The 220,273-nt window shown below is 42.6% G+C and overlaps 2 long non-coding RNA genes across 2 annotated transcripts; one reads left to right on the plus strand and one right to left on the minus strand.

Annotated features, from left to right (window-relative positions):
* Positions 1-4,865: 4,865 nt before the first annotated feature.
* Positions 4,866-6,486, plus strand: LOC308589795. The gene is made up of 2 exons (XR_014009483.1): positions 4,866-5,931; positions 5,966-6,486. It is a non-coding gene; the product is annotated as an uncharacterized lncRNA (long non-coding RNA).
* A 31,638-nt stretch (positions 6,487-38,124) lies between these two features.
* Positions 38,125-213,853, minus strand: LOC308589507. The gene is made up of 3 exons (XR_014009334.1): positions 213,720-213,853; positions 210,619-210,705; positions 38,125-38,352 (listed from the first exon to the last, which is right to left on the minus strand). It is a non-coding gene; the product is annotated as an uncharacterized lncRNA (long non-coding RNA).
* Between the last annotated feature and the right edge of the window lie 6,420 nt (positions 213,854-220,273).

Consider the following 220,273-nt stretch of genomic DNA (forward strand, 5'->3'; position numbering starts at 1 on the left):
CACATTTAGTTGGTTGTACTTTGAAACAATGCATAGGAGCTCAGTGGCAGAGAATCTTCTTGGAATGCAGAAGGTCTCAGATTTAATCCCTGTCATCTCCAGCCCTTGTCCCAGAGAGCTACTGAACTAGGTGGCACAATGGGCTGATTCAGTAGAAGGTAACTTCCTACGTTGCTGTGATTCACTTACGGCTTTTAAGCATGAAAGCCAAAGCTGTACTAATTCCCAGCTGTGAATAATGCAGATTAGATACTCATTAAATTAACATTGATAGCCTATCTGATGGAAACATCATTGCTGGATTAGTGTTGTTGCACTAAATCCGAAGGGCAGGGTTGGGAGCAGAGTTATTTTTTTAAAAAGTACAATGATTTACACAGCAAAGATTTCTGGGAGCATCTCACCAATGATCCACTAACTTGTGATCTAGTGAGTACAGTCGCCATATCATGATTCAGATACCCTGAATCAAATAATTTAAATCCCAACAAAAACCCTGTGTAAACGTTCCGTCATTCAGGAAAAGAGTGCAGTACAGCCATCCCTCTGCACAGGTAGACTTAAGAGACCATGGATGCTTAACGTATTAAGAGTGCAGAATACAAGCAATGCCAGCAACAAGATATATGCATCAGTATATGCATTTTCTCCATTCTTAATTAAGACGGGCGCAAGTGGTGCATAATAAGGTTGCAAAATAAACCTTGAAAGTGAGAACCTTGACAGCTGTCAGTTATTGGCTTTGTAATACACTACGCTGTTCATGGAATCTAATTAGTTGAACTTGGCTCAGTGGAACTGAATCAGAAGGCCCATGTGCAATGTTGCTGCTTATCAAAATAATAAATTATCATCCTAAATTGCATCACACTAACTGTGTAGCCATATTATATTTCAGGATTATTTCTGCTACTGTTCCCCTTACTTATGCTTGATTTATGAAAGAGTATTAATCATATCTCAACACACAGTGGGATTGTGATGACATGAGCACTTGATTTGGGCAGTGATTTTTTAAAGTGTGAAAATAAAACATGGAGTCAGAACTTCAGTTGGTTTTATATTGTTGAAGCTCCATTGCAGATCATTATTTTATATAACTGTCTTGAGAGTGACTATAGAATCATAGAACTGTAGCATTGGAAGCCAACGTGAGGGTCATCTAATTCAATGCCCTGCAATTCAGGAATCTCAACTAAAGCATCCATGACAGATGACCATCTAACCTCTGCTTAAAAACCATCTTCCAAGGGAGTTCATTCCACTGCTGAACAGCTCTTACCACCAGAAAATTCTTGCTGATGTTTAGCTGGAATCTCCTTCCCTGTAATTTGATGCCATTGGTTCAGGTCCTACCCTCCAAAGCAGGACAAAACAAACTCGTTCTACCTTCCATGTGACAACCCTTTAGATATCTGAAGATGGCTATCATATCTCTTCTCAGTCTCCTTTTCTCTAGGCTAAACAGACCCAAACGTTGCCTACAAGGCTTGGTTTCCAGACCCTTAATCATCTTGGTTACCCGCCCCTGCATATGTTTCTGCTTATTCATATTTTTTTAAAAAATTGTGGCACCTGGAACTGGACATGGTTCTCCAGGTATGATCTGACCAAGACAGAATACAACAGGACTATTACTTCGCTTGATCAGGGCATTATACTTCTGTTAATGCAGCCTAGAATAACTTTGACTCCTGTTAAGCTTGTGGTCTACTAAGACCCCTAGATCCTTTTTGCATGTCCCAGTGGCAAGGCCAGTGTTCTCATCTTATATTGGTGCAGCCATCCTGCCTAAGTGCAGGTCCTTAGATATGTCCCTACTGAAATTCATTTTGTTAGTTTCCCCAGTTGTCCACTCTGCTAAGGTCATTTTGAATCCCGATTCTGTCTTCTGCAGCATTAGTTACCCCTCCCAGTTTGGCGTTTTCTGCACATTGGATGAGCATCCCATCAATTCCTTGGCAGAATTTTTAAATTTTTTAAATGGCAGGGTTTATTGATCAAAATAGCTATCTGCATATTCTAGGAACCTTGTGGGTCTTCAGGGGCTGTTCTAGATTTCCTTACTAAGACTAGAAATGGGGGTGGGGGAAGTTTCCCATAAATGTCTGTCTTCAGCCTTTTAACACTGAGTTGATTTGCAGAAGGTCTCATGGTCAATTCCAGACATCTTTTTAATATTTATTTTTATAATCCAAATTATTACAAATCAAACCAAATTACTTTAATTTGATACAATTTCTTAAAATCAGGTTTCCCGCTCCTGTTGCAAACGTATGTTGATCATTTCCTCCTGCAGCTGTATCATTTCTTATTTAGTGGCCAGTTGTCACCCTTCACTTGCCGATACATCTTTAATTAGATGGATGAAGTAGTAGATGATATGTCTGAGGCTCTGGAAGGCTGCTGTCAGTCAGATGGGCAAATAATTTGACTGGGTATAACATAGCTTCCTGTAGGGTGCGGCTTTCTCCCGATTGAAGTACAGAGTGTTTGAGAACCAGAACATTCACAGGGAAGCCAAAATGCTTGTTTACAAAGTTATTGTACTCCCAACCTTACTGTATGCTTGTGAAACATGGACCACTTATAAACCCCATCTCTATCTCCTCAAAAAATTCCATCAATGGTGTCTCCAAAAAAAATTACACATCACTTAGGAAGACAGGCTAACTAATACTAGTGTACTGGAAGAAGCAAAGATCACCAGTACTGAAGCAATGATCTTCAACATCAGCTTCATTGGACTGGTCATGTTGTGCGGATGCCTGATTATCGTCTTCCAAAGCAACTACTCTATTCCGAACTTAAAAATGGAAAGCGTAATGCCGGTGGTCAACAAAAGAGGTTTAAAGACTGTCTCAAGGCAAATTTTTAAAAATGTAGTATAAACACCAACAATTGGGAAACACTTGCTTGTGAGTGCTCCAGTTGGAGAACAGCCTTTACCAAAGGTGTCATGGGCTTTGAAGACACTGAAACTCAGGATGCAAGGGAGAAACGTGCTAAGAGGAAGGCACACTTGGCAAATCCACACTGTGATCAATTCCCACCTGGAAACCAATGTCTCCACTGTGGAAGGACGTGTGGATCCAGAACTGGTCTCCAAAGTCACTTACGGACTCATTGTTAAAACCGTGTTTATGGAAGACAATCTTACTCAGCTATGAGTGATAGCCAAAGACGAAGAAGACTTTTAATTTTAAAACATTTGGGGCTGCCTTTCCTCCTTTTTTCCTTGTTGCCTTGCTGCCAAATTAAAAACATCAAACCTTTGATATATGTTGAAAAATTGTGACTAGATCACTAAAACCGACATTGTGTCCATTGGTTGATACTGATACAACCTACTGCTGTAGGTTGTTATCAACCAGACTTTGAACTGTTTCATTCTCTTTCCCCTCAGAAAAGGAATCCTAAACAGACACACAGACATCATGGTGATGGTGTTTCTGATCCACCAGGGCATTACTGACTGAAAACTAACGCCTTCTAATAAACCACAGAATTCTCTGCCATGTAGAATAAGGAATCACACCGTGGTTCCTTATCACACAAACCTATGTAGAATTGGTTCTTCAAAGACAGAAAGTGTGATCTATCACAATGAACGTTCTATGGATACTTAATACATAAAAAGAATAGTTTCTCATGCCAAGTATCTGCTCTTTATCCTAGTAAACATATTGGGGTTGGGAAAGAAATACATACATCTATATTCTCAAAGGAAATACTAATCTGATTACTGTTGTTGAATTTAACTCTCCGTTAAAAGAAAGACAAAGTGGTATTATTCTTTCTAAGATATAGCAACCAAATAAAGGCTCCTTCTTTTTCAATGCAATTTTCTAAATAATGAGGTAAACATTAATCTCTGCTAAGATCTTCACTGCTCTGGGATGATCAGGGATGATCAGGAACCCCCCCCCCATCTCTATTAGCAACAGTTATCTGTGCTTTTTGGTGGTATAATGCAATCAGAATATTGCCCATCACAGCAATTTGTAGACAGGTTAAGTAAATTAAATCACTCAATGTCTCTTTTTGTAACAGCTCTAAAGTTAAAAGTAATCTGCAAAGAAAATACACAGTTTCAATTGGTTTGTAATATGTGTTAATGATCTTTGGTAAAAAATTTCTGATAACACACTACAATTCCCTCAGGGACAGGCTTGTGAATAAGTGGATTTTTTTTTTTTTAAAAAAAAGTCTGAAATATCATTAGCTAGTGATTTCTTTGAAATAAAAAAAAAGCTGTTAAAGAATAAATTGCTTAGGTATACAAATGAAAAGGACGATCTTTTTTAAGGATAATATATGTTGCCACTATGCATTCTGTTGTACAAGGAAATAATTGAAAATCTGACTTGATACAAGGAACACAGTATCAACCCATGGATACAATATTGGTTTTACTGACCTGTTTAACATGTTTTAAGCAGAAATCCTGGGAGTAAGTGTCACTGAACTCAATGGGGCTTTCCTCTGAGCAAATATGCATAGGATTGCAGTTAGCCATGTAGCCATTATAGCTTTTTTTAAAGGTTAGCCTGGGGAATAGTTTTTATTCTTTAGCTCTAATGCAGCAGAGACAAGTGTAATGCTGAATTTCAGCTGCCTGGCAAAGACTTTCTTATTTCAGCAGGTTTGTATGATGAATTTTAATTGTTCTTATTCTCTTCTAGGAATAATTGTTCTTATAAACATTTTTGTTTATACCACTTAGATAATCTAAATATTAACCGGTATATATGATATATTGAATCATTATATTAATATATTATTATTATTATTATTATTATTATTATTATTATTATTATTATTATTATTATTATTTTTATTTTTATTATTATTACAATAAATATATGAAAGAGGAGTCCTAGCCAGATGTCAAATTCATCTAAATGCAGAAGATCCCTGGCTCAATCTCTGGCATCTCCAGGTACGACCGGGGAAGTTTTTGAAAACCTGGAGACCAGTTACCAATCAGTGTAGGTAATGCTGAAATCGACCAGTGGTCTGATTCAATATAAGGCAGCTCCCTATTTTCATAGCAGTAGAAGAAACAAACTTTATTCTGTTTGTTAACCAGTACTACAGCCCAGGCTAAACGCATTCCTTAGCTATTTCATGCAGAAAGTTGTTCTGACTAGAGCCATCAGGCTTAAAGGTCAACACATGCCACTCTTTTTAGGAAACAAGAGGCCCCGGCATGTAGACTATCCAAGGATCTTTTAACTGCTCTGTTCAGAGTCTGAAACTTAGGCATTGGACACATTTAATAGGAAAAATCAGGCATAGGCAAACTTCGGCCCTCCAGATGTTTTGGGACTACAACTCCCATCATCCCTGACCACTGGCCCTGTTAGCTAGGGATGATGGGAGTTGTAGTCCCAAAACATCTGGAGGGCCGAGTTTGCCTAGGCCTGGGAAAGATGCTGCACTGCTCTTAAATCTGTTTCCAAATAGTCTCCTTTAATCAATCAGTTATGGAGACTGTGATGCATACACATGGATCTCCCTTGCCCATAAGAGATTTCTCATTCTATTAAATGCAAGAGGAGTGCCCCACACAAAGGGATGAGTAGATGGGAGTCCACTGCTTCGCGGAAGTGAATGGAGAAGCATGCACAGGGGAGAATACCACAGGTGCATCTAGTGCTCTTCTTCTTCTTCTTCTTCTTCTTCTTCTTCTTCTTCTTCTTCTTCTTCTTCTTCTTCTTCTTCTTCTTCTTCTTCTTCAAATAATGTTTAGGGGTACTGTCATATTGACTCAAGAAAACCACCATTTTATAGTTTAAATCAGGAAAAATAAATACAATAAAAGGACAAAAGTACAAAGATTCACAAAATGTTTAGGGGTATGCATACCCCTGCGTCCCCCCAAGAAAAAAGCACTAGGTGCACCAGAGCAAACGTGTGTGTGTGTGTGTGTGTGTGTGTGTGTGTGTGTGTGTGTGTGTAGGATTTAGAATAAGCATCGTGTATTTACAGCAAATTCAGATGCTGAGTTATGATGGCTATGTCTCCAAAACAGAGTCACTGGGAACAAACAGGTAAGTTTCAGAATGATTGGGGGGAACATCTAGATTTGCAGAAGAACAAGAAATATTTAGAGGACATAAATAAGGGAGCAGCCTCCTCTACTTAAAGCAGCCCAATGAAGATTGAGCATGCTCAGTGGCTACAGAATGCACTATCTATAAGGCGGATGGAAGGGGAGTAAAAAACCATCAGGTAGGGGAGAGGGGAACAGACCTGGGCATAGGTCAGTTGGTAGAGCACAAGATTCTTAATTTCAGGGGTTCGAGCCCCGCATTGGGCAAAATATTCCTGCATCGCAGGGCGGCTGGACTTGATGACCCTCGTATTCCCTTCCAACTCTACACTTCCATGATTCTACAATCCTGAAAGATGGTATGGCTGGCTGGAACACTGAACAGGAGCACCCCAGCAGGAGCAGCCTTCTGTTACTGGTGCCTTTTGCGTAAGTGATTTGGAATGCTCAGCGTATGAACTTGCCTTATGCTGAAACAGCTCACTGAGTCCAGTTTTATCCACTTTGATTGTTATCCTGCTGCTCAAAGTGAAAGTGCTGGAGGTGGAGTCCTGGAGCTACTTCAAGCAAAGCGTGTCCTGCTACTGATTCAGAACCTATGACTTTATGTGGACAACGCCCCCTACAAAGTATAAGCTACTTTTATTTTTTATTATTATTACTGATTTAGAAAATAAAATAAAAAGTGCCATTCTTGTATGCCCCGGCTATTCCTTTTGGACCACTTTTGCTGCTTAAACAGCTTATTGTTTAGACTGCTGCTAAATTCCCATCCTATCAACTTCTGTTGATTTTCTGGGGTTTTTTTGCACAATGGTGAGACGTAAGCATAAGATGATATTCACATTCATTTTATGAAAATCCTCGGCTTTTGATGCTTTATGGCACAATCTGAAAAAACCCACACTGAACATATTGTCTTGTCTGTTAAATAAATATAAACAGTGCTGCCATGGTGTGCTGCAAAAAGTAATTATATTGCTAGTCAGCAGCCTAACAGTTCACTTCAGGCAATAAATCCTGATCAACAAACAATACTTCTTCAGTGCTAAATTGGATCTTGGTGGTAATTGAATGTCCTTAACTTAGTATTCTCTTGGATTGGAGGAATATCGTTTTCATGTACTCTCTTTAAATTTTCATTAAGGAAAGCTACAGCTACCTGCTGCCTCATCTGGTCATGTTTAATGATATTCTCTAACTCTTCTTTGTACCAGCAGGACCTTCTTTAAATTGGTCAACTGGGTGGAACATTGTTTTCATGAGTTTAATATACTTGGAATTAGTCTTGGAAAAATAATGACATAAAATGAGGTAATATTTCACACACACACACATACATACAGCCACACTTTATTTACTTCCTTTTGGCAAGTTATTCCAATAAGGTTTGCCCCAAATAACTACATCTAGCTATATCTGCATTCACCAAAGTGACAGTCTGTGGACTACCACCGTTTGCACTGAAATAGAGCCAGTTCCCTGCATTATATATCTTTGTCACACTCAGAGCACATCAGACAGAATGCAGGGAGCCAGGTTTCTTTCTGTTGGTGGTAGGAAGTCTCCACTGGGGAGTACGCAGAGATGTGTTTGGCCACAGGGGTCTCTGCAATATACAGCCCACTCTCTTCATCACAGTGGCAGACACTGTACTAGTGTACAATTCAGATATCCATTTTTGGTTCATTATATTGAAGTTGTGCCTGAGAGGCTTTATGTGGATTGTTATGCCTGTCTGTACAAATGGCAGTCAATATCTTATGCAAATAAAGAACACAAAAATAGTTTTGCAATAAAATAATGCTTTTAGTGGGTGGGCATTTTTGCTCCACGTGTTTAAAGACCTTATAGTGTGAAGAAGAAGGAAAGTAGATTGTATTGTTAACAATAAAGCCTTTAACGTGTGGAAAAAACCCCAAAGTCCTGTGTGTATTTGTGTGGTGTTTTTTTAAAATGATATTTGTTATTAAAGTTAGTCAGATGTTCCTTAAAATGTTCCCTATACCAGGATATTGTGTTTTAAACGTATGTGCATTTTTATATGAACAGAAATTATTCAAATACTGTCAACTGTAAACAAACTAGGGCTATTGAATAGGTTTAATTTCAGAGCGATTTAATTTGTGGCAGCTGCTTTCAGTCCAAATTTTACATTTGAAAGCAGACTGATGTTCCCTTGGTAAATTAGTGCTTAACTTTATTTATTACATTTGAAATTCCCTCTTCCTCCAAGGATCTCAGAGTGACATTACCTTCACAACAAGCTTGAGAGGTAGGTGAAGCTGAGAGCTGTTGCTTGACTCAATGAGGTCCATGGCTGTGGGTTATTTGAACCTGGGTTGCTCAAATCAAAGTCCCAATTCACCAGCACCACAGTTCTAAATCTCTCTCTCTCTGCACAACTTAGAAACAGGGATTACAGTCAGACAGAGAGAAATGCCGCATCCATTCTTTGGTGATGCAATGTAACCAGGAGACAATATGTAAGGGTTCTTCTTAAACATGAGCATCACATTGAGTCATCACTTGATCATTCTCTGTCTAAAAAATATCCTGCTTGAGTTGGCATCATGCAATATGGAAGTCCAGTCTGTGACGACTAATTGGCATCCACACATGCAACAATCACTTGATGCTGCTTTCAATGAGTGGTTGACATGCACATGTGAACTGGGGCTAATGCTGCAATATGCATCCCTAGGGAAGAAGCAAACTGAAAGGCAAACAGCTGAAGCAGCACCGGAATGGAAAATCACTTGGATACAACTGAAGAATAAAAACTCGGCAGAATCAAAACAGCAGAATCATGTAATGCAATCTCTCTTAAAAGACTGGACCACTTCAGACTATCAGGAGTGGCAGGAAAGGAGGATGGCATGCTTGGATTTCACCCAGATAAAAGCATTCTCCCAACAGAAGAGGTGTCAGAGAAAAGGACCCACCCAGCTAAGTCCTTTTCCTGACAAGATAGCTCTATGTGTGTGAGAAGGCAGTTCTCTGTCTGTCTATCTATCGATCTGGTGCAGCTGTGGCAAGATTTGGCTTGTATCCATATCTGTAGTGCTTGGAAGCAGCCCAATCTGTTTTGGATCTGTTCTGTGTTGTTCCAATTTGACCCAACCCAGTAATGTTAAAGATTATACTGAATCATCTTGATTCACCTCATTATTTTGGATATATGCAGAGCTGATGCTATATATCTATATGAAAATTTCAAATGTGCAATCCCTGACCTATAGTTTGAACTGGTACAAACTTCTCTCAATAAGGTACGACTATGTACATTAAAAAGAGAGAGAAAATGTTCCCTTTTGTGGAAACGGTGTTCATCTTATATAATGCACATACTATACTTGATAATCTTGTCATTATATATCAACACTAAATAAATAAATAAAAATAAAAAAAATTCAAACAAAATCCCACTCTTTGAATCCGCAGTGTCATTCAGGCAGGCTTTGAGGGACAAAGGCCTATAATAAGAATGAGCAGTTGGGCCGCTCAATGGCAGCAGAGATGATTTTTTTACCAGGGGTCAGCAACCCTTTTCAGCCGTGGGCCAGTCCACCATCCCTCAGACCATGTCAGGGGCCAGACTATATTTTGATTTTTTTTTTTAAATGAACGAATTCCTATGCCCCACAAATAACCCAGAGATGCATTTTAAATAAAAGGACACATTCTACTCATGTAAAAACACGCTGATTCCTGGACCGTCCGTGGGCCGGATTGAGAAGGTGATTGGGCCACATCCGACCCCTGGGCCTTAGGTTGCCTACCCTTGATTTTTACCAGTGAAGTAATGCCCATTACAGTCTAAAGACATGGGCCTTGGTATGACCATTAAATCCAACATTTAAAATCCCCTAACTGCACCAGTGCTTTTGATCACACTTACTATACACGTGTGTCAAACATCAGCTTGCTGCAATTTATTTTTGATGCATTTTTAAAATATCCCAACCTTACTCCCACAAGAACCCAGGTCAGGATATAAAAATTGTACAGGTGATAAGCACAGTAGCACTTGGGCATAATCTCCTTTCCTCTTCCAAACAGATTATCAAGAGCCTGAAAGAAGGAAAAGGATGCTTAGGGTATATTACACTTTATTGAACAAGTGGAGACAGAAATGCATTTGTGTGTTTGTTTGTGTATGTGTGAGAGAGACAAAATGGCGGGGTGAGAGGCAGAGAGCACCACGAAAAGCAGCAACAGGTACACAGCCTGCCTTTCCACACATAGATCCCTGGGCTGGATTTTCTTCCATTTAGGTATTGTATGTACCCCCAAAGCAACCAGCCTCATGGGTGGTACAGACAGCATTCCACTCTGTGCATGGGAAAAAAAGTACTACTGTGTGTGGATGGTTGCTGAATTGATCGGCACCCCTGAGAGAGCCAGTGTGGTGTAGTGGTTAAGAGCGGTAGTCTCGTAATCTGGGGAACCGGGTTCGCGTCTCCGCTCCTCCACATGCAGCTGCTGGGTGACCTTGGGCCAGTCACACTTCTTTGAAGTCTCTCAGCCCCACTCACCTCACAGAGTGTTTGTTGTGGGGGAGGAAGGGAAAGGAGAATGTTAGCCGCTTTGAGACTCCTTCGGGTAGTGATAAAGCGGGATATCAAATCCAAACTCTTCTTCTTCTTCTTCTTCCCTGTCCTATATGCAGTTGATGGTGCAATTTGCCCAATTAGGATTCCATTTGCCCCAGAGAGTATCCCAAAGCTTTGGAGTGGGTCAAAAGGGGAGGATGTTGATATAACTTAGAGGTTAAGTGAAAATCTTACCTCATCTTCACCACTGAGAATGGCTGAGGAATTCCTGTGCCAAGGGCACTTGGCACAGGAAACGGGAGCATGGCCTTTATACAGAACGAAGTCTCTGAGGAGGAAGTTATACAGTAACTTGAGAAACTCAAGTGCCATAAATCACCACATGGTGAGTTCTGAAGGAACGAAAGTGTGGAAAAAGCAGAGCTACTGACAAGGGCATGAAGCATTTCCTTAAGAGTAGCAGCTGCTTCAGCTGAGGGAAAGGAAAGACCTGCTTCAACCTCCCTGTACAAGAAAAAGAAAGGGGATGAAAAACACCCCAGGAAGCGTAAAAAGATGGCTACCGGCAAACAACAACTCAAGCAATAATAGCACAAACCGTACGTGGCTGCTTTAGAACTCTCAGAGTTGTTTTCTAAACTCTTATATTTCTCATGGGGAGGGGGAGATAAAACAGTAGAGTGAGTTGCTATTTGAGAATTGTAGTTCAGCTTGTTGACTCAAAGCCATTGCTTATCACAAACCCAGGAGATATCATCTACAAGAGAAAGCATTATTTTTTTAAAAAAATGGTTGCACAAGTCCCTTTGTCGCTAACAGCGAAACAGTGGTAGGAAAAAAACCACACCAGCTGCTTGCCATAAGAAAGGCTGCACTGATTGAGGACCAGCAGGACCAGCTAATTAAACAAATGCAGAAAAAGCAACTATTTTTCTTTTCACTTCCCCACTTCTCAGGAAGCAGTGAAGAGGAAAGGAAAAAGACAGTTTAAAAGTAAGGTAATGGTTTTGTTAGGACTGACTGAAACATCACAATGTTATACAGTGGTACCTCAGGTTACAGACGCTTCAGGTTACAGATGCTTCAGGTTACAGACTCCGCTAACCCAGAAATAGTGCTTCAGGTTAAGAACTTTGCTTCAGGATGAGAACAGAAATTGTGCTCCAGTGGTGTGGCAGCAGTGGGAGGCCCCATTAGCTAAAGTAGTGCTTCAGGTTAAGAACAGTTTCAGGTTAAGAACAGACCTCCAGAACAAATTAAGTTCTTAACCCGAGGTACCACTTTACACAACTTTTGAGGTGTTCAGGAAACTTTTTCAAGCTGGATGTTAGAACAAAATGCGGTCAGGGTGGGGAAAGCAAGCAAGTCCCAGAGTCTTCATTTTATTAAGATGGTGTGCAAGAGGAGTTGTGCAAACTTATATTCTCTAGCAGATTTTAGGCGGCATTACAGGCTACTGTGCCAAAGAAGCGTCCTTGCTACTTCCCTAAACAACCCATTATTCCTTTGTTGTTTCTTGGCAACCCTGGGTGCAACCTGAAACATACTTGGTGCCTAGCAGAGACTAACCTGATTAAATCTTCACAATGGCTACAAACTGCAGACTTTGAAACATTAACAAAATACACTCTCCCTTCCCTATCCCAACCTGTTTCCTTTCCTTTCCTTTTTAAAACATTTTAAAAACATTTTTTTTAAACAAAAGCTCAGGAGAACTGGAAAGCTTGCTCACAGTTCTGTGACCTGTTGTTTGGCCCTTAGAAAGGTATTAATCTGCTGTAGCTTTAGGGTGAACATGGCTATCTACATAATTTTTGTGTGCTAGGTTTGAAGGTTGCACCTGTGGACCTGGTTTCACTCTCAGGAGACTGCTGGTTTTCTGTAAGTCTCAGTACAACAAGATAACAATAACATTCAGTGGCAACCAGTGGCAGCTCACTCACTACTGAGGTAATTTTGTCGAAACCCTATATGGCCAATTATGGTTGCAGAAATCGGCCTACACCACAATGTATTTGGAAGGATATGTGTTTGCAATGGACAGATGCTCTACCACTGAACTATGGTTTCCCCCTCAAACCCTTTAAAACAAAAGTTGCCCAACCTAAGGGCAACTTTCTGAGGACTGTATATAGGTGGCAGATTGGACCAGAAGCAAAATAATGGGCAGAGCAATAAATGGGTTGTACCCAATTTAGGACTCAGCAACATTAGTTTCAAAAAAGCATTTTAAATGCGTTATAACACTGTGACACCAAATGGTGCTGTAGAGTTTGATCCTTCGGCAACGTGATTTTCCATTATGAGCTTTACAACGCGCTTTCCTGAAACTTTTTTTTAAAAATTGTGTCTAGATCCAGCCTCAGTCACTGCATGGGCAGAATGATTTCTGCAAGTGCAATGGAACTTTACTCTCCCTCCTTCCTCCAGCCCCACATCAGATCTGATCTTGGGGATTCCCCCAACCCTCCAGGGCAGATTTGGGGGGAGGCACAAAGTTTGTGTGCGTATGGGGAAGAAGAGAGAGAGGGAGTTCCATTGCAGTTGTGGAAGTTGTTCCATTCATGGAATGATACCACCTGATGTGACTTGTACCTTTGAATAGCAAGCTAAAATCCCAGACACATAAAACTCAGAGGTTTATACATACACACATCCATGTACACCCTCAATCCAGGCAAGCAAAAAGCATTGTTACAGTTCAGGGATATATTCCACTTAGGCACAAACACTTGAGGAGGGCATGGAGCAGAACTACTGAGGGGTGACACCTGAGGAGGATGTACGGCTTAGAACAGGCATAGGCAAACTTGGCCCTCCAGATGTTTTGAGACTACAATTCCCATCATCCCTGACCACTGGTCCTGTTAGCTAGGGATGATGGGAGTTGTAGTCCCAAAACATCTGGAGGGCGGAGTTTGCCTATGCCTGGCTTAGAAAGAGCCCTGAGGAAGGAACAGAAAGAGTTGGAGGGCCACATTTGGCCCTGGGACTTACATTCCCCACTCTCCTGCCTTAAAGATACTACAGAAATAATTGCCTGAGGGACAGTCATCTGTTGAAAGAAAGAAAGAAAGAAAGAAGACATTATTCTCTTCAGACATTGTTGGGTTGTAAGAGCTGACAGTAGAGGTAGAAAACAGCCATTGTGGCTACTAGCCATTTATAGCCTTAGTCTCTGGGAATTTTTCTAACCCTTGTTTAATCATCCAAGTTGGTGACAACTCTGAGTTACCAAGATGTCTGCAAACATGACATGAAGGCTGGCAACATCAACCCCGCCATGTGGGAATTCCTTGCAGACAACCACAGTGCCTGGAGACAGACAGGTCATGAATCCATAGCAGTGACCAGAGGAGGATGACTGCTGGAAGGAGTGCAGAGAGGAGAAATGTCATGGTGCATCTACAGCGGCACAACTGGACGCCTTCGTCTGCCCCAGCTGCAACCAAACATATCTCTCCTGTATTGGTCTCTAGAGCAAGTGCTTCAACTTTCCAATAGTTTGACTTCATCCCCAAAGGTGCACTCCTCCATGGTTTCTGACAGATGGATGTCAACAAAAAGTGATGCTGCTGACCACTGCCTCCCGTGAGAGCAAGTTTCATGGTCAAATTATGCACTAATCTGTTTTATATGTTTTTTAATGTTGTCTTTTTAAACTGCTGTAACCCACCCTGGGACCTTATGGAGAAGGGAAGACCAGAAACTGAAACAGTAAAACAACCACCTAAAAGACTAATAAATTCATTATGGCATAAGCCAAAATAGAGGGCTAACTCTTCCCCTTTTGAAAAATGGTTCCTTTCCAAAGAAACATCCAAAACAAATTAAGCCAAAGCTTTTCATCCTAGTTTAATAACAGCTCTTACACCAAATCCCAACTCCAAAAGCCACAAAACTACCTTGAACAGCACTCTGGAGTGTGTTTGGGATACGAAATCATTGGCACTGAGTTCAATTTCAGGAGTTCCAGAGTTTTAGCTTTACATGATGGGCTCTGGGAATATCCTTAGATGTTAGTATATAGAATGATTCCACCGATAAGATGAAAAATGTCTGGCAGGTGGAAAAGACATAGTAGCTTTGCCATTTATCTCTGCCCCTTCATGCCCAGTAATAAATCAGGTCATGAATGCTGCTAAACGTATTGCTGACCAATCTTTGATTAAATCCAAAACTACCAAGGAATGAATCTCAATGCACCAACGTTCAGGGTGGTTGTAATAACCCAGCACATGATGCCAGCGAATCATTCTCAGATACATTTTACAAGCTAGCAGCCCTCAGACTTTTCCATCTTTGGTTTGTTCTGACTGCTGAGGGATAGCTGTGGGAAGATATTTGGTCAGTGAAACTCCTTGGAGAGTTCCTGGGTGATTCCTTAAGTGAAGCAAGAAAGTCACTGGAGGAGTTCTGGTTTTCCTGTGAGGGAAAAGATTTCAGGAGTAAGAAAGAATTACCTAAGTGACATTTAGCTCGTAGAGTGATAACATTTTTCTCTAGAAGGCGGAATGTTTGCAACCAGAAGAAAAAGAAGAATCTGGAAGGATTTCATTTGCTAAGATAAGGAAATTGTGATTTAGGAAATGTTGCTGAGAGAAGTTGGCTGAAGGTACCATTACTCTCTTTCCTAGAGTTCCCTTTAAATTTTGTTAATTCTTCCCACTAAAGAATTGATTAGGTTTTCCATTGTACACATGTTTACACGGGTAGAGAAATTGACACAGGATTAGCAGAGGGTACCCAGAAGGGAAGTTATGATTCAGAATTCATAGCAAATCTTTGTTTACTGGAACAATGCAAATACATTTTAAGCTAGTAGCTCTAATTGATTATTGTGAACGGGTTTATCACATTGGTTTTGAATAACCCAGCCCCTGGCAGTAGGCAAAAGAGCTTAATGGTGTGTAATGACTGTATATCTTAGCTGAGACTTTGCTGCCATTTTGAATTTGAGCAAGATGGAGGGCTGGGCATTTATTTTAGAATATTTTATTTATCATCTTAAATGGTATTACATAAAAAACCAAAGATGGGAGACAGAAAAAACCCAAACCAATGACACAAAACTATACAGGGAAGCTATAAATCAACAGAACTGATATCGTGAATAAAATATGTTAATATTTGTGATTTTAATTGAGATTTTATTATGATGTCATTATTGTTTTTGAGTTGTGGATTGTAAACCTCCTTGAATTTCTTTGAGAATTTGTTAGGCTATAATTTTAGTCTAAATTAAAAACCCCCAGATAGAAATAAATAACAATCAAATGCATGTTTCCAAGATAAAACACAACTAACAAAATGTAAATATTAAACAAGATAATAAATGGAATTGGAAGCAAAAAGTATAAATGACAAATGAGACTTTGCCAGTACTGGAACTGAAAACTCTTTATCCATATAGAAATATTCAAAGACCCATAGAATCAGAGTTGTAAGGGACCACAAGAATCATTTAGTCCAGTGTTTTCCAAACTTGGGCCTCCAGCTGTTTTTGGACTACGATTTGCATCATCCCTGATCACTGGTTCTGCTAGTTAGGGATGATGGGAAATGTAGTCCAATAACAGCTGGAGACCTAAGTTTGAGAAATCCTGATCTAGTCCAATCCCCCTGCAGTCTTTTGCTCAACATGAGTTGAGTAGGATCAATATGTAAAACATGGTTTGAAGGACATAGGGCTCTAATTTGCTTTGAAAACTAATCTTCCAAGCATTTATAAATAGAGCTAATTTTTCAATGAACCTGTGTACCTAGTTCCTTGAGTAACTTCTTGAGAAATAAGTCCATTTCACTAATGGATAAGATATACCTGATTCTTTCTATCCTGTCTCAGTGTGCTGGAATCAGTACATATTTCTAGTATGGAGCTATGAATACAGAGAGGTAGGTGTTTCGCTGGAGGTGGCTGAACTGAAAGCACTGGCTATGTGAGTGCGCAATCTTTTGCAGGATTAGTAGGCATGGCGCGGCTGCTCGCTTCAGGAGCCTGCCCACATCCAATATGATCTGTTTGTATATTTGCCACTGGTACAAAGATGACTTAGGTCTCCAATGCTTTCTCACCGCAAGCGGTAACACACTGTAAAGTGGCCTATCCCTGGGTCTTTGTTTGTAACAATGTGAATAGTTGTTAACTTAAAAGCTCTAATTTATGACTCTGTAATGATAGGATGAAGGTGCACTAGAAGCTTGTAAAACTAGTAAAACATAGGTAGATATAAAACTACTCAAGCTTTTCTCGCACTTTCAAGAAAATGCACATCTGATTCAATGTAAAGGAGTTTCTGCACAGCAAGCATGTCGTGTTCATGGTCTTCCATGAGTGCCCTGACCTGATGGCTTTACACCCTGCTTGCACAAATAGACCCCTAACTAAATTCAGAGAGATCACATAGGGACAGTTGCTTAAAAGTCCACCCAGTTCCTGTGGTGCCACTGTATTGTCACCTCAGAAAATCGACCTTTCGTGAATCAAGTGCAAATACCGATACTGCACAGGAGAGCATTAGTCAGTGCTTTTTTTCCTAGTCCCAAAGGTGCTGGAACACACTTCCCTCAGAAGACCCACCCCAGAGCCCAGAGAGGATATCTTCGGACTGTGTGTGTATGTCTTTGTGAGCCAGAGGCAGCCTCTGTCAGCCTCCGTTCGGGGGGCTGCCTCTGCCACCTTCACACGGGTGGGCTTCCGCTTTCTCCCGGGAGTCCATGCATAGGTTGTGGAGGCGGAGGCAACCCTGCAACAGCATAGCATGGGCAGTGGCGTAGCTAGCCATTTGGGTGCCTGGTGCAGTGCGCTCATCCTGCAGCCGGGGGCGGGGTGAGCTGCCCATGGGGGTGGGGTGAGCCAAGGTAGGGTGCACTGCATGGAGCCTCTCCACAGCCTTCCCCTCAGCTGTAGGGCGGATGAGGCGGTGGGCGGACACAAGCTCCGCGTTGCTCAAAAAAGCAGCATGTGGCTTGCAGTCAGTCCGGCCGTCGCCTCCCCCTCAGGAGAGACGCATGGCTCAGGCACGCTGCAGGCCCTGCGGTGTGGGGCCCAGTGCCCCCCCCTCATCTAGCTACCAGTGGCGTAGGAAGAGGGGTGCGGTGGGTGCGGGAGTTATTTTTCAAAAAATAGTGACGTGAGCCCAATTTTTTATTTTCTTTTAAAAAGACATTTTTGCCATTTTGTCACCTCCCTCAGTGGCAGCCTGCACCCACTGCACCCCCTTCCTATGTCAGTGAGCATGGGAGGGGGCCCACAGGGGCAGTTGCCCTTGGGGGCAAAATTGTTAGGATGCGTAAAATCTCAACACTCGGTGTTGCCTCCAAACAGCTGCATGCTTCCGTTGCTGGACTCCGTTGAAATTGGCTTCTCCATACAACCCAGGAAGTGACCTCTCCAGATGATCGAATGACTCTTCTTTTCTTATCTCTGCTGCTGCAATCTCCTTGGTGATTCAGATGCTGTAAAGCAGTTGAACGCACATGCATACCCTGTCTGTTTCCCTGCCTCCTCACTCCTCCGTGTGGCCCCGCGTTCTGGCAAACCACGCTACGCCACTGGACCCATCTGCCGGGAAGTTCATGTAGCAGCTCTGCCCCACACAGTGGCTCACTTCTGTGCCTAAAATAAAAAGCCCACCATTATTCAGTAGCTATATATATATATATATATATATATATATATATATATATATATATGCTTTTTGGTGGGTGCCAAACATTCACTGCTAATCATAATCCCACATTTTGCGTTTCCCCTGCTGTCTGCTCAAATTTTCATTCCGAGAATGGCACAGTGCACACCAAAGCTGGCACCGAGAAGGACAAACAGCTTAAGGAACACTTTACAGTCTTTCCTTCCTTTGAGCAAAAGTGGTATAAGAAGGCTTCCCTGGCCACTTCTGCTTCCTTCCTGGCCTGCCTTTACCCTGAGACTTGAGAGGGGTTGTGCTATTTATTATGTGCTGGGAAAGCGAAGAATGTTGCCATAGATGTGTGTGTGTGTGTGTGTGTGTGTGTGTGAGCAGACACACACGAACACACATTAGAAACCAAAAATAAAAAAGGAAAAGTAGGAGAGATTGAAAAGCAATTTCCTTTTAAGGTGTAAATTCCTCATTTTCCACATAAAAGTACAGGAATTAAGTGCTAAATCCTACTTTACCAGTTGGACCCCTGAAAAGAAGTGCAGAAAATAGAGTTACTGTTTGGCTTCAATTCACGTCTCCTGAAAGCCCTCGTATGCAAAATTACACTGAAATGGCCCGGATTTTTTCAAAGCCATCCTGCTGTTTGGGCTGACTTTTAAAAATGAAGCCTTGTCCAGCTTTATTTGTGTGGGTGGTTCATATTTTGTTCTGCCTGCTCTATATCATTTTCCTTCTCCTGCCATTAATCTTCGGTGACTATTCCATAGGGCTGTTTTGCCCCCTTTTCTGCATGTATTGCCCAGAGTGAAATTCGCGGGCTGAAAGATGAACATTCTCCCTGTATCGGTGCTTGCTTCAAAACCGGGCGGCTTTTGTGACCCAGCACACTGGGGTGTTTTGTTTTTGTTTCTGCTTAAGAAAAAGCTCGGCTGCAATGTGAGGAGGTCAAGACACAATTTGACAATTGTATGCTGCATAACCTGGGCAAAAATGGGTGGCTTATTTCTCTGAGAAAGATAGTGCAATTAGTGTGTGTGTATGTGTGTGCACGCGTTGGGGGAGGGAAATGAAATGAATGTGAGGATTTTAAAAAAAACAAAAAAAACCCATTAAAGGCAAAAATGATAGGCTATGCACGGTGGTTTGTGTATAGCACAGGGCATGTGGGAACACCTCAGATTTCGGTTTAATGCCCTCTAGAGGCCTACACAGAAGCCTATTCTGTTTCATAACAGTGAAGCTTTTGATCAATTAAAGAGCACGTGGAAAATAAATAATCCTTCAATGGGTTCCTAGGAATGCTTCTGGGAAGGATAGTGCCCTCCCTGTAAGGCCTTGAAGTGGTAGATGATCTAATTAAATGCACTGAAGTATCTAACTATAGTAGAATAAACATACTATATTTAAATAGGAACGTAATATGTTACAAAAATATAATTCTAAATCCCCCCCCCTCTCTCTCTCTCTCTGTGTGTGTGTGTGTGTGTGTATGAGACGCAGAGAAATTTGGTCCAGTTTGGATTTTAATTCTAATTTATATTTTCCAAGGCAGTATGCAAACAGATATGCGCCTATCCTTTGAAATTCACATGTTTCTGAATTTTGTGAAGCAGTTCAACCAAATTTTGTCAAAATATTAGGCACATTAGATGATAATAATAATAATAATAATAATAATAATAATAATAATAATAATAATAGTACTCCACCCACCTGACTCTCTCTCCCCTCTCATCTATCTATATCTATCTATCTATCTATGACAGACAGGCACTCACACCCTCACAATTTTAAAAATACATTTTAAGAAAGGTAGTGCTTTTGGGATTTTACTGAAACATAATCCTTCATCCTGCTACAGGATGATACATAAAGCCACATGTTGGAATTGTGCTTGTCCAAATTGCCATAATTTCAATCAATCAATCAATCAATCAATCAATCACTTTATTATTATTATTATTCCCCCTCCCGCCGCAAATGTACATTTAGTTCCTTACACTCCACACAAAAGCTCCCTCAGTTGCATGTAGAGACCCTCATACCAGTGTAGAAAGCTACCTGAACACTTTGCACAGGTGTGATACCTCTGTTGCAGCCCAGGCTCTAGAATGTGACAGGCATTGCTGCAATCATTAAGGCCCTTTTAGGACAGGATAGGGACAGAGGATGGGTTGGGGATAAAGAAGCATCCAAATGGCCGTTCATCAGCGCTGGAGCCAAGAACTGTGGCGCAAGATGAACTACTGTTTGTGCTACAACAGCTAAAGCCAATTTATAAGATCAGGCTGCCAGACTGTTTGGCTGCCAACATACTAATCTCCTGCTGTTTGCTTCTTGGGATGCTTTGTAATGTGGGCCGCTGGGAGTAGGAGTCTCAGGCAATGGCTGCAAATGGGAAACCCTCAATTTCTTGCCTGTTTAAACCCGGCCTGCACAATTTGTGGCCCACGAAGCTAAATTTAGGCCACCACTCATGCACTGGGGCCTGTCACAAGCCCGGCAATCCGTCTGTTTCTGCTGGGAAGAACAAACAGGAGGCTGATTGAGCCAATGGAGGGCCACTCTGCATGGCTGACAGGCTGCGTTCAGCCTGGGGGAATCACACATTTCAAAAGTATTGGGTAACATTTCAGAGAAACATAATTAGAAGGGTGTTTTCTATTTTTTTAAAAATGAAATGCAGTGGGACTCAAGACTGCCTGACACCCTTCCTCACAACTCAAAACATATGCGAACTGTTTGTGGTTATTCAGATGTACAGAGAGGCAAAAAAAGAAGAAATGCAATGAAGAAATGGAGGACAAATAGATTCTCAGAAGTACTAAATACCAGTAAACTACAAATGTCCCTGTTTTCCAGGGACAGTCCTGGATTTACAGAAAAAGGCCTGATTTCTTCGTTGATCCCAGAATGTCATGCTTTTCCTTAGGACGTCCCTATTTTCATCGGAGAAATGTTGGAATTATGCAACCCCCTAGCCAAGGAGATAAGTAACTATACAACCTTTAGAAAACATCTGAAGGCAGCCCTATATAGGGATGTTTTTAATGTTTAATGTTTTATTATGTTTTTATAGATGTTGGAAGCTGCCCAGAGTGGCTGGGGCAACCCAATCAGATGGGCAAGGTATAAATAATAAAATTGTTGTTATTATTATGGAATAGGAAGTCCCTATTTTCATTGGAGAAATGTTGGAGGGTATGAAACTACTCAGGCACTTTTGAGAATCCATTCACCTCTCATGCCTCTAGAAGGATATCTGCACATGCACAGTGATCATTTCCTATCATCCCTCATGCTTCAGAGCTGAGTCTTTGCAAATTAGCAGGTGCCAAAGCGAGCCTTGTGATTCCTCACTATTTTATTATGCCTGCATCCTTCGCTTTCCTCCAAGGAATGTCAGGGCGGTGTATACAGAGTTATCGTAAGATGACCCCAGCAGTGGGGAACTTTGGGGTCTCAAATTTCAGCGGTGCCTTGTGCAATGCCAAAATTCTGCACTCCTGCCTCTTGCTTTCCAATCTAAATCATGGTTGTGGCACCCCCTGCAGTGACCCTGAGGCTCTGTGCCCATTTGGCTGAACAGGTTGTGCTCCCCTAAATCCGCTTCTGACCCCAGCTAGATCAGACCAGAGGCCTATTGTGTCTGGCAATCTCATTCCACAATGGCCAGCCAGGCGCTTGTGGGAAGCCTTGAAGCAGGACACAAGGGGCAATAGCCCTCTCCTGTTTTTCTTCAGTGAATAGTATTCAACTAGAGTAACACTCTAGAGTAACACAATCAAAAAAATTAAGATCATGGCCACTGGTCCCATCACCTCCTGGCAAATAGAAGGGGAAGAAATGGAGGCAGTGAGAGATTTTACTTTCTTGGGCTCCATGATCACTGCAGATGGTGACAGCAGTCACGAAATTAAAAGACGCCTGCTTCTTGGGAGAAAAGCAATGACAAACCTAGACAGCATCTTAAAAAGCAGAGACATCACCTTGCCAACAAAGGTCCAAATAGTTAAAGCTATGGTTTTCCCAGTATTGATGTATGGAAGTGAGAGCTGGACCATAAAGAAGGCTGATCGGCGAAGAATTGATGCTTTTGAATTATGGTGCTGGAGGAGACTCTTGAGAGTCCCATGGACTGCAAGAGGATCAACCTATCCATTCTGAAGGAAATCAGCCCTGAGTGCTTACTGGAAGGACAGATCCTGAAGCTGAGGCTCCAATACTTTGGCCACCTCATGAGAAGAGAAGACTCCCTGGAAAAGACTTTGATGTTGGGAAAGATGGAGGGCACAAGGAGAAGGGGACGACAGAGGACGAGATGGTTGGATAGTGTTCTCGAAGCTACCAGCATGAGTTGGACCAAACTGTGGGAGGCAGTGGAAGACAGGAGTGCCTAGCGTGCTCTGGTCCATGGGGTCAGGAAGAGTCGGACACAACTAAACGACTAAACAACAAAGAGTAACACTAGAGCAATATATAGCCATCAGGAGCCTTTGACAGCATTTTCATTCATAAACTTTTTAGCCCCGCTTTTCAACTTCTCTAAATTGTTGGTTCAGCTTGTCATAGTGAATTCCATGGCTTCATAATGCCCTGTGTGGAGGACTTTCTTCCTTTCCAAATTCATCACCACAGATTCTTCCAAAGCTATATACGAGTAGGATTAGAACCCAGTTCTTCCACATGGAGATCGTGAATGCCTATTATACCATTGCTTAATACGTAGTCATTTTGCCTTCAAGAATGATGCCGGGTTTGTGCTAAACACATATCTGAGCATGCTGTGTCTTCCATGAATATTTCTAGTTTGGGCAAATCTGTGTGTCTTTGTGTGTATATGTATGCAAAAATGTTCCTAATTATTACAAATGTTGCTCTGAGCTGGATCTGACACCGATCACTGTGGAATTGTTTTAAGATTAGCCTTGTCAAATTTGTTTAAATGGGCTAGGCAAATACATACAAATAATTCAGTTATAGGCAAAATTAACTAATGCTCTTTTTCATGGTGAGCTGCTGTAATGATTTTATATAGCAGTCAAACTATTTAAATACTAATGTTGCCTTCATGCTGTAATCACCACTCCAGTCAGATGCCATTTTTAGCAGCCTATAGGGAATTCCGTCCCTTAATTATTCTTCAATACACAAACCAAGCATTCTTTAATTGGTGTAAATTGAACAGCGTCCCAATGCAAACAAGGAGAGGACAAACTAATCAATGATTCCGTGCATGTCTATTGGAAAGCTATTGCCATTAGATCAAGTAACAAATCCTTAACTCCATCAGCTTCAATTGCGCTACAGTCAAACAAACACTAAGCTAATGCTTTGGTAACATGGTATATGGCCACAATGTGGCAAGACCTAAACCCAAAAAGTTAACATGCTGGGGAGTGGGGTGGTGGTGACCAGTCCATATTTAACGCATTCTAAAAATGCAGAAAATTATGAAGTGAAATAGAAATCGATGGAGCCAATTGCAACAAGACGGGAAAGCTCAGATAGAGCTGAAGACAGATGCTAAGCCCCATATAAGCACATCTCTTCCCTCCCCACAATTCTTGTGGTAGGCTTGAGGTTTCCCAGAGCTGATTCTTGTTTGTGGTATGGCGAAGTATTGCAGAGGAGCCTATTATATAACCCACAGCCAGGTTTTCCCCCCCAGCCTGGAACTCACAGGAACTCATCTCCAGTACCTCTCAGGTGGGTGCCATTGCCATTATAAGAGAACGAGGGAGGCTATATAGCAAAAATCAACTTTATAAAAATGACACTACAATGTTTCAGTTACAGATAGGTAGCCGTGTTGGTCTGCCATAGTCAAAATAAAAAAATTCCTTCCAGTAGCACCTTAAAGACCAACTAAGTTAGTTCTTGGTATGAGCTTTCGTGTGCATGCACACTTCTTCAGATACACATCTGAAGTGTGTATCTGAAGTGTGTGTATCTGTGTGTATCTGAAGAAGTGTGCATGCACACGAAAGCTCATACCAAGAACTAACTTAGTTGGTCTTTAAGGTGCTACTGGAAGGAATTTTTTTATTTTGACTACAATGTTTGGTTCCTTTATTCCATTAAATTCTAGTCTACGTGATCCTGAACAAACATTTGTTGTCAATATTTGATTTTTAAAAAGTCCAACTCAATCAAGTAAATAAAGCATTAGAAAACATAATTTCCTTTCTTTATTAAACTAAATCCATTAAGACTTTAACATAAGTATGAATGGAAAACAAAGGGTACATACTTCTTGAAACATGGAAGCCTGTAGCACATTTGCATTTTAAAATTAATTGCTGACCTAATTATTTGTCAGTAGAGGCATAAATTAAGCAAATATGACTTACAGTAAAGCTTGAAGACACCCACAGGGTTTCTCCCTCCCCCAAGAGTAAATGGCTGTATTGGTCCAGTATGACAATCCATCCTTCCTGTCATCTCAAGACCGTAGGAAGAATTTCTGGGAAACTGTACCATATGGAGACATGAGAGAGAATGATGTACTTAGATCTTCTGTACAAAGGAATGATAAGCCAGAAGTCACCAGAGAGAATCAGGAGACACAGACTTTGATTTAAGAAAAGGAGGATGACGCTGCCTATCTCTACTTAGATAACAGTTTCTGTTGCTTGTAGCATGGATGAACACAGATCTATGTAGCTGTCCAAAAGGAAAGCAAACCCTCTGACCTCTTCAGCTTGCAAATTATTTGGAATCGAAGCGTGCTCCTTAAAACCGAAGAAATATGTGGAGAGTTGCAAACCACTGAGAGGTCCCAAGGAATGGTCCGGAGGCCCATGAGACCACCAACTTGCTGAAGCTACACAGGTCTTGGCTTGGTCACTGCCTGGGTGAGTGGCTGCCTGGAAGCCACAGGTATGCCACCTTGGGTTAGGATAGAAAGAATGAATGAAGGAAGTTACCGTATTTTTTGCCCTATAGGACGCACTTTCCCCCCTCCAAAAATGAAGGGGAAATGTGTGTGCATCCTATGGGGCGAATGCAGGCTTTCGCTGAAGCCTGGAGAGCGAGAGGGGTCGGTGTGCACTGACCCCTCTCGCTCTCCAGGCTTCAGGAAGCTTTCCCCCCAGCCCGGCAAGCTCCGGGAGCGATGGTGAGGTTTTTTTCCCTTTATTTCCCCCCTCCCCAAAAATAAGTGTGTCCTATGGGCTGGTGCGCCCTACAGGGCGAAAAATACGGTAAATAAACAGCGCTTGTTCAAAAGAGAAGAAAGGTTACTGCTGTCTGTCCGTTTCTTTTCATCTCCATCCTCAGTGGTGCTCCTAGCATTTGTGACCTTAATTTCATAATGCAATAACAAAGCCAGATATTCAAGGAGCTGCTCTGGCTTTTCATCAGACTGCTGGGGGTAAAGCTGTGCACAGTTACACCCAGTTCTCAGACTGTAGGCATGCCGGGAGCGGCTCAACCAACCAGGTTGAAGCCACAGCAATAGCTTCCTGGTGGGGGGTGTCACTGCTGCTTACTAGGAAGGTGAGAAGGAAGACAGTTGTGAGTTTGGGGCTGTGTGGTTGCCCTGGCAAGAGCACTGTACTGCCTCTGCTGGTCCACCTGCACAGCCCCTACTTTGCTACTACATTGCATTTCCCTCTCCTGGCAAGTTGCAGAGGTGCCACTGCTGGGGGGCTATTGCTGCCGTTTTGTCCCAGCTGGCCAGCTGCTCTTAGGTTAAGATGGGGAATAGCCACTTGCTCCGTCTCACAGGGTTTCTTTGAGGATATAAAGGGTGGTGATGATGGAAGAGCACCATAGAATGATAGAGTTGGAAGGGATCCTGAGGGTCGTCGAGTCCAAACCCCTGCAATGCAGGAATCTCAGCTAAAGCATCCAGGACAGATGGCCACCCAACCACTGCTTCCAAGTCCACCTCTCATGAGAGTCTGTTACACTGTCAACCATGTCAGAACATTATTCCTGATGTTGAGTCAGAATCTCTTTTCTTGTAACTTGAATCCATTGGTTCAGGTCCTTCCCTCCGGAGCAAGAGAAAATGAGCTTGCTCCATCCTCCATGTGAAGCCCTCTAGATATTTGAAGATGGCCATTATATCTCCTCTTACCATGCTAAACATACCCAGCTCCTTCACTGTTCCCCATAAGGCTTGGTTTCCAGACCCTTGATCATCTTGGTCGACCTTCTCTGCACACGTTCCAGCTTGTCAATATACTTCTTAAACTGTGGTGCCCAGAATCATGTATGTCACATTGCTATGGCATTATAAATCAAGCAATGAAATCAAGCATCCTTAGCATTGCACAGAATTGCTACCCTGACGCCTGCATTTCTTCCCTTTCTTTCTTCCCTTTTTTTATCTTAGGGGCTGTCGGAAGTCATCTGTAATAGTTGTCCACTCTTAAGACATGTTGCTAAGTGTTTAGGGTTGAACAGCAAGCATTCAGACAAGGCAAAGGAACAGAATCTGTACACACACCGACCCATGTGATACTTTCAAAGGGCCCACTCATAAGAGGAGGATCACACTCCGTTCTCATCCTATAGCTACATGAGCGACTCAGCTTTTTTCATTTCATGGCTGCTTCTATCTTGTCATCAGCTGGCACTGGCAACCCAGCGTATAGGATGTTTTTCTGATCTTTTTGCACTCATTAAATACAGCTGTCACAATAGCGAGTACGAGAATGCGTGCCAAACTTTTCTTATGCCACGTCAAAATAAAGCACAAACATTTTTTTTTTCAAAGAAAGAAAGAAAGATCTGAAACCTTTGAGCTTCTTGAGAAATCCGGAAATCCTTTTTATGTTGTTGTTTTTGACAATCTAAATTGTTCCATGGCAACATGCATTAAAATCTCACGGCAGAACAAAACGTCAACCTTCAGAATTATTTTTTGGGGTGAAAGATGCAATAAACAAACAAATAAATGAAACTGCAGAGCTAAACTTGACTTTTCAGTAGTATAAAGAGCTTGGCTCTGAAAGTTCTCATAACTGGGGCTTGGGCAATACTGCTGCAGAAGAAACAAGACACTTTGACAACATTGTAATGAATGCCGCTGCCCACTTTTTGACTTCTGCAGCTTTGGAAAAGATTCGGGGCTTTCAGCAAAAGCACAACAGTCTGCTATCTGCCCATCACCACCACCAGCAACACGAGAACATAAGAAGCATTCTGCTGGAACAGGCCAGTGGCTAATCTGGTCCAGCATCCAGTTCTCGCATTGGCCAAAGATGTGCATGGGAAGACCACAAGCAGGATTTGAATGCAAGAACAGCCTCATCTCCTATGGTTTCCAGAAACTGATATTCAAAAGCATACTGTCTGCCTCTCCCTAACATCTGGGGAGAGACATTTGCCGCTGCCACCACTACCACCATCCTGCTGTGCCCCAAACCTTTATCAGGCCTCCTCACCATCAGGAAGGTACCAGGAACTATAGACTGTCCTATGCGAGGAGATGCCCTGTCTTCCCAGTGACTAAAACACCTGTAACTGGCTTTGGGTTGGCACAGATGTGGTGCTATCCTGCCCCATGGAAATCAGGAGTTGAAATGGAAGTACAGTGGTACCTTGGGTTACATACGCTTCAGGTTACATACGCGTCAGGTTACAGACTCCGCTAATCCAGAAATAGTACCTCAGGTTAAGAACTTTGCTTCAGGATGAGAACAGAAATCATGCTCCAGCGGTGCGGCAGCAGCAGGAGGCCCCATTAGCTAAAGTGGTGCTTTAGGTTAAGAACAGTTTCAGGTTAAGGACGGACCTCCGGAACGAATTAAGTACTTAACCCGAGGTACCACTGTACACCATAACCAGTAACATCCAGACCTGTGGCCAGCATTTTTTTGTGGGGAGGGGCTCCCACATACACTGTTCAAAGTGGGACCATGTGGAAGTACTGGACTGGAAATGCAGTCTGCACTTCGCAACATTTAGAAATCAGGAGCACAGACTTGCTAACGTTTTCCAAACATTATTTTTATTGAGTCGCATTAAAGATGCAGTTCATGAAGTGCAATTAATACAAACAAATTTGGAACAAATGAACAAATAAAGCAAAAGCAAACCACAGACAAATTTTTAAGGTGACTTTACTGAACGTTATTTGCATGATTATTGCAACCATCATTGCATTTTTCTAATTGTAAATTGCTTGGAGATTTTTTAATTATATTTTTATAAATGCAGTTTTAAATAAATGACGAAGACAGGTTATAAGCATGTGACTGCTGTACAAGTGAGGTAGATGTCAGCAGAGAAGTTCAAGGTGGTGTACAAAAAAATAAGAATCCAATATAACCATAAAAAGCACATCATGTAACTGACTTTCATCAATGGCCTCATTTTTAGGAGATGCCAAAACGTCATCATCGATGGTGCCTGCCTCAATTCAGGGGGAAGAGGATTCCAAACCAGGAGACCACGATGGTGAAGGCTATCTCTGGTTTCTCTGTTGGTGGTGACACTACCACCATCAAGAAAGCATCACCATCTCAATAGAGCAATAGGGATGAGAGTGTGACCAGAGGTCCCAAGTTGTTCAAGATTTGTAGCTGTGGACCAAAACTGTGAACCTCACTCAATAGGTTATTGGCAGCCAGGGGAATTCTTTTGAGATTGGTGTGATAAGTGTGCAGCAAGGCATCCCAGTGAGTAGCCTGTGTTTGGTGATCAATAAAGCATTAATCTCTCTCAGTCAATAGCCACTGCCTCCCCAAAGCTACACAAGCTTGTACTATCAATAAAAACATGCATTTATCAGAGAGCCACAAGTGGCCACAGCTCTGCACTGAATGTGTGCATATCTAAACTGGCCTTACCTTCATATAACATGCAAAAACTCCTTTCCTGAGCTTTGTGAACAGGTTCAAGTATATGGACACAGCCACAGCCTTCTCCTCAACTTCCTGAATAACATTTGGAAGCTGATCAGTGTTGCTGGCAAACTCTGAATTCCAATACATTGGTCAAATCCATTATTTCAACAAATTTCAATGCTTCGTTTCAATGTGCAAGCTGATTTATAGTTCATGTTCGGAGCCATCACTATCAGTCCCATTCTTTGGGGGACTGCAGTAAAGCCCGAGTCTCTTTGCCAAGGTTACCCCCAAAATTCATGGTTGATCAGGGAATGGAGACAGCAATCCTAGGTGCACTGATCAGAGAGAAGGTGGACTCAATGGGTTCATGACCTCTGAGAAGACATTCACGGGTTCGTACTGTGAAATCTGGACGTCAGGTCGAAGCCCAGCGCTGTAACCACTGGAGCACCCTGATGCTCTCTCTGTTATGCTCAGTTTAGGTTAAATTATGTCAATTCTAAAAGGATCTCCAGGTATGCTGCAAAAACAGCTTCATTTTAAGTTTTCTCTACTGTGTTGCTGTCTGAATTTTGTTCCCATTGAAATACATGGGCGGAACCTGAACATCAAATACATGAAAGGTTTTGACTTTTTATTCCTATCGTGTATTTTGGTGAGGGGAATTAAATGTCAAAACACAAAAGTGATTATACTTATAATGGTAAAAAATATATATAATCCCATAATCAGCTCGGTTTTTTATTATTACTTCCAAATTGTAGGGGTTGCAGGGAAAGGGCAATGGGGTCTTTCTTTGACATTATATGAAATGGAAAGTTGCATGCATGTATGCCTTTGTACCTTTTAAAGAATTTATGTATCACCAGCTAGTCCCATTCATTTTGGAACAGATCACGCTTTGGATTTAGAGAGGATTTTGTCAGAGTATTGATGCACACACCCAAATAAAATGTGACATATGACATCAACATTGGGTGAAAGTAATTATTCCTAGTGGCTGATCATTCCCAGGCCTCAGCAATGCCTTCCAACTGCAGATTTCACCCTTGTTTGTAGAAGAGCTAGGAATGCACGGGGTTGGTTGCCCTGGGTGCAAAATTGTTAGGGTGCAAAATTTCAACACCCAGTGTTGCCTCAATACAGCTCTGTGCTTCTGTTGCTGGGCTCCATTGAAAATGGCTTCTCCATGTGAACCAGGAAGCAACATCTCCAGACAATGGGACGACTCATCTTTTCTTAGCTCTGTGGCTGCAATCTCCTGGGTGAAGCGGACACCATTAGGCAGTTGAATGCCCATGCGTATTCCATTTGTTTCCCCTCCTTCCCTCCCACCCCCTCCACATTGCCCCGGGTGCTGGCAACCCCTGCTTTGCCACTGGTCCAAGGGGGCTTCCAGTGAAAATCAGACATATCCCAGTCACATTGAAATAAGTGGAATTAAACACTGGCTAGCCTAAACTGATGCATCATTGGAAGTCCAGCATGGAATGCCACTGTCCCACCCACAATGTGGATTATTCCCTCTGCCTCCTCCGGTATGACGGGCCAGAGATTCTGGCTGGAGAACACAGCCTCCCAGAACAGATCCACACTGCATATTTAAATCCCGTGACTTCCCCCAAAGAATCCTGGGAACTAAGTGCTAATGCATAAATTGTTCAGACTGTGGCAGGAATCCACTCAGCACTCATGAGAAAATGTGGTGTGATCTTTTAGAGCAGTGGTGGCCAAACCTGGCCCTCCAGCTGTTTTTGGACTATAGTTCCCACCATCCCTGGCCACTGGTCTTGTTAGCTAGGGATGATGGGAGTTTTAGTCCAAAAACAGCTGGAGGGCCAAGTTTGGCCGCCACTGTCTTAGAGTAATCAAATGAAACTTTAACACATGGCATGATAAAAGGCTGTAATTTTATCAGGACAAGTTACTTGCTGTTTACTGTTGTAACAATTGTTTTCTCAAAATTTATCTTCTGTACCATGAAAATAAATAAAAACAGTATTGGAAAGAGAAAAAGAATGCTGAGAATTGTAGCTCTACGAGGGGAAAAGGACAGTTCCCAGGATTCTTAGCGGGGCGGTGGTGGAGTCATGTGCTTGAAATGTGTGTTGAGTGTGGTGTAGTGGTTAAGAGTGGTAGACTTGTAATCTGGTGAACGGGGTTCGCGTCTCCGCTCCTCCACATGCAGGAGCTGGGTGACCTTGGGCTAGTCACACTTCTTTGAAGTCTCTCAGCCCCACTCAGCTCACAGAGTGTTTGTTGTGGAGGAGGAAGGGAAAGGAGAATGTTAGCCGCTTTGAGACTCCTTCGGGTAGTGATAAAGTGGGATATCAAATCCAAGCTCTTCTTCTTTTAAATGTATGATGTCAGTCGTGATTCAAATAGCCATGGCCCCATCAGTTGCATTGATTTCAACGGAGCTTTCTTCCACACAGGTATATTTTGGAAGATCTGAATGTGAAGGCTCACATCTCCGCAGCACAGAACCCCGATCAACGCCTAGTTAGATGAGCTCTCTTTCTAGCCCAACGAATGAAAAGAGGATTGCCAATAGCTGAGCTTGATAAGTAAAAGATGTTTTCTTTCTTTCTCCGTCACCTCCTCACATGCTGGAATGTCACCATCCCCCCTTGGTTCCTTTGCAAGTCGCTGTTGTCACTTCCCGAGTCGCAGAACCATTTGCAAGAGCGGCTCTAGAGGATTTGGACAGGAGGAAAAAGAAATAATGTAAGATGCTTCATTTTTAAGAGAGATAGCGATAGAAAGACCAAAGAAGAGAGGGAGGGGAAAAGAAGGAGGACATAAAGAAACAGAGGGGAGTCTCAAGTATGTAGCCTGCAGCCTTGTCAGGTAGCGTTTCTTCAGATGATGTTCTCTTTCTTTCTCCACCCCAAGATCTCCCTTCATCATTTCTCTCCCTCAAAAAAAAGCATCTCTTCTGGGGCAGAGACATGAAAGCAAGCCGTGGGTCAAAGACAGGTACTAGGGGTTGCCTGGGATGTGATGTGATGGCTTCGTTTTATCTCTGTGTCCAGGCTTTTGCCAGTCAGCAGGTAGAGCAGGCAGCCCACCATCATTCCATTCTGGTCACATCATTTTCCTGCCTGGTGACAAGCATCACACCTTCATCCATCACATTTACATTTCAAACTGCCACACGGCTGCTATTGATTAATTATTTAGCAGCCGTTGCCCACTTGTGAGCATTTCTGATCTTGCATTTCTTGTCAAAGAGGCTGCCTTCCCCTCCCCTCCCTTTCTTTGGTGGTTCAGCTTCAATAATTTTATCTGCATGAGTGGATGGGCGTAGCTCACTCTTAAAGCAAAATGGACACATCCATGGATGCCCACGTGGGTACAGACAGATGTATATTTCAAGCACAGGCACAGGAACATGCAGTCAAATAGCCTCCCCCAACCACACTTGCAGCAGAAAGACAGCTTGCCAAGTCCTGCAGTCTTCAACCCCTGGGTGGGGGACACCTGTGTTGTGGAACTACAAACCCCATCATCCTTGGCCATTGGCTGTGCTTGCTGGGGCTGATGAGAGGTGTAGTCTGATGACATCTGCAGGGCCACACATTTCCCATACCTGTTCAAAACCAAGCTCAAGGGTGAGGGCTTTGAGACAGGAAGGTTTTGTTCAGCTTAGGTTTGGTTTCCATTGCAGTGGAACAGTTAAGTCAGCCTTTGCTTGTCTAGTTGCTCTAGATCAGTGGTTCCCAACCTTTTTTTGGCCATGCCCCACCTAAGCACCTCTAAAATCCTGATGCCCCCCCAACATATAATTCTTATTATTCAAAAAGTGAACTCCTGTTCATGTGGAGGAAGCCAAAAAGGCCATTCACTGCCCCCCTTAAAAATCAAATTGCCCCGTGGGGTGTGTGCCCCATGTTGGGAACCACGGCTCTAGATGTTGTGGACATCTTTTAGCCCCCCGCCAACACGGACGGGAGTTGGACGGCAAAGCATGTGGACGCCACTAAGTTGGCAAAGGCTGAGTTCAGCAATCTGAAGGTCTTGATGTAGCGGTTGTGGTGGGGCTCTTTAAGTGCGTTCCTTTCCTAATTTCAAAATGTGGCAAGCCAACCCATTGCTTGTTCTGTTTAATGGGCACCCTGGAATCCTACCCCAAAGTCCTGCACTGTAAACATCCCTGTTCAACTAGGACGGCAGTTCCTCTTGCCCGGTTTTGGTTCAAGCAGACGGGAGATCAGATACATGGTTGGAATGGGAGAATTTCAACCCACTCACATTTTGCAAAATTGCACAGTGAGGCAGGCTAGGTGGATAGGTCAAATTTGCTGATACTGAGAGTGACATCTCCAAGAACTGGAGAATCTGTATGTGCTGCACTTTGCATGGATGTTTATGGAGCTCTGACTGCTATGGAGAACCTCCTTCACCTGTGGGGACCTGGACAATAAAAAGCATCTTACATTCATCACATATTTCTGCTTAATGCATTCCTCTTCTTATTCATGAGTAACCAGCTTGTTCTGTATAGGGGGGAAAATCTAACTAAAGTAATTAGTTCATCATAGGTGTGCCTAATGTGTATTGTCACAAATAAAAAAAAAAGCAAAAATGCCACTTAATCTTTTTTATCTGTGCTTAATGGGATCAGGAAGCTATTTTCATAATTGAGTAGTGTTGTCTTTTGGGGGGGAAATTCACCCAAAATTAGTGACACCAACATAATATAGGTACTTCACATGAACGTGACAGTAAAATAAACACAAATCATACAAGAAACAATTAGATTGTGAATGAACCCATTAATTTATTAACAAATATAAATACACACAATAATTTGAGGTAATTTATAAGGTCACACTCATTTAATACACAGGTTGGTAGGCAATGTGTAAGGTACCAGCTAGCAGCAACAGAAAGCGAAATCCAGCAGGGAGTTCCTTCCTCAGCATATGAAACCCACAGTTCTTGAAAGGTTTGGGAGGGCAACCTTTTTCTACTGCTGAGCCACAATAGCTCAGGGTTTGCCAACACATTATAAGCATCAGGGATAGTGCTTCACCTGCACTCCCTCCTTCCTGATCAGTCTTGCTCTTGTCTTCCTTCCACCGACTTGCCCTCATTGTTCCAAGCTGGCCTCTTTCTGCTGCCAACCTGCTGTTTACTCACATTCTGCACTATCCATTGGCCAAATTTCATGATGGGTTTTTACCGCAATATTTTGGCCACGTGGCCATGCTTCTTGATGGATCTTTGGTTGTTCGATCCCACTTCTCAGAGGTTATACACATCTGCTGTCATCCAACCCTTACAATCCACATGGGGCCCCTGCTCAAACCATTGCCATTTCGCTACTAGGCTAAGCTCAAGGTGATGTTTTGGGTGTAGAAAGCCCTATACAGCTACCTGAAGGATCATCTTACCCCTCATTGCACTCCACAGGTGAGGGTCTCTTACAAATGCCATCTTATCACACAATGTAGGAATTGTTCCTTTGGTGTTGTGGCAGCAACCCTTTTGAATCTCTTCCCCTTGAATATTAGACAGGCACCGTCTTTATTGTCTTTTTGGCGCCTACTGAAGATACACACACACACACACACACACACACACACACACACACACACACACACGATGTTTACCACCCAGGCCTCCTTTGGGAGGAAGGGCAAGATATAAATTTAATAACAAGCAAACAAACCAACAAATCGGTCTTCTGTGTTGATGAGAATTATTCTAAGGCGAGAACCTGTGGATTCCCCCACACCACACCATTCCTGCTTCAGGTAATGTTCTATGTAGTTTCTTGAGCTTGTCATGCAGAGATAAAGGAAGCTACCTTTCCCACAATTACTTCTTCTGCGTATCTATTAAAGCCATGGACACCTCCTCTTCCTTGGCAACGGAAAAACACAAGGAAATGGACATATCTCACCTGTGTACCAAAATATGGACATTACTCCTGAAGAGTGGGTGATATAAAGTCAAAACAAATGGCCACTTTGGCCACCTACCATTTTGAATGGTACATGGTTTTCTACTACACGGTTTCAAACATTATGTGATTTTTTGGGGGAGGCCACATATTCTCATGTGAGGTAAAGCAGATCTTCCCCATATTCTCCATGTGGCTTGTTGAAGCTATCTGCGTTAATTAACAGTGGCTGGTGATGTTGAACAGAGAAGGTATTCCTTCAGATTTCCTGCTAGAGACTCCTTCCATCAGAAATCTAAGAATCCCAAAAAGGGTGATGAATGAGACTATGAATAGGAAATCAAAGTTAGAATCATAGAATCATAGAGTTGGAAGAGACAACAAGGGCCATCGAGTCCAACCCCCTGCCAAGCAGGAAACACCATCAAAGCACTCCTGACATTCCCTTCTTGTCTTTTCTTCCACCTCTTCCCACCCACCCCCACTGCTTTCTAGATTTCACAATATCAACTGTCACTTTTCTTTTTTTTTTTGCAAGTAAATTTTTATTCAGAATTTGTAAAAGAAAAAAGAAAAAAGGAAAAACAAATGCAAAAATAAACATTTTAACATAAATTATTCATCCTAATTTCATGCTATACAAAAAGTAAGTGTACAATCATACAAAAAGATAATATAAACATTAGGCTCTACTTAGCCTTTGACTTCCCTTCACCCTTTTGGTAAGTATCAAATAAATCCCGGGTTGCGTAATTAGTTTATTAAAGTTTATAATTATTAGCTGATAAAGTTTTTCTAATACCACCAGTTCCTCCTATATATCCGTTCCAATATATTTCCAAAATTTACTCCAATTTTTTTGAAATTTCTGGTCGTCTTGGTCTCGTATTCTGCCTGTTAATCTATCTAGCTCGGCATAGTTAATCATTTTGACCTGCCAGTCACTTACGTTAGGTATAGTTTCTGTTTTCCAGTTTTGTGCCAGCATAATTCTTGCGGCTGTGGTGGCATAGAGAAATATTTTTTTATCTTCATTTTTTATTTCCTTACCCATAATTCCCAACTGTCACTTTTCAACTGTGAAATATTTACCTGCTGTTTTGGTGAGAACCTATGTAAAAAAACCACCATCATACTATGACCAAACTTTTCAGAACAGAATAAACCAGAGGCAGTGATCAAACCTATCCATTCTTAAGGAAATCAGCCCTGAGTGCTCACTGGAAGGACAGATCCTGAAGCTGAGACTCCAATACTTTGGCCACCTCATGAGAAGAGAAGACTCCCTGGAAAATACCCTGATGTTGGGAAAGATGGAGGGCACAAGGAGAGGGGACGACAGAGGACGAGATGGTTGGACAGTGTTCTCGAAGCTACCAGCATGAGTTTGACCAAACTGCGGGAGGCAGTGGAAGACAGAAGTGCCTGGCATGCTCTGGTCCCCGGGGTCATGAAGAGTTGGACACGACTAAACAACTAAACAACAACAACAACAAGTGATGGTCAGAAAATACAGCAGTGGCTTAAAATGTCAAGGCTTTGAGAATGAAAGGATTACAGCGATATAAGAATAGATTGAAGGAAAGATTAGTAAGACATATCCTTGACAGAATCATTAGAAGTTGCTGAAAAATTTTGGACATTGGGATGCAGAAAGGGGAGGTATGGGGGAGTCCGAGAAACAAGGTCTAAGAAAATAAGGTTATGAAATTATACGTGTTTGTATGTCTTTTTATATGTTTGTATGGTGTTAAAAAATTTCTGTAAAATTAATAAAAATCTATTTAAAAAAAAAGAAAAGAAAATACAGCAGTGGAACATGGATGGATCAAGAGAACTAATCTATCACTAACTGGTAACTGGGGATGAAGGAACATCAACTACAGAGTACTGTATAAGACCAACCTTGATCTCCATCAACACATATTTAAGCAACTTGCATCTTCCTGGCATTTCTCACTTGGTAAGTTGGTTGTTCACATTCACCTATAAAAACACAACATATTTTGGTGCTTGTTCTTATTTCAGATACCAACTCTTCCTTGAGATGCTCTCTGGAAGTTTCTTGTGCTCCCACTGTAATAATAATAATAATAATAATAAATTTTATTTATATCCCGCCCTCCCCAGCCGAAGCCGGGCTCAGGGCGGCTAACAACAATCAAATAATCAGTCAAATAATCACACAATCTAAAAATATTTCATTATAAAAATTAATTAAATCAAATTGATGGCAACCAATTAAGCAAAATTCTGTGCAGGTTGCCAGAGGAGGGGGTCAGGCTGCGCCCTGACCAAAAGCCTGGCGGAACAACTCTGTCTTGCAGGCCCTGCGGAAAGATGTCAGGTCCCGCAGGGCCCTAGTCTCTTGTGACAGAGCATTCCACCAGTTTGGAGCCGCAGCCGAGAAGGCCCTGGCTCTAGTTGAGGCCAGCCTAACCTCTCTGAGGCCTGGGACCTTGAGGATGTTATTATTTGCAGACCGTAGGTTTCTCTGTGGGGCATACCAGGAGAGGTGGTCCCGTAGGTACGAGGGTCCTAGGCCGTATAGGGCTTTAAAGGTTAAAACCAGCACCTTAAACCTGATCCTGTACTCCACCGGGAGCCAGTGCAGCTGGTATAATACCGGATGAATGTGCTCTCGCAGCGAAGACCCCATAAGGAGTCTCGCCGCGGCATTCTGCACCCGCTGGAGTTTCTGGGTCAGTCTCAAGGGCAGCCCCACGTAGAGCGAGTTACAATAATCCAGTCTGGAGGTGACCGTCGCATGGATCACAGTGGCTAGGTCAGGACGAGAGAGATAAGGGGCCAACTGCTTAGCTTGGCGGAGATGAAAAAATGCCGCCTTTGTTATAGCTGTAATCTGCGCCTCCATAGAGAGGGAGGTATCGAAGATTACACCCAAACTCTTAACGGCCGGTGTTGGCACTAATTGCACCCCCGCAAGAGATGGGAGTTGCCCCCTCGATCCCATATCGTCCCGCCCCAGCCAGAGGACCTCTGTCTTCGAAGGATTTAACTTCAACCGGCTCCCACGTAACCATCCAGCCACAGCTTCCAGACATCTGGTCAGTGTGTCTGGGGCCGAGTCAGGATGGCCATCCATCAACAGATAGAGTTGGGTGTCATCAGCATACTGAAATGTAGCGCTGAAATGCCAGAGCAGAGAACGGATCGGTGCCTGTGCCTGTCCCCTGCCCATTTAAACAACAAGGTAGACAAATGGGGGCTCAATGGGTTTCTGAATTCAGCCAAAATAAATTTTGAATCTGTTCGTTCAGATCAGATCATGTTGCCTCTGGAGGCCCAAGATCTGCCCCTCAAGAGCTTTGTCCTCATCATTAATTGTCAAGCATCAAGCAGACGAAATCCAAGTCTGTGGAGAAAAAAGCAATTAGATATTTTAGGCAGTGATAAAAACACCACAAATAATCAATTTCTATGGCATTAGCAGCTACCAGGTCCAGGAAAAGTCTATAAAAGCTAGAATTTATTGCAGAACACCAGCCAGCTTACAAAGCATTGATCCTTAGTAGTATGCATAGATTGCTGGATTTTAAGAGGAATTCCTAATGATTCTTACCTTTCGTAAAAGTGGGGGAGGGGTGTGGGGGACACTGAAGGAAAGAGAAAACACAGCAAGGGAAAAAACTAAGCTAAAAATGCCTGTTAAACTGTATTTGTTTACTTTCTATAAGAAACCCACTAGTAAATTGTTTGGAGGCAATTAGATGTAATCTGATGCATAGAACCTCATAAAAGGGGAACAGTTAATTGCAGTAATAACACATTACTTTAAAAAAACACATTTATTGTTCTTATTTTAAAGATTGTTTGCCACACCTGGAAAAGAAAAGGAGGAACAGAAATACATTTCTGAATGTAACGGAAACCTAGAGCTGCTCTTTTTTTTGGGGGGGGGGGAACACATACATCCCTTCTTTGTGAAAGTTAATGCCAGACGGTACTTAAATTCGTATTAACCTTTCCAATACTATTTATTTATGTTAAATAATCCCACATTAGACTCTTGCTCACACTACACAAAATGAAAATGGAATGAATAACACTCATTAGAAAGACTAATTTACCTACTTAACTTTAAAGACATTGCTGGGTAGCTTTGAAAATTGAATATAGAGAGAGCAGCCATTGGCAACCTGGTGCCCCCCAGATGTTTAAGACTATAGGCATGCCCTCAAACATTTCTCAGATGAAAATATGGACATCAGGAAGCTTCTCCAGCATTTGATCTCACCGCACACATAGACGTCATCTACATCAGTCCCCTTGAGCCAATTGCAACCTCTCTGCCGAATCTACCTCATAAGATTGTCATAAAGAAAAAATGTGCGAGGGACGGGGTTGTGTACAACACCTTCAGCAGATAAATAGAAGGAATTATGATTTTGGCTGTAAGCTGCCTTGAGTCCCTGTCAGGGGAAAAGATGGGATATAATAATAATAATAATAATAATAATAATAATAATAATAATAATAGAAACTGTGAAAATGATCAGGAGTAAATCCTGTTGAACTCAGTGGGACTTGGTTCTGAGTGAAAACGTTTAGGATTGCAATATAAGGCTGTCCAGTCTTTACCCAGTTAGCTGGGAGTCAGCTCCATTGAATACGGTGGGACTTACTTCTGAGTAGGTGTCGTACGGCTCCATTTACCATAAAGGAATAAACACTCCAAGTGTTTCCTAAAAAACGGCTGGCTGTGGAAGCATTGCAATTAAAGAATTTAAAGTGGATTGGTGACATTTTCCTTCACAAGTATAGGAAGGGCTTTGTATGCCAGCTTCAACGTTTCCTTTATTTGGTGCAATTATTTTATTATCAGTATAAACAGGTCTTTGTTTTTGCACGCACCACTTTTAATTGTTCTCTGAGACGTGGTGGGGAGGAAAAAGCAAAACTGGGATAATCTAGGATCAAATAAAAAACCAAGATGGCTTCTGTAATTCTGGGACTGTCCCTGGAAAATCAGGACACTTGGAGGGTATGTGACAAGTCCCATCAGCCCCAGTCAGCAAGGCCTTCAGCCCCAACAAGAGACATTGAGGAAAACACAGGAATGGAGCCGGCAGCAGCATTATACTGAAACTGAAAGAGCTGTATTGGATACACCTCAAATACCTCTAAAATTCCAGCATGAGGAGTGGTCTCAAACATTTTAAATCAATTCCCAGTTACACAAACTGAGAGTGACATTGCAGTAATGTACATGTGTACGTAGAAGTAAGCTCTATTGTGTTCAGTGGTACTTACTCTGAGGTAAATGCTTATAAGATCGCAGTGAACTTGCTTAGCTGGCTTTGGGAAGGCGGCACAAGGGCTGTGGGGGAGTATCAAATTTTGGGCTTGCTGGCCCCCCCCCGGACAACAAGGCAGTGTGCAGCCCACCCATGTGGAAGTGCTCTTCTGGCCCCCTTGATATGAAAAGTTGGGCCGCCATGCATCTATACAGGCATAGGCAAACTCGGCTCTCCAGATGTTTTGAGACTACAGTTCCCATCATCCCTGACCACTGATCCTGTTAGTTGGTGGTGATGGGAGTTGTATTCCTAAAACATCTGGAGGGCCGAGTTTGCCTATGCCTGATCTATACAATTTGACTGCACTCAGGTGCCACATGGAAGCCCTCACGACTATATTTTGAGGAGCAAGGAACCATTGTACACAACTTTGCCTGGCCTGAACAAATTGTGACCCACCAAACGTATATTATGGTCATATGTTACAGTCCAGCCACCCCTTCCTAGGGTTTTGCCACCACCCTGACAATTTGTCCAGGATGGCAGGGGTAGGCAATGTGCCGGTCAGATCTTTTCAAGAGAATGCATTGAAATGTCAGAAGGTATGAAAACGCGAGCTCTGCTTTAGAGGTGGTGATGGTGTCCAGGAGTGTGTGTGTGTGTGAGAGAGAGAGAAAATAGAAATTAATCCAAAACGTATCAAGTTCACCCATTAAATCCTCGCAGTAGTGAACTGCTCAGTAGTGGTGCTAATAAAAACAACAACAGCCTGGCTTACGGAATGCAAATGAGGCAGAGAAAAAGCAAAACGAGAACCCACCGCCAACCAGCCACCCTGTTTGGGTTATGGTATTTACTCAATCTGTACGTTAGCTGCAGCCCCACACTTGCAAGCCCTCAGATATGCTCACACAGCAGTGGAGGGGAACCTGACAGCGACACTTGGCATGCGATCATAACATTCCCTGGCACACTCTCCAAATGCCATGTGGAGCTATTTGTACAGTTAGGCAGAGACCCCTGCAGCACAGGAAATGCCATCGGAAGTACCGCTGACCCTGCTTGGCCTCTAGTGCAGCTCTGCTTCCCGACTTATCACTGGCCCGAATTCAAACGCGATCTCTGGAGAAAGCAAATCAATTGAACACATGTTTGGTCTGAAAAATGCCATTTTTTTTGGAAGAGGCGGAGATATTCCCTTACACCAGAGCGTTTTCCTTGCCCTGAAGATTTGTCAAGTGCAATTGAAGGCACGCACATCACGGCGCGTTGCCGGTGCCAGGAGAAAATAATTTCAATGTGTCCTTTAGTGCTCCGATAAAATACAGGCAGGCAGTGTTGAAACAAGATGCCCTGCGAAAGTCCCAAACACTCTGGCATTCTGCGTTTCTTATACATTTGGGATGGGGCCAGAGAGGCAGGTTTTGTGTAAGAACCAAGAGAGCGACTCCACAAACTTCTCCTCTCGTCTCCTAGACAGTTGTTTTTAAGCGGAATAATCGATGTATCTCTAACTCTCACAAAGTCATCTTGGAAAAGCCATCTTTACAGCAAACTGGTAATCTGGGTAGCTGAAGAATAAATGATGAACAAATATACATCACAAATGAATTTATGCATTCATTTTCTTTGCTGCAAGTCACAGAGTCATATCATCTAGTCCAACCCCCATGGTGTGTTTCTGCTAAAACATTTCACAAATACACCAAGAAGTCATTGTTGGCACAACCATTATATTTATCGTTTAGGTCTTGGAGGTGATTTTCCACTGTACCAATTTTTCAATGTGGTCTCCAGATTATTAAATACACTTCCCAGATGAGTTCATTGGCCCCCTCTCTGCCTACTTTTAAGTGGGTATGAAAAACTATATCGTTTTGGTGGGCATTTCAAAGTTAATTTTCTTCTCTCTGTTTCTTTTAGTCCTGTTTCTGCTTGTTTCTTTTAAAATTGGCTTCTTGTTTGATTGTACTTGCTTTTGTTACATCAATTTACCTTAAGAGATTGCATGCCGTCTTGAATTGATACTTTGCCAAGGATGTTGCTTGGCATTTAAACAATATAAGTAAGCAAATAACATACATAAAATAAATGATCACTTCCCATTCTTTCTGAATTTCACCTGCACTTTATTAGCTAGCTATTACAGTAGAAATCCCTACTGCGGACAACTTGGCTTGGAATCTTTTTCTTTTTTAAAAAAACAACAACATTTCAATAAACCTGCTCCTCTCAGTGTAACACTAGGTCAGCCCTGTGCAAGACTGTTTTGAATGGATGAGGTTTCCTACGGTTTTGACCACCATTGCTGAAGGTAAACTCAAACTGTGAAGGTCAAACTCCCAGCCTCCCATTGAAAGTATTATAATACAGAGAATGTCCTGGAGTCAGATACTGTACTACTACTGATGCAATAGGGGCCTGACATATCCGAACCGAGAACAGCCGGCAACATTTTAATCGTAACACCCTGAACGTTTTCTGCAGGATATAGAGGAAATAATGTGATCCACAGTGAGGAAATTAGTGGCAAGGGAACAGGAGAGGAGGAATCCCAAAAGAATCCAAAAGGAACACATTTTCCTGACGCCTTTCCCCTCACATCACCAAATGATACCCATATGAGAAGCTTCACACAACTTCTCACAACTGCAAGCGGCGGAAAGGCAACATTTGCATGGAAAGGTCAAAGGACTCTTATGGATAAACAGCTTGATACGCAACCCCGTCACTTAAAATTAAAGGGAATTACAATGCTATTTGTAAGGGGGAGGGGAATACTAAAAAGGGGAAACTGGTTGTGCTCAGCTAGAGGAAACCAATATATTTTCTTTCTTTCTTTCTTTCGGGGTGGGGTGGGGGTTTAGGGGGTTGCTTTTAGTACTTTCCGTGGTGCGAATTATTTATTTATTTATTCGCCAAGAACAAGGATTTCTGTTCTTTGATAGTTTGTTGTGTTTAAAAGACAGTGTAAAACTCTCCTCACAAACAGTTGTTTACAGGGTGCTTTTCAGCACAAAGCTGTTTTAAAGCTCAATTGTGCATTTTGCAGATAAAGTGGGAAAACTAACTGAAGGCTGTATTGTAAGCAGCGGTTGCCGTGGAAACCCCAGTTTCAAGAGCTGGTTCTCCATTACCACTTAATTTAGGCTTCCTAATTGCATTCCGCTAAATCGGTAGCGACAATATCTGCAGAGCAAAACTGCATGCCCAGTCTAGCGCAAACCTCTTTGAAACAAGCTTTTTGAAAGCCAGGAGCTATAAAAACTCAGCGTGACGCGGAGCATATGAGAAACCTGTAGTTCAAATGTACTGCTGCCTGCTTTCTCATCCTTAGTAACTTCAGTGTGCTCCACACCAATCTATTAGTTCAGTCTACCTTAAAGATCATAAAGCTCTGCCAAGTGGAAACTCATCTGTCCACCAACACGTTGGTGCAAAATAGATTTAATTGTACTCCTGACCCAGTATCATGTCCATCTTATTTTACTACACGCCAGCAGGTAGCCTGAGCGGAGGCTCACTTTCCCTTGAACTGCCCTTGCTCCTGCGGCACAAGGAGAACAATGCTTCCTCAGTTTAAATTATTTGCCACTGTTCAGCTGTGTAGCAAGCCAGACCGCCCATCTGTGGCCTGAAGAGAGCCTTGTCAGAACCACTAGACATAAAAGCATTCCAATTATCGACCACACGGCTTTAATAGAGGAGGCAACTAATATGATAGTGTAAGTGATTCTGCCAGTGAGACGCTCTCCGTCACTGTCAGATTAACACTTCAGTTAAACTCCTGTAAATCAGTCACATTATGCAGTTGCTCGAGGAATAAACACAGGCCCATTATGCTCAAAATTCCAGAGGGCTGCCCCCCTTCAATGGGGAGTTACATGGGATGTTCTATTAATCGACATTCCTTGTCAAGTTTATCATGGTGTAAGCACTAATGTGGGCATTGTCAAAAAGATTTAACTCACCAATGATGAGGTTCTGAAATGGACATCCAAGTGTACTAGCATCTCCTGAGGCCTTCTGCATCTGAGAATGTCCCATTTAACTCAGGCTGGGCTTACTCCTGAGTGAACATGCCCACCATTGAACTTTATAGGTGGAAGGGGTTCTCGGAACTGATATGTAATGTGATCCAGTCATGGCCAGGTTTCCTTCTTAAAACTTTTAAAAACTGAAAGTTCTTGGAGCACAAGCTCCACTTCTGGAGTCCTACTTTATCCAGTGGCTTCAGCAAATAATCACATCAAGTTTCAGGTGCATGTTGTATTTGCAAATCACTGCTTCTTCCGTGTTTTACTTTCATTCACTCTGACCAGTGTTTACAAAACAGTCTCAAGTCTTAACACCTTTGATTAGTGGTCTACATGTAACACACACACAGAGACACCACCACCATTTAATGTTCCAGCCTGTCTTCTCTTTCTAAAATGGCTTTGTGACACCAGCACCCGAAACATGTCATTTATGGATTTTCAAAGTTGCTCAGCCCATTATTCTTACATGGAGGAGCTCAGGAGCACATTGTTTGTGAACAGAGAAGATCACACTGAGAACCGCCACAGGTTCTCAGCCACAGTAACTCTGTGGATAATTGAGTGCAGCACATAGCTTCAAGGAAGGCCCAAGCCTTTTAATACAACTGGGACCTGTGAAATAGCAAAAGCAGAGTGTGTGTCTCTGAGCACACGCAAAGCACCTTTATTTCACTGTTAAAACAAAGCTGTTGGCTCTCATCCATCTGGAATTAAGAGAGAAGTCATCTTTCAATGTGAGAGAATGTGTCTTCCAAGCAAGCCTACTGCTTTTAGGGTTTATCATTGTCATTTCCTTGGAACGAGGTGACCAGCCCTGTACTTGTACTGCTGTAATTGAACTTATTCCTTGGAAATCAATATCAATTCTTTAATAAGATACAGTACACATGTTGTGTTATGACATCTCCTGCTTACCTTCTGGCCTGCTCTCCGTTTGGGATGCAGTTAGTTTGCATTGTGTTGGTTGCGCATTGGAGAGAGAGAGCTTAATATTGAACGGTTCAGAAATCCAGGTTTGCAAAGTAGATATTTCAGACATACTATCTACTGTATATGGCACATAGGACCAGATAGACAGGTGGTGCCTTAGGGTCTCAATGCATGAATGAGCTAATGGTTTCAGAAGGCACCATTTAGATTTGCCAGGTTCTGGGAACATTTTGGGTCAAGGGGCTAGGGGTGGGAATCTGTACAAAGGAGATGGGCTCCACTCGAACTGTAATGGAACCAGACTGCTGGTGCTTAAAATCAAAAAGGTTGCACAGCAGCTTTTAAATTAACTTCTGGCAGGAAGCTGACAGGTGCTGGTTTGGGAGGCATCTGCCTCAGGAGAAATCATCCCTCGGGAATGACATTCTAAATGTTCTGTGAACTCCAAATGGAGGACAGGGGAGAATGTGACAATGAACGCATGGAAACTAATGGGAGCGAATAAAAAAAGGAAGACTAAAAGGTCACAGGAGAGACCATTCACAAAAAACGAGTTTGTAAAGAGGGGCCAGAGTGTACAGTTTATGTGCAAATTCTAGAAGCCTGAAAGCAAAGGTGCATGAATTACCCTGCTTGGCAATAAAAAAAGAAAGCAGAGATATAGGGAGCAGAGATATCTTCTCGTGCTCAGGTTCTGGGAATCTTCACTCTCAGTGTATCTCCTGATGCCCATGTTGTTGTTGTTGTTTAGGCAGCAGGTGGAGACCCTTTTGTTCCCCCAGGTCTGATAGCATTCATTTGTTTTTTGTTGCTCTGCTACTTTTATATGATGATGAATGGAAAGATACAGCTACGTGACAACAGCATACTAATGTCCACATCCCCAGATGGAAGCTCCTGATGTTTGGTTTGCCAGCTATGGCAGTGGGCCAGGATAGCTTGGCATCATATGTCTGTGCTCTGGTGACCTCCGGCTTTAACTATTGTAATATACTGGATGCAGTGCTGTGCTTGAAGATGGTCCAGAGACTGCAGCTAGGGCAGAATGAAGCTGCTAGGTTGGTAACTGGGACAGTGTGATGGGACAATGTGTCACCAGTCCTGAAAGCTCTTCACCGGCTGCTGGTGACTTAAAGGTAAAGGTAAAGGGACCTCTGACAGTTAAGTCCAGTTGCGAACGACTCTGGGGTTGCGGCGCTCATCTCGCTTTACAGGCCGAGGGAGCTGGCGTTTGTCCACAGACAGTTTTTCCAGGTCATGTGGCCAGCATGACTAAGCCGCTTCTGGCGCAATGGAACTCTGACACCAGAGCAGTGCACGAAAACACCATTAACCTTCCCACCAGAGTGGTACCTATTAATCTACTTGCACTTTTTTTTGGCGTGCTTTCGAACAGCTAGGTTGGCAGGAGCAGGGACCGAGCAACGGGAGCTCACCCCATCGTGGGCATTCGAACCACTGACCTTTTGATCGGCAAGCCCAAGGCTCCATGGTTTAGACCACAGCACCACTCGTGTCCCAAGCCTAATTTAAGGTGTTAGTACTTGGGTAGAAACCCTAAGAGACTTGGGACCTACAGTAAGTACCTAAAAGAGTGACTCCCCCAATATCAACCATCTTGGACCCTGTTCGTGGTGCCGTCTTTGGCTGTCATCCTTTGGTCTTCACCTGTGGCAAGGCCTTCTCAGCAGTGGTCTCTCATTTCTAGAATGCCCTCCCTGGTGAGGTGCAACTGCCTCCCTCATTGTTAACTTTCAGGAGGAATTTAAAGACATTCATGTTTACCCAGGCACATGATGGTTGAGAGATACTGGCCATGGCAACATTGGAACTGGTAAATATGAGGGTATGTAATTGTCTTACAAAGGTTTTACATGGTCTAAATGTATTAGGTGGTTTTTAATTGTTTTTAAAAGCTTTAAAGTTTTTGTTGTTTTTATTTTAAATTATAGTGTTTTAACATTTTGATGTTTTCTGGACTGGGCTCCTTTGGGAAGTAGAGTGGGACACAAATGCAAGCAAGCAACCAACAAATAAATCCAGTGGTCATCATCCAACACATCAAATAGGCTACAACTTTGATGCCATTTTTGACACATGTGATGTGAGGGATGGACCAAATAAAGGGTATGTGTGCAGTGCACCTCTTCCCCAGTCATGGTTAGGCCACCATCTGAGTAAAGCTTGGATTGGTGGTGGCAATTGGTCCCTGCAAGAGTGGTTAGAGAAAAAAACTTTGGGGTTAGCTAAAAAGAGAAGATGGGAGCAGGAGCAAAAGAAAAGAACTGCAGATTTATTTATTTATTTTAAAAAAAGGAATAAACCAGGTAGAACACTGCACTGGGCTCTTTTGTATGCATTAAACCTCATAAGCCTAGCTTATAACTAGCGCCACGGAAGGGCGAGTGCCAAGACCCATAGGCCTGTTGAGAACAGGATACAAAGCAACTGGCCCTGGTTTCAAACTCTGGTGCAGGAGCATCTCCCTTCAGCTGCTTATATAGAGAGCCAGTGTGGTGTAGCGGTTAAGAGCGGTGGATTCGTAATCTGGTGAACCAGGTTCGATTCCCCACTCCTCCACATGCAGCTGCTGGGTGACCTTGGGCTAGTCACACTTCTCTGAAGTCTCTCGGCCTCACTCACCTCACAGAGTGTTTGTTGCGGGGCAGGAAGGGAAAGGAGATTGTTAGCCACTTTGAGACTCCTTAGGGTAGTGATAAAGCGGGATATCATATCCAAACTCTTCTTATATGAGTATGCTGCCAAATGGTTTGGTGGGCACCCATTTCTCCTACTGCATCAATCTCCTGCTGTTCCTCCTACTGTCAGATTTGTGTCAAGCTGAAGGGATTTGCAAGATCAGAGGCCAGCACAGATAATTTCTGGGACTCTGTGGCATGCATAAAACAATGTCTCTGGGATGAGCCGTGTAAATCAGCTCTTCTCTTCATTTATACACATACATATGTGGTCTCCTTCCATCAAAGAAATAATGGCAGTGTGAAGAGACCAGTGGGAGGTGTGCAGAGGTGTTGATAACAAAGGTCCCCATGCTCCCATCCATTGCAGAGCAGGAGGACAGAGGAACTGGGAGGGCTAGGGAAAAGGGAATGATGAAAAGAAACATGTCACCCCCCCTTACAAAGAGCAGAGCCAAAATGGCACGTTTCCTTTTCTTCTGAGTTCTTGGGTGACCTTCTGCAGTGCTTGGCTTGCCATAGGCTTTGAGGGAAAGGTGTCAGGGCAGAAATGGAGCCAGAAACAATTGTTCTATATGGTACACGCTTCCCAGTGGTTGGCACACTTCCCAGGAGATGCCTCAATGTGAATTAACAAACATCAACACTTCCAAGAAGCTACGAGGAGCTGTGTTATCCAGATGATATGGCTCGTTTTCCCCCTAGAGATAGAATGCAAGAAATAGGACCTTAATGCCAAGGAGGTGGCAATTTTATTAGCAATCTCAAACAGGAAGGTTTCATTGGACCGACCCACTGAGATTTTATTTTTACAGCAATGCTCTAAAATATTTAAGGGAAGGTGGACATTTGTGTTATGTCGCTCCCAGACAACCATGTCTATTGAGTATTCAACCTGATTTGTTTGCACAGAGCTTAGGGGAGGTAATATGACACCCACAATTGAGCATTCACTCTTATTGGGTGGCAGGGAGATCATGCAATGGGATATCAACCAATGAATATCACCTGCAATGCAAAGGTGCTCCAGAGGCAGCCCCTGTCACAGTCACACCGTGCTATCCCAAAGCGCATAAACACTCACCAGAAAGGTGTATCACTGCAGGGAAATTGCAATTTAATTTTACTTTTACAATCTTTTCACATTTTCATATATAAATGATATATATAACCTCCCTAATCCAGTTATGGACGTACACCACAGGAACAGTTTGACACAAGAAAAAATAGGCTTGCAAACAATTCTGTGTATACAGTTATTCTGCATCCTGCTATGTGCCCTTAGCCCAGTTCTGAAGATCAGTGATCATGTCAAGTCCTGGACTGGATTCAGTGCTTCTGCTTCCACCTTCCTGCTAATCTTGTGCATGAGCCTACACAGGTACTGTTCTAGGTACTGGGACTTTTCAAAACAATGAGAGCAAAATATTACAGTGGTACCTCGGGTTACATACGCTCCAGGTTACATATGCTTCCGGTTACAGACTCCGCTAACCCAGAAATAGTATCTCAGTTTAAGAACTTTGCTTCAGGATGAGAACAGAAATCTTGCTCCAGCGGCACGGTGGCAGCAGGAGGCCCCATGAACTAAAGTGGTGCTTCAGGTTAAGAACAGTTTCAGGTTAAGAACGGACCTCCGGAACGAATTAAGTACTTAATCTGAGGTAACACTGTACTAGCAAGAAGAAAGAGTTCACTAGTGACGCAAGCAATTTCAGAGGGTGCCGAGCCATAATTAGGGATCTACTGGATTAGATAATCTTAACATGTAAAAGGTGACATCCATTTAGCTCAGATAGAGCTAGTACAAAATTATTGCACTTAAGCCTTAATTTCAGTGGGTCTAACCTGAGTAGGGCTAGCACTGGGTATTTGCTCTTAGGAACATACATATTAAATCTGAGCAGCCCTGGAGTTTTGTTACAAATAATTTTTTGGACGCCATCCAAATTTCAATCTTTCCATGGATTCTTCTTTTCAAAGCAGCAGCTAGATCAAGGCTTAATGAGTATGTGATATAATTACTTCTCCTAGCGTTGGAATTATGCCACATATTCAGTTATTGAAGTCAAGCTCTGTGGTGGAATCCCTTCCCTGCGGCAATGACGTGACTACTGTTGCCCTGATTGTGGTATCGTTGCCGAAAATCAGCTTGAAAGTCAGCGTGGTGTCTGTTTGTTATCCGTAGGCTTAAAAGATCTACTTTTTGGCCAATGGGACGAAATGAGAGATCTCCGCAAATGTTCACAGTGGCAGTAAATCTTTTATTGTACAGCTTCCATCTGCAAATATCACCTTTCATAGTCTCAAACTAGCTATTTAAATATTCTCACTAGCTTAAATTTCCTCCATCTCATCGGCTGAATTTTCCTGTGGTCTGGCCAAGCCCATTTTGTAAGGGATAGATTCTGTAGTTGCCGTGTCGGATTGTGGCAAACACACACATACACAGCAAGATGGGAAAATGCCTAGCTATTGTGTATGAGTAGGTCTCCCAGTAAAATGTTGCCATACACTGAAGCTTATTGCCTCATTACTCTTCAAGTCTTTATGAGCAGGGGTGGGAAAGCCTTTTAATTGTATTACTTAACTGTTTAATTAAGGGCCATTACTATAACAATTTCATTCTATGCAAAATATATGTCAAGACGACATTAGCCTGCACAATGAAACACGCAGCTAGAAGGCTATGCAGAAATACAGGTTAAGCACATGACTCCCCCGCCTGGCATTTTGCATATGGGCCTTTGGACATTGACTAATTGTACTGCTCATCACTGTCTCCCAACTGTATACTTCTTGCATGCGCTCCAAAAATGAAGTATTGCATTTACAAAGTTTACATTCCTCGCAGACTCCAAAGCTACTGAATCTGGTGGCGTCAAGTCAATCATGGTTTGTAGTGCTCTTCAAGGTCTAAACATCAAGGAATGTTTGAAGAAAATCACTTTGGAGACTTTCATGTGATGAAGGTTTAAAATCTAGCCTCTTCTGTGAGAAGGTTCACAGGTCAGAAACAGGGAGAAGAATGTTTTAGCATGTCACGATTACTGGCATATTTTCAAAAGATTACAGCTGGATTACTTGATAACCAGGAGCTTTTAGGTGATATAAAATACACACATATCCACATCCCTGTACAGATTTTAGTCATTTTAACACCATATTCTGGACAAGTATTGGAAGAAATCATTCTTTGACTTATTTTAATAACAGTAAAAATTATGTTCCCACTCTTTTTTACAATCTGCAACTGACAAATGCATACGGCAACTAAAAGTGACAGATTATATAAGCATACCATCAAATAATGGTTTATATCATACAACCTTTTGAAATCAGCATCCCACAGAGAAAATTTCCTGTCCAGCTTCAGAACTATTTAAAGCATTCCAGGACAGTGGAATCTCTTTTAAGACTTCATTGAAGTTCATAACTTCCAAAGGGAAGACTATGATAGTGTTTGGTTTTCGTCCTTCAATTTTCCCCCTTAAATGTTTTACCTAAAGGCAAACACACTCCCCCTTGTTTCAAATTAAACTTTCAAATCAGTGTTTGTGTCTTCTGGAAGATACTTACTCTGGATCAAGAAGACCATTTTGGTTATTAATCATTATTGGTCACTTACTAATATTTGTGCAATTAGTGGGTATTCATCTGCATTTTAGTGTGAATTCCTCCTAATAAATGGATTTTATATATACAATTTTCCTTAATATAATGCATTTTTTTTGTTATTTTCACTAACAGATGCACTTTTATGCATCCCTTTACACTGCTATATTCATTTTTGTAAGCATCACTGGGCTGAAGAATTGCACTATAAAGTACCGTACTGAGAAGCGCAAATTTTGAAGGACAACTCTGTTTTGGTTTGTGCATTGTTTCGGGAAGTGCAAATTAAGTAGGTTCACCTTTAAATGTTAACTGAACCAAATTTCCCCTCTTAAATCCCGTGAAATATATGGATGCAAGTCCCACTGAGTTCAGCAGCAATTTCTCTGACCATCAGACAGAGAACGGCTACATGACATGTGTTGCACTAGTTGCCAGCAAAATACTTCTAATTTTAAAAAGGGACTTGGGAACCTTATAACTTTAAAAATATACAACAGATCTTCACCATACCACTGAAGATATTTCCATATGCCCTGGAAATACCCTTGAATTTTGACATAATCTAAACCAGCAGAAGGAGAAACTGAAGGTATGTTTTGATCTTGAATGTGTAGACAGTCCCAGGCAGTGGGATGCCTATAGTTCAAAGCAAGAGAGCTGAAGTGATAGAATTCAGCCATCTTACATCAAATTTATATGAAATCCGGTTTATACCTCTTATCAGATTGATTCTCTATGCCAAATTTCTTAGATATTGGACAAATCATCTTTATGTTCCCACATCCTGATGGACAAAGTTCATTTGGACTTCTTTCTGCCTTTGACTGTTATGTGGTCATATGGTCACTCCCATAGGTGACCATTTAAAAACAAATAAAGAAAAAAACCCAGGATCTGGATTCAGCGGAAGACCAGCTGCCTGACTCAGTTTTGAGGCATTGGGCTAAGAAGAACTTCTATCCTACAGAACTTTTAAAAAAGAGCTTCCCTTGATCTGCAGATCTACTGTCAAGGCAGCATGCCCGTGAATTGCTGGGACGTGGGTGGTGCTGTGGGTTAAACCACTGTGCTGCTTGGGCTTGCCGACTGAAAGGTCGGCGGTTTGAATCCCCACGACGCGGTGAGCTCCCGTTGTTCAGTCCCAGCTCCTGCCAACCTAGCAGTTTGAAAGCACGCAGCGCAAGTACATAAATAGGTACCACTCCAGTGGGAAGGTAAATAGCATTTCTGTGCACTGCTCTGGTTTTGCCAGAAGCGGCTTAGCCATGCCGGCCACATGACCCAGAAAAACTGTCTGCAGAAGTGGACAAACGCCGGCTCCCTTGGCCTGTAAAATGAGATGAGCACTGCAACCCCAGAGTCATTCGTGACTGGACTTGTCAGGGGTCCCTTTACCTTTACCTTACCTTTCTACCGAGCACAATCCAGAGAAAGTTAAGGTCCATTGAAATCGATCTGCAGAGGTAAGGATTTCACTCCCATTCATTTCAGTGGGGTTCAGGCATGTTTAACTTTCTCTGTACTGCACATGATATGTTTCCAAACTATGCTATGTAATAATCTGTCTCCATACTTAAATGTTTGACTTGAACATCAATCTTGCCACAAAATGCCTGGCATGCAGTCAGCGCCGAAGAAGCTGATAAGAAACGAGTAAAGGGTAGACACTGTAAGGTCGCTGGAATCTTCGTGAAGTGTGCCTTTTAAATTTTACCAGCTTCAAATTTTCACTTAACTCGTAAATGTGATAATACACAAAATGGAGCAAAACCCAAGATACCCAAATTGACTTAATTTGTGACAGGATGATAACAGGATGGGAATTAATAGCACGGTAATCAAACTAATACATCTTTTCTAAAGAAAAAAATATGAATAAAAGGCTTTTAGCTTTTGAGAAATGGAATCCTATTGTAATTAGATCATGAACTAGGGCCTTTCAGTGCTGAAAATTCAAACTGTGCACAATATAAGTGGCACCTTTTAATTCTTCCACAGCATATACTAATAGAAAACTCTGCTCTGTTTTTCTTTGTGTGAACCCAATCACATCACATCAAATTATACAACTAATTAACACACACTCCTTAAAAAATTGCATATTATTTTGGCAAGCCAAATTAACGCCAGTCCCCTGAAACCATGTTTAGTAATTCCCATTGACTGTAGTAACGCCTACTATTGAGAGATGGTCTAATCAGCTACAGGCTCTCCTGCTGATGAGCTGAACCAGGGAACCAGATGTTTCTGCCTTCTAGGCTAATGAAAATGTCATAGATGTTTCCCCCTCCATCTCAATGAAGAAATAATTCCATCATGGTCATGATCTAGGTAGTCCTTGCCTGTTTCTTGCTGATCTCTTTGGCACAAGTGGAAGGAGCGAAAACATCTACTACATACATACAGTACAAACCCTCGTGATTAGATATACATACAATTATATATATATATATTTCTTAAAAAAAATAATTGCTCAGATATTTTACAGATGCACAGCTGTTCCATGTCTGCGAAGACTTTCTTACCAGAAAGTCTGAAAGACATGGAGAAAGATAAACCTCATTGAGGAAATTATATTTCCATCTCACATTATATTGTATATACAAGCTAGCGAAATATGTTTTCTGTTTATGGGCAAGAGATCTCGCTAGCATTAAATTACTTAATGAGATGTCTCATGCAATTAAAATAGGCATACCATTTGCATTAACGTTTTAAAGCTTGGTTATTCTGGGAGGGTTGGTTTACTTGAGTTTAAATAGGTGATAATGAGCGTGATGAATCAGTCTGCTTAAAACTGCGTACTGTGTAACTGTCTAGTAAAATCTTAATATTAAACTGCATAACACACAGCACATTATAAATGCCTTTGGTATGGTGTTATTCTACCTTGTTTATCAGATGATGGATCTGAAATTAACTACGAAGATACATGGAAGAGTTCATTTAAGATTCTAAAACTAATGTAACTGAGAATCTCCCTCCCTCATAACACACAAATATAGCCCACACAACTGATTGTGCTTTATGTGTGTTTAGCTCTGTACTCGATTGTAGCTTTGAAGTATATCTCGAAAACTGCTGCTGTTATTATTATGCCTGGTTTTTAAATTTATTTAAGTTTATTCATTTGCTCTCACATGCTGCCACAGACAGGGATCCTGCCCTCCTTCACTTCTCAGTTTTGTGGTCGCTGACAATGAACACTGAGACAGTAACTGGCCTCACAATTCAGTCTAAACACACTTCTCATTGGGGCCCAGTTTGTGTGTTTAGCCTGAACGGAGACCCATAATCTTTTGCTGGCAAATAGAAGGAGAGTTCCTGAGGGAGGCCCTGGACAAATCACCTCCCTCCAGCTCTTCCTGCTCACAAAGGGCTGTGGAATCCCTGAGGGCTTACAGGGTTGCAGAGACCTGGAAAGTCCCCTTGGCCATCCCTGGACCACAGTGACCCTACTTCCTGTCAGGTTCTCTTCTTCCTCCTCCTGCTGGCACCAGCTGTCACCTTCAGGATGACAATATGTAGACAACTGAGACTCTGGGGAGTGCAAGGAAAATGCCAAAGGTCCCGTCAAAACCCCAGCCAGTCCATTAGGCTGCTGAACACCAGTTTGCCCAGCACTTCCAGCACCCAGCACCCAGTCAGCAGGGTGTAGTGTTTTACAAAGTACAATTTGACATGCCCCTATCTTGGGGATCTGATGGCACAAGACAACAGAGAGGGGTGGAGGGAGAAGGGAAATGGCTGCTGGGTTCAACACAGGAATCATATACAGTGGTACCTCAGGTTACTGATGCTTCAGGATACAGGCGCTTCAGGTTACAGACTCTGCTAACCCAGAAACAGTACCTCGGGTTAAGAACTTTGCTTCAGGACGAGAATAGAAATCGTGCGGTGGCGGCACGGCGGCAGCGGGAGACCCCATTAGCTAAAGTGGTACCTCAGATTAAAGAACAGTTTCAGGTTAAGAACAGATCTCCAGAATGAATTAAGTTCTTAACCCGAGGTACCATTGTATAGGACTAGTTATAATGGGATATGGGAAATAGGGAGTAGGGTCAAAAGCTTCAATGGAAAATGTGGTTTTTGAGGGTAGATTGGCAGGAAGGGAGGGAAGGATGTAGTATCATGCAAGCATTCTGGGAGGCAGTTCCAGGCATAAAAGGGCAACAATGGAGAAAGGGCAGAGTTGTTTGAGGGAGTGGGAGGCCTCTGGATGGCTGAGGGTAATGGACCTGGAGGGTCATAGGCTAGGACGTATTGGGTTAGGAGAGTAGCAGAAGCAGCTCACCCAGGGGGATGCAATTGCAGGGCTAGCTTCCCAGGAGCAGTGTTGCAGGCAGTTACCAATAGAATAGAAGAAAAGCCTGCTGTATGAAGTTAATAGCCTATCCAGCCCAGCATTATGTTCTCACAGTGTCTGTGGGAAGCATATAAGCAGGACAGCAATGCAGCAGCACTCTGCCCAACTGGTATTTAGAGGAATATACATGGAAGATGGGAGATGGCCATTGTGACTAGGAGGGAAGGTGTTGAGGAGGGTCACCTTTTTGGGGGGGGGGTACAAAATTGATGCATGCCCCTCCAAAATACCATAGCAGTTATATATTAATTCATTGAAATTATCTAGGAGCAATTAAAATCAGCCATTGTCTTGCAGTTTAAAACAATAAAGCAAGCAAAAATACCATTCAGAGAAACAAGTAGGGAGGACTGGTTAAATTCTGTCCATACAGTGCCACTTATTAAAATTTGCCTCTCGCAAATACTGGTCAAGTCCAACTTTTGTTGATTAGTCTAGCAAATTAAATTTCATAGCCCGAATGACAATCCATTAATGAACAGTTATTACACTCAGCAATTGATTTGTAAAGGTAAAGGTAAAAGGACCCCTGACTGTTAGGTCCAGTTGCGGACGACTCTGGGGTTGCGGCGCTCATCTCACTTTATTGCCTGACGGAACTGGCATACAGCTTCAGGGTCATGTGGCTAGCATGACTAAGCCACTTCTGGCAAACCAGAGCAGCACATAGAAATGCCGTTTACCTTCCTGCCAGAGCGGTACCTATTTATCTACTTGCACTGGTGTGCTTTCAAACTGCTAGGTTGGCAGGAGCAGGACCTGAGCAACGGGAGCTCACCCCACCGTGGGGATTTGAACCACCAGCCTTCTGATCGGCAAGCCCTAGGCTCTGTGGTTTAGGCCACAGCGCCACCCACGTCCCTTAATGATTTGTAAAGTAAAGGTAAAGGGACCCCTGACCATTAGGTCCAGGCGTGACCGACTCTGGGGTTGTGGCGCTCATCTCGATCTATGGGCCGAGGGAGCCAGCGTTTGTCCGAGGCAGCTTCCGGGTCATGTGGCCAGCATGACTAAGCCGCTTCTGGTGAACCAGAGCAGCGCACGGAAATGCCGTTTGCCTTCCCGCCAGAGCGGTTCCTATTTATCTACTTGCATTTTGATGTGCTTTCGAACTGCTAGGTTGGCAGGAGCTGGGACCAAGCAACGGGAGCTCACCCCGTCACAGGGATTCGAACCGCCGACCTTCTGATCGGCAAGTCCTAGGCTCTGTGGTTTAACCCACAGCGCCACCTGTGTCCCTTAATGATTTGTATCCTCATGTAAAAAAACCCCCTCCAAAAACTTACTCATTTTCTGAGATTGCAGAACAGTCCTGTACACCATTACCATGGAGTAAGTCCCACTGAACCCTGTAAGGTTTGCTTCTGAGAAGACACATCTAGGATTGCAATGTAAGTTTTATTGAAGCCAATGGAACATGCTAGTTCTCAAATTCAGTTGCTTTTGTGCTTGGTTGGCTTGGAGTCTACATGTTCTTTTATCATCTTTCACAATGTGAGGGACTCATCTTGGATAGTTGAAAAGTGTACATTAGGTATTTGCATAAAGTAATATAATCACAGAATAATCAACATGGAAAAGACCTTCTATTTGGTCAAACCTGGATAGCAACAACATTTTAAAGTTCTAAGCCACATCCTCAGAATTTGAACGCCAACAAAATAATAGCTAAAATCCGTGGAATTAAGTCTTCTTAGTTTAGTGCTAGATCATGTTCCAGATGCATTGAAACAAATTAGCTTGGTTTGATACAGAAGATAGGCTATACAGTACTCTTATCTACACTGCCTTGGTCAGACCACATCTGGAATACTGTGTCCAGTTCTGGGGACTACAATTTAAGAAGGATGTTGACAAGCTGGAACATGTGCAGAGGACAGCAACCAAGATGATGGTTAGGCTGGAAAAGAGGAGATATGATAGCTACAGTGGTACATCGGGTTAAGAACTTAATTCATTTTGGAGGTCTGTTCTTAACATGAAACTGTTCTTAACTTTAGCTGATGGGGCCTCCAGCTGCCACTGCACCGCCGCTGCACAATTCCTGTTCTCATCCTGAAGCAAAGTTCTTAACCCAAGGTAATATTTCTGGGTTAGTGGAGTCTGTAACCTGAAGCGTATGTAACCCGAGGTACCACTGTATCTTCAAATATTTGAAGGGTGGCCACAAGATGGAGTAGGCTTGTTCTCTCCTGTTCTGGAGGGTAGGACACGAACCAATGGCTTCAAGTTACAAGAAAGAAGATTCAGACTCAACATCAGGAAGAACTTTCTGACAGTAAGAGCTGTTTGACAGTGGAATGGGCTCCCTTGGGAGGTTGGCTGAAAACCTTCATTGGAGGTTTTGAAGCAGAGCTTGGATGGCTATTGTCATGGATGCTTTAGCTGAGATTCCTGCATTGCAGGGGGTTGGATTAGATGACCCTTGGGGGAGCCTATCCAGCTCCATGATTCCACAATTCCATGATACAATGAACAGCCAGATTCAAATCCCTGTTGAATCTAATGGTTTAGAATTTAATCTGATTGAGCCAGTTGGTTGAAAGTGGACCTAGACCAAAGTATTTGAGCTTCACTTGATGGTGGCATGGGCCATCCACGTGAAGCAAGCATGCAAAGAGTATAAATGGGGATGCAAGACATATATGCTGAACTGTTTTTTTAGAAAGGAGGGGCTTTCGGTTGGCAAATCCACATGCTATTAAACTTCTCGGGTTTTTTTTATCCAGGTTCAAACTGTCAGAGCAAAATAAAGTGGCTGGACCAAGTTAGCCTATCAGAGCAATGAAAGACAATACTAGCACCCTCAGCAAGAATCAGGTTGCTATGCTTCACTCAGAACCCCCATTAATCCAAGCTTCAAGGAGAAGCGGCTCCATAGTCAACAAAAGAAGAACTCTGGCAGGAATTTCTGGTAGCCAGCTCCTGGGTCATAATCACAATCCTATATTTGAACCAATGGCTGCCAGTGAAGTTGAATTTCTAAGAACTCTTCTGCATACCAAACCAAACCAAACCAAACTGTGGGCACAAAATACAGAGCACTCTCCATACATATAACATTGGCTGCAGTCCTAAATCCACTTATCTGGGCGTTAAGCCCCATTGAATTCAATTGGACTATTGTCTGAGTGGACATGGTTAGGATTGTGCTGTTAGTCGGCCTTAAGGGGGAAATTTTTTGGGGGGGCAAAATTATTAGAAAGGAGGGGCATTTCACAGTGGAACACAGCTGTCAGGGGTTCAGAGACAGAGGCACAGGTGAGGGAGGAGACGGAGAGCGACGAGGAAGAATCCCAGGACAGTGAGGAAGAGGATGACAATGACTTGAGATCTTCCATGAGTCTCTCAAGTGAATCGGAGGATTCTCAGGAGGGGGCGCCCCTAGTCAGGACAAGGGGGGTCACAGGGGGGACCTGCCAGGAGCAGGGAAGCAGCAGGGAGACCCCGAGCGGGAGTGGGAGATCGGGGCCGGCTTCCCAGCAGGAACGAAGGGAAGAGAGGGGGGTTCCCAGTGTTACACACGGAGCGGAGCAGGAAAGAGACAGGGGAAGGAGATCTGGGGAGAACGTCCTGCCGGAAGAGGGGGAGAGTAGTACAGGGAGTAGTGTCAGTGTCAAAAGGAAGGTCAGGGGTAGCGAGCGCGCGCCAAGTTCAAATGTGGAGGCGCGCGGAAATGGAGAAAGCCCGGAGGAGGAGCCCAGCCCCAAAGCACGAAGGAGGGGGGAACAGGCATCTCAGGAATCCGCTTCGGGAGAGAGCAGGAGGGAAGGAACCCAGGGGGGCAGAAAGACCCTGCGGAAAAGGAAAGACAGGAAGCGGTGGTCTAGCACAAGCCTCATAAGTTGGTGCAGGGGCGGGACCGAGTCAGAGGGGACTTCAAATGTCTGACGTTAGACACTCGGGGCTGCACGCCTCGGTTGTGGAACCAATAATGAACTGCAATAAACATCCTTGTATATAAGAAGAGCTTGGCGTTGGTCTTTTGTGAGCTGAGACCAGAGGCAGCCCGTGACAACAGCCTATTCTTCTTCACATGCAGTTATGTTCTAGACAAGCATCTGCACCCATTCTTCACAGCTGGGAAAATCACACGGAAAAGTAGACTGAGATAAGAATGGTGACATGTTTTACTACAAGAAGTGTTACAAAGTTATTATAACTGCTATTATAACTAGAATTATTGTTACCATTATTGTTGTAAGCTGTACTCCACAGTAAGCTCTACTCCAAGCGTGTCCTCGAGGCTTCTTCTTAAACCCACTTACCCGGGAGTAACTCAGTAGGGCTTACATCTGATAGAATTGCACTGTGATGCTCCCACTGGGACTCACTGCTTAGCTCTGCCTGGACTCCCAGCCCTTGCTCCTCCTTTATAGAGCAAGAGCAGCAGTTTTAAGCCAGGTATTTGGCAAGTGTCTTATTTATGCGCTTCCAAGAACTCCTTGAAATTAATGGTATCTATCAGATTAATAATTGAAAAAGTCCCTACAGACATTGATTTCTCTTCATGTGCTTGCATAAGAAAGCTCAGTCCACCCCCCCTTTCCGATTTTAATGCTTTCTTTTCCTTTTCATCCCGTTGAGATTGGCTAGATGATTCCTCAAAGTGCAGGTGCAATGAAAATAAACATGTAGGGAAATGCATCTCAACAAATAGCTTCGTTGTTGTTGTTTTTTATTAAAATACATTCCTATTCATGTGCCCATTTTGGATCGGTGCTAAACAACATCAAACATTTCCCCCAAACCAGAAAAATGAACAAGCAAGGGCAGCGCAGCAGAAAGACCTTCCTTTTGCAAAAAGAGAGAGAGAGATGTTATAGTCCTGTATACCAGGTGCCCCAGAAAGGGGCTTTCTTATGGTCTAATTGGTAGCTGGCAGGCTCCTCCCTTCAAATCCTTTGCTCTGGGGTCCTTTCTTTTGTCCGGGCCATCCTAGTTTCTGTGTTCTAGCTCATTCACTCATGGTTGACCTGAAGGTCCTAGGTTAAGCATTCCCACTGGTATTTAGCCTCAGACCTTGTTATTGTTCCACCCATCTGACCCCTGCTACATTAAATTCTAACAAGGTACTCTGGAAGGAAAGGGGAGAGAGAGAGAGAAATCCCTCATTTCTCTGTATGGTTTCATGGCTTGCCTCTTACAGCTTGGCTGATGTTCTTTTCTCCACAGCAGACCACCAAGCGCTCTGCTTTAGTTTGTCAATTTATAGTGCTGTCATGGTTTCGAATGCTGAAACCATTGTGTCGAATATACCCGGCTGACCTCTGAAGCGACTTTCTGTATTTCAATTGTTAACTCATTAGGGTTGGGAAAGGGCTGGCTGAAAGGAAAATGGCCTTTTCCCACAATCGCAATCCAACGAGTGGCTCAAGAGCCGTAACAATGCTGCGTGAGGGGAGACGGAGAGCACGTTGCCCCAAATTAGCTCCAGATATTTTTGCATTCGTAATCAAAGGGGGGAAAACAGCAACACCCCCTGCCATGCATTGATTGTATTCCTCAGCTCTTTCCACATTATATAATTCATGGCAGGCGTGCCAAATAAAGAAGAACCTACTATGTGACTTAAAGAGCTTGGGTTCTTATGGGGTTTCTTTTAGCAGTGCCAAAGCAGAAAGCAAATTGCCATATCATATAGCAGGCAACTTGTGGCCCTCTCAATGTTGTTGGACCACATCTCCCACCATTCCTTGCCATTGGCCATGCTGGCAGCAACTGTTGTGAGTTTGGAGTCCAGTAACATCTGCGGGACAAATGGCTCCCCATGCCTGTCACACAGGGTCACAACAAGGACTGCATAGCAAAAATTGGTCGCAGGACTCCACATAAGTCTCCACCAATTCTATGAATAATCCTTTGTTGCTCAAAAAGGGCCTTTTATCAAGGGCAGGGCCTTAGCTCAATGGTAGAGCATTTGGCTGAGCAACGTTAGAGCGATTTGGAAGGGCGGTATGGAAATTGAATAAATAATGAAATAATAAATAATTTGCTTTGCATCAGTTAGCATCTCCAGGTGGGGCAGGGGATGTCCTCTGCCAGAAATCCCTGAAAATCCCTGCCAGTGTCACTGAATACTCAGCATTGTGCAATAAAAGAAAACTGCTTTTCACAGCAGGGAAATGTTTAGGCCTATAAGCCTTTGTTGTTTTCCCCTTTGATTTAAAGCAGGAAATACAGCCACCTCATTTTAAAAAACCATGCACCAGGGCAGGGGCTGGGGACTCCAACTCCCATGACCCCTCGCCACTGACTAGGCTTTCTGGGGCTGATGAGAGTTGGAGTCCAGCAACATCTGGAGAGATACAAGATCCTTACCCTTAGTGCAATAGCTCTGTCCAATGGAATATGGAACGAAATAAGTTTTAGTGACCAGCATCAGATCTAGTGTTATTTCACAATGTCATCATCACTGCATACAGCTGCTTCCAGCACTTAGGAAAGTGCTATAGAAACATCTATCATTAGAATGTGATATAATAAAATGAGCGGCAGAAGCTCTCCAAGTGGCACGTAGTGTTTACAAATTTTCAGAAGGGTTGTTTTAAGTTCACTGTGTGTTAGGAGTGGCTTGTGCTAAGATCAGGCTTGTGGTCCTGATCCGTTCCCCACTGCTTCTTGGGGCTAGCCTCTGGAAATAAGCAGCCACTCCAAGATTTTGGGGGCCCTCAGACATGCCCCCTTAAGCTGGAAGAAGCAGAACATGAAAACTAAGCATTCCTTTAGGCTGCATCTGATCAGTAGCAGATGGCTGGCGATTCTCACCTGACCTCCTGACAGCGGAGATGGAATGAGAGAGAAAAGGCTGAGGCAGTGAAGAGGCTGTCATGGTGGAAGCACACCAGCAGGAGCACTGGAATGACTCCACTGTTGTGTTTGCACCGCACTGCCCTTCCCTCACCAAACCAGCAAAATTCCAAATTATCGGATGGCCAGCATTCGAAACAAAAGCAACATTCCAAACAACTTTAGTCTTTAAACCATCTCTGCTATGTCTTCCAAAGCCAGAACACTTTATAAAAGCATCAAACAACTGCTCTGTACTCATAACCCCACTCCCAAATTTAATCCCACCCTGATCTACCTAGGAGCAACATGTGAGCATTGTCCAGGTTTCTGTGTACACTTATCCCTACCTAGATGAAGGATCACCCACAGGCCCGTGCAGAGCTTTTCTGAGACCCGGAGCGGGGAATCTTGTTAGAATAAAGTTATAAACTCAAAAAGCAGCCAGTCTCTGGCTTGGCCCTCCAGGCGGCTTAACCCTCTGATGCCCTGGTTGCCTTCCCACTCTGTGTGGGCCTGATCAGCCACACAATCATATCCTGAGTGAATACCTCCCAGACCAATCCAGTATTCAGATCAGCTGCTGGGGAAGAGAAGCAGGTTGGATTCGGTCTCCTTGCCCACCCTTCCTTCCTCGCAGCTGACTGGTGGGATTTTAGCTTTCCCAAAAGCACGACACACGAGCAAGCCTAACACCCAGAGTCCCTATCTTTCTGGGAAATAGGTGTGGGAGTTTTCCAGTAATTGTTTTCATTAAAACGAATTGCATGGGTGAATGGTATCCAAAAACTATTGGTTTGCAGAAAATGTTCTAGTTGGTTGGCTTTTTCTTTTTTTCTGCTATGTTTCTTATGCATCACTGTTTTTTAACAGAGGGCTTCTTATTATGAGTGCATATACCTCCCATAAAGGCTCTCTAAGCTGGATTTCCCCATACCACTTGGCATTTCAAAAATATATACACTTTTTCATTGTGAACATTTATGGGAGTTATTTCCCAAATGTCCCGAGTTGGTGAAACACTGAGACCGTAGTAGCTTGAGGATAGCGAGCATGATAGTTGATGTGGGCCCCAATCATATTTTGATTTTAAATAGAAAGCCTTCCTCTTTATGAGGATGTTCAGTTCGCAGCTTGAGCAGTGTAATTTTTACACAGGCCCCAGCAATCAATAAAAAAAGCCATGGGAGGAATGATTTATCTTGTTGGTTACAGAGACTGTCACCGAGAGAAATTGTAAAAGATCAATTTACACAACCTGGTGTGAGAATGTTATTGATATAACACGGCTGATCAGTTTCTGGTTGTCTGTGGGCAGTCACTGAAAAAGAGAGCTCTGCCCTCTGATAGGGCCACTGACCATGATCTTAATAGACTCGCTGGTCCATAAAATGGACAAGAAGCCAATGGAGGACGAGACTGCCAAAGGCTCTGGGTATGCTAACCTGCCGGGAGCAGAATGGATTGGCTGGACGCCGACTGCTTAGTTAAGCAATGTCAGGCAGCCTCTCCCTCCCCCTACATCCCCCCCATCCTTTTTTTCCTCCCACTGTGAGAACAGTTCACATGGAGACTTGCTGCCTTAATTACAAAGAGCCCTTTTAAATACAGGTCACAGGAGTTGGCTCACTTGAAAGGAAATAAGGAAACAAGCTACCTTCCTGGAAAAAAAAAAATCAAACTTCCACGTCTCAAATTAGTTAAATGAAGCTTATCAGCAGTTGTTAGTTGATCCTTTGACAGTCTGTTAATTGCGGCTCTTACGTTAACTATGCTGTGCGGACCCTGGTATATGATTTCTCTCTCTCTCTCTCTTCCTTTTTAAGCCAATGGACAAATCACATGAGAAGCATATTGGCACAGAAAACAGAAGCTGGGCTGTTATGCCCATTTGCTGTAAATATCTGGGCATAAGGCAAATGTTTGTGAAAGGGACGTTTTAATACAGTTGATTAACCTACATGCATTTACTTTTGAAATTAGAATTTGCTTCATTTTGCTTGGCCAAAAGATCATTCTTGCTTCTTCGGACACTGATCTTAAATGGTGAAGAGAGTATTAGATCAGGACGGGGGAGTTTAAATCCTCATGACGACTGCCAATCTGGGGTTAGCTCAGGTTCTCATTTTTCCACACTTAAATTGAGTTCCCCACATTTCCACATTTTTTTTTTTTTAAAAAAACACAAGTTGTCATGAAAATTTATCAGCATTTTGGTGCAAAGTGCCTCCTAATATATACATTTTTGTATGTGATCCTGCCTAACAGACACATTTTGGCAAAACAATTTCCCCTAATGCCATGCATTTTTGCCAAGTTATTATTATTTTTTAATTACTTTACTAGCACACTTTATGCTACTATATGCATTTTAGGGCACATGAGTTGGCTGGAGAACTGCTTTGTACAATTCAGAGCAATTCAAACTTTGAAGGCTGGCTGTGTGTCGGTTTGCATATTTCCCAACCAGAAAGTGTGGATTTGGTAAGTGTGCATTTAAATGCAAACTGAACTGAATTCCTCCTCCATCCCTATTCAGCCATCAAGCCCACTGGGTCATTCACTCTGGGCCAGTCACTTCCGCTCAGCCTAGCTTACAGGGTTGTTGTAAGGATAAAAGAGGCAGTGATGGGGAAAACCTTCGGATTTGTTAGCTGCCTGACATCACTCACGCTGAAGGCTAGGATTCTTTTTTAAAAAAGGCTAAAATAACTATCTTTCCCAGTAGTGATGTACGGAAGTGAGAGCTGGACCATAAAGAAGGCTGATCGCTGAAGAATTGATGCTTTTGAATTATGGTGTTGGAGGAGACTCTTGAGAGTCCCATGGACTTCAAGAAGATCAAACCTCTCCATTCTTAAGGAAATCAGCCCTGAGTGCTCACTGGAAGGACAGATCGTGAAGCTGAGGCTCCAATACTTTGTCCACCTCATGAGAAGAGAAGACTCCCTGGAAAAGACTGTGATGTTGGGAAAGATGGAGGGCACAAGGAGAAGGGGACGACAGAGGACGAGGTGGTTGGACAGTGTTCTCAAAGCTACCAGCATGAGTTTGACCAAACTGCGGGAGGCAGAGGAAGACAGGAGTGCCTGGCATGCTCTGGTCCATGGGGTCACAAAGAGTTGGACACGACTAAATGACTAAACAACAACAAAATAACTATCAAAGGCTTGTAGAGACATAGGAACTCTTCCCATCCCTCAACAAATTATTTAAGCCCACATGCTCAGGGTGAGACTACATGGCATGAAAAGAGGGTACACAGTCACCTCCCCAGATTGTTACCTTGGTCTGTTATGTAAAAGGCTGGTTTGAATATTGTTGGTTTGTGCATTTGTTTGGTGCTTGTGACGAGTGAAGCTTTAAAATTAATAGTTTGCAAATACAGAAGCTCAGCTAGATTGCTTTATTTACCAACTTTCATTTCTTCGGCATTATTGCAGAAAAGAGAAACTCAGTCACAATTAAAAATCCCACAGAGGTAATTTCTGCCTTGGTTGAAGTTATTATTCTGCGTTAAAGCTAACAATATAAAGGATCTGGAGGAACATTAAGGGGGGGAAAGGAATGTTGTCATGTGTTTAACCTGTTAATTATAGTAATCTACACCACACTGTAAGTATCTTAACCTGGAATGAGTAACAGGGGGTTGAGAAAATGAACAGACTAGAGTCACTGCAGCAAAATGAAAAGGGGGAGAAAGGAGAAAGATTAAAATCACATTGCCAACTGAAGTGTAAACTGAGCTGTGTGTTTCCAAGTTGTTTGTTTTCACATTTCCACACACACGGGTATACACTAGACAGAACACTTTGGGCCTGGAGACAAGGTTTTCGTTCCCCTTTCTTCTACATTTTTAACATGCCTGTAGAAGCTGGGCAAGTTTATCTGACCCCCCTCAATGTAACTTCTAAAGAGGCAAAGCTGAACAATGTTCATGTCCCATATTGAGAGCAGAGGGTTGGGCCCAAGCTGATGTTTCTTCTCTTGTTATGACAGGGGGAAGAGGAGACGGAGAAATCAAGAAATTATTAAGCCATAGCTTTGAATATGAGACAATTTCATAATTTGGTGAACACCCTGACCCAGAAAGGGGGAGGAATGGTAATTTCTGTACCCACATACAGCCTCCTTCCCAGTTTTCCTATTTGGGGATCTGCCTGTCTTGACCCAAGGGGCTGTGCCAAAGCCCCACTTCTATTCATTTGTGGGAATGCTGGAATAGTTCTGGGGATGGACAGCTATGACTTTCATTGAGAGACTTAGGGTACTTCTGGGCTGTCAACTGCTTTTGGGTCGGGTTCAAACGCATGTCTGCAAATCCAGAATGCCCCATGAAAGCTGATTTAGAGTTACTGCACAACAAACCTGTTTCTCCTGAAGATCAGACATTTTGAAGTAAGCGAAGTGATGGGGAAATGGAATGTGAGATGCTACTTGCTTGAACCCAACATTGTTCAATCTCCTCACAAAACAAACAAGAAAGAATGCCAATTAAATAGCCAGCATCTTCTAGTCCTCCCACAAACAAATTAGGATGAATTCTCAATAAACAGAATAATAATCTTGATTCCTCCCCATGGCTGCCATTTTCAAAACTAAAGACAGAGAGGTTAATGGGGGTAGGGAACCAGATGTTATTGGACTCCAACTCCCATCAGCCCCAACTGCTGGCCATACTGCCTGAGGCTGATGGAAGCCTTACACAACTCAGGACCTCAATCCCTTACGGATTGCTTCTCCCTTTATGAATCAACCTGGACCCTGTGCTTGTTATATGAGGCCCTTCTCTAGCTCATGTATCCCAGAGAAGTTTGGAGGGTGTCAACAAGAGAACAGGCCTTTTCTGTGGCAGCTCCCTGATTGTCGAATGCTCTCCCTAGAGGGCCTCGCCTGGCACCATCACTACATGTCTTTAAATGTCTTTAAACACTCTATGGCTTGTGAAAGTGTGGGGGAGAGGACTGTTATTATGATGAGTATGCTTTTTATTATGTTTTTATCTTTGGTGTTCTGTAACGTGTTTTTAATGTTGTACACCACCTTGGCATCTTTTGACAATGGGTGGTATATAAATTGAAATAATAATAGTAATAATAATAATGTCATCTGGAGGGCTAGAGGTTCCACATCCCTGGATCAATGAAGCATCTTACGTTCAATATAGACTGTGAAACCATGAACCAAACCTCCTAGTATTCTCCTTTAGTGGGTTTTTCAAGGGAGGTCTTGACTGCCAGCTCCCAGGATGTCTCAACACAACTAACCTGCTTTTGCATGGAGGGCTGGAGCTGAGCAAGGCTATACAGCAAGAGACTGGAAACCAGTTGACAGGACTTAAGTTCCCTGCCTATGATTTTGGAACTCATATACGTCTTTGTCTCATGGCCAACAAGTTCAGCAGGATTGTAAAACAGCACAACCTCACTCTCCCTGTAAAAACTGCTTGTCCCCAAGTGGGATAAGTGTCAACGATTGATGCAGCTCTTCTTTCTCCAACCCCACTTCAGCTATTAGCCCCAGTTAATCTATTGGCTTCCTTAATATTGTGCTTAGGTTGGCCTTCGTCACCACACATCCACAAAATGGGAGCTCAGAGCTGCTCCAAGCCTCTGATAACTCAATTCAAAAACCTTCCCTCAGAAGTTCTTGCAGGAATATTTGGTCATGGTGGCAGTAATGGGTGAGAAGCTGGTGCTGAGAACACTTTCTTTTATTTGACAATTTCCTGACAATCACAGTTGTGCATATAATCATTTACCAAGAGTGACTTTGCCAGCTTGACTAGCTTGTATCGTTAAGATCCGTCATTTCCTCCATTAGAGTGGTCTTATCCAAGCAGAACGAACCAGAGCAGCTGGCCGTACCTCACCTGCAAGGAGAGCCTCCTCCCAGAACTGCAACTCTCTCTTCTCCACCCCACAACACTGTGAATCCAAACCTTCACTACAATACAGTTGCTCATATAACTTTTAAATCTATAATAATTAAATGACATGTGGAGAAACTCACAGGTTAGCTGAAACAGACTTTGTGAGCTTTTCCATGCAAAACCCAGCCAGGCACAGTACACAAATTGGGACAGGAAGTTGTGTTAAGAGAAGCCCATTCCCATATTTTCATTCTCTGGAATATTATCTATATACAACAAAACCAATTGTGCAAAAACTGAGTACTGTGGAAGTAGCTTTAGTCTTGTGTGTGCTCCAGATTGTGCCCCTGCAGTAGCTTTTCCCTTCCCCATGAAGAAAAGAGGCCCGTTTTAGCACGTTTTGAAAATGTTGTGTTTTTTTAAAAAATGTTGTGCTGTATTATAAATTGTGAAGTAGGCCTTCTTCATGGAGTCTCATAATATGCAAGGAGATAGTGCCAAGTGGGTTGTTTTCTCTCAAGAATTGCAAGGGATGGGATGGGAGGAAGAGATGATTGCACAAATCAGGCTTATGCATATATTGGACCCTCATTTAGAGCACCCAAATCACAAACATTAGATTAGGTAGGGCTGCCATACATCTGGAATTTCCCAGACATAGCCAAACTTTGGTCAACTCCCCCCCCGCAAAAAAACAACAACAAACACCTTGGGTGTCTGGATTTTCACTTTTTGAAATATGCAATCAAAGTTGACTGTGCATAATGATGCTCTTTCATGGAAACTGGGTTTGTACCTGCTAAGGATCTGAACTGGACCTGAGGATTTAGAAAAGGTTCAGATGGCATTCCCTTTTACACATCACATTCCAACCTGCCACATTTCACCCTTTCATTTTTGGGGGTAAGTCCAGTGGCGTAGCGTGGGTTGTCAGCACCCGGGGCAAGGCAAGTAATTTGCGCCCCCTAACCCATGGATTTGCGCCCCCTAACCCATGGATTTGCGCCCCCTAACCCTAACCCCCAGATGTTGCGCCCGGTGCGGCCGGCCCCCCCTGCACCCCCCACGCTACGCCACTGGGTAAGTCTTCCCACAAGGAAATATCCAGCAGGACACCAGAATTTAAACACTTCAGTTCATCAGCTGGATTATTCTCCACACTATCAAACTCCATGCACAGTTGTCTCTGCCAGAGTTAGCCAACATGGTGTCTTCCTGGTGTTATTGGGCTCCCAATCCATCAGCCCCAGCCATCATGGCAATGGTCTGGATTTATGGGAGCTGTCACATCAACATGGAGAGCTAGAGGCTCTCCATCTCAAGTGGCAGCTGGTGTCCATTATGTCAGGCTGCTGATGAGTGTGCATGGGAGGAACGGTGGCTAGAATCTGACTCAGGAGAGTTGAGCAGTGGCTTGTGCAGACCTGTACCAGCCAGGAGGCAAGAATCAGAAGCAGGGGAGGTTTCAGAGCTGGAGAGTGGAACACAGGATGGGTTGGAGGAAGAAGAGGAGGAAGAGGCAGGCCAAGCAATGGGAGTGTCAGGGACTTTTCCACCCTCTCCTGCACCACTGTCTCCCAGAATCAGGAGGGAATTGAAAAGGGAAGAGCAGAGGAAGTTTCCATGCAGCTGCAGTGCCTGGCTGCCTGCCTGCAGTCAGTCAGTCGGAGGAAGGTTCTTAAGCTGATGGAGGGGGAATGGTCCCCTGTTGCTTCAACTGCTCCATAGAGTGTGGACTTGGGAATAGCTGCCTAGCTGTTAGATTGGTGTGCATAGTCTTTGACAATAAATTCTTTACTATCTGCTGTGTGTATTCCTTGGCTGGGAAGTGCCTTTGACTGGCTGGTAGGCCAGAAGTCAGGGAGCCCCAATGGGCACCAGCCACCACTGGAGATGAGAACTTGTGGCCCTCCACAGTAGGTGGAGCCAGAGCCAATGACAGCCAGAGCTGACTAACTCTACTTTTGTCCCCAACCTCCTTCCTGCTGAGGGGCATCATTGAGATTGAGGAGGAGGAGGAGTGTGACAGCTAGCACCACCCTCTGGACTGGCTGTAATTAAGTAAGGAGCCTGGCAGGTGGGGGCTGTCTGAAGACAGACTGATCTCAGAGGGGTAGTGTCCCACTTGCTCTAATGGACCATCCTCCACTGCCCATCTCTGCCCAACATCTGGAGACCATCTTGCTAGTCTATGCTACAGCACAGGCAGAGAGAAGACAGACTGAACTAGAGTTGCCACCAAAAGCTATACAAAAGGTGAAGTTGGGTTTCCTTCCCAACCAAAACATCAAAAGGCTTTCTATAGGACTAGCAATGTTTTAGAGGGATGTTTCTTATTGGGGGGAAAACATTGTCTCTCTCTTTTGGCTGCCCATTAAATCACTCACAGACAGACACTCAGGGGTCAATGCTGAGCTTGAACATCCATACTTTGAGAATAATTCAACAATATGTTCGGTATGACAACCTTATGACCCAGCCATATGAATCGGGAAGCACAGCAAATATCACATGGACTCCAGAATCCAACTTTTTTTTTTATAAAAAAATACAAATTAAAAACCCCTCTCCCATTACCTTTTAACCCCAATACAGAAAAGGAAGAAAAGAAGAAACAAGCCAGGTTCTTGCGAGATCCTGCCAGTCAAAACTCGATCTCGGTTGCTACGCATTGCAAATTAAAAGTGAATACTTAGCAAAACACAGATGTGACCCCTCAATTCAGAGGACGGTGCTTGATAGTGAGAGGAAGACAGCAGGAGAGTGGAGACCAGATGGGGAGAAAGGCAATCAGGAAACACAAAAAGATCTCTATTCAGGTGTCGCCTAAATGGTTCAGGCAAGCAGGGTTGCAAAGAAGGAAAGGGAGCAGAGGTGGAGTTGCAGGCACTATGGGGTCCTTTATGATCACCAGTCGACTGGTTGTCTTTTTGTTTTGAGTCATGCACATGGCTTGATTTCTTAGACATAATCTTTGGCCCATACGTAACCTATTCTCAAAGGTTCCTATCTTCTTTCCATCCATTGCCATGCTATTACAGTGCTAAACTATTTACTCGCTTACTTATTACGCTTGTATCTTGCTTTTCTTCCAAAGAGCTTAAGGCAGCTTTATTCCATTTTAGTCTCACGACAACCCTGCAAGGTAGCTCAGATGAAGAGACTGGTCCAAAACCAGCCAGTGAGTTTATGGCTGTGTGGAGATTCGAAACAGGGTCTCCCTAGTCTTGGTCTGACATGCGAACACACTGCACCAGGAGCCTCTTTCTGCAGTGATGCTGGGAGTGGACCTGCTTTTCTGTGCCAATACCAGAACCACAGGGACAGGGCTACTGCCTTCATTGCTTGCCAGGTGATGACCACATGGGGAAAACATGAATAAATTGACCGATATCCATAAATGCATATTATGCCTAGGGGGGAAAGCCCCTACAGGAAACCAGTTCCTGCATTGCTGTAGATGTATATTGAGTGTGCCTAGAAATGGGGAGAAAGCCAGTACAGAAAGGGTAGTGCTGCCTCCATGCTCAATACTGAAAAACAAAACAAAACAAAACCACCAGTCAAAGCCATTTCCACTTGAATGCCCCCTTGTAGTTCTGAAACAGTGTGACGACCAACTCCTAGCAGAACGTACATTATCTAAGCTTCCTTGTCTACAACTGACCTACTTCCCCATTAGCAGGTGTGACGGACAGCAGAGCCAGACCAGAGTCTGGTGATGCAGTCCCCCCTCCAGAGTGCTGGAGCTTCTCGCTGATTGGCTACAAAGTCAGCCAGTCACAGAAGGGAGAGGAACAGCACTCTGGGAGGGAGAATAAAAGGGCAGTTAGGGAGAGCATTAGATAGGGTTTGATTTGAGATAAATGGGTTTCGTTTTGAGATAAGGCTAAAGTTCAGGTTGAGAGATAGGGCTTGATTTCAATCAATCAATCAATTTCTTTATTCGACCGATAGTCAGAATTAAAACATTACACAATAATTATAAACTATAACATCATAGGAGATACATAGGTAAGGTAGGGCCACAGAAATAGACCTCTCACAGATAACCCACATCAAAGCATTCAGTTATACGTTTCCGACGCTTGAGTGCCAGGAAAAGAAATTTAGCCACTGACAAGGTTGTTTTCCCAGAAGACTTATTTAGCAGATATGCTGTCTGGATTCCTCTTTGTCGGGAACTGAGCTGGGGTAAGTATGGAGTTATAAGATACTGTCTTAAATCGTTGTAGAAGGGACAGCTCAATAAAATGTGCTCTGTGGATTCTACCTCACCCAATGCACAGTGGCATAATCTCTGGTCATATGGAACTCCTCCATATCTTCCCTTCAGGACCGCCGAGTCAAGAACATTCAGCCTAGCCGCAGTAAATAGTCTGCGGTATTCCACGTAGTGGATATCCGCCAGGTAGCGAGCTGGGGCAGCCCGATACAACTGCTCCCCCAGAAACAACCCAGGTTTCACACGGGCTATGTCCTCCTGTCTGGCAATATCCCTTAATCTTTGCGCGATCACCGCCTTTGCGTGGCTATACGTCATGGACTCTATATAAAGGGAGGACAACCCACACTTCTGCACTTCCTCCACTATCTCCCCTTCCCATGGAGATTTAAAGTTATCCCTCAGAATCAAGGGGGCTTGATTTAAGATAAGAGAGATAGGGTTTGACTGAGGGAGAACTGGTTCTGAGTTAAGTTAAACATTCACACTGAGGACACTATCCTAGGCAAGAGGACAGAGCCTCGCAGCTTGGATAGGGAGACTGTGTTGAGGTTCTGGGAAAGGTATACAGCAGTGGCGTAGCGTGGGGGGTGCAGGGGGGGCCGGCCGCACCGGGCGCAACATCTGGGGGTTAGGGTTAGGGGGCGCAAATCCACGGGTTAGGGGGCGCAAATTACTTGCCTTGCCCCGGGTGCTGACAACCCACGCTACGCCACTGGTATACAGACAGGAGGATTTGGGGAGGGTTGTGACTGAACTGGGAGAGGCAGAACCTGTGGGAATTCAGGCTACCTCGGTCTCATTCTAGCCAGGAGGGGAGAGTTCTTCTAGGTACCAGTGGCATAGCGTGGGGGGTGCAGGGGGGGCTGGCCGCACCGGGCGCAACATCTGGGGGTTAGGGGGTGCAAATCCATGGGTTAGGGGGCACAAATCTACGGGTTAGGGGGCGCAAATTACTTGCCTTGCCCCGGGTGCTGACAACCCACACTACGCCACTGCTAGGTACAGAAGACTCCCAACCCAGTAACAAGGGTGAGGTGATCCTCTGGGTCTGCCCTATTGAAATACCTCAGGTGTGGGATTGCTTAGAGAATGGGTAACTGAGGAAAAGTTTCCCTCGCTCATGAACCAAGGTATTAATCAGTGAAGGAAGCTGTATGGTGTTAAAACTATTTTAAACCATGATAACTAAGTACAGTAGTACCTCGGGTTACAAACTTAATTCATTCTGGAGATCCTTTCTTAACCCGAAACCGTTCTTAACCCAAGGTGTGTTATTGCTAATGGAGCCTCCCGCTGCAGCCGCGCGATTTCCGTTCTCATCCTGGGGCAAAGTTCTCAACCTGAGACACTACTTCCGGTTTAGCAGAGTTTGTAACCCGAAGTGTTTGTAACCCGAACCATTTGTAACCTGAGGTACCACTGTGACAGAAACTGAAATATAACAACTGATTTTGAGTCAAGAGACGTTTAGAGAAGGTGCGACTGTAACACAGTGTTTAAGCCTGAGACAACTTATAGTTAGTTAAAGTAAATAAGTTAACTTCTACCCGAAAGACTGCATTTCCTAACCCACGTTGTTTCATAACCTTCTTTTTGTTCAGTAATTTTTTTCTTGTTTCTTTAATCAATTCCTGACTGAGACTCTAATCACTAAGTTTTCCCTCACACAAGTCCCCTGCACAATAGCCTGTGGTAAATTGTATAAATTTGTGTAATTGGTGCACAGTCAGGTGGGTGCACTATATTGAATAGGGGGCAGTTAGTGGGAGTGGATCCACCAAATTATTAATTGGTGGGATCTGCTATAGCAGGACTCTAGGCCCTGGGATTTTGCCTTCTGAAACAGGGAGATGTTAAGTATCCTTTTCATTCTTGTGGTGGTATAATAATAGTAATAATAATTTATTATTTGTACCCCGCCCATCTGGCTGGATTTCCCCAGCCACTCTGTGCGGCTTCCATAGAAACCAAAATACAGTAAAATATCACAGATTAAAAACTTCCCTGAACAGGGCTGCCTTAAGATGTCTTCTAAATGTCAGGTAGTTATTTATCGCTTTGACATCTGATGGGAGGGCGTTCCACAGGGCGGGTGCCACTACCGAGAAGGCCCTCTGCCTGGTTCCCTGTAGCTTTGCTTCTCGCAATGAGGGAACTGCCAGAAGGCCCTCGGCGCTGGACCTCAGCGTCCAGGCAGAACGATGGGGGTGGAGATGCTCCTTCAGGTATACTGGTAAGATCCACACTCTCCTAGCATCCCCTGATTGAGTCAATCTGCAATGCATTTCAAGCTCTCTAAAAGTAGCTGGATTTCTCTTTTAAGTGCTCTCATGTTTGTTTTATGGATTGTGGTTTGAAACAAAATGTTGTTCTCTGCTTTGAGGTATTAGGATGAGAGGTGGGTTATTAATATCTTAAATTATAAACAAACAGTGGTGCAGTCATACCTTGGAAGTCAAACAGCCTAGTACTCAAACATTTTGGCTCCCGAATGATCAAAACCCGGAAGTGACTGTTCCGGTTTTTGAATGTTCTTTTGGACGCCGAATGTCCGACAGGGGCGGGGCTTCCACAGCTTCCGATTGGCTGCAGGAGTTTCCTGCAACCAATCAGAAGCCACACTTTGGTTTTTGAACATTTTGAAAGTCGAACGGACTTCCGGAACGGATTCCATTTGACTTCCAAGGTACAACTGTACAGTGCGTGAAATTCATCCATACTCAATGTACAAGTGCTGAACCAAAAGAAGTCCATCTGTTTACAAGGAGCTATCACCAGGGTGGGTAGGCATTACCTTGCAGGCATGGGTATGGTACATATGTTTACCTTAAGGACCCCTAGGTATGGTGGGTAAGTGTGAAGCTGGGGAGGTACCATCATATCTACCAGTGTAGTGTGCGTGGCAGCTGGAGGGATGGATGGATGAACAATGAGTCAATTGCCCATGCCTAACTATTTTTGCTAATCAAACCTTGTGCATCATTCCATTCAACAGAAAAAATTCTGACTGTCTGTTCACCTCTTGTAACTTCACCATAACCAAGAATTAACAAAGAGAATTTCTGAATTAAGCCATACATTGTAGGAAAATTAGCTGTTATTAACTTCTGTGACATCTGAACAAAGTGCAAAGTGCAATTTACATGTCATTAATTTATTGCATTAAGGTGTTGTGGAACACTTCATTGTTTAAGTCTTCTTTAGCAAGAGATACCCTTGCTAATTCTGACAGATCTATGTTAATCTTGGACGATCAATATACCGGGGCAAATCTTTTGCGTGTTATTCCTTGCAGGAACTATACATTTTATTCTTGCACATTTTATTCCTGTTGTCATTTGGCATTGTGAATGCTACCCACAACAGCTGCATCAAGAGTGCATTACAGAATGAGCTTCATGCTGAGTGCTATATATTCTTTTGCACTAGCTTCTGGTCCATTTCAGCCCCAAAGTGCTAGCATTAACCTTTAAAGTCCTTAATGGCTTTGGGCTAGTTTACCAGAAGGAACATCTCTTCCCATATACAGCATATCTGTTTGGAAGTTCTTCATCAGAGGTCTTATTCCAGGTCCCCCAACCAACTGAGGTAAGGCAGGTAGTCACCAGGGAAAGGAACTTCTCAGTGGTGATTCATCGTTTGTGGAATGCTTTATCCAGAGACTTCTTTTACAGTGTCAGCTGAGGACCTCATTTATTTTCCCTGTTGTTGTTTTTTAAATAATCTGTTTTAGTGCCTATGTTCATACTGATTTTATACTTTTGCTGTGCTGGTTTTATACTAATATTATGCTGGGTTTTGATAGTTGCATTCGTGCTGGCTGCATTGATACTCTTTTAATATGAGTTTTGATATTCATTTTTGGTGTATTTTATGCGATTGTAATTTTGTAAACCACCCAGAGAGCTTTTTATTGATGGATGGTCTAGAAATAATAGAATTAATGTTGAGTCCTGCTTCTTAATCTGAAAAACAAATGAGAATGTTTTTAAATACACACACACACACACAGAGAGAGAGAGAGAGAGAGAGAGAGAGAGAGAGAGAGGGAGAATCCTAAAATAGGTGACCTGGGGGGAATGACAGACAATGTCTTCTCCACAAAATTATTTGACTGGCTTTTAAAAACAAAATTGTTGATGTGAAGTCCCTGATGTGAATCAGGACCCTGGGTCCCAGGGGGTGCACCTACAATTTATTATAAAAGTATCAGTTACATGATAGGCATCACATATAGTTTGACCCTAAAACTGTATGTTTCAACTTTTGACTGTAAACGATTAACCTCTTTCATTACGGGTTGTGCCCCTTCCAAAATACAAAGGGTAGTAGCTAAAAATGATGTTTAATGCATATATAAGGAATATTTATCATTGCTGTTTATAGTTGTGTGTCTATTCACTTACAGCCCAATTAACAAATGGTCCAAGAACAAACAACTGTTACTGCTATTGATTTGAATGGAGCCCTGCCCCAAATTCATTGAAATTATGAATGGAATAGTTTTCAAGAACGTTAAGCCCTTGGGACATCTCACAAACAACAACTGGATTGTTTTTTCCTGCATTTCCTACGACTGTAAAGTGAATAATCAGACATGTATGTAAAAGTAATTTTGATTTTTTTAAAAAAGATGTCTTGTTTCTGCACTCTAGTCACCAGCGTCACACTTACCCATCTAGAAAGCATCTTAGCACCTATGAGAAATGTTGGTCAGAAGTTAAGAAAGATTTGGAAACATGGTCGAGACTGAAGCTTTCCTTGCTGGGCCGAATTGCTGCTGTTAAGATGAATGTTTTGCCAAAAATGTTGTTTCTATTTCAAACCTTGCAGGTCGTGGACAAAGTGGAATGTTTTGGAAAGTGGCAGAGGGATATCTCAAAGTTTGTCTGGCAGGGCAAAAAGCCCCGAATAAAGTTTAAAATACTAACTGACGCAAAAGAAAGAGGGGGGTTTGCCCTGCCAGACTTAAGGTTATACTACGAGGCGGCAGCCTTCTGCTGGTTGAAAGATTGGATTTTATTAGAGAATACAGATGTCCTAGACCTGGAAGGTTTTAACAATTCGTTAGGATGGCATGCGTATCTGTGGTACGGCAAGGCAAAAGCACATGGAATGTTCAAAAACCATATTGTCAGGAAAGCAATCTTTATGGTCTGGCTGAAATACAAAGACTTACTTGAAAGTAAGACTCCGAGGTGGTTATCACCAGTGGAGGCTAAGGCGTGGAAAAAACCCAATATGGAGGCCGGCTGGCCGAAATATTGGGAACTAATAGAAAAAATTGGTGACAATTGGAGGTTGCGGAGCTTTGAAAACTTAAAAGATAAGGTGCAAGATTGGTTTTATTATGCTCAAATTAACGAGGTTGTTAAGTTGGATAAAAAAACAGGATTCCAGGTGGAAAAATCGAAACTTGAGACAGAGTTGTTAGAACCAAAGACCAAGGTTTTATCGAGAATGTATAACTTGCTGCTTAAGTGGAATACACAGGATGAGACAGTTAAATCAGCCATGATAAAGTGGGCTCAAGACATTGGTTACAATATCATGTCTGAAGACTGGGAAAGATTATGGACCACCGGTATGAAATTTACGGCATGTAATGCCTTGAAAGAAAACATTATGAAAATGGTATACAGGTGGTACATGACCCCAGTCAAGCTTGCTAAGATATACCATTTGTCTGATAACAAATGTTGGAAGTGCAAGGAGGCTGAAGGAACATTCTTTCACCTTTGGTGGACTTGCCCAAGAGTGAAGGCCTTCTGGGAAATGATCTACAACGAGTTAAAAAAGGTGTTTAAGTACACCTTCCCTAAAAAACCGGAGGCCTTCCTCTTGGGTATTGTCGGCCAAAAGGTTTTAAAGAAGGACAGAACGTTTTTTATGTATGCTACCACTGCAGCAAGAATTCTGATCGCCAAATATTGGAAGACTCAAGATTTACCCACGCTGGAAGAGTGGCAAACGCAACTGATTGACTACATGGAGTTGGCCGAAATGACTGCCAGAATCCGAGACCTGGGAGAAGAAGCAATGGAGGAGGACTGGAAAAAATTTAAGAATTATTTGCAAAAACTTTATAAGTTATATGAACTATAAAATGACGCATAATTTGAAACGCTAGCCCCAGCAATGAGAGTGTAATATTTATGAAATTGGATAACAATATTGAAGGGATCAAAGTTTAAATGTTAAAAAGGATAATACATTTTGTTCTTAGAGTAAATAGACAATAAGGGATTTAAACTTAAATTGCAATTGAAAGTACCAAAGAAACACATGAAACAAGGTTACAATTTGCTGATAAATTTATTATTAAGAATGCATTGTGCGGGAGATGTGGGGAAGTTCGATGGAAAGTTGGAATAAGCTGTTGAAGGGTTATGATCTTTTGTATCTTCTTTTACATTTTTCTTTCTTTTTTCCTTTTTCTGTTTTCTGTCTGTGTCTGAAAAAATGCAATAAAAACTATTTAAAAAAAATAAAAATAGAAAGCATCTTAGCACCACTTCTGAAAATCCCATCAATACCCCTCCATCCTCAAAAGCTAGCTTTTCTTAATTAAAAAAGAGGGGGAGGAATAGGAAACTACTTTGGTTCCTTGGGTCTGCACTATTGTGAATTAATAAGAAAGAAAGGGAAAGCAGATGAAAATGATACTTCTGTCGCAAACATGCCAAATCTTAATCAGGTTGGTTTCCATTTAAGACCGGCTTGCTTGAACTTGCTGAGTGCCCTTTCAGGAAAATACATCTGTTTGCATGGATATTTCAGTTTTCAGCTAGAGTAAAATACTGAGGGTGACATCCCAGTGATGTCTGCCCGCTTGTGGAACTGGAATTCTGGTTCCTCCCCTCCCTCCGTCCTCAGCGCCCCCCAAAAATCTACCTTGGAGTATCCCAAAACCCTCACCTGCAGAGTAGATTTGGGGGGCACATTGTGGGAATGGGGTGGAGAAGTCCTGTGGTGTGATCAGGTTTGAAAAACACTGTTTGGTGATAAAGTCACCGTTAGTACAGTTTCTGCTCTAAAAATAAAATAAAATGTTTATAAGGCCTCAAGTACCACAAGTTAAAAAAGGCCAAACCATCAGAACCCTGCATTTCAGGAAACAGCACAGAAATAAGAGAATGCAAAGTTATTTTATAGGGGGAAGGGGAAGGAGATGAAAAGGGGGCGAGGGAAGAGAACTAGAGAAAAAAGTCTGTCTTTCAGTTTCAATCTGTCTTGATGTTTAAAATCTCTGAAGTTTTCTTATGTGTTAAAAATGAAAAGCTACAAATTTATCTTTTGCCATTTTCCCAAGGGAAGTTGACCCAAATCCTCCAGCAGCAGTTGAAAAGGTTTTTTCCCCCCAGCTTTATCAAATGGCCCCAACAGAGCCCGGCTTAAAATTAAAAGCTTCCCCTACCAGAGGGAATATATGTGACTTTAATAACTGAAATGTGTTTTTACTTTCTATTACAAGGGTCAAAAGGTTTCTAAACAAACCCAATTTATCAATTATTTAGAGCTGATTTCTTCTGAAGTGGTATTTCTAAGATATTATTTGGTGGAGAAATTCAATGTTCTAAGACCAGCCGCAGCATTTTATTCATAACAAATTTCTCTGAAACTGAATTTGCTGGGGCAACTTAATTTCCCCGCTATCGTGTTTGCACTGCAGAAATATCAACTGAAGTGTTATAGGGACTAACGAGTGGGCTTTTTCGGAGAGAAATCCCATATAAGCAATGCTTATTCAGCACCACCCCTGCTTGCTGTTTATTGCTTAAGAAATGAAGTAGTCGATTGTGTTTGGAGGAAAATTTCTTTAGGTGCGCCAATATTCTCGTGGGTGGGTGAGGGGGGGGGGAAACACCACACACAGAGAACGAAGACGCAGAGACACCTTTAACAGTCATGGAACAATATCTAAAACCGCACTGTTTGTCACCCATGCAGCAAGCAAAAACCAGATAGCCATCAGAGGTTGTGTTAAAATACACTTTGAAATGAATGCACACAACTTTCTCAACGCGGGGACTTTCCCACCCCACAAACTACGTACAACATTTCATTTAGTGGAAGGAACAAAATGAATGTAAACGCAGAAAGTGGCCATTTTCCCCCCTAACGGAGTCTACAGACCATGTAAATACTGTGTTTATTATATAGCTAAACACACATTGGGTTTCTGCCTAAAGACTGCCATTCGATGCTGGCAGAAGATTTTACGGAACAGTTCATAAATTCATGGGAAGCCCTGTTAAATGAAACCAACCATCCAGGGGCTGACGTTCTGCCATCTTTCAAAACCTGTCTTCCCAGCAGTAAAAAACGGCATGTTTATTTGTGCAGGAAAGTATGAAGCAGAAATGAAATCTAGGTGTTATATAAGGCAATTAATTATTTTTAAGGAAAATAATTTGTCCATTGAACACGCCAAAAAGGGGAAATAGATACTGGCCTGTATCTGTAAATGAAAAAAGATATGGTAGAGTACCCTTTTGCATTCAGAGTGTATACACCAGGTTCAACTTATGGGAGTTCTGGGTAGGTCTGTTAACACATCTGGATTCTTGAATGAATGCTGTGGGTGCCACCACTTCAAATCTCTCCTCTCCCCCTTTCCTCAGGTCAGCCCCCTGGGACACAAAAATGGAGAAATTGCATGTGTGAAAAGGATATGGAGTTGAAAGAGGAAGTGGGCAAGATCACTACTCTTCCAACTTCCTCCTCCAGGTCTCTGTACTTTCCAAGGGTCCTCCAGATGTTGCTTGCTTCAACCTCTATCAGCCACAGCTAGCCCAGACAATGTTCACAGAGACAAATGTGGGCTGAAGTCCAATGACATCTGGAGGGCCACAGGTTCAGACCTGTTCACACATATGTCAGCTTGGCAGAAACCTAAAAAATAACCCTGTAAGTAGGCCAGTGTCATAATCATCATTTTGCAGATGGGAAAATGGGAATGACAGAGGTGGCTGCTTGCTTAAGGCCACCTGCTAAATTTATGACAAAGGTAAGGTTCCTGTTAAGGAGGTTTGATTTAGAATTCTTCATTGTTTTGTAGTTAAGAGAGTTATACAGTGAACATGCTGAATGGCCTTGCTAGATCAAGCCATATGATGTCATTTTTAGGTGGCTTAATGGCTTTATTCCTCTTAATATTATTGTATTGTTGCTTATGTTTTCTAATGTAACAGTAATCTGAAACTTATTTGTATACCACCCTGAGATCCATTTTTGTTTTTATATTATATGTCATGGGAGGGCATGATGCAATAACCATGCCTTGTTGATCTCCAGCATCCATCAATTAGAGGTCTATTGCCTCTAATGATGGATGCTGTTTGAATAATCCAAGGTTTCCCAAACTGTGGTCTGCAGATCACTAGTGGCCTGAATCTTCACTCAGGTGGCTGACAGCACGTAACCATTCCCACAATGGGCAGAAAAACCATTAAGTGGTCTGCCAAGATCCTCAACAATTTTAAAGTGGCTTGTGGGAAAATGGTTGGTGAACATGGAACTAATTTCAGTTTATTATTTGGCTAATAGCCACCTACTTTTCCATACATTTGTCTAATCCCATTCCCCACCCCCACCCGAAAATTTAAGCTTGTGGTCATTATCGTTATCTTGCACTGATGAATTCAGTAAGTTTTATACATTTTAAAACCTGGCAGGATGCAATCATGTCTCTCTTTTTGGGATGTTTAACTTTGGGTCTGTTCTTTGAGCAGCTTTCTCCAGGTTTGTCCCTGATTGTGGACGTTTAGGCTATTGCAAGTGGCTCATATAATATTCATTTGGTGTAGGGTTTAGGTTTTTTTTGTTAATCATGACATAATTCATCTTAGCATACCAAGTAAAATCACTGAGTCTAGTTATAGTTCCTATAAAAAACAATCATAATATTAATATGTTGCTGTTACATGTTTTATTTTGCCTCAAGTGCAAAGCACTGTTAACAGATCAGCTGCTTTAGGCCAGTGACTTGTGCAACTGTAGAATATTTCCTCTCAAATTGGGCACTTGGAGAAGTCAGCTGTTTTTCCTGGCAGAAGGTTTCCTACTACTAAATACACTTATGAATAGCTCTGAAAATCAGTGTCAAATTGGCTTCATGAACTGTAGGAACTGTGTTTCAGGAGGAGTATGATATTCCCTTGGATAGCTTCAGAGATGCTATTGATTTGTTCCAGAGAAAGCCTTTTCTGTCCTTATGATGTCTGTGACTTAGTAGAACAATGCAAAGGCTTCGTTAGCGCAGAAGGCAAAGGTGAAAAGGGAGTGTTGCAAGGAGTTCTAGGAAATTATTGGAAGATGTTCTCCACAGAAAAAATCTCTAATTAATTCATTTAATTGTTTTTAAAACCTTTAGATGCCATCCCACCGTTCTGAATTGCCACCCCCAATACTGCTAGATTCCCCAGAGGAACAAGCAGAGCTTGTACTGGATCAGGGATGAATTCTGCCACTTGGTCTAATGGAGAATTGCCTTCACAGGCAGCTCATTTTTGCCTTACTGTTAGAATGAGCAGCTCTGCCCTGGAACATGTGGAGTTGTTTTATGCATTGGGGTAAAAGAGCCAGTTCATATGCAATGTATATGGTCATGACCCAAAGACAAGAGGAGATTTTATTTTTGCTTACACTCTGCCTTATAGATTCCAGCATTGTTCAAAGTGAAGAGTTCTTTAAATGAAATAAGCAAAGGATCCTCTTACTGGATGATAAATGGGATAAGAGCAAAACAGAGAGGTCAGCCTTGATATAATTAATCCCACACTTACATCAGATATGCACAGCTTCTTACTTACACTTTAGGAATTAAAAAGAGAGACAGAGAGAGAGCGAGCAACAGAAAAAAATGGAAGAAATTACGAAGGATGGAGGTGAACTTTTGTGTGGCACAATGATATTACAATTGTGTCACAAGGTATTGCATATGTGCGGGTGGATGTATAATCTGCTTTCTTTTTACTGTTTCGTAGGCCCCTTCTACCTAAGAGAAACTAGTTGTGATGGGAATAAACTGATTCAACATATGACTCTCCGTCTGTCTATCTATTGCTCAATCGATCAAACAGAATATCTACGAAATTAGTTGAATGTACATTCACATCACATGTGAATGCTGATAACCTCAAAAGGAATATCCCCAAACAGATAGATACAGGGCTTTTTTTCAGCTGGAACTCACCATAACTCAGTTTCAGCACCTCTCAGGTTGGCATTATAAGAGAACAAGGGAGGTGTTCATGGTGAGTTCTGGCACCTCTTTTTCTAGAAAAATAGCACTGCATAGATAGAAAGCTAGAAAGATAGATAGATGAAATATTTCATCTAAGGGGTTATTTTATTTTATTTTATTTGTATGCCGCCTATCTGACTGGGTTGCCCCAGCCACTCTGGGAGGCTCCCAACAGCATATTAAATACACGATAAACAGCTAGACAGCTAGACAGACAGCTAGACAGACAGCTAGACAGACAGACAGATAGCTGATGAAAGATTTCATTCTGATGTAAGTTAGAGAGTTTTCAGACATGGAAATTCTGGGCATTAAGCTCTTCTGCTGACTGCACTGAAGGTGCCAGGCACAATTGGCTCTTAAGGGTGGGTCAGCGTGTAGGGCCAAAACTAGGCTTTATTTCACCCGGGTCAAATACCCAGTTTTGCACCCACTCACAGGCATTTGCACACACACACTGGCTGGGAGCCTCAATGGTGCCTAGAGGCTTCACCCGGGGCAAAAAAACCCAGCTAGCCCTGCTCCCCATAGCTATGGTACTGCCAGTGTGGAAGTGTCTGCCAGTGAGGCTCCGCCCACTCAGATGCCCACAATTGGGCAGTTTAAAATTGGGCCTTTGGCAGGCAATGCCAGCCGGCAATGCAGTCAACCAGATGGTTTTCAATAGCCAGCCATGCATGTAAGTTCTGGCGCCGAGAATAGTGGTTGGCCCACAAGGGGCTGCAACTGCTGCCTGCACGGAGCAGGGGAAATGGCCATTTCAAGCTGGGACCTCCTGCACAGCTATGGCCCTTACTCAATCAATATCTCTACGTACAGTGATACCTTGGTTCTCAAACTTAATCCTTTCCAGAAGTCCGTTCCAAAACCAAAGCGCTCCAAAACCAAGGTGTGCTTTCCCATAGAAAGTAATGCAAAATGGATTAATCCGTTCCAGACATTTAAAAACAACCCCTAAAACAGCAATTTAACATGAATTTTACTATCTAACGAGACCACTGATCCATAAAATGAAAGCAATAAACAATGTACTGCAGTCACACAATCAATCAATCAGTAGCTGAACTGGGTTCCACACAGTCACAAAAGCAAAAACAAAAAAAGAGCCCCCAAAACAAAAATGCAAAATAAATACCAAAAAACAGACAGACCTCAGCATAACACTCAAATCGGAAGTGTAACACTCAAAACGGAGTACGTTCGCCTTCCAGAAACAGTTCACAAACCGGAACACTTACTTCCGGGTTTGCAATATTTGGGTTCCAAGTTGTTGGAGTACCAAGGCGTTTGAGAACCAAGGTACAACTGTACACTGATACTGAGAATGCTCAGTTAGCTGGGGTTTGATTCAAGCTTTTTCTTTTGGAAGATGCTAAGATCAGCCCCAGCCAAAATTACCTTTGCAGACCTCAGCAGAAGCCATGAGCCTTTGTGAAAAGGAATAATCCTCCCTCTAGGCATTATAAAGTTCTTTTTTTCTGTGCAGGACAAAAGAGATGAGGGATCTGTTTGCCACTCATTTGCTTCTCATTGGTCTACAAATGGCATAACACAAAGGAGCAATGAAGAAATGCAACCGATTGCAATTATGCTGGGATCTTTTCCTTCTTCACAATTAAATATAATTCAGAGGAAAACCCCATCACCGTCAGCCCCAGTATAAACCACATTTTTCCTCCCTTTGATCAGGTTTCATGATGAGAAGTGGCTACAGCCCAGGCAATACCTGAAATCACTCCTCTGGGCTGGGAGCTTGAATAAATGGAAGGCTGGGTGGTGATGGTGGGGGTTGGGGGGGGGAGAAATAGCCGCCTTTCCCAACGAAGCATACCCTTGCAATCTGGCGCATTTCCTTACGTGGCCTTGCACAGGCTTATAAACCATTGGAATCAATTTCTTTTAAAAACACGTTTTTCAGAAACTTATTACGCACTTTAGAGATATATTATATACCTTCAGCGGCAAAAGAAGAAAAATTACAGGTGCAAAAGCAACCCATTTTTCTCACTGCTGAAAATGATGCTGTGTACTAGTCACAGGGGAACAGTAAAAATTACACTCTAACAGCAACAGGGCAGAAACCCACAAAGCCACCGCAGAGCGAGTGGCACAGCCAGGCAGCGCTCTAATAAATCAAGATAATTCTCTGCCTGCCTTGAACTTAGACCCGACTACAATTCACTGGTACAGCGGGGAGAGGGAGGGGAGAGGAAGGGAGGGAGGGAAGGAAAAAAAGTCTGTTAGAGGAATTCAGCTTTACTGGGGGGACGTGATTAGTCACTGGCCAGATTGAGCCTCGATTGCATCTAAATGGTCCACTTTATGAACCATTTATCTTCTGCTCAGACCATTTTCATTACACCAAAAAGTGATGCTGAGCTACCAGCTGTAAGATACAGCCTGGTGAAAATTAATAACCTTTTCTCCCCCCCCCCCTTCCTCCTGCAGAACTCCTGCATATGTGAGCAGGAGCATTTATCCCTATTTTGTTGCTATTTGCATCCTGGCGTTCCCTGGCAGTCTTTCAATTTTCTCAAGTCTCTTAGCCTTTGCCCCCTGTTTCGCTTTTGCAACACAAACAATTCATCTGTGCATTTAAAATTCTCTTAGCGCCCTGACATCAGGATATAGCCTTAGAGCAGGGAGCAGTTTACGGAGGGGGGAAAAAAAAACGGCTCTTATTAATTCCTCTGTCCTGCCTTCCTGCTAAAATATAGGGATCTTGAGATTACTGCTGGGTCCCTTAAAGACCATTTAGAGCAGTGCAATTTTAAAAGGAGACCTTTATTAATACCTGCTTAGGCTACTGACTGTGGGGAGGGCAGAGGAGGTCTGGCTGTGATGGAAGATAGTCTCTTAGTGAGGGCATCACGTGACTGATAATTCACCAGCAGACCTACAGAGCCTTCTGTAGCTGCAAAGATATATGCTGATATGATTACAATAACACACAATGAAATTATGGAGTATTAATGGTGCTTAACCACTGTCAGGAATTAAGCAGAATTAACACGAGTCCTTCTTTGAGCAGACATAGTTTTGATAGTGCTGATTAAGGATTTGGCTATCTGAGGAAGCTCATTATAGTATTAATTAGGATACAATGAGCACCAAACTGTGTTGTTTTGGCAGATTCCTGCATGGAACTACACAACTGGGAAGAGCTTAAAACACACACACACACACACACACACACACACACACACACACACACACACGACCTGATTTTTTTTTTTTTAAAGGGGAATTAAATAAATAATTTGTTCAATCCACCACTCAAGTCATCTGGATTTTTCCAGCTTTTAAAAATAGTATTTCCTTTGCCTGTCATAACAGAAGTCACAAAATCACTTCCGCTCCAGCTGTAAATATGGTTGGCCAAATCTATGAAATATATTGCGGGGACGGGATCGCTAAATCACACCATAGAGATTTTGCTGAAAGAATAAAGGAATTCAAAGGAAACTTGCCAATCTGGATAGTTTGGCAGAGCGCTTTACAACATAATGCACAATCACCCCCTCCCATAATTGTGTGCTTTACATAATAGAAATCTAACAATATCTTAGATTGACTGGGGGGTGGGGAAGCTAATAAAAAAAATGGAAAATTTTATTTTGCACTGATCCTGTTATTCTGCTAATAATGCAATAACTTCCTTTGCAAACAAAGATTAAGATTTTCAAATTAAGAACATAATTAAAAGCTATTAGATAAAGCAGCTCCACTCATATATTTTACTGTTTGGGGTTTGCAAGTATAGGTAAATTGCATTCAGAAAGTATTTGCAGCTAATTTCAGGTGTACAAGCTGAGCTCATGTTCTCACTCTGGCAATATTGCATCATTACAACCGTACTGTGATGTGATCAGCTGCGTCTCAGCCTGGTCTGAGCTAGGAGATGCTAAGCTGTAAATCCAGCTGCCTTTGAGAAGGAATTCTTCCTTCTAATAATTAACAAGCAAATGAGAAAGACATTTTGGCTTGATTCCTCCAGAGGCCAAAGGCAGGTACAAATTGCACCCAATGGATCTCCTGGAGGAATTCGCATCCTGGGGGGGGTGGGGGGTGGGGTGACTTCACCTTTGGGAATGCAGATGGTTGAATCATTACTGCCCTCTCCTGGGTATTTGTTAGGAACAATAGATTTACTTCCAGTCATAAGACTGAAGCTATTCAAAGGACAGAGGCAACACTATTTCAAGAGGAAGAAAACCCCAAACTTCCTGTCAACTTGTATGCATTTTAATGGGATATGAAATGCAGTGGAGATGTCTCTCTCTGTGTGTTTTGAATTGGGAGTACTGCATTAAAAAGGCCTCAGGGTGCACTGGTCACCCTGCACCACAAACAAACAAACAAACAAACAGACAGACAGACAAGGTTGTAGCCACAGTCCCAGGAAAGGGACTTTTAGTTTTTTTAGCCATGAGGCTGAGGGAAAAATTCTCCACAGATATTTCTGGCAATGGAAGAAAGCATCCTGTGGCACTGCAAAAGGCTACTACAGACTGACTGAGGTCTTTGATGAAGTGGGATTTTGCCCACAAATGCCTATGCCCCAATACATCTGTTAGTCTTGGTGCAAAGCTTGCTGTTAACAGGCTAGCATGGCTACCACTCCAGATATTTCTGGAAGGATGGAGAAAAGTAGCCCAGTTGAGGTTCTGGAAGCAGTGTCAAACCTCTGTTTCAGGATTCCCAAATTCAGGTAGGTAGCCGTGTCGGTCTGACGCAGTTGAAACAAACAAACAAACAAACAAACAAACACAAACAAACAAACAAACAGTCTAGTAGCACCTTAGAGACCAACTAAGTTTGTTTTGGGTACAGTATACGCTTTCGTGTGCATGCACACTTCTTCAGATACTTAGGATTCCCAAAGTTTGTTTTTGCCTGGCCTATTGGAGCAATTTGTGTGTGTGTGTGTGTGTGTGTGTGTGTGTGTGTGTGTGTTTATTAGACCAGATTTACCAGAATTTCATGAACACTGGTTGAGGTCAAAGGGTGGAGCTGGATCAGATCTTCAGCTTGACCTACTTTCTTCCTGTTAAAACTCCTCTGAGAGTAATATTTTATTAAACGTCTGACTGCATTTTCATTGAATTTCATTTCCTTCCATTGGTGTGATGTGCTGGAATTCTCAAACATCCTTGCAATATTTTTATGCTGGTGTTATTGGGGTTTATGTTTGTAAACAACTTAGAAGCCTATTTTGGCATTAAGCAGAATATAAATATTATTTCTTTTATTTTTCTTAAGGGGGCTTAAGAAGAACAGGCAGGGAATTGCTGCTGCTGGGCCCTAGAATCTGCGGTCTGAAGCAGTTGCTCACTTTACCCAGTAGGAGGGCTGGCCCTGCATTTAAGGCCTAAATCCTGCTTTCCACTAGTTAGTTATTTTACAGGCATCAAAGTTGGATTATTTATTTATTTTATAAGATTCTGTTAACAGCAATTATCTAAGCACTAGACTTTTTTTTCTAAATTACTTGGCTTTGTTCCTTAGATCTTCTTCATTGATGGTGGAAAAAAAAATTGTTTTATTTGACAGAAATGAGATCACAACTCCACCATATTCTCTTTGAGTAGCTCCTTGCAATCCTAACCATGTCTACTCAGAAGTAAGTCCTACTGAATTCAACCCTAGGTTAAGTGTGGCTGGTATTGTAGCCTAAAGCTGCAGACCCATACCTATTTATCAGACGTATGTCCCATTGAACTCAATGAGCAGACATGCGCAGGATTGCACCATAAGTCTCACTTCATATCTGTAAAATGGGAATAACTGCTATTTACCTCAGTGGATTGTTGTGAAGGCAATAATAGGTCTCTGCCCAGACACTGGTCTAAGTGACATTTTGTTATTATAGCTTAAATATAGATCTGATTACTAGCCCCAGCTTTATTGATGCAACAAGCTGTACAAGTTTTGCCAAAAAATGTTCTTAAGGCAGAAGTATATTCTAGGCTAATGCTAAGGGACAGTACAAAAGTAGGTTACATTACATGGAATAACCTGTATAATACAATTTATCACGAATAATAAGGCCTAGGATCCTCGTACTTCTCCTGGTATGTCCCACAGAGGAACTTACGGTCTTCAAACAAAAACATCTTGAAGGTCCCTGGCCACAGGGAGGTTAGGCTGGTCTCAATCAGAGCCAGGGCTTTTTCGGCTGTGGCTTCGATCTGGTGGAATGCTCTGTCACAAGAGACTAGGGCCCTGCGGGACTTGACATCTTTCCGCAGGGCCTGCAAGACAGAGCTGTTCCACCAAGCCTTTAGTCAGGGCACAGCCTGACTTCCTCCTTTGGCAATCTTCGCAGAACTCTAGCCCAATGGTTGCCATCAATTTGATTTGAATTAATTTTATAATGAAATGGTTTTAGAATGTTGTATTATTTTATTGTTGTTAGCCGCCCTGAGCCCAGCTTCGGCTGGGGAGGGTGGGATATAAATAAAAAATTATTTATTATAATTGTGATACATATTTTATCTTTGAACTGCAACATACTCAATGGGAAAAACACTGGAAACAACAGGAGCCTTGAAATCAGCGAGACTCTGGGTGCATGTGGGGCCTCTCATAATGAAATGTTCCACTGTACAAGTATAATCCACACACAGAGGAACCCAGCATTTCACAGAGAAGATTCCCTGACATGCTACTTTTCTGTTTGCAGGGATTCCTTTTTTATTTGAAGAGCATTCAGCTGCAGCTTCCAGTGGTACACTCAGTCTCCAGCCTTAGTGAGTGCTAAGCCAGAGCCTTTTGAAGAGGCAGGAGTCTCTAGACCATGGACAGCTCCAAAAACAGCTCTGAGAAGCTACACATCTCAGCTGATGTTTTGTATCTTGATGTAGCCCCCATTAACTTTTACAAGTCCTTCCCATCAGAAGAAGGTGAGCAAAGCTAAAGGGAGCCATCCTTGAGGTCTTCAGTACTCTGGAGCTTCTACACAAGGATGCCTTTCTATGCCTGAGACACATTTACTGCAATGGTGAATAAATGGAATTCAAAACTGTGATCCATACATATATTTTTTGAGGGTGTGTGTCTCCTAAACTGAAGCAATATTTATTATGTCCTAATTCAGTCTTGAAACACCAAACCCTAGCAATATATCCTGTGAATGTTCCTTTTTTTTGGGGGGGGGGTTAGTTATCCTTGTAACAAAATCCCAGTGTATCAATGATTAAAAATAGATTGAAGATCTATAGATTTTGCAGCTTTATCGACTGTTTCTAACTACACTGTACACTACAGTGTACAGCCTCCATATCTATTTTATCCTGGGCTTTGAGTCTATAATTTCCATTTAGCTGTTGCCAATATGTACTGGCACAAATCTCTCTTTCTCACTTCAACTTTTTTTTTGCTGTTTCTGTTTCTATACAGCATCAATTACATCTTACTCACTCTTGTATAGTGCATTCTCGATTAAAAAAACAACCCTCAATGCTCTAATTAACTAAACAATTAACATCAAACCTAGAATGCATTTGTGTGACCACCTTAGTTCTGTTCTCTAAGGCGAATAGCAGGACCCATGTAGTAGTAATTATTACTTCTTGGCAACTTCCACTCGCTCCGGCATAGATATAGCAGAACTGTATTTGATAGATCCAGCCATTAAGAAAAATAAATAAAAAGGAACACTGTGTTCTATACATATTTACTCAAAAATAAGTCCTGATGAGCTCATTGGGCCTTACTCCCACTCCCAGGTGTATATCCTGTGTTAATTCATACACTTACCTGGGACTTACAGGATTATACGGTAAGTGTATTTACACTGGAAAGCAGAATTCTGTTTCAGTCCTGAGCTATGCAGCAAAGCCAGTTGTAATTTTATGACATGTGTTTTATTTGAAAGCTACTATTTTAATTTTTTTTATGAAGAAATTTGAATTGCAGGCAGTGTTACATAGAGAAAAAAATGTACACGCAATAAACAGAATATTTGTTGGGGTGTGTATACGCAAGGGATACAACAGGGATGGCTAATACTCAATATGTAATATCCTCTCAGCGACATAATCTATAAGTATCAGATAGTTGTAAAGACAAGGGGCAGGGAACTTTTTTCACCACGGAGGGCAAGGATGGAAAGTGATCATGTGTCAAAGGGGCCAGAGCTAATTGCATACTTCAGTTTCATTTAATTAGCATAATTTGTCTATCAGGTCACAGTTTGAAACCAAACAACAGCTTGAAGCTAAACTATACGTGGTGGACATGTTGCATTTATTCTGTGATATTTTTATTTTGGAATTTTTAAACCCCTAGGGTGTAAATACCTTAGGTAAGCTCTTTTTCATTGAAATGCAAACAATCAGCTAGCAATAGAGGCTTGAAATATATATCACTAGATATATTAGTGATCTCAGTATTCTGTTTACCCACCTTCTGATTTTGGATTTTTCAAAAAAGAGATTGCTATTAAACTATCCTTGCCACCTCTACTTCCTGCTCCAAGTAAAACACCTTGGTTTTTTTTTAATTATGTGTGGAATTTAAGGGTCAAACCACTGTAGCTCTCCCCACCACATCTCTTTCTGCTTTGCAAAGAAAACTTTTTTTTTTTATTAAAAAAATTGCCAACTGTTTACAGACTTTTACATAATGGTGAATCTTATGCGGCTCATTCACACATTCCAGTTCTTCTCTTTGTTAGTTGACCATGTCTGAGTAAAGGTAAAGGGACCCCTGACCATTAGGTCCAGTCGTGGCCGACTCTGGGGTTGCGGCGCTCATCTCGCTTTATTGTCTGAGTACGACCCATTAAAATAAATGAATTTGAGTTATTTAAGCAAACCACTCCCCTTTGCTTTTAAGCCCAAACCTTACACTCCTTTCTGACTGGCAAAAGCTACCTTAAAACATTAGGAGCCATCCCTACAAGAGATCAAGGGATGTCCAAGGATCTCAGAGGAGCAGACAGAAGATATATATTTCTCACCACTGAATTCTCTAATATTAAATAGCTGGGAAGAATCAGAAGGTTGATCAAATGCCCACAATTATTATAAAACACAAACTTCCTGGTACAGTGTGCAGGAGGACACACACACACACACACACACACACACACACACACACACACACTGATAATGGTCAATTCCCTGTTTGGCCTTGAAGGGTTATCTCCATTCTTTAACCTTACCTTACTGCACAGAAGAGTGTTGTGGGGATAAATGAGATATTCACTGCAAAATATATCACACCTTGGAAAGTGCTATTAAAATGATCAATAATGATACAATAAAATTGTAAGGTCATGGTGATCCTGATTTATACATTTGTAGGAGTTAAAGCCAGAGTGGTGGCTCTTTCCTTATGGGAAGAAGAGAGAAACCATGCCTTAATGAAAGGACCCCTTGATGGACAGGCCTAAGGTCTAGTCATATAAACATAAGACTTCCAGTCAAGATTCCAAAGCAAATTGATTTGTTATAAATACCCAGGGAGAATTTCATGCCCCTCCTAATTTGCCCACCACTAAGTCTGCGACCTTGTGTTCCCTGGGATCAGGGTTTCCCAAACTTGGGTCTCCAGCTGTTTTTTTTGACTACAACTCCCATCATCCCTAGCTAGCAGGACCAGCAGTCAGGGATGATGGGACTTGTAGTCCAACAACAGTTGGGGACCCAAGTTTAGGAAACTCTGCCTGGGAGGGTGCCTCAGGGGTCACAGGGTATATCAGATCATCCCCTCTGATGCTGAATCCCACTCCTTGCTGCCATGGAAACCACTAACGCCCTGGCCTATTTGATGGTGAAGCTCAAACATCAGAAGGCCCAAAATAGGGAGCAGTTCAGGGATGGGTTAAGGGAGGATTGGAAAACAGCTCAGCTCTGAAGGACCCCAAGCTGTCTCAGCCACTCAACCACCTGCCACCTGCAAAGTGTTTCTCTGGCCTCATTTTTACCCTCTCAGTGTCAATCGAGAAAGGCTTTTCAATTTAAGCAAAAGTAGGTATATCAGGCCCTCCAAGTGTCCCTATTTTCCAGGGACATCCCTGATTTGGAGAGGCTGTCCAGGTTTCTGAATTGATCCCAGAATGTCCCACTTTTCCTTAGGATGTTCCTATTTTCATTGGAGGGTATGGAGTTATCCGACCTCCATGCCGTCTGAAGGCAATCCCGTATAGGGAGGTTTTTGAAAATGTTTAATGTTTTATTATGTTTTTATATGGTGCTGGAGGAGACTCTTGAGAGTCCCATGGACTGCAAGAAGATCAAACCTATCCATTCTGAAGGAAATCAGCCCTGAGTGCTTACTGGAAGGACAGATCCTGAAGCTGAGGCTCCAATATTTTGGCCACCTCATGAGAAGAGAAGACTGCCTGGAAAAGACCCTGATGTTGGGAATGATGGAGGGCACAAGGAAAAGGGGACAACAGAGGATGAGATGGTTAGACAGTGTTCTCGAAGCTACCAGCATGAGTTTGACCAAACTGCGGGAGGCAGTGGAAGACAGGAGTGCCTGGCGTGCTCTGGTCCATAGGGTCATGAAGAGGCGGACATAACTAAATGACTAAACAACAATGTTTTTATATGTGTTGGAAGCTGCCCAGAGTGGCTGGAGCAACCCAGTAAGATGTGTGAGGTATAAATTGTAAAATTATCATTATAGAATGGGATGTCCCTATTTTCATCGGATAAATGTTGGAGGGTATGGATATATTATATATTTTATTTATATACAGTACTGCCTTTTCACTTGCCAAAGTAGTGCTCAAGGTGGCTATTGGCATTCAGGCAGTATAAAACAGTCAACAATTGAACATTAAAGAGAAGCGGCAGCAAAGCAGAAAATTAAAAGAGGGTCAGTTTAGTACACCTAAATTAGCAGAAAAGCCACCCGAACAAAATGGTCTTACTCTACTAATATACTAAAAGAATTTAAAATGAGCACAAACAGAACCCTGGAACTAAAAGTTAAACATACACCAACCTCAACAACGTTCCAAATCCCAATTTAAAAGGTACACGTCTTAAAAGACAATTCTCTCAAAATGTGTGTTTAAATGTGGATTTAAATACATGTTTTGATATGTCCAAACTGCTGGAGATTGTAGTGGGATACTGTGGCCTAGGTTGCTCATGCTATTGTGTCCTCCTGTCTAAACTACTACAATCTACTCTACACGTGGCTGCCCTTGAATATGGTCCAAATCTTGTTAGTTTGGGGTGAGTGGGGCAGTCTGATGGGACCAAGTTTCACTGGGCCTGAAAGTGCTGCACTGATTGCCAGGGAACTACTGCTACTGCCACTATTAAATACTATGGGTAGCTAAATTTCAACCTGCATATTAGTCCATATGTACCATGTGATTGGGTCATTTCAGGTGAGATTCACCTCACATGCCCCATGAGTGGAAGCCCTGCCCAATGACCTCTGATTGCACCCTGGGGCTTTACCCCTCTCCCTTCTCACTGCACCCCCAAAATTGGCTCTGGGGAGGTCAGGAGAAAGAAGGTGGAGGGTTGTTCCATCGACCAAGCTGTAACCTTTGTAATAGTGTGTCATTGAATTCCACCCATAATACAGGAAATCACGAACGTCAAATTCCTTAAGCATCCTTAGCCGACACGTCCTGTATCTATCTATTGTTGTAAATGCACAAAGAATCATAGAATCATAGAATAGAATCATAGAATCATAGAATCATAGAATCATAGAATCATAGAGTTGGAAGAGACCACAAGGGCCATCGAGTCCAACCCCCTGCCAAGCAGGAAACACCATCAGAGCACTCCTGACATATGGTTGTCAAGCCTCTGCTTAAAGACCTCCAAAGAAGGAGACTCCACCACACTCCTTGGCAGCAAATTCCACTGTCGAACAGCTCTTACTGTCAGGAAGTTCTTCCTAATGTTTAGGTGGAATCTTCTTTCTTGTAGTTTGGCATGCTGTTGCTTTCCTCTTCAAAGTGCACATACTCATCTTTTTCTCCTTCGCCATGTAGCGTGTGCAGAGTTGTGGATCACAAAACCATCCCCCCCCCCAGTTCAGAAGAATACAAGGATTGTTTACAACCATGCCATGAACACAGAATAGAGAGGACTTTCCCGGTTGTTATCTTATTAAATATTAACATTGTCATGCATCAATTGTTTAATCAACCAATTAATGATTAATGCCTTCAGCTGCAAATACTAATAGCTTGATGTTAAGTATATAGTTGCAGCCATAATTTTTTTTGTTTTTAAGAAAGCTGATTACAGAAATCCATCCTTTCGTCTTAGGATAACATTAACACTTATGAATAATTCCCATAGTGTGATTACACAATAAAGTTTTTTTTTTTAAAAAAAAAGCTCCACAAGGAGAATGTTATATATTTCATTTATTATACATCACTCTTATGTTTACAACTGAAACAACGCATTTCCTTGGGGACTGTGCCATCATTTATTTCAAATCAATGTTTAAAATTAAATGGTAATCCTCCAGAGAGGAAAAACGCTCTCCAGTTACCAGCCTTTCCAATTGGAAATCTTTCTTTCATGTTTCTATTTAATACTCAGTCCAGGGTTTGAAATTAATTAAAAGATATCCTTTCTCTAATCTTTTGATTATTAGCTTCAAAAGATTCTTTTTTTATTTTTATTATTATTCAAAGTGTTAGAGTAAAATCATCTTTTAGGAGCAAATCCAGGCTGTTATTAAATGTACAAAATGTATTATCTTAACTGACCGATAAACAGAGGAATCACCAAACCTGATTGGAGAGGGGGGGAGGGAAGGAGCGTCATGGCAAACATGGCTTCTCCTTCTGAGCAAGTCCCCTAATATGCAATTAATTCCTCTTCATGTGTGGTTAAATTGTGGTGGATTAATATTAATGACATATTTAAAGTGAATATTATAATACTGTAATGCTTAAACCTAGAACACCAGCTGATACAATGCCTCCCTCTTTCCAAATTGCTTAAAATGTTCTTGCTACGCCTAATATGTATTAGCAGCAAAATATTCCTTATGATGGCAAGAAGTTAGGAAGACTTGTGTAAAACCAGAATCCTTAGAGTGCAACTCAAGTCCCCAATCAATAGAAGTAGAAAGGTGGTTTCAGGGGCCCTATCAGGTCAGGAGTTGGGGGCATATTTTCAGGACCACATTCATGAGGTTGAGCAGGGGGCATCCCATATGCAGCAGGGCTGGCTTATTAAGTTTTGATATAAGTGAAGTGATAGAAGAAGAAGAAGAGTTTGGATTTGATATCCTGTTTTATCACTACCCGAAGGAGTCTCAAAGCGGCTAACAATCTCCTTTTCCCTTCCTCCCCCACAACAAACACTCTGTGAGGTGAGTGAGGCTGAGAGACTTCAGAGAAGTGTGACTAGCCCAAGGTCACCCAGCAGCTGCATGTGGAGGAGTGGGGAAGCGAACCCGGTTCACCAGATTACGAGTCTACCGCTCTTAACCACTACACGTTCTAAGAAGCTCCCTGCCCCCTGGTAGGACCATTAAGCCCAGTGTCTAACACAGTGGAGGCCGGCTCATTAGGGCAAATGCCCCATCAAACTCAGTCTGCTCTCTGCCAGCCCCCACCTGGAACAGGAAGTGCCTGTTAGCTTCCTCTTCCTTGGTCTCAGTTTTGCCCTTGTAGAGTTCAGCAGAGAGAACCTAGAATTAGTTGGCTCTGCTCTGCCTGCCATTGACCACAGCTCAGCTGGTCATCAGCTCTGGTTTCCTTTCATCTAGCCTTGCTTCCTATGTCATTTATGCACCATTGAGCCTCAACCATGCTGGCATCCTCTTCTCCCTCCCTCCTCCTCCCTCCTTCTCCTAGGTGACAATGTTCATGGCAACACATCACATTATATGAGAAGACTCCCTGGAAAAGACCCTGATGTTGGGAAAGATGGAAGGCACAAGGAGAAAGGGACGACAGAGGACGAGATGGTTGGACATTGTTCTCGAAGCTACTAACATGAGTTTGACCAAACTGCGGGAGGCAGTGGAAGACAGGAGTGCCTGGCGTGCTCTGGTCCATGGGGTCAGGAAGAGTCGGACACGACTAAACGACTAAACAACAACAACAAGATGATGCTTTTGGAAGACAGTACAGTTGATCTTCCTCAAGAAAAGGTGAACATAATAATAATAATAATACAGTGGTAACTCAGGTTACAGCTTCAGGCTACAGACTCCGCTAACCCAGAAATAGTACCTCAGGTTAAGAACTTTGCTTCAGGATGAGAACAGAAATCGCACAGCGGCGGCACGGTGGCAGCTAGAGGCCCCATTAGCTAAAGTGGTACCTCAGGTTAAGAACAGTTTCAGGTTAAAAACAGACCTCCAGAATGAATTAAGTTCTTAACCAGAGGTACCACTGTAATAATACAGAAGATCCTGAGGTTTCCTCAGCCTGAGGACCGCTTCTGTGCATGCGCGTTTGACGAAATCCAGTAAAATACTTCCGGGTTTGCTGTGAGCGCACCTAGAAGTTTATGTAACCAGGGGGTTACCTAAACGGAGGTACGACTGTAATAATAATAATACTCTGCTCATCTGACTGGGTTGTCCCAGCCACTCTGGGCAGCTTCCAGTATATACAAAAACATAATAAAACTTTAAACATTAAAAACTTCCCTATACAGGGCTGCCTTCAGAAGCCTTCTAAAAGTTTCACAGGGTGGGCACCGCTAACAAGAAGGCCCTTTGTTTGGTTCCCTGTAACCTCACTTCTTGCAGTGAGGGAACCACCAGAAGGCCCTTAGTGATGGACCTCTGGGCTGAATGATGGGGGTGGAGAGGCTCCTTCAGGTATACAGAGGCAAGGCCGTTTAGGGCTTTAAAGGTTGGTGCCAACACTTTGAATTGTGCTCGGAAATGTGCTGGGAGCCAATGTAGGTCTTCCAGTCACCAGTCTAGCTGCTACGTTCTGGATTATCTGAGTCACCTTCAAAGGTAGCCCCATTATGAATGCCTTCAGTCCATGTTCCCATCACATGAACCATGCTCAGACAGCAGCATAAAGGAGATCCATACTTGGGCATTCAAGGTACACCTTGGTGAGGGGGATTAAGCAGATGTACGGAGGGTGTTCAGGGCTGCAATTGTCCCACATGTGCTTGTCCAGTTGACACAACTCCTTGGAACCCTGCACCCTCATGTTTGGGAGCATTGCACCATCAGGGCTCCTCATCGTGGAGAGGATTCTAAGACAGGCAACTGAACTTGCAAATATCCTACTTCCGTACCTTCTGTCCAAGGCTGTAGGGAGTGGGAATAGGGATGCTGGAACTTAGGCTAACATTTGTTGCTCCACTCCACTTTCCCACTCTTTCCTCAACACATATGGACGGAACAGTGAAACTGTGGCCCTCCAGATGTTGCTGGACTATTCCCATTATTCTTGAATTTTGGCCAAGCTGGCTGGGAGCCAATGGGAATTGGAATCTAGCAAAAACATGGAGGTCCATAGGTTCAGCCTCTCCGACACAGAGCTATAGATGATTTCACACACAATAACACAAGAGCATCCATCCTGGTTTTTGTAAATCCACACACGAAGTCATTGTTCATGAAGTACCAGCATAAAGAAAGAGTTTTGATACTCCACAAAAGTAAATAAGAGAAATGCTTTTATCGCAGATGAGTCTGAAGTGGATGTCATAATAAGCTGCAATATCAGGAAGAGAAAGTAGAACAGTAAAAGTAACACTGGATGATCAGCCTCGAAGCAATTTGAAGATGTTTGTTCTTTCATGTCACATTAGTGATTCCTGTATACCTTTATGCAATTTTCATACCGTCTATTAGCAACATTTGCATCATTGGAGCAACTTTCATATCTTGTGTCTCGGAGACTTCAGTAATGTTTTGGCAGCTTTCATATTTTATTTAGGATTTTAACTTACTGTCAAGCGTTGTGTTCCACTAATATGAAACAAAAGGAATAGATGTTATACTTTTCGTAAGTTCTTAATGGAAGCAATGAAGAAAACGAATCAGGGCCTCCCTATGCAATCCTAAGTACATCTACTCAGGAGTAACAGCCACCAGCTTCAGTATTTCCCAACAGCAGTGTTTAAGATTACAGTCTTAAAGTATGTAGCCCTGGAGATAAAAGGGAGAATGTCCCCAAGTCCAGTGTTCTAGCCAAAGAATGCAAAGGCACTGCAGTGACCATCAGCCTTCTTTTCCACACTAGAGGACTGTCCACATTTGAGCTGGATCTTGCTTAGAATCCACATTTTCTTCCTTTCAATTTGACCTCATTAGTCCACATACATGTACATTTGCAGTTGTAGTTGGAGACCTAATTCACTCCTGTGCATCCATTTGGCAGCCATTTTGCTTTGTGCTGTGCTTGCTTGTTGCTGCCTCCTCATCCGTTTGGGCCTCTCCTATAGTTTGTGCTCTGAGTGAGCATGTGTGCAGGTATATGCTTGCCTGTTGTTTCTAAAGAAGAAGAAGAAGAGGAGGAGGAGGAGGAGGAGGAGGAGGAGGAGGAGTTTGGACTTGATAGCCCAACTTTCAACTCCCTTAAAAAGTCTCAAAGTGGCTAACAATCTCCTTTCCCTTCCTCCCCCACAACAAACACTCTGTGAGGTGAGTGAGGCTGAGAGACTTCAGAGAAGTGTGACGGGCCCAAGGTCACCCAGCAGCTGCATGTGGAGGAGTGGGGAAGCAAACCCGGTTCACCAGATTACGAGTCCACCGCTCTTAACCACTACACCATGCATGTTCGCAAATTAGATCAGTTTAAAAAAATAATACTAATAATTTACCCTGCTGGCCCCTAAGTCTGCTGTTCGGAAGAGTGGTCACTATTGTTTGTGTTCAATTATTTGATGATTCTTATTATGAATTGGGTTTCATTGGGTGTGTTTTGATTATGGATTCTGGGATTGCTTTTAGGAACAAAGAGTAGGCTGGAAATTTGAATAAACAAATGTGCTTACTTTAAAGTGCAATCCTATGCACTTTAAAGGTGACTGGTGACTGGGAGCGGCTGCTGATACCATATAACACTGATCTTGAAAGACCTACATTGGCTCCCAGTACATTTCTGAGCACAATTCAAAGTGTTGGTGCTGACCTTTAAAGCCCTAAATGGCCTCGGTCCAGTATACCAGAAGGAGCGTCTCCACCCCCATCATTCTACCTGGACACTGAGGTCCAGCATCGAGGGCCTTCTGGTGGTTCCCTCACTGCGAGAAGCCAAGTTGCAGGGAACCAGGCAGAGGGCCTTCTTGGTGGTGGCGCCCGCCCTGTGGAACACCCTCCCATCGGATGTCAAGGAAATAAACAACTACCTGACTTTTAGAAGACATCTGAAGGCAGCACTGTTTAGGGAAGCTTTTAATGTTTGATGTATTACAGCATTTTAATATTTTTTTGGAAGCCGCCCAGAGTGGCTGGGGAAGCCCAGCCAGATGGGCAGGGTATAAATTAATAATAATAATAATAATAATAATAATAATAATAATAATAATAATAATAATAATAATAATGCATGTGTGTTCTGAAACAAGTCCTAATTAAGTTAAATGAAACTTACCGTATTTTTCGCTCTATAACACGCAGATTTTTTCTCCTAAAAAGGAAGGGGAAATGTCTGTGCGTGTTATGGAGCGAATGTGTGGAAAAATAAGGCAAAAATCAAACCGCGCTTCAGGGAGAAGGGAGCTCCGTGATACAGGAAGTGGCAGCTTTCCTGCATTCTGCCTCAGGGTCTTACTGCCCGCCCTCTCTGTTTCCTTGCTGTGTTTGCTCAAACGGAACAAAGAGCAGGGAAAGCCCCTCCCCTCCAGGCAAGTAGAGAGGGAAAGCAGAGCGTCCGAACAAAGAGCAGGGAAAGCCCCTCCCCTCCAGGCAAGTAGAGAGGGAAAGCAGAGCGTCCGAACAAAGAGCAGGGAAAGCCCCTCCCCTCCAGGCAAGTAGAGAGGGAAAGCAGAGCGTCCGAACAAAGAGCAGGGAAAGCCCCTCCCCTCCAGGCAAGTAGAGAGGGAAAGCAGAGCGTCCGAACAAAGAGCAGGGAAAGCCCCTCCCCTCCAGGCAAGTAGAGAGGGAAAGCAGAGCGTCCGAACAAAGAGCAGGGAAAGCCCCTCCCCTCCAGGCAAGTAGAGAGGGAAAGCAGAGCGTCCGTCCTTCTATCCTGTCCCTGCTCCGGAGGAACAATGTTTGTGAAGGGAAGAGAGATTACAGGTTCGGCTTAAAATTCTGATTTGACTTCCTGCTTTTTGTTTTTGGAGACACACAGCATTCAAATATGCTTTCTTCCATTTAAAGAGGGAGAGAGAGAGAGAGAGAGCACACGCTGGCTGGCTTGTGTGGGTGGATGGGGGGAAACTTTTGCCTTCCTTTCCTCACGTTATAGCCCTCTCCTGCATTCTTAGCCTTCTGTGTTTTTCCTTCCCTCCCCACTTAAAATGTGGTTACAAAGCATGGATCCACATGGATCCTCAGGATCTTTGCATTGGGTCACCCCAAATTCACCATCAGAGCACACAGCATGTCCATGGCTACAGCCTGCCCCCCCCAAAAAAAATCACGCACCCACTGTTGCCTGGGGCTGCAATGGTGCAAAAACGTGGTTACAAAGCATGGATCCACATGGATCCTCAGGATCTTTGCATTGGGTCACCCCAAATTCACCATCAGAGCACACAGCATGCCCATGGCTACAGCCTGCCCCCCCCCCAAAATCACGCACCCACTGTTGCCTGGGGCTGCAATGGTGCAAAAACGTGGTTACAAAGCATGGATCCACATGGATCCTCAGGATCTTTGCATTGGGTCAGCCAAAATTCACCATCAGATCACATGTCTGTGGCCACAGCATGAAGCACAAAAATGATACGTCCACTGTTTCATTCAGAATATTTTTTCCCTTGTTTTCCTCCTCTAAAAACGATGTGCGTGTTATGGTCAGGTGCGTGTTATAGAGCGAAAAATACGGTACTCCTAGGTGTCTATATGCACTTATATGGCTAAACTTGTACAGGTTTGCATTGCCAATCAGTTAGCAACATTCCCCCAGCCTTCCCTTTTTTGTTCTTTGGTTTTCCCTCTCATTTTCTCTGGCCTTTTTGGCACCACCTGAATTGTGAAACAGGGGCTGCAGTTACTAAGGGTAGCATTGTCTTCTGCAACCTTTTTTTTTTTTTAAACAATAAAAGCCGATTAGTATCCTGTTTATATCACATTGCTTACTATTAATGTTTAATTACTGACTTCCTAATAGTGTGACCGGAGGTAGTAATGGAGGGAAGGAATCCAGAAGAAGAAAGGAAGGCTGGGGAATATTTTATGTGTATAATATTAAAGCCTTTCCTATGAACAAGGGAAAAATAATTCAAATTTTGGATAACAATATTCAAATATTTTAATAACACAATGTTAAGCATTGCTTATATTTAGGTGGGGTTTTTTTTGGTGCAGATATATTTTGTCATCTCACCCTCGTTCACAAACCTTTCATGCCCCCCCCCATCCCGAAATGTCCATTCATGAGTGAATGGTTGTGGACACATTTCTGGCTTAAAACACAGCTAGATAGTTCTTTTTTCTCAATTTGGATCGAAACAGAATATAACCAAACACCATTTAAGCTTTGTGGATGAATGCTCAATAAACAAGTTATCTGGAAGAGCCCCAGAACTAACTGAACCATATGCTTCCACATATCTATCACGGCACACTCCCCTATATGTAAAACACCCTCCTGACCACTGAAGACCAAACAATTATCTACCCAAAATACCAACAAAGAGGGTCTGAACTGAATCTGTTGACCCAGAACTAGCAATGAATGCCAAAACTGAAAACAAAACAGAAGGTGGTTCATCAGGATAGTGAGTGCTCACTTGGAGTAGTGTCAGAAACCAATGGATTCAGAAACTTGCGGAGATGCAGATGTTAAACTTCATTTTATGATTAACTAAACTTCCTGCTATGCTGCCTTGTGAGCTGACAGAGAAGGTGAACTAAAAAGAAATCAACTGCTTGGCTATTGTGGTTCCCCCCTCTTATGCCCAAAGCATGCTATTCATCCCAGCATAAGATTCTGGCATGAGTGACTGATGGAATATTTGACTGATGTAATTTATGGTGCTTGATATGACAGCCCATTTCAGGGAGCTCGAGGTTTACAGTCTTTGGTACTAGTACTTGCTGCTGAAACAAGAGATTACTCTCCTTGGACAGACTGTAATTTAATAGTACAACTGTGCTGCTAGCCACCTCCTACTGTATTTCACCACCCACTCCAGTCAGATTTTGATAGATAGATCTCAGGACTTAGAAAGTGAAGCACTAATGTATCCTGCTCCCAGTCTTGAAAGATACATGAAGGACAAAAGCAAAGCAAAACAAACGCTACCCTCTCAAAGCCCACAAACCAACTGCAAGTAAACAGGCAAAAAAAGAAATGCAAGAACGAAAATATAAGATGCTTTGAAAAAGGCAAACACAAAAGTACAAAAGTGAGATGCTTTTAAAGGTGACAAGATATCTGAGCCTTATCCACTGAAAGATCGAGACTGGTTGGCTACAGTGGAGGATGGGGATGCTGAACTTTCCATGGGGAGAAGACCAGGAATGCCCCATGTGGTGCCAATGGTGGCTAGCAAGTTAGAGAACAAGTGAGAGCCAACCCATTCTCCCTTGGTTCTTCAGTGGTTTGGATGAGTGTGGGATTCCCAGAGCTATTTTTCTAGAAAAAGAGGTGCCAGAACTCGCCATGAATGCCTCCCTTGTTCTCTTATAATGGTGCAATGGCGCCCACCTGAGAGATGCCGGAACTGAGTTCCAGCTGAAAAAAAGCTTTGGATTTCCTTATTATTTAGAGCATTAGTAGTAATCCACTCTTCAGCCAAAAAGTCTCCCAGAGTGGTTTACAATATATTTTTTTAAAAATACAACACACAAAGGAAAGGGGGCAGGAAAGGAAGAGGATAAAGTAAATAAACAACAATAAAGCTCAGGCACCAATTCTGAAACCATCGAATGTTCTTAGAATGACCAGCTTGGCACAGTTTAGGGGTACGAGGTGGAGTGGAGTTGGGCTTTTGGCAAAGAGGATGGAATGATCAGTCTGGTGGAATTGCTGTCCTCAGGCGAGAGCTGACGGAGGCCTGATGGAGCTGGTCTGTCACAACAGATACTGATGGCGTGAGTTGCGCTTCCCAGTTCTCTTATTGGTGGACTGCTAGTCGTCGCATTAGAGTTAGTACGGGCAGTACAAAAGCAGGGACCTTCCTGCTTCCCTGAGTAAGTCCAGTCACTGAGCAAGCCAGAGACTAGCAGCAAAGCCTGGAAAATATCATACATTGTATGGGTATCAAAACATTGTAATTTCAGCTGCCTGACTCCGCTTTGTGGTTTACTTCATTATCAAAAGTGCTCGTCAGACAGTGTCATTGGGCCATAGCTAGATTTATTTACATATACAACACCAAAGTTATTTTCTCTGCTGCATATTTTGTTTATATGCATATTTCATGCATATGCTTTAATTTTTTTCAAATTATTATCCACATCTAAGCTATGTTATATCTAGGGTTTTGTGCATGTGGAAAATTGTATGTAGTAATAATAATTAACAAATTAGATAATGTTGCCACCAAACTTCTAGAATGAAGACACAAGACAGTGAATTGGCTGAACCGTGAGACACAACTTTACTGAAGTAAATATCTGATTTGCGACATTCCTGATTAGTGAAAACCAACTACTGCTGCCAGTCAGGAATCAAGGTTTTTGTTCGGTTCCATGCAAAACATGGATTTACACCAGGGGTCAACAAACTTTTTCAGCAGGTCCTTCAGACCTTGTGGGGGGCCAGACTATATATTTTTTTTTGGGGGGGGGGAATGAACGAATTCCTATGCGCCACACATAACCCAGAGATGCATTTGAAAAAAGGACACATTCTATTCATGTAAAAAGACGCTGATTCCCGGACCATCTGCGGGCCGGATTTAGAAGGCGATTGGGCCAGATCTGGCCCCCGGGCCTTAGTTTGCCTACCCATGATCTACACCATCTGAACTTGGCCATAGACAAGACTGTCACTCATTAGACAACATCTCTATAACCCTTTCCCTCTGACAGTTGGATTGGTTACAGAGCAGGATGCCACCAAGTGTTGTTCAGCAGCTGTAGGTTGACTTCTGAGGTATTCTCATTGCTCCCCATTGCTCAGCTTAATGTATTACCTATTAGAGATTACTTCTAACTAAAAGATGAAATTCTAAGCTTCTTCACTGCCTTAACTAAACCGTGCAATTCTTATGGGCCATAGCTTGGTGATGGAACATGCAGAAGGCAAGAGTTTCAATCCCTGTATACAGAAGACCCCAGGTGCAACTTCTGGCACCTCCACATCTGCTTGGAAAAGGCTCCTGTCTCAAAACCTATAAAGTTTCTGCCAGTCTGTGTACAGACCTACTGTGTACTGAGCTACAAGGGCCAATGGTATAAAACTATTTCCTTTGTACTATCCTCAGTTGCTTTCTGTCAGAACTCTTCCTTTCATGAAAATTTCTCCATCAGTACTTAGCCTTCTCTCTTGCTCCTCAAATGTCTTCTTTCTCCACAGGCTCTTTGGCTCATCGTCTCAATCCCCATTCCCAATGAACAGTTTCAAGGGCATGTATGTGGCGGCTTTTGCCCTTCCTGCCCTTATCTCGCCATTCCCCTCTCTCCTCCAGTTGCCTGCTGATTTATTCATTTATAGGCCATCAGTAATGGCAAAAGCCTTCCAAAGGCAGCTTACGAGATAAAAACGTACACCAGAACACAGAACCAGCTAATACATAAAGCCAGCAGTTAATAAGAAAACTACGTTCAGCACAGAAAGATTAAAATTCTATAACAAAATATAGCTAAAACCAACAGTGGACCAACAAGAATATCTCAAGAGATGGCAGAGCAAAACAGTTTGTTTTTCAGAGTGTTCTGAAGGGCTGTAATAGTGAGATCTGCTGGACTCCAGGATCATTATCATCATCCTGTCCTCCTGGAGGGTCAGGAGCCACTGGAAAACTGTACCTCCTAAAACCAATCTCCAGGATACTGGGGTTGGTGGGATAGAAAGCCATTGAAAAGTCCAGGTCAACAGGAATGTACTCCCTCTGTCCATTTTCTGGAGTTAGTCAACCACATAGACTTAAGAAAGATGTTTCCATCCCAGAACCAAGCCTGAGACTGCATTGAAATAGATCTCTTGTAACCTTCTTAGTGACAGGGGCCAGTATGTTGTTGTTTAGTCGTTTAATCGTGTCCGACTCTTCGTGACCCCATGGACCAGAGCAGGCCGGGCACTTCTGTCTTCCACTGCCTCATGCAGTTTGGTCAAACTCATGCTGGTAGCTTCGAGAACACTGTCCAACCATCTCGTCCTCTGTCGTCCCCTTCTCCTTGTGCCCTCCATCTTTCCCAGCATCAGGGTCTTTTCCAGGGAGTCTTCTCTTCTCATGAGGTGGCCAAAGTATTGGAGCCTCAGCTTCACGATCTGTCCTTCTAGTGAGCACTCAGGGCTGATTTCCTTAAGAATGGAGAGGTTTGACCTTCTTGCAGTCCACAGGACTCTCAAGAGTCTCCTCCAGCACCATAATTCAAAAGCATCAATTCTTCGGCAGTCAGCCTTCTTTATAGTCCAGGGCCAGTATATTGGACTCCATAAGATGCCATGTGTTGTACTACTACTACTACTACTACTACTACTGTACTACTATAAACATCACTAGTGAATTCAGTGGGGCTTACTTCTGAGGATGCTTGTTTAGCCCAATGTTCTTGTGCCTTACCTCCCACAGAACAGGATCTGCGCAGCCAGTTTTCTTCTGATATTTAAAAATAAAAATATGGAGATTGGAATGGTTAGCAATGAGGGGGGATGGAAGACTAGATTTAAGGGAAAGGATAATATGATGTCGTAGACAGGCAAAGAATGAAAGAGAAACAGTAGACTTCTGAGGAGTTTGGAGTAGGGCAAACAGGCTGGGAATCAGGATAATGAGTAGTGACAAGGAGAGGAAGTGAACCTGTCAATGCTGATCTGAGTCTCACAGGAGGCAGGGAAACGGTACATTTGTCCCCACAAAACAGTGCAGGTTGAACCAGGCTCTTCACGAACCCTTGAGAAACAGGAGCCCGAGAAGCTTTCCAAGGCAAACGAAAGCTTTCTTGTGGTGCATTTCCATTGCTTTTCTCATCTTGTTTACACAACACATTTATTATGCAATGTGGTTCTTCAGATCGTACAGAAGCTGGGTGGCGTTTTGATCCCTCTCTCGCTCCCGCCCCCCCCAGATGCCCCCCCCTAAGTTGGATCCCTAGGTACCTGTAAGTTTGAATCTCCTAATGATATCATGGGCAAAACAACAAGGGGAAAAATATAATTGTCTAGTATTCTTCTATGTCCTGAGGAAACAAATAACTAATATAATTAGAAGAGTGACAGAAAAGAAATGTAGTACATCTCATCCTTGCTTAGTTCTTCTGTTTTGCCTCTTTTCAGAACTATCATAGGGGGGGAAAAAGAGAACAGTGTGAAAATAATGGTGTTTGAATTGCTTTTATAGGGATTGTTCTCTGAGGTTTTATTTATAGGAGTGTCCTGTAAGGAGCTGCAGGGAACAAACATATATACATTACCAAAGCATTCTTTCTGTCTTTTTTAAAAACCATACCCTTTTAAGGGCGGTAGTTGTGTTTTTTCTTTTGTCTGAGCTCCATCTTATGAAACAGAATTTTAAAAGCATTCTGGGCAATGACAAGTGAATGAAAACACTACTGTATTTCGCTCCTAGAAAACACAAATGGGAAGATTCGACATGTAGCCTTCCTAAATCTATGTTTCATCAACAAATTAGCTTGGAGACACTTGGATCATTTCACCTTTCCAACGTAGGCAGAGATCAGTCATTCTTGAAGATGGTGGTGGAGCTCAGTAAGGAGACCTGGTCACGGGTCCAGTGCCCTGCCTTCTCCTAGTGTTCTTTTGGTGGACCTCATAAGTCTTTTCATTAGTCTTCAGTATTGTTGATCATGAGGTGTTGTTAACCCAGTGGCAGGGCCTGGTGGGCATTTGTGGGAGTGCTCTCGAATGGTTCCCTCAATTTTTCAAAGGAAGTTCACAGTAATAGATTTTCTCACCTGCTCACTGGGGAACTCTATGGAATCTTGCATGCTTTCACCTTACATTTTCCTATTTTCAATATGTGCATGAAGCATCTAGGCAAGATTGTGTAGAGACTGAAGCTGGGTGCCACCAATATTCCAGCGACACCCAGTTGTACTCCTTTCTCTGCCTACCCCAACCAATTTGATCTAGGTCATACAGAGTGTTTTTGATGTCCCCCCCCCCCCCAGTGATTGACAATGGCAGGGTTGGCATTTGTTTTTATCCTTTTATTCTGGGTTTTGAGTCAGCGATTAACTGATGGGTTTGGTGGTCTGCTTTGACCTTGCTTGTTCTGTGCTGCATCACTTGCCATCTAGAAAAAATGTTTTATGAGGTGCTTTGGAATAAAAACAGACATGATGATAGCAGGCCCATCTCTTTAAATGTGGACCTGTCCCAGTCATGGATAACATGGGTTCTAGGGGACTTCTACACCGCCAGGCAGCAGCTCTTGAGGGTTTCAGACAGGGGTCTCCCAATCCTACCTCAAGATGCCCTAGAGATAGACCTCACACGGAAAAGGCACTGCAGTGATAATAACTTTGCACAATCTCACGCACAGTGTTAAACTCTACACTGCCACTGTGGCTCTACATTAGGTTGTTGGTGGCAAAAGCGGTTCTTCTCTCTTGTCTTGAGTGAGACCATCAACTGATGAATTTACACAGCATGCAACCCTTTTCCACCAAGCCTACCTGACACTAAGGCACTCTTTGGCTTAGAAGTCCAGTTTCCTCTTCAGAGGTTGCTCCTCTTGGTTGTAAACCAGCAAGCAACAAAACGAGGGCTATACCTGTGTTTGTGCCATGCCTGTTCAAGAGATAGATGGTCAACCTCTCTAACTCTGAATTAGAAACAATTGTGGTGGAAGATTAACTCTTACGACGTGAGCCTTAAATAGCAGATTGTAAATGGTTTAATCTTTATTTAGTTTTTAATGTTTGATGTTTTACTATGTTTTTATATATGCTGTAAGCTGCCCAGAGTGGCTGGGGAAACCCAGTCAGATGGGTGGGGTATAAATAAATTATTATTATTATTATTATTATTATTATTATTATTATTATTATTATTATATCTAGGACCTTTGGCAGGCAAAGCCTGATCTTGCTTACCCTATATGTGGCCCTGATTCTGTGCCTTGACAATAGCACCTGGATACTTGGTTTTGCTTGCCTACTACTTTTTTTAAAAAAATTAATTTTTATTGGAAATTTTATTTAAAACATAACACAAACGCCCCACCCCCACCCCCCAACAAAGAAATCCACCCCCATCGGACATGAACATAACAAACAAAAAGCATAATATACAACAATACAAACAACCAAATAAAGGACTTCCTTTATCCTGTTTCTGGCATCCTTATTTACTTCTTATAAGCTGTTTCCTTTATGAATAATTATTAAGATTTTTCTAATTATAACTTAAATATCCACAAAGTCTCCTGCAGACATTAATCGAAACAAGTCCAGGTATGAATTTTAGGGCACTGTTTGGTGAAGTATTCTCTGCATTTCCCCCATGCTTTTTGAAATTCTTATCTAGTGTGATCTCTAATTGCCTCTGTTAATCTAGCCAGTTCAATATACTCTAACAGTTGGTCTTGCCATTCCATTTTTGCTGGCACAATTTCTTTTTTCCAGTTTTTAGCAATTAAACTTGCCTACTACTTGCCCTAGTGGAAGGTGGTTCAGTTCTGACAGCTCCAGGTAGGCCTGGGAGAAACACCTGCCTGAAATCTTGAGCTACTGCAGGTCAGGGCAGATAATATTGAGCTCGGTGTAGCAATGGTCTGCCTCCGTATAAGGCAGTTTCATATGTTCGTGTGCCATTGGTTATCTTCTAGCTTGGCCTTCCACGGTTGTGCCAGAATGACCCTTAGGCCTCATTAGAACAGTCTCGCCTGCACAATTTAAAATAAACATGGCTCCCCCCATAGAATTCTGGGAACTGTCATGTGTTAAGGGTTCTTGGAATTGCAGCTCTGTGATGGGTAAACTACATTTTCCAGAATTCTTTGGGGGAAGCCATGTGTTTTAAATGTGCTTCAAGTGTATGGTCTAGATGTAACTTGGAACGGCATACGTTACAACTTCTGAGGAATGTACTGAATAAAATGCTGCTCAAGAAAAAGAGATTCAGTAATTGTATAGCTGCTTTTGTCTTAGGAACTTCATCCCCATGGTTCAGTGTATTTTGTGGATGGGAATTTTTTAAAATAAATAAATGAAATTTAGACAAAAAAGGAGAGTGTGGTGTGCCCCCCACCTTTCCTTTAATATGCAACAGGGACCACAAATGATTTGTTTCACTCCCCACAATCCCACTGTGGGGGATATATTTATTTCCATATCCTTTAGATATATTTATTTCCATAAAAAGCAGAGTTTATGCTGATGGAAGCTAAGCCGGTGTTTTAAAAATAAAGATGAAAACTTTATTAAAATTCAAAAGGGGAGATATTTGGGGAGTTTTATTTACTTATTGGGCAAATCCTGCTAAAAACATTTAGGCCCTCGATGTATTTAAAAAGTAATAAATAGCTATTGTGCTTACTTCATAAACTTGTCAGAGTGTCTTCATTTTATTTTCCTGAACAAACTGAATTTCTGTACTGCTCATCCCCAGCCAGTTAATAAATACATCACCCTAAAAAGTGCTGTGGTATTAAATTTACAGCAGATAAAATATGGATGAAGTTGCTCAGCTTCAGGTACGTCAAGTGTGATTTAATATCTCTCACTACCCTTATGAGGAGTAAAATATTACTCAGGCTGCTCCAACAGCAAGACAGTGACCTTTGCTCCCAAGTAACAGCCACTCAGCAAACAGTACCAAATGAAGAAGTAGAATAACATATAGATTTGCCATAAGAAAAAATTGATCTCAATCCATATATCAAATCTGCTGATCAAAGCTCTGCAAAAAAACAGGGAAAAGGTAAAAGAGAGAGAGAGAGAAGACCTCATAATCTTTAGTACACGATTGGAAAAACTTGAGATGGAAAGACACTGTTTATGCCTGACACTTGAGAATAAGACATCGAGGAATATATTTCTTGGTCAAGAAGGTCATGTGAGTGTGCACTGCTTAGATTTAGCTTCAAATAAGAGAGCATTCATCCTAGTCTGTTCCATTATTGGGCAGTGCCATAAAGATCAGTAGTCTCCCCCCCCCCCGTTTTTTTCCTCAGCAGCTGGGGAAAAAAATTATAAGATTTATAGAAATTTCCATGGCAGTGCTTTATACTTGACGGTGATTTTCCTCTGGGAAATTTCTGAATAGTCTGATTTAATTTTTATCTTTTAAAGGAGGAGAGGGGGGTAAATACCAAAATCTATAGTAATATCTAAAGGTGATAAAAATTCCCAAGAGGAAGTGTTTGTTAGCAAAGAAAATACATTCCCGTGATTTACATTTTGCTTTCAAAAATGGTGGTTGAGTGAAAGGGTGCTGCTCTGCATTTCAAAGGGAAAGGGAATGAAGAATTCTCAACAACAAAGACAAAAAAATGAAACAGACAAATCATACAGCTGAGCACTTTTAACCTAGAGTTGCACTGCCTAACGAAGCAGTTACTGTATATATAATAAGTACTGAGGAGGTATTCTTTCAGAGGCTGGAATGGAAAATAAACTTTTTTGTAATTAGAGTGTATTAGTCGTAACAGTGCCAGAAACTGGGACTCAGTTCAGCTGTCAGTTTAACTGGTATAAATCAGGAGTTGCCCATCTGAAATTGATGGGAATTGTGCATGCATATCAAACTAACCTAGATTCGAGGGAGGGGAGGGGAGGGGAAGCAGGATTCTCCTTTTCCTTAACTGTCTTTTAATAAAAATGCTTTTATCGTCTGAATTACCATACTTTTCATCTTATATGTGCACACATAGCTCAGTGTGACAGAGTCAGGCATAACAGTCAAGGCTCAGTTCTTGGCATCCCAGGAAGCTGGTCCAGAAAAAAGCATCTAACTGAAGCCTTGGTGTCATGGACTGGTTGGACACAGATGAATGGTAGGAGGAACCAATTGGGGAACCCCCCGTAAGAGAAGAAAGCGCAGAAACTGGGGATTGGTGGTGGGCCAACAATGAGTGGTCAGAGGGAGAAGAGGGAGAAGACTGGGGGGAGGAGGTATCAGAAGCTGAAGAGGTAACAGGGTTTAGTGAGTGGGGAGAGTCTGTGCCAGAGAGAAGTCCAGAATTAGAAACAGAAGCAAAAGCAAAAGCAGGAGAGGAGGGAGGCCAAGAGGCAGAGATGAGTCAGGCTGGTGAAGAAGCTCAGGTGTCTCCAACTCTTGCTCCTCTGGCCCCTGGTCTCCCAGAACCAGAAGAGGTTTGCAGAGGAAGGAGTAGAAGCAGCTATACCGGCATAGTCTCAGATTGCTGGGGAAGGGCCCAGGAGAGGAGGAGACAGGCAGCTATGGGAAGGCATGGACCTTCACTTTCCACAACTGCCTCATAGGGGTAAGGCCTACTGAAGAAGATTTGCTGTGTTCATTAGGCCTGGCACTCCTGAGCAGACTTTGCTTCTTCTAATAAAGACTTAACATCACTTACCCTGTGTGATTTACTGCTGGCTCGCCCCTGACACTTGGAGATCCACTATCAGCCTCAGTCTGGTGTGCAGGAGTCACCCACCTTTGTGGGCGCAGGGGCAGATTTGCAAACCAGAAAAACTGTGGTGGGCTGCACCCTATTATATTGGCTTCAATGGAATGCTTCATTCAAGCCTAACTTCACAGGTGAGGGGGAGAGAATCCTGTAGGCACCAGCCTTTTGTGGGAACATGTTGGCCTTGGGATCTAGCAGTTAGGAGCCTTCGTTCATACATTCACGAAGAGATGGTGCCACATAGCTTGATGAAGAAGTGGCACGAGATCTCACATTGACAAACTGATAACTAAGGCTGTGCAAAGCTCTGCTGATTCACTTTAGGGCCCAGTTAGTCAATCTTGATTGGGTCTGATCTGGCCCATATCCATGATAAATTTGATCCAAGCCTGATTCGGGCACCAAACTGAATTGGGAGCCCTGCACAGTCCTAATAATTACTTATGATTCTAAACATGTTGTCAGTGGCAGGGAGACAGAGAACAGGAAGGAGACATGCAGGCAGAAATTCTCACCTGCAACATCTCATTCTACCCTCTCTCCTCATCACCTGACTTCTCCCCCTTTTTGACATCCCTGGACATCACTCAAGGTGAGTCCAACCCGACCTGGGATGACCCAGGGCTGCCTCAACCTGCTCCAGACCAATCTTGGCCCAGTTTGATCTAGGATTTGTCTGACTAGATAACCTGATAACCTACAGAGTGAACTGTGGCCTCTTTCTGAATGGTTTGTTGTACAGGCCCAGTTCAGATGATTTATCCACAACCCACTTTTAAAGGGGGAATAAATAGTGCAACAGAGACTCCCACAACTGGGAATTCATGTGGAGATAGTGGCCCACAGAGGACATAATGGCACGGTGGGAGAGAGGACTTCCTGTCTCCCATCCATTGCTTCAGCACTGGCCTCCAAGGAATATGTGACCTGAGACTCAGGTTTGGGAATACTAGGAATTTTTAAGGTCCCCTGTACAGGACAGTCAAAGTGACATGGAACTGGGATTCATCTAACTGGGTTGCATCGAGCCCAGGAAAGGAATGAGGGTACTTTCACAATGGTAGTGGTCCACTTCTTTCATCCCCACTGCAGCCCTCAGAAGGCCTTTCTCAGTCTGGGATGTGGGATGTGAAACTGAAGTGAAAATAGGGCAACCGTAGCCTGTGCTTGCAGTGGGAATAGGAGGGGACAGAATTCCCCTTCCACGTGCGCTGAATTGGATGCAACCCATTGACTCCTGTCTTAAGAAACAGACTTAAGAAGTAACAACTAAATTAGCCCTATGCCTCATTACAATGCTAATTGACTTTATGTTCAAGCAACTGCTCCACAAACCACATTTTATCTCAGATGGTTAAAAGGTGGCTAGGACATTGTTCTTCGATGATGACAGTCAAGGAGTCACAAAGCACTAATAAAGCCAGGTTGGTAATTAAGTTGTCTCACGGCTTCTGCCAAGCGTTTCAAGGTCCAGCAAAAGGGAAGTTCCCAAAATGAGCATAACACAGAAATAACGGTAGAATGGAGCTCAGTCAACTTTATTCAACATTCAAAGAACTGGATAGATCTTGTTGAATGTCAAGAACATTTGGGACCATTGGCAGCTTTTTAGCTGGATGTGAGCATACCTTCAGATTCAATATTATGTCAAAAATGCAAATACTTTATGCCTAAAATGCAAATGCATGATAAGTTGGTGCGATAATTAGAAAATATTTATTAATAAGCTTAAGAAGTCTATGGTCACTAGTTGTGAGCTCAAGAATGCTTGTGCAACAGAAATTCCCTGAAGCCCTCAAGTGTCCCTCAGGAGAGGATTTTTTTTAGGGATACAGGGTCTGTACTCTTAAAGAGGGAGCAAGGAAACAAATTGTGGCATTGTGGCAATATAATAATAATAATAATAATAATAATAATAATAATAATAATAATAATAATAATAATTTATTCTTTGTACCCCGCCCATCTGGCTGCGTTTCCCCAGCCACTCTGGGCGGCTTCCATAGAAACCAAAAATACACTAAAATATCACACTTTAAAAACTTCCCTGAACAGAGCTGCCTTAAGATGTCTTCTGAATGTCAGGTAGTTGTTTATTGCTTTGACATCTGATGGGAGGGCGTTCCACAGGGCGGGTGCCACTACTGAGAAGGCCCTCTGCCTGGTTCCCTGTAGCTTTGCTTCTCGCAATGAGGGAACCGGCGGAAGGCCCTCGGTGCTGGACCTCAGCGTCCAGGCAGAACGATGGGGGTGGAGATGCTCCTTCAGGTATACTGGGCCGAGGCCGTTTAGGGCTTTAAAGGTCAACACCAGCACTTTGAATTGTGCTCGGAAACGTACTGGGAGCCAATGTAGGTCTTTCAAGACCAGTGTTATGTGGTCTCGGCGGCCGCCCCCAGTCACTAGTCTAGCTGCCGCATTCTGGATTAGTTGTAGTTTCCGAGTCACCTTCAAAGGTAGCCCCACGTAGAGCGCATTGCATTAGTCCAAGCGGGAGATAACTAGAGCATGCACCACTCCGGCGAGACAGTCTGCGGGCAGGTAGGATCTCAGCCTGCGTACCAGGTGGAGTTGGTAGACAGCTGCCCTGGATACAGAATTGACCTGCGCCTCCATGGACAGCTGTGAGTCCAAAATGACTCCCAGGCTGCGCACCTGGTCCTTCAGGGGCATGGTTACCCCATTCAGGACCAGGGAATCCCCCACACCTGCCCGCCCCCTGTCCCCCAAAAACAGTACTTCTGTCTTGTCAGGATTCAACTTCAATCCATTAACTGCCATCCATCCTCCAACCGCCTCCAGGCGGTTGGATATAGTGCTATAAAATGTCATTTACTGGTGCAAAAACGCATATAAGCCAAACGTTGTTGTAAATGCTTCTGCTTCTATGGTGGAAATTTGGTTTCTGTAGGAGCAGCAGTTTGCCTACCTGTGCACACATTCAGTGTATGGCAGATAAACAAGGGAGTCATTAAAGAAGAGCAGGAAGAGCAAGACTGTGAAAAAGACAGAGAAGAAGAAATGTCAAGGACGCTGCCAGCTAGCCAACAATAATCAGTGCCGCAAAGAGCAGCCACAGATGCCGTCTCTTCTGGCGGGGCTTTGAAGCCTGCCTGTCTGCCTGGATTAAGAGTGAAAGTGTGTGACAAATGACCACTCTAGCACCATAAACTTCTCAATGGCCCTCTGAAGGGGAAAGGTTGGGTCTTTTATTATTCTTTCTTTTCCGGCTCTACTGTGTGGGGGAACCTACCCAATGCATGGATTTGCCAATCTTCCCATCTATCAACACAGGACAGGAAGTGGCATGTTGATAGTCTGCACCTACCAATTAGCATGACCTGCGTGTCAAGGGGGAAAAGGAGAGAGCTGAGATGGTGCATGAATGCTGGGTCTCCTGAGGGTGTCTATGTGCTGATCTTCTTGCTTGGTCTCCTTGCAACCTGTTCTGACTAGCATGTGTGGGCTGTGAGTGCAGTCGCCATCACCATCACCCGTAGTACTTTAGGCTTCACATACATTATCTTGTAATTCCCACAGCAACCCTGTAACGTAATATTATTTTCACATTGAAGATGGTGGGATGGAGCATATGCTGCTCTGACACGGCCACCCAGCGAGTTTATGATAGAGGTAACTAGAGAAGGGCAAGCTTGCCCAAGCTCACCTTGGATTAGCTCAGAAATGGTCTGAGATCTCCTCCCAAAATTCAGATTTGTGACGATTTTGTTCCTTGCGAAAATATTTGGGTCACATTTAAGACTTGGAAGTAGACCCTTGGGGCCAACATAAATGATGACATAAAGACTGACTCCAGTCCCCTTTGTTATGATACCATTATTTTTGAGTTTATAATTCACCCGCATGCTCACTGAACAAGATGTTTGCTAATATCTCCAAGATATTAACAGCATTCAAATTGGCTGTAGTTTCTATGTCTTCTGTTTCTTCACCTGGTCTTCAATTTGGACAAATCCTTGTTTTAAAAGTACCTTTGGTACCATCTACTTTGATGTCTAGCCCTTTGATATTAGGTCTTCAAAGATTCCATGGAATATTAGATACCTCCCTAAGTACTGTATATACACACAAGAGAGAAATAAATGCATGATGCTCAATTTTTTGGGAAATGGATAACTTTTGTTATGTTTTGGAATGATAAATGTAATTATGACATACGCTTTATTCTCTTGATTGAGTAGTGTATTTGTAACAGAGTTTTAATTATATTTTTATTTATTGACCCACCCACCCTGCCATTACATGTAATATATTAACAAATCTAAGCTTCCACACTTTGAAAAAAGAAGGTCACACACTGACCTGGATTTTGCTGTACAATTACCTGGACTTTCCCCCTTCATGGCCAGAGAAGTGTGAACTTCACTCTTAGATAATGGTCATAGTGCATATTGCATGCTCATTAATACAGCAATTCTCTAGCAAAATGACAGAGAAAAGAACTTTCCCTTTATTGAACTAAATGCTGGTTTTACATAAAATAGACTATAACTCAGAGTCTGTAATGTCTACTGAAAGGTTAGGCTCGTTACCATCCAAATAGGCTGAGCTAATAAAAATTATATTTGTTACAATCCAAATAGATTAATTGACCTTAAGAGTTTAGGTATGTGTTACATTTCCCCAATGTTCTCATAATTAAATTAAGGTGAACGAGACATGACAAATACAGTAAATAAATGAATAAATACATGGAAACATCTACGTTTTATTTAACCAAAATAATAACCCAACAGTTTCCATGCTTGGAAGTTGGTGTGTATTTTGAGACAGAAAGGAATTAGATACTGAAAAATCTTTTAGAATCTGATGGTGGACAAGCTCAATCCACAAACAAGTTTTAGGAGCAAAGTAATCATAAATACAATAGGTGTTTAAAGCAAAGATGTCAGCAGGTTCTGTAAGCCGATGCTATGAATGTTTGCTTGGAAGTCAGCCCAGTTTTGTTGGCTCTAAGGATGCATGCATACAATCGTCACCTTTCAGCCTGAACCTAGGCATGTTTATGCAGAAGGAAGTGCTCAGCGGGGGTTTATTTCCAAATAAATGTGCATAGGATTCAAGCCTTAGTTTTCTGAAGTAGGTAAGTCCTTTTGAGTTTAACAGGCCTTACTCCCAAGTAAGTAGCTATAGGGTGTGGCATGTGCTGTTTAGTTAAAGCACCTATAAAGTCCCCTTGGCCTTATGAAACTAGTGTCATGGTCCTTTCATTCCTGGTCATTATATGAAAGCTAATCCCCCCAATCCAGAGGTCAGCAAACCTTTTCAGCAGGGGGCCGGACCACTGTCCCTCAGACCTTGTGGGGGGCCAGACTATCTATCATCTATCTATCTATATCATCTATCTATCTATCTATCTATCTATCTATCTATCTATCTATCTATCATCTATCTATCTATCTATCTATCTATCTATCTATCTATTTATCTATCTATCATCTATCTATCTATCTATCATCTATCTATCTATCTATCTATCTATCATCTATCTATCTATCTATCTATCTATCTATCTATCTATCTATCTATCTATCTATCTATCTATCTACAGTATCTATCTATCATCTATAAATGAATGAATTTCTATGCCCCACAAATAACCCAGAGATGCATTTTAAATAAAAGCACACATTCTACTCATGTAAAAACACGCTGATTCCCAGACCGTCTGTGGGCTGGATTGAGAAAGCGATTGGGCCGGATCCGGCCTCCGGGCCCTAGTTTGCCTACCCAAGTCCCTAAGCCTGTTAGAGGTCCTGTAAAACTAGTATATCTTCTTTATTTATTCCTGTGCTTGTCTTGTGTGCAAGGAAGGTTTGCACGGGTTTGTGTAGGGATTCTGTGGTTTACTTCTCATCGGAGAAAGTCAGCTCGTGAGGACTTCCCAATTAATATGTCAACATAAGCTGGCATCCAACATGTTCTATGGGAATTAAGAGTGGATGATAGGCATAGACATGTTAGTAACTAGATTAATTTTGTCATTAACTTTCCCAGTAATGGGATTGCAAATGTATTCAAAATTAAAGTGCCAGAAAATAGTAATCTATCTCGCATGTTATTCTCCCATGACAAATGGAAAGAACATTTGTTAGGATTGCTTTCATTTAGTGCTCAGAACGTCCCCCGCCTGAATGTTGGAAGCCATGTTCAGAAGGAGGCAAGGGGCGTGGGGGGCGTGTATGTTTTGGTCGCAGAGTCATTAAGGCCTGGGTGCAATGTCAAAAGATGAAAGTTCAAAAAGAGAGAGGCAAACCGGTGACCTTCTGCTTGCTACCGTTTAGCTATTGATCTTACTTCATTACATAGGTAAAGGTAACGGGACCCCTGACCATTAGGTCCAGTCGTGACCGACTCTGGGGTTGCGGAGCTCATCTCACTTTATTGGCCGAGGGAGCCGGCGTACAGCTTCCGGGTCATGTGGCCAGCATGACTAAGTGACTTCTGGTGAACCAGAGCAGCGCACGGAAACGCCGTTTACCTTCCCGCCAGAGCGGTACCTATTTATCTACTTGCACTTTGATGTGCTTTTGAACTGCTAGGTTGGCAGGAGCAGGGACCGAGCAACGGGAGCTCATCCCGTCACGGGGATTAGAACCGCCGACCTTCTGATCGGCAAGTCCTATGCTCTGTGGTTTAACCCACAGCGCCACCCATGTCCCTTACTTCATTACAAATCCTCTGGCAAAAGGACCAACCGCTGGCAATAGAAGGATGTAGGTCTGCCATGCATCCATAATTTCCTGGACATAGGTGGGATATGGCCTTGTAAACTGCGTCGGGGCGGAAATCGCTTAAATGTTCAGGAAAATCCTGGACAACCCATGTCGGAAGTGTAGATTTGTCGAATTTCCTTAAAAATAGCTCAAAACATCCCCCCCCGAATAAAATAAAAAAGTTTGACAACTTTGTCCAAAAAAGCTTTGTACGGATTTCCATTTTTGAAATTTGGCAGCCCTAAAGGATGCCCATTTTGGCTGAAGACTTTTGCTACACATCTTGAACACATTCTCTGGCATAAATTGGGGGATAAACTCGGGAGCTACCTATCAGCCCAAATTCAAAATCTGCACATTTTATGCATTTCAAAGCAGCGCTTTGCGGACGTTAATGATCCTCCATATGACATACATTACATATCTATAGATGTTAAGTACGCAGTAGGTAAAGCACAGTACGTTGACTTTTCTGCCAGCCAAATAATTAATACATGTGCAAATTATAAAGGATGTTACAGTACCAAAGAAACATCTGCTAACCAAAGTAAAATGCTGATAAATAAGGAGAGACAAAGTGAGCCTCTTTTGAGTTTGATTTACACCCAGCTGCACTGCACTGTACATACGTTATCAAAGAAATCTCCCTATTAGCTAGCAATTCTATACAAGTTTAGAAAGCTGTGCCTCCTCCCTCCAAAAGCATTTTTCTAACAATTTAATGCCTTCGTCTCTGAATGTTCTTGTTTTTCTATAAAAAAATAAAATAAATTTCCACGAACATATCTTCCGATCAGCTCTGGCTGAGTTTGCTGCAAGAAGCTACAACTATTCAGGGTCACTGAGAAGAAGAAGAAGAAAAAACCCATCTAATACCATCACAGCAGGCACAACGCACAACCCATAAGAGAGTTTCATTTGCAGATTTATTTCTGCGGTGAGTTGGTGTCAAGTTGCATTTATGTTAATAGACGTGTAGGACTGCAGGGCGAATGAAAACTCGATAGAGTGCCCTAATCCAACCCCTGACACTCTCTATGCCCACACACCCTGAGGCAGATTTCAGTAGTGGTAAGCCACTGAGATAATATTTTCCTTACAATATTGCAGCCTTATCATCTTACATCAACAGACTCTGAAATGCACATATAAACGTTTAAAGTGCAATACCAGCTCCACAAACTTGCAGGGCAATCAATGACGCTCAGAGCTACAGAGCAGTTGGACCATGTGGCTAAAGCAACACTACGCAACTGGTGACCCAGCAGGCTGAATACAGCCCATAAGCCATGGACTGTGGCCTTCCAGGTTCTGGACAAATATCCTGCATATGTAGTGTCAGTCAGACAATACTATAATGCTTCCTGTCTGCTGCTTTCTCCATGCACTTTGAAGGAGAATATGCCGGTAGACAGCACAAACTTTTCATTCTGCTTAGATCTGAAGTGCTATTTTCATTCAATGCTTTTGAGCAGGGCCATCTTCCGCTCTTGTCTTTATTGCTGCAATTTAGCCCTGAAAGGTAAAGCATGATGTGGAGTGGGAAACACCCATGCTGATGTTACATAGTGGGTTGCGTAAGTCACAATTGGACCGCTGGCTTATGATGAACACATTCACTGAATGCCTGCATATACACCATACGTTTGAAGCATGTTTCCACCCTTCAAAGAATCATGGGAGCTGTACAGTCATACTTCGGGTTGAAGTAGCTTCGGGATGAATATTTTCAGGTTGCGCTCCATGGCGATCCGGAAGTAACGGAGTGCATTACTTCCAGGTTCCGCCACTCGCGCATGTGCAGATGCTCAAAATGACATCACACGCATGCGTGGAAGCGGCGAACGAGTTCTACGCATGCACAGTCACACAGTCGCGTCTTACATTCGCTTCAGGATGCAAACAGGGCTCCAGAACGCATCCTGTTCGCATCCAGAGGTACCACTGTAGTTTGTTAAAGGTGATAGAAAATGTGGCTCTGTGTGTAGTTCTTAGGATTCTTTGAGTGCTTGAGCTTCTCTGAAAAGGCCCTTAAGTGAGAGCCTCCTCGTAATAGTAATTAAGAACGAGCGCACATAAACTGGCCATATGAAATTGATTCCTGTGGTGTCTGTCTCCAAATGGTGAACATTTACACCCACTGGAAAGCCATGTGAATTGGGGAACTCCCTTCATGAAACTTGACTTCTTAGAAGGAACATTAGTGTCCTAAACCATGTGCCCTTGACAGAAAGTGTGTGTGTATGTGTGCATGAACACACACACACACACACACACACACACTCTCCAATACACATCTAGCTTTCCAAATGGCGCCAATCTCCTTGTAGGTGGGAGAAAAAAGAAAGTTTGAGGGGGCATCTGCTAGTTTTTGTATAAGACCCAAACAGAATTTTTTAATAAAACAGTTTTGACAGGTTGTTGACACAGCATATTGAACACCAGGAGTCTTTCGATCCTTGGGGTGTTCCATTAATAATCTTTTTCTTTCCTTATGGTGAATTGGCCATTTATTCATAGCTTTTGCTTCCCATTCCTTTTGCCAGTGTTTGAAGGCATACCTCACCCCTTGGTTACAAGGTCTCTTAATAGTCTCCTGTGTGCGACTTTTTCAAAAGCCCTTTGAAAAACCTGAACAAGTTACTCTTACAGTCTCTTCTTTATCCAAGAACATTTTCCAAAAGAATTCTAACTTACTAGAGACCTACAAGAAGTCAGGCGTAGTACGTTTGGAGAAGGAAGATGCAGGGCAGCACTCCTATCTATGTCTACTTGGAGCTCAGTGTGACTTGACTCCCGTAGGAGCATTTATATAGGATTCCAGCCTGAGCTAAGGATGTAGGATGCTCCCTTATACCAAGGCAGAGCACTGGTCCATCTAGCTCAGAATCGTGTATACTGACAGGCTGTGGCTCAACAGGGTTTCAGGCAGACACCAGGGTTTGAACCTTTTGCACTCAAAGCGTGTGCTCTGCTACTGAGCTATGGCCCTTCTGTATAGCAGTTCTGGAGAGAGTATTGTTCTTGCACTGCAAGGCTGCATGCAGGACTTCAGCCATGTTTGCAAAGCATATGTTACTGCTCTGACCTAGCGCCACTCATCTCCAGGATAGAGCATGAATCCAGGCACTGGGTGGTACACACACACACACACACACACACACACACACACACTCACTCACACATATACACATAATCCCCAACCCAAAGGCATAGTTCAGATGTAAGCATAGGGGCTGCACAAGGGTTTCGGTCCCCACAATAAAATATTTGAGAGGGCCGGGCCCCCTCAAAGTTGATGGGCATTCCCATTCAAATGGTGTGTGTGCATTGTGTCATGTGATAGATTATGTATAAAATTGAAAATCAACAACAACAACAACAACAATAATAATGCATAAACAACAGCAACATCATAATACCAATGAGCATGCACTCTAGGCAGTGCTGTTGGATGTCCTTGACATTCCTTGCTGAGGAAACCCATCATTTCCAACAAGCAGGTCAAACATTTGTCTGTCTGTATCCTGCTGCTGTTGCCCATGAAGTAGGATGGCACAGCTGCCCTCAAAGGCATCTGTATCTCCTTGCGCTTTGCCTGGAACTGTCATTAGACACTTCCCTGGCTAGGTGGTAGCATTCCTCAGGCTGGCTGGCTGGCTGGCGGCCTCCCTGGTGTTGATAGCACAGCAGGCCGATGGAGGTGGAAATCTTGCTAGGACACATCTGTCCCTCTTAGTATTCATGCAGCTAATGTCTCACTTTCACGGCAAATGCAAATTGGGTTGCTTCGTCCAAACATGTCAGCCTCATTAGCAGGTGCACACAGATTGGCATGTGACATATAGCAGCTCAGCTTCTGCGTTGCCACCTCCAGCCACTGCTGGTTTTGTTCTGTCCCTTGATTGCGACTGGCTAGGAAATAAGCAACGGAGCGGGTTGAATCTCATTTCAAGGATGCTGGCAGGGGAGAGAGACAAGGAAGCCCCTTGTCTCATGGGCTAAAGAGCATCGTTTGAAGGCCTGGATGCTACAGCATCCGACAAAATGAGGTCTGCATGCACTGTCTTGGAAGGTGATGTTCTTTGCCATAATGCTGCAAATATATGTGGAATATATCATTTCAGGGGAGGGGTGGGAATTATGATGATTGTCAAATGGGGTTGTAAATGCCAAAAGGAGTTCTAAATTTGGAGGTTCTGAGCCATGTGGGGAAGTGCAGCTGATTTGCACCCAAAGGATCTCAGGATCAATTCCCACCATCTCCAAGTTGGGCTACCTGAAATCCTGGAGACCTGTTGCTAACCAGCACAGGCAATATTGAGCAATGTGGTCCAATGGTTGAAGAGGTACATCCCAGCAGCTCATGAAATGTTACAGAGGATGGTAAGTTTTCAGAATATGAGAAACAGCAGCTGGGGGTGAGGGCAAATACTGGCCTATCTTTGAAGACGGTACATTTTCACACAGATAGACTGTAGAGAAATTAATTCCATTGAAGGTTCTGCCCCAGCATCCCATAGAGAATTACAGTGGTACCTTGGGTTACATACGCTTCAGGTTACAGACGCTTCAGGTTACAGACTCCGCTAACCCAGAAATATTACCTCAGGTTAAGAACTTTGCTTCAGGATGAGAACAGAAATCGTGCTCCAACGGCGCGGCGGCAGCTGGAGGCCCCATTAGCTAAAGTGGTGCTTCAGGTTAAGAACAGTTTCAGGTTAAGAACGGACCTCCGGAACGAATTAAGTACTTAACCCGAGGTACAACTGTATATGAAATTCACGCTTGATACACAAGGAATGGCATTGCCTTTGCTTGAACACACAATATCCAGAAAACAGATGACTGGCTGTTGTGAGCTCCTTCGGAATCTCATAGCAACTTTGCGCTAACAACCACAACTTTCTTTACACAGGCTACGTACACTGAAAACACAGCAAGGTTGTTTCCCCCCACTGTGTTTTGAGTCACATTTGCACCGTGTTGTGAAAGGGATATTGTCATTTGATGTGCATTACCTGTGAGGTTTCTCTGCAACACCCTCCCAAACTCCTGTTCACGAAGCTGCCGTCTGCACATGTGCAATGGCTCTCTCAAAAGCACACACCTTAGCGTAACTGTGAAATGACTGTGGCTTAAATTTTCTAGTCGGGTTGAAGCAGGTTTGAGGAAAAACACACACTAAAGAGCAGCATTTCTCAGGAAACTACAAGATCGATATGGGTTGTGTATGCAACTTCAGAAACTAGTGGAGGGAATGCACTGGATGAAGAGCAAACGGCAATGTGTACACAGCCATAGTCATTCGGAATAATATAAACAACGCTGAGGTTGCTCATTATTTTGGCCATTGCTTGTTTGTTTGTAGTTTACCCTAATCCTAAATACTGATGCAAAAAAAAAAAAAAATTAATCTCATTGAAGGGCAATATTTCAGCCACTAGGGATGGAAACAGCACAGTAATTGAATGCAGAGCCGGATGAATACAATTCCCCAAGGTAGCAAGCATGAATATAAGCGTAAATTTTTATGCATTTTCTGTTTAATTTTCCATCTTTTCCCTTTCTGAAATATTTTCATTTTCCTCTTGCCCTTTGCTGCTGGAATTTGTCATCTAAGTGGTTTGAGAAAGAAAGAAAGAAAGAAAGAAAGAAAGAAAGAAAGAAAGAAAGAAAGAAAGAAAAGCAATTGAAACGATGTCTTATACTTTTGCTGAACAAGGTCACACTGTCAATCCTTTTAAGAAGACACAATTAAGTGAGGGAGGATGAAGAAGAGAGATAGCTGCCAGAGGGGGGTAAAATCACGAGACACATGTCAGCCCCTTCTGTGATTGCTGCAACGGTGGCACTAACTAGACAAAAAAGGCATCTTGGCTGCTTAGTCTTTTGGCCTCCTAGGGAGTCCCATTAAAAGGATGCTCACCACTGCCTTGATAAAATAAGTGCTTCATCTTGACCAGTCCTAGATCTTCTTTTCTCTCTTTCCTTTTTTCCAGGTGCATTAACAAATGGCCCATTGACATGATGGCTGTCATTGAGTTCCCTTTCTCCCTTTCCCTCCAAATTTGCATAACAGGATTTCGATCCTGCATGCAGATGTGAGCACGCACGAAGTCGTATTTGTTTCGAAAGGTAGCAAAGGACAGTGGTGCACATGTCCCTGTTGGGTGCAACGTATGTGAGCACTGGCAAAGAGTTAAGTTACACCACCCAGTGCATGGCCAATACTTGGGCCCCCTCATGAGAAGAGAAGACTCCCTGGAAAAGACCCTGATGTTGGGAAAGATGGAGGGCACAAGGAGAAGGGGACGGCAGAGGACGAGATGGTTGGACAGTGTTCTCGAAGCTACCAGCATGAGTTTGACCAAACTGTGGGAGGCAGTGGAAGACAGAAGTGCCTGGCGTGCTCTGGTCCATGGGGTCACAAAGAGTCGGACACGACTAAACAACTAAACAACAACAAAGCCAGGTTGAGGAACCTATGGCCTGTTTCTGGACTACAGTTCCCATCCTCTTTGACTATAGTTGGGGCTGATGGAATTTGAAGTCCAAGAGGCCACAGGCTCCCCTGCTTTACACAAAGGCAGCAGATATCATTTTGCTATGCCATATATTAGATGTGTACATTAGCTTTGCATCACGGGTGCTGCAAAGTGTTCTCGAAGCTACCAGCATGAGTTTGACCAAACTGTGGGAGGCCGTGGAAGGCAGAAGTGCCTGGCGTGCTCTGGTCCATGGGGTCACAAAGAGTCGGATACGACTAAACGACTAAACAAGAACACCCAGTGCATGACATTCACTCATCTGTTACCACAACTCGCCATCATGCTGGATGATGAAACAATTCAATATGGAGTGTCTACCCTCTCACCAGTTGGCAGCTTTTCACTGCGGGCTAGGACCTGAGATGGCATGTAAGTAGCCTTAGTACAATATTCTTGGCACTTTGCTTTGGGGTGTGTGTTTTTTTGGCCATGCCCAACTCTATGTAGTTCTGCACTCAGCAGCAACAAGAGTGCCCAATGCTGTATTTTTTTCCAGCAAACCAATGATGATGCGGGAAAGGCTTTACTCAGTGTACACCTATGGAAATGAATGAACCAAAGTTTGCCTTGTCCAGTAATTTCAGTGGTCTATTTATGGAATTAGATACAACCCATGTTTTCATGAAGTTGATTTCACCAAGACCATCCATGGAAATGAAAAGAACAAGATTTTTTTCTTATCTGTTGCTTGCCGCATCTTGCAATTTTTTTTTGGGGGGGGGGAAAGCTTTGAATAAAGGGATGCTAATGACTGGCAAGTCACTGAAAAACCAATTTTATATTTTGCATGAAAATGCTTTTTTAATTAAGTTCTATTGTGCAGATAAATATATAATATTAAAGCAAGTCCGTTTGCCCCTTCTCGGGCAGGCGGTTTTGCAGGCGGGCCCTGGGCCTCCTCTGTGAACTGGCCTATTGCAGGCCAGATCGTCCTCCTGCCCCCAAATTGGCCAATGGTGGAAGGAATTAGAGGGCGTTCCCTTGGGCGCGGGACCAAAAGAACAACAGCGGCACTTAGCCCCGCACCCAGGGCAAGGATAAATTCCTGGCCTGATGGGTCTTTGGCCATTTTAAAATAATCAACACTGTGGCACATACCTTGTCAAAAGAATTATTTTATGCATTGGGACTTGCCGTTATTTTTATTGATTAATTTAGTAATTATTTATTGTGATTTTTGAGAGTGAAATTCTGTTTAGTTATTATTTGTGATATTTAATTTTACTGTATACTATTATATTCTAATAGATTATTGAATATTACTTTATTTGATATGAGTTGTTTATTTTAAAGTTATGTTTTTCATTATGACTTTTTTGTACTGATGCAGATTGTTATAAGGGGTGTGGTCTTTTTTTGTATATTTTGCTGTTTCTTCAGCTTCTAAACCGCCTATAGTAATATACAAATTCAAAGTGAAATGAAAAAGGAGAAAAATGAACAAAAACAAAAGACATGCTAATAAAAAGGGAAAAGTAAGGCTAAGAACACATTACCAGATCAAAACACAGCTAGGATGTCCTTCATGGATTGAAATTGGTTTGGTGGGAGGGACATCAAAGAATGTATAGAATGTATAAGAAATAATAGTATAGATATGCACTGTGTACACCGCTTCCCAAACCAATGATAAGAGCACACTGGATGCAGAGTAAATGTGAGTGTGTAAACAGCCACACAATGAAGGTGTGATTAACTGTAGATACACAACAATAGTCTTGCCCACCCAAAAATCCATTGCATACACCAAGTTCTGAATAAAGATGGAAGAATGGCGCTAAGAGTAGTTTTCAACATCTAGAAATTTTATTTTTACGAGACATCGTATAAATATACTTTAAATATTTTTAATATGAAAAAGAAGGTGATGTAAACCTGCAGAGACTGAGCTACTGTTCTTTCAAATAACGCTGGAGTTTTCTTTTCTTTTGTGGTCTAAAAGAAGAAGAAGAAGACGACGACAGAAGGAGCAGCAGGGAAAACACAGGAGGACAAAGATTTGATGACAATGTCATGTAGATGCCCTGTAAAAAGTGAATGAATAAAGCATGATAATTCCACAGCAAACGTCTAGTGTGGAAACACCCTTAGAAGAAAACATCATAGAGCCAGGAGAATCCACTTCTGAGGCTGTGGCCCTTTCAAGTTTAACTCAACTCCTTTTTTTCCTTTCTGTGTGTGGCAGTTCAAGAATGGCAAAGCCCTTCTATCGGGCTCTGAGAATGCAAACAATATATTTTCAATGTGCACGCAGGCACACACATTTAGTGGAATTTGCTCACAGCCATCAATGGCGTGCTATAGAGTGAGAGGAACAATTCGCCAGTGGTGGTCACTCTGGGAATAGAAGGGGAGAGAATTAAATGGGCGGCAAAGGGAAATCAAGAGGGCAGAATATGGAATAATGGAAAGTGCCTTTAAAAGAATCCGGATGAAAAGTTGTTAGGCTCAAAGATTTTCGTCTCTTCTCATTTATACAAGGTCCAGGGAAGAACAAAAATATATTTAAGCTGCTGCATTTAAATGTGCAATGTGATAGCTGCATTGGACGCTGAACAAGATTAACAATGAATTTGTCAGTACTAAAGATCATATATGCACAAAGACACGGGGGGAGGGGGTCAAAATACTAACACGTAAAAAAACCCAATAAGTTGGATATTTCCATACCAGCTCTGAATATAAATCACAGATGTCAAGATAACTGGGAAAAAATTGAACCACTGGGGGAGGGGGAGATTTTCTTAAGTGTGTGTGTGTGTGTGTGTGTGTGTGTGTGTGTGTGTGTGTAAAATGGCATGATTACAGGATCCTTCCTTTTGGTCAAATATTTATTATTTGAATTTGTAATGACTGAAATCAAGAAAACCGAAGACACCTAATACTCATGTAGTAAGCCTGCCAGTTGCCTCTGCATGAATGCTCTGTTGTTTTTGCTTTCCCCCTCACCACAAATCTCAAAACAGAGTTCTCTAAACTCTCCATAAAATTGTACAACTTTATGAAACCATATTCCTTGAGCAAACATGGATGATTCCGTTGTGGCACTCTGCATGCTGTCTTTAAGTGGTTGCAGATTGGGGCTATGGTCAGTCTCTTTGTATTTAGATTTAGATTTTATTTTTCTGCGATTTTCAGAAGAAGGTTGACCTACTGGGGCCTGCAAAATTGTGTTTGCTTCTGGTGCTAAAAGTTTCTGCAAAACTTTGTCACTGGAGGCGATTAAAAGGTTCCAGGTTTTAAGAGCCATATGGCACAATGCTGGGGGGTCCCAGGTTCACCTCCCAACATCTCCAGGCAGGGCTGAGAGAGAACTGATGAGAGCCACTGCCTATCAGTGTAGACAATAGTGAGCCACATGGACCAGTAATCCAACTCAGAATAAGGCATTTCCTATGTTTCCTTGCTGTGATTACCGCAGCTGCTCACAACAGTCCTTTGTAGTGTAGTAATGATAGGAAATGGTGCAGATAGGGAATTTCAGACCCTCCAAGTGTCCCTATTTTCCAGGGACAGTCCTGAATTTACAGAAGCCACCCCAGCTTCTGATTTCAGCCCAGAATGTCCCACTTTTCCTTAAGGTAAAGGTAAAGGGACCCCTGACCATTAGGTCCAGTCGTGGCCGACTCTGGGGTTGCGGCGCTCATCTCGCTTTATTGGCCGAGGGAGCCAGCATACAGCTTCCGGGTCATGTGGCTAGCATGACTAAGCCGCTTCTGGCGAACCAGGGCAGCGCATGGAAATGCCGTTTACCTTACCTATTTATCTACTTGCACTTTGACGTGCTTTCGAACTGCTAGGTTGGCAGGAGCAGGGACCGAGCAATGGGAGCTCACCCCGTCACAGGGATTCGAACCGCCAACCTTCTGATCGGCAAGCCCTAGGCTCCGGGGTTTAACCCACAGCACCACCCGTGCCCCTTAGGATGTCCCTATTTTCACTAGAGAAATGTTGGAGGGTATGGAGTTATGTGACCCCTGAGCCAAGGAGATAAGTAACTATACAACCTTGAGAAGACATCTGAAAGCAGCCCTGAAAGCAGGGAGGTTTTAAAATGTTTAACGTTTTATTATGTTTTTATATGTGTTGGAAGCTGTCCAGAGTGGCTGGGACAACCCAGTCAGATGGGCGGGGTATTATTATTATTAAATAACATTTTGGAGAAATGTTGAAGGGTATGGAATTTTAGACTCTGGATTTAATGGCCTTAAAGCCCTGCTCCTAGAATTAAAGTTTCTTTAGATGGTAATGTGTATTGCTTCACTTACTTCAAGATATGATAAGGCAGCCTTGCTGCATTTGCAGGGTGCTTCTGTTCATTCTGCTGTCTGACTCAGATTTGTGCACTGATTCAAAGAGTGTCCTTATTTATTCATATTCACATTTCTTAAAAATTGCCAGACTTTGGACTGGGTTAGCCACATATATACTCCACATATACAAAATAATCCCTTCAACATGGGGGTAGGGAGGACCAAGCAAAATAAGCTAACATCGCTTCCCCTCTTTCCCCCTACCTTCAAAGGCATAAACCTTAACCCAGCCAACAAAAATAAACCAGAATAAAAATAAATCTTATGATACTTCTTTCAAAACCTCTGGCAAGCTCCCTGAGGAAACAGACTTCCATAGTTGTAGGGCGGAGGCAGAGAATATCTCAGCACATATCTGCTGTCTGAATTTGGTTTACAGATTAAGTGCGCCACAAGGTTCCTCACCCCCATTCTAGCTGCTCAGCTGAATGTGGCCCGAGGCCTCTTCAAATCAGGAATCCCCTGATAACGCAGGTGGAAGTGGGGCCAGTGCACATGGCTCAGTGCCTAGACACAGTTTGCACCCTTGTGCATTTGTCTAGATGCCTGAAGGGGGCTTTTAGGCCTCCGCCTTCCAAGTAACCAGGTAGTAGATGTTCTTCAGTCACAGGAATGCCAGAGAACCTGGAGAAAGACTCCAACCATCTGCCTTTTGAGTGCTTTGTCTCTTCAAACGTACACTCAGCGTGAGAGTGCATGATATAATTACAAAGAAGTCCATCAGCCCTCGAGCTAAATGCTGTGAGGGAATTTAACAAAATAGGATTAGCATAAACTAGATCAAAATACGGTTTGAACTGCGAGCGGAGAAGAGAAACATGAAAACTGGCCCTATCTGGTTGTGACTCATCTGTATGAACTCCTGCATGTACAGTCACCAAAGGGATAGAGGCTTGGGAGGCTTCTAAAACAAACATTTTAAAAGCCTTCAAAGTGCAGCTCTAAGAGAGAGATTTCCCCCAGTTATGTGGATTCCATCAGAGCTCAGATGAAGCCCAGCATCTGGTATTTCTGCAGCCTAAAGTAGCAATAGCCAAGCCTAGTGTTTGCAAGCCGTATTTCCAGACCATCTGGGAAGAGAGTCACCTTTCTGCGGAATGATGCTGCCTTGCTTTGAAATCCCTGCCTGTCTTGGGCCATGGCTCAGTGGTGTAGCAGATGCCCGAAGAAGGTGTCGGGCTCAACTTCTAGCATCTCCTGGTAGGTCTGGGAGAGATCCCATCTGAAACCCCAGAGGACTGCTGCCAGTCAGTCCTTAGGGCAGAGATGGGGAATGCCCTCCAACTCCCATGAGCCTTGATGAGATGTCTCAGTCTCACCTTACAACAGGGGTGCAGACACCTTGGCAGCCTGAGGGACGTATTTCCTTCTGGGCATGCCAGTGGGGTGCAGAGGCAAGCGGGCTGAGCATTGCCTGTGATTTTTACATTTGTACAGTAAGCTGGTTCTTTCACACGCATGCAACCCATGCAAGCAAGAGGCATTATTGGAGCTCAAGGACATGTTCCAGCCAGTCCAAAACACCCAAGGAGGGTGGGTGCAAAGCAGCACCTGCGAGGGGCATGGCTCAGGAGAGGTGTGGCCTCAGCAAGGGGTGTGGCCTGAGGAGAGGCCTAATAATAATAATAATAATAATAATAATACTAATAATAATTTATTATTTATACCCTGCCCATCAGGCTGGGCCTCTCCAGCCACTCTGGGCGGCTTCCAAAAGAATATTAAAATACTATAATACATCAAACATTAAAAGCTTCCCGAAACAGGGCTGCCTTCAGATGTCTTCTAAAAGCCTGGTAGTTGTTGTTCTCTTTGACATCTGGTGGAAGGGTGTTCCACAGGGAAGGCGCCACTACCGAGAAGGCCCTCTGCCTGGTTCCCTGTAACTTCGCTTCTCGCAGTGAGGGAACTGCCAGAAGGCCCTCGGTGCTGGACCTCAGTGTCCAGGTAGAACGATGGGGGTGGAGACCGCCAGGTAGGCCTAGATAGCTGCATTTGGCTACCGGGCCTGATGTTCCCCACCACTGCCTTACAGGAAGGGCAGGAAATTATGATTTAAAAACCCACATCATTCCCATTTTGTATATATATCTGCATATCTTCTGATAGGCCCCAAAGTACCAGGATCATCATAAAAATCTTTAAGCCATCAAGGCTTCTCATTCTTTCATGCAGAGTCCTGAATTCCCAATGGGCTTTCCCTTCAGTACAGCATTTCAGTGTGTTACCGCAAATTCAGGTTCATGCGTCCCTCCATAGGAGCCAACTCCTAGGGGCCAAGGTCCCTTCGCCCCCCCCCAATAAAATATTTGAGCACCCCCCATTGCCATTCAAATGGTGTGTGTGTGTGTGATCGGTTATTTGGGACAGGGCTTACATGGGCCCCCCAATATTTTATTCAAGTTGGCACCCCTGCATTCCTCTAACACATGTCTTACCTACCACCACCACAAACAATATGGCGCCACTTCCTGTTTTTACAATAACAAGACCTGGGTCACTCGAATGCCACTAAGAAAGTTTTTCACTGGTTCCCTGCTCCTCAGTCGGTTGGTCTCCCATAAAGAAAGCGCCGAGTGGGGAAGTGAAGGGGCTGGGGTCTGTCTGCAAGGCTGCTGCCATGGCTGCAAAGGGTTGCCAGCGCTAAAGAGTGGTCCTTGGGGTCACTTGACTCTGGCTTGATTTATTCGGCCATTGTGTCTGCGCCCCTGCCCCAGAATCTGAGGAGGATGCGGGCGGGGTGTGTGTGTAGAATACGTCCCTATTTTCATCTGAGGAATCTTGGAGGGTATGTCTCTGACGCTGTACAATTAGACATCTCTGGTATAAGATGGCAGTCAGGTGGCAGCAGCAGCAACCAACCAAATTACTGTAAACAGCAACACAAATGAACCCTCCCTAAGCCAACCAGGTGAGCGCTGTTCTTAATATCAAGGACATGCCATGCCTCTGAATATATCTGTGCCATGGAAAGAGATATGGCATCTTTGAATTACTGGGTGAAATAGATAAAGAGCTGGAGAACTGCCAAGGTAAAAGTTGTAAAACTGGATTGATTTTTGCTACAGCTTGCTAAGGGCTCCCTAGAGCCAGGATGCAATGTTCAAATATAATAATTGATAGCCTGAAAAAATATTTCTGATAAGCATGCCACTGTAACACACAGTCCTGTCTGAGATGAAGTGGGCCTTTGTGTCTCAGCTAACCTGACTAACCAAAGTGACCCAGATCCACTGTTCACTTCCCTGATTATAGCTGCGCAAACTCTTCACCACACACACACACACACTCACTCATGCATATGCTCCCATCCCCCTCCATCGTCTGCTCTTTCCAGCTGTAGAGAAAATGGGTCTGGCCTTCGAATAAGGGCATTTGTTAAATGTTGTTGGAGAAAAGTAATTATCCAACAATCAGACATATACAGGCAGTGGATGGGAAGGAGGAGGGGAGGGGGTTAAATGCTTCTGTTAATGCCACCCTAGGATTCCCACGGGGCAGATTCTCTGACCTCGTCTGCCTTCACTTAGGTTTGTTGACCACCCTGAGCTACAAACCTACATGTCTCCAAATTGCTTCAAGATTTAACTGGACACGTTACATTAAAAAAAAATATATCTCTGAACATTTTCCAACAGCTTATGAAAGGAGATAATTCATTAACTCAAAATAAGTTAAAATTTCAAACACTGTAAAGACTTTAAACATTGCCTTGAATATATTTTCCAAGTGTTCTACTATAATATACCCACACGCATCATATAGGGCTGTACTCCGTGAAGTTTGAATAAAAGTAAATATAGGGAAATTAATGGACCTCTGCTAGTCATGTCCATTCATTTCAATGGGTCTTCTGTGTGCATAACTAATGTTGGATATAAGCAATATATTTTATTTAGCAAATGTTGTCATTTTCATTACAATTGCCTTGAAAGATGCAATGTTAAAGAATATAGTAGCCTTCCCTAACGCATCAGTCTCTTTCTTTCTTAGTTCACAAAATAGTATAAAAGTTCCATTTGGTTTATTTAGAACAACAAAAGCATTTGTGTGCATCAATGTGCTTTCTAGGGGATAGGTATCTTCACATTTTGGGTGTCTTTGAAATACTATAAACTAGACTTATCCCTGACAACAGAATTGCCATGAAAATACTCGGAATATATCTGAGGAGCATCTTCTGCTCAGCAACCCAGCCTTTGGCTGATTGACATCTAATGCCATTTTAAATGTGTTGGGGGAGGGGAGATTATGGGGGGGGTTGTCCTCATTCTTATTATGTATTTTGCATTTTTTATATTGTAATTTTATGCTGAGAATTGCCCAGAAATTTTTGGATGAAGGGTGGTATACAAAATTAATAATAATAATAATAATAATAATAATAATAATAATAATGGTAACTTTTAACAGAGTATTGCTGTTTCCGTATGAAGGCTTACAAAGTGCACAAAGCCATGATGGTGGTTCATATAGCGATAATATTTTCAACAGTCTTCACCCAGGTGGGAGCACACTCATGGGTTGAATGGGGCAAAAGACTTGCTTATTATATCCACTGGGAGGAATATTGATATGTGTAAGCTTTTTGTTGACCTCCACATGGGAGCCATAATATTGATATCAACTGCCATAATATGTACCGGTATGTTTTCCTAAGGTGACACAGCATGACTACAAAGAACACATTTACTTGCCACAAGTAATTTCCTCCCAACTTTAATTATGGCACCTTCATCTATTATCATAGATCTTATCCTATTGGATAGTTGGACTATCATTCTGATCGTTCTTATTTGTGAGCAAGGCGTATAAGGTGTATGTGTGTGAGAGAGCGAGCGGAGGGGAGTTGTCTCTATGGAGGACAAAATAAATTATACAGTCTTCCCCAAGCTTGTGCTCTATAGATCTTGCTGGACTACAACTCCTATTATCCTTGATCATTGACCATGCTGGCTGAGGCTGAAGGGACTTATAGTCCAATGACATATGGAAAGCAGAAATAACAGAACCTGAGCTATACTCCAAATCCACAGGGGTTTTCAAAAAGCCTGTCTCTGAAACGAATTCCCATATCATCACACATGTCACCACCCACAATAATTCATTCATTCATAAAAGGTGCTGAGGAAAGGATGTCCAGCCACCTATTTATTTATTTGGTTGGTTGGTTCTCATCCCACATTTTCAATCCTGGGGAATCTCCAAGGTGGTTTACATAAAGTAATAACATATAATTCTAATAGAGCTGATTTTTACCAATTTGATATAGAGAATTGCTCTGGGGTAGCATATCACCCAACACCAATTTCAGTTGGGTCATTGTGACTGTTCTCATCCCCTTTCACTTCCCTTCCTACCAGCAGTTGGGTGGTCCATTGCTTAACTGCATTATTCTTCCTCCATTCCTCCTAGGATGGCAGGCCCAGGCGCAGAGAGCAAGGTATGCTTCAGGTAAGCAGCTAAGCAATGACACTAGGATATTCTATTTCTTAGCTTTGTTTTCCTTACCCACCCCCAAAGACCTATACTCTGCATTTATTGGTTTGTTTGTTTGTTTGTTTGTTTGCTTAAAACTTCTGTCTCCCAAAAGGATCAGTCCTCAAGGAAATTTGTGTTGATACAATCTATGCTGCAAATGGTAAGATATGATTATAAGCTGAAATCTCCAGTTCTCTACACCCATGTGGTTACCTGCCAATTCAACATCCTGGCTGTGTGACTCTCGATGCAATTTTTACACATATCTTCAGGAGTGGGGTGATACCTATGGACAAGTGTGAAATTTAGAGAGCAACCCAAACGTATGCTTTCCCCAACAGTGATGAAGTGTCCTTCCTTAAGCATGGGCAATAGCAAATAAAAATGAGATAAACTTTCAGAAAGATATGAAATAGATTGTATGGAAAAAGCAGGGAGTTTCATTTTCCACCCTCCAACATCTCTGTTTTTGATATGACTGATAGAGAAGCAATAACCCATTCTTTGAGAAAGCTGTGCTCATAAATCAAACCATGCTTCAGTCCAAAGTGTGATCACTAGGAAAAGGATGGGGATATTGGAGTGATGCCTTCTAAAATTACTGGTACATCATGCTTGTATTACTCTGGTCAATGGCAATTTTTAAAAAGAAAATTACAATTAATCTTCTTGTTAAGGTGATGGGAAAAATGCCAAGTAATCAAGCAAAGAATTTGTGTTGGATAATAACTCATTACAGTAAGTCAGGATTCAAGGAGAAAGTAAGTTCAATTTGCAAGCATTATTAGAGGATAATCACTTTAACAATTCTTCTCCGTTTAGTCTTCTGTTGAGAATCTGGAACTACTCGAGGTTTGAAGCCTGATCTGTGTAGATCTCTGCTCTTATAAGCGTCAGTGCAACTAGTGTAAGGGAGGAACAAGGACAGCTGTCCAGAGCACATCTTGGACGAGGCTACATTAGCATCCAAGTCTGTGGGTGGTAGCCAAAGTCAGTCACATGCAAAAGACACCCACTGGAATTAATAAACTTCCAGCCCATTACTTTGAATGGGTATACTCTGAGTATGACATAGATGGACTATACTTGCTGTATTAAAACGTTTGGATCATATTGCCATGTCTTAACATAATGTTAAAATAGATGAGATTTTGCTTTCAAATTGCAACAAATAGCCATGTTTTTAAATACTAATTGAAGCTCTAGATATTAGCCTGCTTGGAGCCTTAGAGAGAGCAGCAGACCAGGTACAGTCTCCCACTGGCTCTGTGCACAAGTGTGTTTAAGGGTATTGTCACCCGTTTGGTCACAGTGGGCGTGGAACCTCAGAGACACTGCAGGGGGTGCCTCAACTATGATGTAAATGAGAGGGGGACACTGAATTTTGGCATTGCACAGGGCGCTGCTCAAATCTGAGACCTCAAGGTGTGCCTCTGCTGTGTGCTTAAGTGCCTACTATTGCAGTCTGAAGTGCTACAGCCTCATTCCATTCCATTCTGTTGCATGTGTAGAACCAGCCTGAATGATGTCATTGAGTAGCAAGTGATGAGCACATACATATGAATCTGAGTGGTACGGGTAGTCATGATGGCAGCAACAGAATCACCAGCCCAATCCATTAATCATAAACAAGGATCAGCGGTGGTACTTTCTGTTCAGTATGATTGTTTCATTGACACTGAAATGAAGAATGCCATAATGTGTATTACCAAAGGATTTATCATGGGGATTTTCCATGGGGCTATATTGAAGCCAAGAAGTGGTCTCTGAACTCTTTGACTAGTCAATAATTAACTATTGTTGTTTTCTGCTAGCTAACACATGAGTGTTTAACCTTAGAAAAGGCGACAAAGGTGTTGGGTTCCAAATGTCCGTTTTGAAAGGGAGCTGTCTTTGTTCTCAGGCTCTGTGAGAGTAAGGATGTAAATGAAGCTGTCCAGGTAAACAGTTCCAGGCTAATGGAGAGAGAGAAAAACCTTTGCTTATAGATTTGTTTGGAGCATTTCATATTTTCGAAGATGCTGAACTTGTGTGGGACAGTCCAAGATATTATATGGAATTATTTGGATGTATTGTTGATGTGTTTATTCTGTTATGAAGAAAGTTCTGCAAATAAAGTTTTGAATAATATCTAATGGATTTGGACAATGCTTCATGCCATAAAGAGCCAGTTTTTATGCATCCAGTCGCATCAAACTGCTCCATATAAATATCTGCAATACTTTAAATATAATACAAAACAAAGTATTTTCCAGCAGATCATGTACTGTATTCACCTTTAGTAACTTTTCAAAGATCACATTGACATGACACTTCATTTAGTCTATTTTTGTGGCCTCATACAGGACTATAAGGTCCCCACTCAGCTTCCAGATGGCCATCCCCAATGAATGAATTTATTTTCACTCTTTCAGTAAACTTTAAACTTGAACACATCTTCAGAGCCGCAAGTAGCAGACTATGGGAGGGAGTGTAATACTGAAATGCCAAAGGGATAAGTGGAATGTTAACATTAAAAATGTCTTTTGTCAGAAGTTTTCAGATGGTTATGAATGAGTAATAAATGTTAAATACGAGGTGGTTCTTCCAGTCTATGGGATTTCATCTGCATTTTAATGTCTTGATATCTGCACAGTTGGATGGCTATTTTTTTTTTTTTTTTTGGTGACTGAATATTCATGTACTAATACAAAAATGTCATTTTAAGTTTTCTCCCCCAACATCTGAATGCATCCAATGGGTGTTTCACAGCTTCCAATGCTACAGCAACAGAGATATTATAATCCCACAGAAAGGATTCCATGTGGAAAGAGGGCACATTTCACTTGAGCTAGGGCTTCACATTTACTACCTCCGTCAAATAGCCTTCAAATAGTGTCAATTGTGTGTTAGGGGCAGAGAGAAAGAGCCGAGATGGCTAAATTTCCCTTCCTCACAAGAGATGATTGGTTCAAGTGAACAGGATACTTGTTTTGTGTAAGGGACAAACAACCACCAACTGCTATAAAAGAAGGAACAAGAGGCCAAGGGTGAAAGACCCAGAAACCTGATGCCTGGTTCTATTGGGCTGCCCCCTTACCCACTGCAGAGCCCTCTGCCACCAATGACTGGGGATGGGGGAGGAAATTAAGTTCAGTTTGCATTTAAAGTCAAATCTGTAAAATGAAGAAGAAGAAGAGTTTGGATTTGATATCCCGCCTTTCACTCCCTTTAAGGAGTCTCAAAGCGGCTAACATTCTCCTTTCCCTTCCTTCCCCACAACAAACACTCTGTGAGGTGAGTGGGGCTGAGAGACTTCAAAGAAGTGTGACTGGCCCAAGGTCACCCAGCAGCTGCAGGTGGAGGAGCGGAGACACGAACCCGGTTCCCCAGATTACGAGACTACCGCTCTTAACCACTACACCACACTGGCTCTCAATGAGCACTTTTCAAAACAATTTGCGAAACTGAAATATAGTTCTCCTTCTAAAATAACACAAATTCTTTACTGCAGTGCAGTAAAGAATGCTTACAAGAATGCATATATTAGAGGAAAGTGTGAATACAAATAAAGATATTAGTGGAAATAACATAGAAACATGCATTATATTGCTCACAAGAATGTTTGCGCCAGTTGAAGCTGCGTGCAAAAATGCTTTTTATTGGAAGAATTCTGTAATAAAATGATGAAGAATTTCCTGAGGCTAATAATAATAACAAGAACAACAAGAACAACAACAACAACAATTGTTGCAAAATGTGGAGAACTAAATTTAAGATTTGAAAAATGGTAAACCGAGAGGACCGAAATTGAGAGATGCTTCCATCTGTATGAATGACTGCATAACTTGGCAGCTACATTGTGAATATATGGGTTCAGGGGCCCTAAATCCCACTTTCATCCCACATGGGGTAGTTCTGAAGGCACTGATCTGAAAGTTTATAAAGAGGAGGAGGAGGTGGAGGAGGAGGAGGAGGAAGAAGAAGAAGAAGAAGAAGAAGAAGAAGAAGAAGAAGAAGAAGAAGAAGAAGAAGAAGAAGAAGCCGCAGCGACAGCCGCAGCTTCTATCTGACTTGGTCACATTCATTGCTTTGAGCAGATATTTTAGGATTTGAGATGCCAGGAAGAAAGAATTGGGGGAGGGAAGGTAAACCTAATTTTGCCAGTGGGAATACTTTCTTCTTCTTCTTCTCCCTACTTTATATTATTAATGAAGCACTGGTACAGCTTCGGCAATTTGCAGGGGGGGGGAGAGAGCAAGTTATGTAATTCTTCCATGTAATAGCTGCAGACTGGAAAGAATTGGCCTCAAACTGTCTGAAGGAGAGAATCTTCCATATTAAATGTTTTAATTGCAGGGTAATATTTTTATGCCTTGATTCTGTGAAAAAGAAAATCCAGCCCATTTAATTTGCTGTATTAACTACATACATTTGTTCCCTGGTATTCTTAATTAGGTCAATTTTAAATTTTAATAGCATCATTTTGCAACTTTAGTTCTGGTGAGAGAAAGTTTTTGAAATCCATTATATTCGCACTTCTGTTACAGATGAAGCCGCCGCATATCATAGCACAGATACACAATATTATGTCATGGAAGAGGCTGGCGGCTGCAATCCAGAGAAAACGAGGCTAGCCAATAAGCTGAATTAAGGCTACAAAGCAACACATGTAATCAGGAAGGAAGGAAGTACTATTAAACCCAGTGGGGGCTTACTTCTGAGTAGAACGTGTATAGGCTTGAATAGTAAGTCTGACTGAAATCAATGGCATTTAAGCATGCCTAATTTCTCTGGAATGCAACCTTTGATGCCAGCAAATTGATCCACCAGGAATTTAGGCATGATGTGGAGCAGAGCATTTTGCATGTGTTCATATCCCAGATGCATATGCAAGCATATTTGTGTGTGTAAGCTGTAAAGTTAGACTAAACAAACAGCAAGGAGCCAGTAGAAGCCTAAGAGTTTGGATGACCTGGAGGAAGGGAAGTCATCGAGGGTTGGGGGTAGGATGGGTGCGGAAGAGTCATTTTAGGAGCAGATAAGGACATAATAGTCCATCTTCTCCAGAATCCTGTTCTTAGTGTTAAGTTGTGGGTGAACATATCAGACGACACAGCGATTTCTCCAAAGCAGCTCTTTATTTGTAAGCTGGAACAGAACAGAACTGAACAGCAAACAGCTCACCCGGCCTGCTTTTATAGGCAGCCGGCTGTCAACATTGTAGCAACAACAACCCAGGGTTTCCCACCTAAAATAACGGACGTGGACCTGAGTGAAAACTACATACACAATACTCCTGGTGGCCAGGGTGAGAACTTCAATACATAACACTTACAGTGGTCAGTCAGATACCTGTGGTAAACCCACAAGCAGGATTTGAGCACGAGAGCACTCCACACTCCTGCAGTTTCCAACAACTGGTATTTAGAAGTCTTATTGCTTGCCATCATGGCTAGTCACCACAATAGCCCTTCCCTCCATGAATTTGTCCAATCCCTTTTCAAAGCCAACCAGGATGGTAGACATCACTACCACCTGTGGAACAACAGTTCTTCTGCCACGGACCTTACAGAAGTATATGGTCTTTACCCATTTTAAAATATCCTGTGCCAAAGCAACACACAAAATCTATACATACTTTCCAAATATGCAATAGTACAAGATAAACTTTGGAGACAATGTTCTGTCAACTTAGCCCATCTGTAGGGTTGCTGCAGCCCACTAGGCCTGGACAGCTACCATGGTTCTCTCCTGCTGTTGTTGGGTTTAAGCTGCCTTCAGTCTCAGTGAGCATGGCCAATGGCAAAGGATGTTGGGAGCTGTCATTCAACAATACCTGCAGGGCACCACCTTGCCTGCTATTGAAATAGGCAATGCAGACAAATGGGTGGGGATTTAGAGTTCAAAGCAATTCCTGATCCATTGGGAAAAATCATCTAAATGGAATGCAGTCTCTCACAGGCCCTTGGGGAAGCATGTTGTGAGATGTGTAAGTAGTGGTAGTTATTATTGTTTAGTTGTCCTTCAGTCCATACAAATGAATGGGTAGAATTCACTTCCATTTTTTGGACATGTCCTTTCTCTGGACTCCATTCACCAGTACAAAGGAAAGGGGTTTGCAATCAGGAGAACCCTCGAGGAGAACATAATAACACTCTCCCAGTATAACAATATGTAGGCAGAAGTGACGGTGCTGATGCAAAATTCATTTCCTAAGATCAGCAAAGAGCTTGATCTAGTCTGATCTACGTATGTTTAGTCCTAAATGGAGGTCTTCTCCATCCTCTTGTTGACCTATGTGCTGCTTCATTACCATTCAGACCCTTGCTTGATGCCTGGTTCCCCTGCCTTCTCTCTCTATATATATACTCTGTAGCTGACGATTGTGTTTCCCCATATGCAACCGATCACTACTGACATGTACTGACATCCAAACTAGCATGTATAGGGAAATCAGGGTGATGGTGGCATCAGTGTATCCTTCAGCATTTCCAGCAACATGAACAGGAAGGGGACTGGGCTGAGAGGCCACATAAAGTGTGAATTCATGGAGGGCAACATGTAAACAAACACAATACAGAGGTACCTTGGTTCTCAAATGGCTTGACTCCTGAACAAATCGGCTCCCAAACGCCGCAAACCCAGAAGTAAGTGTTCCGGTTTGTGAACATTTTTCGGAAGCCGAACATCCGACATGGCTTCCACAGCTTCCTATTGAGTGCACAAAGCTCCTGCAGCCAATCGGAAGCAGCGCCTTGGTTTTTGAACCGTTCTGGGAGTTGAACGGACTCCCGGAACATATTAAGTTTGAGAACGAAGGTGCCACTGTACATCACATGTAGTCTAGAACGTTTTTAATGCTTACATGGTACAAAAGATATGTTAGAAGCTTTAGTATGACATTTCCCTCCTTTTTTTGTTTACAATTTTGTTAGAGCTTTAACTTTCCTCATACTGTACGTTGATTATTATTATTTTTTTGGGGGGGTGTTTCACAGATGTATTATTTTGTTTTTGAATCAAGCAGATGTCTAATTAATAAACCGAAAGAGTATTCATATGCTTGCTTCACTGCTGATTTTAAAGAAAGGCATCTAGCATCTATCTACCTGATGTGGAATAGAAAGGATAGCATTGGATTACTTTACGGATTTTGCAAAGCTGTAATCATGGAAAATCCCTGTAGCAAACACCAGATTATGTTGCACACACTCTGTGTAGCAGTATGACCAGAGGCTGATGCACCTGGAAGGTGAATGAAGGAGCCCATGATAAGTGTCAGTTTTGCCTGCTCTGTAGCAGGTTTTAATTCTATCGGAGGCATTTATTTGAATGTTTGTTCTCCTGTTGGTAATTAGGAATAAGATCCCAACCAACGCACCTGCCAGAAAGTACTTGTTTAACATGATAATCAAGACTTTGCACTTCAAAAGTTGTTAAAGTTCATTAATGATACAAAAGAATAGCTGGCACACTTGCGATGGGTTCGGTAACAGAAAGGTAGAATGAAAGCACTTCTGTTGCAGGAGAGCCTTTCTAAAATAAAACAAGCTCATGAAATCTGCACAAGTCCAACAGGACCTGCAACTGACATATTATGATCTGATTTGCGCATAATACTAACCCACAAGTTAGCATAATGTGCACAGATGACCTGAGGCTCATGAGTTCTCCACTCCTCTATAATCCTCCGGGATGGCTGCATAGAGACTGGAAGCAACAGCTTACAACAAGTGTGGGGAACCTTTGTATGCTATAGATGCTGCCCACCACCCCTGATCATTAGCCATGTGGGCTGAGGCCAGTGGCAGCCAGTGGGGCTGTGTTGATCTTCCATCTCCCAAATGTGGCGTGTTGCTGCTGCTTACTGAGAGGAGGTGAGGAAGAGATTGGTGTTGTGCAGGCACAGCGTGGATGCAGCGGCAGAAGTCTCAGAATGACTTTGCCACAACACACCCTCCACCTCGAGCTTCTGGTTGGCTTGCCTCTTCTGCTTTCTCTCTTAGTAAGTGGTAGCAACACGCCATGTTTGGAAGACAGGAGAGCGACACAGCCCCATCCTCTATTGCAGGGATCAGCAAACTTTTCCAGCAGGGGGCTGGTCCACTGTCCCTCAGACCTTGTTGGGGGCCGGACTATGTTTTGAAAAAAATAATAATGAACGCATTCCTATGCCCCACAAATAACCCAGAGATGCATTTTAAATAAAAGGACGCATTCTACTCATGTAAAAACACACTGATTCCCGGACCGTCTGCAGGCCGGGTTGAGAAGGCGATTGGGCTGGATCCGGCCCCTGGGCCTTAGTTTGCCTACCCATGCTCTATTGGCTCAAACAGTGAGGGAGAAGTCATTTTAACACATGGATGTTCCAGTCTTTAATAATCCCAGCCCCGGGTTGAGATTGATACTGATTACTGTCCACATTTAAAGCAACAATGCCAACTGTATAATCAGGCTTAATTGAGCACGCCATCCGTGTTTAATATTTGTTAATAGGTGGTGGTGGTGGAAATGCGATGGTGGAAATGGACACAGAACACATTTTTTATATATAAAGATCAATTAGAACCATTTAATAACACTGTAAAAACACACAGCAAAAGATAAATATTTAAAAGTACTTGCTCATACTAGATATGCTTTGAAAACAATTTAACTACTCCAGCCCTCCTGGTATTGGGGGGGGGGGTGCAATCTGAGAAGAATCATTAAGGTATACAGGAAATGCAAATATTATTTGGTCTTAGGAACTCATGCCTTACAGGTTACTCTGTGCTTGATGAAGTTGAAGAAGTACTGCTTCTCCTGTTTTTATCTATTGAGATTAATGATTTTTCTGTTTCATATAAAGGGAAAGAAGGTGAGAGCAGGGGGGCATAATCTTTGTGTGTGAGGAAGAGAGACTCAGAAAGCAACTTTTATTTTAATGTACAGGAAATTCAGGGTCATTGTATTATCAAATGCATGTATATTTAAACGTCAACTAAAGCACTAAAATCAACTGCAGGCCCACCCTCTGATATTTATTTAGATCATATCATTTTTTTAAAAAATCACCTAGTCGATGCTTTGGAGAATCCTTGTCTGGATTTTGCTCAATGTTTCAATGCCAACACAAGTAAAAATAAAAATAAATATAAAATACTATCGCTCCTTTTACAGTACCGTCATTGCTGACAGGTAGAACATAAAATGCAAACAGCACATACGGAGATAGACTTGATCTCTGTATATAAATTCTTCACTGTATCTAAACAAAGACAAAAATAGGTATGACGGGCTTCATACTGTTTAGTTATGTAACAGATTGAGGGTCTGGGTTTTAGTCACTGAAAATGTGATAAACAATGTTGTGCATTAATGCAGAAAACAGATTGAGCTCTTTAATGGGACATCAAATAAGACTTTATTAGCATCTATTAGGTTCAACCCAAAGCCCGGGAAATAGCATTAATGAGCATCATATATCAGTCTGTCTGTTATTAGATAACATTATCCCTTAAAACTAGCAAGTCATATAATGCTTTATACTTTTTTTTTTTTACCTTTATCTTTAGAATTAGTGCCTGACATTCTATCCAGCTACATTGGCCTAACTATTAGTAATAGTGAACCAATTTATAAACCCATTAGTGACACTTTTTCCCGAAGATAAAAACAGTCAAAATTATCTGGCAGCAATTAATCTTAATGGCTGTATGCAGTAAACAGCAATGGGCTAATTCCAGCTCTGTCAGCCCCATCAAACAATCCCACATTAGGCAGCTTTTCACTGATCCATTAAGCATATTCAGAACAACAACAAATTCAATGCTGAAGGCATATGCACTAAACATTACAACAGTGATCTTCTGAAGCCATCATTATCTCTTAAATAGTACTTCCCCCATGTATTATCATTATGCTGTACATTAGAAATACTTTGATTAAACTCCCTTAATTCATAACAGACAGCTGCAGACCATTTATGCAGTTAATCTCAACACAACAGCTATTGAGGAAATATAACAAATGAAGGCTGTAAACTGGAAGTCATTACGACGGAAGATACTGGTTTCTCTAGCCCTCTCAGAGCAAAGAGCATGTAAAGATTATGCTTTAGGTCTGTAATAGCACGCTGAAACCACTAATGACCTTCTAATTTTCTTGCAACATTAGCTACACAAGTTGCAGCTTTAAAAACACACACACACACCGAAACAGTGTGTAGTTGAGATCAAGTAAGTTTCCAAGACAGCAATAGCCCAATGAGCAACATTAAAAATAAAATAAAAAATCAAGAACTGCAAGAACATCAAGGGTCAAAATCCATTTGAGAGGTAGTCCAGAAACCATACTCACTTGGCACTAATCTAAGTGCAGGTCGTGTTTATTGTCTCAAAGAAAGACAGTATTGGTTGATCAGATGATTATAACATGAAACCATTGTGATTTCTTTTTGTTTTGAGCTATAATAGCTGTGGCAAGGCAAGAAATTTTCCCAAAGCATTGCAAAGAGTTTTTTTAAGGGCAATTTATTAATCTGCTATGACTTTAAGGAAATAAAAATAAATCTGCATGTTCTCGCAGGGCTACTTCAGACACTAGTACTATGTGAAGATGCCAATAGACTCCTGTCCTAACCAAGAAAATAAATGATTCTGCAATTGTACAGAAATACTGACCAATGTGTACAGTGGTCACATGGGGATACTGGCTCATATACATGATTTTGGCTGGGTTCACACAAGCCCAACTTTGGTTCTTTTCTTAGTCCTCGAGCTAATTGCATGGAGGTCTCCAACTGTATGAACTGGCCTTTTCAGGAATTGTAATATTCAAGAGAAAAAGGTTGGTGACATTTTCTTGAGCTTGTTGCAATTCTGCTCAGTGCAGAGTGTTAAAAAATCCAAGGCACGTTGCAGGGAAGACGAGCTCCCATTTGTTCCTTGCACATTTCTGTAGTGTTCACCATCACATGTTACAGGGAGGTTTGTGTCCAAACATCTACGGAATATTTCCTCAAAATTTAAGCGGGTGTTTATTATACTGTCTCATACACACAATTTCCTTCCGCACATTATAGGGATCAACCCATAGCCACCGAGATTAGCAACTGATACATAGCAACTTGGCTTCTGCATAACATGGGATATTTTCTCTTTTTGTCCTGATGAGGGTTTCTCTGTCTTGCAGTTTGATGCTCTGGCACACTGATGGATGCACAGAAGAAATCAACTTTGCCCTGATATCTTAGCTTGCTTTTTATAGACAATATAGCTAAGTATGCACATGCATTACAGGTTTGCTTGTAGATCCATAGGCACGTACACAATTGGATACACAGCATCAGTGGAGGCTGATCTGTTAGGGCAGCAGTTCCCAATGCTTTTGGTATGGTGGCCCATGAGTTTCTGGGCATTAAGCGTCAACACAACCTTATAATATGGCAACCAAACAAAAAGTTGCAAGAGGTATTCAACATGCCAGTTAAGAATGACAAGCAATAGTTATCATGGGCTTACTTATAAATCTCACAAATCACTTGCACAGGTTTTTCAACCCACTTGGACATCACAACTCACAGGTTGGAAAATGCTACATTACGGTAAATCAAAGAATCATAAAGGTAACCCTGACCATTAGGTCCAGTCATGGCTGACTCTGGGGTTGCGGCGCTCATCTCGCTTTATTGGCCGAGGGAGCCGGCATACAGCTTCTGGGTCATGTGGCCAGTATGACTAAGCCACTTCTGGCGAACCAGAGCAGTGCACGGAAACACCGTTTACCTTCCCGCCAGAGGGGTACCTATTTATCTGCTTGCACTTTGACGTGCTTTCGAACTGCTAGGTTGGCAGGAGCTGGGACCGAGCAACGGCAGCTCACCCCGTCATGGGGATTCGAACCGCCGACTTTCTGATCTGCAAGTCCTAGGGTCTGTGGGTTAACCCACAGCGCCACCTGCGTCCCCAAAGAATCATAGACTCGTAAAATTGTCGAGTTGGATATAGGACCCTGAGGATCATCTAATCCAACCTTCTGCAATGCAGGAATACGCAGCTGTCCCATATGGGGATTGAACCTGCAACCTTGGTATTTTTAGCACCATGCTCTAACCAACTGAGCTATCCATAGGGTCACAATGCAGCAGTGCTCCACTGACCCCATTCTGTCTTCAGGCAGCCCCTGCCTACCTGCTTTCTTACTTGCAAGCATAGCTTCATGGAGGCACATCTCACTATGTTTCTTGAGAGCCTCATTTGAGCTAGATCCTACCTTCTCTTACTGCTAACGGTGGGGCGGCGGGTGGGTGGGTGGGAGATCCAAGAAATGCATGGGATTTGGGTACAGAATATACCTTCACAAATTCTTTACCTTCACAAGTGTAAAGAAACCATAAAAGTATTCGTGAATAAGGTCTATGTGTCTCGCCGTTCTTTGCCACACATAAATAGTTCATTTGATTTTAGAGATGTAAACCACAGACACAGCGTCTACTTTTCGATGAAATGGCCAAATAAATAAAACTTCAATCTGGCATTAGCTTAACTGTCAGGGCTGATCTTGGTTTCGGTTTATAAACCCAGCATACAGTAATACAGAAATCAGGACCTCTGCAGAATTTTCCGGGATTTGCAATGCGGACGATTAGAGGGCATGAGTAATATAGTCCTGGAATATAAAAAAGCCAGCTAGCGATGCTGAAGGTTAAGTTAATCCAATAATGAAAGCACTTTTGTTTCACATCAGCCCTTTGTTGACCCAGCGTATTTTAGAAATCCTGCATATCCACGAGCCTAAAGGGCAACAGCTTTATTCTTATTTTTTAAAAAATAAAAAAATAAAATAAACTTACATTTTTAAAGCTATGTACAAGATGGATAGCAGAGCAACAACAGGAAGCATTTGTGGTCGGCGATGCCAAATAAAACAAGCCTTTTGCAGATGGCTGGTTAGCCTTCTTTTGAATGCTTTACCTAAAATATCCTAAACATTTCTCTATGTTATATGAAGGGCGGGGGTGGGGAGACACCTGAGCAGAATATCCTGAGAGGCTTTGATGTACAAATATTTGTATGTAGGTACTAGAACTGGAGGGAATACATTTGCACTCCTGATGCCCTCGCCTTCTACCTGCAACATGGCATCTGTTTGTTTAGAGGAGGAAACAAGATACTAAATGCAACCTTGGGCCAACTACAGTGGTACTTCGGGTTAAATACTTCATTTGTTCTTAACCTGAAACTGTTCTTAACCTGAAGCACCACTTTAGCTAATGGGGCCTCCTGCTGCTGCCACACCGCCAGAGCACGATTTCTGTTCTCATCCTGAAGCAAAGTTCTTAACCTGAAGCACTATTTCTGCATTAGCGGAGTCTGTAACCTGAAGCGTATGTAACCTGAAGTGTATGTAACCTGAAGCGTATGTAACCCGAGGTACCACTGTAATAAATTTCCATGCTTGAATTTAACAAAATGACATTCATTTGTATCTGATGCTGTGCAAGCAATGTTCCACTTGCACAAAGCGACTTCTCCTTCCTCCCCTCCTCATGGGCCCTGCCAAAATCTGCTCCACAGGATCCCCCAAGTCTCTGGAACAGATTTTGAGGGTGTGCAGGCAGCTGCAGAGAAGGGGAGAAGCACAAATGGAAGTCTGTTGTGCAAGCAGAACGGCAGCATTGGATGCAACCTGTTGTCTCCCCGCCACCCCTTTTCTGATATCAAATAGCAAAGCTTGCGCTATGCCTAGAAGAGACCTGAAACCAGCCATCCAGTTTCATTTTCAATGCCATGAATGTGTCCCTTCAGGGGCTCACGTGAGGCTTACTCTAAGGCTGAAAAATTGTCCCCATGAAAGAGCTTTGGAAACACTGTGTGCTTCCAGATGGAGGGCTCCTTGAACTGCCATTACTCTTCCACTGTAAACTACAAGTGGAATTGCAACTGATTATCTACATCTAGGATGGTGAACCTCACGCCTGGGAGCTCCAAGCCTCTCTGTCTCAGGGCTCTCCTTAGGCCACATCCTCTGTTGTCCCTACTTCACACCCTTCTTGAGTGCTTTTGCCTGGGTGCACTGTGTCCTTCCTCAGTGGCGTAGCGTGGGTTGTCAGCACCCGGGGCAAGGCAAGTAATTTGCGCCCCCTAACCCATGGATTTGCGCCCCCTAACCCGTGGATTTGCGCCCCCTAACCCTAACCCCCAGATGTTGCGCCCGGTGCGGCCGGCCCCCCCTGCACCCCCCACGCTACGCCACTGTCCTTCCTTGATGGGGTGTGTGAGTTGGTGTAGAAACAAGCCTACTGTACAAAGGTAACATTTCATCCATTGCTCTGCCCACCTTTCCCTCTGGCCCTGCCCACCAGTGGCATCTGAGAAGGTTGGCCAGAAGGGAATGCGGCCCTTGGATTGAAGACTGTTGCCCACCCTATTGGGGACATGACAGTTTTCCTTCTGGGAGGATCCTACTCTCTACCCCAAATGAGTCAACACAAACTATATGGATGGGGTGAGGAAAGACACAATGCATATGAGTGGCATTTTAAACAAACAAACAAACAAACAAACAAACAAACAAACAAACAAACACAAACATCATTTCCACATCTCTCTCTCTCCCTCTCCCTCTCCTATCTCTATCTATCTATCTATTTATCTATCTATCATGTATCTATCACCTACCTACCTACCTACCTAAAATTTACCTAATTGTGGTATAGCACTTGTTTGCTTTAGTGATATTAAACATTTGCGCATGTGTCTGTTTTTGTCAGCTTCTGTTGGGGGAAAATTAGGTGGTAGTGTAAAGTAAGGAGGTGACTGAGGGCTATCATATGAGGGTTATTGATGTGTTTTATTACTGTTTTCTTTAGTTTTTCTGTTTGACATTTTTTATTGTTATTCTCTTTGGTTGGAATTTTATGGTATATTAGGTTGAAAACCTGTAATAAAATGGATTTAAAAGAAGTAAGAAAGAAAAACTCTGCATAAGCTTATGATGCCCTCAAACATTCCCACCCTTCAAAAGTGGAGCTGCTTTCTGAACACAAAGAGGAGGTCAGAACAGGAGGAAGTGGAGCTAAGCACTTTTGAGCAAGTACTGGTCTAGGAAGCTGCATTATACCAGTGTGACCGCCATCCCTCTAGTTCTGTATTGTCTCTGCTGTCTGACAGTTGGGTTACCTGGCCCTCCTTGGAGATGTCATGGACTGAACATAGGACCTTCAGCATGCAAGGTCCTTCTGCTACTGAGCTAGAACCCTTCCTTCTAATGTTTTTATACAAATGGATGGTCTGGATCAGTCCTGCCCCTTCACAAGAACCCTATGATGTAAACGGTACATTTAAACCTATTAAACCTGAGAGAGCTGCTCTTCATCCCCCTGTTTTGCTTTCTCATTTGCTCAAGGAAGCTGAAAGGAGCAAACTGAAAGTAGATACTGAAGGGGTCTCCGTCCCTTGCGGATGGTGCACCCAAGTAGGGCTCCAGTTTCCCCAAATTTCACTGCGCATCTCAAAACCACACCCCCTTCAAAAGCCGGGAAAGCAGCAATAAAGAACATCATCAACACCTGTGGAGTCTGAGGTCCTGTTCCAGCCTTTTTTTTAAAAGAGAGAGAGAGAGAGAGAGAGAGAGAGAGAGAGAGAGAGAGAGAGAGAGAAGTCAGATTTTGCACCACAATGGAAAACATGGAACAGTAACTAAGGAAACATATGACTATAATTGGAAGACATACAGACACCATTCCTTCCAAAATGCAAGTCAGTGAGCCCCAGTGATTCCACAGTAAACAGTTCACCTGGAAGCTGCCAGATTTTTGTTTATTGTGTACATGGGTGTGTGTGTGTTGTGTAACAAGCTTTTTCAATCCAAGTTGTGTTGCAAAAATCGAAACGTGTGAAAATTTTGCCTCTGTGAAATCTTGTAAATCGCTAGCCAGTCCTCTGGAAAAGACAACCACATCTCTTCTCGTCTGGTTTCAGTTAGAACAAGGCACCATGGAAGACCTGGACCAGTTGTGAGTTGCTGTGCTGCTCAGAAAGCTGCACCCAGTAACAATGTCAGTCTGAAAGAGAGCAGACCTCTCCACTTCCTCTCCTCTCAATACATTAGCTGCCCAGAAGGTTTCATGCCGTTGTTTTTCTTTTAAGGCATAATGGTTGCGGTATGGCAAGCAATTCACAGAAAGCATTATAACATAACCCATAAAACTGGGGCTAACAGCAACACAACTTGTCAACATCTCTTAAACCCTCTTGCTTTCTGACAAGGTTCAGATAGCTGAGCCAAGGAGGAGGCGAAAAACCTTGCACTTGCTCCAAAGCCAGTGAGAATTCTCTCCCATTTCTGGGAGGGTTAGTCATGAAACTTGCTCAGACATATTCGTTGCTATTTTTCTAGAAAAAGAGGTGCCAGAACTCACCACAAACCTATCCCTTGTTCTCTTAGAATGGCAATAGCACCCATCTGAGAGGTGACAGAGCTGAGCTCTGGTAAGCTCTGGCTGAAAAAAAGCCCTGGCCATACCATATTGAAGAGAAAGGAATGCTGAACAGCTTAGCTCAGGGGTGTGGAATCGTTTCCAGCTCAACGGCCATTATCTCTCCTGGTCAGCCTTTTGGGGGCCACATGGCAGGTGCAAATGGACATGGCAATAGATGTGAATCTTTGTGCAATGGGTTACATTCCAGCCATTTGAAAGTCGGTTTTCCACACACCCACACACTACATGTCTTTTCTTCCTAGGCAAGTCTCTACCCCCATTGTTCAGCCCGGACACTGAGGTCCAGCTCCAAGGGCCTTTTGGTGGTTTCCTCACTGCGAAAGTGAGGTTACAGGGAACCAGACAGAGGGCCTTCTGAGTGGTGCCCACCCTATGGAATGCCATCCTGTCAGATGTCAAGGAAATAAGGAACTATTTGACTTTTAGAAGACATCTGAAGGCAGCTCTGTTTAGGGAAGTTTTTTTATGTCTGATGTTTTATTGTGTTTTTAATATTTTATTGGGAGCTGCCCAGACTGGCTGGGGAAACCCAGCCAGATGGGTGGAGTATAAATAATAAATTATTGTTATTGTTATTCAAGGACACATTCCAGCCAGACGAAACCAAGGAGGATGTGGCCTGTGGGGATTCCTGAGGGACAAATAGAGGGGCCTGGGTGTGTGCTGCAATTGGTCCCTGAGTTGGAGGATTCCCCCCCCCCCGCTTAGCCCAACTGTGCAGATACATTCAGCTGGGCACTCCACATATAAATTTCCTCTGACTCCTTGGGTGGTATTCAACTAAGAGTAGATCCATTGAAATGAATGAGCGTGACTGCATTAGGTCAGGAACCAATGGTGGGATTTAACAAACCAAGCATCTGCACTGAGGGAAAATATAGTAAGTTCTCCTCCCATACTGGCCAGCATGAGCTGCAAGCACTTTGGAAATAGTGATTAACCCAACAGTCTAAGCACCCACCCATGCAATCCACTAAGGGTTACACTGTAAGTAGGTCAAGTTTGTTGTGGCTAAAATCAGCCCCATTGATTTCAATGAAACTTAAGCAAATCTAACAGCTAGAAAGAAGTATTTTCTAAAAATCCTATATCAAACCACATCATTTTAAAATGTTCTTTGCCTGTTATCTGACACATTTCCCATTAAAATCCTTGAAATGTTGCTGCTGTGGTTTTTTGCTACATTTTATTGATGAAAAGGGCAGAGGTGTGGATTTTGAAAAAAAACACCAACTATATTGTAACATAAAATATAGTTTGAAAGACATTCAATCAGGAACATAATAATTATTATATTTACATAGAATTCTGCCTACAATTTATAGCCAATTCATCAATGGCCAGGCAGCTGCACTCCTCGTATTTTTTAAAAAGAAAATCTCACTTAATGTTTACATAGTCTTTGAAAGCACAACATTCTAGCAAGGGAACAGGAAACCACTGGAGTAATTAGAAAGGTAGATTGTAGTGCATGTAATAGTAGACGGATGTTTGTATTATAGTCAAACACATCATTAAGGATACAATTGTTATTTAATGTGACACAATAATCTTTCTACTCTTCGTGAAATCCACTCTAGTAATTACTTTTTGTAGTTCATTGGCTCTGTGATCTGAATGCTTAGCAATGTGTTATATCCAAAGAAATATTAAATGTCAGCTTTCAAAACACTTCCACCTCTCTTTGTAGTCTCTATATAGGTGGAGCAGCCATGCTCTGAGGGCAGTTTCACAGCTGAAGTTGCCGGTGGTGTTGGCTTTTTGCACGTGCTCAGGATCCGAAAGTGTCTCTTTCTGGAGCTGGCCCTACCGTGAGACAGAATGAAGTGACTGCCTCAGGCAACAGATGCAGGTGGCTGGTTTTCCTGGATCCACGTGACCTTTCTGCCTTCAGCTGTGATAGATGATGCCTTTGTCAGTTGGGGAACCACCCTGTCCTTTGACCAGCCCATCTTTTCATTGAGCCAGAGAGCCAGTGTGGTGTAGTGGTTAAGAGTGATAGACTCGTAATCCGGGGAACCGGGTTCGTGTCTCTGCTCCTCCACATGCAGCTGCTGGGTGACCTTGGACCAGTTACACTTCTCTGAAGTCTCTCAGCCTCACTCACCTCACAGAGTGTTTGTTGTGGGGGAGGAAGGGAAAGGAGAATGTTAGCCGCTTTGAGACTCCTTCGGGTAGTGATAAAGCAGGAAATCAAATCCAAACTACTACTACTACTACTACTACTACTACTACTACTACTACTACTATTCTTCTTCTTCTTCTTCTTCTTCTTCTTCTTCTTCTTCTTCTTCTTCTTCTTCTTCTTCTTCTTCGGTTTTAAGGAACACTGGGGATTGAACTTGGGAAGTGCTATGCAGGGAATTTATTCATTACTACGATTTCTGCCCTGTGCTTCTTCCTCAAGGAGCCCAGGGTGGCAAACAACTAAACAAATATACATGGCAGGATGTTGTTGTTGTTGTTGTTTTAAAAAAACATTTTAAAAGTTTTTGAAATTAGTGGCGTATCCTTCCGTCTAACAGTTCTAAGGCAGTGGTGGAGAAAGATAGGTGTGGTGGGGATGGCATGCCCCGGGTGCCATCCCTGAAGGGGGGGTGACAGAATCGCACTGATAGGGACACAACGGGATGCACAGCACCCATAGGGATGCAGCGTGCCACATGGCCTCAGCCACCCTACAGCTGGGGGGGGGGGAGGCAGCAGACGGACAGCAGACAGGACGGGCCAAAATGTGTGCCATGTGCGCCACATCCCTAGAGGAAGCCAAACGTGCCATATTCCTAGGGGAAGCTGTGTGTGCCATGTCCCTATGGGCAGGGCGCCACGTCCTTATGGGCCCTGCCCCAGGTGCCTGAGAGGCTTCATCTGCTGCTGTTTCAAGGTTGCCAGGAACAGTGTGTTTCTGGCTGAGCAGGAATGTTTTTTAACCCCCCCCCCAATGTTAATAATGAGGGATAATAATAATGAGGGAGACACCCAGCACCACAGTGGACATTCTCTAAATTGGAAATGGCTCCCAAGAAGGCCCTGTCATGGCTTAGCACCAACCAGACATCACCTTACAGACAGCCATTCCCCCACCAGACCCATCTTAAGTATAATAACAGGAACAGTAGTTACTCTAAATGAAGGCAGCTCGGTCTCAGTTCCTTCCTTAAGACAGGAGAAAGAAAACCGGTTCTGGAAAAAGGGCAGGCATTCTGCCTGTTTCTTGCTCTTCCCATCAGAACCCTGAGCTGCTCGTTTCTCCAGCATCTGGAGTAGTCCCTTCTTTTTCCAGGAAGGAAGTGAAGAAGGCTTTTTATAGGGGACAGATTGGGGACATTCCTTCCAGGCCCTGCTCCCAACTCTGGACTCTACCAAAGATGCTTCCTTTGACCTGGTCACAAGTTGATTCAGGGTGATCTGTCCCAGTACAGGGCTTGTCTCTTGTTCAGGTGCCACTCAGCTGACTCTACGCAACCTCTCCCTCCAGCCTGACTCCCAAATAATTCTGGCTGCAGAAGAGATTACAGATGCTAGCTGACTCACATGTCAAACTGGTCAGAAAGATGCAAAGAGACCAACGAAGAGAGGTTTGGAGGGCAACAAGTTCCCCATCCCCACTTTACAATCTCCATGTTCTTCTATATCCCTTCCACAGAATACCCCCTGTGCTCTTTTTTTAAAAAAATAGGTCAATAACATTCCTCACATGCTTGGCTATATTGCATGTACAAGTTCAGACATCCATACAGTTAGGCAGGCCCTATACTTTTTTCAGTAACAATTAAGATTAAAATGAGAAACCCAAGAGTGTATTGAAACTGAGTTGGTGTACTTTCATCTGCCTTAAGTACTGAGCTCAGTTTCAAACAGCATAACTTCTGGGTTTACTCCCACTGCAAAAACGCAACTCAGAAATACCTTTACCCTGCTAGGCTGTTCTTCTATTCTCAATACTCGTTGCTTAAAGAGACGTGTCAGCTGTATTTTACTTTATCATATAAAAAGTTTCAGAATTTAATTAAGGGTCAAGTACCCACAGTAGATAAATGCAACAGCGAAAGCCTATTTCTGATCTCTCTGAAGTCTGCAATCATGAAAATTATTATCATTGAGTAAAACTGGTTTCAGTGATGGTGACTGGGAGATGGAATCGGTGTTAGTCAGCCACAATTTACATAATAATGGGTTCCCAGTTTTCATCAGCACCTTTTGTTTGTACAGTGCTTACTGCTACAGCAAATTGTCAAAATGTCATTCCTCTCCAATCAGCCAGAAAATATCAACAGTAAACAAGAAACAAGACAAAAATCCTCTGATTAAAAATATGGCAGCAGTAGTAGCAAAAGTGAAAACTCTGCGATCTTCTGAGCATCGTTATTTCAGTATCTTCAATAATACAGGTGGATGGCTTCTGAAATGTTTTATTACTTTTAATAACAAACAACCCACAGTTAGCAACGTCACTCAAAACATGCCTCAAAGAGTTTATCAAAGATAAACAGAGAGTTTATCTGGTGGGTTGTTGTTGTTGTTTTTTGCACAGCTTTGACATTATCAATGGTGTCAACCAACCTTTCCCTCTCCAAAGAACAGACGCTAAGTACCAGCAAGGGAACCATATGTTTCACATACATTACTGTAACACAGTGAACAAAACAAAGCAAACCAAATTTGCTGGGTTGGATCCAAACGTGGCCCCCATTCGTGACTGGAAGGATCTTTGGTTCAGAGGATGCTTTCACTAATGAGAGGAGGGGAGCGGTTTCCTTCTCTGCAAGCCCTTCAGCATCCCTCAACCATCTGGAGCAGATTTCACAGTTGCCCAGGCAATTGCAGGGCAAGGGAGAATAGGCAAAGTTCACCCCTCCTTTCACTACCTCACAGGTAGCCATCCCTGCAACACAGTTGCAAACAGTTACGCCTCCCACACTTCGCTGGAAGAGCATTTCATTCAAAGCAATGGAAAGGTATGCTCACCATTTTGAAGAATATCAAAACCACTGCTGGATCTTCTGTGGCTTTCCGAGCACTGTTAGACGGCCACTCCCATCAGCCTCAGCCAGCATAGCCAAGGGTCAGGAATGATGGGAGTTGTAGTCCAGCAGTATTTGGAGGGCCACCGGTTTCCCACCCTGCTGTAGATACTGTCAGCTTCGCCTTTGAGCCAGTGCCAACGACTGGGCTCAACCTCTTCAGCCCTGACTGGGCCAGGAGAGCTGGGAAAGCACTTCCAGAGACCTTCCACTGCAGGGAGCAGGTCTAAGTGGAAACATCCTCAGATACATCCTAGAGAATATTTTCAGCCAGGAAATATGACCAAAATAGCCGCTATCCCAATAAAAAATGCCAAAGAGCCATCAAGAACTATAGGGGATATCACATACTTTAAATATCTTCCATTATCCCAATTTAATTTTATTTGGTGGCATTCCCCACCCCCCTTGCCATTATGAGCTGTTCTTATGATATCTGGTTTTACACAACGTTTTATTGTTTCCTTTCTTGTTTTGTACGCTGCCATTATGTAAATGCCGCCTTGAGTGCTTGGACAGGTAGGGAGGCTATAAATTTTCTAAAGAATCAGACAAATGGATAAAATCTTCTTCCTTCCTTTGATTGTTGCAGCAGCTTTTATTATAACAATTCCTATAGTAATGTCTATGGCCAATGTGATTTTTATTATTATTATTATTATCTTCCCCTATACTAACAGTGAACCCAATTTTCAGCGTGTGGATCCTTAAGTGGCCAACATGTTGCCATCTACAGAGAAGAAGAATATATCAGCAGGCTTGGGAGGAACTCAAAGATTTGCAGACCCCAAAAAGCAAGGCGTTGGGACACTGTGAGCGAAATCACAAAACAGCTGAGGGAGCATGGAATGGAGCATCTTGGAAACTGACATGGCTGACACCCTGAGCAGGAATACTCCCTGCTACATTTCATTGCTGCCCCCACTCAAATTTTTGATTATGTTTTTATTAAATATGTTGTTATACTTCAATTCATCCCAAACAACAATGCTGGGGTGGCCTAAGGCTGCCCAGGTGGTTTTATGCTTGAATGAAGATTTAAATCTCGGTCTACTACAGCTAAAAGCAAACACTTTATACAGTGGTACCTGTGGTTACAAACTTAATTTGTTCTGGAGGTCCGTTCTTAACCTGAAACTGTTCTTAACCTGAGGTACCACTTTAGCTAATGGGGCCTCCTGCTGCCACCATGTGATTTCTGTTCTCATCCTGAGGTAAAGTTCTTAAGCCGAGGTACTACTTCTGGGTTAGCAGAGTCTGTAACCTGAAGTGTCTGTAACCTGAAGCATCTGTAACCTGAAGCACCTGCAACCCGAGGTACCACTGTATACATATAAGAGAAAAGAAAATCAACTACTACTACTACTACTACTACTACTACTACTACTAATTTATACCCCGCCTAACTGGATGTGTTTCCCCTGCCACTCTGGGCGACTCCCAACAGAATATTAAAAACATGATAAAAGACCAAACATTAAAAACTTCCCTAAACAGAGATGCTTTCAGAAGACTTCTAAAAGTCCGATAGTTGTTTATTTCCTTGACGTCTGATGGGAGGGCGTTCCACAGGGTGGGTGCCACCACTGAGAAGGCCCTCTGCCTGGTTCAGCAACACAGGCAAGTCATCCCATTGAGGCAGGGGCTCCCATTTGCACAGTGGAACCTCTGCTCCCTCTATCTCATCTGTGCACCACCCAAATCTTTTTTAAAATTTTCCCCCAATCCCCTAAAGCTGATGTGTGCAGGCGGAACTGGGTGGTGGAGAGGAGATGTTCTATTGCACAAGTGGAAGTCCTTGCACACACAGGACCACTGTGCTGGATGCAATCCAGGCTGCTCACAGCTTTCTTGAAAGAAAACTGCCCCTCTCCTGAATTTCAACCTTCCAAATTGTCACAAAATGAAGAGAGATATTTGGCTCAGCCCTAGACTGTATCCTTGCATCTCATTTGATCCTGCTTTCCACGACCATCTTCTGTATCTATTTCTCCTAGTCCACGATATCACTCCATGTGTCTGATGAAGTGGCCCTTAGCCCATGAAAGCGTATGCCATGATATTCCTTTCGCTAGTCTTATTAAGGTGACAATGAATTCTAGTTCATTGGTCTCATGCTGTAGCCTTTCTCTGATGCGAAAGGAGTGCTCTAGACCAAAACTACCAGCAAATTCAACTCTTTCAATTCTGTCAGTTCAGCAATTTGTGCCATCGGGCCCCTCTGTTTACCTACCTCTCTACCCGTGTTGATGGATAGATATCTGTCAACCGAAGATAACATTTCATGCATCTTGAGAAGTGGGCTGTAGTCCATGAAAGCTTTTGCCTCAATTAATCTGTTAGCCTTTAAGAAGCCACAAGGCCCTTTGTTGTTTTTGCTGCAACAGACTAACATAGCTAGCCCTCTGAATAAATGAATAAATTAGGCGCCTTTATTGACCATATTTAGTGCCTGAAGGGGGGCATTCAACTTGAAGCGAGTGGAGTATACTTTATACTAAACATATTTTTCACGAAAAGATATAAGCAGCATAGGAAAAACAGCTAAAAAGGCAAGCGGTTAGCAGCTGCCACTATGACCTTTATCTGCATCCATGGTAACTGGGCTAAAGATGGAGATCCATTTTATTATTCTCACACCCACAATGTTAAGCCTATGAATCCCATTGCAATTTAATGGCTAAAATCAGAAGGCAGATCTGTGTTCATTGGACCAGTGCCGACATCCTCTTAGCTAATGAGCGCTATAAACATTTTCATGCCAGGAAACCAATGCAAGTGGAAATATTATGCCATCCACCAAACACACACACACACACACACACACACACACACACACACAAAATGGTCAATGAAGTCAGTTCTTTGCTGTCCTTATACAGATTGTAACTTCCAGGAACACAACACAGTTGACTTCCAGCTCATTTCCAGCCAAATTATGCATTCCAGCTAAATGATAGTTCCTCAGATTTTTCCAAGTAGAGGATAGTATTGCATTTATGTATCACTCATGTAGCTATAAGGGATTTTATACTTATTTCTTGTCTGCTTACATTACCACCTACAAAGTAAGGAATATTAACCCAGTAAACTGAAGAAGTAAAGAGGAAAAGAAATGTGGTTTATATTTGTGCTCAGCTCTGTTTCGACTCTTATCCTTTACTCAAGAAAGCTGCCATATTTGACAAAAACATGATATAAGATGCCCAAAGATGTTATATGAGAGATCAGTGATTGGATCTTGCAATGTTTCTGTCTTTGAGTACATGTTGCTGAGGGAAAGGTTTTTTCTGCATTTGAACCAAAGAAGGCTCTAGTATTCCTCCAAATTCCATCCGATACTGTCAAAGGAGAATGGCTACTCTGTGACTCTCCCACAGGCAACTGAAAGAGAATTACCAGCAGGTTTACAACTCCCAAAGAGAACTACAGGAAAAACAAGGAGGGAGATTTGAATGATAGCAGGGAATCAGTGCTGGCCCAAGGTATATTTAGCTGCCTGAAGAAAAGTCCAAACTCACCCTTGTTATACCATTTCCTCTATCATCCCCATCCCATTGTAGTTTAATCTGAAATACGGAATTATTTTTAAGATCGCCTACCCACCCTTTGCTATATTGCTATATTCTGTTACAAGAACAAAATATACAATTATAAAAACAAATAAAACCACTACATGTGAAACTGTACCAAATGGAAGAAGGTGGGTCCCATGAAACAAAATCCCCTCACTGTCAGACGCCTGGGTAAAGAGGTGTATCTACTGCACATGGTGAAAGCCACACAACGAAGATGCTAGAAGCAGTGGCGTAGCGTGGGGGGTTCGGGGGGGGGGCGGGCCGCACCGGGCGCAACATCTGGGGGTTAGGGTTGGGGGGCGCAAATCCACGGGTTAGGGAGCGCAAATCCACGGGTTAGGGGGCGCAAATTACTTGCCTTGCCCCGGGTGCTGACAACCCACGCTACGCCACTGGCTAGAAGCACTTCTGTGGTGCCACAGTGTAGAGCTGCCACAGAGAAAGTCCTCTCTAGGAATGTTATATCCCACACTCCTGAGAGGTCTTAACTCCAGTATTTGGACGTAAGTTATTTAGGTTTTGAATCCCAACACAAGCCCGTTCAACTGAGCCCATAAATGAACTGGCTCCTTTGCCCAAAGTTGTCATGTGAAATGCCTAATGGTGGAATAATGGCTTGTTTTTAATGCACTTCCCATGACCAGAGTTGCAGCCCTGGCCTTCCTGATTATTTATTTACTTATAAAAAATGTTTATATATTGCTGTACCGTAAAGCTGTATCACAGCGGTTTACAACAATATAAAAACACGAAACCAAACAATAACATCGTAAAAAGTTAAAATCATATTAAGAGCCAAAAGAAATTGAAAAGAAACATCCACAGACCATTTTAGGAGGTGTGCTCTTAATTTGCCTGCATAGGCCTGGCGGGACAGAAAAGTTTTCAGCAAGTGTTTAAAAGTTGACACAGAAGATGACTGCTGAATTATGAAAGGAATAGAGTGCTGAGCCATATTTTAAATATTCTCCAAAGTTTGTTAGTCAACCCAGATTACACTAATCGTGGAGATGAGCCAAAGAACAACTCTAAAACCCACTTTTTAGCAGCACCCTGTGAGGGAAAAAACCAAACTAAAGGACACTGGATTTCTATCTGGAAATACAAAAATTGCTGATTAGCACAAGGCTATTAAAATGTCACAGATAAAAATAATCTTTAAAAGTCCCTTTACTTTTATCTGTGATCTTTTGTCAGATTAAACCTGAAAGTTGCATTATAATAATATACACATGACAGTTATAATATACGAACCTCCATGTAAATGTGCAGCTGGGAGGCTAAAGGTCAACTATATATCTCCTTGTGCCTTTAGGTGAAGCCATCTTATTTGTTTCAGTATATTGCTGTCATTGACGTAAAACTGTATTAATACATTCATAAAGTGTAATATATTAAACATTCCTGTCTCTCACAGTCAGCTTGCTTCTTCATCTTAAAATACTCCAGGATTCTATTTTTGCTATTAAAAGCCACACACGTTAGCCCAGCAGAAGAGAAAGAAAGCCCTAACAACTTCCCCTGTCAAGAACTATATATTTCTCTCATGGAAAAATGCCAAATATCCTTTGTAATAAAAAGCTTGAACTAGTTTGCTAATAAAAGCTGCTTGTTCTGGTAACTGTAAAGGTCAGGTAGAAAATAATGTTGCTGGGCCTTATCTTTTAAAATAATGTCACTTTCTATCATTACTGTAACATTTTTGGGCAACAAATTGCAGAGAAAACAAAAGATGCGATGTCCTGACAACTAGGCCACTTGTCCATTGAAAAGTGTTAGATTGCAAAGGCGTTGGCCAATTAGAATCCCAAAATGCCACAAAGGACATTAACATCTCCCTAGTTGCACCCAGAAAAAAAAAATCATGATATATTTTAAATTATAAAAGCTCATTTTTTAAAAAGATATCCAAAGTCTTAGATGGGAGAACATTTTGAAGCTGAAATATTCTGTATTTATAAATTCAACATTGAGAGAAGAAGCTTTCAGATACTTTGCCTGGCACTCATCTTCCTGTTTAGAGTGGCATAAGAGTATAAGAAAAACTAGTAACCCGTTTCTAAAGTTCTTACGCAATTTATTGGAAGTAATTAATAAGGCTACAGCACTGAGGCTGCAATCTGGCTCATTCAACACAGTGGACTTTGAGTAAATTTGAGTAAGATGAGACAAGTCCAATTCCTACAATTTTTAAGCAGGTCTTGAAGGCATATCTGCTTTCTCCTGTTGTGTTTTTTTTTGGGGGTGAGATTATTTTAATTGGGTGGATGAACCTAGTGGGGCTGTTCTTCTTATGATCATATTATATTTTTACAGTCACAAGGGGCTGATTGTTGTTTTACAGCACTGGCTCTTTTGACATCGTTGGTTGTTTTGAAGTTTGAAACGATGCATTTATAAATTGTTGTTTTATGCTTAGTTTATATCTTCATCCTTGCTGCCATTTGACCAAGTCTTTCTGAAAGGTAGGGGTATAAATTGATGAAATAAAACAATAAAACAATTGCTCAGTTAATCACTTTAATTGGTAGATTAAATGATCGGATTCTGTTGACTGAAGGGTTTGCGTGGACAGGCGGAGTCCCCAGATCCCGAGCGGTCCCCCCCGTCATGTGGAATAACGACTCAAGACAACGTGCTATGGGATTAAATTGGCCACAACTTTATTAAATTTCAAATGTGGGTAGACCTTGGCTCAGGCATTGGGCGTTCTCCCTCCCCAGTCCCCAGCCGGGGACCTAGGGAGCTTCAGGGTTATCCAGTGGGGGGGGGATGGGTTGGCTCTGGAGAACATATGTTCAAGCAGAGATAGCCGCCCCCGTTACGCCGCCGCCGCAGGGGAGAGCAATGACGACCTTTCGGCGTACGGTCAAAGCCTCCCTTCAGAAACCCCTTTAACGGGGAACCCTGGTATCGCCGCCGCAAAGAGGAAGATGGACTAAAGGATTCCGCCCAAGGCCTGATACCGCCAAAGTTGTGACGTTTTGCTACAGGAAAGGCGAAACCTGCCAATGCAGGGAAATTCCTTTCCGGCCCTTTAACAGCGACCTTAATGTAGCAGCGCCCACATACCTGTGAAGAAAAGTTAACCTGCAAAACCTATGAAGAAAAGTTAACCTGCAAAAGAAGACGTTAACTGAGGGTGGGTAGGGTGGGAGAAGCTCTGGAGCCAAGTGAGGATTCCCAGGTAAGATCCTCCCTCTATTGTGTGGGCAGGTAGTCCCTCCCCTACCTGGCCTGGTCTCCTTGGCAACGCTTCCCCCAGGTGGGATTGGACAACTGACTGAGGTAGGCGGGGACCTCCAGGTATCCCACCTGAGGGAAGGCAAAGTCAAGCCTATGCTGATGGAGCTGCTCCAGATCTAGGGCTGCGCTCGTCCATGCAAAGGGTGCCCCCCGTTTTAAGCGGGGAGCGGTCATTGCAAATCAGTGAAGGAAAACTTGAATGTATTGCATTGAAAATTAGGGCACACTTTCTTAGTTTTGGATATCACTTCACCACAAACGGGAATGCTATAGCACTACAATGGTACATTGATTCTCAAACTTAATCCGTTCCGGAAGTCCGTTCCAAAACCAAGGTGTTCCAAAACCAAGGTGCACTTTCCCACAGAAAGTAATGCAAAGTGGATTAATTCATTCCAGACTTTTAAAAACAACCCCTTAAACAGCAATTTAACATGAATTATACTATCTAATGAGACCATTGATCCATAAAATGAAAGCAATAAACAATGTACTGCAGTCACACAATCAATCAGTAGCTGAACTGGGTTCCACACAGTCACAAAAACAAAACAAAAAAGCCACAATAAACAAAAATGTAAAATAAATCTCAGTGTAACACTCAAATTGGAAGTGTAACACTCAAAATGGAGCACGTTCGGCTTACGAAATAAGTTCGCAAACCGGAACACTTACTTTTGGGTTTGCAGTGTTTAGATTCCAAGTTGTTTGAGTACCAAGGCGTTTGAGAACCAAGGTAGCACTGTAGTAGCAAATGTTTCTCTTTGAAGTTCTAGTGAGACCAGAACAGATACATTTTATTATAGTGTTAAAGATACACCACAATATTTTGTTGTGTGTCTGCTGTTATTCTATACAAATGCAATCTGTGACATGTCAGTTTCTTTTATATCCTTTCATAAGTCACAATGGACCTTAGATTTTTTTTCAAATAGAGTCTTCTGGCAACATTACAGCCTCTTTTGACTTTTGGTGTTTCTGGGTGAAGAGTTGCTTGTGAACTTGGTGAGACAAATACTTTATAACTGAGGGTGATGCATGTTCAGAGACTTTTGCATTACTATTTGAGGACTCCTAAATGTCTGCAATGAAGTCGGCATACCCCAGACCCACATTCAGATTGGATGTTAATATAAATCTCACGAATTAGCCTGAAATCCTAAGGTTGTGCGGGACACGAGCAGAGAATTGAAGGTGGTCAAACCACCTTGGTGGGCTTGCACAACCAGAATGGAAGTGAGGGCTGATCAGCAGCCTGCAATTCTCCATTCATTTTCAAGTTTGTGTGTCCACGTTTTAAAGCCTTTCTCCCATTAGGAACGATGGAAGAACAATAAATTGGATTAGCCCCAGGGTTGGTGTGGTTTTCTCCATATTTGGGGATGTGCATGTTGGGGGAACAGGGGAGTCTATGGATTCTTCACATCCATGCCTTCTCTAGGTGTATCTGAACACATTCTCTTTTCATCACAGCTCTTAACATCAATGGGGCAATGTCTAGGGAAGTTTAATGGCATTGGGGAAGGGGCACCCAATATTGGATCTGGTTTTCCAAGGTTTGCTTTCTTCCCTTCCATGCTTTCACAAATGAGATATTGGATGGATTAGGGATTGTCAACATGGTGCCTTCCAGATGTTTTGAACTATAACTTCCATCATTTCCAACTATTGGCCATGCCAGATGGAGTTGTTGGGGATTATAGTCCCTAACACCTGTAGAGCATCACATTGACTATCTTTGAGATACAGGCACATGTGTGTATCTATATCTATCATCTTCCAAGCTTTTGCTTTGAATGGTTTTTCTACCGTATGGAGATTTCCCAGCTAGGCTGATGCCCGATTTCTGCTGTTTGGAAGCAAATCGCCTCCCAAAGAACACTTGAAGTGACTGTTGGAAGAATCCTGTGACATACTGTAATTATTATCTTTCAGATCAGAAAATGGTTAGTTCCACAGGACAGAAGGTATTGTGGTGGGATTTGTTTTCAAATAGATTCAAAGAACAAAAATCACTTGGCTATTAAAGCACTCTATGGGCAGAGCAAGAAATTATGCTCAGTTTGGGGCTGCTGCCAACAATGGCAGCAAACATAAACACAGATTTATAGGAAACATAAACACTGGGAACAATCTAACCAAATTTAAGCACCCCCAGTCCCATTAATTCCAAAGGCAATGAGACGCATATTGGCTTAATTCTGCCCCAGAAGTCAGCAGGACCCAGAATTCTGTTGAATATCCCGCTATGATAGTACTAAAGTGAAAAATGTGAGCTTCTCAAAAACGTGGTAAATGGGAGACATACGCTATAGAAAAAAGTTACCCTTTGAGTTCAGGACAATAATTTGTCCTTTAAAAATGCAATGGAGTTGGGACAGAACAGGACTGGGATTGATGCTTGTTTTGTTTCTTGTTTTTTTTAACGACTTGCGGTTTTAATGTGCTGTGAGCGACCTTGAGAGGACTTCTCCTGAAAGGCACAATATGGATGTCAAAATAATAAATAATAAACACTAAAACGCAGTCGTCAGAAAATTGAAACATGGATGCTGCCCCATGTAGGAAACTACCTATCTTAGGATAGCTCAGTCGGTAGAGCATGAGACTCTAGGGTCATGGGTTTAATACCCACGTTGGGCAAAAGATGCCTGCATTGCAGGGAGTTGGACTAGATGACCCTCGTGGTCCTTTCCAAGTCCACAATTCCATGATCAGAAGGTGCTTCCTACATAGCACAATTTTCTTCAACCTTCCAAAAAGAAATAAAGAAAATTTGATGTGGTTAAAGCAAGTTCAGCTAAGAGCACCGATAAAACTCTGGGTAGAACTTTGCAGCAACCGTGATGCAAAGCTAATGTACACATCTAATATATGGCATAGCAAAATGATATCTGCTGCCTTTGTGTAAAGCAGGGGAGCCTGTGGCCTCTTGGACTTCAAATTCCATCAGCCCCAACTGTAGTCAAAGAGGATGGGAAATGTAGTCCAGAAACAGGCCATAGGTTCCTCAACCTGGGTTTGTTGTTGTTTAGTCGTTTAGTCGTGTCCGACTCTTCGTGACCCCATGGACCAGAGCACACCAGGCACTCCTGTCTTCCACTGCCTCCTGCAGTTTGGTCAAACTCATGCTGGTAGATTTGAGAACACTGTCCAACCATCTCGTCCTCTGTCATCCCCTTCTCCTTCTGCCCTCCATCTTTCCCAACATCTGGGTCTTTTCCAGGGAGTCTTCTCTTCTCATGAGGTGGCCAAAATATTGGAGCCTCAGCTTCAGGATCTGTCCTTCCAGTGAGCACTCAGGGCTGATTTCCTTCAGAATGGATCTTCTTGCAGTCCATGGGACTCTCAAGAGTCTCCTCCAGCACCATAATTCAAAAACATCAATTCTTCAGTGATCAGCCTTCTTTATGGTCCAGCTCTCCCCTCCCTTAAACCCAGGTTTAAGGGATGCTGACTGTGCGAATTTTTCCTCACTTGTATTTCTTAGCCTTCATGTGCAGCTACTACCCAAACCACATGCATGCTGCAAAATATAAGCTCTTGTCACATTGCAGAGGTGGTGCATTCGCCTCCCTCATACACAGACATTTTTATGATAAAAATTAATGCCCCTTTATGACCCCAAAACCTGCGCTCCAGCTGCATTTCTGGGCTTTCTAACAATTGACATATCTTCCTCATAGGCAGTGAGGTTGCAATGGCCTCAAGTGTGCTTCTGCCTCATTCTGTAGTTCTGATTTTTCACACCAATATTTATTCACCCTGTATTTAAATTGAAGTCTCTCAGGATACCGTCCTCCATCCTGGTATCTTATTAGGTATCTCTTCACCATAAATAATAAGGCATCCTGTGAAAGCTCGTGATGGCCCCAGTCAGTGCTATGTAAACATTGTTCGCTTAGCCATCAGCACACTAGTGATCATTAGGCAGATCCTTGTTTCCTAAAGCCCAGACAGAAATGTTTCCTTTTCTCTGATAACTGAAGCTGGGGAAGAAAATTAAAATGGAGCATTTTGGTTTTAACTTCCTAGTTCATAAGGCTTTTTTAATTATATAGCTTCCAATTACCAGAGATAGCACACAGAAAGACTTGTGCTCTATACAGCTCCCTTGTCATATTGGAAAAATACTATTCCTTAAAAATAAAGTAAAAAAGACCCCTATGAATTTAAACTGCCATTCACTCACCTTTTTAATTAAATTACTTTCCCCTTTATGCGGGGCAATTTCACATATAGACCAAATCTGAATTTTGAAGTTGGTTGGGAGAAAGCAAGATCCTCCTCCTCCTTCTCTTGCTCATGGAGGTAAAATGATATCCCCATCTTTATTCAAATAAATAAACTTAACAAAGAGATCAATGTGTTATGACTGCTGGGACATTTTCAGGACGGACAGAAAGGGTTTCTGCAAAGCTCTGGGTGGTAAATGAACTTTGAAGGAAGGCTTCATTGGAGACCTTCCTGAGGTCCTCCCCCCCCAGATCTTTGTCGGAGTGCCTTCTAAGCTAGCTTGCCATCCTTGAAAGAAGCATCCTCTTTCAAGTCCCCAGGACTCTTGCTAGCTGCTATAAATCTCTCTCTCTCTCTCTCTCTCTCTCTCTCTCTCTCTGTGTGTGTGTGTGTGTGTGTGGTTGTGGCTGCTACTGTTCTCCTGAACCTACAGCATCCTTTACCTGGCTATGGAGGAGCTGAGCTGAATGACAAGGAAGTAAAAAAAAAAAAAAAAGCAAACCGAAGCAAACTGCATTGCTGTTTTTATAAGAATATGAAAGCTACAGCCGAGAAGGGGCAAGGCAGTGCTTCCCAGCCACTGCACTTGAGTCCATTGTGTAACATCAACAAATGCATGAAGATTATAATTAACTGTGGAGAACAGTAATCACGGACCACAGTGCCTTTGCACTTACGCGCAGTCATCGGAAAGGAACGTAAGAAAGAATTCAAGGGACAATTTGCAGCCCCTGGAAAAGGCTGGTGTTTGCTGAGGTCTTCTCTGTCCCTCTTGGTCAATGCCATCATTGCAAAGGATCCCAGACAAGAGTTGTGTCACACACACAAAAGGTAAGGAGGCACCATCAGTGGAGGCTAGTACACTTGGGCAAATGAGGCACTGCCCCCCAGCCTCTGTCTGCCCTAGGCCAGCCCCATCCTGTCAGTCTTCTTCCATACAACCATTCCTGGGAATGGCTTTGATTTTCATTGGCTTTGGCTTCACCGGCTCCGCTAGTCCCAGTGGGCACCAGTCGGCACTGGCATCAATATCTATCTTCATATAGTGCTGCTTTTTTTTTCTAGAAAAAGTGGTGCTGCAACTCACCATGAACTCACCCTTGTTCCCTTATAATGACAGTGTTGCCCACTTGAAAAGAAAGCCCTGCCTTCATAGAAAATAATTGTTAGCATCATTGCCTAACAGTGAAATCCTAGACATATCTATGCAATAGTAAGTCCCAAAGAACTAAAGGGAACTTCCTTCCAGGTAGGGATTAAATATTGGTCTGTTTTCAGTCTGTGTCAATTTCACACATGTTCATTTTGTAAGTCTGTTTCATTCTGTTTCTGCATCTAAATTTGTTTAAGTATGAAAATATAAGATATGAAAATTCATATTCCAGTATGTATCAAAATAATGCTTCCATGCATATTTTATCACAAAATTATATATATATGTATCATACAAATTTTATCTCAATTTACATATTTCCAAATGCATTTTATTCTAAAGTATGGAGATACACACACAGAGAGAGACAGACACTAAAAACTATGGGTTGTATCTATTATTATCATCATCATCATCATCATCCACCTTTTCCCCTGACAGGGACTCAAGACGGTTTACAGATAAAAATAAGAACCAATAAAAACAGGGGAAAGCTCAACACCAGAATCTCTGTGAAGAGATAACTTGAATTGATAATGCATAAATAAACGTATTGCTTGTGTACTGTGTACTGCATATGAAACTTAATAAGAATGTACCACTCAACAAGTTACTGTACTTATAGGCTGTTTTTGTATTTATATGAAAAACAATAAAAACTATTGGGGGGAAACAATCATTATAAATCAATTAAACATTGATAGAATTAAAACTACCGGTAAACCATGCAAATACAATAAAAAAAGTCCTACTCAGAGTAGACTCACTAAAACGAATGGACACAACTAACTAATTGTGTCCTAATTTCATGGATTAGGGTGAGTTTATCGAAAAACAAACAAGCCATCACCTAGATATTTGTGCTGATAAAGGAACAGGTGGAGCTGATGTTGAAACATCACCCTCAAGGAAAATTAGAAGGGAAGCAGGGGTTCTTGCAACAGCAAAATGCCAGTGGAATTTTGAGGCAGCCAAGTGAGTTGGGTAAGACTATGCTTCTCATTGGGGTTTCCATGCATGCCAAGGTTTCCCCCTGGATTTTGTATTACAGGAAAATTGAAGCAATTTCAGTGTTCTTCCCTTAGGCATCAGCATCCAAGAGATGCCTGAAGAGTTCCTATGAGATATATATGAGAGAATTTGGGGATATATATCCAAAAGATTCTCAGGTAGTAGCATCCCTCAAGAAACAGAATCTGGACAGAAGAAAACAGAACCACAACATGCACTTAAAACTTTATATTGGTAAACATGAATAGGTTGCATTACACATTAGGAATGCTAATTCTGTAATTATTGTTACACAATTAAAAATCGTGTTAGGGCCTGATCCAAAGATTCCCCACCCCTGGCCATAAAACAGCAAAATGTGTAAATTCTGCCGTGTGCAAGGATCTCCTGCTGAACAAATGACTGGTGCTGTCAGCTGAAATCAGCATTGCTTTAAATCACTCCCCCCTAGCAAGAATGTAAAACCTGCATCAGCTGGGATGTAAATTTGATTTTTCTTTCGAATTCTGCCCTGCTCTAATAGCATTTACGACGGCTACATCCACACTTTCCAAGGCAACGCACAGAATCACTCCTTTGAGGAGGTGGCAAGTGCACCTGACCTCCCACAAGAACCTGGAATCAACGCTCCCCAAACAGCAGCCTTTGGATACACGGGGCACAAACTGGAGGGCCATCTGTAGATGATCGCCTGTTTCCATTGCCTGTTTCCAGTCCAAGTCTTTGGAACAGCTTGTGGCCAGTATAAATTGCAGATACATAGCTGGTTGTCACACACTCTCAGTGGCTGTAAGGGCAGAGAAGGAATGGTAGAGGCTGCCTCCCCAGCCTGACCCTTACAGAGAAGAAGGAGACAGTTCAGAATTACAACAGAGGTTTGAGGGAGGTTACAGCTCAGAGGCAGATGAGGGGGAAAGCTGGGAAATAATGGGAGAGGAGGAGAAGGAAGAGGAAGCACCAGGGGAGTGACAGCTGATGGACCCAGTGTCTTTAGAGAGCATTCCAGACCTTGCCTCTCCCAGAATAGGGCGGGCCTTGAAAGTAGGAGAGCAAAGAGCTCAAAGACAGAGGGCACGTTGCATCAGCTCCTGCAAAAGTGATGAATGAGGAAGTGGGAGAGATTGGAGATTCGCTCAGAGCAACGTCGTTATTCTGAGAGGCCACATTCCCAAGCCTCCTTGTCTTGTCTGTTCCTGGCAACCTGCCATGGGGGTTGGTCCCTCTGCTGCCTGACAGCGGCACACATTTGCCTCTGTGGTCTATATGGAATTTAGGGCGTACAACAGCGGCAAGAGTCTTGATAGCACAAGGATGGAAGAATGAAGAAACCCCGACAAAAGAACAGTGGCAAGAGAAATGGATGAACTATGCAGAACTGGCCAAATTGACATACAAATTGCGAGACAAGGACAACTGTGACTTCAAGGAGGAATGGGAACAAATTATTTAAAAACGCAACAAAATGAACTGGACTCCTTGGCAGGTTTTGAATAAACACACACCAATTTATTGTTGATAACATGATGGACAGATATGTAAGGATATATACAATTTTATAATATGCAGAGAAAATATGTGCAGCAAAATCAGGGTGAGGTGCTGAGGGGGGGAGAGGGAAAATATGTAGGTGATTATATGGTTTGATAATTTGATATGTGGAAAGTGAGCAATAAAATATTTTTTTTAAAAAAAAGAATTTAGGGTGAGCTATGTAGGATGCTGCGTTATACTGATGCAGACCATTGCTCTACGCAGCTTTGCAAGATCTGTAATGATGGGCAGTGGCTATACAACATTCCAGACAGGGGTCCTTTCCAGAAAGATGAAACCTGGGACCTTTTTGCACACTCTGCTGCTGAGATATGACCCTCCACCTGCACCTGTGGAATATTGCAATTATGAAATTATACTGGCATTGTGAGATCTGTAATTGGAAGGAAGATCAATCAGGGGAGCAACCAAAGGTCTTAAGGGAGAACAGCACTGCATTTGTTTATGGTGCCGGTGTAAACAGGCTAACAGAGCATCAGAGAAAGTGCTTTTCGTGATGCAACTTGACGTGCCGGTAGAAACCTATGTGAGTGGGAAGCACTCAAAATATCTTTATTTCATGCATTTTACCCCCTATTTTTTTTTCACGAGGAGGAATCTATGGCAGGCGGAGAAGTGATGTACAGGAACATTATTCTCCGCATAGTGCAAGTAACATTTAGTCACTTCCTAGTCATGGTTTGTAGTCAGTCAGTCATCTGTCCTATCCATCTGCTCAACACCCCAGTTTTTCCTCCCCTTCAATCTAGTTGAACTATATCAACAACAGCAACTGGTTCTTTGAGGAAAGTAAATGTACCAGTAATGTATATGGTAATGAAATACTGACTGTGTGTGTGTTTCTTTTTTCCCCCTTTAATTAAAAAAAAAGCAGTAACCTTTCAATATGCCAAATCAAGTTTGTATAAAGGAGATACGGATGATATACGTGATCCAAAAGAAAATGTGCCTCTTTGTTCCAATCCAGAGAAAGTTAGTTACTCCTGAGTCATTAGTAGGATTCAAGTTGTTTGTTTATTTAGAATATACAGTGGAGCCTCAGGTTACATACGCTTCAGGTTACATACACTTCAGGTTACAGACTCCGCTAACCCAGAAATATTACCTCGGGTTAAGAACTTTGCTTCAGGATGAGAACAGAAATCGTGCTCCGGCCGTGCAGCAGCAGCAGGAGGCCTCATTAGCTAAAGTGGTGCTTCAGGTTAAGAACAGTTTCAGGTTAAGAACAGACCTCTGGAATGAACTAAGTACTTAACCTGAGGTACCACTGTATAGGAATTGCCATTCAATCTAAAACAGGGGTGGTTACACTCTGTATCCACTTCTCATCCAAGTGCTGCTTTGCTCCCCACAACCCTCTCTACTCCCTATTTGTCATTTAATAATAGTACATGAATAAATGTTACATTTTTAATTGCTCCTAATGGGTCCTTGCTGTGATGCTGTGATGCAAAATGAAATAAAAATAAAAATTGGTGGTACAATTATTATTTTTTGCATGTCAAATAAAGATGCCTACCTTGCCATAAGTAATTTTGCCCCCTGGGTTCAAGTTGACTATCCCTTCACCATGTATTCAGTAAATGGGGGAAGGGGAAAAACATTCCTTGGCCATACCCCCTCCCCCCCGGTGTTCTTCATTGCTGTAAAAGTGGCCCCATGCATAAACAAGCTACATGTTTACACCTAGGACTCTTCCAAGCAATTGGGAGCTCAAGCTGATCAGGGTTCCCAATTGTGTGTGTGGCCACTATCACACTAACTTTGAACACATGGCTATGAGAATTTGGGTATGAAGAACAGGTCCTACTGCCTGTCATTCATTCACTGAAGGAGGTGGATGGGATGTTAGTGTACATAGGTGGTTTGTTGTGTACATAGGCCAAACCCTCCAACATTTCTCCAATGGTAATAATAATAATAAATTTATCATTCAAACCCAGCCCATCTGACTGGGTTGCCATTAAACATTCAAAAACATTTTTTAAAAACCTTCCTTATACAGGGCTGTCTTCAGATGTCTTCTAGAGGTTATAAGTAGTTACTTATCTCCTTGACTTGGGGATCATTACAAACCCTCCAACATTTCTCTAATGAAAATAGGGACGTCCAAAGGAAAAGCGGAGCATTCTGGAATCAAATCAGTTACCAGGATGGCTTCTGTAAATTCGGGATTGTCCCTGGAAAATAGGGGCACTTGGAGGGTTTGAGATACTTTCTCTGGATTCATGTCAGTGATTTGCACTGGCTGTTCAGCTTGACCCCAATGCACACTTACTTGGGAGTAGAGTCTATGGACCACAGCAAGTCTTTTGAGTAAACAAGTACAGAATGTGCTGTTAGTGTCCTTGGGTTGAGCTTGGATGTCAGACTGTTCTTAAGTGTCTCATCTAATTCCATCTCCTAAGTAGACAGTTTAAGTAAAGGCTAAGCACATTTGCATGCATTCAAACATATTCATAATTTGATAGCACATTCTAAATAAAGGATCGGGGTGGTAGTAAATACGGCTTATCAAGAAAAAAATGGTGGGCTTACTAAGTCATATGAACTGTGACTCATCCTCTTTCATCCACTCAGTGTTTGCAAAACTTTATTTATACATATTACAATTCTAGTGTTAAAATACATACCAGTCAAGAAGGAGGAGGAGGAGGAGGAGGAGGAGGAAGAATAGTAATAGTAATAATAATGGCAGTGGTAGTATGGTAGTACTCACAAGCTAAAACCTGAGCAGAATTACGTTGGTCTCTTGGTCCCTGTTTTTGGGATTGTTTAAATGCACATGAATATGAGGAAAGGCCTTCTCCTCAGAGACGACCACTCTATGTATATATTTCAACACTTTCCCCCTTCCACATATCCATTATTAGGTAAGTAGGGGAAGGACTGTGTAACTCCCTGCTTTTGCAGACGGTTACCAGTGTAATCCCCCCCCCATTTTGTTTTCTAAGGGGATCTGCAACCATTATAATTTCATGCCTCCTTTTCCTGTTGATTCACCTGCTCCTAGACTAAGACATAACTGAGTTCAGGCTGGCAGCCAATTCACCATTGCTTTCTCTTACTTGCATTTGAGGTAGTTCAAACGGTTTGCTCTTTGACAAAAGGATTCTCACTGTGATGGCCTTCTGCACTAAGATGTTTTGTACTGTAAGATCAAAGAACTGTTCTAAGTAAGAGTTGGGAGCACAACCAATTGGACATTTTGAATTCATGTCATCTGAGGTAGCCACTAAATTAAATTCCTCCTTAGATTTTCTTTGGCATGCCTGAAAATACCTTGAAATATTTCTGGAGCTAAAAAGTGTGTGTGTCAAATAAAAATAAATGCTCATATTTTGTTTTTGAAGTTGAAAAGTAATTTAAGAAGCGTAGTAACAAAAACAAGCAGCCACACACTCAGCAACTTTCACAGTAACTGCTCTTGGAATTACACTTTCTGGCTTTTACAGTGAAAGTATGCCATTGTGTGCTCTCTCTCTCTCTCTCTCTCTCTCTCTGTGTGTGTGTGTGTGTGTGTGTTCTAATGTGGGGGTTAATATAGTATTCTGTTTGCCTTGGTAAATCTAATATTTTAGTCAAAGAGAGCCATTCTAAAGTGAAATGCAGAAGCATGGGATCACATGAAGATGTACACCCAATAGAAGAAATGTATCTAGAAATATCTAAGGCTGATTGAACATGACCTACTAATGTTATCTATCCTATTTGCAGACGGGGAAAATGGGGCAGGGGATATTGCTGAATATGCTCCAAGAGAGGGTGGAATTTTCTAACAGTTTGGGGTTGTGTGTGAAAAAGAAAACCCTATTCTGATAAATTTCAGCTTAATAATAATAATAATAATAATAATAATAATAATCTTTTATTATTTACACCCCATCCATCTGGCTGGGTTTCCCCAGCCACTGTTGAGTTAATAATGAAATTATATTGTTAGTTCACACTGGTGACTGAAGGGACTTTGCCCCCACAGGAACAAATGCAGGCTAAGCCCATTGTATCTTCCAACAATAATATTGGACAAGATTAAAACTGGGTCCACAGTTGTGCTTGATTTTTTTTCATTGCAGAAGCCCCCCAAACCAAAAAAAAAGTATTGTGAAAAAGTATTTTTTTTGGAAAATGTCTGCCTCAGATCCAAACTAGGCATACATATTCTACATATATGAATCATGACTGATGTCCACCGGTATGCAGATAGCTTCTTGATAGATGTTATAGTAACACATACTATCTATGCTAGCTATACTATACATACTAACATGTTTGTGTTGTTGTTTTATCCTTTGTATATATTTAAAAGATCTCTTGGTTGGTAGTTCTGGAAGAGTCCTGAAAGAATAAGTGACAGGGTGAGGTTCTCAGGAGGGGAGATATAATGGTACAGTGGTACCTCAAGTTACATACGCTTCAGGTTACATACATGTCAGGTTACAGACTCCGCTAACCCAGAAATAGTACTTCAGGTTAAGAACTTTGCTTCAGGATGAGAATAGAAATCGTGCTCCAGCGGCGCGGCAGCAGCGGGAGGCCCCATTAGCTTAAGTGGTGCTTCAGGTTAAGAACAGTTTCAGGTTAAGAACGGACCTCCGGAACGAATTAAGTACTTAACCTGAGGTACCACTGTATGTTTATCTGACATTTATGTTCTTTCCAAACCTCAAAAATTTTGTGTGGCTGATGTTGGTTCTCGAATATGGGATGATACAATATGTCTCCTTGTTCTTGCTGAGCTGTGTGTATTTTAGGACTTAGCTAAAGTAGAAAAAAAGTAAGCATGTACATTAGAAAACCTTGACTAACAATGGTCTTCAGAAATTCTTTATCATAAACTGTGGAGGAAAACTGCATGAACAACAGGCACCTAAAGAACTGGACTTGTTAATAGCACCTGCATTACGCTGGGTCTCAGAAAACAGTATTCTTCAAAGTTTCTTTCTGGCTCCCAGGAAATCTCATGGGTTCTTTTTCAAAAAGTCTTGCATTTTACCCCCTGGAAAACTCCAAAGCCAATTTCCTCCACAGATGCACAATGGACAAGCCCTGAAATCAACAGCAAGAGGTATCAAATGGGGATTGATAGGTGTCTAGAAAACCACACAGAAAGGAGGCGCTGATGATAAAGGCGACTATGCTGAATGAGCAAGGGTGTCAAGAAAAAAATGACAAATTTGCTATTGGCGCCTGTTAATGGGGGTATCGCATGTAGAGCAAGAGAAGCAGTTTTTCCGCTCTATTTGATGCTGGTTAGACTTCATTTGGAGAGCTGCATTCAGTTTAGGGCACCACACTCTTCTCCAGATATAGACAAATTAGAGGCAATTAAAAGGACATCATCAGAAGTGATAAAAGATATTGAAAATAAGACCCAGGAGAAAAGATTAAGAGAAGTGGACATGCTCAATCTAGAGAAAAGAAGGCAAAGGGGACACATTATAACTTTCCACAACTGCAAAAAGGGCCATCAGAAAAGCAGTGGGGAACGATTATTCTTATTAGCCAAAAGGGACAAAACATGAAGTGAAGTAATTGGCTGTAGCTGCAACACAGATAATATAGGCTAAATATTAGAGAAAGCTTTATATCCTTAAGAGCAATTAGACTATGGAGGGAACTGGAGATGTTCAAGGCTAGAGTTAATGGTAACCCATTAGAATTTAAGGGTAATTAAATCAATCCTTGCACAATACACAGGAGGTCAGAGAAGAGAGACCCAAACAAATGATTTGCTGTGGATCCCTTGTCTGTGTACCATGGTGATGATCTAAAAGGATGTGGGTCGCTGAAAGGTTTGTGCCACACGGCTTTATTCTCCATTGAGCATTTCCTATTGAATAAGTCCTGCAGTTGTTTCACAAGGGAAATGTACAAAGGCGATTTCTGGGCTTTTGAAACCCTTACAGGGCGGAGTGGGTGGGTGGGGAAGCTTATAATTTTAAGGATCTAAATCAGGCAGTGTAATCCACAATAACTTGAAATTAAGGGAAGTTAGGGGACCTTAGGAAAAGAATTTGAAGTGTGGCAGCTACTAGCATGTGGGAAAGGCATCACAGCGAGACAACCACGAACATCCTCTTGCAATGGCTCGGAAATCTGGCGAGGGTTACAGGTGATCATCTTTCCAGGTGGCTAGAGATTCTATCACAGCATGAGCCATCACACCGCAAATTGCCATTTAAGTTTACCTTTGGACGACTAAATGCAAAAAAAAGGAAAAAAAGGCCTTGACATTTTTTATAAAAATATAAACAACAGTTGGTTCGAGAAGGGGGACATGAGAGGAGACTAATGTTTTCTCGCAAGGTGTGGGATTCAAAATGCTTCTTTGCCAGGACAACCACAGATTTGAAACTCCACGAGGAGAAGTAATCTGGAGCAATGAAACAGTTGATTCAGGATGAGTTAATCACATTCATTTCCTCTGCATCTCTGTTCTAAATTCCCCCTTCCTAAGCAGCATCGCTCTTTCTTTTTAGTTTTGTAAAATATGTTTGGATACTGTTACATCCATTAAATTATATCATGCAGATGATTGCTCAAACTTTGTCCTTTAAGCACAAACATAGCACTAAGGAGACCATTCTGTCAGGACCAGCATTTTTGCTTGGCTGACAGAACAACCTCCCCTCTCTTGCTTCCACACTGTGGTCTGTAGGTTCTCCCAACCCATTCTATTAACAGGAATCATTGTACTGGCTTTCATTAGCAGAATGGGTTATTTGAATCTGACTAATTGTGTGAATTTATTTTTAAAGCTGTTGATTTTATTTATCTTTTGGTAATTTTACTCTGTCAACCATTTTTATTTGCTGTTTTAATATCTATTTCTTATTAATTATTTTACATTGTTTTATGCAAACCACACACACACACAAACACTCTGAGCGGCATATAAATCTTGCTAAATAAATAAATAAAATAAATATGATAGACATATAATTGTTACAGTCTTACAAAATAAATCAATATGGTAATATATAATCATTGTTATTCAGTTTTCGGATATCTTATATAAAACAGTGGAAGACTTGCCTAGCTAAAGGAATTCATAGGAATCACAAAGGCAAAGTGTTGTGGTATCTGAATATAAACACAGAAGATTGTTCCGATCTTTTAAAATCACTTTGGCTATGAACGCAGATTACTTTTATCTGTTTGATTCATCAGATATCCTCACACCACTGTGGTAGTTTGCTCAGAGTAGAAATAAAGAAACTGCATAAGGCACCACACAACCCTATTCCACAATAAGTTTCCCCAGTGCCAGAAAATTTCAAGTCTAAACTGTTTAAAGTTAGCGTTCTCACTTGTGAAGCTGTAGTTATGTTACACTCACGACTGATTCTCTAAATTTAAAGGCTCTGACCAAATGATTTATTACGGTAGCATAATTCTGGATGGCAACCATATATCCATAGCAAAATAGTTTCTTATTTAAACAGAACATCATTCTCTCACAGAAATATGTTTGGCATTATTTATACCTTTGTATAAGGGTCAATCATGTATCTGAGGGGGAAAAAAACACTTTTAAGTACCGTATGTTTCAAGCAGCCTGGTGTAGTGGACAGAAGCTACTTTAAAACAGTCATTCTGGTGTCCTTCAGATGTTGTTAGATTACTGTTCCCATCATCCCTGACCATTGGCTATGCTGGTTGGAGCTTGTGGGAAGTCCAATTTATGGCTTATGGGAACTCCCAACCAAGCAGTTTGAAAGAACGCCAGTGCAAGTAGATACAGTGGTACCTCGGGTTAAGAACTTAATTCATTCTGGAGGAACGTTCTTAACCTGAAACTGTTCTTAACCTGAGGTACCACTTTAGCTAATGGGGCCTCCTGCTGCCTCCATGCCACCATCGCACGATTTCTGTTCTCATCCTGACGTAAAGTTCTTAAACTGAGGTACTATTTCTGCGTTAGCGGAGTCTGTAACCTGAAGCATCTGTAACTCGAGGTACCGCTGCGGCAAGAAAGTAAATGGCGTTTCCATGCACTCTGGTTTCCATCACTGTCCTTCGTGTTCCAGTAGCAGCTTAGTCCTGCTGGCCACATGACCCAGAAAGCTGACTGTGGACAAACGTCGGCTCCCTTGGCATAAAAGTGAGATGAGTGCCGCAACCCCATAGTTGCCTTTGACTGGACTTAACCACCCAGTTTTACCTTTTTGCCTTTTTATGGTAAGTCCAACAACCTCTGGAGGTCACTGTGTTGGCAGCCTCTGAATTGTTATACGAATGTGGAGAATAAGGGAGGCATGATTGCAGTGCTTATTTCTAAAAAAAAGTTTAAGGGTGCTCTCATTTTGACTCAAGAAAACCACCATTTTATAGTTCAAATCGGGGGAAATAAAGACAGTAAATGGACAAAAGTACAAAAATTCACAAAATGTTTAGGAGTATGTGTACCCCTGCGTCCCCCCAGAAAAAAAAGCACTGCATGATTGTATCTGCTTGACCTCTGTGCATTGATAATAAGGATGGGAAGGAGTCTCTATATATGCAACAGCAAACACGTATGACATCTCTGAATGAACAGGTCTATGTTTTCAATGAGTCCCAGTCACACTATGCGCACATAGTTGCATGCAGGGAGCTCTTTTCAGACATTATTATGAATAAGTGGAGGTTATGTGCGCGTGCCATCCCATGTCCCATTCATTCATATGGGTCAGGAATGTTAGACTTGAGTAAGGAGTCCTAGATTCAAGTTAGGACTGATTTGAAAGGCTGTTTGTTTGCAGGTTGATCCCCATATTGATTTGGAACTAACCAGTTTGCACCTCCAAACAGTGGCGTAGCGTGGGGGGTGCAGGGGGAGCCAGCCACACCGGGCGCAACATCTGGGGGGGGGCAGTCTCGCACTCTCAGCTCTCTGCCCCTACCTGGCTCACTCACTCTCTCTCACTGCAGTGCTGGCTGTGCGAATCTGATCCGAGCCGCCGGGTCGCCGCCCACTGTGTGGGGGGGGGGTGCCAGGCGTGCAGTGCGGAGAGAGAGCGAGGGACTATCTGGGGGAGGGACAGTGCAGCGGCCGCCCAGCGCAGCGCTGAGCGTGGGAGAGAACCACACCAGCCCAGCCCAGGCAGCAGGAAGAAGAAGCTGGCAGCGGCGGCAGGTTAGGGGTTAGGGGGCGCAAATTACTTGCCTTGCCCCGGGTTAGGGGGCGCAAATTACTTGCCTTGCCCCGGGTGCTGACAACCCACGCTACGCCACTGCCTCCAAAGGAAAGCCACCACTACACAAAATATGAGGTGGATGCAGGTATGTAAAATATGCCCCCCCCCAAGTGTAACATGCACCCTCCATGAAATGCGACTAAAATGGGTAAAATAGGTAAAAAACAACAACTTATCTGGATTGTATTTTGGTTCTTCTTAAAACAGCGCACCATTGCTCAAGGTAGAAAAGGCATGGAATGGATGGACAGCCAGGACATTTGAAATACTGAACAGAATGGAAATAGTTTGGCTCCTTTTGTTCCTACTCTGGTCAAGTGGGATAATACCACACAGAAGCAGTTCCCATGAGGATGTAGTCTATGTGAAAAGAGACCTAATTTATCCCACAGGCTAGTGGTGAAGATAAAATAAGATAGCCGTAAAGAAGCATTGCACACAGCCCTGAGTTCCTTGAAGGAACAGCAGGATCCAACATGATAAGTACATAGGTGGACATACAAATAAAAGCAAAACACAATATATTTCTGCCCTGAGAGTTGTCATTGGATCCAAATAAGTGATAATACTTAGTTGAGGCTGGCTTGGATTCTCTGTGTTTTATTTCCTTTTTCCTTTTAGAAAAGAGGGTTTTCAGCTTGAGACACATCCCTTTCTTCCAATAGCAAACGACAATTTCAGTTTAATTTGGAAATTGTCTGACGATTAGCTCACATGTTTGGCTAATAGCTGAGATATTCTGAAAATGAAAAAAAAAAAAGGAGGGGGCAACTATGAAGGTTTAAAAATGGACTGCAAAAACAAAACACAAAACAGCTTCACAGGCATTTTAAAATGTGGCTTTAATATGCATGTGTAGCAGCTGGACTGACACAATGGACCCTAACGGCTCTGTCAGGTTCCTTTCATACTGTATTATTCCCTCTTCAGCGAGAGTACCAAAAACATTTTAAGACGGGTGGGGGGAGAGAGAAACCTCCTCATATTTCTTTCAAACAGCTGCAGAAGGCAACAATGACACAGGCAATTCAGCAGGCAAGAGTCCCAACGAAAATGTAACTCGTTTGATTGAAGGACTTCAAACAAGAGAGGGGGAAATAGCCAATACAGTAGCGTAGCCGTGGTAATAGGGCCCAACACAATCCTGCTCTAGGCCTGGCCGGCCGTGTTGAATGCAGACTGTGCAACTGCGCTGTGCATACAGCAAGCAATTGAGCTGCCTGAATCCTTGGCTGTGATTGCCCAGCAAATCTTTCTAATGGGGTGGGGGGCATTGAGTAGAGACCTTGAACAGCTTGAGCGGGTGACTAACTGTATGACAGTCTCTTTGCCACAAACAAACTGGCGAAATGTGGGGTTAAGAGGAAAAGCACCCAGTCAGAATAAGCATTGTTGTCATTTTACCAACACACACACACACACACACACACACACACACACACACACACACACACAGTGTTTTCCCCCTAATATATATATATGTTTAGGGGTACTCTCATTTCCCTACTCATATTGAAATACTGCCCCTCAATGAGACCAAACTTAGATTCACAAAATGTTTAGGGGTATGTTTACCCCTGCGTCCCCCTAGAAAAAAGGACTGTATATATATGGTCCACATTTTAATAGACAGTGTTTTAATGCAACTAAGTAGTCAAAGAACTATATCCTTGCTGTAGCTGCCCCACCCTCAATTAGGCAATTTGTAAAGAAATGGCAACACGATTTTCAAACACGATGGCTTGACTAGCTTTCATCCATTAATTTCAGTGGGTCTACTCTATGTAAGACTTTCTCTGAGAATTCTGGTTAAGAAGAGAAAGAACACAATCTAGGCAAAAGCTTCATATGTGTATAAACGTTGACTTTCCTTTACAAAATGTAAGAGCAGAGTACAGTAAATGTGCATGAGTATCATTTTCTATTTGCTTTTTGGATTTATTTTGCAGGGATGGATACATATTGACCCAAACATGCACCCTTTACTATGAATGTGCTGGTCTGCTTTAATTTTGCACACTGGTTGTTGTTGTTTTGGTATCCAGGTGTAAAAATGTGGCATTTAATTTGAAAATGTATTATCCTCTCCTTTACAAAATATAACACAGTGATTTAGAATATATAAAATGCAATAAAATCAGCTCTCTAAATATCTATAAAACCCAGTTAAAAACATTAATAAAACATCAGCAGATACTTTTTGGGTGTTGTTTTTTTTAAATCATATTGCGAAGACCTGTCTAAAAAGTGGAGTTTTCAAAAGATGTCTGAAAGATAGCAGGGGTAGTTTCTGCAGAAACCTCCACGGGTGACAGAAGTACTTTAGCCAACTCCCATTCCTTGAGGAGTGTATGTGAATTAGGTTTGCCCCCACATTGTACATTACATCTTCGGATCTGCAGGTAAACTTATTTGGTGTAAATCTGCAAAAATGTAATACATGAAGGGGTCATTGGTTTCAGAACTGCATTTCTAGAAATACACATTCAATTTCCTACTGGGCATGTATTGGAAAGCACAGGGTAATCAATCAATCAATCAATCAATCAATAATTTTTTTATGCTGCTTCTTTCTAAGTGGCTTACCCAAAACAATAAAAGTATTACAGAAATCTATAAAATTTACTTAAAACTGGATTTAAAAAATATCACAAATGAAACTGATCAGTGTACAAAACAGAGAACCCAAAGCTTAAAAGTCGGAGATCAGGAAAGCTTGGGTAAACATATATGGTTTTAAAAGGCATTTAAAGGTCATTACTGTCTCTGCCTCACAAATTGCCCAAGGGAGTGAGTGAGTGCTATCGCCCAGAAGGCCTGTTTCCATATTGTCACTGAGTTATAATCTGCTGATTGTGGAACAACCAGCGGCGGCCTCTGGGGAGATTTTAAAGATGGGCTTGGTCTGTGCCACCGGAGGCATCTGCTAGATATGCTGGCCCCAAGTTGTTTTAAGGAGTTAAAAAACAAAACCTTGAACATGACTCAGTAGCTAGTAGGCAACCAGTGCCAATCTTTTAACATTGACGTAATAGTAACACTGATGTAACATTGATGTAAAATTAGGCACTAAGTACACTACCAGCTGCATTTTTCATGAAGTGATGCTTCCAAACCAGATGCGAGAGTAGCTCAACACTCAACGCTTTACAGTAGGCTAATCCTGACTAAAGTAGCCATCTACATCTAAACAGTAGCCAGTGCATGAACCATACCCTGTCTAGGAATGGTTGTTGAAGCGCCAGCTGAAATTGGTGATGGGTGTTCCAAGTCACTGAAGAATTGCTAGGTCAAACATCTAGTCCAGCAGCACTCTAACAGTGATCAACTGAATGCTTCTGGTTTGCAGAGTATGGAGGGGATGGACTTTCCCCTTGTCCCCATCATCTGACACTCAGAGAGGCATCTCTTCAGTAAATACCCTAATTATATATATCCTACGTTGAGTGTCACATGACACAAAGTGCCTTTTATCAGCTTCATCTGGTACAACAGTGATAGCCCTGACTTTTGAGTTTCAGGCATCTCTTGAAAACTGTTTTATGTCAATGGGCCTATGTTCTACATTTTCTTGAGTAGCCAATCATCTTAGTGACCATTCTGTCCCACTGTGAAATTACACCATCCTAGGCAAGATATAAATACGTCAATGAATAAATAAATGTGGGCTTGCATTTCAGATAATCAATCAAAACAATATCAATGTATAGACCTGTACACCATTTGTGGTGTTTAGCAGCACATGTTGACTCGGAAGTAAGCTCCATTGGGTTCAATGAGTTCAGTCAGTTTCAGGCAACTGTTTGTATAGGACTGCAATGGAACACATGGAACGAAATCTTCATTCTTTGACTTTGTTTCTCTAATATATTTTACCTGATTCTAGATAAACAAATCCAGAACAAATCGACTATGCCTTTATCCTACCCCTCCTCCAACGACAAAGTATGGATACTTACTCAGATGTTTGCCATGTTCAGCTACAGTGTGAATTAAATATGCCATTTACTTATCAGCTGTAATGATATGTACTTGATGCCAACACATTCCTTTGATCTAAGTGATGCTATCAGTGAAAGCTATACACTTCATTTGCTTTTAGTGATGCAAATACTTTTTTAAAAAAAATATCCTGCATAAAGTGTAGAGTTATAGCACTTGAAGGATGCCTAATGCTCATATATTGCTGCAGCCCAGTCCTAAAACTAAATTATGATGTTAGCTTCAATGAAGAAGCTAAGAGCCACTTGATAGATGCTTATTTTCCTAGCTTGTCCTGCCAACTTCCTTCCTTCCTTGTAAATTGCTGTTGGGTGAGGATGTACATCTGAATGACTTCAACAGAGTTTGCGTGGTGTTCAGTGTGGTGCTAAGGAGATCATTCCATCAGTGCAAACATTCCTGCTTGGTTGACAGAATGGTCACTCATTCCTTCCTCCTGTGCTCTGTTCTAGGGATTCTATCAACTCTCCAGAACAGATTTAGAAGTGGTGGTGGGGGGCACATGGGGAGGATGGGTGGGATGGGGTGGGAAAGCCCCATTGAGATAGCAGGAGACCTTTTGCTCCTTCCACTATCAGAACTAGGTGATCCAGCCCTTTTGCCCTGCTAAAAGCTCATAGGACCATAACATCAGAAGTTAGCTTTGAATTATACTAAAATGGTAAAGGGGATAACTACCATGGTATTAAAAACGTCAGCAGACCAAATGCATTTTAATTGATTTTTAACCCACTATCTATGCATGTGAATGAAAGGAAGAATTTCCAAAGAGCAGGAGAAGCATAGACATTTATTTCATAATAGATTTCTAACCCACCTTTCAAATATTCCCAAGAACAGCACAGTTTCCATTTTTAAAAACAACTCCTTATTAAAGCAAGTAAACCAAATAAAAAGACACTATAAGCAGTAGCCAATGGTGACCATTTAGACCAGGAGGGTGGAAGTGAGGGAACAGGAATATCAACTTGAAAAATATATGGGGGGCAGGTAAGCCCCACCCCACATAACCAGTCACAAGAAATGGCACACACACCATTTGAATGACCCATCAACTTTAGGAGCCCAGACCCCTAAAATATTTTATTGGAGGGCCAAAGGGACCTCAGTCCCTAGGAGAGCCAGTGTGGTGTAGTGGTTAAGAGCGGTAGACTCGTAATCTGATGAACCGTCCCCGCTTGTCCACATGCAGCTGCTGGGTGACCTTGGGCCAGTCACACTTCTTTGAAGTCTCTCAGCCTCACTCACCTCACAGAGTGTTTGTTGTGGGGAGGAAGGGAAAGGAGAATGTTAGCCGCTTTGAGACTCCTTCGGGTCGTGATAAAGCGGGATATCAAATCCAAACTCTTCTTCTTCTTCCTATGCCAGGAAGACCTGCGAAAGGTGAAGGCAGAGCTAGCGACAGGCAGAACCACCTCCTGACTGGTCATAAGAAGGCAGACAGGTAAGGGCTGGTTGAGGATAGACTAAGGTTGCCGGAGCAAGTGCCCCTTTCAGTTTAATGACCACCCTCCACTAATAATAATAATAATAATACTAATAATAATAATAATAATAACAATAACAACAACAACAACAATAATAATAACAATAATAAATTTATTATGTATACCCTGCCCATCTGGCTGGGCTTCCCCAGCCACTCTAGGTGGCTTCCAACAAATTATTAAAATACAGTAATACATCAAAAATTGAAAGCTTCCCTAAACAGGGCTGCCTTCAGATGTCTTCTAAAAGTCATTTATCCAGCAGTCAGATTTTATTCCTTGAAATGCAGTCCTGCAGATTATCTCCTACACGGCCCTTTCCATATGTCTTCTACAAATATTGGCATGCTCAGTTCCTTCTGTCCTATCCCCCCCTCTCCCTGGGAGTAGTCTTCACACCAAGGACCCAGAGGAAAAAGAGACTTGTGGATGCTTGAAGAGACTGTGTGGAAGAGTCCACCTCGGAACAAATGGCCTGGTTACCAAAAATAAATGCAAGCCAGAGCAAGGACCGATCACACATAAAGTACCGTATTTTTTGCACCATAACACTCACTTTTTTCCTCCTAGAAAGTAAGGTGTGTGTGTTATGGAGTGAATGCCTACGGATGGCGGGGGGATCTGCTGCAGTCGTGAGCAGAGGATCCATGGTTCCCCTTCCTTCCCTCCTCCGTGGCTTGCTTTGAAACAGCAAAGCGGGAGAAGAGCCGCTGAGTGGGGAGGAGAGAGGGACAGAGAGCCTGCTTGCTTTAAAGGAGCAAAGTGGGGGGGGGGGAGGAGCCTTCTCCTCTTATACCCCTCTTCTGCATTATTAACAGCATCCTTCTCCACCCACCCCACGCGTGTTCCTTGTCCCTTGAGTGCTTTTCCTTCCCTCCCCACTTAAAACATGGTTACAAAGCACGGAGCCACATGGATCATGAGGATTTTTGCATTGGGCTACCCCAAACTCACCGTCAGATCACATGTCTGTGGCCACAGCATGAACCACAAAAATCATACATCCACTGTTTCATTTAGAATATTTTTTTTCTTGTTTTCCTCCTCTAAAAACTATGTGCGCGTTATGGTCGGGTGCGTGTTATAGAGCGAAAAATGGTAATTGCAATGAGTGGTGAGGGCAGGATTGTGGCCGGGTTCAAAAATGCATAAGCAGAGCTTGTGTGCCTGCACTTTGTATTTGTGTAGACAGGCCATTCTGTCCCATGTGAGTCCATCATATGAATGGTGCTTCTCTGGAAGCACTGGGGTCTCCCACCACTGCAAAGCTCCCCTGACTCTTACGGTGCAATGCCACTCCTCTGTTTAAAAACATTAGCAGGCCTTCCAGCAAGCAGAGTTTCAAACAAAAAAACTTTTCAGATCTGCAGAGCCCAACTTTTTTGGGGAAGAATTGGCACACCTTCAAAACCCCTCCCACAACCACCCCATTTAATTGGGTGATATACTTCTATCGGATTCATCTGATTACTTCATGGACCAATGCTTCAGTCCTAAGCACATTTAGTGGGATTTGATTCTGAGTAAATATACACAGAATCACCCTGGAAGCAAATCCTGCGGCCCCAGAAGATATGAACTGTAGATACGTTTGGCCCTGACACCTGATGGAAACAAGTATGCCTAATAAATGTACGCAGAACTATAAAATTATTTCTGCACATGGGGTCTGTAAGTGGAAATGAAATACCATTTCAAAGCTTGACCTACTACAAGTGAAGGCATAAATATAATTCTGGATGAGACAGGAATAATGCCAATTACAACGACTCCGAGTCATCATGGGGCACTGCTTAAATTTCTTCTTAAAACAAGGCAAATGACTCAATTGTTCTTATATCAACTGGTAACTGATTCCACATATGTGGAGTCTTGGAACAAAAAGCTTTTTGTGCTTAGTTTGTATTCATCCAGATATGGGAGCTACAGAGTCTGGAGGAAATGTATAAGTCATTCTTTGCAAATGCAGGCTGGAGAAATACTGAACACCCATAATGTTGCTCTGATTCATACTTACATAAGTTGTCTACTTTCTCTTAAGCTCACAACAATTACACACACAGAGAGAGAGACACTGTACAAACATACAGAATATGAATTACACACAGCTGCATAGCATACACACATATGACACAAAGGAAACAACATGAGGAATCTGCAACCTTAAACTGCCTTAAACCACTACTTTTAGTGTAGCTGGGCATTGCAATCATAAACCCACATTATTCCAGGACCAGAAAAAGGTAAATCCTGTGCTGGCAGAACCTCCACGGTTTCCAAAGCAAGAAGGGAGGAGAAAACAAACATGGAAAATACAGAAATGTCCTGCAGCTGACAGACATGCCCCCAGCATCACTGAAAACACCTCCAGTGACCATCCATTAGGGACTGTATAAGTGACAATGCCCACATGCTACATAGACTCAGAGGGAACCAACCCAGAGAGGATGTCTCCACCATATTGCCAGCAGGGCTGGACAAATTGGTTAGTTTTTTCTCATTTTCTTGTTTTTCTGGTCTGAAATTCAGCTGGTCACATTTCCACATCAGTTCGCAATTGTGAAAATTCATCAAGGCATTGTAGTGTGCGTATCTCCCACTTGGCTTATTTCTGCAAGCAATTGCCCTGATATTCATTTCTGCATGTTATTTTCACTAATAGGCACATTTTTGTACAACTTTCTCCTACTATATGCATTTTTCTATACATTTTGTTATTGCTGAATTGCATTGTAAAATTCACAGAACTGCAAATTTCGAAGGACAGCTTCACATTTCTCTAAAAAACACCCCGAAATGCAAATCAGACATTGTTACATTTCAACATAAAGTGAACCGAATTTACTCCTCATCCCTAGTCACCAAGCCCTCAACACATGTGAAATGCAGAAACCTAGGTAATAGCCAAAGGAGTTCTCGGGTGCAGTGCGTTAAAGAAGCCAGAAACATACTCAAGGGATCGCTGACTTGAGTCGCTGCCTGGGCAAAACATTTGACCTCTTCACCCACAACAATAAGCAGTGAAACCATGTGGTGTAGTCTTTAAAGCAAATAAAAATATGCTCAGGAGGTTGCTGCCGGACCTAAGGTTGTACTATGAAGCTGCAGCCTTCTGCTGGTTGAAGGATTGGTTCTTGTTGGAAAACACCGATGTCCTAGATCTGGAAGGGTTTGATAATGTGTATGGTTGGCATGCATACTTGTGGTATGACAAGGCGAAGGTCCATAAATTGTTTAAAAATCATATTGTCAGAAAATCAATTTTTGCCGTCTGGACGAAGTACAAGGATTTATTAGAAAGCAAGACCCCGAGGTGGCTATCACCTGTGGAAGCCAAGATTTCTAAAAAAAAGCCCAATATGGAGGCCTACTGGCCAAAGTATTGGGAATTGATTGAAAGAGTTGGAGATAACTGGAAGCTCCAAAGCCAGGACAAATTAAAAGGTAAGGTGCGAGATTGGTTACATTATGCTCAAATTCAAGAGGTATTTAAAATGGACAGAAAAGTGGGTTTCCAGTTGGAGAAATCGAAACTGGAGACGGAGTTGCTAGAACCAAAGACTAAGGTACTTTCGAGAATGTATGACTTGCTGCTTAAATGGAACACACAGGATGAGACAGTTAAATCTGCTATGATAAAATGGGCACAGGATGTGGGACACAACATTATGTCTGAAGACTGGGAAAGGTTATGGAACACCGGTATGAAATTCACGGCATGTAGTGCCTTGAAAGAGAACATTATGAAAATGGTATACCGGTGGTACATGACTCCAGTCAAGCTGGCTAAAATATATCATCTCTCTGATAATAAGTGTTGGAAATGCAAGGAGGCAGAAGGGACATTCTTTCACCTCTGGTGGACCTGCCCGAAAGTAAAGGCCTTTTGGGAAATCATACATAATGAGCTGAAAAAGGTATTTAGATATACCTTCTCTAAGAAACCAGAGGCCTTTCTCTTGGGCATGGTGGACCGGAAGGTGCCAAAGAAGGACAGAACCTTGTTTATGTATGCAACCACAGCAGCTAGGATTCTCATCGCTAAGTTCTGGAAAACACCAGATTTACCCACACTGGAGGACTGGCAGACGCAGTTGATGGACTATATGGAGTTGGCAGAAATGACTGGCAGAATCCGAGATCTGAGCGAAGAAACTATGGAGGAGGACTGGAAAAAATTTAAGGACTATTTGCAAAAACATTATAAGTTGTTTGAATGTTAAGATAGCGCACGATTAAGAAATGTTATGTTTCCGCAATCTATTTTAAGAAATGATAAAGTAAGTATTGATAGAAAAAACGAGAAATATTTGAAACAAATTATTATGTTTATTAAGAATGTCAAAACTAAATTACAATTTTTTGAAATTGGTAACATAATATATTTAAAGGTATAATAAGATGGGAAACAAGATAACAAATTGCTGAACTGGCTAGAACAATGAATGCAATGCTGAGAGGATGCGAGGAGGTCCAAAAGTGAATTGCTGAAAGATGTTAAGGAAAGTTTCATAACATTTTTTCTTGTTTTTATTTTTCTTTATATATATATATAAAAAATGTTTCTTGTATGTTGCCATGTAAACAAATTTGTTAATCTATGAAAAGAAACGCAATAAAAAATCTATATAAAAAAAAAAAAAAAAGGAGGTTGCTGTTTCAAATTCACACCGGGGGGGGGTGTTTTTCTTTTCCTGGTAGACATCACTCATAGGAAAGGGAATGGTCAATTAAGTTGTGGAGAGCCTTGAACAGATTAGCACATCTCTCCAGGGGTACTGGTTCAAATACCCCCAGGGGAAAACCTGCTAGTTGTGATGACTGTAGTCTACCAGGGACTACAGCAGGGGAGGGCTAATGCCTTCATATTCCACCTGTGGGCTTCCTAAAAGCAGCTGGTTGGCCACTGTGGAAAATGGGATGTTGGCCTACATAGGCCAGGCATGAGGAACCTTTGGCTCTTCAGATGTGGCTGAACTACAGCTCCCATCATTCTTGGTCACTGTGCTTGCTGGGCCTCATGGCAGTTGTAGTTCAGCAAAATCTGGAGGGCAAAGTTTCTCTGAACCTGAAATGGGCCTTTGGCCTGATCCAGCAGGCCTCTTCTTATGTTCTTATGGTGTACAGCTGTACCAATTCTCACCAGAAGAAGAAGAAGGCAGGACTCCAGACATGACTGAGTCCACACAAACAATCAAACTTTGTTGTTTGTTGTTGTTTAGTCGTGTCCGACTCTTCGTGACCCCATGGACCAAAGCACGCCAGGCACTCCTGTCTTCCACTGTCTCCCGCAGTTTGGTCAAACTCATGCTGGTAGCTTTGAGGACACTGTCCAACCATCTCATCCTCTGTCATCCCCTTCTCCTTGTGCCCTCCATCTTTCCCAACATCAGGGTCTTTTCCAGGGAGTCTTCTCTTCTCATGAGGTGGCCAAAGTATTGGAGCCTCAGCTTCAGGATCTGTCCTTTCAGTGAGCACTCAGGGCTGATTTCCTTCAGAATGGATAGGTTTGATCTTCTTGCAGTCCATGGGACTCTCAAGAGTCTCCTCCAGCACCATAATTCAAAAGCATCCATTCTTCGGTGATCAGCCTTCTTTATGGTCCAGCTCTCACTTCCATACATCACTACTGGGAAAACCATAGCTTTAACTATACGGACCTTTGTTGGCAAGGTGATGTCTCTACTTTTTAAGATGCTTTTTAACAATCAAACTACCCAGGGGCAAAAGAACTCATTCTGGGGTAATTAGTAATCTGTGTCATTCATCCAAATCGTTGAGAGGCTTGGAGGAGCTTTTCAAAGCATGCATCAGCTGCAGATGTGTATCCACTCATAGTCTACTTTTCCATAAGGAAGCCATGCTAGTCACAGAGAAAGACACGGTGGCATCTGGTTTAACTGGCTTTTTGTTAATGCTTATGCTTTCAATTGCAACAGCCTACTTCATCAGATTAAAAATAAGGAAAATCCCATGTACAGTGCAGCTGGCCCTGTGCCCTTTATTTTGCAACAATTTTTTCCCCTTTTGAAACAGAGATCCTTTAGTCCCAAATTCTATAACTTCGAGTTGCAAAGGAGGATTTTGCAGCTGGTGTTTACTACGAGACTTCCAAATCATGTTTAAATAGCCCTTTCAGTACATCATAGCAATTTGCAGCACAAACAAAGACAACCCGACAAAAATGTCCATCATATATTTTTAAAACGTCGTTCTGAAAATAACTTTGCTCTAGAAAAGGCGGCCGGGGGGTGGGGTGGGGGTGGAATTGACATAGTTTCAGTTTTGTAAATAAGATAATTCACTTTAAACTGGTGGTAAAACTAATATACCCGCAACATTACAGCAAACAAGGGCATCGCCAGCCACTGAGAAAAGAACTTCCCTGACTGATTTTACCCGGTCAGGCATGACTAAGGGGGTGCTCAGACTAGATTTTTCTAAGTGCATATCCCAAAGAAAGCAGTTGCGGTTTGTACTTTATTCTGGATGGAGTCACCGGTTACTGATCCAGTTCTGGATTTGGTTGAAGGAAAGCACGCTGTTCATTAAAGAGGAATTCGCTTCCCCACAACATTCCACATCATAGCCGTTGAACAGACATCAAAAGGAACATTCTGACTGTCTGGAGATTTGCTGGCTAGGAAATGCTCTGTTTTAAACACTGGGGTAAAATACCACCCCACCCACCAGAAGATCTACTCATGAATAAAGATATTCCTTGTACTTCTACATAGCGCAGGCTGGGGTTCTTGCTCACAGGTAATTTGCTGCTCTTAACAGGTGCAAATTTGAATGCCAGCTAAGGCCCTCTTAGGACAGGAATGATTTGGTCATTGTACTCTCATTGAACTTTCAATGCACGCTACATGGTGCTGCCCTTGAAGATGGTCTGAGAGCTGCAGCTAGTACAGAATGCAGCAGCCTGGGTATTGGCTGGGACACCTGCCAAGATGAACATGATACCTGCACCATAGCTCAGAGGCAGAACATCAGAGGTAGAACATGATGGTCCCAAATTCAATCCCTCAAGGTAGGGCTGGGAGAGACACCCACCCAGCAGATCTGCTTCCAGTCCATGTAGACAATATTGATATAGGGGGACCAATGGCCAGTGGCAGCTTCCTGTGTTCCTGAAGGAGCTGCAGTGGTTTGCCTACCCACTTCCAAGCACTTGTCAAGATGCTACAGTCCTCAGGAAAGTCTCTTATTCGGGAGCAATCTTCTTTAGAGGTGCAAGGAGTGCTGGCCCGCGAGAGAATTTTCTCCATAATGGCCCCCAAACACAGATGCCCCAGGCATAGTTTCTTTCAGCAATCCCTGAAGACATGCCTCTTTGCCTTGACTTTCAACAGTTGAACTATTATTGCTAGATCCCTCTCCTCCATTTAACCCCCAGTTTGTTGATATATATTGTATTTTGGGGTGGGGTTGTGTTATTTATTTTTATGTATTGCATTATCTTTCATAAATGTAACCTGCCATAGCACCTTGCAGTGAAGGGCATAATAATAATAATAATAATAATAATAATAATAATAATAATAATAAGAAGAAGAAGAAGAAGAAGAAGAAGAAGAAGAAGTGCATCCACAAAGGATAGGAGCAGAATGACCTGGAATGAGGATTATGTTGTCTATTTGCACATATGCCATTCGTAGTATTGGTGCTGCTTCCTCATTGGTGAGATATTATACTCTCGTGATATGTGTCTGAAGAATGGAATGATGTGGGCAGAGTCAATCTTATGGGTTGTTGTTGCTCTCATCCCAGTGGGGAAAAGGTTTGACAGAAAAGACTCGGCCCAATTTCATTCCCAAAGCTGGACGCATAATCTGGTGAACCGGGTTCGTGTCTCCGCTCCTCCACATGCAGCTGCTGGGTGACCTTGGACTTCAGAGAAGTCATACTTCTCTGAAGTCTCTCAGCCTCACTCACCTCACTGAGTGTTTGTTGTGGGGGAGGAAGGCAAAGGAGAATGTTAGCTGCTTTGAGACTCCTTAGGGTAGAGATAAAGTGGGATATCAAATCCAAACTCTTCTTCTTCTTCTTCTTCCTTCATATACCTACTGCAGTAGCATCTCATCATGGGGAAGTGATATATCAGTATGCGTGAAGGAACTGACGAAGGGATAGCTCTTTCTCTCTTTCTGCTGTAAAAAGAACTGAGAGGAACACAAACCGGCCCAGCAGATTCAATAGGGCTAGAGATGAACTTCACTGACGTTCCATACAATATGAGAGTGTGGATGGATTTTTCTGCAAAACCACCAGCTTAGCTATTATCTAATATTATCAGCTAATGTTGGTGGAAGACACTGCATTTCAAGGCAAGTTGCCTTTGGCAACACAAAGCATAAAAACCTACACAGTTTACACATTAGCAATATGGCAGCAGGCTTCCTTTCTGGTAGGAAGCAACAGCCCATTTCCCTATTCACTCAACCTTTTCTGGGCTATCTGGCTTAGTTTGTCTGGTTTTGTTTGTATTGATCTCATTAACAGTTTTACCATAGGTCTTTGCAGTTCACCTACTAGAAGGCTACACTAATCCCCAATTAATTCCTTTAAAACCAGTTACAGATCTCCCTAATCAGTCTGTTTCACTTTGAAGATACCATCACATCTAACGAAGTCTATCTGTAGCCCAGGATTCAAATGATAATTCAGATAATATCAACACTTCCCCTTGCACAATCATCTAACCCAGTCAATTTCACATAGGATACACTAAAATGGCAAGCAACTGAGTTAGAAAAAAAGAGAGTGTGCGGTAATGACATTCAGACTGAAGCCCGGCAGCCTCTCTCAACCCTGGAATTACTCAAAAGTGCAGCTGGAGCAACTGTAAGGAGGGAAATGAATCATTCTCTTCAATGGGAACAAAAGTATAGCAAGTCCTATTTGTGAATCCCATTGACGTCAGTAGGACTGAGTTGGATATTCAAATGAGAATAGTTTAATATTCAACAGGGCTAGGAGTTAGCTGAAACTTCATTGACTTTTCAGTACAATCTGAGCTTATGGATAGGGTCCCTGCAAGACCATTAGTTTAGGCCAGTCTCCATCAAACAGATGTCCTTCAGCTGCTTATTAATTTACAAAAGTATTTATATATTGCCCGCTTACAAAATAACATGGCAGTTTACAAGAATGTAACATAAAAAATAATAATTCAAGGCAGTGCAGAACAATCACTGAAATGAGAGGCTACACAAGAAAAAATTAAACAACTGCATACACCTGTCAGCATGCAAAAAGTCTTCAAGCACAGAGAAATTCAAAACCAAGGATAACTGCTGAGTCTCTGCTGGAAGGATGTCCGATAGCATGGGTCCAGTGGCCCTAAATGTTCTTTTAGACAACAACTCCCATTAGCATGAGCCAGCATGGCTGTGCTGGCTAGAGATGATGGGATTTGTAGTCCAGAGAGGCAACATGGTGGCGATGGTTGGTCTAGACATTATTGCACTCAGCTATTAAAGCTGGGTTGATGAAAGGCGTTGTATTTCTAGGATACTTGCAGTAGGCAACACAGAGGAGAGCTGCAATATACATATCAGAAGTGTGACAGCAAAAGCACACTCCCTTGTTCGCCCCCTTTAGCTCTGTCTGCAAGAATCTGTTTGTCCAACAAAATTCCACCAAGAGAAAGCTAAGGGGAAAAAGGAAAAAAGAAATTGTGGAGGCGATATTGGAAAAAGAAAAAGAATTAGTGAAAAAACCAAATAAGGAATCAGTAAAACAGGCAATTAAATTGTTACAAACTCAATACTCAGTGATTATTAATGATGAAATAGGATGGGAAATAAAGAGAACGAAACAGAAATATTTTGAACATGCTAACAAACCTGGGAAATTGTTGGCAATTCTTGCGGACAGAGAGGAGAGCTGCAATATACATATCAGAAGTGTGACAGCAAAAGCACACTCCCTTGTTCGCTCCCTTTAGCTCTGTCTGCAAGAATTTAAAAAGGGGGGAAATATATGCAATGACCGGCATTGTTCTTGATTCTGTCTCAATGCCATTGGAGCAAGAAATGACAGAAATCACTCTAAGATCTTTTCCATTGCACTACCTTGCGCCCCAGTTTATGTTACATGTTACAGCGTCATCCATGTTACATCACACAGGGAAGTGTGGAATGCCTGAGAACCAGCACTGCATCATTTATAATGGAAGCAAACATTATATTGTTCATTCGCTAACTGACATAACACTTATATGCATATAAATACCTCCAAGGAAACTGCTCCAATATTGCTATTTGATCCAAGCAAACAACACATAACAAATATTTTATGTGACAAACTTCACTTCTTTCACTCTTTGCCAATCACAATTGTCTCTAATGTATTCATTATTCAAGCTTACTTGACAAGCCTTCTGTTTATTTCTCTCTCTTTTTTTAACTCTATGGTCTGATCACAGGTACAGAAGCTGGAATTCATGCTGGATTGTTTTGTGCTGATTGGCCAGAGAAGTCTCATGGGGCTGCTTCTCTTCAGGAGTAAATTTGCAACGTCACCTGAAGAATGACTTGCCTCTGCATATGAATGTTATTTTCATTTGTAAACACATAGTCAGAAGTAGAATTGTTTGAAGCAATGATGCAGCCTGCAGAAAGGTAAGCAAGGATGGGGAAAGCAAATTATGCAAATATATCTGAACATTCCTAGAAATAGCTGCTTTATTTTGTTTGCTGCTAGTTATGTCATTTTCCGCAGTAATTTCCATTTTGAAAAATAAGCTCCCATTCCCTGGAAATAGCTGCTTTTCTTATGACTGAAAGCAGTACATTGTATGTAGCCAAACTATTTTAAACTCACTCAAATTCTGTCTTAATATATATATCATAATATCAGAATAGGATCCTTCACATTTCCCTCACATTTTGCTTTAGGTGAAATTTCATAGGAATGACAACTCTACTAGTTGCAACTGAATGTTCTACAGCCAGATGCTCCTTATCATGATATAGGGAGAGATTTTTATTAGCTTCAAACTTCTGTGTAAAAATGTCAGAGTGGACCCCAGAGGACTGAACTTGCACAGAATTTCAGCCAGGATGCGACGAGGTATGCTCAGTGCTTGTGAAATGTGTCCCCTGTTCTTGAAACAAAAAGAATTCCAGAGTCCAAGTTTGTTGAAAATGAAGACACAAACTAGGCATTACACGGAACACATAGCGTTTGTCAATCCAGATTTTCTCACCGAGAATTTCCCTGCCCATCAGAAGCAGCAGAAGTAGAGTGCACAGGGATGACTACCATTAGGTAAATGGAGTCCTCTGGGTCAGGTTTAGGGATTCGAGAAAAGGCAGCTAGTTATTTAATTTATTATTGTTGCATTGTTAAGTCCCACAATGGGGGAGAAAGCGCTTTAGGTGTTTTCCTGCCTCAAATGCCAAAATAAGTTGAGCAGCCTTGGGTACAGATCACCTTGACTAGGGAGAGGGAGGTGAGCCATCATTTGCCACTACACACCTGGCAGCAAGATATATTAGGCCACAACATGCATAGACCAAGTACGTTATTTAACTAACATGAGAGGTGCAGGGAGGAGACATGGGAAGAAGAAGAAGAAGAAGAAGAAGAAGAAGAAGAAGAAGAAGAAGAAGAAGAAGAAGGGGAGGAGGAGGAGTTTGGATTTGATATCCCGCTTTATCACTAGCCTAAGCAGTCTCAAAGCAGCTAACAATCTCCTTTCCTTTCCTCCCTCACAACAAACACTCTGTGAGGTGAGTGGGGCTGAGAGACTTCAGAGACGTGTGACTAGCCCAAGGTCACCCAGCAGCTGCATGTGGAGGAGCGGAGAAGCGAACCCAGTTCACCAGATTACGAGTCCACCACTCTTAACCACTACACCACAACAAGCATACATTCCTCACAGCTTGGTGTTTAGGCATCATTAAGAAAGCGTATGGAGGAGACAAGGAAGCCTGCAAGGGAGCATATATGGAAATAAGAGAAGGGTGGCTTAGAACACTGACAGAGAACCGAGTTGGGATGTTGTTTTACTGAGATCTGGGTGAATGGGGCAAGGGGATCTATTTTGGCTCTGATATCACCATTTGTTCTCATGTTGGTAGCAGCCAAGGGCAAATGGACAATATATTGCAGTGGTCCACAAAGATTCAGTCTCTATCATGACTTACACAATGAAGAGTACCATTCATATTTATTTATTTGAAACATTTATATCTTGCCTTTCCAAAGTCTAAGGTGGCTAACATGTAGGCTAACACCTACACCCACCCACCCACCCACCCACACACCCAACAACATGAGTAACAGAAGAGTTAAAGGGCTAAAAGCAGGAACCAAACCATATATACTAATAAAGCACCAGTTAAACGAAAGGCACAGATGAAACACCATAATTAAAATAGCCCCATGGCAGAGTAAAATACTAAGGGCAAGGTTAACATATCATATAATCCAAAAGCCTTCCTAAAAAGCAATGCCTTTGCTATTAAAGAAGGAGCAAGGAGTGCTTCCCTCAGGGCAATGGAGCACTTATATCAAGTGTTTGCAAGCTGGTGCAAGCAACAGGAATTCTGACAGAGTACTGATCATCCTTGCCACACAGCAGATTTCTGAGTGTACTGGTGTCCTCTCAGATTTTGTGCAGAGGTCACCACATCTATTGAGTTTCAGATGTGTTGGGCTCTGTGCCAATGCCTCCTATCTAGGATGTATGACTTCCATGATGACTGTGGAGAAGCTTCAGTATAAAATGGCCCCAACACACGTTGTAGGTGATGAACTATGCATCATATGGGCACTCCATCGCCACGGGCATCTTACTGTAACTCCAAGCCCATGCATGATGGTGGGTCAATTATTCTGATCTAGTCCCAAAGGTTGATGTATCCAGTCACTTTCCAAAACAACTTCGTTTTGTTGCTATGCAACCTCAAGGACCACATATTTGTGGACCTCTGGAATACAGAGTTGACTCTGATGGACGCAATAGCTTAGGGTTACCTGATGTCCCCGTTTCCTGGGGACAGTTCCCGGATTTGCGAATAAGTCCCCGGACAAATGCCATCCCTGGAATGTCCCCGGATTTCATCTGATGTCCCCAGGAAACACAGCAGCTGCAGCCTCAGCAGCCTGGGGCAGTTGGCTCTGGCTGGCTTCAGGAGCTGCTCGGAAGTCCTCATATGATGGTGGTGCAGGGGCTCTAAGATGCAGCTTCCGGGCTGCCTCCACTTTCCCTGACCCCAGCAACTAAGCTATGAAGGGAGGCTTCATGCTGCCTATCGGAGCAGCCTCCCAACTCCTACTTGCATGCAAGTGGGGCGGGGATCACTCAGCTGTGAAGGGAGGCTTCACGCTGCCTATCAGAGCTTGCGTGCAAGCAGGAGGGGGCAGGGATCTTTCATTTAGGCAACGGGCAGCCTCCCTTCCCAGCTGAGAGATACCCTTTCCTGCATGCACGCAAGTAGGAATGGGATTGGGGCTGCTCTGATGGGAAGGGAGGCATTGCACTGCCTGAGAGATCCCTGCCCCCCCCCACTTGAACACAAATAGGAGTTGGGATGGGGCTGCTCCGAAAGGCAGTGTGAAGCCTTGCTTCTCAGCTAAGGGATCCCCGCCCCCTCCTGCTTGCACGCAAGTAGGAATGGAATTGGGGCTGCTCCGATGTGAAGGGAGGCATTGGGCTCCGCTCCCCCCCCCACCAAAGAACCAACAACTCAGGGGCTACCCAGGCTCATGGAGAAAGGAGATTTATTTATTTATTTATTTATTTATTTATTTATTTATTTATTGTGTCCCCAGATTCATTGAAAAAAATCTGGTTACCTTACAGTAGCTCCAAGGCACTCTCTCCTGCATGCTACAGTATAGGTGTTACACATGGTTCCTTCTAGATATTATGGACACAACTCCCATCATCTCTGATCATTGGCCATGTCATCTGGAGCTGATGGGAACTGTACCCACAACCACAAGGAGGGCAGCATGTTGGTTAACTCTGTTACATCCTTCCCCTTAGTTGTCCATTGATTTGAGACCCATGCAGCAAAAAGCTTGAATGTCGGTGGTTGTATTTTTCTTGTTTTAATGTGAACAGCTTAGAGATTTTATTCTATTCAATGGTATAAAAATATTATAAATAAACACATTTCCCTGCAAGTTTATGCTCTGCTTTGAAACTTACATTTTTCTATTTCCATAGCCACACATATAAGTGTGTAACAATTACAAAATGCAATTTCCATCGCTCTGTGTGCTTGCACACAGTATGGTTACAGTGTTTAAGTGAGACCAGAAATGACAGAGTTAAACCCATAGAGAAAAGAAAAAAAGGAGATAAGAAAAAAGTCCATAGGCAAGGTGGAGGTAATGGCGATGGGGATAACTTAAAGGAAATGACTAGGATAGAAAAGGGCTCAAAATATGCATACTGTACACAATACAAGAATTTTTAATGTGTGAGTATGATTTGTTATATGTAATTTAGTGGACCTATTTCATGTAGCGTTTGTAGCCAGGCACTTTGTTGTAATGGAACAGAATTTAATTTGAAAACTAGTAAACACTGCTGGAGCAGGGAGGGGAATGGCGTTCTATCCATCCCTACCTGGGAATGTGAGATTCTTCTCCCAGAGAGCACAGTCACTGTAATTGTTTGACTGCTGCGCGGGTGGTGGTTATAACAGTGTCATTTGCCCCTGCTGAATGATATTGTTTGCAATATGATTAGTAATAAGAACGTTCCTTTTCACACACCCAACCATTTTGTACCCCCCCCCTTTCAGGCATTAATTCTGGGTAAAATTAATGCATACGGCTACATTGTTGTGTCAGACTGAGGCCAGCTCCTCTGTGTGCAGCTGCATGTTATTCAGGCCTTCTAATGTGTGTTCATTCTTAAAACACCTAAACAAACTCATAAAAAGAGCTTCTATTACTTTTTAAAGAAATAATAATAATAATAATAATAGAAGATTTTTTTTTATACTCCGCCCTCCCCTGCCAAGGCGGCTGACACCAAATATATAATACATTAAAAACACAAAATCAAAAAACGGATTGCAACACAGCTCAAAATCACAGTAAAATCAAAATAAAATTAAGTGGCCAGCCCACAAACCACAGCCATGAAGGTAGGACTATGATGTTCTGTGAAGGACTAGTTATCTTGCCATTCTTCTAAGCAGTGAAAAGCAGCAAGACCATTAAAAACAAACAAAATATTTTGCTTAGTTTTACTTTAATCTTCAGGATCTGTGAGCTCCTCTCTCATGTACTGGAGTTTGTCTGCCCGTCCATTCTTCCATCCATCCAGATGGTGATATTATATTTTATAAGTGGGGAACCAGCCCCACAGCTGCCTCTTGCTACAGCGCCATCTCTTGAACTGCTCTGCGCAGGGAGGATATCTCACTATTGGGAGAAATGAAAAAATTGTCCAGTAGCACATTAGAGACCAACTAAGTTTGTTCTGGGTATAAGCTTTCGTGTTCATGTATCTGAAGACGTGTGCCTGCACACAAAAGCTTATACCCAGAACAAACTTAGCTGTTCTCTAAGGTGCTACTGGAAAAAAATTAAATTTATTTCGACTGCGTCAGACCAACACAGCTACCTACCTGAATCTAGATTCACTATTGGAAGGTTAAGGGAGATCTTTGGATGAAGGGCAGTCATTTTAAAAAGTAAATAAAATAAAAGTGTAAGGTTAATTGCACATGTGGCAATGCAGCACATGAGGATGCTGCCAGCCCATCATGGCGTCCTCAGGCAGCTGTGATGGCCACAGCTCTACCTCTCCTTTAAATCAGAACCAGCGAAGGGGGTGAAGGTCCTGTGTGAGTGTCTGGAGGCGGTTGGAGCACAGATCGGATGGCGGCTAACAGATTGAGGTTGAATCCTGACAAGACAGAAGTACTGTTTTTGGGGGACAGGGGGCGGGTGGGTGTGGGGGATTCCCTGGTCCTGAATGGGGTAACCATGCCCCTGAAGGACCAGGTGCGCAGCCTGGTAGTCATTTTGGACTCACAGGTTAATTCTGTGTCCAGGGCAGCTGCCTACCAGCTCCACCTGGTACGCAGGCTAAGACCCTACCTGCCCACAGACTGTCTCGCCAGAGTGGTGCATGCTCTAGTTATCTCCCGCTTGGACTACTGCAATGCGCTCTACGTGGGGCTACCTTTGAAGGTGACCTGGAAACTGCAATTAATCCAGAATGTGGCAGCTAGACTGGTGACTGGGGGTGGCCGCCGGGACCACATAACACCGGTTCTGAGAGATCTGCATTGGCACCCAGTACGTTTCCGAGCACAATTCAAAGTGTTGGTGCTGACCTTTAAAGCCCTAAACGGCCTCGGTCCTGTATACCTGAAGGAGCATCTCCACCCCCATCGTTCAGCCCAGACACTGAGGTCCAGCTCCGAGGGCCTTCTGGCGGTTCCCTCATTGTGAGAAGTGAGGTTACAGGGAACCAGACAGAGGGCCTCCTCGGTAGTGGCGCCCACACTGTGGAACAGCCTCCCTTCAGATGTGAAGGAAATATGTAGCTATCCTATCTTTAAAAGGCATCTGAAGGCAGCCCTGTTCAGGGAAGTTTTTAATATTTAATGCTGTACTGTTTTTAACACTTGATTGGGAGCTGCCCAGAGTGGCTGGGGAGACTCAGCCAAATTATTATTATTATTATTATTATTATTATTATTATTATTATTATTACACTGATCCTGGCCACCTCTGTGTCATCTCCGTGTCAAGATAGCAAGGTCTGGGGCTCTCCCACCACAATAATTTCCTAAAATGCCTCAGGAAACATCAGGAGGATTGTGGGTGATTAAAATTGTGGCTCCAAACTACCCAGCACTCGTCGCAGGACTGCTTTTCAATGTCACTGTGCTGGGTAAACCCAGAGATTCCCAACAAAGAAAGCTGTCTTATACCAAGTCACATAACTGGTGCATTTGGTCTCCTTTAGGTGTGCTTATTGGCAGAATCTTTGTCCATGGAGTTTTCTTGGCAGGGATACTGGAGTGGCTTGCTGGTTTCTCCTCCAGGTGGATCACATTTGGTCAAAACTCTCCACTATGACCTGTCCATCTTGGGTGCCCTGCTCGGCATAGTTCATAGCTTCTCTGAGTTATTCAAGCCCCTTCGCCACGGCAAGGCAGTGATCCATGAAGCATCTTAAAAAGCAGAGACATCACCTTGGCAACATAGGTCCGTATAGTTAAAGCTATGGTTTTCCCAGTAGTGATGTATGGAAGTGAGAGCTGGACCGTAATGAAGGCTGATCGCCGAAGAATTGATGCTTTTGAATTATGGTGCTGGAGGAGACTCTTGAGAGTCCCATGGACTGCAAGAAGATCAAACCTGTCAGGGAACTGCCATCGGAAAGACAGGTGGTGGAAGGGCTCACGGAGGTTGGGAGAGACTCAGCAGCTGAAGAGGGAACCAGCAGGGGGAGAGGAGGGTCTCTGAGGGAAAGTGAGCAGGAGGGATGGCTCAGAGACACTTCCAGCGAGAACAGTGGGGAGGTTTCTGGACCTCCTATAGGGACACCCACTCCTCGCCGGAAACTGTCATGCCGTGAGTCCAGAAGACGTGTTTCCATTAAGGAGCTTTTATGTTGGAAGCGATTCCAAAAGCAACCACTGTCAGAATCTGCCAGTGACTGACGGAGCCATGCTAAAGGGGCTCCGTTACAGACAGAGGTTTGCGGACTTAAACAAACTCTGAGGGACCAGGATTTTACGCACAAGCAGCTCATCATCCCATCACAAAACCTATCCATTCTGAAGGAATTCAGTCCTGAGTGCTCACTGGAAGGACAGATCGTGAAGCTGAGGCTCCAATACTTTGGCCACCTCATGAGAAGAGAAGACTCCCTGGAAAAGACCCTGATGTTGGGAAAGATGGAGGGCAGAAGAAGAAGGGGATGACAGAGGATGAGATAGTTGGACAGTGTTCTCGAAACTACTAACATGAGTTTGACTAAACTGCGGGAGGCAGTGGAAGACAGAAGTACCTGGCGTGCTCTGGTCCATGAGGTCACGAAGAGTCGGACACGACTAAACGACTAAACAACACTGGCAGAATCTGCCACCCTTGTCTGGGATTGGGTGGGGATTGAACCTGGGATACAAAGCAGATGCTCTAACACTCAGCTACGGCTCATATAGGAGTCATTCTACCAGAGGCCACTTTGTGAAAGGCCCTTTCAAACCGGGAGTACTTGACTTATGATCTGACTGTGCAGAAAGGCTTTTAGAATACAACTGGATGTGGCTTGTGGCTGCATTCCACCGTTTACTTCAATGGAGGCTTTCAGACACCCATGAGAATAAATGGTGAATGTGCGGCAGAGAATGCTTCCTGAATTCTCCTCCTTGAGATGCTTCCTTTCCTATTGATTTTTTGAGGTTCAGAATTGCCTTCTTCAGATACATATTTTTTTTAATGCAGAGTTAAATTTTAATAATGTGGAGGGGAGGAACTATTTATTTGTGTGACCAAATAATTAAAATATTGTTAATACTTCTGTATCTGGAGATGGAGAAACATGATTTCTGTTACCTTCCGGCACAATCTTCTCCAGGCTGTAAATTTCTCTCCCTCTTTGAACCTCACACAAACTCTTTTTAATGAAAAAAAGATATCCCTGGGTGTAACTCTGCTCTGATAAAGTCATCCCAAGGGTGGATTTTCCACAGAAGTGTATGGTGTAAATAACAGGATTTTCTGGTCACTCCCCCCCTCCCCCGCTGATTCCAAATTTCCTTTTCTGCTCTTTTCTCAGGAAATATTAGATTTCCAGAGTAGCTTCTGGGCTAAGCTGTTTGGTTCTGCCTTTCTAACGAAACAATGTAAATGCCCGCTGGTTAACTTCGCTTCTTTAGCTATGGTGCAAAGCTGGTTTAATATGTATCTTTGGTCATTTTGCAAGGCTACAGAGACTCTCTGGAGAGACTTTAAGATAAATAAATAAAGGTTGCAGTGAGGAGTAGAGCTGATTTATTGACTGGTAAGGATACGACCATTTTGTGGACACTGTCAGTTTTGATATTATACATCCAAGTTATTAATTATACTCCTGAATAATAGGAAATGCTAACTGAAGTCCACTGATTTCAGTGGGTCTACTTTGGGTAAGCCTTAGTTGGATGCAACTGCATTATATTTCGAAACACCCCGTACACTCAAATAGGAAATCACTAGAAACTTGTACTGGGCTTTGTTTCACTCAGTTGTCGATGGATGTGATTCTGAAAATATTAAAAGATAGTAGTTTGAATCCTGGTTAACTACGTGCAACTAAAAAGACACCCACTTTTTTTAGTACATCAATGGGATGGCTTTTTTTCTTTCTTCCAGTCATGGGCACATCAAGGAGCAGTCTATTGCATGCCCCAAAACTGTAGTCATCACTGTTTGAGGTCACCCACCTGTAACACTAACCCACACAATGAGATTCATTAAAAAAAATACTACCACTTTCTCTCTCTCTCCATCTGCTTCTCAGGAAAAAAGAGAAAACCCTCATCAACAAGACTAAAAATAAAATGTGGTGGTACCGCTTTAATTTGGGGCACAATTAAGTTCTAGGACAGAACCCACTGACTAAGGACTGACAAGTATTGATTCTCTTTCATCACCATGTTGCTTGAAAGGCCTCTGAAATTTAATACCTCTGTTTGCCAGAAATCTTGCAGATGGATCTGCCTAAGATTAAGCGAGGCAAGTGTGAAAAACTAACAGGAAAAATGTGAGAGTTCAGAAATAAAGTCATCTATGCTCTTGGGATGTGCACAGACTCACAGCACAAGAGAATATGGCACTTTATTTCTTTGCTTTCTTCTCCAGAATTTTATGAGCAGAGATCCGATTGGCTCCCACCAAGCCTGCTCTGTGGTGTGGCAAGTGGTGCAAGTGTTTTGGGGTAAAGGGCAGGACGCCAAGTGCTCCCACCGTGTTGCCTTTAGCCCTCTAAAGCATGCCCATGAAGTAATGGGGCTCCTGGACTGGCAAAGGCTTGACACCTGGGACTTAGGGGCACATTTGGGTCTAATCTGATCCTAGTTATGGATGCATGCATGGTACTTTTCTAAGTTGCATCAGGAAATTAGCCTGGAAAAACTAGCTAATTCCTGACACTGTGAGGTTGGCGTAAGTAAGAGGTGAATATTTTCATATTTCACAACCCATAAGAAGCTGGCTAATGGCTGGGAATTTACAGGCGTTTTTCTTGAAGAGTGGCATTTCTTAGATTGGGTCTGGGGTCTGGACAGGGGCATCTATGGCTATGGGAATATAGATTTCAAGTACTTCACCATAGCACCCTGTAGTTTACCCCTTTAAAAGTGAGACTCAATAATTTCTTCCATAAATGTTCGGCTTGCTTGTTTTCTATCACCCCCTTGCCAGTGGTTTTATTACCAGAAGAAGAAGAAGAAGAGTTTGGATTTGATATCCCGCCTTTCATTCCCTTTAAGGAGTCTCAAAGCGGCTAACATTCTCCTTTCCCTTCCTCCCCCACAACAAACACTCTGTGAGGTGAGTGGGGCTGAGAGACTTCAGAGAAGTGTGACTTGCCCAAGGTCACCCAGCAGCTGCATGTGGAGGAGCGGGGAAGCGAACCCGGTTCCCCAGATTATGAGACTACCACTCTTAACCACTACACCACACTGGCTCTCACCAGCTACCAAAGCAGCTAGAATTTAGGGATTTGCACCAATCATTATATTTGGATCCAGACCCCAACTTAACACTTTGAAAAACTGCCTGATTCAGCCTGCATCAGTTGCATCACAGGGGTTCCCCTTACATCTACATTCATTACTGGAAAATAACATAAATTGGCTATAATCCTCACCACCACCCACACTTTTGCCAAAGTGTTTTCAAGCACAGTATGCCTTCCATAATGGCTTGAGCCTGCCAAATTACAGGGGGAAAGGCAGAAGGACTTCCATGCTGGAACTATCTATCACTTCTTTTTTGGCCAGAATTGTACAAAATATGTAAGCATAGCTACAGTTGTTTTCCTGAAAAGGCAGCCGTTATAATTTTAGGACGTGAGAAAAAGGAATCATTTAATCTCTCCTAGTGTTCTGTGCTCTGTAAGAAACCTGCTACAGATAACTATATCAGGTGCTGTTGGGCACCTTCAGAGTTGATACAGTGGTACCTCAGGTTAAGAACTTAATTCGTTCTGGAGGTCCGTTCTTAACCTGAAACTGTTCTTAACCTGAAGCACCAGGTTAGCTAATGGGGCCTCCTGCTGCCTCTGCACCGCCGGAGCCCGATTTCCGTTCTTATCCTGAAGCAAAGCTGTTAACCTGACGTAATATTTCTGGGTTAGCGGAGTCTGTAACCTGAAGCGTATGTAACCCGTGGTACCACTGTATTGGGATGGGAAGAACTAAGAGAGGTTCACTTCCAGGATAAAATCATTTATTCTGATTACAAGCTAGACCTGCCAGTCATAAAGAAGCTCTCCTGTTCACTCCCTATCCTACTGCCTTCCTTAAGCTTAGATACATATCTGCAAACCTGCTCCCTTCCACAAAACACTGAAACTAGAGAGTGCTGGAAAAACCATTCAGCTGCTTACAAACTTGACCCGCCATTCACAATACAGTGGCACCTCGGGTTACAGATACTTCAGGTTTCAGACTCCGCTAACCCAGAAATAGTACCTTGGGTTAAGAACTTTGCTTCAGGATGAGAACAGAAATCATGCTCCGGCGGTGCGGTGACAGCAGGAGGCCCCATTAGCTAAAGTGGTACCGCAGGATAAGAACAGTTTCAGGTTAAGAATGGACCTCCGGAATGAATTAAGTTCTTAACCCAAGGTACCACTGTAGAGCTCTTTCTCTGTCTCCGCTCCCAACTCTAAAGTTTACTCTCCCTTGCCCCATCATCCCATCCTGGCACTTTGTTGTTCTGCTATGCTTAGATACATTACTTCCATTTCCATTCAATGCTTGTCTTCAACTTTTTTTGATGATTACATCGCCAAAGTGCCTTCAAGCACTTCAGGAATTCCTGTTTTGCCTCATGTTATAGAGACCCTCCTTCGCCTCTGACAAGCCCAAAAGATTCTCAAGGCACCCCCCACTTTGCCTCAGGATTGATCTGAACCCAATGCACATCTCAACTATGTAAGGAGTATTCAAAGGTTTGTGGTAACACTTGATGAAATAGATTATTAAAACAAAGCAAAACTGGTTCTTATAGCAAGCTGCTAAGGTCAATGGATAAAATCCACACAAACCCCTTTGAGTTGGCAAGAAGCAATCTATTTTTTATTCCAGCAGTCCTGGAGCTTAATTTGGCTTTTCTCCAATGGAATAAATGTCAACTTAAAACAGTAGCAAAAGCAACAAATATCCCATGTAAAGCAAAAATCAATCACAATAAGATGTTACAAACAACTCCAAATCCTAAACGTTACTGACAACCAGATAATCTATATATGTTCATGTGTTTACACCATTTGAAACAGTAAAAAAATGTTTCATCAGGCGGGAGAAATGAATTTCAATGCTAATGCAAAATAATTTTGCACACCGCAACATTAATTTATTTGGATGTCTAGTTTCCCCACATTCCCAGGGGTTAGAGTGAAGTAACAAATCAAAATACTCTGGAAAACATAATAGGGTTTCTCCAATATTGCATGAGTGAAATAATTTCTCTTCCCTCCTCCTCTTTACAGGCATTCTGTGCTCTCACCCCAATGCCTCTCCAAAAGATAAGGTGACCATACCTTATATCACCCCAAATCAAGTACAGGAATCTTGCACCACTCACCTGATTTTGAATGCTTTCTTCTTCTCAATGCAGCCCCGTAAGACATAAAATGCACCCCTGCTCCTTCTTGAACATGGGAATGCCCCACTGGTGAATAACAAAGGAATAAGGCCATAGTCTGTATCCAATCCACCCAGATATCTGTACAATATTGTTTTATGCCTGCATAACTAAAATTCAGCTCAAGTTTGTTTTTAACCTCTAGTAATGCCCACAGAAAATGTGTTTGATGACTCTCCAAGAGATGGAGATGCAATATCTGCGAGGTTTCCAATAAGAAAGTCTCCCTTCATGTACACAGAATTTGTAGTCAGAAAAGTATTCTCAGATTACCAATGGCTGGAATCAGGACCTCAAACAAAGCTATCCTATATATCTGAGTTACGTGAAAGTTTGCAGCCTAAGTGATTTATAACCTAATCTGTATATCGGATGGATAGATGGAAAATTAAGAGGATGGATGCACTGAAGAAATATTTACATTTTTAGTTACCGGTATTTATTAAATCACCTGGTCAAAATGCAGCTCCTATTGAGCCTTAAAACCAATGACTTTCCACCCTCATTTGTTAGGCAAGCATCAACTATTTTCTTAATATTTCATTTATAAAAATGAATGTAGCATAATTATATAACTTCGCGATATATAACCTTGAAGCTTCCACAGCATTTATATGAAAAAAGGGAAAGGGAAAAGGACAGGACTAAATCCACTGCTAAAATTATAGGTAGAAATGTTAAGGGGCTTATTGAAATCTTCAAGCCTAACTCCTACCCCTGCCCCTCCCTACAAATTTTTAGCCAAATCATGCCCTTCCCCAGAGCTTTCTAACATAGGTGACTGAAAAGGTTTAACCCTGCCCTCTGCTTAAAGGAAAACTGAATTATGGCCAGAAGAAGGTCGACAGTGAAAATTTGAGGTGCCTAAGAATCACAGTAAGCAGAATGTGGGAGATGTCGTCAAATATCTTCAACCATCTTTTGCTTTTGATAAAAGCAGCACTGGGAAAAGGTACTAGAGCAGGGGTCAGCAAAGTTTTTGTGGCTTGGACCGGTTCATGGTCCCACAGACACTGTGGTGGGCCTCCTTCTGCGGCAGAGGAGGCGTGCGTAGCTTCCCATTGGTTGCAGGAGCTTCCTCCAGCCAATGGTAAGCCAGCCAGCATTTCGGAAGGCAGTAGCCGCTCTGCTTTGTGCCGGTTTAGCGTGGCGCACAGGAGCTGACCGAGCGGGCAACAGGGGTTCATGGGCCGGTTAATGACCCCCCCATGGGCTGCTTGTGGCCCATGGACCTTAGGTTGCCGACCCCTGTACTAGAGTCATGGTGCTGTTGGAGGGGTGGCTAACCCCCCATGTTTCTTGACAAAGAGACCATGAGACGGGCTTCCCCTGCAGTGAGAGGGACGGTTTTGTCTCCACAGTGAGGCAGTTCTCCAACAGGGGGCCACCACTCAGTGAGACCTGTCCCACATTCCCACGTGGTGAGGCCTTCGCTGCAGACCGCAGGACCCTCCTTGGCCCGTATGGAGAGAGATGCTCCATCAAGTATTCAGTGGGATGGAGAAACAACCAAGCAGCCACTTTTAGCAACAGAAAAAGACGCTGGCAGATTTATTAATGCACCTTCTGCATCATGTTTAGCTGGGCCCTACGATGACTCAGTGAAATGGATGCGCACAGAATTCCCATACATTTCTCTGAGACTTATAGGTGTGCCTAATGCACTCTGGATTTCATCCAAATGGATGGAAATTTAACAAGGATGTTAGGCCACAAAAAACAAAAACAAAACACCTTCGCGCACAAGTGATGCCGAGAGCCAATAAATTTAATTTAAAGAAAGTAGTTTAAGGTATTTCAAGGCCTATTCCACGAAGCAGCAAAATTCAGAGTATCCCGGCTGAAGCTCATTTGGTCCTCTTGAAGAAAAGTCAAATGACCATCCCTACCCCATCCACATTTACTTGGAAGTAAATTCCAGTGGTTTGACTGGAACTTACTTTAAAGAAAACAGCTTAGGGAAACAGCTTCGATCAGCTTAAATTCTCACAATTTTGCTTTAACTGGGTTGTGGGTGGGTTGCAGAGAGCACCACTGCTATGCCTTATTATGCCCTGCAACTGACAAGGATATTATTCCATTTGCTTTGTTTACGGGCTATAGTTTCAGTCTCTACTGGGTCCTGCGCCTTGCCCCCTGCTAAACATACGAGTCGTGGAACACATGAGCCTTACTGTAATATTTAAACAAGGGATAAGCTTGTTGTTTTAATTTAAAGGAAATGATTTATGGAAGAGGAGAGATATGCCCGTAATGCTGTGTGTTCTTGAATCCTAACATATTGTCTGAAGTAGCTTCAAAGAGTAAACTAGCAGGTCGTTCCCTGCGGCCCAATCCATATTTCAAATCATGGGCCAAAGGGACTATGGTCAGTTTTCAGACAGCTTGTTAATGAAAGTGAGTTGATGCCAAGTGAGGGCTAATATTTAGACAAGGAAATATTTGTGGGTGCATTTCAAGCCTGCACTGTGATGTTCTACAAAATATATGGAATTGATATAAAGCAATCCCCCCCCTCCGTATAATGGGTGATTGCTTGCCTACCTAAACAGCTCAGAAAAGGACTAGGAGCACACCAGTCCCTAAAAGCTGTTAAACATATCTTCCTATTTTACAATAGGCTTCTGCATTATAAACATTCCAGTAAAATCTCTGGAGCATTGCAATCTGTACTTACGTAATTTACGGTTAATTCCATATTTGTGTATTCAGCATCTTTAAAAAAAAAATGGGGAGGGGAGGAAGTGAATATGGATAGCAAAAGGAAAATACAAAGGCAAGCAGCAGGAGGGGGGGTGGGGTGGAGTAGCAACCTCAAACAGCCATGCAGCTATTAAACATATGCCAAAGTAAACAATAGTGTTCAGGTCTGCCACAGCTTTGCCCCGCAGGTAGATGAGAGGCAGCACAGAAGGAAAGCAAATTGAAAGGAAAAAAGAGAGAACAGTACAGGATGTGGATGAGATGCTGAACCCTGGAAGCATGAATGGCCTGATTGTGATCCTCAAGTCACACCATCAGCCATGCAAAGCAGGACATACCTTTCTGGCTTGCTTGTTCCGTCGGCTGAAACAAAGCAGTCCCATTCTCAGCGGGAGGCCAAATCAAAATGAAATTTTATTTAGTCTGCACTGTCCTCAGATTGGGTTTCAGAACGACTGCTTTAGGAGATAGCACGGATATGGCTGATGCATGCTTTGCATATGAAACTGCAGTAGGGGAAAAAAATCTACATAATCAAAAAAATCTGTGCTATGTGCATGGAAAACACACACACACACACACACACGCCTGGATGTTTGCAATTTGACTACAAGGAACCTTAGCTGAAATGACCTTTTCTGAATTGTTTCCAAAAAAACAGGCAGTTTGCGTAAATGTCTGAAAGATCATTTTTACAGACATTATTTGAAGAATTACTGGGATATGGATGCCATTCTTCTTTTTCTTTTTCTTTCTCCCCCTATGCGTTAAAAAGAATCCATCAAAATAATGGTTTGAAAACAAATGCTTGGAAAACACAATACTTTTGTGTTTTGCACTGTCATCTATTGTTCTTCAGAGTCATTAGTAATGTGTTTTGTTTAACCCCTTTCTTCCTCCAGCAACAAAAAAAAAAAAAAAGGAAGAAAGAAAGAAAAGGGCCCACTTGTACAAAAATAACATCTGTTTTTGCAATCATCAATATAACACAGACCATGCTGGACTTATAAGAGAGGAACATTTCTTTGATTAGAGACTTCATTTTATAGCCTATTAAATAAAATATCAAGCAATCCCCATATATTTTCATCGAAAGTTGGGCATAATTTACAAAGGCAATGGAGTGCATCTACAAAATATGTAGGATAGACATCATGTAATACTTTTGCTATCAGTTATGCTGCAAATGTGATTTTCAAACAGGATTTGCAGTGGCTGGGCAGTGAATACAGAGCAACCTATACAGAGGTCGTAGTTGGTGGAGGGGGGGGGGAGCAAGTTGTACACATTATTCGCTGAAACCAGAGGGGCAGAATGGAGCCTGTTTGTTCATCCATATTCATATTCAAAGACCTCTGCTTCCAACATCCATTTAAGATGGCATGGATTTTGCTGTGTAAGGTACCAGCCACATTGCTTCATGTACAAATGCCCTGAAAAACATGTCTGAAACAAGAAAACTGCAGGCACATGGTTCCATTTTGCAATTATAACTGTGGTAAATTAAAAACTGTAGTGTATACAGGATGGTGGAGGAGAGGAAAGAACTCAATTTATATTTAAGCCAGGAGGATACAAAAGGGATAAGTACCCCAAGCGATCAGCACTGCTACAAACTTGCAGCAATAATGAGATACAGTACAAACCAAGCACACAATATGCTTTCACAGAGCAGTGACGGAAGTCACTGACAACAATGCAGCCATGTGTACGCATCCCTTGGAGACATATTTTGTAATTCAATCTTCTGTCTCTCGTAGGATATAGGTTTGGGATCCTTAGCAATAACTGCTCGAGTATAAAAATCCTCCAATAATTGGGCATTGCAGGAAGTAACCTCAAACAATATTGTGTACCTCCATAGCTATTTAATAAATTCAGCAATCCATAAGGAATTGAGGGCAGAGGGGAAAAATTGTGTTAAAAAGACAAAAGTACATTCACAAGTATAGTGGGGTTTTTAAAAAAACAAGTTTCCGATGCGGCATAAGTAGACAACTTTCTGGACTGCAGAATACCTTCCAGAAAAGTGTTGTTGAATAGATTAAACCTTGATTCTTTTTTGTTTGGGAGAAGGGGGCGGAGAACCTTGTTTCTTCTGGTCACAGAATCTTTACCTCTGACAGACAAATTTTAATTCTGAGAAGAGCATTTCACATTATAACAGGAACATCCCTCGCCCCAGCCTGTATTCCCAAAATCTAGTGCACCTGGCATTTGTGTTCAACCTAATAAGCATCCGTGAATATGCAAATGTTTGACGTCTCCAGTAACCTCATTAATTTATTCCTCAGGCAATCAAAGAATGTGAACCGGTCCTCTGATATTGGAAGGGATATTGGAGTTCAAGCCTGCTAGAATTGAGCTGAAAAACACTCTGCATATTGGAACACTTCCCTCTGGCCCCACCTCTCCCTTTAAGTCTCCATCGCTGGGATTTAAAAAGTTTAAAAATGCCAAGAAGTAGCTAAGATCCAAAATGTATGTTTTAAAGAGAAAACGAAACAAACACACCATGCTAAATCATTAAACTGTGGAGTTGTGGGTTGTTGTTTTTTTAACTCTCCAAAATGTTCAGTTTGAGGCTGGCTTTAGGGCAGAGTCATAAGACTGACAATGGGTTGTGCCCTTATAAATTCAAGTTCACTATATATTAGGTCCTGGTTGGATACGTTTGTGGAAGCAGCCCTTTCTACCTTCTCTGTTGCAGAGCAGCTGAATAATCGTGTGCTTTGCCCACATTAAAAAGCCCTGAATAATGTTTATAAAATGTTAGGGAATCCCGGTAGGTTTCCTATTTAACAAGCCATGTATGACAAATCACAGTGTAATGTACTACGTTCTTAATCTTTAATTAGAATGTGAATATCTGCTAGAGAACGCAGTTAACTTTGACACATTAAATCTTCTGGTTAAAGTGCCTTATAGGAAGTGCAAAGATGAAACACTGTAACAATCTACTGCCTCTCTCCATTCACCCAGACAGTTGGGGAAGGATGATAACATCTTGTAATACCTGCTCTCTAGTAATTAATCGCTGTGGTATTTAGGACCATTCAAGTAGACAAATATGACAGAGACAGGGACAATTAGGAACCTTGTTCAAGCTACATTAACTTTTCCAGCTATTACAACACAGCAGCTCAAGTTTGCTTGTAAAAGCTGCAGAGGGATTGTTATGCATTAGCCGTGTGATTATTAATGAAAAGAAAAGGAGAATTGTGTTTATTGTACTTTGAAAATTGCAAATAAATTTCAATTATCTGCTGTGTCATTTAGTTAAACATGCATTTTTGAAATGCCTTTGTGCTCTAAATCACAAGCTACTTATGGCGAAGTGTTACTAGGAAAACCTCAGGGAAGTAGAATGTCAACTGCCCCAGTCTTCTTTTATTGAACTGGCCGTCCTTTTGTGGAAGCTGGAGATGGATTCAGTTACCTGAAAAGACTTCAGATAGTTAGTGAACCCTGTAGACACTTGGCACTCTCTGCCTCCGTCTCCTAATAGGTATTTGAATCAGACTCATGCAGGCACTGGGAAAGAGAGATCTGACTAGAAGTGCATATGCTGTTCCAACTAAAAATGAGCACGCTTCTGAACCTCTTAAATTTGCCCAGTGGCTGCATTTATCATGTCTCCACATACACATACGCACTACATCCTCAACAGACCCGAGGGACTGTTGCTTAACTCATTGTGTAACTAACATGAGAACATTGACTCCGAGTATCAAATAATCATGGCAAGGAATCCACTGATCTAGATAAGTAAGTAGGATTTGTACATTATTATTATTGTTGTTGTTGTTATTACAATTTGACTTTACCAATATTCAATCTCCCACTTTTATTTTCTTTACATAACTATATGAACTCTTGGGTTTTGTCAGCAGAAATATTCTCAGAAGCTAGGCAAGAAAGGTTGCCTTTATTAATTCACTTATAGACAAGAATTCTAGGTCTGCCCACAAACACATTGGCCCCTGACTCACCCAGTCAGAGAACAGAAGGAGAATCATATGACTCAGCTACTGGAACATAAATGTATATAACTCAAGAAATATCCAGAATCCAACCCATAAGGTATTAAAAACATAACTGGAAACTGTTATGGAAGATGTTTAGTTGAACTTCAGTGAGACTTCTTGTTGTTTAGTCGTTTAGTCGTGTCCGACTCTTCGTGACCCCATGGATCAGAGCACACCAGGCACTCCTGTCTTCCACTGCCTCCCGCAGATTGGTCAAAAGACTTACTTTGGCCAGTGAGACTTACTTCCAAGTAAACATTATCTTATTGACCGCAAAGTGTGTTGTGGCACTTTTACGCTACAGTGTTATACCCACTTACCTAGGAGCAAACCTGATTGATCACAGAAGGGCTTACTTATGTGTAGACGTGTCTAGGATTGCACTTTTACTGTGCAATAAGCCTGTGGGCTCATGCTTCAAGTTCATTTGAGCAGCAAGCTGAAAACCTACAGAAGCTGAATCAATAAAAAGGAGGCTTGTAAGTGCTGCAGATTATTTACTTAGCTTTAGTAAGAAGTATGCCTAACATACTTCCCATTGCAAATATCCTTTCAGATACAAGTGTTCTTAAATAACAAATAAAGCTCAGATTTATACACTCACTCACTCTTCCTTCTACCTGCTCAGTTTTGGCATCTGGTCTTTCAAAAGTGTTCAACAAATAGATACTTCGGGGCACTTCCCGAATCTAAAAGGAAACACAGTCCTGTTAGATCCTTCGAGGTGGGAAGGAAAGAACTACCCCACATTTCGTGGAGGCGGTTTTATTGACTGAATTTTGTCCGTCCAAAAACCATGTCCCAAGCACTTGCCCTTTCCTTTCTCCCTTCCTTCTCTCTCCTTCACACTCCCTCCTTCTGTCTCTCTCCTCCCTCCCTCCCTTCCCCCCCTTCACCACCACCGCCCCGTCCTGCTTTGTGGCTTTCCTCAAGACTGACAGACTTACATCAATTGTACTCTGCAAATAAAAAGAAAGGCCAGCTTAGTGCGGCACACAAATCTGCATCCCCACCCCAGAATCTGTTGTCACCAAATGAGAAAGCGAGGGATGGAGGGAGCGGGGAGGAGGGAGAGGGGGAGAGGAGGAGGAGAGGAGAAAAAGCAGCTCAGTGCAAGGGAACAATCCCCCCTCTCAGCTGAGCTGCGATGATGTCAGCTTTCTGATTACAAACTGCTTATTTATGCTTCAACAGCTGCCAAGAGCAGCAAATAAGTGGCTAAAAGAGTGTCTAGACCAGGCATTCAGCCTTCCATTGTTTGCTGGTTGTTACCTGGCTGACAGCGATGGACACAGCTGCCTGGTGTGAAAGAGAGCAGGGATGGGGAGGCGGTGATTGACAGTAGGGCCTTCGGGGTCAGGCACAGCCAGCCCCGATGGCCCCATGTCTTTATATTCCCTGCTCTAAAGGGAAGGCGATGGCCCAGCCTAGAGGTTGGAGGTGAAAGGAAATGTTTCAGGGTAATGAAAAAAATCCTTTGGCCAAATTTGTGATCATGAACAGTTACCCTGGGGAATTTAAACCAGCTAAGTCTTCTGCAGCCTCTCTCTCTCTTCCCATATGTGCAATACATATACATAACACATTAAGCCAGAACACTTTGTAACTCCAGCTGTAATGTGAGCGTAGAATATACAATTTCTTTATTTTTAATCGCACCTTTATTTTCTCTGCACAGTAGATGCTGGGTGTATATTTCTACACTTCCCACAAAGTATTTGGAGAACAGGGAGAAAATTGTGTGATCTGTTCCTCGGATCAGAACAGATTGCTATACAAAAACACTCTAGCACTGTTGTGGTTGTTGTTTTTTAAAAATAATAATAATAAACAAATAATATTCTTTTAGTCCCAAGCAAGGCAATTTCTGCCCACGCTGCTTAATCCCCCCCCCTTTCTGGCAATCTTCATGCCTTCCATTATCATCAGCTGATGTGCACATGCTTGATTTTGATCCCATTCAGTCTGTTGTAGCTGAAGACTACAATTACACTGGTGACACAGAAGTTTACTTTATATATTTAAAGCTAGAAAGGCATCAAAGCCTTTGAAGGTTAGGATGATTTAAAAAAACAACAACAAAAAACAAAACAAAACCCCAAAACAAAACAGAAACTCATAACAACAAACAGCATTTCAATAGAGTTTTACGGTACTCTCATTGCAAAGGACTGGATAGCCTAATCCACAAATTAACTGAGGCAGAGCTTTGTAGCTTAAGTAGCCCTTAAGCACATTTAGACATAGGATGTAGGACATGTTCTGGAACCATGTCAATATTTGGGCCTCTCTCAGCTGGCGATTGCCACCAAGATTCACTTTCTCCTCCTAACTCCAGGCAGGAGGGAAGTAACCTATATCAGTATCAGGGTCTGCCTTATTGGTTTATGGCTTAACAAATCTAATTTCTCAACCTGATGTGTGATGTAACATGATGTGCTTACGTTGCTGTCGTCCCCCCCCCCCAACAGGCAGCACCCACATTTGTTCCAGCAAACCTGCATCCACATTACAGTGGCAGATCTTAGAGTCTCAAATTTCAGAGGTGCCCTGTGTGATGCCAAAATTCAGCATCTGACTTTGCATTCTACGTCATAGTTGTGGCGCCCTCTTCAGCGTCCCTGAGTGCAACTGGACAGGTTGTGCCTCCCCATTACGCGGATGTGTAACTGTTATGTCCAGGGGACTGAACGAGAAAGTCTTGGTGAGTAAGAGAACTCCATGGGCGTAGACGTCTTTGTTTCCTGAAAGATTGTGGCAGAAGTATTTGGAATATGGATTGTGACAAAAAGTGTTTAGAATTGGAGTGCTGAGGCTGTAACACACCTGAGAACTTATGTTTAAATGTGTGTTGGAAGCCACCC

Source organism: Podarcis bocagei (assembly GCF_964188305.1).
Source record: "Podarcis bocagei genome assembly, chromosome: 6".
In the NCBI taxonomy this organism is placed as follows: Eukaryota; Metazoa; Chordata; class Lepidosauria; order Squamata; family Lacertidae; genus Podarcis; species Podarcis bocagei.